Source organism: Diabrotica virgifera, chromosome 1 (assembly GCF_917563875.1).
Source record: "Diabrotica virgifera virgifera chromosome 1, PGI_DIABVI_V3a".
NCBI lineage: Eukaryota > Metazoa > Arthropoda > Insecta > Coleoptera > Chrysomelidae > Diabrotica > Diabrotica virgifera.
Genome location: NC_065443.1, coordinates 45862987 through 46151344, shown reverse-complemented (window position 1 = coordinate 46151344; position 288358 = coordinate 45862987). Strand labels below are relative to the sequence as shown.

Genomic DNA, 288358 nt, shown 5'->3' with positions numbered 1-288358 from the left:
CATATTGAGAGCAGAAATTGAGACTGCTGTTCAATTTACTCTTGAAAGAGTAAATGTTTGCAACGAAAATGATGGGCAAAAATTTGAACGTTTATGTCATCACTAAATAGTTGTTTTTATTTCTTTGTAATAGGGCTTTTCAACGCTTCTCATTTGTTTCGTGCCTCTGTCATATGCCGTATAATCCATGTATAATATTAATATACGAGATATGAACGAGGCTCGAAACAAATGAGAAGAGTTGAAAAGACCTAATATACGTTGACAGCTGGAAAATGTTTCTTTGTTGTTTCCATAGCACACTACTTTTAATGAATTTCGTTTACCGGTAACAGTAACAGTTATGTTTTTAAATTTACACGTTTTGTAAGATATCTCGAGATAGAAAAAAGATATTAACATGCGGTTTTCGCTATTCTGTTGCTAATTTTGTCTAATTTTGTAATATGGTATTAAAAATGCATGTTTGTATTTAATATTTGCCAAGGAACACTAGATTTCTGAAAAAAAAACTAAATAACGCCTTCTAGCTGGCATATTACTCAGTAAGTTGGTTCGAAATCATAACTTTTACATTGACGAAAAAGATCTGTCTTCAACAAAACCAAGTTTGCAAAATTTGATTAAGCAGAACCGGACTCACAGCCAGTTTTTCATAACAAGTTTCCCACTCACCCCCACCTCTTATTTCCAAAGGTAGACCTAAACTTGTCAAATCAAATATGCGTAGAATTTTATGAAGAATACGACGATCGGATTTCCAGTGCCCCTTCATTAGGAAAATTTTGTAAAATTTAGATTTTTTAATTTTTGATATTCAATTACCCCCTCTAGCGGTGATCCCACAATTATGAAAATAATTTCCAGGCTTTTCCTGAGGCAACTTTGGTTATAAAATTTTTTATTTCAAAGCTCTACTATAAACGGTTCCTGAGATATGGCCGAGAGCCATTCTTATTGGGACACCCGGTACATGGCAATTATTAGCCCAATTCTTACATATGAAAGTGAAACATGGATTTTACATCAGTGGGAATTAAATGAAAAGCTGCTGGTATTTGAAAGGTGAGTTGGTGACTGTGTATGATATTGAAAACATCATCAGACATATAAAAGCTAAGATAAGATGAGCAGGTCATGTGGTAAGATCAGAGGAAGAGAGAGTATTTTTTGAAAGACGATAGATCAGTAAGCCGTACCAGAAAAAGATGGAAGGATGATGAAGAATCCTGAAAAAAATCCAAATGAAAAGTATACTGAACTAGTAAAGGCTGCTTGTAAAATTATTTGCATATTTGAAATAACGATAAGAACCATTTTATTTCACTTTAAAATTCTTCTTCTTAAAGTTCCATCTCCTATCTTTGTTGGCTGCTGCTCTGAACAGTTGTAATGAACTACAGTTAAACCATTCTCTAAGGTTCCTCAGCCAGGAGATGCGTCTTCTTCCTATGCTTCTTTTTCCTTGGATCCTTCCTTGCATAATAACTCTCAGCAGCTCATATTTCTCTCCTCTGGTAATGTGACCCAAATATTCTAGTTTTCTTGTTTTTATACTGTTCATAATTTCTAACTCCTTATTTAAACGTCGTAGCACTTCAACATTGGTAATCCTTTGAACCCACTGAATTTTCAACATTCTTCTGTAACACCACATTACGAACGCTACTATTTTTCTTATATGTTGCCTTTTCAATGTCCAAGCTTCCATTCCGTATAGTAATATAGAAAATATGTAGCATCTTAGAGCCCTCAATCTTAGAGGCAACTGAAGGACTTTAGAATTAGTGAAATCCAAACACTGAGAGAAAAAGTTGATACATTTTTTACACTTTTTAAATAACAGTTTAATTGTGGCTCGCGAGAAATTTCAAATTTTGAAAAATGGCTCGGATTATCAAGGAGTTTGGCCACCCCTGTTATATCATATTGGATAAATTTCTGCAAGAATAGTATCCAAGTGTTGCTACGCCACTGTAGCAAATAATTTCTACTTTTATAAAACCTACCAATTAACTGTCCCGAGCAAATTCCCCAGAAATCCTTGTTACATAGTAAATATTCAAAAGGTGCAGTGGCGTAGCTGACAGGCCCGCAAGGCCAAGCTTCATATTTCTACTTTCTTTAAATTACGGACTCAATATTTCGAGCCGGCTGGAATTTATTCTATATTTTACGGACACATAAATGTAGGTACCTATATTAAAAACACATATTATTTGTAGTCTGAATTACTTATTCTCTAGCTAAAGTATCAGTCGTAGCAGAAATGAATTAATTAAAAAAGTATTAAACATTTGCTAAAATATTGACAAGCTCGGCTCGATTCGAATTCAGCTCGGCTCGGCTCGCAAGAAACAAACCGGCTTGAGCTCGAAGCTCGGCTTGTCAAACGACCTGAGCCGAACTAAGCTCGAGCTAGTGATCATCCCTAACAGGAGTTGGTTTTTTTACGATTATATATATAAAATTATATGTTTTTTAGAGCAAGTATTAAAAGATGGGATCTACTATGTACTATTATGACTTTGGATTCATCGCGTTTGCCAACACTTAAAAGGTTATGTGAAACCCGGTGGTCATCCAGACATGATGCTGTTACGGCTTTGCGTCGAGCTTTCCGACAAGTAATGAAATCTTTAACGAAAATTTCATTGCTATCTAAATAAAATGATGAAAAATTAGAAGCTAATGCATTATTAGAGCATATGAATAATTTTGAATTTGCCGTTAACATTACTATTCAATCTAAAATACTCAACTTTATTAATCTAACATCAAAACTTTTGCAATCTGAAAAGGCAGTTAACGGTCGCCCTTCAACTTCTTGAAATAACTCATGATAATCTTCGAGAAATGAGAAATTTGTTTTCCGAAACTTTAGCAAAAGCAGCAGGAATAGAAGAATAGTTGGGTATTATACCAGAATTTAAAAATAAACGGATAAAACGTATAAAAAAAATACGATGAGCTCAGCTGCGACGAAAAAATAACTTATAGCAAAAAACTTTTGAAGTTAATGTTTTCAATGTAAAAGATATAATATTGCAACAACTTGCTAATAGGTTTTTCGGATTAAGAGGCATGTACGCATGTATAATAGGTTTTCATGTCTACTCCCAAAAAATCTATTAACACTAACGGATGAAGACTTATTAAAGAAAGGCCAAATATTGTCCTTTACACATATTTTAGTAATTATACTGTTATTTGGTGTCGTTATGTTTATAATACGGGGGCCCACAAAAATTGTCGCGGGAGGGCTCCCCAATCTTCAGCTACGCTACTGAAAAGGTGATTTGTGGTTGTACCTATTTACATGTAGAAATTTCGAAGTTGTCCCCCGCTAACCCCTTGGGCTTGGCTAAGCATTGCAAAATTGCAATTATAATTTTAGGTAACGGTGTCAATTTAGTATCCGATCAAACGGGTCGTTGCATTTTGTTAGTTTTAGAGTTTGTATGCAAAACTCTCGCATATTTGTTAGTATTCGACCAGTCTCTTATCGACATGATTCTTGTTTCAGAGTTTTCAACTCTCGCGTATTTAGTATACAGGGTGATTGATTAGTAGGGTAAAGCTCAATAGCTCCGCTATAGTAATAGATAGCAATAAAAGTTAATAACAAAAAATTTAGCCACCTTTGAGCTTCACATTACAAAATTAGTTAGAATGTTACAGGGTGTTCGATAACACAGTGGCAGACCTAACTTATATTTTTTTAAATGGAACACCATATATTTTTTTATATTCGAAATCCTGTTAACTTCCTCCATCACAAAAATATAAAGGTTTGTAATGTTATACAGGGTATTTACAAAGTTATAACCAATTTTGTATGAAAATCGTAACAAGTTCAACTCCCTGTATAAATAAAAATAAGCACAACAGCAATGGTTTATTAATGCCATATTTTTTTAACGTATTGTAAAAATGTTCAATAATGGTCGATATTGCTAATTTTCTTTATATCGAATACAGGGTGAGTCAAAACGCAAGTAGGTATATCATTTTCTCAGTAATTTTAAATGGAACACCCTGTATTTTATATCATTATTGAAAAGTAACATTAACGTACTTTAATTTTTATATAACATTCCCTATGCCCAAATTTATTAGTTTTCGAGATATTTTAATTTTTCAGAGCAAATTATTTTAGGTGTTTAAATTTATCTAAATTTTAAGTAAGCCATGACTGAATTGACAATTGAAGATTACCGATTATCAATCCGATAATCAATGTAATACTGTAGCAAATAAAGAAATAAACATAATTTATTAGTAATACATTTTACAAACAAAAACACAACCACTACATGCAACATTTTTTAAACAATCAAAAACTATCTTTTTATGTAAATGCAACAAATAAACAAAGAAAATTAGTAATAAATTTTACAAAAAAACACACAAACACAAAATACAATATTTTGTGAAGACAATTAAACACTACTTTTGTATGTAAATGTAACAATGTAACAAATAAAAAACGAAACATAATTTATCAGTAATACATTTTGCAAAAAAACATGTTTGAAAAAATTAGAAGCTACTTTTAATAAAATATTTTTGATATTTAATTACATAAGGTGTTCAAAATTATCTCCTAATACATTTATGTACGCCAAAAAACGATCATTGAATGAGCTACTTACTCTACGGAGCATTTGTAAATTAACACATCGAAATACACTTTGTATTCTATTTTTCATCTCATCCCTTGTTGTTGAAGGTATTTTATAAACTTCATTATTAACGTAACCCCAAAAAATCAGTCCAGTTTATTAAATTCTGGTGATTTGGGTGGCCACGCTACTGGTCCATTGAAAAATGAAAATATCTCGAAAAATAATAAATTTAGACATAGAGAATGTCATCTAAAAATTAAAGTACGGTAATGGTACTTTTCAATAGTGATATAAAATACAGGGTGTTCCATTTAAAATTACTGAGAAAATAATGTACTTGCGTTTTGACTCACCCTGTATTTGATATAAAGAAAATTAGCAATATCGACCATTCTCGAAGATTTTGACAATACGTTAAAAAATATGGCATTAATAAACCATTGTTGTTTTGCTTATTTTTATTTATACAGGGAGTTGAACTTGTTACGATTTTCATATAAAATTGGTTATAACTTTGTAAATACCCTGTATAACATAACAAACCTTTATATTTTGTGATGGAGAAGTTAACAGGATTTCGAATTTAAAATAAAATATAGGGTGTTCCATTTAAAAAAGCATAAGTTTGGTCTGCCACTGTGTTATCGAACACCCTGTAACATTCTAAAAAGCACCCTGTAGATATTGTGGGTCTTCATAGCTTATATGTAGTTTAAAAGTTACATGTTTTGCAAACGCTTATATTATTAATCAAGTTTATTAATAGTGCAGCGTAATTCGGTTAAAATAATACTCGATTCGTTTATACGAATTTATTTATACAAGTTACAGACGAATTTATTTTTACAGACTAACTACTTCTAAAAAATCAATCCTTATTTATATTGAATACAAAAATACAAGTCATGTTCTTGAACGTTCCAGAAAAACGGAACCGCCCAACTTTAGTATTGCGTAGGCGATTATTCTCGAGAAATCTTTTCCTCGCTCGTCTGATGAGTCATCCTTCCAGATGTCTGCTTACGTGACGCACTGTCGAGACGGAACCTGTTATTTACGGTCGGTAATTCGTCACAATAGGTACTATGCGAGGGATGGGTTTTGAGTCCAGTGCTATTCTCAGTGGTACTGGATGAAGCAATAAAGAAAGCTAAGAGAAGAATGAGGAAACTAACATTAGGATCCTGGCAAATGAAACGGACGCACCTATCGGAGCTACTATTTGCAGACGACATGGTATTGATAACAGAAAATATAGACCTGGATCCCGCGTAACAAAAAAAAGTTGATTAATAGCAAGCTATTAATCAAATAGCTTGCGAGAAAAATACGGGAACATCGGAACAGAGGAAGTTTTAATTGTGGAACAGTTTAAAAATTTGGAACGTCAGATTACGAAAACGTCCCATGTATTTTGTCGGACAGAACATCCAATTGCTTTGTTACCCTTTCATTAAACTCTCGTGCAAAAATCAGACTGCTATTACTAACCAACATGATTCCTCTCATTTGACATGTTCCACTCATTAATTAAAGTGCCCAGTTGGTGATAAACGCCAGTCTGATTTTTGCATGAGAGTTTAATGAAATGGTAACAAATGGTTATTCGAAATAAAGCTCATTAGTTTATTTTATTTTGATTAAGTATTGTAAACCATAGTTGGGTCACATTGACCCGATCGAACAGTAGGTACATTTATGTAGTTGACTTGAACGGGGCAACAGGGTTAAATAAAACGTACAATCTTTATCCTGTTTTTTAAACAGGAGTAACTCGACGAAATATTAGCAACTGTATAATTTTCTTTTCCTGAACGATCGGAAAATTCATATTTTCTTTTTTTTTTATGACCTCATATCTATTTTTCATCGCCTCATAATGTTTCATACCAAATTATAGCTGCATCCATTGAACCATTTGGGAGTGGCTCGGCACCAATTACCTGTGCCTTTTTATGGACAGCAGTAAAAATTATGAGAAATCCAATAACTGAACACCTTTCTCACCGCCAAATGGTCATGCAAAATTGTTTATATATTTTTTTTAACATCCGATTTATTTACAATCTGTAATAATGATTACAATAAGTAAATTATTTAACAATTAAAAGAGACTTGCAGGAGACTGTCCAGTGACAATAACCTATGAAATCATAATTTTAGTACTTAACAAAATTATTTGTGACTCTAATAAATAAAACCCTATAAATAAAACTCTAATAAATAAAATATTTTTGAAAATTTAAAATCTTGGTAGATCGCTTGGAGTGTGGCGGGCGCTTTAGCCTTCTGTTTGCCTGGGGTCAAATTAGGTTCTTCGCTAGCCTGTTGGGTTGGTTTTGTAGTCGGATGTCGCATTTTTGGGCGTAACTGGCAATTTCTTCTTTGACAGTCTTCATTTGGAGATCACGATTCATGTATTCATTGCGTGATAATGCGCAAGGTCTTCGATTGGAATCTCTCCAGGACGTCGATATTGGACCTCGACGCAGATCCCCACAGTTGGATACCATAGCTCCATGTTGGCTTAATCACTGCCTTGTATACTAAAATTTTATTGTACAAACTCAGTTTTGATCTTTTTCCTATCAGCCAGTACATTTTATTGAGTTTCAGACCCAACTGTTTCCTTTTTGTGAATATGTGTTTCTTCCACGCTAATCTGCGGTCCAAGTGCATACCTAGGTATTTTAGGTACATCATCCTTTTGTTATGTAGTACTTGATTATTTAACGAGACGGTTGGGCACGTATCTTTTCGATTAGTGAACGTTATTATGTACTGACTTGCCTTCGTTTAATTTAATTCGCCATATGTTTGTAACCAGATCTTTATTCTATCGAGATTTGTCTGGAGCAGTTGCGAGTCGATGTACGGGTTTGAGTGAGCTGCAATGATTGCTGTGTCACCTGCATATGTGGCTGTGATGATGTTTTGGCTTGTAGGAAGATCTGCTGTGTAGCGAGTAGGTAGAGAACTGGTCCAATAAGGACACTATGAGGTACTCCAGCTTTGATTGGATATAAGTTAGTGCAATGATCTTTAACTTTTACAAGGAAATGGCGGTCGGAGGGATAGGACTTAAGGATTAGAAAGTAGTTGAGAGGAAGGACTTTTCTTATTTTGTATAGCAGGCCAGTGTGCCAGACTTTATCAAAAGCCTGCGAGACATCCAAAAAGGCTTCAGAGCAGTATTTCTTCTCTTCTAAGGCTTTGTTTATGGAATTGCAGACTCGGTGAATTTGCTCGGTGGTAGCATGTTGTTGTCTAAATCCAAACTGGTGGTTGGGTATTAGCTGCTTTTCCACGAGGATTGGCTGTAATCTGTCTAGTAAGAGTTTTTCAAAAACCTTTGACACATCACTGAAAGTGACTGATAGGTCTATAGGACTTAACTTCTTCTACAGGCTTGCCTGGTTTGGGTATTAAGATGATTTGTGCCACTTTCCACAGAAGGGGATAGTAACCAGTTCTTAAGATTGCGTTAAAAATCTGTGTCAAATATTGCACCGCTTTCTTGGGAAGTTCTTTTAGAATTCTTGCAGTGATTAAGTAGAACCCTGGGGACTTTTTCGGATTCAGATCTGTTTGGATTTTGTTGAAAACTTGTTTGGCTGTGAATTTCTCCAACGGTGCTTCTAGTTGGTATGGATATTCTAAATTTTAAATACAATTGAATATTATCTTCTGCATCAGGGTTAATTGTTGTTTTGGGCATGTGGTTGGAACACTTCCTCCAGGTATTTGGCAAAGACTAGCTTTTTCGTTGTTACTTTTAGCTTATCGTCCGTTACTGTCCCGGATAGGCAGATTAGAGAGTTGTGGTCTGTTAATCTTTCGTGTTGCCTTCCATAGCGAGTATTCGGAGGTGTCCGTGGCAAATAGATTTTGTAGATATCGTTTTATGTCGTTGTTTTTATTGTTACACAAAGTTTTTAGGCGCGCTGTAGCTTGGTTTAATCTATTTTTATCATAGAGTGCGCGGGTTCTTTGCCATAGGTATTTTCCTTAGTCTTCTTTTTTCTGCGATTTTTTCTTTTATTTCGTTGGGTAAGTCTTTGTGTATGATTGTTCTTGGTTGTGTAGGTTTTGACTTCCAGTCAGCTTCCTAAATTATCCTATTTGATTGATTTACTGCTTCGTCAATTTCGCCATCCGATTTTAGTGGGATGTTTGGATCCAGTCTCTCATCAAAGATAACCTGGAATTTAATCCAATTGGCATATTTACTACTTAGATATGGTGGATAGGTTCTGTTTCGAGGATATCATCACCTGTTTATATTTGACTCATACTTGTGTCCAATGATACATGAATCTCATAATAGGTAACATGTTATACTACTTCAATTGTGGTTCAAAACGATTCGATCGACGCATTGTTATTTAGTTGTGCCAACTTTAAAATCACCCAGGAAGGAAATTTTTCGTGAGAAATTATTTTTTTCACAAAATTGATTGTTTTGAAAATTTGTTGATGGCAATAAACTGCGCGATGGATGCCAATCTATGAAACTAACTCCAGTCAAACGTTACAGAAGTCAAGTAACTTTGAAATCAAGGAAATAGGTATCTTATGCCTATTTGCACCAACAAATCTTAAGCTCCAGCTTAGCAGCTTAGCCCAGCTCAAACTATAGATAGTGCCGATTTAAGTCTCACTTACGTTGCACCATAATTTTCTCATCTAAGCAATCCACGTGGCAATCCATTGGCCCAAGCTGAAAATTGATCTAACACTCAACGGTGCATCGCATATGTTTCAGAAGCTGAGCGTAAAGGTACGATTCTGACAATGACAGCAGATGGCAGTTACAGTTGTTACCATGACAAATGTATTTACTTTGCACTATTAATTTGTATAATTATTAGCAACTGCCGTTCTTCCGGACAGCAAAATTGCTGTTAGATGTTGGAATCAGTCTCATACAAATTAATAGTGCAAAGTAATGACGTCTGTCACTGCGACAACTGCAACTGCGGCCTGCAGTCGATGTCAGAATCGCACCTTAAGCCTTAAACGCACAAGGGTGGGTAAAAAATGTCCACCTAATGCATATTCCCTTGTAACATATTTATTACGTTTAAAAATTTTTCAAAAATTATTTATTGTTAAAAAGACAGCCCTTTATATAATGTTAATTTGGTTTTACCGATATTTTTGAAGATAAAAGTAACATCTTGAGTTAAATATGGGTGGGCACAAAAAATACACTTTTGGTAAAACTTATTACTAAAGGTTTCTATATAATTTCTCATTGGTAGGAACATAATCCATATAAATAACTACGTATAATTACATAATCGATAATTGAAAGGAAGAATGTGGAGAAAATCAACGAATCTGAATTACTGACATGTTAATTTTGATGTACATTGTAATTTTGTTGTACGGTTTATTAATTGTTTATATTAATATTTTAGAACATGGTGTGTTTATTAAGCATAAGATTCTTAAGTTTAATCCATTTGCAACAACTGCCAATAAATATATTAGCTATTTTCGAGGTGGACATTTTTTACCCACCCTTGGGCATGCATGGAACCTAAAAAAGGTTGGGCGTTTAAGGGTTAAGGCACATCTTAAGCTTAAAATGTGTTGGTGCAATCAGGCATTAAAACACTACCAGATTACAACTAGGGCAAGTCTTCCCATCCTGCTCTATTTTCTTAATGAGTTTCCACATCCTTGACAGAGGTCCTTTAATAAGCTGATGCTTTTGGTTCTTCCTTAAAACTATTCCTACTAAAACACTACAAGTTTGTGATTTTTTTAACTTCCACTTCTGTGTCTCCAAGTTACCTGTCTATCATCATTCACATTATAATTGGTGTATTGTATATTGTTAAACAATATGGATGATAAGATACATCCAATTCTTATCTATAACTAGATTTCTTATTAAAATTTGAATAAATACAACATAAATTCTTTAAATAATATATTTAAATTCAGAATATATACCTACTACATAAACTTATATTAAACTATTAACGAATAGGAATCCAAGCTTCAAAGACGTCTTTGTATTGTTTTCTCTCTGAAAAATATACAAAAAAAATTAATTAGCAATACATTAGTCTTAATTAGGGTTTGAGCTAATTATTAGAGCTAATTAAGTAATGATAGAAAAACAGGAAAGCAGGTATAATCAGCATGCACCTTATATATGATCTTTTGCAGCTCCTGAGAATATTTTAACCCACGAGTAGTAGGGCCGTTATATAGAATCTAACATTTTATCCTTTTTCGTGATAACTTGATGAAAAATTTTGCAATTTTGAAAAAATTTCTGAAGTGCCTCGAGGAAGGGTGTAGTAATGCGTAGGTATTTTTTTTCTTCTTCTTTTTGTGGAATTTATGGCTTTTAGGAGAGCCAATTAGCTTTAATAATTGTTAGAAATAATATTTCTAACATAGCAAGTAAATAAAAATAGGTACTATAAAATAAAAATTTGTTGTAAATTCGTATTTAAATTCATATTGTGAGATGAAATCTAACACGCGACTTTTCACGTTACAGAAGCGAGCGCAACTACTCCCGGGTTAAATATGTTAAACAAACCATCAAAACATGAGAATTATCTGAACTCAATTATGAGAACTGAAAATTATTAAAAAAAAAACATCGAGATACTGTATTCAATGTTCATATTTATGATGTTACTAAAAAGATCTTTCATCTTCTATAAAAAAAAAACGTTAATGTTACATAGTGCTGCTTAGGTTTGTAAAAGGTATTTTGAAATTAATAATAAGTTTCCATTTCATGATATTTGTTGATGAAGGATATATTTTTTTTGTTTCAAGTTAAGGAGGGGGTATGGTTTGAAATCAACATATCAAGCAGATTTTTGTGAATTTTTTTCGAAACTATGGTAGAATTATTTTATTTTTAAATTAAATAAACACATTAAGTACAGTTCAAAGAATATTTAAGAAAAAATTCAATCCAAAATATTGAAAAATAAGCCATTGGCGACAAATTTTGGCAGACAGCTCAAAAAAAATGGATTTTGCGGGGGACATCAGAACTCATCACTGGATTATACGAAACAAAAAATTCAAAAAGATTTTATTAGCTTATGAGTTTCACGAGGTAACAACGTCGAGTTTTTTTATTTTTAATGATTTTTGAATTTTTGGTATCACTCTAAAGTCAAAAATACGAAATTTTTGATAAAAATTTTGTGAAAACCAACAGATTTAATATTGTTGAACAAAAAATAAGCACAAAACGAAAAATATCTCGACGTTGTTACCTCACGAAATGTCTAAAGAAAATCTGTGCATAATATCAGGTAGATCGGCCGAGTAGTTTTTCAGTTACAATGTCCACCGCATTTGAAAAAGCAGTTTTGAGGAAAATGCGTTTAAAGTTTTGACAACTGCATCTTCATCTTCTTATTTGTCTGCCAAATCGTAAAGTGATGAACATTGGAATATGTTTTTTAAATTGGGGAGTAATCTACAAAAGAGAAGGCGAACAGTTGTTTAACGTTTCTCACTACTCTCCGGTTTGCTGGCGCGAAGCCACGGCAAAGCGAGTCGAAGGTAGGGATATTCAACACCCTGTATCTCTGGTAATTTTACTCCTATTATTTTGAAATTTTCAGAGAGTATTCTTGAAAGTATGCACTTTTATGTGAAATAATAAAAATTTTTAAATATTTCAAACCATACCCCCTCCTTAAATTTAAAAAGTGAATGCATCTAGAGCATCATTTTTTTCATCTCATTTTCAGATGAATCAGTTTAAAAAGTCCTTTGATTTTCAAGCGTTTGTGAAAACCCATTGCTTAGCACACATTGGCCCAGGGATTGTTACATTCTTTGATTTTTTCTGCACAAACAATTTGGTTGGAAAGTGCTTCATTGAGTTGTTGAACAGTCAATCCTTTTATTGATTTCTATACATGTATTCTTAAAAGAGTCAGACTGAGATATAAAACTTTCAAGTGAAAAAAAACTTTGTATTTTTTGATATGCTTTGTTTCACCTTTTCATTTCTTTTTAAAAACACTAACTTTTGTTCACTGGTTAAAATATTTCTTTGCACTTTACTCTAGTTATTGTTAATTTGGAAACACTTGTTAAAAATATAACGGAGTAGTCTTTTGTACATCAGAGGCAGATATAATTTATCTCAGATCTGTTCCTATCCATGTTACATTATAAGAGTTTCCATCAAGTGATTTATGGCGAGTCTATTTCAATAAAACCTCAAAAATGCAATTTGATTTATAGAAAATCATCGCGGATAACAGGGGTTCTACTGTATAAATATTTACCAAAAGCTGGAAAATCTTCAGGGTGTAGTTCTATATAATGACGAAGTACAGCATCTCTGTCTGCTAAGTATTTGTTCCTATAATCATCTACTATTTTTCCAACACCACCACAAATAGCAGTAGCTAGAATGTGTTTCTGGATACCTAAAAACTCACTAAATATAGTTATGCAATATTTTGGATTTGAGGTTATAGTTACCGCTGAAGACAGGTTTCCTGGTCCCATAATTAGCTAGAATTACACTAACGAATCCCATGGTACCAAATATTAGTGGACTCCATACTTTACTTAAAAACGGTGGTTCTCTATATCCTTCAAATAACTCCAAAGGAGTTGTAGCAATTTTTGGACCAGTTGCCATTTTTGTTATTATGACATAAGTAACATAGAAAAAAGTGTTGTCTGATTTGGTAGAATGCGATCTTACCCTTCAAAAAATAGGTGCGTTCGCGGGTACAGTGACAAATTGTCGACGACAATTTCTAACCTCATTTAATATAAATAATATCGTTAATAGATAAATAAACAAGGTATATTTACTTTTAATTAATATTAATAACTAATTATTAAATTATACGAGGTAAATATACCTTGTATATTTATCTATTAACGATATTAATTATATCATTTTAAAGTGCGCATGCGTTTTGCTGCTAATTTGTCGCCGACAGGCTCCCGCGAACGCACCTAATATGTCACGTATTTCAGCACCTGGGAAATTGGAAGGATACTACAAATCTGGCCTCCACATAAGTGGTCTGTAGCTTCGACATGATAGGTGTGAAATTTTAAACGTTCTTGCTGTTGATTGGATAGGAAGGGTAGCGTTATCTAGCCTCCACGCTAGGTATACTACATTCGCTCTCGCGAGATTTTTTTTGAGACATTCGGAATAGGAAACGTACAACACAAAAATTCCTACCTCACACTATTAACTGCTAAAATCAACTCAAATCAACTTAATCTTTCATTAAAAAAAGAAGAATTATTAGAAATAGTGGGAGTGTCTACTAATCTCATAAAATTTTGTGAAGTTTATTTCTACAAAATATTTTTATTTTGTACAATAAATAATTTTCTCATTTGCTATCAATACATTATAATGGTTTAAATAAATAAATATTGATTGGCGTAAGGTTTATGTTATTTTTATGTCTGTTTACTATTAATAATATTGGATATGAGCAGGTGCGTTGGTTTTGTAGTAATTTCCAGTCACTTCTGACAACTGAATTTTTCAAAAAAGAAATTACTAACGTCAGTGTCAAAAAAAATCTCACGAGAGCGAATGTATACTACATTCGCTCTCGCGAGATTTTTTTTGACACTGACGTTAGTAATTTCTTTTTTGAAAAATTCAGTTGTCAGAAGTGACTGGAAATTACTACAAAACCAACGCACCTGCTCATATCCAATATTATTAATAGTAAACAGACATAAAAATAACATAAACCTTACGCCAATCAATATTTATTTATTTAAACCATTATAATGTATTGATAGCAAATGAGAAAATTATTTATTGTACAAAATAAAAATATTTTGTAGAAATAAACTTCACAAAATTTTATGAGATTAGTAGACACTCCCACTATTTCTAATAATTCTTCTTTTTTTAATGAAAGATTAAGTTGATTTGAGTTGATTTTAGCAGTTAATAGTGTGAGGTAGGAATTTTTGTGTTGTAGGTTTCCTATTCCGAATGTCTCAAAAAAAATCTCGCGAGAGCGAATGTAGTATAGTATACACCATAACCTCCATACGGTACTTCCAATATTTAATATTATTTTATTAAAGTGGCCAATAAAGGTAAAACACAAACAACTTTTGTTTCCTAATTATTTATTTATACAATAATGTGACATTTTACATAGAAATATTAGTATTTAATTTCGATTAAATATATGTTTACTTGTTGAATTTATCGGCTGCACACAACAGCTGATCGGCCATTAGACCCAACAACAAAACGCGAAATAAAATGTGTATTTTAAAACTGTTGGATAAACAGTACCTACAATCAGAAAAACTTACCTTTAAAAAGGTACTCGATTATGAAATAACAAAAATATCAAAAAACACGACTGAATATCAGCTTTTTATGGTGACACAAACACAAACTAAACACAAACACCAAACACATCACATCATAACCGACCATATAAAACATAGAAAAAAGTGTTGTTTGTGTGATTTGGTAGAATGCGATCTTACCCTTCAAAAAATATGTCACGTATTTCAGCACCTGGAAAATTGGAAGGATACTACAAATCTGGGCCCGGATTACGTACACTCGATACGCATCGTATCCGCCATGTTTTCCCATAAGGCGCTACAGTAAAACATGGCGGATACGATGCGTATCGAGTGTACGTAATCCGGGCCCTGGCCTCCACATAAGTGGTCTGTAGCTTCGACATGATAGGTGTGAAATTTTAAACATTCTTGCTGTTGATTGGATAGGAAGGGTAGCGTTATCTAGCCTCCACGCTAGGTACACCATAGCCTCCATACGGTACTTCCAATATTTAATATTTTATTCAAGTGGACAATAAAGGTAAAACACAAACAACTTTTGTTTCTTAATTATTTATTTATACAATAATGTGACATTTTACATAGAAATATGAGTATTTAATTTCGATTAAATATATGTTTACTTGTTGAATTTATCGGCTGCACACAACAGCTGATCAGCCATTAGACCCAACAACAAAACGCGAAATAAAATGTGTATTTTAAAACTGTTGGATAAACACTACCTACAATCAGAAAAACTTACCTTTAAAAAGGTACTCGATTATGAAATAACAAAAATATCAACAAAAAACACGACTGAATATCAGCTTTTTATGGTGACACAAACACAAACACCAAACACATTTCCACTTCCACTTCTTTTTTTTGGCTTGCATACAAGTGCATCTGCCAGCACATTTCTTTCGTGTTGCAGTTGTCTTGCTCTTAGCAATACTGCAGCACTCTAAAGACAAACAAGAAGATTCTACGCTTTTTTTGACAATTACTTAATATCATGCCCCGCTCACTCTAATAAAAAACATGTAATCGTATTTATTTTCCTTCCATTTAGTCAGAGGCGCTAATGTCGGCCTTGTGATTGGTGGAACATGACTTTTGACAAATCCTGCGTTATCTGTGAATCTGTGTTCGTGTTCGCTCGTTCGTTGCCGTTCACTTATTTTATATGGTCGTGGTCGGTTATGTGATGTGTTTGTGTCACCATAAAAAGCTGATATTCAGTCGTGTTTTTTGATATTTTTGTTATTTCATAATCGAGTACCTTTTTAAAGGTAAGTTTTTCTGATTGTAGGTACTGTTTATCCAACAGTTTTAAAATACACATTTTATTTCACGTTTTGTTGTTAGGTCTAATGGCTCCGTTCAGCTGTTGTGTGCAGACGGTGGAAAAATTCGACAAGTAAACATTTATTTAATCCAAATTACTTATATTTCTATGTAAAATGTCACATTATTGTTTAAATAAATAAGTAAGAAACAAAAGTTGTTTGTGTTTTACCTTTATTGTCCACTTGAATAAATAAAATATTAAATATTGGAAGTACCGTATGGAGGCTATGATGTACCTAGCATGGAGGCTAGATTATGCCACTCTTCCTATCCAATCAACAGCAAGAATGTTTAAAATTTCACACCTATCATGTAGAAGCTACAGACCACTTATGTGGAGGCCAGATTTGTAGTATCCTTCCAATTGACCATTCCAAATCACGTGATATAATATGGCCGGCAGTGGGCAAAAATTTAATAATATAGGGTTTACATCAGTTTTTGTAAAGAATATCCTGTTTGGTTTTGTTTTTTATTGTTAATTGTGCACCGAAATTGTGATAGCAAATAAATATAAACTAGTTTATCGCCTACATAACTGAATTATCCCATAGTAGTTATTGACACAAACTGGTAAATAATATGGGATAATTCAGTTCTGTAGGCGATAAACCACTTCATATTTAATTTGTTATCACAATTTCGCAGATTTCCCTACACAATTAACATAAAAAAACAACCAAACAGGATTTTCTGTACAAATTAATGTCGATGTAAGGTTAGATTTTGCCCACACCCGGCCATGTTTGACGTTTCATTGGAATGCCTAATTAAACAGGTGCTGAAATACGTGACATATTTTTTGAAGGGTAAGATCGCATTCTACCAAATCACACAACACTTTTTTCTATGCTTAATATGATAGGTTATGTTTCGGCTAACGGATTTTAGTATTTTATTTCCTGTTTCTTTATTCCTAAATATTAAAATCATTTCTTTAGACGTTCATAATATCTAACAAATTTATACGTATAGAAATATACCCTGTGATGAGAGATGTTAGTTTAGACAAATAGAACAACATAGGGATAAAACTCTTCTCGCTCCGGGGTAACGGCAGAGCTCTCACAACCCGAAATGTTACCTCGGTTAGACTAGAACCCAGGAAAGGATAGGATAAAGAAATATGGGACAATTGAGTTTGTATTTCACAAATTGACCTTGTTAATATTTAAATGAGTAACAATTAATTTTAGTTGATCAAAAGATAGATTGCAAAGAATATCTTGTATATTAAAACTAACTGGGACCCCTAGTTTTTTTAGTTCATCTCTAAGATCAAACTGTGTACCTTTTCTTATGGGACATTGCAAAAGAATATGGTCTATATTCTCCTCTCTTCCACATTCACAGAATGGATGATCTTTTATTTTTAGTCGATATAGATGTGATCCTGTGCAACAGTACCCTGTCCTCATCCTTATTATATTAGTCAGGTGTCTTCGGTCTATATAGGGAAATTTTTTAAACCAGGGTTTATCTGGAAATGAGGGTTGAATTCCAGAATACCATCTCCCTTTAGTCTGTGTCTGTGATTTCCAGCATAATGTCATGTTCCCTCCTTATTTTACTTTTCAATATTGGCCAAACATCTGTGTAGTTTATTTTTATACTTTGTGGGACATTAAGTACTCTCCCAATATTTGCCAACTTATCAGCATATTCGTTTCCCTCTATTCCTGAATGACCGGGGATCCAGCACAATTTATATTTTTTGTTATCTGAGTTTGCCTCTACTAATAGCTGTTTCGTTTCTAATGTGGTATGATCATTATTTGCATTTATGCCAACTTTTGTTAGTTTCTGTATAGCACTTCTGGAGTCGGTAAAGACAATACAATCAGTAATACCTCGATTCAGACATTCCTTTACCCCCTTGCCAATATCCACTATTTCTGCTGTGCATATATTCAATGCTGATGGTAATCTAGATGAGTATGAATAGTTGATATTGGGAATGTATACACCGTAGCCTGTCTCTGCTTCCTTAGCATTCCCACTTTTTGATGCATCAGTATAGATAAATAGGTAGTTTTCACTTAATTTCTCTGTTGCTGCTTTGAATATCATATTTTGATGATGATCTGACTTGCTGATTTTTAATTGCACTGTGGGAAGTCGTGTGTATTGTATGTCCATGTTGAACGAGAAGCTGGGTATCACATTTGCTGTGTGAATTATACTTTTGTATGGTTCTAGTTGGTCAAGTGCCTCCACTAGGTATGGTCTCTCTCTTTGTTTCCAATATCCTATCTTATAAGTACATGCTTGTTTAATATCTTTGATTACCTTTAAAATCGGATTATCTTGAATGCTGTACATTTTTGTCATAAATTTCGTTGCCAACCATTTTCTTCGAAATTCTAGTGCCATCTCTGCAGTTTCTGCCAGCAATGCTGTTGTAGGAGTTGACTTCATGCATCCGAGGATAACCCTTAGGGCTTGAAATTGTACTGTATCTAGCTTACGCAAGGTGTTTTTGTTTGATGGTTTTATGAATATGCTGCCGAAGTCCAAATGGGATCTCACCAGACCATAATATACCAGTAGTAAAGTGGCAGGGTCCCCACCCCACCAAACTTTCCCTATTGCCCTCATTACGTTAATACCTTTAATAGCCTTACTTCTTATGTTTTCTATGTGGGGGTTCCAGTTAAGGTTTTCTGTGAGGGTGACTCCTAAATATTTAATTTCTTTTTTACGAGGGATGATCTGCTGATCCATAACGATTTCTGGATATATGTAGCTATTACTAGTTTTTGCAAACCATACTACTTCACTCTTGTTTACTGAAATAGAGAAGCTGTGTTTCGCTAGCCATTCACTTATGTCTGCAAGAATTAAATTTGATCCTATTGCTGCTTGGATTGGGTTTTGATGTTTGTTTAGCAGTACTAGTTCATCTGCATATGACAATAAAATGCATTCCTCTGGTATTATTTCATAAATCGAATGTATATAGATGTTAAATAGTAACGGACTGAGTGGTGATCCTTGTGCTAAACCTTGTGTTGTAAAGGTCGGACCTATGAGATTTTCTTCCTCATCTTTGACATATATTTTCCTGTTATGAAGAAGCTTGAATGTAAGGTTAGTTAGTTCTATTGGGAGATTTAAATCTAACATTTTTTTATAAAGTATATAAATGTTTACATGATCATAGGCGGCTTTTATATCTAGGAAAATTCCCAACACACTTTTATTCTCTGAAAATGCTGCCTGAATATAAGATGTAAGAAAAGCAATATTAGTCTGAATTCCCATACCTTTTCTAAACCCTGATTGGAAGCTGTTGAATGTATGGTTGTTTTCCAATATCCATTACAGTCTGTTTTTAATAAAGTGTTCCATTATTTTGCCTACACATGATGAGAGGGCTATGGCTCTATAACTATCTACGAGTTGCGGATTTCTGGTAGGTTTGAGAAACGGGAGTATTATTTGTGTTTTCCAGCTCTCAGGAATCTCTTTTCCCTCTAGTGCCTTATTGTACATATGAAGTAAGCTTTTTAAGGCTGCCTCTGGTAAATATTTGATCATTGAATAAGTGATTGCATCAATGCCCGTTGCTGTGTCCTTTTTATTGTTTATACCTTGTTTCAGTTCACTCATGGAGAAAGGATTCTGGATGCTGTTGTTTGCCACTATCGTAAATTCTGGATCTATGTTGCATACTGATAGATTTGTTAAGATACTTTCACTGATTTGTGTGTTGGGTAGTTTTTTTTTATACCCCTGTTGTGAATTATAGAATTTTTTAACTGTACTCCATACGTAGCTCATATCGGAGTTTCTATTTAGCGTTGCACAGAACTTTCTAAAACTGTCTCTTTTTTTCTCCCTTAGAAACTTTTTTGTTGCTGCTATCATTTTTTTGGCGTGGACATAGTTTTCAACTGTGAATTGTGTCTTGAGCCTTAAAATTGCTTCTTTTCTGTCTCTTATTTTTTGTGAGCATTCCTGATCCCACCAGATGCATCCTATTCTTCTCTTTGTTCGATTTTTCATTGGAATAGTCATATTGGCTGCTCTCTCCATTGTTTGAATTAACTCTCTATATTCCAGCTGTTCTATATTTGCTGTTCGGTTTAATATGTCCTGGTACTCTTCCCAGTTGGCTCTTTTATAATTTTTCATTCCCCGATTGATGTTTTCCGGATTAATGTTTATAAAATTTTGTATAACTAGTTTTGTGGGGTAGTGGTCACTGAAGCCCAGGTCGTTTATTACTGTCCAATCACATTTGTGGGCTTGATTACTGGAGGTCATCGCCAGGTCTACTGCACTTCTCCTTTGTCCTGGTCTGGTGAGTCTTGTTGGAGTCCCATCGTTATGTATAAAAAAATTGTAGTCATCAACAAATTCTTCTATATTGTTACCATTTGTGTCAGATATTTCACATCCCCAAGCAACATGATGGGCATTGAAATCTCCCAAAATGATGATCGGTCCTTGTAGCACCTTAATTAGGTTAGATAGTTTGTTTTTTGTTATTTTATTGGTGGGATGAGAGTATATATTTACTATATTATATTTTTGAATTTTAATTATTATTATTCTAAATTTGTTGGTTTCTAGGTTATTTCCACATTTTAAAATTTCGTACTTTAGATTTTTTTTAATTAGTGTTGCTATACTAGTACCTTCATTCATATCATTTCTAACTATATTATAGGTTTTAATGTTAAATTTATGTACCGGTTTTAGAAAGGTTTCATTGAGTAAAATGACATCTGGTTCCTCATCTCTGATTAGTGATATTAAATTACTAAAATTAGAGTTTACACTACGTATGTTCCATTGAATAATGTTAAGGTTTGTGTTATCCATTTTTATACTAATGTGTTAGTTACTTGCAGATGAGAACTGCATTTTTTGTTGATCTGATTATATAACTTGTTATTTTGATTACTTTTCTGGCCTATCCAAATCTTCCGAAGATTTGGACAACTCAAAGTATGTATTAATTAGATCCCTAATTTGACATTTATGTTCTATTGGTGTAATTAAAAATTTTTTATAATATTCTTCAACTCTGTTCAGATTATTTGACTTTATTGACTGTGTACCTGACCCAGCAGGATCTTCTTCTCTATCTATGTTTCTATATGGACTAGATTGAAAATTTTGAAATTGTGGCCTGTGTTCTGCCCTTTCCTGTCTTCCATTGGGGTATGATAATACTCTGTTATGTGCTGTTTTGTCAAAACTGACTCTCTTTGTTGGAGGAGAGGCGTTTGTCGTTGATACATTTGCGTATGTTTTTTTTGACTTGACAATGTTACTGCTATTGATATAAGATCTTCTTTGATTTATCTGTATATGATTGTCCGATTGTTGCCCCTTGTTTTGTGGACTGGGGAATTCTGTTTGCAAGAATCTAAATGTTTGTGCTGTATTGGATGTATTAGGTACATATGACTTAGGGTGCAAAAAATTGGCCTCATAATGTGTTATATTTTCGTATACCATGGTCTTTTTAATGTTGCATTGCCTTTCATACTCGGGACATTTTCTGCTGGTAGCCTGGTGTTCTGTCGATTTGCAGAAGTAACAAGATATTCTACATGTCTGTTGTGCATTTTCTTCGGTTTCATGTGGGTTGCCACAGTTGTGACATTTTTTTATGCTTTTACACTGCATTTTTGTGTGTCCAAAAGCCAGGCAATTGAAACATTGGGTGACTCGTGGTATGTAGGGAATTAACGGAATTGATAAGTAACATAATTTTATATTTCTAGGGATTATTACCCCTTCAAATGTTATTAAGATGGTCCCCGTTGGAGAGTACTCGATTGTTCCGTCTTCATTGGCTTTTTTCGTGGTAAATCTTTTTACATCTAATATCTTAAAAGGGCTTTCGCCCATATTTTTGATGTTTTCTTCTGTAAATATTGGGTTTATATTCCTAGCTATTGCTTTACAAGTTACCGAGTTTCTTGGTATATATATTTTGTATTTGTCATTTAGTTTATTATTTTTAACAAAGTTATTTGCTGCTGATGCAGATTGAAATATTATTCCTAATTTGTTTTTACCTTTTTCTTTAACCTCTAAAACATCTTTAAGTTTTAATTGAAAAATATCTTTAGCAATTTTTAGATGATTATAGCGACCTACAGCATGCCCTTTTTCAATTCCTTCAATAATTACAATAAATGGCCCTATAGCAGAATTATTATAACTTAAATTAGTTAAAAAAGTCTCCGTTTTATTATTTGTATCTTTTTGTTCGGTTTTTTTATTCGTATCCATTAAGTTCATATCAACATCTTGACTATTAAAACCAGCAAAACCTTCAAGGTCGGGAGGGACTGTCCTCCCGGAATCCTCGGTCATTATTAATTACCTTAAATATTTTATACTCTTATCTAAGCGTGTTAAATACAAATGAAATTTAAGACTATAAATGTAATATACCAATAATAGGTCTGTTCCTTTGTTTTAAGTGTAACACTAGTTCTTGAAAAGTGTAAGAAAAGTGTAAAAGTGTTACACTTTCTTGTTTCTTTGTTTTTCTAGTGTTTACACTTTTTTTCACGATACACTCAACTTCTGTCGTAGAACGCGTAGAACTCGTTTCTTTGAAATGCTGTAGGAAAAAAAGTGTAACACTTTTCTACACCTACCTCCGAGACGGTGGTGGATATTACACTCGTCCTGCGCAGTATCATCCAACCGGAGCCAGCTGTTTAGCCGTTAAATGTGTTTGTTTACAAAAAAGATATATTTCTTTTTAGTTTAATTTAAACTAGATTTATAAATTGAAAAAACTAAAGTAGCTACAAGTTTTAATTTAATTTTGCTTAACCTCCGAGTGGCACTTTCCTGTAATTTTAAAATTATCACTTTTCAGTGATTTTTTTAATATGCTTTTATGTCCTTAAGTTCAACAAAGCATTTCCTTTAATTACAATTAAGCCAAAACATCGCAAATCCTGGGCCCTGGACTACTAAAGGTATCCGGTATCCGCATATCAGCCATGAATATGCGTTCACTACTCTACATCAAGAAATTTACTTTCCAATGGCTCTGTCACTGAATATATCAGCAAGTATAGGAAAACCTATTTAAAACTTATAAAATAAATAAGGCTAAAAAATCGTACTATCAAAATTGTCTGAGAAGCTCTAAAAGTGTTGCAAAAGAAACTTAGTCCATAATAAACGATCTTCCAAATAAAATTCACCCAGCTTAAACATTTTTCCTTTCAGACCCTGGAAATCTAAATGAATACTTTGTTAATGTGAGTAAAAATATAACATCAACAGCTTCGTGCAATTGTACTTGAGACACTGTGTCAGGTGAGGTGTTTGAAAATTTGAGTAACTTGATTCTGGGGTGTGAATTTCTAAAACTTTTAAGTGTGGTTTTTAACCGTTGAGAATAATTATTTATTTAGTGTTGTGTTTATAATTTAATATATGTTTTAAAATGAGTTTTGTTTTATTTTTTGAGAAAAAATTAAAAATACAGCATACTTACAGTACTTTTTTTGAAATGCTATTTTCCAAAGTTTATAAAATTTCTTACGCTCGATTTTATATTAATAAAGTTAAAGTGGACTTTAAATTTAAAGTTTTCTTTAACTGTAACAATTGCTTTTTTTAAGGTAACACACACTTTAACTTTATTATGAAATCGAGCGTTAGTCAAAATTCTAAATGCTCAGTAAATAATAACAACAATTAGGTACTTGTATTGAAAACAACATATTTTGTAATTTGAAAAAAAACAACATATTTGCAACATAGATAACAAAACAACATGCTTTGTTACGTATTTTAAAAAACTCTCCATCATGCATGCTCCATGAGAAAAGAAAATATAAAACTAATTTCATCCTTATTGTGTCTCAGATGGCGTAGCTACTTTTGCTATAACTACTCAATGCTTTGCTACTCTACCTACCTACATACAATTTGTATTGTTTTATCAAAAAACAAGCATTTACATACTCTGCAAATTGTATATTTTTTCTTTGCATTTTCATATGAAAAAACCGCGGTATTTATCTTGAACTTTTTTTGAACAAGGTGCAATACTTAGGTAATATTATTATTAATAAAACAAAGTATATTAAAATACAATGTTAAAAACTTTAATAATATTAGCAATATTTAAAAACTTCAATATATTATAGTATACATATTATGAATCAGTAGAAACGATTATATTTAAATTTGGTAAATTATAACTCCAATCGACCAGAGCACGACCACACAACCCAAAACACAAGTACGCAAATATGGTTGTGTGAAGCGTGGCTCGAAGCCGTGCAATTTACGAGACTCGCTCGATCTGTAGATCCTTGTGTCCTCATCTCGCCAATTAATGATTCTTTTGAGAAAGGTAAATTTCCAGAGTACCTAAAGACAGCTATCATTATTCCTCTTCATAAGGGTGGTGAAAAATCTAATTCCTGCAAGTATATACCTATTGCATTACTACCGGTACTCCAAAATTATTGAGAGACTCATAAAAGCATGACTTATGTCCTTTCTTGTTAAAAACAACATTTTATTACAAAAGTTCGGCTTTTTAAATAATAAATGTACTGCTGATGCCATGTTTTCTGTACTACATGAGGTTTATCAAGCACTGAGCAATAATCTTCACACTGCCACTGTTTTTTGTGACTATGCCAAAGCTTTTGATTGTGTAAATCATGAAATTTTGATAAAAATAACTAAATTTCTATGGAATTCGAAGAATTTCTTTGAATTGGTTTCAATCTTACTTGGATAGTTGGAAACAACTGGTTAGAGCAAATAATACAGACTCTAGTCTCCAAAATATTGTATGTGGGGTCCTCTACAAACCACAAGGTTCAGTATCAGGTCCTCTACTTTTCCTTACGTTTATTAATGACATCCCTAGTTTAAAAATTAATGGAAAAAATTTTCTTTTTGCTGATGATACCAGTATTACTTGGAGCAACTCAAATATTGCTACTATACCTTCTGATCTACTCACGATAAAAACCTGGTCCGATTCTAATTTACCTTTTTTTAACATAAAACAGTAGCATTATCCTATACAGGAGCTCGTCAATCTTTACCTCTTAACACATTCACAGACACAACTGCATATGAAGCCACTTACTCCATAAGATGTGTCTACATCTAAAGTGTGTCTGTGAATGTGTTAATAACAGCCAGATCAGTATCGTTGATTCTGTAAAGTTTCTTGGTATTTTTTTTAGATAGCAATCTTAAGGGTTAAAAGGGTCTAAAGGGATAAACATTCACTGAAAGCGATATTATCTTTAATACCCGTGGTGCCTTCAACATTTAATGTCTGACTAAATTATTCTTTATAGGCAAAAAAATTTAAGGAATTTTGAATTAATTAGTTTTTAAATAAGTACATTTACCAGCAACAGTTGTAACGTAATTGTGTCAACTTGACAGTATTTAACTAGTTATTTGAATTTAATACCCTAGCTAGGGCATTATTTTTCAAAATAAATATTGAAAAATAACGCCCTAGGGCATTATAATATAACTTACTTCGAAATCATGTACAGTGGAACCTCGATTATCCGTCTCTCCATTAACCATCACCTCTGTTAACCGTCAGGGTACATACAGAAGTTGTATTGAGTTATACATTAGCAATCATTTAAATGCAAAAAAATAAAAAAAAAAGGTAATTTGATTTGTGATGAGGACACAAACGGCTATCCATTGCTGACAGATAAAGAACTCATTGAAATGGCAACAAAGGCGGACCAAACCTATTCGGAAGCTGACACAGTAGCTATATTGATGCTTGGACACAAGGAAGCTTGACTGTAGCTATATTGATGAACCTATTGTAACTGACAAAGATTTGCGTAAATAATCTAGAGAAGCTGCATCGCATATGCAATAATTCATCGAGTGGTATTCTCAACAAGAAGAAGCCAATAAAGTAGATTGCATGATCTTATGCCTTATGCCGATTAAGAAATTCAGCCGTCGCAAAATATGAAGCAGCAGTAAAACAAACACAAATTTCAGAATATTTTAAATTGATTCGATTGCATGAACACAAATCCCTCTTATATTGTCAAACAAACCATACAAATGAAATTTGAGAGTTGTACTATGAATTTTTATTTTTTTTTAATGTTCTGTTAACCGTCTTTTCGATTATCCATCATACCCTTGGTCCGGTGCCCTGACAGATAATCGAGGTTCTACTGTAATAATATTAATGTCCGACTGGTATATTATTTGACAAATAATGACATGATTTTGAAGTCAGTTTGATAAATAATGACATGATTTCGAAGTCAGTTAAGTATGATATAATGCCCTAGGCTCTAGGGCATTATTTTGAAAAATTACGCCCTAGGGTATTAAATTTAAATAACTAGTTAAATACTGTCAAGTTGACAAATAACAACCCAAGTAAAACTATGGTTACCACAATTACGTTACGACTATTGCTGGTAAATGTACTTATTTGAAAACTAATTAATTCAAAATTCCTTCAATTTTTTGCCTATAAAAAATAATTTAGTCGGACATTAAATGTTGAAGGCACCACGGGTATTAACGATAATATCGCTTTCAGTCAACTTATATCCCTCAGGCCAAAGGCCCTCGGTATATACACCATTGACCTCAAGTGTTATTATCCTTATAATACCCTTGGTACCTTAACTATAATCTCACAATCAGCCCATAGAAGGTGTCAAACAAATAAAATATTTGGGAATCATACTTGATAATTTATTAACAATTAAACGATTACTTTATTGATTACAGTTAATTTATTTAATGGAAATTAAGGTAATAATAATAATGTTTATTCAAAAATAATCAAATATAAAATCTTCCTGAGACTAAAAACATATTTAAGTGTATAATTAATAAGAATTAACATAGGAAGCCACAAGGAAATAAATCTGCACTTAGCTATAGCCCAAAGTAACTCCTGTTATTTATCCAAATCTTTACTAGTCAAACACATTTGTTTTGAAATTCCAGCAGTTTCTTCTTTTTATACCTTTTAAATATCTGGTGGTTGTTCCTAAAACAAAGACATAAATAAAAATTCTACATTGTGTACCATAAAAAAATCATAAAAATGTGGAAAGTATCACAAGAATAAAGAAAAGTCCCAGATATAAAATTCACTATTAAAATAAAAATAGTAAATAATTATTTATATCTGACACTTTTCTTATTGGAACTTCTTTCTGGTAACATCCTTAATCTCTGACTTTTACAATTTATAAGACAAGAGATGATGAATAAAGAAAGGGAAAAGGACTATGCAGTATACAGTTACATTCTGCTTTCATTAATCTAGAAAAAAGATCAGAAAGATAATTCAAAGTCCGAAATTGTAAAAGTCAAAAAGAGATTAAGGATGTACCAGAAAGGGGTTCCAATAAGAAAAGTTTCAGATTTAAATAATTATTTACTATTTTAATAGTGAATTTTGTATCGGGGACTTTTCTCTTTTCTTTAAGAGATATCGCTGAAGCATCCTAATAGTAGATAACTATTTTTGAAATTCCACTTAAATAGACAATTTGATTTCGTTTTGATTCAGAGGTGTGCAGGCAGCTCCACTGGGGACGCCGTAAGGCAGAAACAACTGTCTGGAGATTGTGTATCGCCTCTGGATCGAAAGGAAACATAAACTGTCTCTTCACTATCACAAGAGTATTTTAATATTTTTATTGAATAAAAGTAGTCAAAAAAAAAGGACTAGTTGGTGGAGCGAAGAGATAAAAATAGCTGTGAAAGAAAAGAAAGTACCATGGAGAGCTTATCTAGAAAATAACAGTTAATAAGCAAGGAAGCTTGTGAAAGAAAAAGTTAAAAAAGCTAAATTGGAACAGTGGGAGAGATTTGGAGAAAAGATGGAGCAAGACAGTAGTAGGACAAACCAAAAATTGTTCTATTAAGGTCTGAAAAAATGAGAGGTAAATCAGGTAGTACTGTCGTGCAAATAAAAAAAAATAAAATGGAGAAACACTTACCCAACCACAAGATATAGTTAATAGATGGAGTAAATATTCCAAAGAGTTGAGTAATGAAATAACAATGGAAGAATTAACGGAAGCCATTGCAAAAATGAAAAATGGTAAAGTGGCAGGAATAGATAATATCAAAACACGATTGTTGAAATATATGGGGGAATCTGCATTACACTACTTACACAAATTACTGATAACAATTTGGAAACAGAAACGCATCCCAGAAGATTGGGCAACAGCAGTAATGGCTCTTCTGGTAAAGAAGGGAGGTAAAAAAGTTATGTTCAAATTATCGAGGTATTTTCATGCTAAGTGTACCGGCTAAGATTTATGAATGAACACTGGAGATGAGACTGAGAAAGAAAGTGGAACATCAACTAGACGATGCACAAAAAGGTTTCTGACCGGGCACAGTGTCCAAGATCATATCTTTACTATAAGACAATGGAAAAAGCCTTTGACAAGGTACCCGGACATCACATTTGGAAAGGGCTTGAACTGTTCGATGTTGGAGGAGAACTAATTGATGCAAGTAAAATTTATGTACTGGAACATTGTGCGATCATTAAACTGTGAATCAAACAAATTTGCTAATACACAAGGAGTAAGGCAAGGTGGAGTTTTAAGCTCACTGCTATTCATTATATTATATATATGAATGAACCAATAAAAAAAATGCAGTAGAGTCCCGAAAATTAGATTTAGGTTAAAATTGATTAAAAAGTATAACTCTGAGTAAATGTGTATCTACAGATGACATTGCATTGATACCAAGTTCAGAGAAATCTTTACAAAGCAACCTAAATTTATAGACGAGAGAACTTGCAGACAAAGGAATGAAAATAAAATTAGCAAAGACTAAAACTTTACTTATTTCCAAGACACTGAGAGAAATCCATATAAACCTCGACGGAAATTTAGTAGAACATATGAATGATTTTGAATATTTATAAACTATAATAGACAAAAAATGCAAAAAAAATGAACAACAGAATTGCTAAAACATCACGATTATATCATTCCCTCACTACAGGTTTCATTAGCAAAAGAGAAATTAGTGAGAAGACAAAAGGGACAGTATATTATATACCTCCCTTCTCTGCTTCATGGAAGTGAAACATGGCTGGCTTTCCTAATAATTAAGCTTGAATTATCACATCTTTATTATTATTGTAGACATTTAAAATCCTTATTAATTGAATTACATTAAACTTACCACTTATAAAATGTTTACTTTTCATATTTTAATTTTAGTTCCCTTATATCTCTTCTTCTTGTGGCTTTTATCCATTGTCCCCAGCTTTGTTTGGATAATTCATTTAAATGTATTGCATGGGGAGCCTTGGGAACAGTACAAAATAAGACTTTTCCCTGTCTGCCCTACTCCCACAATTTACAATACAAGTTACATGTATAAGCTTCCCAAGAAAGAAAAACTGATAACTGCTATGGACTAATTCAGTTCTGTAGGCGATAAACTACTTTATATTTGATTGGCTGCACAATCGACAATAAAAACAAACAGGATATTCTTTACAAATGTAAATATTAGGATTAGGTTATGTTATGTTATGTGCCCCCAGTTAGGCCATATTCGGAAGTTCCTTGTCCCTTTGCTTGATTGGCACAGCGATAATTTTCGTTTAATACTGTCCGCTGTCATGAGCCGCTGTCACATCCGCTGTCATTTTACACTCAAATGTCCATAGAATTTCTTACACTTACACTCAAAAGTGTAACACTAAAAAACAAAGGAACAGACCTAATATTAAAAAAGAAAAGGTTTATTAACAGAGGAAAGGTTAGTAGATCTCACCACAGGTTTCAAATTTGCCTCCTGATGCGAATCACATCCGTCACCTTTCACTGCCACCGAAAGAATCACCAAACACATTTTATAACCGACCTTATAAAATAAGTGAACGACAACGAACGAACGAACACGAACACAAATTACAGATTCACAGATAGCGCAGGATTTGTCAAAAGTCATGTTCCACCAATCACAATGCCGACATCAGCGCCTCTGACTAAACGGAAGGAAAATAAATACGATTACATGTTTTTTATTAGAGTTAGCGGGGCATGATATAAAATAAGTCATAAGTGAACGACAACGAACGAACGAACACGAACACAGATTACAGATTCACAGATAGCGCACGATTTGTCAAAAGTCATGTTCCACCAATCACAATGCCGACATCAGCGCCTCTGACTAAACGGAAGGAAAATAAATACGATTACATGTTTTTTTATTAGAGTTAGCGGGGCATGATCATAGAGTTATATATTAGCATAGAGAGAGTGTCATTCAGAGCGAAGTGACGACACCATCTTTTTTATTTGGATTAGTGCTGTTTCACTCTTACGCATAGTAAAGCTGCTACAGTTGTCCTCCTCTTCCGTGCCTATATTCACACTTAATGTCATCATAGATTTTCGATACAATGTGTTAGAAAGAGATGCAGCAAACCAGTCCATGAGATCTTGTCGTCAGGAAGCGCGGAAGGTAGGCTCCCTCTATGTTAATATATACCTCTATGGGCATGATAAGTAACAACATGGTAACAACTGACGTGACATCAGCGATAAGTCCAGATAAGTCAAAAGTCAAATCACATGCACCAACCTTTAGAATATAAATATTCTATAGCCTGGCTCACACGAGTCGTGTACTTGGCTTGGCAAATAATCGTCACTTGCCATGTCGTCTGAGTGGGTTATAGTCCAGGAAAATAAGGTTTTTTCCATGACACTCGAGCAGCCAGGGTACTGAAGCGTTTTTTCGACAGGTAATACCTATGAGAACAAATTGTGACTATTTCCTGCGTAGGATCTGGCGGCCATTTTTATTTATAAACAATTTAATGTCGAAAAACGGCATTTTTTCAATGAACTGTCAACGGATGGAATAGGCACGAAGACAATAGACCGTGATAGTCGTGACGTCAAAACGTCAAAAAAAAAGTTTTCCAAACACGTTGTGTCTAGGTACACGCTAAAATGTACGCAAATAAAAAAGTTAAACTTCATCAAGCTAGTGACTATTTAGCGTGGGCAGTGACTGTATATTTTGATACACGCTATTTTGATATGTTTAGTGTTTGTTTGATAGAAAAATATTTGTTATGACGTTTAATTCTACCTAACTTTTTTATTTGCGTACACGGTAGCGTATACCCTAGACACAACGTGTTTGGAAAAATTTTGACGTTTTGACGTCACACTATCATGGTCCATTAATGCAGCCACGATACAAGAGAGAGGTCCTAGAGAGAGACAGACAAGGTGCTGGAAACTTTGACAGGCCGTGTAATTTGAGTTGCCTATATCAACTTAAATCGGGGAAATGTAAAATTCTAAATATAAAAGTAACATAAAAACATAATCAAGGACTTCTTCACTTTATATAAAACAGTCACTAATTTAGTATTTAAATAGTTTTAAAATTATTTAACTCCCAAATGCTTTAGGAAAGTAGGTATTTGTTTTGATAAATACAAATAACAATTCTGAAAAGTATTTAAACTGATTTAAACACGAAGTATAGTACTATGTACTCTATTTACTCTGTAAATACAAAAAAGTATTTAAATTTTGAAATATGTACTGCCAATCAGCCCTGAAAGTTAAAATATGAGGTCCATTCAACGAACTGTCAATACTGATTCAATCGGGTCCATTTATATAGGCAACTCAAATTACACGGCCTGTCAAATTCTCCAGCACCTTGTCTGTCTCTCTGTAGAACCTCTTTCTTGTATGTTGGTGGCAATCCATAGATATAACAGGGCCTGGATTCCGTGCACTGTAGATATCTACATGTCGCTTTCTATCGATGTCAATTTTCGTAAAAATATTTGAATTTTAGCTTTAATTGAATTATTTTCTAGTTTTGCTAGGTTATACTCTAATTGATGCTGAAGTGAGACTTAGTAAAACAAGAAAATATTTGAATTAAAACTAAAAATTAAAATATATTCACACTGCGCATATCGCTTTCTATTAATGTCAATATATTTGAATTTTTAGTTTTAATTCAAATATTTTCTTGTTTTACTAAGTCTCACTTCAGCATCAATTAGAGTATAACCTAGCAAAACTAGAAAATAATTCAATTAAAGCTAAAATTCAAATATTTTTACGAAAATTGACACCAATAGAAAGCGACATGTAGATATCTACAGTGCACGGAATCCAGGGCCAGAATAGATTAGGCCAGTTCGAAAAATAGCGTAACGCGGAACAGTTCGGGTCGGTGGTCTATCTATCTCTCTCTACCGGCGCTTAGCTTTCTCTCTCTAGCATATGATGGCCGCCGCCTGTGTGTCACTGTCGTTCCGTTATTCCGATTTATTTTATATTCTAAAGTCCACTTTACATCAACAATAAATTGGACAAGAAATTGACCAAGTTATTCAAGGCCAAATTTGACGTGTAAAAGCACACTTTGACATCTAAGTTTGTTCGTTATAAACTTCACGTGAAGAAATTGACGAAAAAGAAAATTGTTCTATTTTTTCATTTATTTGGCGTGAATTCAGTGTCACCAACCTGTGTCCATTTGGCGGGAAGTGGAAGTAGAGCTGTAGAGCTTTTTGTTTATTATTATTTGTTGAGGTTGAGTCTTTCATGTTCATGACAACCTAAAAATTTTGATTGGAAAATGCATATAAGATAAGGGGGTGGGAAAATGGAAATTAGTGGCTTTTTTGCAGTTCTGTCTGTTAGTTTTGCTCTGGCTGGGTCTCTTTTGTTTAAACAATTATGTAAGTATTATAAAAACGTTTTCAATTTTCTGTATTCTTTAGGAAACGAATTATTTATGCATATTATTACCTGTAAATAGTAGTACCTATTTCCTATTTCTTTTGATTTTTAATTGTAAAGAATAGAAAAATTACCATTCATTTTAATTTTTTAGAATCAGCTGAAAGTGGTCTACAAAAAAACCAGGAAGGAAACGTATTATAGCCTTGTTGTGGCTATGAAAGGCAAAAGAAAGATACCTATAAAAAGTGTATTGACTAGTTGGAAGAAACTCCACATTGTCGATGCATAATAAGATATTACTTTATAAACAAATATCAAGACCTAGGAATGGAACCTGGATAATATAGTCATCAAGAAGATAGCAGGAGGTCATGAGCAACAACAACTTCATAAGTATGAGAATATTGAGGAAATCCAGCTCCTCGATATCTACTACTGGACAAACTAGAAGATTGAAGAGGACAAAGCCTTTTGAACTAGTTTGAGTGATAGGTGATAGTGAAAAGCAGAGCGTAGTGCTTGTGTGCCTGTGTATGTTAGAATAGTGCACGATCTTGTTAGATTAGATAAGAGACGCTATAGGGTAAGCTCTTCATTTTAAGGAACAGTAGTAATTTAGGTTAAATTAAAATTGCTCATTGGTCAGTTATGACCAGATTGTAATTCTCTGATGTTTGGCAAAAAGGGCTGAAGTCAGAATTGCACATCAATAATGTTTTGATGATTTCTGGACCATAAAAAAAGTGTTGCAGACTTAAACTGTATGTACCAATAAAAAGAGCCGATTTTTCTGGTCCAGAAATCATCAAAACATTATCGATGTGCAATTCTGACTTAAGCCCTTTTTCCCAAACATCAGAGAATTGCAATGTACAATTCAATACAAATGAATCATCATCGTAGTGATGATTATGGAAAAAAATATATATATAGAAATATATATATTTTGTGCAATAAAAATGTTTATATTTATCAAGGATGTATTATTTGGTATGGCCACATATACTTCTGGTATATCGTCGGTGATGTGACAATACCTCCTATCTGCTTTTTCATGAATTTTGTAGGAGACGAAAAACCATTTTTAGGGTCATCTGTTTTCACATGTAAATTTTGACATGTTTTGTAGTAAATAGATAATTGAATTTACTACAAAACATGTCAAAAAATATCATATGAAAACAGGAGGTGACTGTAAAAAAAGTTTTTAGTCTCTCTTACAAAATGGTTAACAGTTAATAGAGAGACAGATAATCGAGGTTCCACTGTATAGTGAAATTTGGACACCCGACACCCCATACAAATTTTATGGGGGTTTTGTTCGTTTAAACCCCCCCCCCCCCCAAACTTTTGTGTAAGTTACAATTGAATTATTATTGTGGTACTATTAAACACAATGTTTTTAAAACTTTTTTGCCTCTTAGTACTTTTTTGAAGTCAGTTTTTATCGTGATATTTTGAATATTTGTCAAATCCACCACATATTTGTATATGGTTAAGTACGATTGTAGAGACTAATAATATGAAAATTTATTTATGATGTACATTTTTAGGTATATTTTGAACCATTTTAAAAAGAAGCCATATCTTGATAAAAAGAGCTTTATCGAAAAAATAGAAAGAGGTAAAAAAGTTTTAAAAACACAGTGTTTAACTAATGGTACCGCAGAAATAATTTAATTGGAACGTACCCAAAAGTTTGGGGGGGTTAAAGGGAACAAAACCCCCATAAAATTTTTATGGGGTGCACAAATTTCACTATAATTTTTCTTTAAGATGTTACTGCAATAATATTGCTTCATGTCCATTTTCAATAAAAAATCTTTAATAGTTTTCGATATATTCGAAAAAATCGAATTTTCATTTTGTATCTTCAAAGGGCTGTAACTTTTTTTGTGTGCATATTTGTACTAAGGTAAGTTAGGTTCATTCAAATTATTTTTGGTCCCAGAATATGTGATTTAATTTACGACCAATCTTTTCGGGACACCCTGTATAATAAATGGGATTAGCTGGCTTAAAAATTCATAATCTACGTTCTGTAGAAAATATACAGTTTTTGGTTTCTTTTTAACTAGATCTTAATATCTAACCAAGCATTTTAAGACCTTTTTATTATTTTTTCGATGATATATTCATGTTTTTAGTTTGTTCAAAATATTCTAGATGATTGTACACTATAATAGATAGCCAACTAAATAAACACAAAAATTTTATTTTTGTTACAGCCTGTATATAAGTTTACCTATATATACAGTGCATTACGCACCACCTTAAAAATTGGGCATTTTTGATGTCTCGAATTTCCTAAACCTGTTGTCCCATCTAAGTGATTTTTTTATAATAATATAGCCTGAGGCTATAGGTTACTGCCTTATGCTTGTCATGCACGGGGAGCTATACTGTAATATATATTATATCACATCGCTCTCTATAGTAATGAGTGAGCCTGCACATACGGAACCATTAGTTCCCTGTCTGCAGGCTCACTCATTACTATAGAGAGCGATATGATATAATATACATATATTACAGTATAGCTACCAGTGCATAACAAGCTTAAGGATGTAACCCATAGCCTAGGCTATATTATAAAAAAATCACTCAGATGAGACAACAGGTTTAGAAAATTCGAGACATCAAAAATGCCCTATTTTTAAGGTGGTGCGTTAATTTCTTGGAGAAGTGTATTGTAATTTAATGTAAATAATGTAATATCCAATAATTGTAATTTAATATAAGATGTAATATAAGTTCCTTAAAAATATATTTTTTATTTCCCACCATACATTCTCCACAGGTCTAAATATCGATGCTAGACGTCCACCGGAGGTCCTCTCAGGACGTTAGATGGACGTTCGGCAGCAAGACATTGGACCAAACTGGGACATCCTATGAAGGTCCAATTGACATTCACTGAACGTCCCCTCGGACGTTAGGTGGACGTCCATTGGACGTTTGGCAACGTGGCATTTGGACCAAAATAGGACGTCCTGTTAAGGTCCAATTTACGTCCCCTGGGACGTCCGATTAAGGTCCAATGTACGTCCCTTCGGACCTTAAGTGGACGTCCAACAGACATTCGGTAGCGCGACATTTGGACCAAAATAGGACGTTCCTTGGACGAAAACGGACCTCCCTAAAGTCTGTGAAGGACATCCTTGTGCTATTAGGGATGTAGGTATATAGTATCTTTATTCTATTATATTCTACTCTATTTCAAACCTATTCTATATAAGTATCTACACATTACACCTATTATCATCATCATCATTCTCTTTGCCTTATCCCTATGCAGTGTCGGCTTCCCTAATTGCATTTCTCCACACAATTCTATCTTGAGTCATATCAATGTTAATCCCCTTTACCAACATGTCCTGCCTTATCGTCTTCTTTGGTCTTCCTCTCCTACTCCTTCCAGGAATCTGCACTTCAGCTATTCTTCGTATTGGGTGATTAACGTCTCGATGTTGAACATGACCAAACCATCTTAACCTATGCTCTCTCATTTTGGCATCAATTGGTGCCACACCTAGACTTCCCCTAATATACTCATATCTAATTTTATCCTTCTTTGTCACTCCACTCATCCATCTAAGCATTCTCATTTCCACCACATGCATTCGTTGTTCCGCTTTCTTTTTCACTGCCCAACATTCAGTTCCGCGCATCATAGCCGGTCTTGTGGCTGTTTTATAGAATTTTCCCTTCAGCTTCATTGGAATTTTTCTGTCACAACACACCACTCGCTTCTTTCCACTTCATCCATCCAGCCCTAATTCTACTGCATGCATCTCCATCTATTTCTCCATTACTCTGTAATACCGATCCTAGGTACTTAAAACTATTGCTTTTCACAATCATTTCACCTATTATATTATATTTTACTTTATTCTATACTATATATCTATTCTAATCTATCTATATATTTCAATCTGTTACATTCTACTCTATTCTGTTTTAAATCAAATACTTTATTAGTAAGTATCTACATATATATTATATCTATTCTATTATATTCTACTCTATTCTATTTCAGTTTATTTTATACTATATATCTATTATACTCTATCTCTCTATTTTATTTATTTTATTAATCTGTTCTATTCTATTCTGTTTCAAATCAAACACTTTACTCAAACAAAGAAACAAACGACATTCAAAAGCTTCTAATAAAAAAATCATTGCATTGGTACTACTGAAAATATTGACATTTTTACAACATTTATTCCAAGTTCCTTCAATTTTTTTGAGGACAAGAAAATTTTGCTTTCAAGAAATTCACGAATTTATTGGCGTCAAGTTAATAACGAACAAACTTGGATGTCAAATTGTGCTTTGAGAACACGTCAAATTTGGCCTTGAATAACTTGGTCAATTTATTGTTCAATTTATTGTTGATGTAAAGTGCACTTTAGGTTATTCCCACCTCTTGCTAGATACGCTCAAGGCCGCGTCTCACCTTCAAATAATTTGATCAAACAGTTTGAGGAAACTTGACGTACGAGAGGAAGTACGTCAAAGTGACGTCACAATTGCAGTTTGTTGAAATTCTAAAAATCGGTGTTCTCACGATCAGTCTAGTTTGATCAAATTTTCTGTATTAAGAGTTGTCTAACTTGTTTGAACTTTCTAATCCACAATGAAAATTGAAAATGAAATGAAAAGGCTGGAGTGAGGAGTGCTGAAGGGAGTTGTGACTTTACTTTGTTGTCAAGTACTAAGTAGGGCACCTATTACCACTGTTCGAGCATATCAGGCAGAAAAAATAGAAAAGAAAGAATGTAGGCTAGCTGGACTTTTTCCATGAAATGAAAGCCCTAATAAAAACTAAATTGTGTACAAGAAGACATTGGGAAAAATACATCTATGAGTGAAAGCATCAACAGTGCCAACAGGTACGAATCAAAGATTGAATTAACAGTAGTTAATCAATTAAATTAACCTATGTATTTATATTTAAACAATATTGTTCTTTACAGATTAATTGTTGCTTTACGCTATGTAGGCACAGGGCTCACATTAAAAAGGGTAAGCTTTTCCACGACAATTGCATATAATTTTTCTAAATTAGCAATAAATTTAATAGCAAATGGCAGCATAGGCGTAACCAGGGGGGGGTTTTGGGGGTTATAACCCCCCCATTGGGATGTACTTTGAGCTCTATACACTTAACACCATAGCCCTCAGAGGCCTTCCAGTAGTTGTAACCCCCCCCTTTCAGGTAGTTGTAACCCCCCCCTTTCAGGTAGTTGTAACCCCCCCTTAGGATCATCCTGGTTACGCCTATGAATGGCAGTTTTCACATTGGGTGCATTCAGCAGACGCAATCGCTAACTAATCGATTAGTAATCGATTTGTGATTTACATACTGAATGTCACAATTTATGTGGCATTCAGCAGAAAATCACTAATCGATTAGTTAGCGATTGTGTCTGCTGAATGCACCCAATGTCTAGAAGCTATGGATGGAAACATGGTGAACTTTCAACCTCTCAGAAGGGATACTATAGAAATTATAAAGGAACTGACAGCCATTACTTTTTGCTGTATTATATTATGCAGATGGTCAATTTCTTATTGCAGATATAAGAAGAAATGATCCAAATATATCAGATTTGAATTTCAGATTTTTTAATAGCTATTGGTGCAGTTAGCAACATTCGGCTGTGAATAAGTTTAAAATGTAAATTATTTTAGTGCGTTTTTAGTTAAACCTTATTGTATATTTGAAGATTTACAATTATTATTACACTGATAATTAATATAATTAGTTTTATTAATATTATGAGTGGCCAAAATAAATAAAACAAGTGTTTTATTTCGACTAACAAACCAGAAACAATCCTACTACTAGTGCAGTGATGTTAAAAAGGGATTTAAAAATGGTGTGCTGTATTTTTAAACTGGATATCAAGTAAATGATATATGTCATATCAACAAAGTTATTTCCTAGTGCTAATGGCACAGCTCAAGATGGACTACCAAGATCAAAATCAACAGATGCCAGGTTTATCCACACAAATGCAATCAATTATCCCACAATATTTATCACAACCAAATCCTTAGCCTTTCAACCTAAACCTAGTAGGTAGTTGGTACATATATATCAAAACCCACAAGCATTCCAACACTTGGACGAATAATAAGCCCCAAACTCTGTCTCTGAATTGTAGAAGGTAGAAAGTAACAAACCAAAAAGCAATCAGAAGTCCTGATGAGAAAAAATCTAGAAAACAAACAAGAGTAACCATTGGCTACAAAAGCTGCTGTACATAAATAACTTGTTTAGTATGCACGCTAAAGAAAGCAAAGAAGGAAATCAAGGAAGGAAAGATCAACAAAACAATTTTAATATGTAGCGAAGCCACCACTGATATACAGTGTCTCACAGCTTAAATGATGCAGTCACTACTCAATAGGGCTTTTCATCAATTGTCATTTGTTTCGAGCTTCTGTCATATGTTGTATACAGTAGGAAAAATGAAAGAATACCCATGGACGAACATATAAAACACGCTGTATTTTCCTGTCACCGTGTCACACAAAAAATTGGCCAACGCAAGTACATGTAATAATTATTGTTACATGTACTTGCACTGGACAATTTTCTTTGTGACACGGTGACAGGAAAATACAGCGTGTTTTATATGTTCGTTCATGGGTATTCTTTCATTTTTCCGACTGTAATATTAATATACAGGGATTATTCAACATATGACAGACGCTCGAAACAAATGACTGTGAATGAAAAGCTCTATAAAACTAGCTTGTGTCAGTTGCTCAATATGTATTAGAAAAAAATTACATACTGAAAGTAAGTTAGTATAAGTCTTTTAAAATAGCATAAGCTGTTTTGGGTTTCAAGTATACCATACATAAATATTAATAAACCTTTGAAATAAATTTAATCATTTAGGATATTACAAAAGAATAATCTACATGAACTGCAAGAAATAAATCTTCTATCAGCCAAAGAAATGGGCATATTACATTATTTGTGTTCACTAGGGAGCATATTAACAAAGATTGTAACTTTTGGAATTCAGTAATATTTGCTGATGAAAATAAACTTGTTTGGGTCCGATAGACTAAAGAACTAAAACTAAAAAAAATGAAAGCACGTAGGAGGTGGAGTGATGATGTGGGGGTGTATGTTGTCTGCAGGAGTACGTAACATGCATTTTATTAACAGTAATATGAACCAATACATATATTTGGATATACTAACACATCGTCTCACTGCTAGTGCTCAAAAATTACGTATCGATGATAATTACCCATTTTATCAGGACATTGATCCAAAACATATATGTGAAATTTAATAAAAAATTTTCTTCTTGGTAAAAGGTATATTAGTTTAAAAAGCCCTAAAGGGCTACAAACATGTGAACAAAACGTTTTCGCTCTGTAACAAGAGCATCATCAGCATAGTTAGGAGGTGGCAGGCAACAATATAACATAATGACCTAATTACCTTTTGACCCACTTACAACGTGTGGGAGTCATATGTTGCTTTAGGGCCGTATCCTTAGGAATTTCTATCCATCCTTTGGATTTTTCAAATGTAGTTATTTATATAAGACTTTTGTCTCCTTTTTAAAGGGCTTTGACCTTTGTATTTTTTTTTGGTTGGCTCACCATGTTATTGTAACACTGATGATGCTCTTGTTACAGAGCGAAAATGTTTTGTTCACATGTTTGTAGCCCTTTAGGGCTTTTTAAACTAATATACCATTTACCAAGAAGAAAATTTTTTATTAAATTTCACTTGTAATTAATGGTATACAGCCAACTACAGGAAGTTCTTCCTTGTGGATTTTCAAAACATATATCGATACATTTTTGGCAAAGTAACGTAAGTGACATTTTTGGCGAATCATGTTTTTCCATTAAACAAACGCTCTTATTGTTTAGAAGGTACTGCCGGAGTGTTGTAAGCCTAGACATATTATGTTTGAATTAATTCTAGGCTTATTACACTTTGGCAGTACCTTCTAAACAATAATAGCTTTAGTTTAATGGAAAAACATAAAATGTCACTTACATTACTTTGCCAAAAATGTATCGATATGTTATGTTATATCGGGTTCATATTTGGTTGCTTTATAAGTGCTGAAATGTCATTAAAACACCAGCCCAGTCACCAGATTTGAATGTTATTGAAAATTTGTGACATTAAAAAATAACATAAATAGTACCCCAACTGTAACTGATAATAAAGAAGGATGTATAAAATATTAGCAATCATAGTTCACTGCCTTGTGTTTATTTTCTCATTCTTATTTAAAAGTTTGCTTTATCATTTTAGCTGATATCAAAATCATACATAAAATAATTCAAGGTATTTAAGTATGGTACATTAAAAACCCAAAACATATAGCTTGTGCTATGTTAGAAGACGTATAGTAACTTACTTTCAGTATCAGTATGTAATTATTTTCTAATCAATATTGAGCTAGTGACTGCATCATTTCAGAATTTAAGCTGTGAGTCACTCTAGGTGTTGTAGTAATCAGAATCAGTAATATAATAATATTATTGTTCATAAAATAGGACTTTTCAACGCTTCTCATTTGTTTGAATATTAATTTATTTACTAAAAATTAAAATTCCATCATGTTATGTCTAATAGCTGATTGTCATTTGTCGAGTTTGAGCAAACTGACCTTGAATTATGCCTTGAATCAGATGTTCAGGATGTGACGTCACTAACTTTCACTTTGTGTCACTAACTGTCAAGTTTGATCAAATAACTGTCAATTATTTGATGGTGAAGGCCACGGTTATTAGACTTTATTACGGTTGTCTTGTCCGACGGTGGTGGGGAGACTTATATTTTTGACTTTACGTCACAAGAGTTTACATTCCCATATTTTTAAATGATTTTCGATCATTGAATGTGTGTTATTGTGTATATATGTGTATTATTTGTGTTATTATGAAATAATTAGAATAGTACACATTTTATCTTATACCGGGTGGTGAATCGTAAAAAGGGCCATAGGAAACTCAATGTAAAATTCTGAATTGTTGAATTCCTGCTTCCCTAATTATTTTACATCAAAAGTCATGAGAGAATACTTGTAGAGAATTAAAATCTGTATTAAATCAAAAGATAAAATTGTTCTACGATTTAAATGCATTCCAAAATTTTGAAAAATATGATACATTTGCCACAATAGGTATGCGTGTAAAAGTAAGGCCACACGTCACTATTTAACTGACAGTGCTCACACCATTGACTGAATAAAAAAATCTTATATATTATTAATCTTTTCTCCGCAACTGAGGGTATCTTATCAACTGTATTGATTTTAAACAATAGATGATAAAATAAAAATATTGACAGTTCAAAAATGTGAACATTATTGAATTGTGTGTGGCCTAAGTTTGGGCTGAAAACTAAAATGTATTACATTTTTACAAAATTTTGGAATATGTTTAATTACGTAGACCAATTTTAACAGTTATTTCCAATACAGATTTCAATCCTCTACAAATAGTTTCTAATGTCTTTTGATGTACAATAATTATTAGGGAAGCTGGAATTCAACAGTTCAGAATTTTACATTGAGTTAAGGCTATGGGTACATAATTCGCAAATATTTTACGTGTATCCCTACTTTTTCTGTCTTTACACGGCAAATTGCGTGTAGTAAAATTCACACTGGTGTGGATATGTAAACATTACTAGAATGTCATTCTACTTGAAAATGTCATAATTAATTTAAAGAGATGGCTTTTGAATGTTCTTGGATAACTGTTATTTTTATAATTGCAAATTATTAATTCAGTTAATAAATGTGATAATTTTTTCACTAACTATGTTTTCAGTGATTGTAATAATCTATTTGTACAACAAAAAGTAATAATCAATCGAGAAAAGAGGAAAAGTGTTAAAGTGATTTTTTAATAATATGTTGTTATTTTGGAACGCTTACAATTTTGAACATCTCTAACAACAAAATACTTGGATCACAGGATATATCTGAAGAGCGCTTTACAGCTTGCAATTCTACATGCAAGACGCAAGAAAGTTGCCTAAAGGCATGCGCAGTATGTCGTCAGTTGACTATTGCATGCAACTTCTTGCAATTGCGCGATAATCGGTTTGGTGCCATTTTTTCTGCAAGTTTTCATGCAAGTCTAGGGGAATTTGATTTTTCCACAATATCAAATGTCATTGACGACACGGATTCACGAATACATGCCGATCAGCTGTTTTCTGTTTGTGAAATATATCAACGATGGAAATGAATGAATAATGAAATGGCACTTTCTGAGATTCTATAATTATTGTAAATTGTATATTAAGCTACGGAAGCTCTCTCTCCTCTAGCTAAGTACCTTAGGATAATAATTAATTTGTGTTTCGCAGAAATAGTATTTCGAAATATAGATTTCTTTGTAATTGTTCAATTTTTCCCAAGGGTTTATTAAAATGTACATTCATTCCTAGAAAATTAGAGTCATTTTCATCATCTACTTGGATAAATTCTGTTGGAGATACATTATTACCCCTCTTCTTGTTCAACTAAGATCTTACTCACCAGCTCCGATCTCGGTGTTCTAAATTAGTGACTAAAAGGCTGGCTGCAGTAATAATAATACTTAAAGTTGCTGCTACCGCCTTTTTCCTTTTATATTTGGTTATTTCTGATAGTCTTGGCATTTCGAAATTTACCAAGTTAAATAAACAGCAATAAAGTAATTAAAAAAAACAAAAGTTTATAAGTTAGGTTAAGGGTAAAATTTCAAATTGCATGCAAGCCGGGTTGCAAGCTGTAAAAGACCATGCAATTGACTTGCATGAAAGTCTTGCATGCAAGAGTATTGCAGCAAGTTTTCTTGCAAGCTGTAAAGCGGTCTTGATGATAAATTCTCTGCTTGGATCTTCCACAAATAATACACAATAAATAACTTTTTATTAAGTTCACGTCTTAAATCAATTATTTATCAAATACACTATATATCAATAATATTTAATCAATTTCTCAAAATATTCCCGATGCAATGTCAAATATTTAAAATTGTCACTGATTGTCAGTGTCTGACTGACAATATGCTGACAATATTATATTCGGTTGAGTGCGTTGTAAGACAAAGACAGATTTGGAAAATATTACCACGGCATTGTGTTCATTTTTTTCAAATCCTGAAAAAACCAATAAATATTTTTGAAAAATTTAAACGCAGAATGAAAGACTAAATTATTACCGAGGGCCGAAAGTCCCTTAGAATAAATAAAAAGTTTATTTTGAATGAGATATTTGAAATTAAAAATCACACTAAATTTTCTCTTAGTTTTTTCACCCCTGTAACTTATTAAAATAAACATTAGAGAAGTTCTCAGGGACTTTCGGCCCTCGCTAATAACGTAATCTTTCATTCTGCGTTTAAATTTTTCAAAAATAGGTACTTATTAGTTTTCTCAGGATTTGAAAAAAATGAATCCCCATTTGAATAGCATTGCAACCGAAAATACGTACCGATCCTCTTAATGCAAAATTTTGACGCATGTCAAAATTCTCAATGTGTTTTAATTGTATTCATTTTTTTCGAATCCTGAGAAAACTAATAAATATTTTTGAAAAATTTAAACTCAGAATGAAAGACTACATTATTACCGAGGGCTGAAAAAGTCCCTGAAAACTTCTATAATGTTTATTTTAATATGTTACAGGGCTGAAAATAAAAGAGAAGTGTGATATTTAATTTCAAATATTTCATTCAATAGAATCTGCTTGTTTATTCTAAGGGGCTTTCCGCCCTCGGTAATAATGTAATCTTGCATCCTGCGTTTAAATTTTTCTAAAATACTTGGTTTTCTCCGGATTCGAAAAAAATCATATTACGATTCAAATGACAGTAAACTCTCGTGACGTAATCTCACCCTTAATGTTCATTGGTTAGTCGATTTGGGCAACCGTAGTAATGTCTAAGAACCGTGGGTGAAGGCCCCGTCTCACCATCAAATAATTGACAGTTATTTGATCAAACTTGACAGTTAGTGACACAAAGTGACAGTTAGTATGTATTGTTTGTGTCACTAGTCAAGTTTGACTGTCAAGTTTGATCAAATAACTGTCAATTATTTGATGGTGAGACGGGGCCTTCACACTCGCACGACAGACAAAGATAGCTAGACCACCGTACTTGATATCGGCGTTACACCCCGATGCATTGAGTGGCATATGACTAGCCCTATGGACTAGCCTGATCTATTTTCTTTACATATCTCTGTGCTGTGGCAATCTCGCTTCACTATTTGAATGGGACAGGGCCATTCCATCCGTATTGACAGTTCATTGCATTTTTTCCGACTTTTTTCAAATCAATGGAAACAGTGCACCTTCTGGTTACATTAGACAAAAATCTTCGAGAGCATAGAAAAACCTTTAAAATGACGTATTACAAAGGTTGGTACACTGATTTAAGTAAAAGCATAAAATCCGTGCGACCTGAAATTGAAATATCAACTTCAAAATCCTACAATTTTTTGTAACTTGGGAACCAACCAATGGATTTTAATGTTTTTTTTTTAAATTTGTATGTACTTTTAGCGTACTTTACAAATATGGAGTCTGTTGATTTATAAATTATTTAATAAACAATTTAATTTGTTAAAATTTTTTTTTTTCAAAAAAAATTTTTTTTCCCTATTTTAGGTGAACAACTACAATGTTATGTATGTAATAATTGATAAAAAATTGTAATACATATATTATTACTACACTCACCGGCACAAAATTCGGCCACCAAAAATTTTTGATTAAGTTTAATAGTTTATAACTTTATTATTTGTGCTCCGATTTCTCGCACCAATTTGTAGATACATATATTGATATCGTTTCGTATTTTTCCGGTAACAAAAAAAAATTGCTTGCGTGGCATTATACAGGGGTGAATGGAAGCGTTGTATTTTCTACTAACTTTAAAAAATTCTGTGGAAAAACGGAGGGGCTCATTTTGTGTCATAGTCCTGTCATATTATCCCAGAGACATCACTAAAATTTTGTTTTTTGAATTATCCGAATATCTCTTTTCATGTAAGAGCTGTATCATTTTTTGTAAGTAAAACACTCATTGACTCATAAAATAGAGGTTGGATTGATAAGATTAGAATTGCCCGCATGCAGCCCAGATCTAATCCTGTTAAGCATTTATGGGATGAATTAAAAAGAGCTATTCGCCGTTATCCCAGGCCTCCAGAAAATTTGGTACAGTTATGGCCTTGGTAGAGGAATATCGGACTATTCCCCAGGTAATATTATTTTTTATTCATATAAATATAAAATCTAAGACATAAAAATGATTTGATAAACAATGAATCACAAAATTCAAATTACTGCAACTGTAAGCAAACTTATAGAGTAAAAGTCACACTTTTATAGAAATTTTTCTTTTATTATATATAAAATATACAGAGAGGGGCTAAATTATGGAATAAATTCATTTTCTCTAAAATCAACGACTTTGAAGAAAAATCCCGAAACAGGTCGATTTTTATTTTTAAATTACAATTTTTTTGGCATATATTTTATACTAGTGTCGTCATCCATCTGAGCGTGATGACGTAATCGATGATTTTTTTAAATGGGAATAGGGGTCATGTGACACTTCATTTGAAAGGGTGTTCAATTGTCTATTCAGTAATATAAACAATTATAGACTTATTTATACAGGGTGACCAAAATAATAATTTTTGAATTAAATTAATTGACGCAAAAAGAAGAATGTATGCAATTTATTTAACTCAAAATACATTGTACTGCTGCCAGTAAATAAAAAAAATTATTTCACAAATAAACATTTCTTTTCGCTTAGATTAAATCACAGACAACCTCTTTGCAGTTTTAACATTTAATTTGAGCGAAAATCAATGTTTATTTGCCAAATAAATATTTTTTTCAATTTTCTGACAGCGATAGAAAGTATTTTGAGATAAATAAACTGTATACATTCTTCTTTTTTCGTCAATTAATTTAATTCGAAAATTATTTTTTTGGCTACCCTGTATAAATAATGATATTAATGTTTATATTACTGAATAGAGAATTGAACACCCTTTCAAATGGGGTGTCACACTACCCCTATTCCTATTTAAAAAAATCATAGATTACGTCATCACGCTCTGGTGGATGACGTCACTAATATGAAATATATGCCAAAACATTGTAATTTAAAAATAAAAATCGACCTGTTTCGGGATTTCTCCACAATCATCCATGTTAGAGAAAATTAATTTTTTCCATAATTTAGCTCCTCCCTCTATATATTATATATTCATCACAATTTTATATCAATTATTATATAGATAACATTACTTGGTAGTTGTGCACCTAAAACACGGTAAAAAATTAAATAAATTGTTTTTTTTTTGTTTAAATAAATTAAATTGGTTATTATAATTTATGAATCAACTGACTCCATACTTGTAAAGTACTCTAAAAGTACATACAAATTAAAAAAAACATTAAAATCCATTGGTTGGTTCCCAAGATACAAAAAACTGTAGGATTTTGAAGTTAATATTTCAATTTTAGGTCGCATGGATATGGATTTACATACTTCATTTCTAAAGCTTTATTGACGACTTCCTTGAAAAGCAAATAGAGCCAAAAAATTTTTATGAATACTTCGTGTTTTTAAAAGTAAAAAAGGGCTATTTTCGATCCTTATTTATTATAAACAAATTAGCTGTAAATTTTTAAAAAAATGTTGCTAACTTTGGCCCTAATTGACCTAGGCTAAATTATTTTTTTTAAAGTTCGTGTAAAAATACCATCTTGTAGAATATGTAAAAAAATGTTTGGGCCGGCCATAACAAAAAAGCTATTCAAATTGTTTATAAGGAAAAATTGACGAGACTTTTGCATAATTATTTATTATTAATAAATGCACTTTTTATTAACTTTTTTTAAACAAGTTTAAAAGTTTAGCTTATGATCTTTTATTTGACACCTGCAGAATGGTTCTAACATTCTGTTTTTCTGACTTATTTTATTGCAAAAAAAAGCTCTCTGGGATAAACAATTTGAATAAAATATAAACAATTGAATAAATCGCTTCGAAATTTTTGTCACATATTACGCACTACAGAACCCTCATTTGACAAAAATTTCAAAGCTATACACTAATTTTTACAATAGCTATTGCAAAATGAATTTTTTTGCAATTTAGACATTTTTTCTTACTTATATTAACAATAAATAAGTATATCAATCTGTTTAATACGTCATTTTAAAGATTTTTCCATGCTCACGAAGATGTTTGTACTAATATAACCACAAGGTATTGTCCTTTTCATGATCATTTTTCAGTGCGTAACAAATGATATGGTAGGGGAGCCCAAGCGGGGATTTTTGCAGTTACTCGAGCGCGTCAGATTAGCATATGGGGAGAAACCTGGTACCCTGCTGATGTACCTCTACCATATATTGGCTCTTAACACAGGGGAGTTCGTTAAGGGGGGCCCGAAAAAAAAATCTATCCTTAAAAATACTCGAAATTGTCAGATTAAGATAAGGTAAGTTAAGTACATGCAAAAGAGTGTATATTTCAAAAATCTGACGATTTGAGCCGGGCGTAAGGAAATGGATGAGTCCCAAAGTTTTACAAGAAAAAAGCGAATATTTCGCGAAATGAATGACAGATCGAAAAACTAAAAAATATGTGCCCAATATTTTTTAAAAATCTATCGAATGATACCAAACACGACTTACCACGGAGAGGGGTGGGGGTAAATTTAATATTTTAAATACGAATCCCGCGATATTTCGTGAAATGAACATCAGATCGAAAAACTGTAAAATACACTTATTCAATATTTTTGAAAAATCTATCGAATGGCATCAAACACGACCCCCCGTGGATGTGGGGTGGGGGTTACTTTAAAATCTTAAATAGGAGTCCTCATTTTTTATTGCAGATTTGGATTCATTACGTAAAAATAAGTAACTTTCATTCGAAACATTTTTTCGAATTATGGATGTATGGCGTTATAATCGGAAAAAACGCTTGTTGGAAAAGGAAAATTAAATTAAATAATGGCAAGCGCCCACTAAAATGGAAAACTCTACTTAACTTTTTTTGGTTTTAGGACCTACTCTTCACAACCCAATAGGTCCCCAAAGCGCTTGAGTGACTGCACATTTAGCATACTTTGCTCCCCTACCAATAGGAAAAAGGGTAAGTCCATAGAGGTATATATTAACATAGAGGGAGCCTACCTTCCGCGCTTCCTGACGACAAGATCTCATGGACTGGTTTGCTGCATCTCTTTCTAAAGGCTGTATGACACTATACATTTTCTTGTATCATTTCTAATATCGTTTCTATGTCAAAAAAATGCATAGTGTCATACACAGATACAAGAAACGATATCAGAAACGATACAAGAATTTGAGTCAGACACAGATTCTTGTACAAGAACTGCGCCAATTTCTGCGCAAAGAGCAAAAACGTAAAACCTGCTGGTAAAACATCTAAAATGTCATAATTACTTACTCATAATGGCGGCTGAAATGAAAATGGGATCATGTATTGATGAGTTTATTTGTGTTTTTGTAGGTATTATTTATAAATCTTATATTGATACTTAATATACCGTTTGGTATGGATTACTGTTCTACTAATAACCATATAGCTCCTAGTAAAGTTCAAACTATAAATTTAGGTTTCATGGTGCATCATTTTTTACAAAATACAATAGCCCCTAATTTGGATCAAATTGAAGATAACTCTAATACAAATATTTTAGCACAAATTCAAAACAAAATAAAAACACAAATAATCAATCTCAAACAGTCAGCGTAAAATTCTGGTTAACATTAAAATGTTAATTAAAAGTTTATAAATTTTATAAAATCCTTGAAATCAGCTGTAGATGCAGTACTACCATAACGTGACACGGGGTGACAAACAAAATATCGACCAATCGCGTGCCGAATTTCATACAATTTTCGATACAAGAACCATAGAGTTATATATTAGCATAGAGAGAGTGTCATTCAGAGCGAAGTGACGACACCATCTTTTTTATTTGGATTAGTGCTGTTTCACTCTTACGCATAGTAAAGCTGCTACAGTTGTCCTCCTCTTCCGTGCCTATATTCACACTGAATGTCATCATAGATTTTCGATACAATGTGTTAGAAAGAGATGCCGCAAACCAGTCCATGAGATCTTGTCGTCAGGAAGCGCGGAAGGTAGGCTCCCTCTATGTTAATATATACCTCTATGACAAGAACTTGCATAGTGTCATACAGGGCACACATGTACGTACAAGAAATGATACAAGAAAATGTATACAAGAAACGATATCAGAAACGATATTAGAAATGATACAAGAAAATGCATAGTGTCATACAGCCTTAACACATGTATCGAAAATCTATGATGGCATTCAGTGTGAATATAGGCACGGAAGAGGAGGACAACTATAGCAGCTTTACTATGCGTAAGAGTGAAACAGCACTAATCCAAATAAAAAAGATGGTGTCGTCACTTCGCTCTGAATGACACTCTCTCTATGCTAATATATAACTCTATGGGTAAGTCCGTGATAATACACATTTATGACATTTATTCTAACATGACATTTTAGTTAAATCTGACAGTTGTCACATTTTATTTTCAATTTGGAATAAAAACCAATCAAATGTGTTTCTTGCATTTATAAAATGGTATTTTCTCTTATTTGTATAGTCTTATAAATTATACAGATTATATTTGTAATGTTATTATCTAATTAAAAAAAATAATTTTTTTATTATGGCGCCATCTATCGACAACTAGAATAAATGTTATAAAAATGTCACCGACGAAATGTAATCATCGACGTGCCTTTTTTCTGTCACATACAATTTAATGCGTTAGAAAGAAATCGAAAAACTGTGACGCACTGAAAGATGATCATGAGAAATACTGTACACTGTTTTCCATTGATTTGAGAAAAAACGGAAAAAATGCCGTTTTCGACATTAAATTGTTTATAAATAAAAATGGCCGCCAGATCCTACGCAGGAAATAGTTACAGTTTGTTCTCATAGGTATTACCTGTCGAAAAAACGCTTCAGTACCCTGGCTGCTCGAGTTGGTCACGAAACAGGGTATATTTTTGCCTTATTACCCTGGCCTATTACTCGTACTCGTACATCGTACATTTGATTTGTCACTCGTTGCCACTCGTTCGTCTTCCAAATTCCAACTGTTGTCGGTAAAGACACAAACTAGACAACATAGAAAGAAGAAGTAAATCTTCTTTGAAAACAGGTCATTCTGTCTTCAGCAACTTCAGCTGTTAAATGACAGTATCCATATCCATCCACTGGCATCCACTGACATTTATTACTTAAAATGTTGTTTGAGGTTATGTGGAATTCAAGAACATTTTTCTTTTTACATATTATTTTGATTTTCTTACCCCTAATATATCCTGAAACACAAAATCAGGAATCAGAAGCCGCAGAAGAACTTTGTATCCTTTAGCAAATGTAAAAAATTCTTATTAATCATGTTATTTCGTACTGTTAATTATTACCTTAACATTTACACAGATAAAAAATTATTTAAACAACAGCGGGTAGAACAATTAAATGCAATAAAGAGCTTCGAAAAAACATCGAATTATGAAAAGCAATATGCTATGATTACTTTAATGGCTGAAAAGATATTTGATACTATTGCAGAAAGTAGAGTCTTTGTAGAATCCTCATTTGTGCCAGGAATTTCTGAGTTTCCTTTGGACAGTGAAAGAAAAGCAGCTATATCTAGCATATTAGAGAATACTGTACTGTTTTCCGAGATTGCATTAAGATTTCCGGAAATTTCTACTTCTTTATTAAAAAGAAATAAAAACTGGGATCTTGTTCTTCAATGGGGTATTGCATTTACTTACCATATGAGACACCTTTTAGACGACAATACCATACAGCTGTTGAGGTTAGTGAGTCAAGAATTAAATCATGTTGAGAGACACCCAGATTATGTAAATCCCTATAGAAAGTCTCCAGAAGTACAAAAGGATATTGTGCAACCAAAGCCCAAGAAGAAAAAGAAAATTATCAAGAAAGGACCAAAGCTATCTAGTCGTTTTGAGTTGTAAAAACTTTTTCATAATCAATAAAAATATTTATAAAGGACTTATTTTTCCAAATATTAGAGGGTAACTAATATTCAATACTTTTTGTTAAAGTTTGGTTAATGTGAAATTGATATTGTTTCTTTTTATTATTTGTATTATAATGTTGCCTTACTTGATTTTAATAGATTTTCTTGTGTAAACAGATCTCTGGATTGGAATACACAAGACTGGTGTAATATATTATCATCCAGACTGTTTAGTTTTAAATTAGATATACACAGTATACATATAAACACTGTACGCCATCTATAGTTTGTTTTTAAACAAAGAGGAGTGATTCAAATTTACCGCGCTGTAATGCTTGATTTTAATTGGTCCAACCGTAGGCAAGTTTATTCCCATAGATATTTTTTTTTATTACATATTTTCATTTACAATCTGCTTCATCGAAGCTATAAGCAAATAGTTTGAATGTTAAATACATGAGGGAGAAGCTGCCCTGTGGCAACCCTCCTATTATAATTTTTTACATTTGATCACAATATGTATATATTTAATTTATTAAATCTGTTTGATATAGTTACTTCAGTCGTCTTGCGAATTCGGGAGGAGTGTTCAGCAGTCTTGCTTCATCATTTGGATGACTTCTCAGTCCATCAAGGTAGCTCTTTGTGATCCTTGGAATTTCTTCCTCTACCAAGGGTGTAGCTGAGTCATCGTGTAGGGTTTTATTGCTTACATACCAGGGTGCGTTGAATATCATCCTCAATATTTTTGATTGGACTCTTTGTATTATCTTGATATTTGATGGCTTTGAGCATCCCCAGAGTTGAACACCAGGAGCAGTTTATTTTCAATATTGAGTTTTGATTTTCGACCAATAAGCCAGCTCATTTGTCGTATTTTGATGTTGATCTGGGTTTTCTTGGCTTGGATGTGCGGCATCCTATAGATAGATATAATAACAGAATAGATTAAGCCAGTCCGAAAAATAGCGTAATGTGGAACAGTTCGGCTCAGTGGTCTTTCTATCTCTCTCTACCGGCGCTTAGCTTTCTCTATCATATGATGGCTGCCGCCTCTGTGTAACTGTCATTCCATTACTCCCACCTCTTGGTAGATACGCTCACACTCTCATGACAGACAAAGATAGCTAGACCACCTTACTTGATATCGGCGTTACACCCAGATGCATTGAGTGGCATATGACTAGCCAGATCTATTGTTGACGTATCTCTGTTTATTCCACTGTTATAAAATTTTGACACTAATGGCATTTATCAAATTTTGACACAATTTGCATTTCATAGGTTAATTAAGTTTTTTTTATTTTACTGTGGCTTTAGCACTTAGCTATTTAGCCAGATAGAATCATGTTGATAATAATAATTAATAGTAATACAAAAAACAAACTATTAAAGCTAATACAAATTATTAAAATACATGTTATTCTAATTTACTTAATACTAAATAAAAAAGTGTCTATCTATACCTAGAGGTCATTAGAGTCAAAGAAAAGAAAAAAAATCAAGGTTGTGTTTAAGAAACTACTATTAAGAGGCTGCAGTAGCGATCAACAGGTAGCAACAAACGCGTTCCAAGATTGCGGCTCTAATTTTGAATATTTTGTCGAGATATTTGACACACATATTCGTAATATAATAAAGAATGGCGGTACAGAGCCCAATTTCAGAAATATGTTAGTACATGGAAATTATTCTATAACTAAATAGAATATTGAAAAAAGGAGCCTGTACCGCCATTAAGAAGAAAAAAAAAATAAACTTATTTCAAATAAACTTTTTTATCCCATGCCTAGATTTTGTGTAATCTTGGAACTACTAAAATTTTTTATTTCTAACAAGAAATCGAACATACACACACCTGTAAAATTAGCCGAACACCTTAAAAATGGGACATGTTTGATGTCGCGAATTTCCTAAACCTGTTTTTCGATTTGAGTGATTCTTTTAGTATGTTATAGCCTTATTAGTTAAGAATATCGGTGTAATAATATTGTTGGTAAACAGGTAAATGTCATTTTATACCGGGTGTTACAATCATACTGTGTTTTTTCTTAAAATTCGGAACACCCTGTGAAATATTCTAGCATATATAAAATATTAAAATTAAAACTCGATTGTAGATTTAGGCTTTCTTAACATTTTCTTTTTTGATTCATTTGCTTATGTTGGAAAATAAAAAAGTTATGTGCTTTAACAACTAGCCATGCTTTTTATCAATAAATCCTCATAGTAGGGGAGGAAAGTAATGCTGTTACTCGAGCGTTACGGGGACCTATTGGATTGTGAAGAGCGGGTGCTAAAACCAAAAAAAGTTAAGTTAAGTTTTCTATAAAGTGTAGGACTCTCCATTTTTAATTTAATTTTCCATTTCCACCAATCTTTTTTTCTGATTATAGCGCCATCTCTCTATAATTGGAAAAAATGTTGCGAATAAAAGTTGCTTATTTTTACGTCAATGGATCCAAATTTGCAATAAAAATTGGGGGCTCCTATTTAAGATTTTAAAGTAACCCCCACCCCACCACCGTGGGGGGTCGTGTTTGGTGCCATTCAGTAGATTTTTAAAAAATATTGAATATGTGTGTTTTGCAGTTTTACGATCTGATGTTCATTTTGCGAAATATCGCAGGGTTCGTATTTAAAATTTTTAGTTTACCCCCCACCCCTCTCCGTGGGGTGCCACGAGCCCCCATGGAGGTGGGGTGGGGGATTTAATTTAAAATTGGAAAAAAATCCTTTGTAAAAGGTATAAAATTTTTTATTAAAAATCCCTTTAAAGGGCTACATCACAACAAAACGTTTTCGATTTTTAATAAAATCATCATCAGTGTTAAGATAAACTTGATGCTAGCTGAGCCACAAAAGAAAAATATTAGGGTAAACACCCTTTAAATATCACATTGATGCGTTATAAGTGCATACTTTGAAAAATTCCCTTGTGATAGTTACATGGCAACTGGGATAATGCCCTAAGGTAATGTATATCCCAACACGTGGGATCCAAAATTTGCTTGTTTACATACCGATGACTTAATGGCAAAAAATGACATTTTGGATCCCACGTGTTGGGATATACATTACCTTAGGGCATTATCCCAGTTGCCATGTAACCATCACAAGGCAATTTTTCAAAGTATGCACTTATAACGCATCAATGTGATATTTAAAGGGTGTTTACCCTAATATTTTTCTTTTGTGGCTCAGCTAGCATCAAGTTTATCTTAACACTGATGATGATTTTATAAAAAATCGAAAACGTTTTGTTGTGCTGTAGCCCTTTAAAGGGATTTTTAATAAAAAATTTTATACCTTTTACAAATAATTTTTTTCCAATTTTGTGATTGATGGTATACAGCCAACTACAGGAAAAACATTTCTTTTTCTTTGTGGATTTTTAATTTAAAATGTTGAAACAGGAGCCCCCAATTTTTATTGCAGATTTGGATTTTACGTAAAAATAAGCAACTTTTATTCGACACATTTTTTCGAATTATGGATAGATAGCGCTATTATCGGAGAAAAATGATTGTTTCAAATGGAAACTTACATTAAAAAATGAAAAGTCTCCCACTTTATGGAAAACCCAACTTAACCTTTTTCTGATTTTAGCACATACTCTTCACAATCCAATAGGACCCCATAACGCTCGAGTAACTGCAAATTTAGTATACTTTCCTCCCCTACTATGAGGATTTATTGATGAAAAACATGGATAGTTGTTAACGCACATAACTTTTTTATTATCTCACATAAGTAAATGAATCAAAAAAGAAAATGTTAAGAAAGTCTAAGTCTACAACCGAGTATCAATTTTTATATTTTACATATGCTAGAATATTCCACAGGGTGTTCCAAACTTTAAGAAAAAAACACAGTATGATTGGTACACCCGGTATAAAATGATATTTACCTGTCTAGCAACAATATTATCACAACGATATTCTTAAATAATAAGGCTGTAACATACTAAAAGAATCACTTAAATCGGACCAGTGGTTTAGGAAATTCAAGACATCAAACATGTCCCATTTTTAAGGTGTTCGGCTAATTTTACCGGTGTGTGTATTATAACTAAATAACTAATTAGGCAACATAGAGAAATTATCACTGTGATTTTGACAAACCTGCGTCAGATTTTCTCTAATCTGTTCTGTCATCTTTATCGATATCTGTTCAGTGCAGTAGTGTGTTAATTTAAGTATTCGCTTTTGTTGTTTCATAGGAAAGTAGTGTTTATTGATAGTTAGTTTATTATACAGGGTGTCCCGAAAAGATTGGTCATAAATTATACCACACATTTTGGGGTCAAAAATAGTTCGATTGAACCTAACTTACCTTAGTACAAATGTGCTCATAAAAAAAGTTACAGCCCTTTGAAGTTACAAAATGAAAATTGATTTTTTTCAATATATCGAAAACTATTAGAGATTTTTTATTGAAAATGGACATGTATCATTCTTATGGCAGGAACATCTTAAAGCCAAATTATAGTGAAATTTGTCCACCCCATAAACAATTTATGGGGATTTTGTTCCCTTAAACCCCCCCAAACTTTTTTGTACGTTCCAATTAATTCATTATTGTGGTACCATTAGTTAAACACAACGTTTTTAAAACTTTTTTGCCTCTTAGTATTTTTTCGATAAGCCAGTTTTTATTGAGATGCGGCTTCTTTTTCAATACATTTACGTAAAAATTTTATGGGGGTTTTGTTCCTTTAAACCCCCAAATGTTTGTGTACGTTCCAATTAAACTATTATTGTGGTACCATTAGTTAAACACAGTGTTTTTAAAACTTTTGCCTCTTAATCTTTTTTTCATAAGTCACCTTTTATCGAGATGTAGCTTCTTTTTCAAAATATACCTAAAAATGTAAATTATAAATAAATTTTCAGATTATTAACAGGTCTCTATAATCGTACTTAACCATATACAAATATGTGGTGGATTCGACAAATATTCAAAATATCTCGATGAACACTGGCTTATCGAAAAAGTACTAGGAGGCAAAAAAGTTTTAAAAATAATGTGTTCAACTAATGGTGCCACAATAATAATTTAATTGGCACGTACGCAAAAGTTTGGGGGGGTTTAAGGGAACAAAACCCCCATAACATTTTTATGGGGTGCACAAATTTTACTTAAATTTTTTTTAAGATGTTGCTGCCATAAAAATGCCACAAGTCCATTTTCAATAAAAAATCTCTGAGAGTTTTCGATATATGAAAAAAAAATCGATTTTCATTTTGTAACTTCAAAGGGCTGTAACTTTTTTTGTGTGCATTATTGTATAGAGGTAAGTGGGGTTCAATCGACCTATTTTTGACCCCAGAATCTGTGGTATAATTTATGACCAATCTTTTCGGAACACCCTGTATATTTGTTGTTATTGTATAAGTTGTTGGCCTCTTTGAAATAATAGATTGTTGTTAATTGTGAGTTTTAGTTATATGTAGGTAGGTAAGTATATTTTACGTAAAAATATTTCGAATTCTAATGCGAGTATATAAAGTTTTAGGAGGATTTTTTATTCTAAAAATATCAAAAGTTTAACAAAATGGAAAAAGTAAATCAAACGAAACATAAAGTGAAACCTTCCAAGAAAAAGTCTATTAAAAACTGTACCAAAATTATGCGAAAATCGAAATTTGTTTCGCTTCACAACAAAAAATGATTATTTATTATAGTTTTATTATTAGGTATTTCATGCAAATGCCTTTCTAAATACCTATCTTAACATAAAATTTTCACCCATTTTGGTTTATTTTTATAAATATCTATTTATTAATAATAAAACCGTTTTCCATTACATACTTCCATTTAGCGCGACTATGAAATTGTCAAAATATTAATCTTAGATAATGTCAAAGATTACCACTGTTGCCAAAGTTTATGATACTATCTCCCGAAGTTATATTTTGTTGCTACCTATTGATCGCTACCGTTTACTCTTAATAGGGAAAAGGTGGGTAAATAAAACAATTGGGTTAAAACAAAAGTTAATATTAACTTTTGTTCTCCCGAAGTTATATTTTGTTGCTACCTATTGATCGCTACCGTTTACTCTTAATAGGGAAAAGGTGGGTAAATAAAACAATTGGGTTAAAACAAAAGTTAATATTAACTTTTGTTTTAACCCAATTGTTTTATTTACCCACCTTTTCCCTATTAAGAGTAAACGGTAGCGATCAATAGGTAGCAACAAAATATAACTTCGGGAGATATGAGATTAGCTAAGATTGATTACAGACACATATTTGTACTATGTATAAATTTGATTAGACAATCATATACTCTTTTGTCATTAGTAGTCAATAGGTTATTTATTTGGTATGGAGGAAATATTTGCAGCATTTTCAAGTTGTTTAAAAGAGTTCCTGAATGCTGAGTATATTTGGAACACTTAAAAAAGATATGATTAAGATCTCCTTAATCACATGACATGTTTCACATAAGTCCGAATTGTAAATTTTGATTTTAGCAAGATGAGCAGGATAACAAGCGTGACCAAATCTCAATCTTATTAAGGGTTGTTATATATTTACGGTTAATTAAGTTATATCAGCGATTTTTTGTATTTTCCGCGTTATTCCTTTAATTTTTAGATTTTTAGTCTGGTTTTATATAAAAACAATTGTTTTTAGAACTTTTTAGCGACATATTAATTGGATTACCGTCGAGAGCCGACATGATCAACCAGGGGCGTCATTTGAAATTTTGATAGGGGGGGCAAGCATTATATACAATACATTATATATGCAAACATAATACAAAATTGATCTATTTTCTGTAAATTTAAGTCATTTTCAGGGTCAGGGGGGCAAATGCACCCCTGACCCTATCAAATGACGCCCCTGTGATCAACCAAAAAAGATGTATTTGGTGATTATTCGAGTGACTTTCTTGGGTGTGAATCTGTCTTTTTAGTTTACTCCTCCTGGTTAAAAAATAAACCACAGTATGAACCAGACGGTCCCCACTTCCCACCTAATACACCTAATTCTCACCAATTTTAACACTCTGTCCAAGGCTATCATCCTCATCACCAACCATAGTGGAATAAACAATGTTGCCGATTTTAGCGCTTCTTTCAGTGGGCTATAAATATCTAATCCAAATCTAAACATATTATTTAATGTCAAAGTAAACATTATTCCTCTCGTTTCTGTACTTTAATGTCTATATGATTCTGACTTTTATTTTCTATTAGGGCAGGGCCCAACAATAAGCTCAGATGATAATAAAACTGATTTTTCCACCTACCTCTACCGAAAGTATACTTTTCCGGACCTGATTGTAGGGAGCAAAGTTGTACTTTTCCTCCCTAGGGAGGAAAATATTTTTCCTCCCTAGGGAGGAAAAGTAAAACTGACGTCATGGTATTTCATTCATGAAATATAACTTATTGACGCCCTGTACATTATCTATTTTCTATTACGTCAGTATCTATACATTTTAACGTTTATTTATAAAACACTCCGTATTTTGCAGAATGGTAAAAAACAGTAAATTGTTATTTTGATTTAACAATGTTTACATTAATAATTTGACTTATATTTGACAGTTGACAGTTATATTGTACATACTTGTTAGTTTTAGTTTTAATAAATTTTGTTGGTTAGTAACATAAATAAATTAAGTAAAAATAAAAAATGACTTGTAATTAATTTGAGGAAGGTGGAAAAACCATATGTATAACATGGGAGTAAAGTTCCTTTTCCTCCCTTGAATGATTACTGCCCTCCGCTACGCGTCGGGCAGTAAACTTCATTCTCGGGAGGAAAAGTAGCACTTTCCTCCCTTGTTATACAAATAGCTATTATTTCCTGGATTATATACAAATTAATATCCTATTTCCACCTCCTCTATTACCTTTTCAATTATGAATTAAAGAAAACCATTAGGTAGTAGATATTTGAATTATTTATCTAGAACTTTTTAATGAAAGTGAAATGACGTACAATGCTATCCTATCTTCTAGTTCTAGTGACATAATTATAATTTTAATTTGTGGACACTCTGTATAATATAAATTTATAATTTTTCTAAATTCTTCTACTTCTTTTTCTTCTTTTAAAAATTCCGGTTCATCGTTCAGGTAGAAAGAAGAAGAAGAGGAAGATTATGGTTATGTTTTGTATGTTTGGTTGTTATCAGGTTGTTATGGAAACATCTCTTCAAAAATATATACAAATATTATAACAACTTACGTTTTATTTGTTGTTTTCTTAAATCTTACAATAAATAAGATGCTGCGAGATGACGATATAGATTTATTAGTAGGAAAAAAGGTAAATATATTTTGTGCAAAATTCTTTACATGCTTGTAAATATTATTACATATTATTATGTTTTAGTCTGCCCCTAAACAAGGCAGAAGATCGGTTAAAAATTTAGAAGAACCAGAAATTGCTGAAGAATTATCTAAGGATATGGATGACCTGCACATAAGAGCTAGAAAAACGAGTTTGTGGAGTGATGAACCACCTAAATCATCTAGGTTAGTGTATACATGTTTCATTTATAGGAATAAATAAACCATCAGAACTAATCTGAATATATTGACTGGTAAGATTCATCATCATTAGAACAATACTGAGAGCTCAGATAGTCAAAAAAAAAAAACAGAATAAGATGACCAAAACGAACTTTCAGCACATTACTTAAGGTTTATTTCACTGAAGGTTGATTCAGATCAACAGTCATGGTACAACCAGATCAGTCAAATGACTGTCAAGTCAAGGGGCCACCCATTCACACACATAGTCTGGGCAGATACACTCGGAAAAATGAAAGATTACCCATGAATGATCACATCAATCACTTATTTTGTATTTGCTATCTTTTTCTATAAATAACAAATGTTTGTTATAGGAAAAGACAGCAAATTGATGCTTAAACTGCAAAACCTCGTAAGTCAGTTTTTTTTGTAACTTTAGAGGAGAGACGAACAACATTTTGAGTTCTTTATGTAAGATTCAATTTATTCGTTTTGTGTGTGTAGGGTTCTTTTTAGGTAACGATTCCATTACCATTAAGTAAAATTCGGTAATATTGTTTTTTTTTGTCAAATAGTGACTTATGAGGTTTTGTTACTTAAAATTCTAAACTATCATTAAACTTACGAGGTTTTGTCTCATAAAGATGCAACTTACAGTCTTACTTATGAGGTTTTTGTAGATGTCGCTAGTATACTGAATTCGTTCTATCGAGATTCACTTTGACACTGACGTTAGTAATTTCTTTTTTGGGAAGTTCAGTTGTCAGAAGTGACTGGAAATTACTACACAACCAACGCACCTGCTCATAGCCAATATTATTAATAGTAAACAGACATAAAAATGACATAAACCTTACGCCAATCAATAATTATTTATTTACACCATTATAATGTATTGATAAAAAATAAGATAATTGTTTATTGTACAAAATAAAAATATTTTGTAGAAATAAACTCTACAAAATTTTATGAGATTAGTAGACACTCCCACTATTTCTAATGATTCTTCTTTTTTATACGAACCATCGAAATACAAAATAAGTGATTGATGTGATCTTTCATGGGTAATCTTTCATTTTTCCGATTGTAACTGTCAGTATACTTCTGCATTCAGGTTGATCAAGATGCAAGATTGTAGAGTTGTATAAAGTTCTTAGTATATCAAAGAATAAAAACTACATTCTTATGAGATAATTAGAAGTTACCATATAATGACAATATTATATGCATGGCAATATGTCTTTTATAGCATTAAAATCAACAAATTTCATATTGTCTTATTGAAATGCTTAGGTATTTATTTTTGTGTGATGTTTGGTATTTTTAAGAAACATTTAAAAATACTTATCTTTAGAATGTATAATAGATAGTTCTCAATATAATAGCTAATAGATATAGATAGCTAAATATAATAATTCCTTCTATAATACTGAACATAGTTTTGAGGCATGTTTCCTGCCATGTTTTTAATGTTCTTCGAGTACAATGGATACAAGAAATCTTAGAGTAATCTTTCTTCACAAACACAAGTAATTAATTTTTCTTCCTCCATTGTTAACTAAAACGACGAAGCAAGTAGCTCAAATATGGTACAACTGAAAACAGATGATTGACTTACTGTGTCATATTCACACCACCTCAGCAGTTTGGTCCAGTCAAGATCAAGTCACAGTCTTGATCGCTGGTAGAGCAACAGGACAGGCAGTGACTATAACTGTACCATGGCTGTACGTAGGAATTATCTCATTTGAAAACCACGAAGCAATCCTGACTGTATCATCTCTGAATGTAACATGACTGTTGGTATTATGAATCAACCATTATAGATTATTACCAACTTAATAGGGCAGTCAATGAGGGTATTTGGCTCCGAATTCCATCCTACTACATCGACTTACTTGATATTTTCACAGTAAGTAGGGAATAGCTCAAGAAACAAAGTCTACCCTATGCCGATGTGAGCTTTTATCGTGGGGGTGGTTCCCATCCCTTCTCGGGGTGAAAAATGTTTTGGTTAAAATAGCCACGAAAAAGGCTAGAGAACCTAATTTTAAGCAAAAAAATACTGTTCTATGATTATTTTTTGAAAACTCAATACTTTTTGAGTTATTCGTGGTTGAAAATTGGCCATTTTCATTGAAAAATGACACCTTTTCGGACGGATTTTTGCGAATACCTTAAAAACTATACATCTAACAAAAAACTATATAAAATATTTCGGTAGGTTATAAAAAAACAAAGAGATTCGTTCCTTCATAAATCTTCTAGTTAAAATACAAAGAGGGATATCGTAGGTAAGAAGAGTTTGCATGCTCAAATAGGTGTATTCAATTTGAAATAACAGAGAAACTGTCGATTTTAGGTGTATAATGATACCAATAACTTTTGTAGTCCTTGAAAAGACCTTTAAAATGATCAATACCAATTGTCGATTAAATGCAAACTAAGCGAGATATTCTGCAAAAAAGTTAATGACTAATGTATTTTAAGAAGACATGAGAAGTATATTTAACCCCTCATCCATCAGAATTTAAATACATTGTTTTCCTTCTACAATACTTTTTATTATAATGTTATTTCTATGTTTAGAAAGTTGGGTTGGATTAAAATGAATGGTTTTTGAAAAAAATAAGATCAAATTATAGAGCACATTTTTAAATTTTCTTAAAAATCTACTACGAAAAAAAGATAAGACACAAAAATATAGGGCTTTTACAGATAAAAATTTCCTTTTTGTTTTTCATTACTGTATCTCTTATCATTTTCAAGTTACATGGAGAAAAAGAAAGATTTTTAAGAAAATTTATGTTTATTAAGATTAAATCTTTTTTTTCAACCATTCATTTCAAACCCGTCCAACTTTTTGAACATAGAAATAACATTATAATAAAAGCTATTATAGAAGGAAAACCATGCATTTAGGTTTTGGTGGATGGGGGTTAAAATTAATTCTCATTTTTTCTTAAAATACATTAGTTATCAATTTTGTTCGCAGCATATCTCGCTTAGTTTTAATGTAATGGACCTTTAATATAGCTCATTTTAAAGTTCCTTTCAAGCACTACAAAAGATATTAGTAGCATTATCCACCTAAAATCGACCGTGTGTCTGTTATTTCAAGTTGAATACACCAATTTGAGAATGTACCAAAAAACAAACTATTTTCACCTACCATTTCTCTTTTTGTAATATAACTAGAAGATTTATGAAGGCAAGTGTCGCTTTGTTTTTTTATAACCTACAAAAATGTATAATATAGTTTTTTAGTTAGATGCATAGTTTTTAAGATATTCGCAGAAAACCGTTCGAAAAGGTATTATGTTTCAATGGAAATGGCCAATTTTCAACTATGAATATCTCAAAAAGTATTGAGTTTTAAAAAAAATTATAAATCAGTTTTTGCTTAGAATTAGGTTCTCTAGCGAATTCCGTGGTAATTTTAACCAAAAAATTGTCCACCCCTACGAAGGGGTGGGAACCACCCCCAAGATAAAAGCACACATCGGCATAGGGTATACTTTAAATTAGGAGATAAGTAGGGGCTAGGCCCAAAATTTCATTAAAATCCATGCAGTAGGATAGATTTCGGAGGTAATATCCTATTCTTGCTCCCATTGACTGCCCTATAGTATTTTTACTACAAAAACGTTATTACGTAGGTCAAAATTTTTGACGTAACAGAACTGTCAAAACATTAGAATGTGACTTTTCTTATTGCTATGTTTATTAAGGCTGTATGACACTATACATTTTCTTGTATCATTTCTAATATCGTTTCTGATATGTCAAAAAAATGCATAGTGTCATACACAGATACAAGAAACGATATCAGAAACGATACAAGAATTTGTGTCAGGCACAGATTATTGTACAAGAACTGCGCCAATTTCTGCGCAAAGAGCAAAAACGTAAAACCTGCTGGTAAAACATCTAAAATGTCATAATTACTTACTCATAATGGCGGCTGAAATGAAAATGGGATAATGTATTGATGAATTTATTTGTGTTTTTGTAGGTATTATTTATAAATATTTTATTGATACTTAATATACCGTTTGGTATGGACTACTGTTCTACTAATAACCATATATTTAGCTCCTAGTAAAGTTCAAACTATAAATTTAGGTTTCATGGTGCATAATTTTTTAATAGACGAAAATACAATAGTTCCTAATTTGGATCAAACTGAAGATAATTCTAATGCAAATATTTTAGCACAAATATCAAAACAAAACAAAAACACAAATAATCAACCTCAGTCAACGTAAAATTCTGGTTAACATTAAAATGTTAATTATATAAAAGTTTATAAATTTTATAAAATATTTAAAATCAGCTGTGTCTGTAGATGCAGTACTACCATAACGTGACACAGGGTGACAAACAAAATTTCGACCAATCACGTGCCGAATTTCATACAATTTTCGATACAAGAACTTGCATAGTGTCATACAGGGCACAAATGTACGTACAAGAAATGATACAAGAAAATGTATACAAGAAACGATATCAGAAACGATATTAGAAATGATACAAGAAAATGCATAGTGTCATACAGCCTTTATTGGTCGAAATTTTGTTTGTCAACCTGTGTCACGTTACATTTGGTTACATTACATTGGTTATGGTTATTATGGTAGTACTGCGTCTACAGCTGATTTTAAGGATTTTATAAACTTTTAAAAGCAAATATTTTAATGTTAACTAGAATTTTTACGTTGACTGTTGATTATTTGTGTTTTTTATTTTGTTTTGATATTTGTGCTAAAATATTTGCATTAGAATTATCTTCAGTTTGATCCAAATTAGGAACTATTGTATTTTCCCCTATTAAAAAATTATGCAATATGAAACCCAAAGTTATACATAGTTTGGACTTTATTAGGAGCTAAATATATGGTTATTAGTAGAACAGTAGTCCATACCAAACGGTATAAGTATCAATAAAAGATTTATAAATAATACCTACAAAAACACAAATAAATTCATCAATACATGATCCCATTTTCATTTCAGTCGCCATTATGAGTAAGTAATTATGACATTTTAGATGTTTTACCAGCAGGTTTTACGTTTTTGCTCTTTGCGCAGAAATTGGCGCAGTTCTTGTACAATAATCTGTGTCTGACTCAAATTCTTGTATCGTTTCTGATATCGTTTCTTGTATCTGTGTATGACACTATGCATTTTTTTGACATATCAGAAACGATATTAGAAATGATACAAGAAAATGTATAGTGTCATACAGCCTTTATAAACACGGCGATAACGAAAAGTCACATTCTAATGTTTTGACAGTTCTCTTACGTCAAAAATTTTGACCTACGTAATAACGTTTTTGTAGTAAAAATACTATATAATCTAAGTAGGCACATTTAATATTGGTGTGATTTAAGAGTATATTAAGGCATATTTTAATTTTAGATCTGAGTCATCTGGGCGGAATATGATTGAACTGTAAGTACAATAATTACAAATAGGAATTAAATTAGGTGACAAATGAGATTGTATTAAAAATGAATACACCATTAAATTTATTACTGTTAGATAATTAAATTCCTTATTATTTAAGGTAACAAGTCCTTTCAAAAAATTTTTGTTTATAGTATATGGATAATAAAATTATCAAGTATCTGCATCTTCTTCTTCTTAGCCTTCTATCAACCTCTCTCCCAACTCCCAATTTGTTCTGGCTACTCTTTTTATGTCGTCTACCCATCTCATCTGTCATCTTCCTCTTAGTTTTTTACCTTAGTAAGGTCTTTAATATTATTTTGTGACATTCAAACATTGATTTTTTTATCTAGCAGTGTCGCCTGCTAAGCTCCATTTGAGTTTGGCCATTTTTGTTGTTATATCCTCAACTTTGGCTTTTGATCTTACCCAGTTGTTCCTCATTTTATCTAAGAGTAATATACCTAGCAGATGAAGTGAGAACTGATGCTAAAGAGATATTGAGGGTGGGCAACTGGAGGAGAGAAAATACCCGACGACTGGAAGAAAAGTATAGTATGCCCTATCTATAAAAAAGGAGACAAACTCCAGTGCAAAAACTACCGTGGAATCTCTCTACTATGTACAGCATATAAAGTCGTCACGTATATTATAAACCAGCGGCTCCAACCACTAGCAGAAAATATTATTGGAGAGTATCAGACGGGCTTCCGACGGGGAAGATCGACACTGGATCAAATATTCACAGTAAAACAGATCTTGAGCAAAGCATGGGAACACGATATTGATGTTCACAACGTTTTTGTAGACTTCAAACAGGCATACGACTCAGTCAAAAGGAACAAACTATACTATATATTGGCTGAATTGGCAATACCACACAAGTTAATAAGACTCATTAAAGCCACAATGGATGAAACTCAGGCATGTGTACGAATACAAAACCACCGGACAGACTTTTTTAACATTTCGCAGGGACTAAAACAGGGAGATGGGCTGGCCCCAACATTGTTTAACCTGGCACTGGAGTATGCGGTTAGGCAAATGCAAACTGGACGAGGAAATCTACTGACCAACCGAACGGTTCAACTGGCCGCTTATGCTGATGATATTAATATTATGAGTAGAACATCAACAGGAGCACAGGAAACATATGCAGAGTTAAAAACACAAACAAAAATGCTAGGTCTGGAAATTAACACAGAAAAAACAAAAATAATGACTCAGACGAGAAGAAATATAGTCCCAGAAAACATTATACATGAAGATGACATTGAAACGGTTGAAAAGTTTACATACCTGGGAGTAGAAATATATGCCGACGGATCAGAAGATGGAGAAATAAGGAAGAGAATAACGCAGGCAAACAGAGCTTATTTTGCCCTCTCCCATATATTTCGGTCAAAAAGTGTCCACCGAAATACAAAGATAAGAATCTATAAAACCTTAATTCGACCAATAACATGCTATGGCAGTGAAGTCTGGGTGCTGAAAGAAACATCCAAAAACAAACTCGACACATTCGAAAGGAAAGTACTTAGGAGAATACTAGGACCTGTGAGGGAAAACGGAATCTTCAGAAGTCAATACAACAACGAGCTTTATCAACTCTATAAGGAAACGCCCCTGTCAGACTTCATTAGATTACAAAGATTGCAATGGGCCGGACATGTGATAAGAATGGGAGAGGATAGGCTACCAAAACGAGCACTGAATGCTAGAATGCAAGGAAAGAGACCGGTTGGGAAGCCACGAAAGCGCTGGGAAGACACAGTAAACAGCGACGCACAAGCCCTTTTAGGAGTCCGTGTATGGAGAAGAGCAGCCACAGACAGGCAAGGGTGGAGGCAAAAAATAAAGGAGGCCAAGGCTCAATTTGGGCTGTAGTGCCGTAGAAGAAGAAGAAGAACTGGAGGAGAGCAGCCAGAGACAGAGATACTTGGAGGCGGATGCTGGGGGAGGCCAGGGCCCGACTTGGCCATAGGAGAGAGAGAGAGAGAATATACCTAGCATTGCTCTTTCCTCTTTCCATAGCCTTTTCTGTTGTATAGTTTGTTCATATGTGCCTTGGTTAGGGTCCAGATTTGACATCCATATGTCATGATAGGAAGGATGCACTGGTTGAACACTTTGCTTTTCAAGTATTACAGTATTTTGCGGTTCTTAAGTATTCAACCATGGTTTCTAAACCCTACCCACTCTACTCTTGCTCTTCTAGTGATTTAATATCTATATTATGGGTTAATTTATAACATTTTTGGTATGCTTAACTTACCCAACAGTTCAGGTGTAGTGATCTTATTCTTATTTTCTATCGAAAATTTGGATTTACTTCCTGTTTTCCCCCATAGAAGAAGAAATAATAACACATGACCTATTTCCTCCAGTGTTATATTAATTTATCATGTGAATTGTATTTCCAAAAAACTTGTTTGTCTCAAAACCTACGGAAATTCTGTAATATAAAATATGTCTAAAAACTACTTCAAAAGTTATTACAAGTTTGTGGAAGGAAACATTCTTTCTTCTCAGTTCCTTATGTAGTTTTAAGTGACAGATTTTGCATTGTCAGTGTTGTTGTCTTTACAAAGAGTTATAGGTCAGAAAATGAAGCATTTTGGCTCGCAATTTTTTCGTCCAGCATGGATTTACTTGAAATTTTCACAGAAGGTAGGGAATAGCACAAAGACAATTTTCTATATCATGTCGCTGTACGCTAAAACCTTAGGGGTGGTTGCCACCCCATTTCGGGGTTGGGAGTTTTTCATTACATTTTGATCATGGGAATCGATGTAAAAAGTGATTATAAGAAAAAAATGTTCTTTACGTTTTCTTCGTAAAACTAATATTTTTTTAGTTATTCGCGGTTGAAAGGTAACAGTTTTTTGACGAAAAAATCGACTTTTTTGAGGGTGTTTTAAGAATACCTCAAAAAATATGCATTTAATCAAAAAACTGTAGATATCAAAATATTTTAGAAACACAAACAAAATCCTTTTTTATGATTTTTCTACGACCAATATAAACCGAGATATGGCATGCTAAAGGTTAGCTTTTCTCGTCAAATGCATAATTCGAAATATTCAAAGCGAAATAACGGGAAAACTTTGCATTTTTCGAGAAAAACTTATAAAATATATTTTCAAGCTTACAATTAGGTCTTTCAAAAAAAAAAATAAATAAAAAGTTTCTAGTATAAAAATTGAGCGACTTATGATCAAAATAAAGTCGGTACCTACTTTTTTCTACGAAAAAATCAGTGAAAACAACCCCCTAACTACCCTCCTAATTAAAATTGATCTTCACCCTTCTGTAATTCTTTTTATATATGTATTATTAATACACTGAAGAAGTTTAACCTATTTAAAAGCCCTAATTTTAGAAAAATTTGAGTTTAAAAATAAATTGATTTTTTGTAATTTCGTATTTTTCACTCTTTTATTCAAAATATCTATGAAAATACTGGAGATACGAAAAAAATGATAAAGTACCAAATTATAGCTTTTTTAATATCTAAAATTTCCCTGTGCATAGATTTTCTTTACAGTGAAGATTTAGCGAGGTATCACTGTTTAAAACCTCTATTTACGAGCAAACATCCCATTATTCGAGCCCTTTAAACTCACCCCACTTAAAAACTAGGGGATCTTACGGAATTTAATTTACATAGTCTTATAGATCTTCAAAAAACCCTACAAAATCATTTGTGAAAAAAAATTTTATCACCAAAATTGAAGGAGCTATGTTTATAAAACTAATTTTTTTTTCGAAAGATTCTATTAGCCCGCTTGGGAGTGTAATAGAGCATTTCCAATGTATACAGGGTGTTTCATTAATAATTGTCCATATAGTAACTGGAGAAACCTTAGCACAAAATACGAAGATTTGACCTAAAACACTTAAATAAAATGTGGTTCCTTACTGAGTTACAGGGTGTTTCATCTAAAAATTTAAAGACTGTTTTTGCTCAGCAATTTAAAACTATACGACGTACCCTTTTCATGCTTGGCAGGAAGTATAGGTACTGTACAAACTACTAAATTATGTTAAAGAAACGTTTCTGTCTATTACCAGAGGCGTACGACGGGGGAAAGTGAATGGTTGACCCTTTCCGAATTCTGCGCCACTGGCGGAATTGCTATTTTAGTTCAATTTTTGGATTCTCCAATACTTTCTATGAAAATAATATACTCTTCATTCGTAACGATAAAGTCATTAGTTTTCGAGATCTTTGAAGTTAAAAATGAAACGACACGCTTATTTTGATTAATGTATTGTGTCGCTTCATTTTTAATTTCAAATATCTCGAAAACTAATGAATTTATCGTTACGAATGAAGAGTATATTATTTACATAAAAAGTATTGAAAAATCAAAAAATCATACTAAAATAGCAATTTCGTCAGTGGCGTAAAATGCGGGAAGAGTCGGGAAGGGTCAACCAGCCACTATCCCCTGTCGTACGCCTCTGGTAGTAGCTAGAAACGTTTGTTTATCTTAATTTAGTAGGGTGTACAGTACCTACACTTTCTGCCAAGAATGATAATGATACGCCAAATAGTTTTAAAGTACTGGGTACAAATAATTTTTAAATTTTAATCATATGAATCATATCATAAATTAATCAAAATAACTGTGTCGTTTCATATTTAACTTCAAATATCTCGAAAACTAATGACTTTATCGTTACCAATGAGGAATATGTTATTTACGTAGAAAGTATTGGTGAATCTAAAAATGGCACTAAAATAGTAATTCCTCCAGGGGCGTAGAATTTGAGAAGGGCCAACCATTCACTATCCCCTGTCGTACGCCTCTGGTAGCAGATAGAAACGTTTGTTTATCATAATTTAGTATGGTGTATAGTAGTCGCACTTTCTGCCAAGTATGAAAAGGATACGTCGAATAGTTTTAAAATGCTGAGAAAAAATAGTTTTTAAATTTTTAGATAAAACACCCTGTAACTCAGTAAGGAACCACATTTTATTTAAGTGTTTTATGTTAAATCTTCGTATTTTGTGCTAAGGTTTCTCCAGTTACTATATGGACAATTATTAATGAAACATCCTGTATAATATCACAGAGCCTGACATCGATCTCGATGAAGATGACTAAAAAACTGTTTGTACATATTTGTAAACTCGTATTTTTGTGTAAATTAATGATTTTGTACGTAATTCTACTTCTTTTTCTGTATAGATCTATTAAATTACTTATAAAAATTGCAATATTATTAAGGGTGGTTTTTAAGGGTTGAAATATTATGATATATCCTAAACCATAAAACAATCATTATTTAACCAATCAAACCCAAATTTTACCCATATTAAAGTTTACAATGTTTTTATATAATGTTTGACAATAAGGGTTAGTTTACACCCCTAAAAATAATCAACGCCCTTAAGCATGATATAGAATATGAAATACAGGGTGAGATGATCCTAATTCCAAATTTTTATGCAAATCGATGCAAGCCGAAATCATTCTTTTAGGATAAACAAATTTTTTGTATCCAACCCTTAAACCAACAAGGCTGGTTTTAAGGGTTGCAATATTTTATTATATCCTAAAGCATAAAACAATAATTATTTAAATATTTAATAAAAACCAAATGATGACCATATTAAAGTTTAAAATATTATTTTATAATTTTTTACAATTAGGGGTAGTTTTCACCCTTAAAAAACCAAAAGCGTACAACGGCTCAATATAGAAAATAAACTAGAGGGTGAAATGAGCCTAATCTCAAATTTTTGTACAAATCGATGTTGGACGAAAAAATTGCGAGGTTTTGCCATTTTTTCAGTTTCATTTCCTGACCTATTAGTTATTACACCTGAATGGCACTTCAAGTGAGTATCAATCTAACAGGAAAGGGATGTTACACAGAAATAAATGTTAAACTAGTTTCATTTTAAACTGAAAATCTTGACAATTCCATATTTTTGTTAAAATTTAATGTGAGAACTATACTTTCCAAGATGGATTCATTATAAATTATTCATTTCAGGGAAAGGTTTCAAAATGAAATAAAACTTGATGCAGATGATATTCCAATCATCCCAGATATAGAAGAGATTCAAGATGACACGTTTAAAGATGCTAAGTCCATGTAAGTTGAACGATTTTTGTCACTTTGTTAATATAAAATTTTTTAGCATTCTAGAGCAGCGGTTCTCAACCTTTTTTACTCAGCGACGCACTAACGTACTCCTTACAGATTCGCGACATCCTTATATGTACAAATTTTTGCTAGTGGTAGGGAAGTACAGATGAATATATTAAAAAGATATATATTAAAAACAGTTAGAGAGGAAACAATTACGGATTGGCATTTTATTGATTGGTGTAATGTGGTATATACCTAATAGTTAAAAAAAAATGGTTGAATGCATGATTGGTATATTATAACAAGTAAAAAAATATAAATAAAAATATCGTATTCGTAAATCTCGCGACACACCTGATAGGTTCTTCCGGCACACCAGTGTGTCGCGACACGGTGGTTGAGAACCGCTGTTCTAGAGTACCATACTTTACAATTATGTTCAGTATACAGTTATGGTAAAAATCTGAAATTACGAAACTATAGGTTTTTGGATGAGCTGAAATATAATATTGTCCTGACTGTGGCACATCGAATTTGCACCTGACGAAGATTTATTAATCAGAGTCTTTATAATCAACCACCTAGAAGTTTGGTTCTCGTCTTATGTTGAGGACAAGAGATATCCACAACACACATCTAGGCGTGGAGGTCCAAGAAATCGAGTTCTTTGTCTATTAATATAACCGTTAAGGTGAATGTGACTTTCGTCGGAAAACCATACATTTCTCAAGAAATCGGTATCTTTGTACAATAGACTCAGTAAAGTTATCTTGCACGTTTGTGTGCAATGTTTAGTCTTTGTCTAATTTGAATGTGGTAAGTATAACCACCGATAGATTGAACAGACGATGTTTCACTGAAATTCAGTTTATACAAGTATGTCGAAGGAGTAGCCCTTGCGCTGACACAACACACTACCAGTATTATGAAATTTCTCAATGATTGCTAATGTTACACTGTTAGGGCCGGTTGTTCGAACGCTAATCAACAATGATCACTATCAAATATTTAATTACTGTCACCAACTGTCAATGTCAACTTTTATTGGGTTGCTGAAAACATAATTGATTATAATTATGAGATTAGTTAATCAATTAACATAACAATTATTAACATAATTGATTGACTAATTTCATAATTGTAATCCATAATTATGTTTTTAGCAACCCAAACAAAGTTGACATTGACAGTTGGTGACAGTAATTAAATATTTGATAATGATCATTGTTGATTAGCGTTCGAACAACCGGCCCTTAGTGTTGGCCGCCCCTAGTTTAATACTTGTCGATATTTTTGGTGACACGTTTGGTGACGTTTCAAACCTAGAAAATTATTCCGTCCATTTCCGTATGAGCGAAAATAATGCTTTTCTATGATGGTGCAGGGTTGCAACCACCGGTGATGGGGTTGTATTAACTTCGACACACTAAGTACACACTTGTATATATTTTTTAACTCACTACGGAATAACAGTAACTAGTTAAAAAAAAAAACTAAAAATTTTATACCTAAATGATTTTACTGTTTTTTGTATTACATGGTATACAGCCAACTACAGGAAAACTTTTTCTTTGTGGAGTAACTAGTTGGTTTTGGATGGTTGTTACCACGTCTGGATTCTAGCTAAGTCTGTTTCTGAATAATCTCTGATACCTTTTTACGTATACATATCTAATGAGTATTTGTTTGTTATGATTTCATATTTTTCTAATGCGACCGTGAATTATTAATAACAGTATTTTTGTCCACTTGCAGTTTTTACTATGCGTGGCCTAGTTTACATAAATCAATGCCAACTACTTACATAATCAAAATATTGAATAACTGGAATATTTACTTTAAGACTTTAAAAATTAAACCGATTAAATATTCTTATTTTCTGGATGCTAACTTAAATCCTTTACAAAGACTTTCTCTTCAGTTGTGAGAACCATTTTCGTGACGGTTTCAATGATAGAGCACTGTTATAGTACTTCCACTCTAACTTCTCCCACGCACGAAAATATTCACGAATTACTTTTTATACTAGCTCTCTTTTTTACTCACAGAAACTAGTATCGCAAAATTAAGCCGCTTGTCCATAGAAACCACAATTAGTCTAGGCGCCAGAGGGGCCACCGTGTCCTTTTCAATTCTGATGGACAAACTCAACGGTTTCTTATGGATTTTTGGCTGCTCATTACGAATTTCGAGGGTGGAATTCGATGCGAGTGGTCAAAAAATTGTTATAAACAATTTAATTGTTTATAAATTGTTTATAAGGCTCTGGCTCTTAAACTAAAAGAGATAAAAAAGAATGTTTCAAACTAAAATTTGTTCGTTAATAAAAACGAAGAAAAAAACGTTTACTAAACTTGAATCCAACAATTATAACTCAAGATATTGTGAAATTAGTGCACAATGCAACTTACAAATTGCAAAATAAGTATTTTTCGAAGCTTTATTCATCGTAACTCGGCTTCTACTCATGCAAATGAGCCTTAGAAGATCTCATTTTAAAGCTTAATTAATAGGCTTCTAAACAAAGTTTGTTAAATTACTTTATCTTTATTTGTTTTAAAATTATACCCGTTTGAAGTTATAATTTTTTTTAAAAAATTGTACATTAATTTGTTTATAAGGGTTTCAAGTAAATTTGAGCTGTAAACATTATACTTTAATTAACAATAATGACAGAAGAACTCAAAAGGAATAATTTGAGCCTAAGACAATGTTCGTAAGTTTATTTTTGGTCAAGATATCTATATTTTAATGGCTCGCTATGAGGCGCAACATCGGCTCACAGTCAAGTATTTTTCGACGCTTTATCGATCGTAACTCGGCTTCTACGCATGCAAATGAGCCAATATGTGATATCCATATAAAAATGGATCAAATTATTTTGCAACATCATCATTGCATATAAAACTAGATCCACTTTACATGGAAACTATCCACTGGATATTTATATGATATAGATTATATCTATATCATATAGATAATTAAACTCTGAAGCCCCAGAAAGTTTTAGTTTTACTGCGTACAAGAACAGACTTAGTACCACCATGTAACTGTAAAAATTGCTCTAAGAACTTATGCAGATGTAAAAAGCTGAGATACCCTGTATATCTAGATTCCGATGCACAAAACAAAAAGTTTGTAAAAATAGTATTAATAAATAATATCAACTTACTTTTTAGTTCTATTTCTGAAATATTAGTTTTTAATGTTTTTTTCTCATTTAGTACAAAAAATAGAAGACAAAATAAATAGAATGAAAGGTGATACGAGGTTACAGTATGATGATTTAATTATAAAAATTATAGGATAAAATTTTATTAGGATCTTGAGAAATTAAAAATGAAGATAACGTATATATTATACACATAAATTATAATTTGCATCGAGAAGTTAGCACGTGAACCTTTACACGGTCTTGTGCCTCAGAGCGCATTATTAAAATATCGATATCTTGGCCAAAAATAATCTTACAAACATTCTCGTAAGCTCAAAATGTTCCTTTTGAGTTCTTCTATCATTATTGTTAATTATAGTATAAATGTTTATAACTTAAATTTGCTTGAAACCCTTATAAACAAATTAATGTACAATTTTTTTAAGAAAATTATTACTTCAAATGGGTATAACTTTAAAACAAATGAAGATCAAGTAATTTAACAAACTCTTTTTGGAAGCCTATTAATGACGCTTTAAAATGAGACCTTCTGAGGTTCATTTGCATGCGTAGAAGCCGAGTTACGATCGATAAAACTTCGAAAAATACTTATTTTGCAATTTGCATTGTGCACTAATTTTACAATATCTTGAGTTCTAATTGTTGGATTTAAGTTTAGTAAAAGTTTTTTCTTCGTTTTTTATTAACGAACAAATTTTATTTGAAACATTCTTTTTTATCTCTTAGTTTATGAGCCAGAGCCTTATAAACAATTTATAAACAATTAAATTGTTTATAACAATTTTTTGATCACTCGGATCGAAATCCACCCTCGAAATTCGTAATCAGCAGCCAAAAATCTATAAGAAACCGTCGAGTTTGTCCATCAGAATTGAAAAGGACACGGTGACCTCTATTTGGCGCCTAGACTAAATAACCTAACACAACATAAGGATATATATACAACATAGCATGTCGCTGATATAACTTTTCGTTTTACTTTGTTGATGAATTTTGACGTTTATGATTTTAAGTGACAGTGTCAGTAGCGCATATCTTGATTATTATTTGAATTTATTGTTTATTGGTTTTTCAAGTTATTTAACTTTTAGTCTTTATGTTATTCATGGGCGCCCGCAGGATTTTTTTTCAGGGGGGGCAAAATAAAAAACTGTTGTATGTAATACTTATATTTTTAAAACGTTAAGAAAACAAAATATTGCAACTTCTTTTAGGAACAAATAACAAAACCACGAAAGCAACTCTTAAAAAATACAAAACAAAATATTATAATAAATGTTATTAATGCTAAAAGGTAATAAAAGTAATACCTAAAAGTAATACAAAATAGCATGCAATTTTATTCTTAACTAAAAACCAGTCTTCTGTTATTTTGACAAAATTCGTCTAGTATTTTAGTGGAAAAATTGGAAATATTTAATAGACGATTTCGATGGATACTCAACAATGCTAGCCCAACAAGTCTATCTTGTCCCATTGTAGCTCTTATCCACGTTTTAATCCTGCGTAAGGTGCTAAAACTCCGTTCAATTGTGCAGGTAGTACACGGCAAAGTAAGTAGAAGAATGCAGCTATCTTTGATAGCAGGAAAAAATTTACAGTGCTGAATAAGATCTTCAATGGTTATGTTCTCAGCTATTTGAGATTGAGATAAATACTCTCTCCAAATATTTAATTCGCTTTCCAAATTCTCAATGTTGTATAGATTTCCTACCTTAATTGCGAAAGATTTAACATCTAAAGATTTTATATTTTTTGGTAAAATATTAAACAAAGAGAAGGCGACTTCATGTTCTTTAGAAAATCTTGTTTTTAAGGCAAGAATCAGATGATCTAAATATGGTATAAATATAGATTTTCTAAAATAATCTTCTGCTGAATCAGATTCATAGTTAGATCTATGAATTTGTCGACCGCAAATTCGTGGTTTTCCCACTTCTATGTTGAGGGTCTCACAGATAGATAATGCATAGGAAAAAATGTCTGCAAAATTTGAATCAACCTCTGAGCGCTGTTTTTCACAAGTCCTGGTAATTAAATTTATGTGGTGATGAACATCTACAAAATTAATTGAAATACCTTGTAGCGTATTTGCAATGGGCTCTAAAATATTTGAATATTTACTTGCCACAACTAGACAAATAACAAACGTAAAGGAATTTAAGGCAGCCCATAACTGAGCTGCTCTTTTTGTAGTAGAAGAGTTCATTAAAATTTGCCCAGTTTTTATATCAAAAAGTGTTTTAAATATTATTTTAAAATTTTCAGCAAAAATCCGCAAAGATTTATATTTAGCTGACCAACGAGTTTCACAAAACAAAGGTATATTGGGAATTAGGTTTCTTCTTAGAGTACTCTCTCTAAAAAATACTATTACGTCTTTAACAGTACCTATGGCATTTCGAATTTCAACTATTTTACTAATGTCGTTTATGACTAAATTTAACCTATGGGAGGCACAATGAAAATAGAATGCTTTTTTATACTTATCTTGTACTATCTTCTGAACCCCGTGAATTTCACCAGCCATTGTTGAGCATCCATCATAGCCCTGCCCTACAAGTTTGTCCATGTTTAAACCTGATGTTTCCAAAAACTCCAAAATAGAATAAGCTATGCTATCAGCGTTTAGTTTATCTAATTTCACAAAACCAAGACACTCTTCTTTCGCCGTAAAATTTTCATTTTCTTTGTATACATACCGTATACCAACAGATAACTGTTCATGTCCCGAAATGTCCGCAGTCTCATCAGCCATAACACTAAAATATTTGGAAGAATTTGCTTCTTCGACAATATTTTTTAATATTACATGTCCTGCCAATGAAATTATTTCATTTTGGATCCTGTGAGAAGTGTATTTAGAGTTACCACCTGCGTTCAACAAGTGATTCTCTAAAGTTGTATCACCAGCGTCTATCCTGAATTTTAAGAGATCCAAAAAATTTCCAGAATTTTTGCTGCTTTCTCTTAAAGGCATATCATGAGTTCCACAAAAAACTATTGTTTTTATAATTGGAAGAATTTTTTTTCTATTTTCCGCTACATTTATTTGCTTTCCCTCATCAATCAGAGACAATATATCTAGTTTTTTATTGGACATCACATCAATAAAATTTTTGGAACGGATAATTGAATCTTTATGCCAGGCAGAATTAGAATGGTTCTTGGCCTGCGTGTGGAAATCCATGTATTTTATACATGGCCTTGTTATAAATGCGCCTAAGGTACTACCGTGTGTCACAACAGGTGGGAAAACCACACAATACTTACAAAGGGCACCTTTAAGAACTTTGGAATAAACCAACCAGTCATATTGTTGAAGCCATTTGTGTACAAACGGCCGTTTATTTGGATCAACATCTTGCTTAAAATCATAGGTAGGGGACGGCGTATACGGACTTCTTAATATATCGTATTGGTATTTTTGTTTATCTTGAATCGACGAGGAATTTACAAACTTTCCAATGTCTTCTGATTGACCGTCTGGAAATATTCGGGCAATGGTTTCTTGTACATCAGGCTGATCTGCTGTCTCCGCTAAAGTATTTCTATTCGAAGAAGTGCTAGGCTCTGCTTCCTTTACTGCATGTTCATGTTCCCCTTCTTCTTCGCGTGCTATGTCACTACTTGTGCTAGGGATAGGGCTACGAGTTGAAGCCTTATTCTTTTTGGAATCGGTAACTTCCTCGAGGGCGGTTGTTTTTCTTTTAAAGAATGTTCGAATGTCCATTTTTTTCTAAAGAATAAACCAGCAAAACTATAGTCATGCAGTTTAAGGAAAATGTTAATAAATCAAATTACCTGATAAGGATTGTGTTTGTATTAAATGATAGAAACCGGAAACCGCCCGTAAGGCTAACACGATAATAATAAAATAAAATACACTGCGAATCTCAACGCAAAGAAAATAAACAACGGCTGTGAACTCTGAGCGGCTTGACGAAAACAGGTAGAATGGTGGTGCGTGGCCGGATTATCTATCACCATCACCACCACCACCATGTGATTGTGCTTGTGCTACGACGTTGCCGGTTGCATTCAAAAGGCGCGTAGGTTCGTAGGTATTTGACGTATTATATTTAATATCTTAGACCATGGTCTAAGTTTAATATAATATTATCTCCATAATTTTGTTTTTGGTTTATATACTTGTATAATATACCTTTTATGTCAACGTAAAGGTATTAACTTTTTAGGTTTGAGTACAGAAAAATATACAAAATAGTAAAATCTCAGGGGGGCCACGGCCCCCCCTGGCCCCTCTCTGCGGGCGCCCATGATGTTATTGTAATTTTTATTTTCAAACATTATAATTATTGTTAAAATGCCTAACTACTGTCCTCTTTTAATTTAATTATTTCCAGTAAGTAGGTATTACCTATTTATGCTTTAACGAAAAGTGACAAGTAATATTTATGAGTGTGGCTATAGTTCTGTCGAATGGAAACTTATTTGGTTATTTTCGAGATTATTATTTACCTTTTGTTTTTTTTTTATTTATTTATTACCACTCTGTATTTGTCTCTATACTAGTAATACTCGGTATGACGTTCAAGCTGTTTAATGTTGAGTCGATCAATCTCCCCAATTGGGACCGTGCAAGTTCGGATGAGCGACATCTGGTTTCATAGCTCGGCAACATTTTTAACACTTTTAATTATATTGGCCAATTATATTAGTCCTGGTTACTGGATAATTGTCAAGGCCATAGCCCAAAAAAGAATAAGAAGAAAAAGTAAAATTGAGGTTATGTTATTAAAAGGTAAACATTGTTCTACAAGCAAAATATCATTAATTAAATTCACTTTAATAATTGCATATCATATCAATATTGTGGAGCGACATATAATTTTTACAATTTATAACACATCATTTGCGAAATCCCATTTCCTTCAATAAGAATAGGTATGAAATATACGTCAATTTGACAATTTCAATTAACAATATGAATTGTTTAAGAAATATATGTTAAGAAAGTTGCAAGATTTGTCCGTTATACGCGCACGATCGTTTCTCGTATCCCCTGTAAGTACCTGCACATAGCGAATAGCGAAAAAAGATTTAACATTATTAAAATAACTTTATAAAATACGTCTGCGGGATAATATCGTGACGCATGGGAAGAGATAAAATGGAACAACTATAATATGACAGTTCTGGCACGTTTACATATTATGTATCCAGTAACTGGCGCCAGTCTCACTGGTATGAAAAATAGACCAATCTTCTATTCGAGACAGCGCTGGACTGGCGCAAAAAAGTGTTTACATGATGCCACTACCATGCCAGCGCTGTTCGTATCAGTGCGACTGGCGCCAATTACTGGATACGTGTAAACGTGCCATTAATGACAAAAAGCCGAATCAAATAAATGAGTATTTCGGTACTGTTTATTTTGGCGAATACCGTACCTAACAGTACCACCAGTCATTTGGGAAGGCACTAATTCGCATATTATGGTGCATCTAAAAATGGTTTTTCTACAACCGTGTTAAAAATGCAATTTTTAGCACTTCATACGAGCCTTAAAAATGCTACTTTAAGGCACTAGTGCTTTAAAAATTTTATGGCACTGCAGTTCGTATTGACCGTATAGGCAATTTTGATGTAATGTCAAAAAAATATAAAAATTGAATGTCAGTCAAGTTCAAGTAAAAGTTTTTGTAGATATTGTCCTGTAATTACGTTTGTAGAAAAAATATTGTATGATATGTATTATATCTTCAGATTGAATAAGTAGGACATTTCGATAAATATATTTTGACAACTAATAAAAATATGAACTGACATAACTCTATATATAACATTACATAACAACTACTATAAATAGAGGAGGATATTATATTCTCCCACGCTATTTTGAACTTAAATAAATAGAAAAGAATTAAAAACCTAAATCTAAAGTCTTGACTTGAAAAGTCGAATCCGTTCAGATCTTCTTAACTGTGGAAGATCATTACGTTCTTCAACAGCAGGTTCATTAATGGGTACCAGTTCATTATCAGGATGATCAGGTTCTATCATTGGATCTACATTTTTGTTGATAGGATTTGGATGTAAATATACTGGAGGTTGGATAGATGGCAGAAGATGCAGGGGGGGGGGGCTCTTGATACTGTGGCTGATAATTAATTATTTCTGGTTCGTTTACAAAGGTTACATTCTTTTTAGGTACCATAGTTTTACGAATTTGGTCAATGTGACGTTTTAAACAATAGCCATCATCAAGTTGGACTTGGTAATGTAACAATCCATACTTTTTAACAATTGTGCCAAATTTCCAAAGTTCCTGCGGTTACCTTCACTTGGTAATACCGTACTTGTACTCTACTGGCTTGGCATTGTTACGCAGTTGCAAATTTACTTTAAAATTTGATACAAGTCCAATTGATTCTTCAAATATGTCTGAATATTTTTGAACAAATTCTTCTTCATTAGCCGGTATATTTTTGATTTGTCTGATTCCTGTTGAGCTATCGATGTCTTGAAGGTTAATGTTTAAATGTCTTATCCATACACGCCCTAATAAGGAGTCTAATTCATCAGGAACTACGTAAAATTCTTTTGTTGAAATTTTATTTTGATATTGTATTGATGTTTTTGCTTTCCCCAGGGGATAAAATACGTTTTTTGTATATGATCTAAAGGCAATATCGGATTTTTGAAGTGGTAAATCAAGATCTGGTTCTTTAAATTTTGATTCTAAGATGAGTGTAAATCCTGCTCCAGAATCAACTTCAAATGTTGCTTTGTTTTTAATAAGGACTGTCACATAAAACTTTTGAGCATCCGTGTAAGATTGATTTTCATAAATATCTACAATTTTATGAATGCCAAAAGTATCCTCTGGTTCTGTTTCGCTGGTTGATATTCATTAATTAGATGATGGGTCGAGTTAGTTTTATCTTTGTTTGCTAAAAGCGTTGAAATACAGACTGAAATGACGTGACCATTTTTTTTACAACCTTTGCACTGAAGTCGTTTAGGATTGATTTTACAGTTTTTAACAAGATGTTGCTGACCACATCGTAAACATCGATTGTCTATCCCTAATTTTTGAAAATTGATTCTTGATCTAGACTGGGAACGCTTCCTAATATAAAACGCTGAATTTGGTCTCTGTCTAGATTGATTGATTTGGTTGATATTTAAAGAATTGTTACTTGATGAAAATTCTTTACTGTCGATAATTGAAGATTCTAAGATTAAAGCCTTTTCTTCTAATTTTTCAAATGATTTTTCATTGGATTCCAGCAGACGTTCTCTAATTAAGTTATCTTTGATGCCTCGAATAAACTGAGCTCGTAAAAAATGTTCAGAAATGTTTGCCTGACATTCGCACGTAGAGATAAATTCACATTCAAGAGTAGCTTGCTTTAGAGCAGTAGTATATTCGGAAATTGACTGATTTTCTTGTTGATATAAGGAAAGAAATTTATGCTGCAACACAAGAATATTTTTCTTTGGATTCAGGCGATTATCAAGTTTTTTTACAATGGTGTTGTAATCAAAATCTCTAATTTTGTGAGGTGCAACTAAGGATGAAAGCATTGAAAAATTTGCAGAGCCAATAGAATTCAATAGTAAGTCTAAAGCAAATTTATTGTCATCTAAAACGTGTTTGATTTTCAGGTAGTTTTCGAAACGTTCTATGTACATTGTGAATTTTTCTTTTTGTTCATTAAAATTTTAGAATAAAGGTATAAAATGATTAAGAGGAAACAGTAGCGATCAACAGGTAGCAAAAACGCGTTCCAAGATTGCGGCTGTAATTTTGAATATTTTTTCGAGATATTTGGCACACGTATTCGTAATATAATAAAGAATGGCGGTACAGAGCCCAATTTGAAAAATATATTAATATGTGGAAATTACTCTGTAATTAAATAAAATATTTAAAAAACGAGCCTGTACCGCCATTAAGAAGAACAAAAAAATACACTTTCTTCAAATAAACTTTTATCCGATGCCTAGATTTTGTGTCATTTTGGAACTACTAAAATTTTTTATTTCATTAGTAGTTCCAAAATGACACAAAATCTAGGCATCGGATAAAAAAGTTTATTTGAAGAAAGTGTATTTTTTTGTTCTTCTTAATGGCGGTACAGGCTCGTTTTTTTAATATTGGATTTAATTACAGATTAATTTCCACATATTAATATATTTTTCAAATTGGGCCCTGTACCGCCATTCTTTATTATATTACGAATACGTGTGCCAAATATCTCGAAAAAATATTCAAAATTACAGCCGCAATCTTGGAACGCGTTTTCGCTACCTGTTGATCGCTACTGTTTCCTCTTAATAGTCGAATTTGAAGTACTTGCCAAACTTTTCTGCAGTTGATCTAAAATTTCCTGGTTTACCATCATAAATTGTTTGAATTGATCTGGATCCATGTTTAATATGTATTTTAAAAGTCTGGTTATTCAATGATTTACCCCGTCGCCAATTTATTATATCTTCAGATTGAATAAGTAGGACATTTCGATAAATATATTTTGACAACTAATAAAAATATGAACTGACATAACTATATATAACATTACATAACAACTACTATAAATAGAGCAGGATACTATAATATGCGTGTTAAAAAGTACATTTTTAAGGCACTCATGTGAATTGCAGAACTCGATTCGCTCATTCTCCAAACTTTCACATGCGTGCCTTAAACGTGTACTTTTAATACTTATATCATAAATATGGTTCTTTTCATGAGCATTTTTCAGTGCGTCACAGTTTTTCGATTTCTCTCTAACGAATTAAATTGTATGTGACAGAAAAAAACGCACGTCGCTGATTACATTTCGTCGGTGACATTTATAACATTTAATCTAGTTGTCAATAGATGGCGCTAATAATATAATATTAAATAATATTATATTATTCTATATAAAAAAATTTAATCTGTACAATTTATAAGACTATACAAATCAAAGAAAATACCATTTTATAAATGCGATAAACAAAATTGATTTGTTTTTATACCAAATTGCCAATAAAATGTGACAACTGTCAGATTTAACTTGTCATGTTAGAATAAATGTCATAAATGTGTATTTATCACGGACTAACCTTTTTTTCTATCATTTGTGACGCACTGAAAAATGCTCATGAAAAGAACCATAACTATTAAGAACAGTCTTTAAGTTAGTGATTGGTTACTGACATTGAAATTTTATTACTGAGTATTGAAATTTATACGGGCTGTCATATCGGCTGACGCCGCATCCCCACATCTAATCGCCATTTATTTCTATCCTGGGCATCTTCCTCTTCCAAATTTCGGTGGACATTTCGATAAATATATTTTGACCATAGAGGTATATATTGACATAGAGAGAGTGTCATTCAAAGCGAAGTGACGACACCATCTTTTTTCTTTGGATTAGTGCTGTTTCACTCTTACGCATATTAAGCTGAGACAGTTGTCCTCCTCTTCCGTGCCTATACTCACACCTTAATGTCATCTTAGTTTCTCGGTACGATGTGTTAGAAAGAGATAGCGCAAACCAGTCCAAGAGATCTTGTCGTCAGGACGCGCATAGTGAAGGCTCTCTCTATGCTAATATATAACTCTATGATTTTGACAACTAATAAAAATATGAACTGACATAACTATATACAGTATGTCCCTGTAAGTTGTATCCATATGGGAAACTTTTTTATTATTAGTTTTACGAAAAAAAGTTATTCTTCATAAAAAGCTCTGCATGATCCAAAACCTAAAATTCAACCAACAGATATCAAAATTTATGAATATTATACGAGGTATGTCAAAAAGTTTGAATTTCACTCAAGAGTAAAGTAGCTTTATTTTTCACAATATTGAAAATTGCTATTATGAAAAGTTGTTCGGAATTAAAAACCATATTGTAATATGCAATTACATGGTTCTAATTGAAAAAAAAATTTTTTTGAAAAATTATGGATAACAACATTATTATCAGTTATTTCAATTCTGATAACTCTTTTATTATTAATTTTACGAAAAAAAGTGATTCTTAATAAAAAGTTCTGCATGGTCTAAAACCTAAAATAAAATCATCTTATATCAAATGTTATCAATTTTATACGAGGTATGTCAAAAAAGATAAATTTAGATCAACATAAAGTATCTTTATAGTTCAGAATAATTCAAATAGAAGGGTGTAATTACATACTGAAACATAGTTTTTAATTCTAAATACCTTTTCATAATAACAATTTTCGATATTTTCAAAAATAAAGGTATTTTACTCTTGAGAGAAATTCATATTTTTTGACATACCTCGTATACAATGGATAAAATTGGACATAAGATGGTTGTATTTTAGATTTTAACCCATGCAGAACTGTTTATTAAGAATCACTTTTTTTTGTAAAATTAATAATAAAAGAGTTATCAGAATTGACATAACTGAGTTGTCCATAATTTTTCAAAAATTTTTTTTCTTCAATTAGATAGATGTAATTGCATATTAAAATATAGTTTTAATTCCAAACAACTTTTCATTATAGCAATTTTCAATATTGTGAAAAATAAAGCTACTTTACTCTTGAGTGAAATTCAAACTTTTTGACATACCTCGTATAATATTCATAAAATTTGATATCTGACCGTTGAATCTTAGATTTTAGACCATGCAGAGCTTTTTATGAAGAATAAGTTTTTTTCGTAAAACTAATAATAAAAAAGTTTTCCATATGGATACAACTTACAGGGACATACTGTATAACATTACATAACAACTACTATAAATAGAGGAGGATACTATAATATACGTGTTAAAAAGTACATTTTTAAGGCACTCATGTGAATTGCAGAACTCGCTTCGCTCATTCTCCAAACTTTCACATGCGTGCCTTAAACGTGTACTTTTAACACTTATATCATAAATAACTATTAAGAACCGTCTTTAAGTTAGTGATTGGTTACTGACATTGAAATTTTATTACTGAGTATTGAAATTTATACGGGCTGTCATATCGGCTGACGCCGTATCCCCACACCTAACCGCCATCTATTTCTATCCTGGCCATCTTCCTCTTCCAAATTTCGGTGTTCCATGGCCTTCCTTATCGTGCCGTTTCAGGATAGTCTTGTCTTCCCCTTTTCTTCCTACCTGGGGGTTTCCATTTCAGTAGTTTCTTTGGCCATCGTTGGTCGTCCATTCGAAGTAAGTGACCGAACCATTTTAGACTTCTTTTCTCGAGCCTGTCTACCGCTTTCTTCGTTACGCACTCGGTCTAATCGGGAGATTCCAGTACTTCTACGTATGTAGTTCATTTCCACAGCATTGATCCTTCTTCTGGACTCTACTGTTAATGTCCAGACTTCGCTTCCATACATTAGCACCGATTCCACAAATGACTTCCCTATTCTTAATTTTGTAGTTCTGGATATATTTTTATCCCACCACACGGAATTCAAGCAACCTATTACCTTCCTACTTTGTTCAACTCGCCTTTGGATTTCTTTGTTTCCTAGACCTTCTCTGCTTATTACAGCTCCCAGATATTTGAATTCTTCAACCTGTTTAACTGATGTGTTCTCTTTTATGAGGATTTCAAAGTGGGCGTCAGAATTAACGACTAGATATTCTGTTTTTTCTATATATTTAATCCCCATTTTTTATAGGCTGAATAAAGGCGGGTTAACATGAATTCCATGTCATACGAATCTTATGCCAGTACTGCTTGATCGTCAGCAAAGTGAATGTTAAACAGGCAGTCATCTCCGATCATGATTCCCATTAGTTCACAACTTTTTTTCCATTCTTTTAAAGCGACTTCCAAGTATATGTTAAATCGCAACGGTGACAAGCTACACCCTTGCTTCAGTCCCTTTTCTATTTTTATTCCTTCAGATAGTTATGTGCCAATCTTGACATATCCTACATTGTCGCTGTATAATGATTTGATCATATTATGTATAATAGCCGGACTCACTTCCATTTCAGCAAGGGCATGCCACAACTTGTTTCTAGGGACGGAGTCATATGCATTTTCCAAGTTTATGAAGGCAATGTGGGTTTCTTCATTTACACTCGTCCTTTTCTCTATAAGTTGTTGGATGACGAAAAGGTTGTCCACACATGAGCGTCCCGCCGTAAAACCACTTTGATCTTCACTTATGTTCCCTGTTGTCTCTATGTCTAATCTGTTCTTTGTTATTCTGCTAAATAGTCTACTAATAGTACTATTAACACTAAGGCCTCTGATATTAGACGGATTACTATGTTACTATGCATAATTTTATCACAAGCTTTAATAGGGAACTTGCACATTTTTTTTATTACATAATAATGTTCAGTTTTGTTTAAAAATGAGATTTCCAAAATTTCACGCTTCAAAAACTAATAACTTAGAGAAGTAAAAATTTAAAATCTTCTATGATTTAAAATAGTTCAAACGACCCGTGACGTCACATAGTTGTACTTTATTTATGTTTATATTTATGATTATATTTAGGTATATTCTTCGTCTTTACTTTATTGGCTTCCACCTACTTGGGTATTTGGCCAGCTCATCGTCGCGGAATAAGGGAAATATATTTATATTCTAATGACATTTATCGTATGTCATTGTTTGATACAGTTTTTGAAGAAAAGGAAAGAAGGTTTACTATGGATAATAAAAGAAAACACTATAAATGTTGTTTAGTGCCAGTTTGTAAAAGTACAAAAGTTTTCTATGTATTTAAAATAGTTCAAACGATCAAAAACACTTGTGACGTCACATAGCTGTATTTTCTACTAACGTTTATGATGTCTAATTTAAAATTATGTACAATTTTGTTTACTTTGTTGGTGCAGAATGTAAACATACAACTATATGACGTCACGACGCGTTTTGGACTAGCTGCTATGGTCCTTTTCATGGGCATTTTTCAGTGCGTCATAAATGATAGAAAAAAAATTAAGTCCGTGATAATACACATTTATAACATTTATTCTAACATGACATTTTAGTTAAATCTGACAGTTGTCACATTTTATTTGCAATTTGGCATAAAAACAAATCAATTGTGTTTATTGCATTTATAAAATGGTATTTTCTTTGATTTGTATATTCTTGTAAATTGTACAGATTATATTTGTAGATATATTATATAATTCGTAAATAATTTTTTTTTTTCGATTATTAATGTCTGTAATCAAGGACGTGCCTTTTTTCTCACATACAATTTAATGCGTTAGAAAGAAATCGAAAAACTGTGACGCACTGAAAGATGCCTATGAGAAAAAGAATATAATTTGAATTTAGAATCGTCTTTATGGGCCAAACGGAACACAAAAACAACTTTTTTATCTTTGATACATGTTTTAAATTATGTTTCTGTTGTGATTTATAACATTTTTTTCGAATTTAAAATTTTATACAAGTTCCCTAGTGCAGTGTTAATAGTAGTAGCTTATTCTGTAAATTAGCTTACTAAATAAAATTAATGTCCGACTAGTATATTATTTGACAAATAATGACATGATTTCGAAGTCAGTTAAGTATGATATAACGCCCTAGGGCGTTATTTTGAAAAATACCGCCCAAGGGCATTAAATTTAAATAACTAGTTAAATACTGTCAAGTTGACAAATAATATCCTAAGTAAAGCTATGGTTACCACCGTTACGTTACGACTATTACTAGTAAATGTACTTATTTGAAAACTAATTAATTCAAAATTCATTCAAAGTTTTTGCAAACATTAAAAGGCACCACGGGTATTATAGATAATAACGCGTTCGGTCAACGTATATACCTCAAGCGTTATTATCCTTATAATACCCTTGGTACCTTAATAACTATAACACAATATGATTTATTTTAGGTTATCTATGGATGAATCTGTTAAGGACTTGGATAAACAAGTAAATACTATGAGAGTGGATCCAAATTTTAAAGGAGCTAAATTTGGAGATATCGATCTATCTTTTTTAATGATTAACCTGTATCCAGAAAAGGATGTTCAAGATTGTGATGAAGTATGGACATTAGAATCATTATATAAGGATCTTTCCAGAGAAAGGGAAAAAAATTGATACATTTAATTTCCTTTTGGCTTTTGTGTTAGGTATTATATAACTGGATCAAATGTAATTATTTAATTGCACAAATGATTGTATTTATAGTATATTAGATTTTTAAAATTCAATGTCCCTGTACATTGGAATCTCATGGAATGAAGGAATCACATTTTCTTGCCTTATGCTTCGCAGGTGGTGGTATATTATATGCATGTGGTTGTAATCCAGTCTTGAGGTAGTGCCCTAGTTTCGTATACATGATTAGAAAAGCGTGTCAGGTCTTTTAGAGCAGTCAATGAGGATATTTGGCTCCGAATTCTATCCTACTACATCGATTTACTTGATATTTTCACAGTAAGTGGGGAATAGCTCGAGAAACAAAGTCTACCCTATGCCGATGTGTGCTTTTATCTTGGGGTTTTTGGAATTTTTGGTTAAAATATCCACGGAAGTGGTAAGAGAACCTTTTTTTTGAAAAATGGCTTTGGCAGAGCCAATTAGCCAGACTTGTTTGTGATTGATTGCAGATTCATAGTCATAAGAGAACCTAATTCTAAGCAAAAATTGTTCTATAATTTTTTTTTGAAAACTCTGTATTTTGTGAGTTATTCGTGGTTGAAAATTGGCCATTTTCATTGAAAAATGACACCTTTGCGGACGGTTTTTTGCGAATACCTTAAAAACTGTGCATCTAACGAAAAAAGCTATATAAAATATTTTGTAGAGTATAAAAAAACAAAAAGATTCGTTCCTTCACAAATCTTCTAGTTATAATACAAAAGAGCTATGTGAGGTGAGAAGAGTTTATTTTTTTGGTGCATGCTCAAATCGGAGTATTAAACTTGAAATAACATAAAAACGGTCGATTTTAGGTGTAGAATGATACGAATACCTTTTGTGGTGCTTGAAAAGATCTTTAAAATGAGCAATATTAAATGTCGATTAGATTCAAAATAAGCGAGACATGCTACAAAAAAATTGATGACTCATGTATTAAAACTCAGCAATAAAATTGCTGGTAAATAAGTTTTCCCAAAAATGGCCTATTCTCCGATAAATCTGCCCAGACTATGCTCAAAACATCAAATAACACATAGTTCACAATAATTATAGGCTGTTTTTTTCTTTTGTTGTTTTCTTTAAACAATTAACCACTTGGCAACAGATTTATTATTATCAGGTCTTTTTGGATAAATACAAGGAAAATATCTTTCAATAAGTCGTAATGGATAGAGAGCATTCTTCAACTTCTAGGTGTTACTTTTCTGTATTTTTTTATTATAGATTTGACTAAAGTCCTCTGAAAGTCCAATAATGGATTATGTTCTCATTTTGTATATTACTTACATGGGAATTCAGAACTGCTAAGTCTAGAAGATGAAAAAACACTTTCTTATACCATTTCACTGTTTTCTTACAGTTTCTTTGGTACTCGGTAGCATATCTGTTTTGTCTACTCCTCCCATATTTTGATTATACTCAACAATCTCCTCTGGTTCTGAATTTGTTCACCTCTTCCATTAGTCACAGTTTTTATTTTATTGCTGTGAATTGTAGATAACATATGGGCGTGTCTTTTATAATCTGTCTGTTTTAAAGCCAATAAAGTTTTGTACCCCCGATAGGGGCTTCACGACCTTGACGTTGGTTCGGGGGCTTAAGCTGACTGTTCAGATATGGCTGTAGTCTGGTGCAGGAAGTGGATTAAGTATGTGTGTACGAATGCATGGGATCTCCCTAATAAGAAGCTCTCCGATGAATGAAGGCACCCCCCATAAACGGGCAAGGCCTGGTGAATGGAAAGTATGAATCTCATCTTAAACAGCTATCTTCTTTGGTAACCTTTGAGTTGTCCGAAACATACAGAAATTGTAAGGTTTCTAAAAAAATCTCTCACTGGACATTATTTGACCAAATGCAGGAGTCTGAATTGTGAAATCTTTACCAATAATCCTTTGTTTTTTGTTTTTTAAAATGAGATATTAGTAGAGAAACACCCAAAAACTGGTAGATTTCATCTGCACTTAGTTGGTGATATACAGAGTGTCCCTAAAAGATTGGTCATAAATTATACCACAGATTCTGGGGTCAAAAATAGGTTGATTGAACCTCACTTACCTATATACAATAGTGCACACAAAAAAGTTACAGCCCTTTGAAGTTACAAAATGAAAATCAATTTTTTTTTTATATCGAAAACTCGATTTTTCATTGAAAATGGACATGAACATTCTTATGGCAGAACCATCTTAAATAAAAATTAAAGTGAAATTTGTGTACCCCATAAAAATTTTATTTTATTTTATTTATTTATTAACGGGCCTTGCCCCCTTTTACTACAATAATTTACAGTTTAAAGACCTCAATAGAATTAGTCAAATAATTTATTTATTTATCGTATGGCATAGATACAACAAGAACACATAATTTAAAAAAAAAGTATATAAAACACTACATGAAGTATCACAAACGAACATCTAATGTATTAATATACTGTAAAACATTTTCGGTCGCATTCAGGAACTCATCGAAAACTCCAGGGTATCGCCTTCGGGGGCATTCCTCAATAATGTGGCGGATGGTCTGCCGTTGCACACCACAATCACACTCAGGAGTAAGGGCCTTTCCCCATCTATGCAAGCTGTCAGCACATCTACCGGTCCCTGTCCTTATTCTGTTCAGCGCCGTCCATGTATTGCGGGGCAGTTCAAAGCCTGGCGGTTTCTGATCGATACAGGCCATTTGGTGTGATTCCTGTGGTGAGTCGCTCTCCCATTGTCTTCTCCAAGCGTTGGTGAGGTCGAAATGTTCCTGATGTAGGGAGGTGGCCCTTAACAATGGGGGATATCTGGAGCGCAGTCTTTTCATTTCGATATCAAGCTTATCATGGTGGATGGGTAGTTGATGGTTAGCCTCGATTTTTCGATATTCTCTGAGAAGAGAATGACTTCTTCTTAGTTTAGGCGGTGGAATGTGACTCAGAATGGGAAGCCAATAGTTCGGTGTTGGTCGAATTGTACCTGAGATCATTCGCATTGTCTGGTTTAATTGGGTGTCAATGATCTTCGTGTGTTTGCTATTGAGCCATACCGGCGAAGCATATTCAGCCGCCGAGTATACGAGTCCGAGAGCGGATGATCTGAGTACGGAGGCTGAGGACCCCCATGTGGTGCCACATAGCTTTTGGATTATATTATTTCGCGTCTTCAGTTTTTCTGCCGTTCTTTGTAGGTGTTCCTTAAAACTTAAGGTTCTGTCAAGAGTCACTCCAAGATATTTTGGTGTTGAGTTATGAGCGAGTAGTCTGTTTTCAAAGTGAACGGAGAGTTTTTTGTTGGCTTGGGCATTATTAAGATGGAAACAGCACACTTCAGTTTTCGTTGCATTGGGCCGTAGCCTCCATTTGCGAAAATATTCACCCATAACAGCAAGGTCATCCGTCAGTATTGTCTCTGTAACATTCATGTTATTATGTCTTGCTGCAATGGCCCAATCGTCAGCGTACCCAAATTTCTGCGAAGTTGTCCTAGGTAGGTCCGCGATGTATAAATTAAAGAGTAAGGGTGCCAAAACAGATCCCTGTGGCAGTCCATTGCTGAGCTTCATTTGGACACTTCTTAAGTTGCCCATTGTGACGTGAAAAGGTCTGTCGGTGAGCATGCTATCAATGAGTTTGGTTACCTTTTGGCACGGGATGGCACGGATCAGTTTGCAGATTAGTCCTTGTCTCCAGACGGTGTCGTATGCAGCTGATAGGTCAATGAAAGCAACGGATGTTTTTTGCTTTCTTTGAAAACCTGCTTCGATATGTGTTGTTAGGGATAGGATCTGATCTGTGCAGCTGCGGTTAGGTCTGAACCCTGCTTGCTCAATAGGTATCACCCCCAATATGGTGTTACTAATTCTGTTGTGGATTAACCGTTCCAACAGTTTATAGACACAGCTCAGCAGTGCAATCGGTCGGTAGTTTTGGGGTTGATCATTTGCTTTTCCTGGTTTCAATATGGCTATAATGGAGGCCTTTTTAAGGAAATGGGGCATAGGCAAGTCAAATAATAAAATCTTAATATAAAAACAGTCTAAAGAGTGCTTAGAAAAATAAAGTTAAAGTTTAAATAATAAAACAATACAACATTGACATATAAAACTGACAGGTACAAAATCATTAGTTACACGTTATTACAATATATCACAATACAGTACAACCTGCCATATCCGGACATCTCCATATCCGACGGTTCTGCGCCGTCCGGATCTATCGAAAAAGGTAGTCCTACTGTTGGACAACTCACTAAAAGAAGAACTAAAAGATGGCGAAATAATGTATTATAGAATCTATAAAACGTGTCTATCGACGAAAGTTATTGACGGCGTTGATTACTGGAATGTGTGAAGGAGAAAACGTTTCAGAGACTGTAAAAGAAGTATTGGTCTTGATATCCGGATCGGTCTGTCGCCACATTGATCCGGATATGGCAGGTTTGACTGTATATCACATTGAAAAATTTATATCACAATTTGCTTTAACAGGCTCACAAATTTACTATAGCTTTCATTAAAAAAATCCAAACTAGCAGCATAACAGTTAGCCATTCGTGACACTCTAGGTATATAAGAATTAAGGCCAACATTGGTTCTCCTAAATGGCTGATGAAATACGTTAACTGATCTAGTGTTTCTTAATGGAACTGAAAACAACATTGTGGAAATCAATGAAGGACAGTCAATCATGCTATTAATGAGTTTAAAAAATATTTTGAGATCTGCCTGATCCCTCCTCACTTTCAATGTAGGCAGGGAAATGTATCTTGTAATAATGCAAAATCATATGAATCACCTGGTGAATTCTGTGAATGTGTGAAGTATAATGGGGGCTCCAAACTGAAGAACAATATTCCAATAAAGGCCTGACAAGACTACAGTACAGCACTCTAATAGCATTAATACTCCTAAAGTCAGGTGTGCTTCTCTTAATGAATCCAAGCATCCTAAGTGCTCTAGAAACCGTGATGTCAATGTGATTGACAAAAAGAGAGTGTGGAGTCCATTGTGACTCCAAGGTCCCTAATAGATGAGACTGGGGACAGTGGTGTTCCTTTAATATGTACTATATTCAAAATTCATTTTATTAAGTTTTTTGGTAAAAGTTATGGAGTTGCACTTCCCAAGAGGGACCCTTGCGGTACTCCAGAAGGGGGTGGGAATATTTTTAGACATGTAATTATTTACCTTTACAGTTTGACATCTTTCAGTTAGATAACTGGCTAGCCATTCCAATAATGTTCCCTGAATACCAGCAGTTTCTAGTTTGTTGAGCAAGATTTTGTGGTTTACCTTGTCGAATGCCTTGGAAAAGTCTGTGTAGATCGCGTGAACCTCCCCGCCCCCATCCAAGACGTCCGACAGATAGTTAGCAAAAGTAATTAAATGTAATTGTGTAGATTTTTTGCTAAGAAACCCAAACTGCTGTTCTATTACTGTCAAACTTAAATGGGGGTTTTGTTCCCTTAAACCCCCCCTAAAACTTTTGTGTACGTTCCAATTTAATTATTAGTGTGGCACCATTAGTCAAACACACTGTTTTAAAACATTTTTGCCCCTTAGGACTTTTTCGATAAGCCAGTGTTTATCGAGATATTTTGAATATTTATCGAATCCACCACATATTTGTATATGGTTAAGTACGATTATAGAGACCTGTTAATAATCTGAAAATGTATTTATAATTTACATTTTTAGGTATATTTTGAAAAAGAAGCCACATCTCGATAAATGGTGTCATCAAAAAAAGACTAAGAGGCAAAACAGTTTTAGAAACACTGTGTTTAATTAATGGTACCACAATAATAGTTTAATTGGAACGTACACAAACATTTGGGGGGTTTAAAGGAACAAAACTCCCATAAAATTTTTATGTAAATATATTAAAAAAGAAGCTGCATCTCGATAAAAACTCGCTTATCAAAAAAATACTGAGAGGCAAAAAAGTTTTAAAAACGTTGTGTTTAAGTAATGGTACCACAATAATGAATTAATTCGAACGTACACAAAAGTTTGGGGGGGCTTAAGGGATCAAAACCCCCATAAAATTTTTATGGGGTGGACAAATCTCACTATAATTTTGTTTTAAGATGATCCTGCCATAAGAATGATACATGTCCATTTTCAATAAAAAATCTTGAATAGTTTTCGATATATTGAAAAAAATCGATTTTCATTTTGTAACTTCTTTTTTTTTTTAATAATATTTGTAAAGAAAAACTATCGTTTATTTTTTCTTTAATATTTATTTATATTCTCATTTTGTTACGCCACTGTCAAAACATTAAGTTCTTCTTATTTTTATGTTGACTTATGACTTGTGAGGTGTTTTGACAGTGACAATTAATTATGTTCCATTATTGAAATAATATTTGTTACCTGTTTAGAATAAATTAGAATCTAGAATATAAGCTTTAAATGTTGTTTCTTTTCTTACAGGTAATGTATTTGTAAATCGTTAATATTGTACGTAAAATAATAAAGTTCCTTTTCTTACAGAGAGAAACACAATTAAGTTTTTATTCACCAAAAGTTTGACGGTTAAAAACATTATTACAAAACAACATTATTGCTAATAGAAATATAATAATTTTTCATTATAAAATGGCAAAACTGAGATTTGAATTTACCGTTAAATCATTGCAGACTGATACAAAAACAAATATCATTACCATCACCTCAATTGAGACTGAGGAAAATGAAATTTTTTCACTACCTAATGATATGCAAAATATTTCCTATCATGAAAAAATCCAGACGACAGCAGCTTTTCAGAAAGTAAAACGGGCTCTAACAAAACGGGGAACTACAAGAAAAGTTTGGATCGCAGATGAAAATATTTTGAAAGTTTATATGGACGAAGATGGGAATATACAATTCAATGATTTTCTCTTAGAACAACAAAGTATTCAAGGGACAGAATCTATAACATCCACACCTGGTATCTCACTAGATACGCTAGAACTGATCTTAGAGAGAGTATCAAAGTCAAATGAAAAACAATGTATTGAATCCTTTAATAAAAAAAAGTATTAGAACAATTTGTGATAGAAAAATTTACAGGTAAAAATGTGAATGTTTTACAATGGATAGAAACATTTGAAAATGAGTGCACAAGATTGCAAATAGATCAAAATACTGAAAAAATTGAAATTCTAAGACTATTTTTAGAAGGATCATGTGTGGATTGGTACAGGTCAATGCTTATAAAATATTCAATAAATTCTGACTGGGATGAATGGAAAAGCAAATTTTGTGACACCTATGCAGACAAAGGGTGGACTCCAGTGAGGTATGCATTTGAGTTCAAATACATAAATGGTTCTTTATTAGAATATGCTCTTAAAAAGGAAATACTCTTACTACAAATAAGCAAGTCATTGAATAAAAAAATTATGATTGATGTGATAGCTATTGGACTCCCAAATTATATAGCTGATAGAATTGATAGAGACACTTTGAAAGAAACGGAAGATCTCTTCAATGAAATTAGAGGTCTAGAACACTTAATAAAAATGAAGACTTCAGAAAAAAAAGAAATATCATACTTTAAGAAAAAGCAAGCCTGCAAAATTTGTGAAAAAGAAGGAAAAGGTTTACGTTACCATCTGGAATCAAGTTGCTGGTTCAGAAGCAAAAGTGAAGTTCCGAAAAATCAAGAGGTAAGAACTGTCAACAACCATAAACTAGAATTAGAATTAAACGAAACAAATCCAAAAAACTGTTAATTCCACCACTAATTAGAATCAAGTTACTATTAAATGACACTTTAGAGATCTATGGAGTATATGACTCAGGATCAAATGTATCATTGGTTAATGCAAAATTATTACAGATAAAGGCACATAATAGAGATGACCTTCAACTAGTAAACTTGAGGACAATTAATGGTGTGAAAAAAACAAATGGTATAGTAACACCTAAGATAAAAATCTATGACATTGAACAAAAAATGAATGTATTTATTGTAGATGATGAAAATTTCAATTATGATTTCTTAATTGGGTTAGATTGTATTAAAAGTTTTAGATTAATTCAAAATGAGGATCTAAGGATCACACGATGCAACAGCTCTAAAGAAATTGAAAATTTGTCAACTATTGATAATAATGTAAGCATTCCTGAGTTTCCAGGTAACATATATGTAAATGCATCTAATGAAAAGATTAATGATATATCCAAATATGAAATAAATTTTAATGAGAGTATAAATACTGATAATTTTGAAATAGCAATTAATCATTTAGATTTAAATCAGCAATCAAAAATTGAACAATTGATTAATAAATATAAATCAGCATTTGCTAAAGACAAATATGATGTAGGTACTATAAGAGAGTATGAAGCTCATATTGACTTAGTTGTAGATAAATACTGCTCCAAACGTCCATATAGATGTACCATTGAAGATAGAAAAGACATAGAAAGTCAGATAGCAGAACTTTTGAAGAATAATTTAATTGAAGAATCATATAGTCCATTTGGAGCTCCAGTGACACTAGCATACAAAAAAGGAGAGGACAGAAAGACCAGACTCTGCATAGATTTTAGGGAACTAAATAAAATCGTTGTTCCCCAATCGCAACCTTTTCCACTCATCGAGGACTTAATGGTAAAAACTAGCAATTGTAAGTACTTTTCTACTTTAGACATAAATTCAGCATTCTGGTCAATTCCAATGAGAGTACAAGATAAAGAAAAAACAGCATTTGTGACACAAGAAGGTCATTTCCAGTGGACTTGCCTCCCATTTGGTTTGAAAACGGCTCCAGCAATTTTTCAATGGATTCTAAGCAGCATTATAAGAAAATATAAACTTTCAGATTTCACAGTCAATTATATAGATGATATCCTAATTTTTTCAAAAACCTTTGATGAACATATATTACACTTGTCCAAGTTATTTGATGCAATATTAAATGAAGGTTTTAGACTAAAATTTTCGAAATGTACCTTTGCAGAACAATCAGTAAAATACTTAGGACACATCATAGAAAATAATTCCGTAAGACCTGTAAAAGACTACTTGATTGCTGTGAAAAATTTCCCTGTTCCACAAACTAGAAAGAATGTACGTCAATTTTTGGGAAAAATCAATTATTATCATAAGTTTGTCCAAAATATTGCAATCATTTTAGACCCGCTGCACAACTTATTGAGAAAAGATGTTGATTTTATTTGGTCTAAGGAATGTCAAGAGTCTTTCGATAAAATAAAGTCCTTACTTTGTTCGGAACCAATATTAAGAATTTTTCAACCCTGATTTGCCAATTAATATATATACAGATGCCAGCATAAAAGGAGTAGGAGCTGTATTGAAACAAATTGATAAAAACGGATGTAGCAAGCCTGTGGCATATTTTTCAAAAAAATTAATGGAAAGTCAAAAGAAAAAGAAGGCAATATATTTAGAATGTCTAGCGATAAAGGAAGCTATAAAATATTGGCAACATCTGCTCATCGGAAAAGAGTTTATAGTATATTCAGATCACAAACCTTTAGAAAATTTAAACATAAAAGCTAGAACAGATGAAGAATTGGGAGACTTGACATTTTACTTATCTCAATATAATTTTAAAGTAAAGTATAATCCAGGAAAATATAACCAGGAAGCAGATTGTTTAAGCAGAAATCCAGTTTTAGAATCTCAAGAAAATACAGATGAAATATTAAAAGTAGTAAACTTGATTAATCTGGAAGATATAAAAATTGACCAACTCTCAAATATTGATCTACAAAATTATAAGACTAAATACAGTTGCAAGAATGATATTTATTATAAAAAGTCAAACAGAAAAGACAAAATTATTTTATCTGAAGATTTAAGTAAAACATTGATAAAAAGTGTACACAATACTTACTGTCATTTAGGAACTAACCAGATGTTAAAAAAAAATATCACCATTTTATACAGCCGACAATATGACTACTAACATTAAGAAAATATGTGAGAACTGTGATATCTGCATTAAAAATAAATCAAGAAGGAAACCTGACTATGGTTTAATGTCACAATTAGGACCAGCGATATTTCCATTTGAAATTGTCTCGATTGACACCATTGGTGGTTTTGGAGGATCTCGTTCAACAAAAAAATATCTTCATCTTCTAGTAGACCATTTCTCAAGGTATGCCTATTGTTTGACATCAAAAACACAAAACTCTGATGACTTCATAAAGTTAATTAAAAAGGTAACAGAAGATCACAAAATTAAAACTGTGATGACTGATCAATATCCTGGCATCAACTCAAAAGAATTCAAAGATTTCCTAAAGGTCAATAACATCAAAATAATATTTACTGCCGTTGATGCACCATTTTCAAATGGTATCAATGAAAGATTAAACCAAACATTGGTTAATAAAATCAGATGCAAAATAAATGAAGGTGACAGGAAAACAGCATGGACAACAATTGCTCAAAAATGTATAGAAAAATATAATGAAACTGAACATACCATCACAAAATTTTCACCAAAATATTTAGTAGAAGGAGAAAATGTAAGCACCCTACCAAATGAACTAAAATCTAAAGTCACAGACGCAGATCTCGAAATAGATAGGACAGTTGCCTTGGAAAATACAAAAAAATCACATGATTATAATAAAAAGCAGTTTGATCGACATAGGAAGGAAATTGATTTAAACGTTGGGGATTTAGTATATGTGGAGAATGGTAACCGTCTAAATAGAAAAAAGTTAGACGAATTAAGGATTGGACCATACAAAATATTAAAGAAGATTTCCAATTCAATTTACGAAGTTGATACTGGGCATAGAAAAACAGAATCAAACCTCTTCCATATAACTAAACTTACTCCAGTATTGAAAGAAAATATTTAGTGAACGTTCAATTTTTGTTTTGAAAGTTTTTCTCCAAGGGGGGAGATGTAAAGAAAAACTATCGTTTATTTTTTCTTTAATATTTATTTATATTCTCATTTTGTTACGCCACTGTCAAAACATTAAGTTCTTATTTTTATGTTGACTTATGACTTGTAATAAATTAGAATCTAGAATATAAGCTTTAAATGTTGTTTCTTTTCTTACAGGTAATGTATTTGTAAATCGTTAATATTGTACGTAAAATAATAAAGTTCCTTTTCTTACAGAGAGAAACACAATTAAGTTTTTATTCACCAAAAGTTTGACGGTTAAAAACATTACTACATATTTATTTCGAAAATTGTACATACATATATACATAGACACATACATATACGCAGAGCGAAATATTCGTCAACATAAAAAAACTAAATTACAATTACAGAAATCCTGTTTTACTCTATGTTTTGAATTTTTTTTTTGTGTCACTTGATTATTTTTTACTGTACTGCAAAATTCCCCCCACTTAGAAAATCCTTGTGACGGTTAAAATCGAAACGACTTATTCCTACACCACTAGGCCAAAAAGATGGATCATATAAAATATCTTTTTTCTTGAGAGATGCTGTTACGACAAACGCTTTTAATCGATTTTCATCCGATGGTAATTCCTTCACTTGTACTGTTTCGTTTTCAAACTCCACGTTATTTTTAATATACTTTTTAATCACCTCTTCAGTTGCGGCCCTTTTTACTCTATTTATGTAGAGCCATACTTTACGCTCCCCTCCTGAGAACTTCAATTCTTTATCATTGAAACTATTCCCTGTACCTATGTTTTTTCTTTGTCGTTTTCTTCTAACCACTGTTTGAAATTCTTCTCTAGTGTCTTCACGTTCTTCTGCGGATGTATCTTCGCTAACATTTTCCTTTTGTTCGCTATTTACCTTTTTTTGAGGTTCCTTCTTACCTTGTTCATGTTCCATTGGTAAAACGTTTGGTTTTCTTATATTTGATTGTACACTTCTTGGAGGCACTTGTCTGATAAAAGTTGGTACACTGCTGATAGGTGTAGTAGCCACTTCCGCGAAAGTTTGTTTACATTTGAGATTAGCATTTTCATGTTCCAAACTCCTAATCCTATCTAACAATAATTCATTATTTAGGGCTAAAATTTTATTTTTATCCTTTACTTCATCGACCAGTTCCCTTAAATACTTGTTTTCAACTGCTAACACTAATTGTTTATCGTTTTTGTCGTCCGGTTTTTTCACCATTTGACAACATGTTATTTTAGTTTCATCCAAAAACTTGATTTCTGGACACCTTTTTGCGCAACTTTGGTGATAAATCGATAAACAATTTATACACACACATACTGAGCACTTTTTTGTATTACAACATTTCATATTGCCACTATTATTATTATTTTTATCACCATCTTCTGACACACAATCATCGTCGGCCGCCACTTCAGAGGGCTGTAACTTTTTTTATGAGCACATTTGTACTAAGGTAAGTTAGGTTCAATCGAACTATTTTTGACTCCAGAATGTGTGATATAATTTATGACCAATCTTTTCGGGAAACCCTGTATATTTGTGAGTTTTTTGTTATGGATCAATATAATGGTAACACATGCCTGTCTGTACCACTATTTTTTCGACAAATCCTTTAGTAACAAAATTAGGTTTGAGGTCAACTTTGTTCCAAATAAACTTGTTTGTCAGCTGTTTCTTTTTTTTTTACAAAGTGGTGGATTATCTTCCTGATTAGGTTGATTATTCTCAGTATCTGAATCATTTTCATCACAAGCTACCTCAGGTTTCCCTAGTAGTAAATTATTATTTTTCTTAAATTTCAGAATCATTTTCACCATCGACATTGTCCCAACTGATCTTCTAGAAGCATAAAATCGCCACTTTGATTTGATAAATCATACAGTTCTTGTTCTGTCAAATATTTCGCAAGCCATTGTTAACTCAACAATAACCACAGTGTCTGGTCCAATCGGCTTAAAATTTTTTTACGAGTATGTCCATCTTTGATCCTAAAAGGGTTAAAAATGCAATTTTTGATTACAATCAATAGCTGTGACTTAATTCCATATACAGTAAAACTTCTGTTAACCGAAACATTGTTTACCGAAACAGCTGACAATTTCAATAATTTCCTTTATAAAAGTAAATTATCGCAAAACGGAAACAATTCGATGTTAATTTGTCAAAATCGTCACTATTGCTTTCATACAACTAAAGAACGCAATTAAATATACAACACATTGTGAAATACCTCATAGTATCTTTTAATACCAACTTTGACCAAGAATACTATGTAATTTGATACAAGAAAAATACAAAAAACAATGTTATTTTTAACTGAAATTTTTGTTATCTGAAATGGCCTCCCCCCCCCAATTATTTCGGTTAACGGAGGTTCTACTGTAAATGTAATATTTAAAGTAGTTTCAGAACCAGGAAATACTTGTTTTGAAAATATGTAGTCCAAATAAGCAAATAAACACATACCCTAAAAAAAAATTTATTTATAATTACTTTATATGCCACAACAATCTTTTACTTAAGTTTGAAGAAATAAAGAATCAAAATTAATACATTTTTCATTTACATACTAAAGATATTACTTTTCACTTATTCTACAGATAACGGCCCAGTGTTGATGTATTACTACTTCCTTTGAAATTGATTTATTTTTTTTTTTTAGTTTTTAATAATTGAAGAGTAGCCGAGCTAAGTGATTTAAGTGCCAGAAATAAAAGAAAAAGTTGAACAACCAGAAAAATAAGACAAATATATAATTATATATAATAAATAAATAAAAAATATTATTGAGGTCTGAACTGAGATATTCTTTTTTACTTTTTAATCGACTGTAGTGGCTCTCATCCCTCAGGAAGCTGTTGATATCATCTTTTACCATCTATCTATCATGAAGAGTCTACTTAAATTTTTTAACATTGGCACTTAGATCAATTAACAAAGAACATGATGGTAGACTTACAGGTGCCTCCATTTTTGGGCTTCATTTGCAACCACTAGAGTGAAGTTGGCACGTAGATCACATAGGGAGACATTGGCATAGGGTTGCCTACAGTTGGTCAACTGTCATCAATATGCCTAATTGACGTGTAACTTTGATGCGAGGATTACAAAAAAAATATGCATTGAAATTCAGATTCTGTAATTTTGTGAGCATTATTAAGTGAGTACAAAGACACATAATTTTTTTTTTGTAATTACACCTTCAATTTACCATGCACTTCTTGTAGACTTTACCGATAAGGTAGAGTAGTGTTGATGAACTGCAAGGCGCCCAACATTGGCATAGGAACATACATCATATTGATTGAATTGATCACTTAGCTTGGCCACTCTTCAATTTTAATAAGGCTACACTTGTTAAGGTTGATCTGAACCCCCCCCAAAAAAAACTTTGAAGTTCAAAAATTTTGAAAAAATTTGAGAAGGTGTATCTGATTACTAGAAGTATTTTCACAAATTTTGAGCAAACTTGATGTTTCCGTTTTAGAAAAAACTCAAAAATACTCCTTTTTTCCAAGTATATAGCGGGAAAACCAAACATACAATTTTGTTAATTTTCTTACAGGATAAAGATATAATCCTAAGAAATACTTATGAATTTTTTGAAAATTTTTGATCTTCCAGTTTTGCCACAATAGGAAAAAATAATATGTTTTGGCTTATAACAAAGCTACCGGTAAGAAATCGGACAAAATTTTAATAACAACATGTATAAAACTGTAAGAGTGGAAAATATTTGCAATCAAATGTTTAATAGTTTTTCCTAAACATATGAAAAATCTCGTTAAACAAAAATTATATCTTGAATTGCCGCTGTGAATGTGTACCGCCATGACGTGGCTCCACCTACACCATCGGTAATATTTATGTTCGATAGATAGCAGTACCTTCTGCTAGAATCGCGTCAAACAGAACTTTATCCTAGCAGCGTTGTCATATCAATTACTTTGTACAACAAAATGTTGTATTGTATTATAGTTAGTAGGTAATATAATATAAGCCTACTATAACGTCTATTTATAACGCATCAACGTGACCTTCTGAAATTAATTTAACTACTGTTCCTGAAATATTGTCAGTCCCCTTGGCGGTATTAGATTTTGATATATTTAGGGCCGGTACTTTCTGTCTCGATTAAACCCGAGTTGGCTTTTTAATGTTTTTAAGTAACATAAGTTGTCTTTTTTATTTGTATTTTTTCATGTAACTCTGAAGCTTTGTATTTGACTATATTTTGAATTGGAGCATAAATAGTCTTCTTTTGTCAAATAGTTTTTCTAATAACTACCATCCATGGTGTTTTTCTTTTGTCGCACTTATGTTTATTAAAAATTTTAATTGAAACCATTATTTTATCTTTAAAATTTTCCTTGTTCATTACTTTTTGCATTTGTGGTGAGCTAAATTTAAAGGAAAACAATTGGACGATATTTAAATAGATATGGAGTAAGAGTAAATAAATAACTATGTACTTCTGAAATTAATTCACGATAGGTTAAAAATATTTTCACCATATTAAAAATAAAAAAAGGATCAATATAAAAGAAATAATAACAATCAATTTTAAAAATCTTACATCTATATTGATTTCTTCTACATAATATGTACAAAAACAACAGAAATAAATAAATATTAGCGAAGGCAAAAGTAAAAATGTGTTGACACTTAATAATATGTTAAATAAACGTACTGATTAGTCTGATGCAAGTAGAACTAGAACTGTTATATGGAGCTAATCTGGATCGGTATAAATTAGATGAGAAAGAAAAAAAATCTAATAAACAGTTTCCTTGAGAGCAAGAGCAGGAAGAGAAAGAGTATGAAGAATAATCATCGATAAAGAAGTAAAAAAGGAAACGCGATAACGATATCTAGAACAATTGTTTTATCTGATAAGACACGAAGAAAAGCCAGAAATTGTTATCAAAACAAAAAAAATATAGTAAAGCAGTGTGGATTGTTTGTGTGCTTGGAAAAAGGTTATCGGTTTTTATGAGCTTTCCCGGACGGGTTAGTAGGTGATAATAAGATTGTTGAAGTTAAGTGACTGTATTCAGCCCGAGAATATACACCTCTAGAGACAGCCAAATCCATAAAAACATGTAGCTTGTTAAGTGAATGTCCCTAAAGAAAACAATACCTTCTTCTAGGCCTCCCATGAGTTCTCCACTCTTCTCTGTTTTGTGCTATTTGGTATCAGTTTCTCCCCACTTTTGCTTTGAAGTCATCTAGCCATCGTTTTTGTGGTCTTCCTCTGCTACTACTATGCTCGCGTGGTCTCCAATGTACAATGTTCTCGTCCACCTTTCGTTGTTTTGCCGTGCCTCGTGTCCTATCCAGTTCCATTTCATTTGCGCAATTCTTCCAATTACATATTCCACCTTAGTTCTGTTTCGTACAGAGTTAGGAGTATCTCTCAGAGATACTCCTAACATAGCTCGTTCGATGGCCCTCTGTGTTCTTAATCTACTGGCTGATAACCCTGTAAGTGTCACGGTATCCACTCCATCAGTCATAACGTAGAATACGACTGTTGAATACCCTTTTTTCTAGATTTATTGGTATCTTTTTGTTTTTCAACACATCACTGAGTCTTGCAACTGCTGATCAAGTAATTCGGATTCTTCTAGTTATCTCTGCCGTTTGATTCTGTTTGCCTAGCTTGATCGTGTGACTCTTCGACAGTTTAGATCTCACTTGCATCTAAGTCGATTCTGATATTTTGATTTGTCATCACTTTTGTTTTATTTAAATTTATTTTTAAACCGCTTTTCTCAGATTCCTGTTTAAGCATCTTTAGTATGTAGATTAGTTCTTCTGTATTGTTGCTTATGTGCACTATGTCATCGGCAAATCGCAAATCTTAGATGACTTAAAAATTTAAGTAACAATTTAACTTTTTCTTCTAAGACATAAGGCATCTTCTAATGCAAGAGTAAATAATTCTATATTCTATTGTCTTAATATTCTAACCTATTGGGTCTGTAATTTTCGAGTTTGTGTTTGCCTCCTTTATTTTGTAGTAGAAGTATCTGCGCATTTTGCCAAGTGGTTGGAATAGCAATATCAAAGAGGAACTTCTTCATTAGGATTTTAACTGCCTTTAAGGTAGTTTGACCTCCATCTCTAATAATCTCTTTTGTTATTCCGTCGTCTCTATATTTTCCATTTTTCATTTGATTTAAGGCATTTATAACTTCCTCGTTATTAATAAACCATACCATAATAATAACATTAGTAATAAACTATACCATTTATACTACAGCCAACGATCAAATGTGTAATTTGGAAGAGAAGTGTCAGAAGAAATGGAGATAAGGAGAGGGGCCAGGCAAGGTTACATACTGTCGCCGTTATTGTTTAGTGCTTATTCTGAAGAAATCACACAAGAAGCTTTGGTAAACGAGACAATCGGCATAAAAGTGAATGAAAATTTAATTAATCACATTAGGTATGCCGACGATACAGTCATAATATCAGACAACTTGGAAGACTTAGAAAGAATAATGAACAAAATATTAAGATATGTATATGTAGTGGAGAATACGGACTCTCTCTTAACATCAAAAAACCCAAATTTATGAAAAATAGCAAGAACAACAATATAAATGAAATATTAACGGTAGGCGGTCAGCAGTCTGAGAGAGTAAAAAAATATACTTACTTGGGAACGATAATCACAGAAAATAACGATTAGACTGCAGAAATAAGAAAGAGAATTGAAAAAGCATGTGCCAACTTCGTGAAAATAAAAAAGATTTTATGCAGCAAAGATCTGATACTGGCCCTCAGAATAAAGCTAATTAATTGTTATGTACACAGCGTGCTTTACTATGGAGCTGAATAATGGACATTAAATCGAAATGCAATAAATCGACGGTTCTCTTAGCAAGACAGAGACGAACTCGTTTTGGTGTTAGTGAAATAGTTTTGAGTATTTTTTTCTGTTAACAGTCATTTTTATTATCTTTATTGTAACATTTTGGATCTTATTCTGCGGTATCATGAAACTGGTTAACGCAAAAAGATCTCATGGGAATATTTTTCCCAAGAAACGCGAGGTTTTCGCCTTGCTTAAACATTTTTGCTTAATTTAAAACAAAATCCTATTATTACATCTACAGATGCATATGAAATATGATACTACATCCATGGTCGTCGTCCACATGTTTACAAAAAACATATTGTTTCCATAAACTATAAGCGCTAAAACAAATTTAGCAATTTCCCTATTCTACTTTGCAAAATTCATATAGTGTCACAACACTTGATTATACTTTTGACGCACTGTCCGTCAACGTGTTAAAAGGTTTATGTGTATAAACAAAATTTGTGCAATGCAATACATTTTTACATGATTTGTCGACAGTGAATGGAAGAGGTCCTAAAATTTTATTACAATCTTTCAGTGTGAGATAGAGATAAGATGAATGCCTGACAAACTGGAATATTTAGTTACGGAGAAACATAATATGTAATTAGTCTATGTTGTGAGGCTGCTCCCGTCTGAAAAAAAATTCTGATTTGGTTTCTTTGCGGATTACTATTCAAAAATGTCCCCTTTAAATAAATCAGAAGGGTGCCGGCGAAATTTTTGGACAGAAATTGTTTAAAAAATGTTTCTAAACAAATTCACCATTTTTTGTCCAGGAAAATATTTTTTCTTGTTTTTTGGGTCATTCTAAGCAAGAAAGATAACTTGTCATTTTTCTCAAAAGTTGATAGTTTTTCGAGTTAGAGGTGAAATTTTTGAAATTCTGAGTAGTAATCGAGTCTAACTTCAATTTAGACTGTTGTTTTTTAATTGTTAATTATGCGCGTCCATCCGATTTTAATGCCAATGCGGCAGGCTCTATTTCAACAATCTCCTATTTTGCCCTGTAATTTTTTAGGTTTTTTGGCTCCTTCTAAACAAAAAAGATATCTTCTCATTTTTCTGAGAAGTTAACAGTTTTCGAGTTACAAGGGATTTAAAATCTGAAAATTGCGAGAATACCCATCGCTTGCTGAGAACATTAGTGACGTAACTTCAAAAACGTAGTTTGTAGCGCCGTAACTGTATCATGTATGGATATTGCACGGATAATATAATATGTTTAAATGTAATACCGCAACATGTTGCGAGTTCTAGGGGTCTTTTACAGAAACGTTTTCACAATATTCCGAAGTATGGGAGAGTTGTAGAAGGAAGTAATATGACAAACAATTTATGTTTTTATTTAACTATAAACAAATTAAGTAGAAGAGCATGCAAAATATTTTTATGAATAACCTTAATATTAGAGATCGATTTATTCGAACAAGTTGGGCTAAGTCAAAAGATTATAACATCGTTCAGAAAGATAATAGAGGAAATCATCAAAAATGCACGACTATAGACGACAAAATTTAAGGAAACCGTCGTAAGAAAACATAAATAGCTTTGAGCGCGTAGAGTCTCACTATTTAAGAGCTCAAACTCGTAGAGAATTGATCTTGATGGATCATTAACCTTAGCTCAGATGTATAGATACTACAAAGAGTAACGAGAAGAAAAGCAGTTGCCATCTGTCAAAAGATGTACATATGAAACATTTTTTAACACAGAATGTAATATCTTTTTTTAAACCGACGAAAGATCTGTGCGCAACTTATAAGGTGTATAAACAATACAATCAAGAAGAAAAATACAAAGGCCAAGAACAATGCACACGTCACTTTCGTAGTAAAGAAAGAAGTCGAGAAGAAAAAGCAAAAGATATTACAAAGCCTACATAAAAAATAATAAACTCATAGTAACTTGCTTCGATTTGCAAGCAGTATTACCTACACATTGCGGAGATATTTCTACATTTTTTTGTAAGTCTTGCCTCAATTGCTTTAATTTTACGATTTTCGAAGTAGCATCGCAAACGGTTCCTGCTTTTTTTGGCACGAATCCATTGCTATGCGAGGAGCAATTTATGAGGTGTATAAACAATGCAATCAAGAAGAAAAATACAAAGGCCAAGAACAATACACACGTCACTTTTGTAGTAAAGAAAGAAGTTGAGAAGAAAAAGCAAAAGATATTACAAAGCCTGCATAAAAAATAATAAACTCATAGTAACTTGCTTCGATTTGCAAGCAGTATTACCTACACATTGCGGAGATATTTCTACATTTTTTTGTAAGTCCTGCCTCAATTGCTTTAATTTTACGATTTTCGAAGTAGCATCGCAAACAGTTCCTGCTTTTTTTGGCACGAAGCCATTGCTATGCGAGGAGCAAATTAAATTGCAACATGTCTCTCTAGCTATCGTGAATGAAATGACGCTGAAGACTTTTTTGACTTCAAGTACCTTTCAAAAATTTTTGGGCAAAAATTCGGATAACGAGAAAGTAATATGGAATAATATACAAATTCTTAAAGTAGAAAAAGTTTTTTACAAAACTAACTTTGACTATATAACCTATAAAACTATTGACCTTTCTACTCGTCGTTTTTCTGATAATAATAATATTTTAGAGCAATATAACTCAAAACCAGCCTACGAAAAGCCTCCTACTGTAGAAGAGAAAACAAAAGAGCATTTACTGGAATTATGCAAAAAAATCTTATTGCAAATGTACACCAATCATTTTATTTCAATTTGTTGAGTTAATTTCTTGTAAGTGATTTATAATATACAATTATGATTATTTTTATCTAATAAACTACCATTTATAACTTTGTCCGGTTTTTCATTGTTAATCTGTATAATCGTAGCAGTTATGGCTGATGAGTTATTTAAAAAGATAATGCAATACGGTATTGCCAATACCGCCATATCTTACAAATATTTATAACGGTTAAATATTGCTTGTTTTTGAAAAAAGATATCCAGTCGTGTGCTATTGAATTACTAATATTCTAATATTCAATTACTTGTCTTAAAATATCTATTTTGTAGGAGAAGAAAACCGCAGTTGTATCGGTAGTGAATGGGATGTGCGATATATTAATATAAATCTGAGCTTTTAAGCTACGAAAATGCGTATTATCGCATTTTTCAGATTTTAAATTGCCCCTAACTCGAAAACTATCAACTTTTGAGAAAAATGACAAGATACCTTTCTTGTTTAGAATGACCCAGAAACCTAAAAAAAATATTTTCCGGAGCAAAAAATGGTGATTTTTTAAATTTCTTTAAAAAAATTGTTTAAACAATTTCTGGAAAAATTTCGCCCTCAGATTTCCTTAAAGGGGACATTTTTGAATAGGAATCCGCAAAGAAACCGAAACATAATTTTCTTTCAGACGGGAGCGGCCTCATAACATAGACTAAATGTTTCTTGCTATTAACATTGTTATTAGGCGTTGATAAAATTAGTGTTTAAACAATTTGGCAACATAGCCAATTGAGCCGATGGGTGTAACGATAAAAAAGTGTTCAGGTTTCTACATATTACTGAGTCATCATGTAGAAATCTACAATTAAGTTGAAAATTTTACCACAATGGTGGAGTGGAGCCATCTCTAGGATCAGAAACAAATTAATTAAGGGTTCATATCAACCTTAAACATTTCAATTTCATTTTGTTTATGCTTTTCTAGTCTAAAAACATTTCAAATTTTAACCAGACCCACTTATGTATATTTACCAGACTATATTTCTTAAGATCACTCAAATGATAACTTAATTGGAATATTAGGCCAATAAACTGGAGAGTCCTTTTCTAAACATCTTTCATAATTTAACTGTAAAGAAGTTTCCATTCCCATTATTTTTTCAGCCTTATCACCATACATTTTCCTCAATTCCTCTAATCTATTTTTCATCTCAGGATCGGGTAAATTCGGAATTACTTCTTTCGAAATGTTCTTGTGATCTATCATGTTTGTTCTACTGAAAAGCACTTCCTTCTCAAAATTTTGATCTGGTAGGTGTGATGTACTCATATCTCTGCTTCTGTAGTCATGTGGTTCATCTATAAGTGTTGTATATACTCTGCGTAGATGTTGTTTTAACATTTGGTTTTCCATCTGTAGACTTACAGCTTTAGCTTTCCAATAAGAAATTTGATCTTGCCATTGCCATTCTATAACTTCTGGTGGCAAAGTCGAACAGGAGTTTGAGGAACCACAACTCTTCTCAATAGCTTCTGGTGGTAAATGGAAAGTTGTCTTTACACTATTAAAATTCATTTTATAAATATGAACCTCTCCTTTTTAAAACAGGCAACTTTTCAATTCTTTTTTAGTAAGTGGTTTTGTCTTATATGAAAAATACCTACGTTTTTATATTTATTTTTACCTTATTTACTTGTTTATAATCAATGACGTACGTCATTATCTGTGTCAACTGTCAACACAACTTTCTTTTTGCACACAGCCACCTTTACTTTACGTTAAGTAAAGGTGGCTATGATATTAAAGGTAGAGCTAAAGTTCTTATGGAAATCCAACGTTGCCAGTTGATCTTGAGAAAACTGTCATCTGTCATTAGTGTCATTTATGAAAAGTGATTTATTTTTTATTTTTTGCTTGCCTTGTTTTCTGTTTTGTTGCCCTTGCTAGTGTATTTTATTTTAGTTGCTTTTTGAGTTTTTTTATTAAGGGTTTAGGCGCAAATTTTCGGCTCCAATGCTTTTTAAATGCGTTAATTTTTTGGGAATACTGAGAAAGCTAATAAATATTTTTGAAAAATTTAAACACAGAATGAAAGATTACATTATTACCGAGGGCTGAAAGTCCCTTAGAATAAACAAATTTTTTCAACAAGGAAAAATAAAAATGGGCACCATCCATTTAAAGTGTTCTTATCTTCAACTGCAGTGGGACTCTATAACTTTTATAGCGAAAGCGTAAGCAAGTCGTAGCGAAGCGTAGCAAAGCAACGGTTCAGTTCGAATCGTACTCTGTATTGTGTGACTTCGCTTCGCTATACTATCGCAATACTCTACGAACTGGACCGAATTGAAACGAAAGATGGGGTAAAAATTAACGGCAACACAGCACGTTGTTTCAAGATTTTAGAGTTCTGTAATAATTGTCTTGTTCTATACCACAGATAAACTCCGTCCTGTGGAAATGTGATGTGATTCTACACATTTGACAGATTTAACTAACCTATAATTCCAAAAAAGCATAAGGTAAACAAAAACAAGTGTTTATTGTTGAAATTAAATAAAATGTTGCCTATAAATTTAATAATTTTCGACGAACAAGAACGTAGGGATCAGTTACGGCTGATTCGTGAAGAAGGTAGATTTTTAAGGGATAGAAGTGATTATTTTGGTTTGCCGGATTTACGATTCGTAGAGTTGTTTAGATTAAATAAAGATTTATTCCATTACCTTTTTAATGAATTGCAACCGTTGATGGATAACATTATATATATTTCCATGTTAAAAAAATGTATTTGTGAAAACTGAAAACTCGAGTATATTATGTATTTGTAAACAACAACGGCCAAAAAAACGAAACGTGGTAAAAAACAACCTCAAAACCAAGTAAAATTGTCAATTTCTTCTTCTAATACGTCACTCTAAGCGCTAAACGTGGTGAAACGAAACCACAAATAATCACGTTTCGCTTTACTTCCGAACTCCATTCGGTGTTGCCGACGTCATCCGACAGCAGTTTACAGAGTATAACTTGATGAAAGCGTTCGGAAATCACGCTTACGCTTTCGCTATAAAAGTTACAGAGTCCCGCTACTGAAAATGTTCAGACAGCAGACATGCAGTTCTTAAACAGAAACACATTGACCATGCTAAAACCATCTTTATCAGCATTGATCAGACCCCTAATAAAGGGAAGGTACTTGAATCTGTATATAAAATTTGAGCTTTTGTCTCCTCAGGAAGCAGGGGACAGAACCTGTCAATACGGTATTATACTATCCCAAAGGTAATTCAAAAAACCTCTAAGCCACAATGACTTGGGCAAGCTCTCCATTTTTATTGAAAATGGTAGAGGACTTCGGACTAAATTGACAACTCTGACTCTAAATGTTTCTAACAGCTACTTTGATGTGATCATATTTACTGTAACATGGTTAACACCTGATACAAGCGATGCTGAAATTGGTTTATTTAATTACAATATCTCCACACAAGACCTGACACAAGAATCCATTAATTTCGACAGTGGAGGTGGTGTGTTAATAGCTGTTAAACAAGTTTTATCCCATCAGATGTTTCTGCTGGACAGGTGTCTGTTCAAATGAATAACAAAAATCATATTGACACCAAATGAGGATGCTATAATGGTAGATAGACTTTTTTATAAAAAATGAATGCATTGAGAAGAAAATTGAATTAATAAGACTTGCTTCAGCAAGTGTCAGAGCTGGGTAGTATCCGGATACTTCTGTATCTGGATACTTTTCATGTATCCAGATACTTTTTAAATTTTGTATCCGGTATCCATGATCAAATTTTAAAGTATCCGGCATCCGGATACTTTTTTTGATATTCGGATACTTTTAAATATTTATCGCCCGCCGATAATGCACCTAACATAGGCACAACACTGTCATTCCTTCAATCCAGATGTGTCTAATATGTTAAATCCCATTTTTCGTATTCGTCACCGTTTTAATATATTATTATATAGCTAATGGAGCTTTGTTTTTACCTAATCAGTTATAAATCTTTATAAGTACGTTGTTTAATTAATTACTTACATTTATTTTTTATATTTTCTATATCTCTCTTTTCAAGAACCCCTTTTTGTATCCTGTATAATTAGAAGAAATTATTTTTCGGATTATATTAAAGTACATCTTAATATTTTTAATTTTATTTTAGTGTACCTACAAGTACAAATAAGTACAGCCCCTAAAAAGTTTAAAATTTGAAAACTCGGCTGGTCCGACGCTGGCCAAATTCAATATCAAAAGCTCAGGCAGTAACACGTTTGATTTTTACAGGAAAAATCCTGCAAATTCTTGTCTACCGAGTGCATGCACATCACATAGTTCTAATACTAATAATTTATGTCCTTCTTAAAAAAAGTATCCTTCAAAGTATCCTAGGAAGTATCCGGATACTTACTTACTTAGTCCTAAGCCTTTCTACCTTTAGGTGTAAGGCTGGTGGAGTTGAGTTTGGCATTGTAGTCTCCATGCTTTCCGATCTTGCGCTAGGTTTCTTGCACTTTCCAATGTCAATCCCTTCTTCTCGACTTCTTTCCTGATTTCATCTACCCACATAACTCTTGGTCTCCCTCTTTTGTTTTTCCCCTGCACTCTCGTTTCGAACACTCGTTTTGTTAGCCTCTCGTTCGACATTCTACACACGTGCCCGAACCATCTAAGTTGTCCTTCTACTATTTTTTCATTGATTGGTTCTAGTTTTAGGTTTTGTCTAATTGTTTCGTTTCGTATTTTGTCTGTCCTTTTTCTGTTTGCTATTTTCCTCAGGAACCTCATTTCCATAGCATTGACTCTGGATTTTTGTCTCCCCGTCAATGTCCATGTCTCGCTGCTATACATGATTGTTGGTCTAACTACTGATTTAACGACTGCCGTTTTTACTTTTTCCGGTATCCCTTTTTTCCCAAAAAATGTTGTTTTCATAGTGTTAAATAAGCTTCCTGTTCGTCCCATTCTCTCGTTTATTTCCATGTCTTGTTTACCATTTGATTCGATTATTACTCCTAGGTATTTAAAATATTCCACTTGCTCTAGTTGTTTCCCGTCTAATTCTATTGCGTGTGTCTTCCTCGTATTTGAAATTAACATTGTTTTTGTTTTCTCTGTATTAATTTTCATATTTATGTTTGATAGTTCTTCTTCTAGGATTTCAAGATTGTTCTGTAAGTCTTCTCTGTTTTCTGCTATCAATACCATGTCGTCTGCAAATAGTAGCTCCGATAGTTGAGTCTGTTTCATTTGCCAGTATCCTAATGTTAGTTTTCTCATTCTTCTCTTGGCTTTCTTTATCGCTTCATCCAGTACCACTGAGAATAGCAGTGGACTCAGCACGCATCCCTGTTTGACGCCTTGACTTGTAGAAAATTCTCTGGATTCCTCGTTATTGGTTCTTACTGTATTTGTATTATTTTTGTACATATCCTTTATTACTTCTATTATGTGTCTGTCGACTCCCCTTTCTGTTAGTGTCTTCCAAACGTCCTTTCTTCGGATTCTGTCAAACGCCTTTTCCAGGTCAATGAAGCACATATGTATCTCTCTATTTTTCTTGATTACCTTCTCACTTACTTGTCTTAATGTGAATATTAGGTCTTGCGTGCTTCTGTCCTTCCTGAATCCACACTGTGTGTCTTCCATAGTTGTTTCTATTTGTGTTTTTATTCTTGTCTCTAGTATTCTTGCTAATACCTTCCCAGGGATACTTGATATGGTGATACCTCGGTAATTATTACAGTTTCTCTTGTCTCCCTTTTTGTGTATTGGTAATATAATGTCTTTCTTCCAGTCCTTTGGTAATTCTGCTCTATTTATGATATCATTCATTAGTTCTTTCATGCTATCCATTCCCTCTGTCCCCATGAATTTTATCATTTCCGGGGTGATATGATCCTTGCCTGGTGCTTTGCCCAGTTTTACTCTTTCTATTGCTTTCTCTAATTCCTCTCTTGTTATGGATTCCACTTGTTGTTCTTCATTCCTTTCTTGTATCTCCCCTATGTTGTCCTTGTCTACATGAGTTAGCTCTTTGAAATGTTCTCTCCATCTTTCCATTATTTGTTTTTCTTCTGTTAGTACGTTTCCATTCTTGTCTTTTATATTCGGCATCGTGTGCTCTTTCTTTTGTCTGAGTTGTTTTAATGCGCCGTAGAAGAGTTTTTGGTTTTCCCCATAATTTTTTGTCATTTTTTGTCCAAATATCTCCCATGACCTTTCCTTTCCTGCTTTCACCGCTATTTTAACCTCTTTCCTTTTTTCTTTATATGCTTCGTAATCTTCCGGGTGTTTTGTGCTTAGGTATCTTTTCCATTTGTCTTTTTTGTTCTTTATTTTCTCTCGTATTTCTTCCGTCCACCATTCTGTTCTCCTCATGTTAGTGTTTGCTATTTTTGCTTTCCCGCAAGTTTCCTCAGCTGCTTTGATTATGCTGGTTTTTAGATATTCCCATTTTTTTTCTATATTTGTATTTTTTGCCCTACCTTTCAAAGTATTATCTAATTTTTCTTGGAATTTCTTCTTATATATTTCCTCTTTTAATTTGTAACTTTTTATTTTTTCATTTACTACCTTTCTTCTCTTTTCTTCTTTTTCCTCTGTTGTTCTCATTCTCATTATTACTAGATGGTGGTCACTGCCAATCTCCGAGCCTCTTTTCACTTTCGTATCCTGTACTCTTTTCCATTTGTTGCTGCTTACCAAAAAGTAATCTATGATTGATTTTTCGTTTCTGCTGTCTTGTACTCTCGTGTATTTGTGTACTTCTTTATGTTTAAATTTTGTATTTGTTATAACTAGTTTATTCTCCATACATATTTCTATTATTCTTTCACCATTTCTGTTTAGCATTTCTTCTCCTTCTTTTCCCATGCACTCCTCTATTCCGCTGTTGTTGTTTCCGACTCTACCGTTTAGATCTCCCATTACAATTATGTTTTCTTCCCCATTATCAATTTGCATTTGGAGCTCCTCGAAAAATTTATCTTTCTCTTCCTTTCTTGCATCTTCATTTACTCCGTAGGCTGTTATTATTGTCCATATTTCTTCGTCCATCAGTTTAATTTTCACCGATAATATTCTCTGGTTAACATATGTTTCTTCTATAACGTGTTGTAGTCTATTCGGTGCAATTATTATCCCGACTCCTTCTTTTGCTCTCTCTTTTGTATCCGCTCCTACCCAAAGTAACCAATATCCTTTGTGTATTTTCTTAAGACCTTTTCCTTTCATCTTCGTTTCTGTTATTCCTAGTATTTCTATTTTTTGTCTTATCATATCTTCTACCAGTTCTTCCTCTTTTCCATTGATGCTTCTCACATTCCATGTTCCCATTTTTATCTCTCCTTTTTTCTGCAATCTAGCTTTCCCCTTTTTCCTATTTTCATCCTTGTTTACCTTTGCATCATCTTTTTCCCTATCGCTTTTCCCATTCATTGCCTTGGTTGTCATTGTTGTGGGTCCGGTCTCATTATTTTCTTTTAGTTTTTTGAAGTCCCTTCCCCGATATTTCTGTGAGTTAGTATAAGTTTCTCTTTATTATGGTCCCATTTCCACTCCTTTCCATTAATCTCCAGTTTCATATATCCTATCTTCGTAGTATTACCTTTGTCTTTTTCTTCTTTTGCCATTTTCCTAATTTTTGCTTGTATTTCCCTTTCCTTTCTTGTTAAATCTGATTCTATATACACCTTTTGTCCCTGTAGATTTTTCAGTTTTCCTTTGTTTTTTAGTACACTCATCTTATCCGTTAGGTTTTCCATTTCTGCTACAAAGATTTGGTCGCCGATCTTCACCGCTCCTCTCAGTCTGACCTCTAATTTCAGATTTCTTCCTATGAAGTGTTCTACTGACTCCTTTACAGGCTTTCCGTCGGTAGCATCTAGTGTTAGGCCTTTTAATACTATATTATTTCTCCGTCTATCTTTTTCCAATTGTTCTATTCTATTGTTTGCCATTTTTAAACCTTCTTCCAATTTTTCGTTTTTTTCTTTCAGCTCCTTAATATATTCCATCGTTTCTTTTTGGTCTTTCCGTATGGTTCTTATTTCTGCCATCATTTCATCATTTTTCCACATAACTTCCCGCATCATTTTTATCATCTCTTCATTTGTGTCGTTGCTTTTATTCGGTGTTCGTCTCGTCAGGTTACTCTTTTCAAAATATAATTTATCTTCCTTATATTTTTTCTTCTTAGATTCTTCGTCGCCACTATCAGATAGTTCTTCATTCTTTCTATAGGTTTCCTTTCGGATTGTTCCTGTTCCGCCACTGGCCATTTTAAATTAAATGTTAACCTCAGCACTAATATAAATATTATTATTATACACTTAGAAGTTTATTTTTATTTCGCACAAGAACGCTTTTTAAGTTTAACGATTATCGATAACGATAGTTCTTTTAAAAAACCGGTGTTTTTATTGTGATAGGTTTCGAATTCGAAATTACCTTATCGCCAATACACCTGCCACACGACCTCTCGCCTCGCTTGCCAAACTCGAACTTCCTAAGTGTCTGCGTAGATTAGCGGTATGTGTATCCGGATACTTGTATCCGAATACATTTTTAAATGAAAGTATTCGTACTTTTTTAAAAAGTATCCGGATACATTTTGAGTATCTGTATCCGGTATCCGGATACTTTTTTTCAGTATCCGGCCCAACTCTGGCAAGTGTAAACATTGAAAGAACTATACAATGGCTAAAATCTTTAAAAATCAAAGTATAAGTTACTTTATTCCTATTAAATAGTTTCCTTATATGAACTGATATAAATATTATTTGAGGTATTGTTAACCTTTTTACAACAATACTTAGTAATGATAAAAATTAATTTATGTGTACAGTAGAACCCTGATTGTCCGTGCTCCTCGGGGTCAGACATGGCATGGATAATTAAAATTTATTTCTTATATAATATAATACGTATATACATACATATGTACCTACCATAAAATAATAGAAAAAATGAATCTTTCATTACGAGTCCTCTTCTTGGCTTACAGAGTTTCCGTCGAGTGAATTAAGGTGATTCTATTTTAATAAAACCTCAAAAATGCAACTTCAGTATTAGAAAACCATAGCACGGATAATCAGGGTTCTACTGTATATATTATCTGAATTCACAGATAATATGAGTGTAGTCAAGTGTGAATATTCTAAGTAAAAGTACCTATAAGAAATAAAACAATCTTTTAAAACAAGTTTTTTACTTATATAATTGGAATAAAACTGATAATACATACATACATACTTAGACTTATTTTTTCATACATATTTAAAGCAACTGATTCATAATTTTTTCCCACGGAAGGGTACAGTATTTTATTTAAAATTGGAATTATACAATTGGTTGACTTTAAGTGGCCAACTTGGGCTTTTATTTTTATGATAAGTAAATAAATGGCAATAAATTGTCCCAGTTACTTGCAGTCACATCAGCTTTTTTCATGCTTCTCCAGTTTGGTTTAGCATAGCTAAAGATATTTCAACAGAGTTACTGTAGCTTACTTCAACATTATTTGAGTAAAATAGAGCTAAATCATAATTTAGTACAATATCAGTAGCCCATTTATCAGCAGACTGGTAGTTGTTGACTATGTTGTATTATTGTTTTTTAAATTATCCCCACTGTTGTTTGATGTCTGTGGTGCTTATTTTTTTCAAATTTTCCATGGTATGCCTGTAAGCAATAAAAAATAATTATAAACAAAGTTGCAGAGAAATGGTTCTTTTATCAAACCATTATGTAATCACTTATCGAAAAATATATAGTAATGTGCCAAATACATGTTTGCATTTACCTGAATTTCCAGCTTTACATGTACAATTACATAGGTACAAACATTTTTAATCATTTCAATTTATAATTATAATGGTTTTTGGTGGGGTTGTCCTTAATTGCCCGTTTGAAGGCACAATTACTGCGGTTTTCCCACTAGATGATAAATATTTCACGGTTGGAATCTAAAATTGCTTTCCTTTCTACTAACTACTAAGGTTCTTTTTCTTTGGTGCGTTCGGACGACCATAGCGGCTGGCTGTCAGCAGAAACCGGCTGAGTGGTTGTATCCAGCCGTGATAGGGAAAGCTTAGTAAATCTCTCAGCGGCTGGCTTCCAGCGGTGACGTCTGACAGCTACTGCTGGCTCAGCTGTCCAGCCGCTGTGGTCGTCCGAACGCACCCAATGGGTGCGTTCGGACGACCACAGCGGCTGGACAGCTGAGCCAGCAGTAGCTGTCAGACGTCACCGCTGGAAGCCAGCCGCTGAGAGATTTACTAAGCTTTCCCTATCACGGCTGGATACAACCACTCAGCCGATTTCTGCTGACAGCCAGCCGCTATGGTCGTCCGAACGCACCCAGTGTTTAAAATATCCTTATCCTATCAAAAGTTGTCAACAACATAACCAAACATAACGACAAAGATCATCAGACAATGACAATTGACAGTAATTGATAGACGTCTCTTCTCATATTTGAAGATGTGGCAACAATGGATTTCCATAAGAACTTTAGCTCTTCCTGATATTAAGGCTGTATGACACTATACATTTTCTTGTATCATTATCGTTTCTGATATGTCAAAAAAATGCATAGTGTCATACACAGATACAAGAAACGATATCAGGTTTGTTCCAACAAGAACTTTTTGACGGTCCAGAAACCGTCACGAAACTACTTGTACCGTTTGTTGTGCGCATGTTCGTAATTGTATCGCCCAGTTATCGTCCCATGACGGTAATCATATATTTGTCATTTTTGTTGGTGACAGCTTGTGTGCTTTTAGTCGATCAAAGGCTCAAAAAATTTAAAGAATTAAATCCTAGTGCTCAAGTCAGTCCAACCAGCACATTATGCATTTGCCCGATTACTGAAATGATCATCACGAAACCGTCACCGAAAGATACTAGGTTTGTTCCAACACGACCGAGAACCGTCACGAAACGGTAATGCTCCTGCGCAGTACACAAAATCTGTTCCAACAAAAATATGATCGTCATCGGATCGTCCTTCCCACTGTTCCAACAAGAATTGTGATCTTTCGGTGACGGTTTCGTGATGATCATTTCAGTAATCGGGCAAATGCATAATGTGCTGGTTGGACTGACTTGCGCACTAGGACTTAATTCTTTAAAGTTTTTGAGCCTTTGATCGACTAAAAGCACACAAGCTGTCACCAATAAAAATGACAAATATATGATTACCGTCATGGGACGATAATAGGGCGATACAATTACGAACATGCGCACAACAAACGGTACAAGTAGTTTCGTGACGGTTTCTGGACCGTCAAAAAGTTCTTGTTGGAACAAACCTCACAATTCTTGTTGGAACAGTGGGAAGGACGATCCGATGACGATCATATTTTTGTTGGAACGGATTTTCTTTACTGCGCAGGAGCGTTACCGTTTCGTGACGGTTCTCGGTCGTGTTGGAACAAAGCTATCAGAAACGATACAAGAATTTGTGTCAGGCACAGATTATTGTACAAGAACTGCGCCAATTTCTGCGCAAAGAGCAAAAACGTAAAACCTGCTGGTAAGTAAAACATCTAAAATGTCAAAATTACTTACTCATAATGGCGGCTGAAATGAAAATGGGATAATGTATTGATGAATTTATTTGTGTTTTTGTAGGTATTATTTATAAATCTTTTATTGATACTTAATATACCGTTTGGTAAGGACTACTGTTCTACTAATAACCATATATTTAGCTCCTAGTAAAGTTCAAACTATAAATTTAGGTTTCATGGTGCATAATTTTTTAATAGACGAAAATACAATAGTTCCTAATTTGGATCAAACTGAAGATAATTCTAAATGCAAATATTTTAGCACAAATATCAAAACAAAATAAAAACACAAATAATCAACCTCAGTCAACGTAAAATTCTGGTTAACATTAAAATGTTTATTATATAAAAGTTTTCAGCTGTGTCTGTAGATGCAGTACTACCATAACGTGACACAGGGTGACAAACAAAATTTCGACCAATCACGTGCCGAATCTCATACAATTTTCGATACAAGAACTTGCATAGTGTCATACAGGGCACAAATGTACGTACAAGAAATGATACAAGAAAATGTATACAAGAAACGATATCAGAAACGATATTAGAAATGATACAAGAAAATGCATAGTGTCATACAGCCTTTAGAGAGTTATTAGAGAGATATCGAAACCCTATTTAACATCGTCCTTTAATAAAAGATCCTTTATTTTGACATAAATAACCATGCTTATATGTCAAAAGTGTCAAAATAAAGGATCTTTTATTACCAAACGACGGTTTCGATAACTCTCTATTATAAGAGAGATATCGAAACCGTCGTTTAATAAAAGATCCTTTATTTTGACACTTTTGACATATAAGCATGGTTATTTATGTCAAAATAAAGGATGTTTTATTAAAGGACGATGTTAAATAGGGTTTCGATAGAGAGTTATTGCCACCGACAAATAAAGGATCCTTTATTACAGGATACTTTAATAAAGGACAAATACAGGACGGGTCTAAAAGAGTGGTTTTATTTTGACAAATGACATGAAATATTTTTGTAAATATAAAAATAACCTATAAAATTCCATTTGTCGATATAAATTAAAATAAGATAATTGAAGAGTAAAACGTTAAATTTAATTATTTTGTCATTTAAAGATGTTTAGAAAACAACATAATATATCCCATAATACTCATCGTTCAATAATATGGAAGTGCAATAAATTGGAAATACTATTTTAGGAGTTTTTAAATACTTTTGCATTATGGGTATATGTAATGGGGAATTTCTGGAAAATATATTATTAGGGAATAGTGGATATCCATTCCTCAACTACAACTACCGAATGACACCATTCCAGAATTTTCAGACACAAGTTGTGTTTTTATAATCCATCACAAATCCCTTCAAGAATTGTTGTTGAAAGAACATTTGGTATTGTGAAGAGATTTCCCATTTTACCATATGTAATGAGATGCAAGTTACCTTTTATTCAAAGAATAATATCAGCTTGTTCAGTTTTACATATTGCAGTAGTACATAATACAGAAAACGTTGAAATACTGGCAAATGAGTGTGCTGTTGATATTTATATAGAAGCTGTGGCAGTACATTTTCAACCAGGAGCTAATCTAATGCGACTAAATTGTGTGTGTGTGTTTGTTTAAAATTATTGTTTGATATTTAAAGCTAGCGCTTAAACTAATTTTATTTTTATTGGACTGCAGTTTGTTAATAAATTTATAAATAAATATAAATATTATATTGGTGACTGATTTTAAGTATTTTATGATCATTAGCAGGTTTTAAATAATAAATTTATAAATATATACATACATGCTATTGGCGTTTGATCTTTTATCCATTATGGCCCTCTCTTTCTTTCTTTTCACCTCTGGATAACTATATAGTTATCAGGAAGTTTATCTGAGAGATTAGATACTAATAGATATCTGACAGAGAAAAACTTCCCGTTAACTAGTTATCCGGAGCTGAAAAGACAGATACTAAGGATACTGTTATATAAACTTCCCAATAATTAGTTATCTGAAAATGAAAAGACCTCTAATCTGTCAGATAAACTTCCCGATATACAAAAAGATAATAGAAGAATTAAGCTTTATGCTGGTCTTTATTAATTTTTTTGGCAATGTTTAAATAAACAAATACTGATGGCATGAAATGGATCACGAACAAGGAGGAATGAAGAAGGAATTGGAGATTGTGTTTACCATTAAACGCATAAAACTGCAGTATCTGGGACACATGATAAATCAGCACCGTTACTCCCTGCTGCAGTACATATTGCAAGGTACAGTCAAAGGTAAGCGAAGACCTGGTAGAGGGAGAATATCAATGGAACTGTTTTGAATCGCAGCTAGCAAGGTTACGATTGCTATATGATTTTCAACATTCGAAACGGATAAGAACCAAAAGAAGATGGCATGAAAATGAAAGTGTATTAATACTTTTGATTAAAAACTTTATAGATTCTAATCTATAAAAGATTAAATTTTCAAAAATAAATACTTGAACCTTTGTTTTATTTTGTTAACCTGTTGTTATATATCTGTTGAATAGAACTCTATTTTGAATCTAGAATTTTAACAAATCCTAACTTTCATTAAAATTTATTGATCTTATATCTTCAATCTCTTATATCTTCAATAAATATTTATTTCTATAGAAAAATGTAAAATATATTGAGTTTAATAAATGAGTTACTGATATTTTAAGTCTGATCATTGTAATTAGTAACAATTTAAAATTATTTACATAATATTCCTTTTTACAACTTCTTGTAATAACTCCAAGCTTCAATAAAATGTTCTTTTCTATATTCGTTTGGGTCAAAACATCAATAATCTATATCTCAGAATATTACTTAGAGTTGTTTTTAATAAATAAAACCCAACATACAACTTTAATGATGAAAGTTTAATCAAATATCAATCCCACAATACATAAATTATCAATCCAAAGAAGCGACAAGATAAATTCAAAATACAAGTGAAGTTAGACCTTTCTTCACATTTTTGACACGTTATGTCAAAATAAAGGAACTTTTATTAAAATAAAGGTGTCCTCTAATTTTCCTTAAATACAGGCGGCCTGTATTTTATTAAAAGACAAAAATAAAAGACGCAATACTGCGCATGCTTATATGTCAAAATAAAGGATCTTTTATTACAGGTCGACTTAAAAGACCTTGGCAATAACTCTCTGATATCTCTCTAGAAGGTCTTTTAAGTCGACCTGTAATAAAAGATCCTTTACTTTGACATATAAGCATGCGCAGTATTGCGTCTTTTATTTTTGTCTTTTAATAAAATACAGGCCGCCTGTATTTAAGGAAAATTAGAGGACACCTTTATTTTAATAAAAGTTCCTTTATTTTGACATAACGTGTCAAAAATGTGAAGAAAGGTCTAACTTCACTTGTATTTTGAATTTATCTTGTCGCTTCTTTGGATTGATAATTTATGTATTGTGGGATTGATATTTGATTAAACTTTCATCATTAAAGTTGTATGTTGGGTTTTATTTATTAAAAACAACTCTAAGTAATATTCTGAGATATAGATTATTGATGTTTTGACCCAAACGAATATAGAAAAGAACATTTTATTGAAGCTTGAGTTATTACAAGAAGTTGTAAAAAGGAATATTATGTAAATAATTTTAAATTGTTACTAATTACAATGATCAGACTTAAAATATCAGTAACTCATTTATTAAACTCAATATATTTTACATTTTTCTATAGAAATAAATATTTATTGAAGATATAAGATCAATAAATTTTAATGAAAGTTAGGATTTGTTAAAATTCTAGATTCAAAATAGAGTTCTATTCAACAGATATATAACAACAGGTTAACAAAATAAAACAAAGGTTCAGTATTTATTTTTGAAAATTTAATCTTTTATAGATTAGAATCTATAAAGTTTTTAATCAAAAGTATTAATACACTTTCATTTTCATGCCATCTTCTTCTTTTGGTTCTTATCTGTTTCGAATGTTGGAAATCGTATAGCAATCGTAACCTTGCTAGCTGCGATTCGAAACAGTTCCATTGATATTCTCCCTCTACCAGGTCTTCGCTTACCTTTGACTGTACCTTGCAATATGTACCGCAGCAGGGAGTAACGGTGCTGATTTATCATATGTGTCCCAGATACTGCAGTTTTATGCGTTTAATGGTAAACACAATCTCCAATTCCTTCTTCATTCCTCCTTGTTCGTGATCCATTTAATGCCATCAGTATTTGTTTATTTAAACATTGCCAAAAAAATTAATAAAAACCAGCATAAAGCTTAATTCTTCTATTATCTTTTTGTATATCGGGAAGTTTATCTGACAGATTAGAGGTCTTTTCATTTTCAGATAACTAATTATTGGGAAGTTTATATAACAGTATCCTTAGTATCTGTCTTTTTAGCTCCGGATAACTAGTTAACGGGAAGTTTTTCTCTGTCAGATATCTATTAGTATCTAATCTGTCAGATAAACTTCCTGATAACTAGTTATCCAGAGGTGAAAAGAAAGAAAGAGAGGGCCATAATGGATAAAAGATCAAACGCCAATAGCATGTATGTATATATTTATAAATTTATTATTTAAAACCTGCTAATGATCATAAAATACTTAAAATCAGTCACCAATATAATCTTTATATAAATTTATTAACAAACTGCAGTCCAATAAAAATAAAATTAGTTTAAGCGCTAGCTTTAAATGTCGAACAATAATTTTAAACAAACACACACACAATTTAGTCGCATTAGATTAGCTCCTGGTTGAAAATGTACTGCCACAGCTTCTATATCAATATCAACAGCACACTCATTTGCCAGTATTTCAACGTTTTCTCTATTATGTACTACTGCAATATGTAAAACTGAACAAGCTGATATTATTCTTTGAATAAAAGGTAACTTGCATCTCATTACATATGGTAAAATGGGAAATCTCTTCACAATACCAAATGTTCTTTCAATAACAATTCTTGAAGGGATTTGTGATGGATTATAAAAACACAACTTCTGTCTGAAAATTCTGGAATGGTGTCATTCGGTAGTTGTAGTTGAGGAATGGATATCCACTATTCCCTAATAATATATTCTCCAGAAATTCCCCATTACATATACCCATAATGCAAAAGTATTTAAAAACTCCTAAAATAGTATTTCCAATTTATTGCACTTCCATATTATTGAACGATGAGTATTATGGGATATATTATGTTGTTCTCTAAACATCTTTAAATGACAAAATAATTAAATTTAACGTTTTACTCTTCAATTATCTTATTTTAATTTATATCGACAAATGGAATTTTATAGGTTATTTTTATATTTACAAAAATATTTCATGTCATTTGTCAAAATAAAAGATTCTTTAACTGCGTTTGCAATACCACTCTTTTAGACCCGTCCTGTATTTGTCCTTTATTAAAGTATCCTGTAATAAAGGATCCTTTATTTGCCGGTGGCAATTAGAGAGATATCGAAACCCTATTTAACATCGTCCTTTAATAAAAGATCCTTTATTTTGACATAAATAACCATGCTTATATGTCAAAAGTGTCAAAATAAAGGATCTTTTATTACCAAACGACGGTTTCGATATCTCTCTATTAGAGAAGAAAATTCACTCATCCCATATATCTGCGCTATCAAAATTATTGAGCTCTGGTGGGACTCTTTCCGTGTTATCGATCTAGGTGACTTGATACGCCGGAGTATCTTCCAAAAATTTTCGTACACATTTGGACGTTGAGATTAGTATCGGTTTCTGCATGGTCTTATAGAGATGTTCATTAAGACCCAGCTGTTTTATGTTCTCTAAGGCAGGCCGTACATCAAAGAAACATGAAACGTGAAACATTAAACGTGAAACATGAAACAAATAAATTTTAAAAAAAGTAACCGTTTCATGTGATATGCTAATCGATGAAACAAAAATACAATTTTATAGTCGGCAATGGATAGTGACGTGGTCGTTGCTGTCGGCGGCGCTCTTTAATTGCTTTTAATATCAAAGAAACGTGAAACATAAAACGTGAAACATGAAACAAATAAATTGTGAAGAACGAAACCGTTTCATCTTATAATATAGTGTAGGAAACAGAGGTTGAACTTCGCAAATAAGTCCGGTTTTATTTTTTTTCTAGTATATCAAGGGGTGCTTTTAATGAGACTAAGTGTTCATCCCTTTAAAGGCATTTTCATCCCTTTAAAGGAGGTAGTTTGTGGTTTTTGCGAAACGTAGCCCTTCCTGTACGTTGTTGCAAAAAATTTCCTAATAGAAATATAAAGAGGACTATATTTCCTACAATTTATTCCGCGACAGCATATATCTATCACACACCGTTTAGCGGAGGTGGCGCCCCAAAGTTGACAAGTATTTAAAAAGATGTTTTAAAAAAATATATTTTTCCCTAACCGTAATGGGAATCAAGAAGCAACCCAGCGGCAATTAATCACAAATAAATGTCTGATTTTTTGGTGTAGGTTTCATTTAAGGGAAATTGTCCATTTTTTAATTACAGGGTGTTAAATTTTAAAAAGCCCCTTTTTATATATACCATCTGAACCGCTTATGCTAGCGTAAAAAACTTTCAGCGATTACCCATGTACAAGTATTATTTACAAATTTGTAAGATTCATCCCATATTTTCCTCGAAACCACCCCAAAAAGAAAGGAAAATGAATAAAGAAAATATGCAAAAATTGACTCTGGGTCATCACTGTGGTTTTAAAGCGCAAAGAAAGTAAAATATGTATAGGTCATAATATGTAGCAGACAGTGTGTTCTTTTATTTGTCATAAGTATTTTATTAATAAAATGAATAGGTGACGAAAAAACAAAAAAAACTCTCTAATAACAACAATACAGGCCGCCTGTATTTAAGAAAAATTAGAGGACACCTTTATTTTAATAAAAGTTCCTTTATTTTGACATAACGTGTCAAAAATGTGAAGAAAGGTCTAACTTCACTTGTATTTTGAATTTATCTTGTCGCTTCTTTGGATTGATAATTTATGTATTGTGAGATTGATATTTGATTAAACTTTCATCATTAAAGTTGTATGTTGGGTTTTAATTATTAAAAACAACTCTAAGTAATATTCTGAGATATAGATTATTTATGTTTTGACCCAAACGAATATAGAAAAGAACATTTTATTGAAGCTTGAGTTATTACAAGAAGTTGTAAAAAGGAATATTATGTAAATAATTTTAAATTGTTACTAGTTACAATGATCAGACTTAAAATATCAGTAACTCATTTATTAAACTCAATATATTTTACATTTTTCTATAGAAATAAATATTTATTGCAGATATAAGAGATTGAAGATATAAGATCAATAAATTTTAATGAAAGTTAGAATTTGTTAAAATTCTAGATTCAAAATAGAGTTCTATTCAACAGATATATAACAACAGGTTAACAAAATAAAACAAAGGTTCAAGTATTTATTTTTGAAAATTTAATCTTTTATAGATTAGAATCTATAAAGTTTTTAATCAAAAGTATTAATACACTTTCATTTTCATGCCATCTTCTTCTTTTGGTTCTTATCCGTTTCGAATGTTGGAAATCATATAGCAATCGTAACCTTGCTAGCTGCGATTCGAAACAGTTCCATTAATATTCTCCCTCTACCAGGTCTTCGCTTACCTTTGACTGTACCTTGCAATATGTACTGCAGCAGGGAGTAACGGTGCTGATTTATCATATGTGTCCCAGATACTGCAGTTTTATGCGTTTAATGGTAAACACAATCTCCAATTCCTTCTTCATTCCTCCTTGTTCGTGATCCATTTCATGCCATCAGTATTTGTTTATTTAAACATTGCCAAAAAAATTAATAAAAACCAGCATAAAGCTTAATTCTTCTATTATCTTTTTGTATATCGGGAAGTTTATCTGACAGATTAGAGGTCTTTTCATTTTCAGATAACTAATTATTGGGAAGTTTATATAACAGTATCCTTAGTATCTGTCTTTTCAGCTCCGGATAACTAGTTAACGGGAAGTTTTTCTCTGTCAGATATCTATTAGTATCTAATCTGTCAGATAAACTTCCTGATAACTAGTTATCCAGAGGTGAAAAGAAAGAAAGAGAGGGCCATAATGGATAAAAGATCAAACGCCAATAGCATGTATGTATATATTTATAAATTTATTATTTAAAACCTGCTAATGATCATAAAATACTTAAAATCAGTCACCAATATAATATTTATATTTATTTATAAATTTATTAACAAACTGCAGTCCAATAAAAATAAAATTAGTTTAAGCGCTAGCTTTAAATGTCGAACAATAATTTTAAACAAACACACACACAATTTAGTCGCATTAGATTAGCTCCTTGTTGAAAATGTACTGCCACAGCTTCTATATCAATATCAACAGCACACTCATTTGCCAGTATTTCAATGTTTTCTCTATTATGTACTACTGCAATATGTAAAAATGAACAAGCTGATATTATTCTTTGAATAAAAGGTAACTTGCATCTCATTACATATGGTAAAATGGGAAATCTCTTCACAATACCAAGTTCTTTCAATAACAATTCTTGAAGGGATTTGTGATGGATTATAAAAATACAACTTCTGTCTGAAAATTCTGGAATGGTGTCATTCGGTAGTTGTAGTTGAGGAATGGATATCCACTATTCCCTAATAATATATTCTCCAGAAATTCCCCATTACATATACCCATAATGCAAAAGTATTTAAAAACTCCTAAAATAGTATTTCCAATTTATTGCACTTCCATATTATTGAACGATGATTATTATGGGATATATTATGTTGTTCTCTAAACATCTTTAAATGACAAAATAATTAAATTTAACGTTTTACTCTTCAATTATCTTATTTTAATTTATATCGACAAATGGAATTTTATAGGTTATTTTTATATTTACAAAAATATTTCATGTCATTTGTCAAAATAAAAGATTCTTTAACTGCGTCTGCAATACCACTCTTTTAGACCCGTCCTGTATTTGTCCTTTATTAAAGTATCCTGTAATAAAGGATCCTTTATTTGCCGGTGGCAATAACTCTCTATTGCAAATAAGGTTTGTTCCAACATGAACTTTTGGACGGTCCAGAAACCGTCACGAAACTACTTGTACCGTTTGTTGTGCGCATGTTCGTAATTGTACCGCCCAGTTATCGTCCCATGACGGTCATATATTTGTCATTTTTGTTGGTGACAGCTTGTGTGCTTTTAGTCGATCAAAGGCTCAAAAACTTTAAAGAATTAAATCCTAGTGCGCAAGTCAGTCCAACCAGCACATTAGCATTTGCCCGATTACTGAAATGATCATCACGAAACCGTCACCGAAAGATCACAATTCTTGTTGGAACAGTGGGAAAGACGATCCGATGACGATCATAGGTTTGTTCCAACATGAACTTTTGGACGGTCCAGAAACCGTCACGAAACTACTTGTACCGTTTGTTGTGCGCATGTTCGTAATTGTATCGCCCAGTTATCATCCCATGACGGTAATCATATATTTGTCATTTTTGTTGGTGACAGCTTGTGTGCTTTTAGTCGATCAAAGGCTCAAAAACTTTAAAGAATTAAATCCTAGTGCGCAAGTCAGTCCAACCAGCACATTATGCATTTGCCCGATTACTGAAATGATCATCACGAAACCGTCACCGAAAGATCACAATTCTTGTTGGAACAGTGGGAAGGACGATCCGATGACGATCATATTTTTGTTGGAACGGATTTTGTTTACTGCGCAGAAGCGTTACCGTTTCGTGACGGTTCTCGGTCGTGTTGGAACAAACCTATTTTTGTTGGAACGGATTTTGTTTACTGCGCAGAAGCATTACCGTTTCGTGACGGTTCTCGGTCGTGTTGGAACAAACCTATTCGCGAACTCAATCGACTATAGGTGGCAGTGCAGTTGCATGAAAATGGCCGATGTAATTGGGATGTCGTATTTTTCTATAATTAATGTTCTTATTGATGTAATTAATTAATATAAATAAATTATTTATTAAATGAACACATCCGACAAGCTTTCAAACGACGTCCATACATAGGTGAACGGATGATTGGTTTATATTTTGATCCCAATTCCTCTAGTTCCAAATAAGCGGCAGCACCCTCGCTTGAGCTCGCGAATAGCCACATACTACATACAAAAAAAGGACTTCATAAAGTTGGAGGGTCCGAGAAGTTAGCCACATTAGATATTCATAGAACGTTGAATTGAAGTTTGACAGTGTTGCCATGTGATTATAATGTATATTATATACATTATAATCCTTAGACAAGGAAAAAAGAGAGGACGGGTAACACTCATTTAACACACATGTTCCAAAAGTGAAGCCGGTTTTTGGTTTGTTTGTCACCAGAAACATGGCGGTCACGTCAAAAATAACAATGGGTTGCCAGTGGTGGGTGTTCGTTGAAGGTTAAAATTTCATAAAAAATAAAGTAAATCATCATCTAAAATTCGTAATAAACACATATGTATGTATTGAAACATATGTACGTAATATGAGAAACTTAATAAAACATTTACTGTACACAAATTCTTCATTTTAAATACATTTCATGTTTTTATTTTAAATACTCAATGCATAACAATACCCCAAAGATACGTCGATGATCAAAATCTCTGGTGTCAGTTTGGCTTCACTTTTGGTCATAGGATTACTCGTCCTCTCTCTTTCCTTGTCTAAGTTATAATCACATCAAACTTCAATTCAACGTTCTATGAAATCTAATGTGGCTAACTTCTCTAGTTCTCGGACCCTCCAACTTGATGAAGTCCTTTTTTTAATTACAAATAAATTCCTACTTATAAATTCCTTTATTAAATCCTTTAAAGTTATGGAACTTAAAAGTGAAATTAAGAAAGAGTTTACTGAATATGACCAAACATCAGAAGGTCATCTATGGACATCAGTAGATCTCCGAAACTTAAAAAATGCACCAAAGGAAGATCACCCAGGTGAGATGAGAAGTAAAAAATTATTTACTTAATAATTTAAGATCATAGGCACTTTTTCAATTAACATTCAATTTATTTATTAGCTATGGAAGTTAAAGTTAAAAAGGAAGAGTTTGGAGAATATGACCAAAAAGATCTAGAGAATGTACCCACATCAATAGATCTTCAAGACCTGAAGGATGAACCAGAACCAGAGGAAAATCAACCAGGTGAGGCATTCAAATAAATAATAAACATTCTGTAAATTCAGTTAATAGCGCGAGAGTCATTTTTGGGTAGATATTTGAGGCAATCTGAAAATTTTTCAGTAACTATTCCCTGATACCCTAATAGGGTAGGTTCATAACAGAGACCATCACATTGTATCCTTGCCTAGAGGATAGTACCATAATCGTACTCTTCATGTTAGTAATCACTTGCATTTAAAATAATAATGTATTTATTTTACCAAACAAAGAAAATAAACAAAGCAGGTGATTTGGGAGAGATTTTAACTCCCCAAACATTTGCACGGCTGCCCCAGGATTATTTTCAGGGATCCATTTGAACTTCAGGGGATTGTATCTGAATCTATACAAGCTATTAACCAGTAGTCCAGGAACCAAATGCTTTTCACCTCGCAATTTTTACAGAATGGATCAATTTGCTTGAAAATTTGAGAATAAGTAGTGGATAGTCCATGGATCAAAATCTATATGATGCCGACAGGCGCTTTTACCGAGGGGGTGGTTGCCACCCCATATCGGGGTGGAAATTTTTTATTATATTTCGACCACAAAAGTTAATAAAAACATTCATTCTAAGCAAAAAATGTTCCATACATTTTTTTGATAAACTTAATAGTTTTTGATTTATTCGCTATCGAAAGTGTTAATTTTATATCTAAAAAAGAATGTGTGTGTACTTTGTACGCACGTAAGAAGTTATACTTCTATTATATGATTATATGATTATAAACGAAATTAATATACTTTTTATTTATATTTTATTTAAATATTAAACTAATTTATACTTACTACTTCTCAAACATTTTTATTAAAACAGTGCCAAAAATTAAAATAATAAAAGAATAAAACACACACAAACACATTAAAAATGCTACAAATGATTTCTGAACATTAATTGTCGGAAATTTTTTTAACTAAATACGTATTTTCTGAAAATAAAATCATATAATAAATATACTTACAATCCTAAAATGTATATAAAAAATAAAAGTTTCTATTAGGATTCGAACCAACTTACCAGCGTGGCTGGTATTGTTTAAATGTGAAGTGTCCCAAACTACTTCTAAATCTAGAATAAGCTACAGGCCCATTACAGAGATGGGACTGGCCTCTTTAAATAACAATCTTTGCTTACAAAATTTTGAATTTATTGATAATGAATGTATTGATGTGGACTCAAGGTTTAAAATGTTTGTCGATATTTTAACGCAGGCAATAAATCTGTCTTTTCCTGAAAAATCTAGGCTTGTTGAGCAAGGTAAACAATGTAAAAAAAATTCTTGGTTTAATGATGATTTGAAACTTATGAGGGAGAAACTACAATTTTTGACATCTTTAAATAAAAGTGACCCCGTTTTAGTGACAAAGAAAACACTCTCAGAATATAGGAAAAAATACAGACATGCTATACATAAGGCAAAGATTAAATCTAATGATGATTTTATATTAAACTCTAACAACTGTCAACAGGCTATGTGGTCCCTAATAAACTCAAGATGTAAGAATTTACCAATAAAAAATTCATCACTCAATGCAAATAGTTTTAATGATTTCTTCTGTGGTATTGCTGAAAATGTAATAAATACACTTAATCATACTGACCAATCATTCAATACATACCTTAGTTTTATACCACATGCTCCTTCATTCGCCTCTAATCATTGCTCCTTCAGATTTGAGCCAACAAATTTGGAGGAAGTTGTAAAAGCAATTGAAGAATTAAAAAATAGCCAGAGCAAGGACCCGGATGGAATGAACACAAAAATAATCAAGGCAATTAAACACAACATTAGCTTACCTTTAACTAAACTAATAAACTACTCAATTTCATCCTGCATTTTTCCTTCAGTGTTTAAAACTGCGAAAGTCATACCTCTCTTTAAACGTAAAGGTTCGGCTGATGATCATAATAACTTTCGTCCAATTTCTCTTTTGCCAATTCTTTCCAAAGTGTTTGAGAGAATCCTAAAGAAGCAGATCAATGACTATTTTGAATCTAATCGGCTTTTTGCAGTGCAGCAATTTGGATTTAGAAAAAACAAAACAACAACACTTGCTATCGATCATTTTACAGGCAGTATTTTGGAAGGATTTGAAAACTTTCTTGATACCCTTGCCTCGTTCCTTGATCTTACTAAAGCTTTTGATTGTGTCACTCATAGTATTCTTCTTAAAAAATTACATGCCTATAATTTTCATCCTATGTCTATTCAATTGATTGAGTCTTATCTATCAGATAGATTTCAATATGTGTTTTTTAACCAGCTTAAATCTGATAAAAAACCTTTGATGTATGGAGTGCCTCAAGGGTCAGTTCTAGGTCCAATATTATTTCTCATTTATATAAATGACTTGGGATTTTCACAAGAGGGCCCGGTAAGCACAGTCCTATTTGCTGATGATACTACATGCTATCAAAGTTACCACCCTTCCCAAATCAGTGATATTGATCTTGAGACCACAGAGAGCAATTTGTTCCAATGGTTTTTGGCAAATCGTCTCTCTCTCAATAACTCAAAATCACAAACAGTGAACTTTACCCTAAGACATAACACCATTACACATCCCATTTTAACAGATTGTTCACAGGAAGCTAAATTTCTTGGTGTTTATCTTGATCAGGGACTCACTTGGGAACGGCACATACTGAAACTTTCCCAAAAGCTCTCAAGCCAACTCTTTTTATTTAGAAACCTATCTAAGGTTACCTCCCTTCAAACCCTTCTTACATCATATCACAGCAACTTTCACTCACGACTAACTTACGCAATCCTTTCCTGGGGACACTCTTGCCATATAGATAAGGTGTTTGGTCAGCAGAGAAAGTGTATTCGCATAATCACAGGTCAGGGTTATCGGGACGATTGTAGGCAGTCTTTCAGAAACCTGAGGATTCTCACACTACCTTCTGTGTACATTATGCAGTGCCTGTTGTATGTTCATCAAAATGTAGATCTATATAAAACACAACAGCGTACTTATCAGACTAGAAATCATGATGCCCTTGTACCAGACTTCAGTCGACTTGAGAGGACCAGAAATGGAACCAGATACCTAGCATTGAAATTTTATAACTGTATACCAATATCTATTAAAAGTCTTGATTTTAACCAATTTAAGAGACAAATTAAAAATTATCTTCTGATGGGTGCTTTCTACTCATTTGAGGAGTACTTCAGATCTAAATTTTGTTTTGTCCTGTAATTTAATTAGTGTTTAGTTTTTAAATTTTAGTAATAGGTTTTTTTACTGAAGTACTGTCAACTTTTAATGTAATTTTAGACAATTTTAATTATTGCTGACCTGTAAAAGTACATTTGTACATTATTACCAATAAATACTCTACTCTACTCTATTGGCATTGTATTGGGGTTCACTCGCATTAAACGCTTCGCCACGGAGACAGTGTGTCATTATGTGCGAAGATCGACTAACTAAACGGATTAAACTTTTGACATTTTTGAATTATGTAAATCAAATTATTTTGATTTTGAATTGAAATGATTTAGAATTGAAAAAATACAACAAAATTTTGAACAAAGTTTTGAATTTCATAGTTTAAAGTGAGTCTTTTATCTTGAAAATAATATCATTTTGTGGACAAAGTTGTGAGTTATACAGTGGCTGTATCGGTTTTTGTCCTATTTTTGAAGTATTTGTGTAATTTGCAATATACTGCTAAAAATAAAATACTAAAAATTTTAATTCTACAAAAAACTAGTTCTGATAAGGTAATTTGAAGATAGGCCAGTTAATGAGTTTGGCTTGTATATGGATTTAATTTAAGCAAGCAGAACCTTTACTCATTATAGGCCAGGTGTTAACTTGATTTTGCTTCATTAGTGAACTTAATATCTCCAATTCAACTTTAAAATGGTTAGCAAATGTTCCAGTTGTAATGATGATCTTCTTGACAAGTTTGTCGCATGTGATAGCTGCCATGTTACTGTGCACCAGTCTGAACACTGTACTGGTTTATGCGCCTCTGAACTACGCGCTGTTGTTATCCAAAAAAGAACCTTAATGTATTTTTGTGCTGATTGTCGTTTATCTTTTAAAAGTGTACCCAAACTTATTAGGGAAATTGACAATTTTAAAAATGAACTTAGTGCTTTGAAACAGGACATGTTAAAACTTAAGGCTGAAAAAGGTGCTAATTCATTTTCTGTTGATGATGTGGTAAACGAGCTTCATGAACGGGAAAAAAGATCTAAAAACATCCTCATTTTTAATCTTCCTGAATTAAGTAACACTTCTGAAGATGCTTCTCAAGTAAAATCTATTTTATCAAAGGCCCATGCCTCCATCAACACAAATGAAGTCAAAATCTTACGCTTTGGAAATGTGAACAAGAATGGACATCGTCCCATTAAAGTAATTTTTTCTTCAGCAAGTGATGCTCTTCATGTTATTAAAAACAAACAAACAGTTAGTCGTGAAAAAAAGATATATTTTATTTTAGATCAAACCCCTAACCAAAGAAAGCTTTTAGATAGTCTTAGGTCCGAGCTTTCAGAGAGACAAAATGCTGGAGAGGTTAATCTCACGATTAAGTATTTCAATAACATACCTAAAATCATTCAAAAAAACCTTTAAACTCTACTGACTTGGGCAAGTTTACAGTCTATTACCAAAATGTCCGGGGTCTCAGAACAAAACTTACTGAATTAAGCCTCAATGTTTTTAATTGTACCTATGATATTATCATTCTTACAGAAACTTGGCTCAATAGTGACATTGCTGATGCTGAAATTGGTCTTGTCAATTACAATATCTATAGACAGGATCGTACACCTGCCTCTAGTTCATCTCTTAGAGGGGGTGGAGTATTAATAGCTATTTTAAAGAAATATTCATCATTACGAATCCAATCTGATCCTTCTATTGAACAGCTGTTTGTACGGTTCCACGGCAAACTTATTCTGGGAGCTCTATACATTCCACCTCAATCTCCAGCCTACACCTATCAAGTTCATGCTGACCAACTGATGCTTCTAAGTGAACAGTTTTCATCCCTGAAATTTCACTTATTTGGTGACTATAATCTCCCCTCAGCTAGGTGGAGAGTTGAAGATTATTGCTCTTCTGCAACCTCACAAACTTCATCACCTCTAGCTGTAGTTGATGCCATTGAGGTTGTTTCAAATATGTGTGCTTATCATAATCTTTTTCAATGTAACTTTATATTTAATAGCAGGGGTGTTATTCTGGATCTTATCCTGGCCCCAGAAGAGCTTGTCATTTCTGAAGCTGATGATGCTCTGGTTTCACCTGACTCTCATCATCCTCCTCTGTTAACATCATTGCAGCTTAATGTTTTTGATAGGTCAATTTCTGGTAACGAATATTATTATGATTTCCGTAATGCAAACTTTCCAGCAATTCACCAATGTCTAGAATATATAGAATGGGATAACCTGTTTCGTGGTAGAGATCTTTCCGACATGATCGCTATGTTTTATGACATTATTTACTCTCTCATTGAACATTTCACTCCAGTTAAATATTTTAGTACTAAGAAATTTCCTTGTTGGTATTCTTCTGAGCTTAAGCAATTGTTAAAGGAAAAAATAAAAGCTCATAAAATTTATAAAACCTTAAAGACTCCTGAAAGCTATGCTGATTTTTGTCATCTGAGAACAAATTGTAAAAATCTATCTAAATGCTGTTATGACAATTACATACGTTTCACCGAATTTTCTATACAAAATAACGCAAGGCATTTTTGGAAATTTGTAGGTAGCAAGCGTGAAAACAATTGTATACCTGACTCAATGACCCTGAATGACTCTGTAGCTTCATGTGGCAATGATATTGCCAACTTATTTGCAGATCACTTTTCATCAGTTTATGGTGATATTACTTTAAATTGCAATGTTGACCATATTCAGTCTCAACTCAATATCTCATCATATCGTATCCAGATTTCCAAAATTTACGAAAAGCTTTCATCATTAAGTGTCAACAAGGGTCCTGGGCCTGATGGTATACCACCTAATTTTCTTAAGGAGTTCAGTTTTGTACTATCGCGACCTTTGTTTCATATATTTAATAAATCTTTGGATGTAGGTCAGTTTCCAGACTTTTGGAAACTTTCTTATGTCACACCAATATATAAATCTGGTAATAAATCTAATATTAGTAATTACCGCCCTATATCTATTCTTAGTGTTATACCAAAGGTGTTTGAGAGTATTATAACTGATTTCCTCACCTTCGATAGCTCCGGGATCCTAAACTCTCAGCAATTTGGTTTTACTACAGGTAAGTCTGCTGAACTGAGTTTGTTGACCTATGTTGATTTTCTGTCTGAAGCCTTGGAGGAGGGACTTCAAGTTGATTCAATTTATACTGACTTTTCCAAGGCCTTTGACAGGGTAAATCATGAACTCCTGATTCAAAAGCTTAGCTCCTATGGCATAAGTGGACCTTTGTTGCAGTGGTTACAGAGTTATTTAACCGAAAGATTTCAACAAGTTCGAGTAAACCACTTTTACTCACAAACCTTTCCAGTTAAGTCAGGTGTACCACAGGGGTCCCATTTGGGTCCATTACTCTTTAATATATTTATTAATGATATTACCAACTGTTTTCACGATTGTAACGCCTTGCTATTTGCTGATGACTTGAAGTGCTTTAAAGTTATAAAAAATCATTATGATGCTGCCATATTGCAATCAGAACTGAATAACCTCTCTGCATGGTGTTCACTTAACGGTATGAACCTTAATTCAATCAAATGTCATGTAATTAACTTTAACCGTACTCACCACCCAATATTATCAAACTATTACATTGATGGCCAATTGCTCAACACTGTTAATAGAATCAAGGACTTGGGGATTACACTGGAAAACTCTCTTTGTTTCAATACTCACATCATCAATGTCATTCAAACATCTATGAAAATGCTGGGTTTTGTAAAAAGAACAACTCGTGATTTTACAAACATATCCAGTATTAGAGTTCTTTACTTCTCTTTGGTCAGGTCTCACCTTGAGTATTGTTCTTCAGTGTGGTCCCCACACTACTTGGTCTACATTAGGAAACTTGAACAAGTCCAAAATAGTTTCTTCCGTTACATTGCTTTTAAGCTTCATACCTATCAAGATTACGCTGTATGGCAGCATCAACTGCAGGTCCCTTCTCTTGCAAGCAGGAGAAAACAAAGGGACCTTTTGCTATTATTCAAGATCTTAAATGGTATATGCAGTTGTTCTCAACTACTTAATAAGATCGCACTGTTTGTACCACCTCGCACCACTAGACAAGTGCGAACATTTTATGTACCATTCCACAGGTTTAATTATTCACTTTTTTCATTCGTACCCAGAGTCTTGAATTTAGCAAACTCCCTTTGCAATTTACAACTGTTCGACAACTCCATCAGTCGTTTTAAAAGAAATTTAGATGGGATCAATATTTGAGTGAATCGTCTGTAATTTGTTAACTTGGTTTTGTAATTTGTTAACTTGGTTTTATGATATTATTTCATAGTACATATTTACTTCTAATATTATATTTATATTTCTGTATGTCTGTTTTTTATATTATATTATGTTATTGTTTTTTTTCTGTACACTATGTATTTTTGTAGAATTGGGCTTGCCCGTAAAATAAATAAATAAATAAATTAAACAAAACATAGAGTAAGAAAATAATATATTAGGTAAATATTGATAGAAATTTTGATGGTAATCAAATTATGTAAATAAAAGTATTACATACTATGTATTTTGGTAGGTTCAAATAGGTAGGTACCTATGATACATTTACAATTTTTACGTATCTGTTGCTTTAAAAACTATTTAAAAATCACTACAATTATAAACTTTTTTGTTTCTGTCCTCACAACAATAAAACTAATATATTATACATTTGTTTACCTTCATATTGAACAATTGTTTATTATTGACAGATCATTTCAACACCCAATCAGAACCTGTATACGCTGTGAGCCCGTATGTAGAGGGAATATTTACAAAGTCGCGAGCGCCAGTAGTGACAAGTCTGTAAACGTTTACTGGAAATTTGACATATATGTCAAAGTGATTAATTTAAAATTAAAATTAAAAACATTAATTATAAAAAATATTAGTTGGTCAAAGTTGTGGTATATATTTTTACCTTAAATATACTTACGTTTTAAATACTGAATTTAAGTTTTTTAATGTTCCGTAATATGTAATTATAAATTATTAATCTTAGCGCCATCTACACGATAATTGTGAAAGTATCCGAACTAAGAAATTCATATTTTATCAATAGAACGTCAAAATGATTAGCAAAATCTTAAAAAAATCGATTACAATTTAATTACTTTTTTGCGTTGTAAATATTAAGCGATAACAATTAAATAATAAATTTAAAAATTACCGGTGAAAGTTGAATTAGTAACCGCTAGGAGCGACACCAGCGAAGCTCAGAGCATATAACGACTAATAAATTTCGCAATCACTTGCATCGTGCAAAGTGGCTATGTTCAAATATCATAACAAAATTTGATCAACTATTTTTAACATTGTCAAAATAACTGTCAAAGTTGATGTTGATATTTTGATCTGCTCCTGTAAAAGATAAAAGTTTTGGTGTTTTTTGGAAGATAAAGTATTGGTTAATAATTAATTTAGTGTTTATAAACAAAAACATTTCAGTATATAGTGGTTTCAAACTTATTTCCCCCTAAATGGGGGATAAAAGTGAGTCAGGGACGTCTCTTTTGACGCGAGTGACTGCGGATAATGGTGATATTATTAGTAAAATGGAATTGAATATGCAAGATGATGGACAAAATGCGAGACCGAACATTAAACAATTCAATTTGCTTTCAGATAAGTATAATCTTGATAATATTTGGGTTTGCATTGAAAGGATTGGTGATGATCTTAATTTGGGAAAATTACATGCAATTACGATTGGGCACCTTATTTTTAAAAAATTAAAATTAACGAATGTTCGAGAAATTAAAAGTATAGGTAGGAACCGTGTAAAAGTTTTGCTTACTTCTCGGTTAGAGGCAAATAACCTCGTCAATATCAGCTCACTTAAAGAACAAAATTTGAAAGCATATATTCCTAGTCATTTACTAGAAATAAAAGGTGTGGTGAAAGACGTTGACACTAGATATGATGTGAAATATCTCATGGATAACATCGAAACTTCTTCTAATATTTTGAGTATATATAGGACTAAGCGTAGGGTACAAAAAGAAGATAAAATTGAATATGTGGACAAAAAAACTATAATTATAACTTTTGAAGGCAATATTTTACCGAATTATGTTGCCTTTAATATAGTATATTTTTGCGTTGAACAGTTTTTTGGCCGAGTTGTTCAATGTTTTAAGTGTTTAAAATTTGGGCATGTTTCAGGGCAATGCCGAAGTACACAGGAACTATGTATACAGTGCGGTGAAATTAAAAATAAAGACCATCATTGCGAAAAAAGTATGTTTTGTATACATTGCAAAAATAACGAACATGTGACAATATAAAAAAAATGTCCATTTTATGAAAAACAAAAGAAAATTAAGAATATTATGATAGAACAAAAAACTACTTTTGTGGAAGCTAGATTAATATGTGAAAACTCCCTTTTCAGCACTCATCAGTCCCAACTCTTTCTCTTGTTTAAATAATAATGAAAAAGAATTTCCATCCCTACCAATTAATAATAATGATAAAAATCTTGGTCCGACTCGGCCAACTGTAGAAATTAATAGATCTCAATTTTTGACTCAATCGAACTCTAATATAAATAATTCAAATGAACACTCAGGAAAGAAAAGAAAAGCAAATTCACCTATTTTAGAATCAACATCTCATAAACCGATGTTCCCCTTCACTTTTGGACCGTCTCAACCTTTGCCAACTAATTCTTATACACCGAATAATAATATCGAAAATAAAACTGAACTAGCTAAATCTGTAGCAACATTTATAATAAACTTTTTAAAAAATATTCATACAGTAGAAGACATAAAAACCTTAGACAACAAAATAATTATTAAAGAAGTAGAACAGTTCATAATTAATTCATAATGTCAGTACAACATAATTTAAAAATAAGTCAGTGGAATTCCAGATCTGCTATATCAAACAAAGGTAGTTTAATGCATTATTTAAATAATAAAAGTATAGACATCCTCCTAATTAGTGAAACATGGTTCAAAAAAGATATTAGTTATCATTTTAAAAATTATAATTTGGTTAGAAAATACAGAAATGATGGCTTTGGTGGTGTAGCTCTTCTCATCCACAATTCAATTACTTTTAGCGAATTAAATTTAAACTCTAATTTTAATACGGAAATAGAAGTTTGTGGTGTAACAATTAAATATAAAACAAAGGATCTGAATATTTTATCTATATATCTAAAAGTAAAAGTTCAGTAAATGATTGGACAAACATCTTCTCGCAAGTTAATAATTCAGCAATTATAGGAGGAGATTTTAATGCTCACCATACTATTTGGGGATCTAGTTATAATAACACAGTTGGAACACAGCTTATTAATACTGCAGATGATCTCAACCTTATCGTAATAAATAATGGCGAGCCTACTGTTCTTACTCGACCAGATCAAAATAGTTCAGCAATTGATGTAACTTTTGTTACTCCTGACATAGCTAATAAAATCCACTGGTACATACATTCTGACACACTAGGCTCTAATCATTTTATTATCAATATTGAAATATTAGATAGTACTACAACTGAAGAGTTTATACCCAGAAGTAAGTGGAACATTAGAAAAGCCAATTGGACTCTATACACATAATACACAACATCAGTTGAAAATTTTTTTAATAGTGTTTACGAAATGGACAGTACATCTGATAAATATAGCTTTCTAATTGATAGTATGAATCATGCTGCGCACATTTCAATCCCGCAATATAAAACTTTTAAAAATAAAATTCGTTGTTCCCCACCTTGGTGGAATACAGAATGTGATACAATTATTAAAGAAAGGCAAGAAGCACTGACAGAATATAAAAAAAAAATGCTAATTTTAATAATTATATAAAGTGTCAAGCTAGCATGGCTAAAACTAAGAAGAATCTAAAATTTATAGCTAAAAAGAGTTGGAAAGATTTTGTGTCTTCTCTAAACAAAAATACTCCAACTACAACGTTGTGGAAGCAAGCCAGACTAAATAGAAAATCAATTCCAAATGCATACAATTTGGATAACACCTTAGAGGATGAAATCTTTGATAAAATTGCTCCGCCATCTGTTAAGCCACCTAATACTCATAATTATATTCCAGATAAGCAAAGCCATTTTTTACTAGAACCTTTTAATATTACAGAACTAGAATATGTTCTAAAAAATCGAAATAACACGAGTCCAGGATTTGATAATATTAAATATCCAATGATTCAACATCTCCCTAAAATTGCCAAACTTCTAATGTTAGATATTTTTAATTGTGTAATCAGCAATAAATCAGTTATTGATCAATTTCACGATGTAATTGTTTTACGAATATTAAAACCAGGTAATAACTCAAATTTGGCTCAGTCATATATAGACCGATTTCTCTTATGTCCTGTATGTTGAAAACTCTAGAACGAATGATAAAACACAGGTTGGAATGGTGGGTAGAAAAAAATAAACTTCTTCCAGATTTTCAGTTTGGTTATAAAAAAGGATATGGTACTGTAGACGCACTTTCTACACTAGTAACAGATATTCAAAACACATTTTCCAACAACACCTATTTACCTACTATATGCTTAGACATTGAAAGTGCATATGACAATGTCAGTCTTGACATTTTAAGGGAAAAATTGATAAAACATTAATGTGTGCCGATTTAGACTCATTTAATTTTATTCGCCATTTTCTGGTCCAGGTATGTATTGTATTTACTGAGAGTTGCAACTTATCAGTCGCTTCTTCACTAGTGTCTCCTATCGCTAGTATAGCTGTATCATCAGCGAAGGTGGCAATAGTGTTCTGTTCTAGTTCTGGAATGTCACACGTATACAATAGGTACAGGACCGGACCTAATACGCTCCCTTGTGGCACGCCAGCTTTGATCTCCCTTAAATCGGTGTACACTTCTTCTTGTTTAACTCTGAAATATCTATTTGCAATGTATGATTCTAGGATTTCCGAATACTGTTTAGGCATGAACGTTCTTAGTTTATAGTTTAAACCCTCATGCCAGACTTTATCAAATGCCTGTGCTACGTCCAAGAAGATTGTAGAGCAGACTTTCTTTTCTTCTAATATTTTTTCTATTATATTTGTTATTCGGTGAACTTGATCTATAGTGGAATGTTTATTTCTGAAACCAAATTGATGATTTGGTATAAGATTTTTTCTTTCTATTATTGGTTTTAATCTTTTCAATAGGAGTTTTTCAAATAATTTTGACATCACCGGAAGGAGTGATATTGGTCGATACGATGTCACCTCATTAGGAGGTTTACCTGGTTTAGCGATCATAATGACTTCGGCTAGTTTCCAGAATCTCGGAACATATCTCAATCTAAAAGCAGTATTTATTAGGTTTGTCAGCTTAACAGTGATTATCTGTGAAGATCGTATTACCCTCAAATTCAGCTTGTCGCCATATTACATTTTTGTTTATGCTTAAAAACAAAATATGTAGATAATGTTATTTTATGAGGATCAGTAGCGGAGGGATTATTAAATAACTCTGATATTATTTTAAATATGTATTATGTGGATTATGTGCAGAAATAAAATACTCAGTGTAAGATATGTTTTTATGCGCCCGCTTATGATCAAATGAAATGTTTTCGAAAGTCATGCCGCTATGATTACTAGGGAGGTGTTAGGTATTTAAAACGTTACAAGTACGGAAATACCGATTTAAAGTTGCCTACTCAATTTAGTACAAGGATCAAATACATTAGTATTTGTACTCAGTCAAGGATCAAATACATCAGTATTTGTACTCAGTACCGCTGAGAACCGGTATCAAAAGGAACAGTTACAAGTCCGCACTGATTTTGCTCGTCTCTACTTGCGACAGCCAGCGGTTGAGTTTAATATGCTCTCCGCGTAACACTAGAAAAATAAATACACAGGTCGCCCGTCCCGCCGGCGCAGGTTGTGTCTCGGTTGGGTTCAATTTGCGCCAGGCCTTATTGGTGCAAGAAATTTGAGAACACACACTGGTAAAAAGCCTCAAAAGTGTGATACTTCTTTTAATCAATTTACGTAAATTTGAAATCACGTTTGAAAAGACACACGTTGGTGTGTTTGTTTAATATAATTTATTAATGCTTTGTATTTTGAGAACTATCTCAGAAGTGGAAATCGAAACGTCAAATTAATTTAATTTTAAAGTAAAATTTTGACTGATTCCCAACAAAAATAGTAAATAGCCTTCATAATTGTAAACTTTTTTCTAAACAATTTGCTGTTTCTCCAATATTCAGTATAAGATTTCATTTAAGTTATTAAATCAATTTTTTTCTCCTCTTTATTTACATTTTCCTTCACCTAAATAAAAAAATGTTATTAATAAAAGTTATGCAAATTTTTGCAGACGCGAAAAGTTTGGTACCAAATATTGAATATTTTAAAAAACCGAGGCTCAAATCTAAATAACCACAAACTGGAAGTCTGCTTTACTGATTTAGTTTGTTTATTACATTTATTTCTTCTACACTTTTGTCACGCTTTATTCTTGTTTTATATAATCTAGTTTCTGCATAAATTTGTCTTTATACTAAAATGTGTACATTTGGTTTATATTTTAGGTTGTTCAGGCAGTGAGAACAGAATAAAAATGATGAAAACACCTGAACATTCATTTCATGAGGAAGAAGGTTTGGGTAAATACATTGAAGAAAGAACATTAAGTAAAAATATGACAGTTCAAGCTGGAAATGGACCTTACACATGTGCAATTTGTTTAACACCATTTACTGCAACTTGTACCCTGAAATCACATATGATGACTCACACTGGAGAAATGCCTTATCAGTGTGATACTTGTTTGAAACAGTTTACTGCACCAAGTGCTCTGAAATCACATATGGTGACTCACACTGGAGAAAAGCCTTATACGTGTGATACTTGTTTGAAACAGTTTACTCAAGCCGGTCATTTGAAACGGCATATGATGGCTCACACTGGAGAAATGCCTTATAAGTGTGATACTTGTTTGAAACAGTTTACTGCACCAAGTGCTCTGAAATCACATATGGTGACTCACACAGGAGAAAAGCCTTATACGTGTGATACTTGTTTGAAACAGTTTACTCAAGCCGGTCATTTGAACCGACATATGATGACTCACACTGGAGAAAAGCCTTACAAGTGCGAGACTTGTCGTAAGCAGTTTACTCGAGCCAGTAGTTTGAAATCACACATGATGGCTCACACTGGAGAAAAACCTTATAAGTGTGATATTTGTTTTAAACAGTTTACTGCACCAAGTGCTCTGAAATCACATATGGTGACTCACACTGGAGAAAAGCCTTATACGTGTGATATTTGTTTTAAGCAGTTTACTCATGCCAATATTTTGAAATCACATATGATGACTCACACTGGAGAAAAGCCTTATAAGTGTGATATTTGTTTTAAGCAGTTTACTAAAACCAGTCATTTGAAAGCACATATGATGACTCACACTGGAGAAAAGCCTTATAAGTGTGATATTTGTTTTAAACAGTTTATTACAACCACTCATTTGAAATCACATATGATGACTCACACTGGAGAAAAGCCTTATAGGTGTGATATTTGTTTTGAGCAGTTTACTCATGCCAATAGGTTGAAATCACATATGATGACTCACACTGGAGAAAAGCCTTATAAGTGTGATATTTGTTTTAAACAGTTTACTACAACCACTCATTTGAAATCACATATGATGACTCACACTGTAGAAAAGCCTTATTATAAGTGTGATATTTGTTTTGAGCAGTTTACTTATGCCAATATTTTGAAATCACATATGATGACTCACACTGGAGAAAAGCCTTAAGAGGAGTATGTAGTCGACCGCGTGGTTGAATTTGAGATTTACGCCGAGCCATCGCTTTGAAACGCAATTGTAGCATGTGGCAACGTGGGGATCAACGTACGAAGACTCGCACAGCAGGACCGGGTTTATTTTATTTTCGTTGCAAACGGACTGAGTAAACCGCCGTGTAGTGAGAATAGGATTATAATATAAAGTAAAATGGTGAAAATTTCTTATAAATAAATTTTAATTTTGTTGAAAAATCCTAGGCTAAATGATTTTTTTTTTCTTTTTTGTAGTATTAACATTTTTATTTTTTAAAGACTTCGTACGTTTCGGCGTAATGCGCGATTACAAAATTTAATTTTTTTTAAATTAAAATACAAATATCACATACAATTGTTACTTAAAAATATACTAAAATATAATAAAGGTTGTTTTGTGTGTTATTAGTTTATTTTGAACGCCAGTAGTTTGAGTTTCTTCGCCTACAAATATCTACATTATTTTGTCATCAAAAATAATGTATGATAAGTGAAATGTCTTTGAAAAAAAAAGCAAAAATTGTAATACATACCCAAATGTAATTGTATTTTTTAGGGAAAATTTTTATATTTTTTCTTGATAGGAGCTTTTATAAAAACTTGTATTGACTGTCTAATTTTTCTTTTTAGGTAATAAATATATGTGATATTTGTAATGTAAAGCAAGAAAATTTAAACTTTGAGTTTTTAAAAAAATAAAATTTTTAATACTATAAAAAAGATAGTTAGTCGAATCCCCAAGATTTTTTGAACCGAAATATTTTCACGGCTATGATTTTTACAAAACACTTACAGTGTTGTTTCATCAATAAATGTTAATTTAAATATAATATAATATATTTAGATGTCTACATTTTTTATCAGTCACCAGGATATCAAAATTTTAATTAACACGGTATACCTATAAGTTCTTACTAACAGTTACTTAAAACTATATATTTTTGTATTATTAGAATGGAATTTGGAATTCAAAATAGTTAAGTACCTACTAATGGTTGGTGAAAACTATATATTTTTGTAAACTTAATACTAAAAACATATTGATATTTCGATTTTCAGGTGAAAACATTTTCAAAAGTTTATACAAAAAACTTACAGTTGATGATAGTGACTTTTTGTACGATTACAATTTTACTGATGGACGTAGTCAGTCTAACGTTTAAAACATAGTAATATAATGAAACCTAAATAAATGACGGTGTTACGACTTTATCCCTTATCGGTATCCCCTTTGGATGTAGCGGATCTAATAACTCTGGTAATAAACAATTGTTATAAAATATCTTTAACTTTGGTAACATTGTTTCTTTCCAAAATAGGTCATCTCGAGTGATCTATAACAAACAAAAAATTTAAATATTATAAAAATTAATATATTGTTATTAGTCATATCCGAAATATGTTAATAATAACTCCTAAAATGATTATATTAAAAACTATACCTTTTCTACAAGGATACCGTGAGGACTCCATATCAAAAAATATCCAAATTGCCGGTCTGTAATGGCCAATTGCCCCTGAATTTGAAAATAGTAATTATGATTACGCTTCAAATGAAGTTCGCCGTTTATTAGTTCAGCAAAAGATATTTTTTTTGAGATAATTCCATCTGTAGGTGTGTGTTCCTTGATAGATAGAGGGCATTTAATTTCAATAAGGGCTTGGTCCCCTATGAGACCATCTGGACTTGCACCCAAAAATGGATATTGCTGATCGATATGGAAACCACTCTCGTTAACTTTTAGATTGAATTTTTTTTCAAATTCCAACAAAGCCTTTGATTCGTTTTCATTTCCATACCGAGTAGCCTTATTGCCAAAAAAGTTTCCATACAGTAAATTTTTAATTGTATTAATAGGCGAAGTAGTGGATCTCATTTTGCAAATTTGCCCAAAATTCGAAGCTGTAAGCCTTACCAATCTTTCTTGAATCCATTGAGGATTAGACTTTTGCCCCAACGTATTTCTCTCAATTTTTTTTATTTCGCCGGGCGTTTTTGCGAGAGATGTTATAAAATCTTGTGCCTTCTGTTTATACTCGTCGCTATTTGGATTTAAGGGCAGATAGTTGGCATTGGGGCCGTAATCCTGATCTGGCAGGTTTTGTTTAGCCGATTTCTTTTTTTTTTGGAAACAAAGTTCTTCTAGCTTTAATTTTGGCGTGCTCTTTTTTCTTTTTTAAATAAAATTTTTTATAAAAGCCTTTTGGACTATTGCCAAACATTGTTTTATTTATCATTCGATGGTATTCACCACCCGAATTGAACGATAGTGCTGCCGCTTCGCACCTCGTCTGATATGACCCTCTTAATGAAAAATTTATTCTTTTACCCCCAATGAATTTACACACAACGCTGTTATAGTGCTCTGCCAAGTTATTGTCCATGTTCATAATAAGACTACTTGCATTGTCAATAACTCTTTGAAGGGCACTCATTACGTCTTCATAGATACCACATTCTTTCATAACGGGTATTATATTTGTATCTTGACCCTCGCATTTAAAATATTTTATAGTTTTACAAAGGTTGTGCTCTCCAAAAACATGACTGGGCGCATTATTTATATCATTTCGGAGCAACTGAACTTTTTCTTCTAAACTTGTGTTTTCTCCGATTCGGTAGGTTGTTGCTTTCGTGATCGCACTTCTGAGGCGCATAAACCTAGACAGAACACATTTTCTTAGAGTTATTGGCACAGGTTTATTTTGAGAATTACTTCTCTTCTTGCCTAAAATCAAAAACAATATTAGTTTCATTAATAATTTCACAATATTTTAAAACTTACTGCTGATTTCTCGTATTTTTTTGGCAAAATTTCTTAAAATATGATTTTTGCATTCAATTTTCTGCACCAAGCAATTTTCATATGGTCTTATTTCTAACAGTTTCCTATATACAGAGGAATCACCATCACCAACCATTTTAGAATATTTTATACCATATTGATTAAGGCTATTTCTGAAACCCTCTGCTATGATATCTGTTTCCATAGCTGCTGAACTGCCCGTCCAATTTTTAAAGCATCTATGTGTTGGAGTTTCTTGTTCTTTGCTCTCATGCCATGAACAAATGGAGCAATATTTATTTCTGACTCCAAGAAATAATAGTTTACCCGTATTGTATCCAATAATACAAGCCTAAAACAATAATTAACAATGCAACAGTATGAAATAATGTTATATAGATTGCAGCTGTTTTATTACAACTTATTACTTACGACTCCGGACATGGCATCGTAATTAACGTTATACGACCTTTTACTCCAGGCTCCATCTGTAACAACGGTTATGCATGGAATGCCGTTTTCGTCAACGTTCCCAGCATCTTTAGCCATTTTTATTTCTTCTGCGGCTGCCAGTTCCATCGTTTGCCATGCTGATGCCCTAATAAACTCTGCAACTTGTTCGTGATAGTTGTTATAAGTCTTTAACGTCATGAATGGTAGGTCTAGAGTTGCAGCCAGTTCAGATGTCTGAGAATATCCAATACCAGTAGATATGGATCCCAACACAATGGATGAATTAATATTTACCTTATTTTCAGACTTTTTATCTGATGTGATTGTTTTTAGGCAGTTGCACATTTGGCATTTTAGGTAAAATTCCGAGAAAAGGCCAGTTCTTTTTTCGCCAACCAGCTTCATATCGATAATTGAACAATCAAATGGCTTATGTTTTTCTCCATTTAAAATATGCTCAAAAAAATATTCGATATTAATTAAGCGTCTTCCTTGACCGAATGTTTTCCTAAAATCAAGTCTAAATAAACGTGTGGCAGATAAATTAGAGTCACAATGAACAAGTTTCGTACATTGTTACCCTGCAGTTTAAATACAATTAAGTTAATTATATTATTATTCTAAATAATTTCACTTACTCCTGAAAAATTGCGTCACTAGTGGAATAGGTTTCACAGTCCATATTTTCTTTGTTAGCTCTAAAAAGTATTCGTATTGATCATAAAATCTATTAGTGTGCTCATTTACAAGCTATACATTTTTACCGATCACAGTGCCTATTTACTTATAAAAAAAATTGTGAGAAGGTTAAAGTTTAGTTCGTTTCCAATTTCAATTCATAAAAAGAAGACGATACAATTAAAAAATATTTAAAACGATTTATGCTATCTGATGCTTTTCCATTTTACGTAGGTATTAAAACCACAGTTTTGTAAATGTTCTATGTAACCTACGTTCGTTTTCAAGTAATAAAGTTATAGAATGGTAAAAATATATAGAAAGTTAAAAATTGAAAATACTAAAAAAATTATAAAATTCGTCTTAAAATATCATCTTTTTGCAAAATAAATTTTACAATTGTCGTTTGTTTGACATATTTTTAGTTGTTTTTTTGGTTATAATTTTTACTTGTTTTTTGTCAAAAATCTAGTTAATCTTATTTACATACACTTTTTAAGATATAGATGACATATGTTTCTCATGGAGTTTTTATGTTATCTTCGGTAGTATTTTTTAACACTAATCAATATTATTCACTATAAAAATACCTATTTTTTTCTAAAGTATTACTACCAACTCATTTTTCTATTCGAGTTGATTATTCAACTGCTACGTTCTATACTATTCGTATGATTGTGGAACAACCTATATAATTTATCAAATAAAATCGGTCGCAATCTTTCGTTATAATTCCGTATACGATCGTATATTACATATGTTATTTAAAAAAACTACTATAATTACATATTTATCCCTTATCATTATTATTTATACTTACATTTCAGATGTACTAGAATTCCCTGAATCCAATGCTGGTGTTATGTTAGTGCTATGGCAATTAGAAGAATCAGCCAATTTTTCTGATTTTCTTAATCTAAAAATTTCATTCAATTTTAAGTTGCCTTTCAAGAAATAGCTAATTATAATGTTTCATTATTATTATAATTAATTTAACTTTTTATAATTAGTGTACAGGTGCCATAAATAACAAATACGTTCTTGCTACGTTTTATTACATCAACAATAAAGTTCGAGATGATAAAGTTATTACAACTTACCTAGCTATCGCCTTGCATCTTTTTCGTACACTTTTTCTAACCGTCGATACACATAATCGTTTATTCTTTTTGTTTCTCTCGTCTCTTCTTACGCGACCCATGGTCTTCGTTTGTAAAGCAAACTATAATAAAAACTGTTTTTCACACTACTTTTTACACTTAGTCTCACACAATGAACAACAGAAAATTATTAATTAATATAATTAAAAAGAACACAACAACTAACACAATATACGAAAAAACTAAAAATCCCGACAGCCAACTCTGTAATCGACGAACGTAATTTGGTGGCACGCGCCAGACGATAATTATAATCAAACTGCAATATCCTTTTCTAACATCAAAAACATTAGCCAGACAGTGCCGCTAACGGCGACTCCCTCACATCGACGTTGTCAGATCCGCTGGAAAGTTCGAGCGTCTTCTGATTTGGTCATTATTTTTTTGAAAATTTTGAAGCATGGAATGTAGGACTTACATTCATTTTTATTGAATACATTATTAGTTCATATATTAAGAAAAATCATATTAAACGCCGCACTGCTGCATTTTTTTAAATAAACGTATCATTTTCAAATTAACAAAAAAAAATTTTGGTTTTTCAAAAATATAAAAACAGAGCGATAAAAAGCCTTTTTTTTTGAAGCAAAACCCAAAATTTTATTTATTTCAGTTAAGCCGTTTTCCTTCATTTTTATGCCCCGTTTACTCATTTTTATGGCTGGTACACAGGCCTCTTAAAAGTGTAATATTTGTTTTAAGCAGTTTACTAAAATCAGTTATAGTGATAAAATTGATTCAAAAATGACATAACCCAGACATCCAAAGTGAAAGTTATCCTCCCAACACCACATTGTTCTATTTTGTTGTATTTTATATATAATGTTCAGAAAAAGTCACACCTTTTTGAACGTCGGGTTTGGGGGGGGGGGGGGAGAGGGGGGAAAAGTCGGTAAATTCGTAGTTTTTTACCAATATTTCTAAAACTATGAGATTTAGCATGAACAAACTTCTATACAAAAATGTTCTACATTAAATTTGAAATAAAAAAAGCCCTATACATAATCCTTCTAAAATGAACTGTTCCAAAGTTACGGAGGTAGTGTAGTATAATTGGTCCAAAAAAAGGCCTAACCCAGACATCCAAAGTAAAAGTTTTCCTCCAACACCAAATTGTTCTATATGGTCCACATATTGTTCAGTAAAAAGTTACACCATTTTGAGCGTCCGGTTTGGGAAGGAGATGGGGGAGAAGTCGGTAAATTAGTAGTTTCTTTACGTTTTTCGTCAATATTTCTAAAACTATGTTTAAGCGTAAACAATGTTCTATACAAAAACGTTCTACATAAAATTTAAAACCAAAAAGGCCCTATCCATAATTGTTATAAAATCAACGGTTCCAGAGTTACGGAGGGTGAAATGTGGAGGTTTTCGAAACTTTTTATATGTTTTAGGCAATTGATGATGATTTTGGGTGGTGAGGTTGACGTTTCTTCAAGGGTTTATCACTAACATACCATCGGTCACTGAAATAGCAAATCCTGTTAAAGAAAATTTCTTTCAATCAGTAAAAATATTATAAATTGCCCAAAAAATATAAAAAGTATCGAAAACCTCCACTTTTCACCCTCCGTAACTCTGGAATCGTTGATTTTATAACAATTATGCATAGAACCTTTTTTGTTTTAAATTTGATGTAGAACAATTTTATATAGAACATTGTTTACGCTAAAGCATATTTGTAGAAATACATATTTAGAAAAACATAAAAACATACACATTTTTAGAAAAACATAAAAAAAACTATTAATTTACCGATTTATCCCCCATCTCCCCCCCAAACCGGACGCTCCAAATGGTGTAACTTTTTACTGAACAATATCTGGACCATATAGAACAATTTGGTGTCGGAGGAAAACTAACGTAAAAAACGCACTGCATGGTGGACAAAAGACTTAGAAAAAATAGTACAAGAAAAGAAGCAACTGTGGAAAAAATACCTAACAGACAGAAAGCAAGAAAGCTATGACAAGTACAAAGAAAAAAGAACAGAAGTTGAACAGATGGTTAAAAATAACAAAGACAGAACGTGGGTAGAATTTGGGAATAAATTAACAGAAGCATTCGGTGAAAACCAGAAATTGTTCTATAGCACACTTAAGAGCATGAGAAAACCAAAACCAAATACATTGAAAAACGTGAAGGATAAGAATGGAACCATACTTACAGAAGAGAATGAAATTATGGAGAGGTGGAGAGAATACTTTGAAGAACTCTTGGAAGTGGAACAAGTAGAAGGAGATAAGATAGAACAAAACAAAAATCAACACACTCCACAAGAGCAACAGGAACAGATAGGAAATATAACACAAAAAGAATTAACAAATGTAATCAACAAAATCAAGATGGGAAAAGCACCGGGACATGACGATATAACTGCAGAAATGGTGAAATACATGAATGAAGAAAGACAACAAGAATTACTAAACATCATGAACCAAGCTAAAAATGAAAAGAAAGTACCACTAGACTGGCAGATGGGCATTATAACACCATTGTATAAAAAAGGAGGTAGCAAAGAATGCTCAAACTATAGAGGAATAACACTTGGAAGCACAGTAGGAAAACTCTATGCTAGTATACTAGAAAACAGGCTAAGAGAAAAACTGGAAAACACCTTTGAGGAGAGCCAGAGTGGTTTCAGAAAAGAGAGAGGGACGAACGATCAGATTTTCATAATAAGACAAATAATAGAAAAAGCTCTTAAAACAGAAAAAAATACATGTATGTTTCATAGTTATGGAAAAAGCTTTAGACAGAATCAAAAGAGACGATATTTGGAAAATACTAGAGAAGAGAAAAATTGAACAAGATCTAATAGGATGTAAGGACAAAAGCTATGTAAGGACAAGAAATGAAAAATCAAAAGTATTCGACAGCAACATTGGATTAAAACAGGAGCATTGTCCTGAGCCCACTACTCTTTAACCTAGTACTAGATGACGTAATAAAAGAATGCAAACACAAATGGAGAAAATATAATGTAGGATATTGGAAGTTGAGAATGATACAAATAACAGAACTATGCTACGCAGACGACCTGGTGATATTGGGGAGTCAGAAAAACAATTACAAGAAAATATAAACATATTGTATGAAGAGCTTAAAATCAGAAATATGAAAATAAACAAAGAAAAATCAAAAACAATGATAATTGGAAGACAAAAAAGAAAACATGAAATAGAAGTAGACGGCAAGCAACTTGAACAGGTAGACAGATATAAGTATTTGCTGTTCTAAGTGTTTGCTGATATAAGCTGTACAATATTATTAAGAGTAACTTTTTAAAAAAGAAAGAAATACCTAAGAATATAAAAACGGAAATAGTAAAAGAGATTGTAAAACCCACTCTAACCTATGCCTGTGAATCTTGGGCATTAACAAAAAGGCAAAAGAATAGACTAATAAGCACAGAAATGAGATTTTTGAGAACAATAGAGGGGAAAACAAGGGAAAGATAAAATTAGAAATCAAACCAGAAAAAATCTAAAAATACATCCAGTTACAACAACAGTCGAACAAGGACAACTTAGGTGGCTCGGACATGTACTGAGAAGAGGAGAAGAGACAATAGTAAGACAAATACATGAAGCGAGAGATATGGGAAGAAAGAAGAGAGGAATGCCAAGAAAGACGTGGACAGAAGAAGTGAGGGAAGCGGCCGACAAAAGAGGAATAAAATGGGAGGAAACAAAAGTATTGGCCATGGATAGAAGGAAATGGAAGGAAATGTGGAAGAAAACGACGGAGAACCTAACTCCGTAATAACTCACACCGAAAGGTAGACGAGTTCTGGATTAAGTAAGTAAGTAAGTATGTATAGAACCTTTTTTGTTTTGAATTTGATGTAGAACAATTTTGTATAGAACATTGTTTACGCTAAAGCATATTTTTAGAAATATTGACGAAAAACAAAAAAAAAACTACTAATTTACCGATTTCTCGCCCATCTCCCCCCAAACCGGACGCTCAAAATGGTGTAACTTTTTATTGAACAATATCTGGACCATATAGAACAATTTGGTGTCGGAGAAAAACTTTTACTTTTAACGTCTGGGTTAGGCCTTTTTTGGACCAATTATACTATACAACCTCCGTAACTTTCAAACCGTTCATTTTAGAAGGATTATGCATAGGGCCTTTTTTGTTTCAAATTTAATGTAGAACATTTTTGTATACAAGGTTGTTCATGCTAAACCGCATAGTTTTAGAAATATTGACGAAAAACTTAAAAAACTACGAATTTACCGTTTTCTCCCCCCTCTCCCCCCAAACCCGACGCTCAAAATGGTGTGACTTTTTTCTGTACATTATGTGGACCATATAGAACAATTTGGTGTTGGAGGATAACTTTCACTTTGGATGTCTGGGTTTGGATCTAGTTATACCATACTATTATTTGAAACACATATGATGACTCACATTGGAGAAAAGCCTTACAAGTGCAAAATTTCTTTTAAGCAGTTTACTCAGGCTGGTCATTTGAAATCACATATAATACTCACACTGGAGATAAGCCTTACAAGTGTGAAATTTGTTTAGAGCACTTTACTGACGCAAGGACTTTAAATAGACATTTGAGAACACACACTGAAGATTTGCCTTATGCAGTTTACTGAAGCCAGTATTTTGAAATCACACATGATGACTCACACTGGAGAAAAGCCTTATAAGTGTGATATTTGTTTTAAACAGTTTACTCATGCCAATATTTTGAAATCACACATGATGACTGACACTGGAGAAAAGCCTTACAAGTGCGAGATTTGTCTTAAGTGGTCTACTCATGCCACTAGTTTGAAGTCACATATGATGACTCACACTGGAGAAAAGCCTTACAGGTGTAAAATTTGTTTTAAGCATTTCACTCATGTCGGTCCCTTGAAATCACACATGATGACCCACACTTAAGAAAAGGCCTATAAGTGTGATATTTGTTTGAAACAGTTTCCTCGAGCCAGTAGTTTGAAATCACACATGGTGACTCATATTGGAGAAAACCTCACAGATGCGAAATTAGTGTGAAACAGTTTATTGATGCAAGGAATTTGAAATCCCATATGAGATATCACACTGAAGAAGAGCTTTACAAAAATGTGATATTTCTTTTAATCAATTTACGCAGGTAATGCATTTGAATAGGCACACAGGATATACTGATATACAGTTTTATAAGTATTGTTCCGAAGTTATTTCCTTGTGGCAACTTAAGAGGGCGGGTGCATTTAGTTTTTTCGAATCCTGAAAAAAACTAATAAATATTTTTGAAAAATTCAATGTAGAATCAAAGATTACATTATTGCTGAGGGCCGAAAGTTATTTACGGCAGAAACGCATTAGAAAGTCGCGGACTACCCTAGCTCAGATTCTTTACGTTGTTTTTTATCTTTATGAGCATTTGGAAGTCGCGGACGCGACGAGGAATTGATTAAATCTTTAATGAAAATCTCAAGTCCTCTACTGTCTTGTTCGCGACGAGTCGCGTCCGCGACTTTCTAAAGGCAGAAACGCATTATAGAGTCGCTAACACGACTCGAATAGTCGCGGACGAGTCTAGCTGAGATTCTTTACGTTGTTTTTAATCTTCATGAACGCATTTGGGACCTGATTCAACGATTGAACGAGGACCTGATTCAATGTTTAACCCATTAACGCTTAAGTTTTTTTTATTTAAAAATCTTTACTTTAGGGTTAATTTGATGAAAATGTTAATAATTTAATCCAAAAAAACAAGTTTTTCGGTTTCCTGTCTTTTTTTAAAAAAATTATATGATGTTACCATATGGTAACGCTGGGCGCTTAAGGAATTTTTAGGATCGTTGAAACCAAATTTTTTTCTGGTATTTTTCATATTTTCATCGTCTGGTGTGGTATTCTATAAAACAATTAACACACAAACCATCGTTGCATTTTTTACACATTGTTCATCCAGATTTTGTACATCTGTCTCCAGCACATCGCCTTCTACTGCTTGATGTAACAAATGGTCGAAGCGATCAAAACAAAGATCTGGCAAGTTCTGTCTATGTAGACTAGGTCTTCCTGTATATAAGGGACGACTTCCATATCTTGCGAGAAGAAGTTGGGCCAATTCTCTCCTAAACGATAGCAAGGATATATTTTTTTTTATATAAATGCCATTAATTATGGACTGCAACATCCAACAACCATGTTACAATTTGCCAGTACCATTTTATACTGCAAATTGCTACTCGGTAGGTTGAAACACCTTGATCCATCCAGTCGGTACCCACCATATTTTGTTGTATTCAGCAATATAGTGAGGCCGACTTACTTGAATGTAGCCTTTTTCTTCATGAGAAAATCTTTTTACCGTGCCCAATGCTGAACCACCACAACTCGTAGATGCTATTGTAACAACAGAGTTATCTTTCCATCGCACCAGTAACACTATCGCTTCTGCTAACAAAAATCCACGACTGAAAAAAAAAATAAGATTATGAGCGCTCCGTAAGCGCCCACCGCAACCATATGGTCACGGCGTACTTTGATTATTCCTACTGAATTCGCTACATTTAATTGTTGATAAAATACAACAATTTATAATAAGTTGGGGTATAATAAACTTAGTTTTTTTAAATATGCAAATATAGTTACTAGAAGACTATCAAAAATTGCTTACGCAAAACGGACGTCCATCTTTTTCTATAAATTTAAACCACACTGTCATATGATTATCCCTCGACGGTTGAGAAAAGGCTAAAATACGAATTCGTTACGTTTTATGGGTGCCTGAAGTATTCCTAGAAACGATAGTTCTCAAAATATGTGGCTGACTAATTCCATTGGCATACCGCAGAATTTTTAAAAATCTTGTGTTTTACGTTACCATATGGTAACGCTGGGCGCTAATGGGTTAATGATAATCTCAAGGCTTCCACTGTCTTGTTCGCGACCGCGACTCTCTAATGCGTTTCTGCCTTTAGAATAAACAAAAAGTTTCTTTTGAATAATATCTATAATATCTGATTAAAAATCACACTCAATTTTCTGTTCTTTTTCACCCCTGTAACTTATTAAAATAAACATTATAGTATTTTTCAGGGACTCTCGGCCCTCGGTAATAATGTAGTCTTTCGTTCTGTATTTAAATTTTTCGAACATACATACTTATTAGTTTTCTCAGAACTCGAAAAAAAATTAATGCATTTAAAAAGCGTTGGCCCGAAATTTTGCGCCTACTCTCCTAATGTAATTTACTATTTTGTTGCGAATAAGCAACAATTTTACTTTAAAATTAAGTTTATTTGACTTTTCGATTTCCACTTCGGAAATCGTTCTCAAAATACAAAACATTAATATATTAAACACATTTTGTTTTTTTTGCTTGGTAAAAAATCTAATAATTTAATTTTATCTGACTCATTCATATTGACAATTCAGACATATATTATAGATTTCAAAGTAGACGATTTTAAAATGATATTACCAATATTTAATTAATTTTGCGAGTAACGTAAATGTAAGACTAAATACTTGCTATGGAAGGTTTCTTTCTCATGATTTACTATGGGATCACTAACGGGAATATTTTACTGTCATCATAGCATATGGTTTTCTTTTTAAAGACAAATAACATGGTATGATTTTTCGGACGGATATTCTTCCAATAAAGTTGTCCCAGGAACGGAGCTCAGAAAATATTGGCAATATTAAAAAAATCATCTGCTTTAATATGTATAATATTATGTCTGAATTGTCGTTTCAAGATGAATGGGTCAGATAAAATTAAATGATAAGAAGAATTTTTTTATCAAGCAACAAAACCTAAATTTGTTTAATTTATTAATGTTTTTTTTTATTTTGAGAACGATTTTCAAACTGGAAATCGAAACATCAAATAAACTTAATTTTAAAGTAAAATTGCGGCTCGTAAACACAAAAATAGTAAATAGCCTTGTATAAGGGTAAAATTTGTTCTAAACAATTTGTTGTTTATCACATACTAAATATAAAATGTCATTAAATAAGATCAAAATGGTTCATTTTTTTCCTCTTTAGTTACATTTTCCTTCACCCCAATAAAAAATGTTATTAAGATAAATAGCGCAGGTTTTTATAAGAAAAATGTGGAAATTTATGTACGAAAATTTTGATACTAAATATTGATAATTTAAAAAAAGAATGTGTGTGTACTTTGTACGCACGTAAGAAGATATTCTTCTATTATATAGGTAATTTCAACGAAGTAAATATACTTAACAGGTTATTTGTATTTTATTTAAAAATTAAAATAACTTTCTTATCTACCACTTTCAAAAAATTTTTATTAAAACAACCAAAATTAAAAAAAAAGTATGAATCGCCCAGGATTCGAACCCAGGATTCATTCCAATCACGGAGCTAACGCTCTTCCAACTACACCAGCGAGGTCCTTCTAATTGACATGTAAGTTTCGGATATAATTACACAACACATAAAATGTTATGCCTACATAATATGTTATTATTTTACGACAGAGAAACACAAATCCAAAAACAAGAATTATAATAAATAATACATTTACTAAAAACACTAATATATTCTTTTAATGACTTATTTGCACGGATACAGATACATAAATACCTATCTTGAAAGATTAGCAAGGAACTACATACTGTCTGTGTACGCAGGCGCGCAGATTTATGTACAATTTTACCCTCAATCGAATAGCGCCTAAAGAAGAATATCTTCAAAAAACGGAGGCTTAAATCTATGTTACCACAAACTGGTCTGCTTTAATGATTTATTTCTTCTACACTTTTGTTACGTTTTATTCTTGTCTTATATAATATAGTTTGTGCATAAGTTTGTCTTTATAGTAAAATGTGTATATTTGGTTTATATTTTAGGTTGTTCAGGCAATAAGAACAGAATAAAACTGATGAAAACACCTGAGCATTCATCTCACGAAGAAGAAGATTTGGGTAGATACATTGAAGAAACAACAATAAGTAAAAATATGAAAGTTCAAGCTGGAAATGGATCTTACAAGTGCGAAATTTGTTTGAAGCAATTTACTCAAGCCCGTTTGAGATCACACATGATGACTCACACTGGAGAAAAGTCCTATAAGTGCGAGATTTGTCTTAAGAAGTTTACTCAAGCCGGTCATTTGAAATTACATATGATGACTCACACTGGAGAAAATCCTTACAAGTGTGATACTTGTTTGAAGCAGTTTCCTCGAGCCAGTAGTTTGAAATCACACATGGTGACTCATACTGGAGAAAAGCCTTACAAGTGCGAGATTTGTCTTAAACAGTTTACTCATGCCAGTAGTTTGAAATCACACGTAATGACTCACACTGGAGAAAAGCCTTACAAGTGCAAACTTTGTTTTAAGCAGTTTACTCAGGCTGGTCATTTGAAATCACATATGATGACTCACACTAGAGATAAGCCTCACAAGTGTGAAATTTGTTTGAAGCAGTTTACTCAAGCCAGTAGTTTGAAATCACACATGATGATTCACACTGGAGGAAATCATTACAAGTGCGAGATTTGTCTTAAGCAATTTACTCAAGCCGGTCATTTTAAGTCACATATGATTATTCACACTGGAGAAAAGCCTTATAAGTGTGATATTTGTTTTAAGAAGTTTACTAAAACCAATCATTTGAAATCACATATGATGACTCACACTGGAGAAAAGCCTTACATGTGCAAAATTTGTTTTAAGCAGTTTACTCAGGCTGATCATTTGAAATCACATATGATGACTCACACTGGACATAAGCCTTACGTGTGCGAGATTTGCCTTAAACAGTTTACTCATGCCAGTAGTTTGAAATCACACATGATGACACACACTGGGGAAAAGCCTTATAAGTGTGATATTTGTTTTAAGAAGTTTACTCAATGCGGTCCTTTGAAATCACACAAGGTGACTCACACTGGAGAAAGTCCTTACAAGTGTGATATTTGTTTGAAGCAGTTTACTGATGTAAGTAATTTGAGAAGACATTTGAAAATACACACTGGAGAAAAGCCTTACAAGTGTGATATTTGTTCTAAGCAGTTTACTCAAGCCAGTAGTTTGAAATCACACATCGTCGGTCTAAGATGCAAATTGCCTAAGTCACAAATTGAAAATTTTACAGGAGAACTTTGGAACTTGCCTATGTCCAAAAGACAACAAAAATAATATAACTGAAAATTGCCTAAGTCCATGCAATACATATTTGACCAAAATTAATTAAACAAAATATTTACACAAACTTAAAAAAAATGGACTTAGGCAATTTGCATCTTAGACCGACGACATGATGGTTCACACTGGAGGAAATCCTTACAAGTGCGAGATTTGTCTTTAGCAATTTACTCAAGCCGGTCATTTTAAATCACATATCATGACTCACACTGGAGAAAAGCCTTACAAGTGCGAGATTTGTCTTAAGCAGTTTACTCATGCCACTAGTTTGAAATCACACATGATGACTCGCACTGGACAAAAGCCTTACAAGTGTAAAATTTGTTTTAAACAGTTTATTCAAGCCAATATTTTGAAATCACACATGATGACTCATACTGGAGAAAAGCCTAACAAGTGCAAAATTTGTTTTAAGCATTTTACTCAAGCCAGTATTTTGAAATCACATATGATGACTCACACCAGTGGCGGTTATCCCTTTAGGTCAATTGGTCAATGGCCTGTAATAATTGTACAATCAAACGATTATAATGTAATTATTTCCTTAAAAAAAAAGAAAATTTTCTGTATTAAAAATGTTCGGAATACAATAGTATCGTTCAAAGTTAAATTTTGCTTTTATTGTATTGACATTTCAGTCATTTTGTTGTTGTAAAATATAGCGACAAAGATGCCGCCAAAAGATTACCGATAAATAAACATGAAATACGAGCTGTTTGACAGTACCGAAAAGCCAAATTTATCTTTTACTGAAACTACCGCAATATTACTCTTAAACAGCTAAATACGAACATTCACGATGGTCAAGAAATTTATTTGACCTCACTGTGAGAATACAGCACTGGGATTCCGAACGTTCACGAAAATGCTCTCTTATATGCAAGTTGGTACCATCGTGGTCATTGACCGTAGACCGTAGATCTACGGTTGAGACGTGACTATCTATGCAGGGAGTAAGATTAGTTCGGAATTTACAAAGTTAAGGGCGTTCGTGAGATTAGTATTATTTTATTATAGATTTTTATAAAATGTCTGTAGTGGTTAGTATAAATGAACTCCAACGCCAAATGAAATTAAATTGAAGAAGAATCGATTTACTTTTTAAATCCGCATAAAAATGTAAGTTTTTATTTATTTTAGGTTTTGAGTTTAAGTAGTTTGTTGATATTCTGGCTGTTATAATTACATATTATATCATACTATTTATCTGATTTATTTGACAATTAGTAATGAAGACTTGTTCCTTTTACTTATTTCATATTATTTACTTGTCAAATAAAGATTCGCTTAAATTTAAACAACCTATTGCAAAATAAGTTATAAGAAACCAATACAGATGATGGAATAAGAAATTATTTAAAATGGGATTTGTAGGTCTTGTTTTTCCAAAAAAATCTTGAACCACCGGATATGACCTCCCCCTTCACTTACAGACCAGCCGCCACTGACTCACACTGGAGAAAGTCCTTACAAGTGTAATATTTGTTTGAAGCAGTTTACTCATGCAAGTAATTGGAGAAGACATTTGAGAACACACACTGGAGAAAAGTCTTACACGTGTCATATTTGTGTGAAACAGTTTACTCAAGCCAGTAGTTTGAAATCACACATGGTGACTCATACTGGAGAAAACCTCATAGATGTGAAATTTGTGTGAAACAGCTTATTGATGCAAAAGAAAATCCTTACAAGTGTGATACTTGTTTGAAGCAGTTTCCTCGAGCCAGTAGTTTGAAATCACACATGGTGACTCATACTGGAGAAAAGCCTTACAAGTGCGAGATTTGTCTTAAACAGTTTACTCATGCCAGTAGTTTGAAATCACACGTAATGACTCACACTGGAGAAAAGCCTTACAAGTGCAAACTTTGTTTTAAGCAGTTTACTCAGGCTGGTCATTTGAAATCACATATGATGACTCACACTAGAGATAAGCCTCACAAGTGTGAAATTTGTTTGAAGCAGTTTACTCAAGCCAGTAGTTTGAAATCACACATGATGATTCACACTGGAGGAAATCATTACAAGTGCGAGATTTGTCTTAAGCAATTTACTCAAGCCGGTCATTTTAAGTCACATATGATTATTCACACTGGAGAAAAGCCTTATAAGTGTGATATTTGTTTTAAGAAGTTTACTAAAACCAATCATTTGAAATCACATATGATGACTCACACTGGAGAAAAGCCTTACATGTGCAAAATTTGTTTTAAGCAGTTTACTCAGGCTGATCATTTGAAATCACATATGATGACTCACACTGGACATAAGCCTTACGTGTGCGAGATTTGCCTTAAACAGTTTACTCATGCCAGTAGTTTGAAATCACACATGATGACACACACTGGGGAAAAGCCTTATAAGTGTGATATTTGTTTTAAGAAGTTTACTCAATGCGGTCCTTTGAAATCACACAAGGTGACTCACACTGGAGAAAGTCCTTACAAGTGTGATATTTGTTTGAAGCAGTTTACTGATGTAAGTAATTTGAGAAGACATTTGAAAATACACACTGGAGAAAAGCCTTACAAGTGTGATATTTGTTCTAAGCAGTTTACTCAAGCCAGTAGTTTGAAATCACACATCGTCGGTCTAAGATGCAAATTGCCTAAGTCACAAATTGAAAATTTTACAGGAGAACTTTGGAACTTGCCTATGTCCAAAAGACAACAAAAATAATATAACTGAAAATTGCCTAAGTCCATGCAATACATATTTGACCAAAATTAATTAAACAAAATATTTACACAAACTTAAAAAAAATGGACTTAGGCAATTTGCATCTTAGACCGACGACATGATGGTTCACACTGGAGGAAATCCTTACAAGTGCGAGATTTGTCTTTAGCAATTTACTCAAGCCGGTCATTTTAAATCACATATCATGACTCACACTGGAGAAAAGCCTTACAAGTGCGAGATTTGTCTTAAGCAGTTTACTCATGCCACTAGTTTGAAATCACACATGATGACTCGCACTGGACAAAAGCCTTACAAGTGTAAAATTTGTTTTAAACAGTTTATTCAAGCCAATATTTTGAAATCACACATGATGACTCATACTGGAGAAAAGCCTAACAAGTGCAAAATTTGTTTTAAGCATTTTACTCAAGCCAGTATTTTGAAATCACATATGATGACTCACACCAGTGGCGGTTATCCCTTTAGGTCAATTGGTCAATGGCCTGTAATAATTGTACAATCAAACGATTATAATGTAATTATTTCCTTAAAAAAAAAGAAAATTTTCTGTATTAAAAATGTTCGGAATACAATAGTATCGTTCAAAGTTAAATTTTGCTTTTATTGTATTGACATTTCAGTCATTTTGTTGTTGTAAAATATAGCGACAAAGATGCCGCCAAAAGATTACCGATAAATAAACATGAAATACGAGCTGTTTGACAGTACCGAAAAGCCAAATTTATCTTTTACTGAAACTACCGCAATATTACTCTTAAACAGCTAAATACGAACATTCACGATGGTCAAGAAATTTATTTGACCTCACTGTGAGAATACAGCACTGGGATTCCGAACGTTCACGAAAATGCTCTCTTATATGCAAGTTGGTACCATCGTGGTCATTGACCGTAGACCGTAGATCTACGGTTGAGACGTGACTATCTATGCAGGGAGTAAGATTAGTTCGGAATTTACAAAGTTAAGTGCGTTCGTGAGATTAGTATTATTTTATTATAGATTTTTATAAAATGTCTGTAGTGGTTAGTATAAATGAACTCCAACGCCAAATGAAATTAAATTGAAGAAGAATCGATTTACTTTTTAAATCCGCATAAAAATGTAAGTTTTTATTTATTTTAGGTTTTGAGTTTAAGTAGTTTGTTGATATTCTGGCTGTTATAATTACATATTATATCATACTATTTATCTGATTTATTTGACAATTAGTAATGAAGACTTGTTCCTTTTACTTATTTCATATTATTTACTTGTCAAATAAAGATTCGCTTAAATTTAAACAACCTATTGCAAAATAAGTTATAAGAAACCAATACAGATGATGGAATAAGAAATTATTTAAAATGGGATTTGTAGGTCTTGTTTTTCCAAAAAAATCTTGAACCACCGGATATGACCTCCCCCTTCACTTACAGACCAGCCGCCACTGACTCACACTGGAGAAAGTCCTTACAAGTGTAATATTTGTTTGAAGCAGTTTACTCATGCAAGTAATTGGAGAAGACATTTGAGAACACACACTGGAGAAAAGTCTTACACGTGTCATATTTGTGTGAAACAGTTTACTCAAGCCAGTAGTTTGAAATCACACATGGTGACTCATACTGGAGAAAACCTCATAGATGTGAAATTTGTGTGAAACAGCTTATTGATGCAAAAGAAAATCCTTACAAGTGTGATACTTGTTTGAAGCAGTTTCCTCGAGCCAGTAGTTTGAAATCACACATGGTGACTCATACTGGAGAAAAGCCTTACAAGTGCGAGATTTGTCTTAAACAGTTTACTCATGCCAGTAGTTTGAAATCACACGTAATGACTCACACTGGAGAAAAGCCTTACAAGTGCAAACTTTGTTTTAAGCAGTTTACTCAGGCTGGTCATTTGAAATCACATATGATGACTCACACTAGAGATAAGCCTCACAAGTGTGAAATTTGTTTGAAGCAGTTTACTCAAGCCAGTAGTTTGAAATCACACATGATGATTCACACTGGAGGAAATCATTACAAGTGCGAGATTTGTCTTAAGCAATTTACTCAAGCCGGTCATTTTAAGTCACATATGATTATTCACACTGGAGAAAAGCCTTATAAGTGTGATATTTGTTTTAAGAAGTTTACTAAAACCAATCATTTGAAATCACATATGATGACTCACACTGGAGAAAAGCCTTACATGTGCAAAATTTGTTTTAAGCAGTTTACTCAGGCTGATCATTTGAAATCACATATGATGACTCACACTGGACATAAGCCTTACGTGTGCGAGATTTGCCTTAAACAGTTTACTCATGCCAGTAGTTTGAAATCACACATGATGACACACACTGGGGAAAAGCCTTATAAGTGTGATATTTGTTTTAAGAAGTTTACTCAATGCGGTCCTTTGAAATCACACAAGGTGACTCACACTGGAGAAAGTCCTTACAAGTGTGATATTTGTTTGAAGCAGTTTACTGATGTAAGTAATTTGAGAAGACATTTGAAAATACACACTGGAGAAAAGCCTTACAAGTGTGATATTTGTTCTAAGCAGTTTACTCAAGCCAGTAGTTTGAAATCACACATCGTCGGTCTAAGATGCAAATTGCCTAAGTCACAAATTGAAAATTTTACAGGAGAACTTTGGAACTTGCCTATGTCCAAAAGACAACAAAAATAATATAACTGAAAATTGCCTAAGTCCATGCAATACATATTTGACCAAAATTAATTAAACAAAATATTTACACAAACTTAAAAAAAATGGACTTAGGCAATTTGCATCTTAGACCGACGACATGATGGTTCACACTGGAGGAAATCCTTACAAGTGCGAGATTTGTCTTTAGCAATTTACTCAAGCCGGTCATTTTAAATCACATATCATGACTCACACTGGAGAAAAGCCTTACAAGTGCGAGATTTGTCTTAAGCAGTTTACTCATGCCACTAGTTTGAAATCACACATGATGACTCGCACTGGACAAAAGCCTTACAAGTGTAAAATTTGTTTTAAACAGTTTATTCAAGCCAATATTTTGAAATCACACATGATGACTCATACTGGAGAAAAGCCTAACAAGTGCAAAATTTGTTTTAAGCATTTTACTCAAGCCAGTATTTTGAAATCACATATGATGACTCACACCAGTGGCGGTTATCCCTTTAGGTCAATTGGTCAATGGCCTGTAATAATTGTACAATCAAACGATTATAATGTAATTATTTCCTTAAAAAAAAAGAAAATTTTCTGTATTAAAAATGTTCGGAATACAATAGTATCGTTCAAAGTTAAATTTTGCTTTTATTGTATTGACATTTCAGTCATTTTGTTGTTGTAAAATATAGCGACAAAGATGCCGCCAAAAGATTACCGATAAATAAACATGAAATACGAGCTGTTTGACAGTACCGAAAAGCCAAATTTATCTTTTACTGAAACTACCGCAATATTACTCTTAAACAGCTAAATACGAACATTCACGATGGTCAAGAAATTTATTTGACCTCACTGTGAGAATACAGCACTGGGATTCCGAACGTTCACGAAAATGCTCTCTTATATGCAAGTTGGTACCATCGTGGTCATTGACCGTAGACCGTAGATCTACGGTTGAGACGTGACTATCTATGCAGGGAGTAAGATTAGTTCGGAATTTACAAAGTTAAGGGCGTTCGTGAGATTAGTATTATTTTATTATAGATTTTTATAAAATGTCTGTAGTGGTTAGTATAAATGAACTCCAACGCCAAATGAAATTAAATTGAAGAAGAATCGATTTACTTTTTAAATCCGCATAAAAATGTAAGTTTTTATTTATTTTAGGTTTTGAGTTTAAGTAGTTTGTTGATATTCTGGCTGTTATAATTACATATTATATCATACTATTTATCTGATTTATTTGACAATTAGTAATGAAGACTTGTTCCTTTTACTTATTTCATATTATTTACTTGTCAAATAAAGATTCGCTTAAATTTAAACAACCTATTGCAAAATAAGTTATAAGAAACCAATACAGATGATGGAATAAGAAATTATTTAAAATGGGATTTGTAGGTCTTGTTTTTCCAAAAAAATCTTGAACCACCGGATATGACCTCCCCCTTCACTTACAGACCAGCCGCCACTGACTCACACTGGAGAAAGTCCTTACAAGTGTAATATTTGTTTGAAGCAGTTTACTCATGCAAGTAATTGGAGAAGACATTTGAGAACACACACTGGAGAAAAGTCTTACACGTGTCATATTTGTGTGAAACAGTTTACTCAAGCCAGTAGTTTGAAATCACACATGGTGACTCATACTGGAGAAAACCTCATAGATGTGAAATTTGTGTGAAACAGCTTATTGATGCAAAAAAAAATTAACATTTGAGAACGCACAGTGGAGGTCTTGCCAAGTGTGACATTTCTTTTGATTTTAATTTTTTTCTGTTGTCTTTTAATTAATTACGCAAGCTCGCAAACAATTCATTTGAAAAGACACACTGGAGATACAACTTTATAAGTATTATTATGAAGTTATTTTGTTGTATATATGCATTTTACTATTTTGTTGAGAATAAGCAACAATTTTACTTTAAAATTATGTTTGTTTGACGTTTTGATTACCACGTCGCAAACTTTGTTTGCTAACACTTTTGCTTGTTAATAAGTAAAAGAAGACAGCTGACCGAAAAAATGACTCCAACTAAACAACACTGAAGAAATTAAATAAAGATATCCACCGATCAATCCAAAAAGACAAGCGACTACAATACAAGAGAAATAACTAATAATTCAAGAAAAGAAAAGTTTAAAAGTTTTGAGGCGAAATACGAATAACATTTGCACAAATATATCGTCGTCGTCGCGGCAAAAGACACTAATAGTCATAAGAGCTAGTGAACCCTCCGACTAACGGTCGTCCTGTAAGGCTAGAAATTTTTCTAGTGATAATTCATAGCACACCAAGGCTAAAAACCATGACCTGGCAGGCATCAGCGGTGCTCGTGTATCTACCAGGTGAATCGAAAAGTGCAAATTTAGGGGGTAAAATAAACTTTCTCCTGTAAGGTTTAAATTTAAGTATGTGTTTGAGTAAGTCATTTAGAAGAAATGTGTACAATGACAGGCGATTCTGAAGAGCATAAGACCTTGCCAGGCGAGGGGAAAGATTAGGGGTTTTTCCTAAAATTATTCTTTTTGCATCGAACAAATTTTTTTTAGGTTTTTTGAATCATTCCAAACAGAAAAGGTCTTTAGTGATTTTTCTCTTAAGTTAATAGTTTTTGTTATATAAGCGATTGAAAATTGCGAAATCGGCCATTTTTAACCCTAAATCGGACATTTATCTAAAAATTTCAAAGTTGCCAAGGTAGGTATATATTCTTTAAACGTTGATGAAATCCCAAAGAGTTTTTTGCAATACAATATCGGAAACGCATTTGTTTTTTAATTGCTAATCAAGCGGGCGCGACACTGCAGTATAAGTGAGGACGTTTGAGTCGGCATAAATTCATTATCTCGAGAATGGGCAAATTTCAAGAGAAATCCTGAGACAGGTCGATTTTTATTTTTAAATTAGGACTTTTTGGCATATATATAATACTAGTGACGTCATCCATCTGAGCGTGATGACGTAATCGACGATTATTTTAAATGAGAGTAGGGGTTGTGTGATAGCTCATTTGAAAGGTTATTTAATTCTCTATTCACTAATATAAGCATTATCATAGTTATTTATACAGGGTGTACAAAATATTTTTTTTATTAAATTAACTTTTATTAAATTTGACAAATAGAAGAAAAATTTTTTTTGTGCACACTGTATAAATAATTATGTTAATGTTTATATTACTGAATAGAGAATTAAATAACCTTTCAAATGAGCTATTACACAACCCCTAGTCTTATTTAAAAAAATCATCGATTACGTCATCACGCCCAGATGGATGAGGTCACTAGTATTATATATATATATATATATATATATATATATATATATATATATATATATATATATATATATATATATATATATATGTCAAGCGATGAGTCCCGGGACATTCTAAGCGACCTAACGATGACTTCAGGGACATTTGCTGAATTCCGGGTCTGGCCGGAATTCCTATACGTCTAATGATGACTTCCAGGACTGTCCCGGAAATCAATTTATGTATAATGCCTGCTTCCGGTACAAATCAGTTTTAAGGATCTCGCAAAAATAGTCATCAATCTAGTAGGATACTTATTTTTATGAGCTCATATAAGTTATAAATGTAAGAAAAAAATTCATTTTCTGTTCACATTTAAAATTCCCCTTTATACCCAATACTTAAAATTATAATTTCGAGTTCTAGCATCCTTGACAGTTACATGTTTTCAAGTTTCGTTTTAACTAATCTTGACGACTTTATTTGAAGCTAGAGGAGAAGAGAATAAACTTGATAATGCCTATATTGTTAATACCATTTACTTATTATGTTTAATGAACATATACGATAACGATACTCTTAACCTATAATCTATGTTAGTTTAATTGATACTGAAGGCTTACAGCTCATGTTCCTTTTTGATACTATGTTCATAAAATATGAAAAAACTAAATTTGAAAAATTCGAATCATCAAAACCACAGGTTCTGCTTGATTTATGTTACAACAGTTAACACATTTTAGTTTATTATAACTGTCGGAGGGCGTATATAACTCGACCGTCCGTCGAGGGGCCCACTATCCTTAGTGGTGCTAGCAGCACCCAACCTATACGATATCAAATTGGATAGGTTCATTGCAATGAACCTATGTAAGATGTTTAAATAAAATTTGTAAAAAAAATTAATTATATAATATACAAAGTACAACACAATCAATATACTGAAACATGAAACGACTAGGTCAATAGTACTCATTAGTAACAAAAATACTGTTTATTACTACTGCAATATAAGCCACAGGTATACAGGGTGTATACTATTTTATAGGGAGAGTATTGGTACCTCGTAAAGTAGAAAAGATAGGGAAATGTTGAAATCGGGAAAAAGTTGCGTATTTATGAAACAATAGTTATTTTCCTAACAAGTGCAGAAAGTCATATTTTTCCGGACGCGACTGCAGTTTGCCGAACGACGCGAAGCGGGAATTCGGCAAGCCGTCGAGTGCGGAAAAGAGACTTTCTGCAAGAGTTAGGAATAATATTTTTTCTATAAGTCTTTAAAAAATGCCCAAATCTTAATTAATTAATTTAATTAATATGAAAATTCCACACCTGTAATTTTGAACCAATCAAAATACGATATTTTGACAGATCACCATGGCAACGGAGGTATTTTATCGGAAATTTTTTGCTCGTGGGGTACCCAATAGCGAATTATAGTGGAAATTTTTTGACGTTTACAATAACAGAACATTTTTGACAGACTGGTTTTTATTTGTTTACATAATTTAGTTTTGATTCATTTTCTATCACTTGTAGTTACTCAAAACTTATGTAAAATTAAAGAATATACTATTTTCTATCTTGAAATGGTATTCCCATGCAACTACAATGAGTAGAAATTACGAATTTGAAAGCCTAAATAATTGCTGACAAAGCTATGGCGCGCTATTAATCTGTTCATGCAGCTTTGGATTTTCAAATGCAAATTTGGTGTGGAATTTTCTTACCGAATACCACGCGAAGTCAAATTAATATCCGGAAATTTTTTTTTTTGATCATGAATATTTTTAGAAAATTTCCCTCGTCTGCGACTCGGGAAATTTTAAAATATTCATGATCTCAAAAAAATTTCCGGAAATAATTTGACCTCTAGTGGTATTACTAGTGAAAATACATACACAAATTAATTCTTTGACAAGGTTGTCAAAACCAAACTTTCAATATAATTAGTTAGCATGACGACGATCTTGCTTTCCATGACGATGATCCAAAACGACTGTTATTGTCTACCGATTTGACTTTCGGATATTAAGTCAAAATAATTTTGTTTCATCGAATTGTCGCGTTAATTTCATTAAAACAGGAACACAATAAGATACATTTGAAATAAAATAGTAAATAATATCTAAATATTAGTTTATTGCATGTATTATAATTATTTTAAGGCCATATTAAAATATCTACACGCGTGCGGAAAAGTAAAACGCGCGCGGAAAAGTAAAACGCGTGCGAAAAAGTGAAACTTTATAAACTAAAACGCGTGCGAGAAAGTAGACATTTTTGCACGCTCGTAGAAAAATAAATTTGCTAAATCAGCATTAAGGAAACCAGATCCGTATTTAATATTTAAAAATAATTGTCGTTTTCTAATGTTTGTCCTAACTCCTTTAGTTCACAAAATATTTTAAAAAAACCACTTGAGAAATATTACATTGATACGTGTTTAGTTTTATAATACAATGTTTCGTACTTTCAGGACCACCATCGACATTAGTTTTTTAAATACGAACCTGAAAGGTAGGTAAAAGAAATAAATAAAATAAATGTCCTACGAGACGTTTTCAAGTATTTTTAATATTAATAACCAAACCATAAGATCAAAGATTCCAATGACACCAATTTTTTATAGTCTACTGACTAGTGATGTTGATTATAGTTACTTTCGACTATTCGTTACAAATCGTTACTTTTGTATAAAGTAATCATGTACAGTATTCGTCACTTTGATTACTATAATTACTTTTGTTACTTTTGTATTTGAGTACCGGTAATCATATCGAGAATCGTATTTCTCAATAGGTAGGTATTTTGTGTAAAGTAATCATTTTTTACAGTATTCGTTACTTTGATTACTATGATTAATTTTGTTACTTCCCTAATAGCACACGACGTCCAATGGACGTCCAAAATAGGTCCATTTTTGGTCCTAACGTCCATGGACTATAAATGGACGTCCTTTGGACGTCCCATGTTGGACGTCCTTCGGAAGGAATAAATATGGACGTCCTTTGGACGTCCGACGTTGGACGTCCTTCGGACGGAATAAAAATGGACGTCCTTTGGACGTCCGACGTTGGACGTCCTTCGGAAGGAATAAATATGGACGTCCGACGTTGGACGTCCTTCGGACGGAATAAAAATGGACGTCCTTCGGAAGGAATAAATATGGACGTCCGACGTTGGACGTCCTTCGGAAGGAATAAATATGGACGTCCTTTGGACGTCCGACGTTGGACATTCTTCGGACGGAATAAAAATGGACGTCCGACGTTGGACGTCCTTCGGATGGAACAAATATGGACGTATATATACTGGACGAAATACGGACAATTCCCTAATAGCACACGACGTCATTTGGACGTCCAAAATAGGTCCATTTTTGGTCCTAACGTCCATGGACTATAAACGGACGTCCCATGTTGGACGTCCTTCGGAAGGAATAAATATGGACGTCCTTCGGACGGAATAAATATGGACGTCCTTTGGACGTCCGACTTTGGACGTCCATACTGGACGAAATACGGACGTTTTATGAACGCTTATATTGGACACATTATACCAATTACGAGATCAAATAGCAAAATAATTCAATAAAATATTAACTTGCGTTAACTTTACGTTAATGAAATACAGTCAAACCTGTCACTAACGGCCACTAAAATGAAAGAACTATTGGCCGATATAGAAAAGTGGTCGTTATTGCCAGTTTTTGTAGCCTAGATATACAGTACAACCTGTGTTACTGGCCACCTGTACTAACGGCCAGTTTAAAAATTCCCCAAACCAATTATATCTAGACTACAAAAACTGGCAATACCGGTCACCTTTCTATATCGGCCAATAGCTTTTTCATTTTTAGCGGCCGTTACTGACAGGTTTTACTGTAATTAGTGTGGGGAATTTTTAAACTGGCCGTTAGTACAGGTGGCCGGTGTTGGCAGGGGGCCGGTAACACAAGTTTTACTGTAGTTTAAATCGATTAGATCGAAAGATTAAATCTTAATTCAAAATTGTATATTAAATTATTACAATTATAAAACTATATAGTTTAATATCTAAAACATGTTTTGATTTCATGTAATGTAATGAAAATCTTATTTGTAAATTATTGGTTACAATGTTTAACAACAGGAAATATTCAAGAATAAATAAAATAAAAGTTTCCCCTAACAACAAAACATTCCAGGAATTCTACTATCAAAGTTCTATTCCGTGAACATCTGATTAAATTATGGCTGGAAAGTTACCACAAGATATTCTATGAAAAGAGTACAATGTCCTCCTGGAGGGGTAAAATTTTCCATACTCTAAAGAGAGGCCATTTACTATTCAATTTGCGTTCATTTTCAAATTTGCCGCGCGAGTATCTATGTAGCGTCGCGTGGTCATTGGTCATCAAGTCATCAATTATTTCATTTTCATCATAAGATAACCTAAAAATTTAGTAAAAATTTTGATTGGAAAAAAATGCATCGATAAGGGGGTGAAAAATGGAAATTAGTGGCTTTTTTTGCTGTACTCAACTGTACTGTTTAGTATGCTAGTTTTGGCTATGGCTGGATCTCTTAAACAATTATGTAAGTATTATAAAATCCGTTTTCAATTTTCTTTATGAAACGAATCATTTATGCATGTATTACCTGTAAATATTTTGATTTTTAATTGTAAAGAATAGAAAAATTACCGTTAATTTTAATTTTGGTAATTATTTAGTGTTGACTCACAGCTCCCACAAGTCTGACAACTGTATATATGGTATCTGCCTTACCTTCTTATCATTTTAAAATTAACAATTAACTGCGCTCGGCTTTAATTTTTGTATTTATCTCATTTAAAAATGTGAAATTTTCACATCAATTTCAAATTATGGCCGCCATTACAGTATGCGCAGATCGCTTACGTATGGATTGATGAGTTTATTTCTGCAATGTTGCCTAATTTAAAATTTTTTATAATTTCTTGTGCAAAGACGGAAGGTGCTTTATTTTTTTTTTAATTTTATTAATAATTAACAAAACACTCTACACTCTAATACCCGAAAGTTAGGTTTGGACCGAAGGGTTAGGTCTTCCTCCTTTGAAAATTGTACTACCGAAGGGTTAGGTCTTCCTCCTTTGAAAATTGTACTGTATAATATATAATATATTAATTTTTTAATTTTATTAATAATTAATATTACATTAATAATAATTTATTTATTTAATACAATAAATATTAATTATAAAATAAACACTACACTATGTAGTTTTTTGTAGTTGGTTTTAACATCTTTCTGCATTTGCATTTATAATATGGGGTATACAAAAATAATATGGTATGGAAATAATTCTGCGAAAATTTTAAACTTGGCAACGATGGTTTCATCCCTTAACTAAGGAGGTAGAAGGGGGTTGGCTTAGCGTTACCGACGCTAACCAACGCGTCCTTTTCGTTCTTTCTTGTTCATACCGTGTTTGTGTACTAAGCATCAAAAATGGCGTGTGTTGAACCATGTAGCATCGGCGTGTTTGAGGCTGGCTACATGGCGAAAACCAAGGGCGAGGTGCTAAAGTTTTTCATTAATCACGGGGTGTTGAAGGACGTGATAGTGTGTCGGTGCGGAAATACCCTTAAAATGGACGGAAAGATGACTTTCAGGTGCAACAAAATGGTCTTAAGGAAGAAACGTGCTCCTAAAAAGTGCGGATTTTGTATATCGGCGAGGAAGGGTACTTTTCTCGAGAACTCCAAATTGGCGATAGACAAAATCTTTCTTCTCGTGAACCTTTTGTTGAACTGGAGGCCACCGCGTCAGGAAGCCGCTTTAGAAGAGCTTGGGATATCTTCTACTACGATGGTCGACTGGTACAGTTATTGTAGAGAAGTGTTTATTAGCTTCGCTATTAACAACTCTACAAAACTAGGGGGTCCTGGTTCGATCATTGAAATCGATGAGGCCAAATTCGGTAAGCGAAAATTTAACAAAGGCAGACTTTTCCGGGGCCAATGGATTTTCGGAGGATATGAGCGAAGCACTGGGAACTTTTTCGTTATTCCTGTCGAAAGAAGGGATGCCGATACTTTGCTTGGAATAATTCGCGATTGGATCCTTCCTGGTACAACTATATATAGCGACTGCTGGAAAGCCTACAATTGTTTGGCCCATGAAGGATTCCATCATCAAACTGTGAATCATTCCAAACATTTTGTCGATCCCGAAACTGGAACACACACCAATCACATCGAGAGGTTATGGCGCGAAGTTCGCAGTAATATCCCCAAATATGGCGTCAAGGAAGCTCACTTTGTTGGATATCTTGCCGAATTTTACTTCAAGAGGAGATATCCCAAACGCCTGGAGAGGATGCACCACTTTTTCAAAGCGGCTTCGGAGCTTTACCCGCCGGCATACTAAGGTAGGTTGATTATCATATATTAGAATTTGATTTATTTTGATTTAACGATATACATCTTTGTTCCGAAAAAATCAATTTTAAATGTGGCAACAGTGCGCATACCTACACCAACTCAACTACTGTGCATAACTGTAATTTTGGTAATTTTCCGATGTGCACTATTTTATTTGTTGTTTGTACTGTCATTTTATGGTAATTTTTTTGGACTTAGCCTAAAAACCCAAAAAGAGGCCAAATTTTAATGATTTTTATGTGGCAAATTATATAAAGTGCATAAAAAGTATGAAAAAGACACAAAAAATATGCGATTGCATCTTTGTTCCGTAAAAATAAATTTTAAATGTGGCAACAGTGCGCATATCTACAACAACTTGAGTACTGGGCATAACTGTAATTTTGGTAATTTTCTGATGTGCATCTTAATGAATATAAATAAATAACATCAAAAACCTGTTGATAATTACAATAGTTCGATTACATTAAATATTATTCAAATAATTTACTATATTATTAGTTGTTTGTATTCTCGTTTTAAGATAATTTACAGTTTTTAATTTTTTTGTGTCTTTTTCATACTTTTTATGCATTTTTTATAATTTGCCACATCAAAAACATTAAAATTTGTCCTTTTTTTGGGTTTTTAGGCTAAGTCCAAAAAAATAGGCCATTTTCGGCAAATCCGTTTATATCAAATTTTTACCTTAATTTTTTTTAGAATCAGCTGAAAGTGGTCTACAAAAAACCAGATATAACCAAAATAAAGATATAAAAAGTGTATTGGCTAATTGGAAGAAACAACATTGTCCATGCATAATAAGTTATTACTTTATAAACAAATATTAATACCTAGGAATGGAACCTGGATATAATCATCAAGAAGATAGCAGGAATCCCGACAAACAACTTAAATAAGTACAAGAATATTGAGGAAATCCTCCTCGATACTACTGGGCAAACTAGAAGATTGAAGAGGACAAAGCCTTTTGAACTAGTTTGAGTGATAGGTGATAGTGAAAAGCAGAGCATAGTGCGTGATGTGGCTGTGTATGTTAGAATAGTGCACGATCTTGTTAGATTAGATAAGAGACGCTATCGGGTAAGCTCTTCATTTTAAGAAACATTAGTAATTTAGGTTAAATTAAAATTGCTCATTGGTCAGTTATGACCAGATTGCTTTTTTTATGTTTGGCAAAAAGGGCGCAAGTCAGAATTGCACATTGCTAATGTTTTGATGATTTCTGGACCAGCAAAAAACTGTTGTAGACGTAAACTGTATGTACCAATAAAAAGAGCCGATTTTTCTGGTCCAGAAATCATCAAAACATTATCGATGTGCATTTCTGACTTAAGCCCTTTTTCCCAAACATCAGAGAATTGTAATGTACAAATTCTCCTATCTGATTTTTCATGAATTTTGTAGGAGACGAAAAACCATTTTTAGGATCATCTCCTGCTTTCACATGTAAATTTTGACATGTCTTGTAGTAAATAGATAGTTGAATTTACTACAAAACATGTCAAAAAATATATGAAAACAGGAGGTAACCATAAAAAAGTTTTTAGTCTCTCTTACAAAACTCATGAAAAAACAAATCGGAGGTATGTCACATCAGTGACTATATCCAGGGAATGTCTAAAAAATATACTTTGATGTCCCAAGAACCAAATATAACCTTTATATATATACAGGGTGTAACAAAAATACAGGTCATAAATTTAATCACATATCCTGGGACCAAAAATAGTTTGATTGGACCTAACTTACCTTAGTACAAATGTGCACAAAAGAAAAGTTACAGCCCTTTGAAGTTATATATTAATAGCACCAAGGGCCTTAGAGGCCCATGGCTTGAAAAGTTTGTTTTTTCTTCATTTTCACGTTTCTTTATGTACTGAGATCTTCTCTGGCTTGATATGTGATTTTTCTCCATTCCTTCCTCTTATTCATTTTTCTTTTCTGACCCTGTAACACCATTCTTTCCAAATCTTTTTCGACCTCTTGCTTCCATCTATTTTCCGGTCTTCCTCTTCTCTTTCTTGAAGCTATAGTGTAGTTTAGTACCCTTTTCGGAGTCCTCGTTTTTGGCATCCTTTCAATGTGACCTCGTGATCTAAGTCTCTGTGCCTTTATCACTCATTTGAAGTTACAAAATGAAAAGTGATTTTTTCCAATGTATCGAAAACAATGTGCTTTTGTGCACGTTTCAATTTAATTATTATTGTAGTACCTACCATTTAAACAACGTTTTAAAAACTTTTTTGCCTCTTATTGCTTTTTCGAAAAGTCAATTTTTATCGAAATATTGTGAATATTTGTCAAATCCACCACATATTTGTATATGGTTAAGTATGATTATGGAGACTTGGTAATAATATGCAAACTTATTTATGCTTTACATTTTTAGGTATATTTTGAACCATATTAAAAAAGAAGCCAGACTCGATAAAACGTGCCTTATCGAAAAAATACAAAGAGGCAAAAAAGTTTTGAAAACACTCTGTTTAACTAATGGTACCTCAGTAATAGTTTAATTGGAACATACAACATTTGGGGGGTTTAAAGGAACAAAACCCCCATAAAATTTTTATGTGGACATTAAAAAAGAAGTCGCAACTCGATAAAAACTGCCTTATCTGAAAAATACTAAGAAACAAAAATATTGAATTTAACTAATGGTACCACAATAATAAAATTGAATTGGAACATACACAAAAGTTTGGGAGGATTTAAGGGATCAAAACCCCCATAAAATTTTTATGGGGTGCACAAATTTCACCATAATTTTTCTTTAAGATATTCCTGCCATAATAATGCCACATGTCACATGTCCATTTTCAATAAAAAATCGCTAATAGTTTTCGATATAATCGAAAAAATCCATTTTCATTTTGTAATTTCAAAGGGCTGTAACTTTTTATGTGCATATTTGTACAAGGTAAGTTAGGTTCATTTGAACTATTTTTGGTCCCAGAATAATGTGATTTAATTTATGACCTGTATTTTTGTTACACCCTGTATATACAGCCCATTACGCACCACCTTAAAAATTGGGCATTTTTGATGTCTCGAATTTCCTAAACCTGTTGTTGCATCTAAGTGATTTTTTTTATAATATTCTAGCCTAGGCCCTAGAATATGTTACCTCCTTATGCTTGTCATGCACAGGGAGCTATACTGTAATATATATTATATCACATTACTATAGAGAGCGATATGATATAATATACATATATTACAGCATGACAAGCTTAAGGAGGTAACCTATAGCCTAGGCTATAATATTATAAAAACATCACTTAGATGGGACAACAGGTTTAGGAAATACGAGACATCAAATATACCCCATATTTAAGGTGGTGCGTTAATTTCTTGGAGAAGTGTATTGTAATTTAATGTAAATACTGTAATATCCAATAATTGTAATTTGATATAAGATGAAATATAAGTTCCTTAAAAAATATATTTTTTATTTCCCACAATACATTCTCCACAGGTCTAAATATCGTCGCTAGACGTCCACCGAATGACCTTCCAGGACGTTAGATGGATGTTCAGCAGCAAGACATTGGACCAAACTGGGACATCCTATGAATGCCCAAATGACGTCCACCGAACGTCCCCTCCGACGTTAGGTGGACCTCCATTGGACGTTTAACAACTTGGCCTTTGGACCAAAATTGGACGTCCTGTTAAGGTCCAATTCACGTCCCCTAGGACGTCCGATTAAGGTCCAATTCACGTCCCCTAGGACGTCCGATTAAGGTCCAATTTACGTCCGATTAAGGTACAATTTACGTCCGCTTAAGGTCCCATTTACGTCCGATTAAAGTCCAATTTACGTCCGATTAAGGTCCAATTTACGTCCGATTAAGGTCCAATTTACGTCCGATTAAGGTCCAATTTACGTCCGATTAAGGTCAAATTTACGTCCTATTAAGGTCCAATTTATGTCCGATTAAGGTCCAATTTACGTCCGATTAAGGTCCAATTTACGTCCGATTAAGGTCCAATTTACGTCCCCTAGGACGTCCGATTAAGGTCCAATTTATGTCCGATTAAGGTCCAATTTACGTCCGATTAAGGTCCAATTTACGTCCCCTAGGACGTCCGATTAAGGTCCAATTTGCGTCCGATTAAGTTCCAATATACGTCCCCTCGGACCTTAGATGGACGTCCAATGGACGTTCGGTAGCGCGACATTTGGACCAAAATAGGACGTATAAAGGACGTTCCTCGGACGAAAACGGACGTCCAAAGGACGTCCCTAAAGTCCGTGAAGGACGTCCAATGGACGTCCATTGGACGTCCTTGTGCTATTAGGGTTTTGTATTTGAGTACCGGTAATCATATCGAGAATCGTATTTCTCAGTTGGTAGGTATTTTGTATAGGTATTCCGATATAACAACTACAATAGTCGTCGTCGTTGCTCGCTTTGATACGATTGGTACGAAATAACGAAGTAATCAGAATAATCAAAGTAGATATGATAGTCGTTATTCGCTCTAATACGATTGGTACGAAGTAACGAAGTAATCAGAGTAGGTAATCAAAGTAGATACAATAGTCGTTACTCGCTCTAATACGATTGGTACGAAGTAATGAAGTAATCAGAGTAATCAAAGTAGATACAATAGTCGTTACTCGCTCTAATACGATTGGTACAAAGTAACGAAGTAATCAGAGTAATCAAAGTATCAAAGTAACGATTTGCCTCTCTGTATAGTAATCGTTACTTTCAGTATTCGTAAGTACCGAGTACTTTGTAACGAATAGTTACTTTTTCAACATGACTACTACTGACATTCTCTTTTACTAAAAAGTTTCTTGAATCAAACTTTTAATCAATAATAGGTACTAAAAACACTTTCAGACATTCATAAAATCGCATCGCCCAAGAAATGGTTAATATTTGAATCATTGATAAATCACTATCAGTTACGAAAAATTATCGCCTGCATGTACAGCTAGCTCAAGAAGTAACTACCCACTAAAACAATTCCCCTACTTTACGAGATACCAATACTGTCCCTATGAAATAGTATACCTATACCCTGTATGGACGGTAATTAGAAACCGTGAGAACTGCAGTTCTATATATAGCATCCTAATTAATACGAGTTTTAACAAATGTGGTGCTTCAGCAAACACATACTTATTTAGGTGACTAAAAAATGACTTCTCTATCAACCTGCACTTCAGACCACACCCATACTGATTTTCCTTCAACTGAGCCTGGCAACGCTGTTGCCGTTAATTATTTATCAATCATATAAAAGTGTTTTGACTTGCAAGACATTTTAAATATATGGATATATACACGACTACCGGGACATTCGCCACCGAAAATTTTGCCGCTGGCGGTTTACGTGGATATTATAAGATTAGTTATTTTCAACTATTTGTAAAGGAAGGTCTATAATGTACAAATTAAAAATTGGCACCTACATATTGAATATTTCGGTTCCTATTCGAAAGTACGGGAATCGAGTTGATTACTGAAATAAGACGTATTGTCGAAGCGAAGATCGGTGGAATATGCGCATTTTATCAATGAAATTCGATATTTTGAAGATATTCCAGAAGCCGCTAGAGATAAAATGTTTTAACGACCTATTAATCATTCATAAATACTCAACGGATATTAGTACAGTTAAAATAATTAAGACGATAACCGGACAACATTGATTTAATGAGTAAAATTTAGTTTTTTTTTACTTTAATGACAAAAAAAGCAAGTTCATTCGCAGAACCCAATTAAAAATTATTTTGCACATCATATTTGAAACATTATTTGGTTGAAAAATCTCATTTTTGTTGCCAAAAAAAATATATTAATTTGTTTGGACTAAATTACAGTTGTACTTATCTTAAAAAGGATATGTTACTATCAACATTCGCACAGTGTTGCCAAACTGAATTTTGTTATTTTGGGTGTAAATTTTTTCCACGGATCTCCGAGGGTACAATACCTATATTCGAATTAACGAAAATATTTTGAATCATTCATTAAATTAAAAATTGTGTCATGTCACAAAAACGTATGTATGGTGATTAGTTCAGGGTCAGTTCTATTTGCTTAGACCTGTGATTCACAAACATTTGGCGAACATTTATTACCTACAGAGTCTATCGCTGACTTTGTTTTTTTCCTTAACCTTCGGATGACCAAGCGGGGGAAATTGTGACCCCAGCGTATGTTTTTGTTTAATGAATTCAAAAGTATTTTTAATTTTTAACTCATTATTTTTTTATTTGACTTTAATATCATTCTAGATATCCTCATATTTTGAAATAAAAAAAATCCCTATATTTTACGAATAAAAAATATATTCTGAAGTTGATGTTTAATAAAATAGCGTCTATTATGTGTAATTACAAGTAGTTTTACGCTAATGACGTCGACTTTGCAAAGTAACAAGACACTTACTCAACATACACGCTACACATAACACTAATACTCATGTTGTGACTGGCTGAATGACATAAAGTCCATGCCAAATAAAATTAAAAATTAAAAAAAACTTTAATTTTTGTTAATTGTCATTTTTGACCTGGGGTCATTCCCCCCCCCCCTTGGTCATCCGTGTAACAAAAAAAGGTTGGTAATCGGAAGGATAATAACTGGTGGTAATAAGGAGTAAGGCCGATGCCACATTATGCGTTTTGACCGGATGCGGTGAAAACGCATCCGTTTCCAACGCAACCGGACCGACCTGTCACACTATGCGTTTAGTCTGGTGCAGTTTGTAAGCGCGTACCGATGACTCAAAACGCATCCGTTTCCAACGCAACCGGACCGATCTGTCACACTATGCGTTTTCACCGGATGCGGCGGAAACCCATCCGGTCAAAACGCATAATCTGACATCGGCCTAAGGCCGATGCCACATTATGCGTTTTGATCGGATGCGTTGGAAACGCATCCGTTTCCAACGCAACCGGATCGACCTGTCACACTATGCGTTTAGTCTGGTGCAGTTTGTAAGCGCGTACCTGACTCAAAACGCATCCGTTTCCAACGCAACCGGACCGATCTGTCACACTATGCGTTTTCACCGGATGCGGCGGAAACGCATTCGGTCAAAATGCATAATATGGCATCGGCCTAAGAGAGTAATGCCATCATTGAAGTTGTACATATTATAGGTGGCGAACATTTACCGACAGAGTCTATCGCTGACTTTGTTTTTTTTTTATTTTTTCGTTAACGACTGGTGGTAATAAGGAATAAGAGTAATGACATCATTGAAGTTGTACATATTTCATAAGTATGTACCTTGCACAACAGAACTAAGTACCTACATAACAAAAATTCGTTCGAAAAAATTTGCCATAAACAATCTTCCATCAAATTCTAATCGATAAATAGTAGTGCTATCGAGAAACTGGTGTTACATCTCACTGTGAGTCAATTCGTATCTAAGTATTCCTACTTTTAAAATAAATACTTATCTTTATAAAGTTTATAACAAATTTCTCGTTAATTAGTTTATAGAGAACGGATATCGTCTGGTTATTTCAGGTTAACCTGTGAATGAAACATAAAGATGGGAACTGCTTTGTATTTATCACGCTTATATAAACTTCACCTGTCTGTCCTCACTGTGCTACAAATCTGACGATAATTTTTTCACTAACTTCCGAATGTTCCATCGAGTCTTAATTGAACTCTGTTTCTCGCGACCCCATAATCCACAATATTACTTTTCGTTGAATAAGCAATGTATTGTTAACATAGTATGTATGAGTACCATTATATTTAAATTACGGGTTACTAGTTATCTACTTCTTCACTGTTATTGCAATAGGTACTCTAAGTTGTGTGCTAGATTCAGCCATATTTATAATACCTATATCACACTTGAATACGTCACCAACAACTAAACCGCTTTCGTCCTAGCGGTCAAAAACTGACTCATCGATGAATATGCGGTATGGCCAATTTCAACTTACTGCAGTATTTGCGGTAATTTCTACACGCCCTTTTGTCTGAGTTTACTCTTATCCTTTCGTTAAATACGAATGCACTTTGCACGAAAGATAAGTTGACAGTCTTCAATGCGATTTTCATAGACATAAAGACAAGTAAACAGGTAACCGGTCTCTAAATATTAAACAATCTAACCCCATAACGGGTGGTTATGGGCCTCAATTTTTATTAGTAAAACAACTATCTAACCTCACAAGGGGTGGTTATGGTCCTCAATTCTTGCGCAAGAAATTGTGCAATTAATTGCGCAATTACTTGCATCGTGTAAAGTGGCTATAAATTTCTAATAAGCAGTCCTCCATACCGAATCCACTATTTTGGATTTTAAATCTGACAAAATCGTAATTTAGTCACTCCAAAAAACCCCAATTAATTTTTCTTTAGAAAAAAGTGGTAACCTCTTTGTAGTTATATCACGAGTTCCCGATTACAACTCTGATTTTTACAAATTGACCGAACGAAATCCGCTCTCTATTAATTAACTAAATATGTTACCAGAAAAAAATTAAAATATACCAGAACTCATCAACATATGAGAAACTCAAAATTATTACGTCTTTTTAAAGTATATAGTGTACCGTGTAGAAAGTAGTAATGTACTCAAGATTTTGGGTATGTATTTATACCTTAATACTAATTAACTAAATACGTTACCTGAAAAAAAAATCAAATGTACCGGAACTCACCAAAATATGAGAAACTCAAAAATATTACCGTTTTTTAAAAAGTATATAGCGTACCATATAGAAAATAGTAATGTACTCAAGATGTCGGGTCTCTATTTACACCTTAATACTAATTAACTAAATAAGTTACCTGAAAAAAGTTTAGAATGTACCGGAACTCATCAATACATGATTACCGTTACCGTTACCGTAACTCAAAAATATTACCGTTTTTTTAAGTATACAGGGTGTTTCATTAACAATTGTCCATATCGTAACTGGAGAAACCTGGAAAACTGGAGCACAAAATACGAAGATTTAACCTAAAACACTTAAATAAAATGTGGTTCCTTACTGAGTTACAGGGTGTTTTATCTAAAAATTTAAAAATTATTTTTGCTCAGCATTTTAAAACTATTCGACATATTCTTTTCATACTTGGCAGAAAGTGCGACTACTATACACCTTACTAAATTATGTTAAACAAACGTTTCTGGCTACTACCAGAGGCGTACGACAGGGGATAGTGAATGGTTGACCCTTCTCAAATTCTACGCCACTGGAGGAATTACTATTTTAGTGCCATTTTTAGATTCTTCAATACTTTCTACGTAAATAATATACTCTTCATTGGTAACGATAAAGTCATTAGTTTTCGAGATAGTTGAAGTTAAATATGAAACGGCACAGTTATTTTGATTAATATATGATAATATGATTCATATAATTAAAATTTAAAAATTATTTGTACCCAATACTTTAAAACTATTTGGCGTATCTTTTTCATACTTGGCAGAAAGTGTACCCCACATAACAATTTCATGTTCTTAGTAGATTCATAGAACATACTTTTCAGAAAAAGTATATACTAAGAATATGCGTAATTACCATTGCGAATGTGCAGAGCACATACTGAGTATATCCCTAACAACACACAACATTCCAGGAATGTACTACCAAAGTTCTATCAATATTTGAATGTCCTGGACATTTAGGGAACATTCGGTGAACATCTGTTTAAATTATTCCTGGAATGTTACCATAAGACATTCTGTGAACATACTACCAATGTTCCTATATTTTAAGTTGCGAAATAATACATACGTGTAAGAGATACAACATTACTTATAACATACCAGACAAACTAAGTGACATTTTAGGCCTACAGTGCAATAATATGTCAAATTTAAAGAGTTTCCCAAGATTATAAACATACAAATGTAATAAAAATTATTGTTCGCGAATATTCAATTTGGAATGCGATTTTGTTAATAAAAAAAATACTTATAACTTATGCAAAACCCAAGAGAGGCATTTATATTTATTTCTTTTGCGTTCATTTTCAAATTCGCCGTGCATATATTTTTGTGCATGGCGCTTGAGAGGGCATCACGTGACTAAAAACGACCAACCAACGACCTCGCTTCGGCCATCTTGGCATCTTCATCTTGGCGACCTTGCCTTGCCGTGGATTGTTTTTAGTTGTTTGTATTATTTGTGCTTTTTAAGAATATTTTTTTAATTCGGATACTTTTATAATAGCTTTAATAGTATTATTAACATAGTGCATAAAATGGTGTCCTGTTTTTAACGCAGTTGGAGTAGCAGAAACAAATGTAGATAAAAAAATCTGCAGGAATAACGTTTCAATTATGACAGAAGCTCCAAACAAATGACTGAATGAAAAGCCCTATTAAAAGGTTAGTATGCAAATATGTAAACGAAAGCATGCCCTGTATTTCAGAAAATAAATTAATACTATTAATACCCTAATAATACTATTCATAAAAAATCTTTTAAGTAACGTAGATATAACAAAGTGAATAAAAGGCATAAATCAGAAGAATTATTATTTTATTTTATAAGTTAATAATTGGTCATATCCATTTATTATTTTAATAATAATTGTGAATAAGCCACAAACTTCGCTTATTCCTAACTAAAATAGTAAATAGAGATAGGTAATAACAAAAGGATTTATAAAACTAAAATAATTCTTTTTGCGTTTTTGCTAGTGTATGCGTTTATAAATAGGATGGTAGACCACACACTATAATATGCAGTACCAACTAATGAATACACAGAATATTATAGTCGATTTGCTAAACTCAGTCTCAGTACTAATTACTGTAATTTTGGCAAAATTGGCCAAAAACAAAAAAAATTACCTACTAAAATCACTAGCCAGTTGTGTCTGAGTTTGGGGAACCGACTATACTAATAAACAATTTCTAAGCTGTTTTATAATAATTTTGTGAGTTCATTAATCATATTTTTTATTTAAAACTAAAATTTGTTAATAATGCTTAGTAATGCATATATTTTGTATTTTTAGCTTTCCAGAAGATCCTGCGAAGAAGACATGAAGTATAGATCAGATTTGTTAATAGAGGAGTATGTTCAAAACACTTTTTAGAAAAAGATATTGACAGAACTTCACTTTCATCTGTTCGTTTGAGAGACTGTGCTGTTCCAATAGCTTATGTCACACAGGTATATGCATAACCTAATTAATAATACAGTCCGTACAATATAGATACTGTTGTAATTAATTATCTACATCGGAGATCTAAGTTGACATTGTTGCCCAACTACAAAAAATTTTTGAATTCATTTTAAGTCAAATATATCACATAATTATTGCGAAGTAGATTATACAACAAAACAGATTAATATTCAATGTAAATAAATAAAAACATCAGAAATCGAAAACAAGAATTAAGGTATAATCTTATGTTACAGTTATTAAGGTACCAAGGGTATTATAGGGATATACATTGACCGAAAGCGTTATTATTATAATACCTGTGGTGCCTTCAACGTTTAATGCCTGACTAAATTATTCTTTATATGCGAAAAATTTGAATGAATTTTGAATTGATTAGTTTTTAAATAAGTACATTTACCAGTAACAGTAGTAACGTAATTGTGGTAACCATAGTTTTACTTAGGTTGATATTTGTCAACTTGACAGTATCTAAGTCGTTATTTAAATTTAATGCCCAAGGGCGTTATATCGTACTTAACAGACTTCGAAATGTCATTATTTGTCAAATAATGTACCAGTAGGACATTAAAGTAAATAATAAAAACAATAAATATAATGAATACTAAATACTTATTTGTTTGTGAAAAATCTATTTCTTTGTGGCTTTTTTGTAATTAATTATTCTAATGGGGAAATAAGCCACAATTTACTTGAAAAAATAATTTTATTAAGGTTTCTACTTCCACATCGGATGTCGTTGTCAAAATACAAAATGTTCATTATTATTATTTTATTTATTAAATATTTATTATTTATGCATATTATTACCTGTAAATAATATTTCTTCTGATTGTTAATTGTAAAGGATAGAAAAATTACCTTTTATTTTATTTTCTTTTAGAATCAGCTGAGAGAAGTGGTCTACAAAAAACCAGAAAGGAAACGGAATATGTGGCTACGAAAAGCAAAAGAAAGGTTTACAAAGCAAATGTGACACATTTTTTTATAATATTTAGGAATGTCAGCAAATTACATTAAAAAATGTATGTAAAGATTTTTTGCAATAAAAATGTTTATATTTATCAAGGATGTATTATTTGGTATGGCCATATATCGTCAGTGATGTGACAGTACCTCCTATCTGTTTTTTTCAAGAGATTTGTAAGATAGACTAAAAACTTGTTTCGGCCACCTCCTGTTTTCATATATTTTTTGACTTGTTTTGCAGTAAATTCAACTATCTATTTACTACAAAAAAGTCAGAATACGTACGAAACCAGAAAGTGACCTTAAAAAATGTTTTTCGTCTCCTGAAACATATAGGAGGTATTGTCACATTACTGACGATATATTTCAGTGAATGTCTAAAAAATATACTGTGAATGTTCAAAGAACGTTCGTAGACATTCATGGAATGTTCTAACAAGACATTCAGTCTAAAAATATACTGTGAATGTCCAAAGAACATTCATAGAATGTTCCAACAAGACATTCAGTCTAAAAAATAGACTGTGAATGTCCAAAGAACATTCGTAGACATTCATGGAATGTTCCAACAGAACATTCTAAGAATATTTAAAATGCTGACACAGCACTTTCCTGGTACTTTCCAGGGACATTCGTGTGCATTTGGGGACATTCCAGGAATGTTTTCAATGTCCTGTGTGTACATTCTAGGAACATTCATGGAATGTTTTGTGTTATTAGGGATACTATATTACAGTACTTAAACGTTCTATGTATATACTTAGAATGTACTACCGCACTTCTTCTCAGTATATACCAAGAATATACTTTTTAGGATATTCTAAGAAGGTGCTATAAACCTTCTATTTATATACTTAGAATGTACTACATCACATCTTTTAGTATATAGGAAGAATGTACTTTTTAGTATATGGGAAGAATATTACAAGGAAGTGCTATATTGCTCAGAAGCATGTTTTCAGCATCACCGAATCTCATCCTAGGTTCTACTTTCTACTAAATTTACATATTACATATGAGAATGTAGTTAGTACATTCTACAATATTACTTAAAAAGTAAATATAAAATATTATATAAATTTTAGTTAGTTATATCAATATTATATAGGTAAGTAGGTATATATATTTAGTTATTATGTGCATATAAAAATAAAAATGCTGAATATATAAATTTATATATTCATATACCTATCGTACCCAAATAAATATTATGTAACATATGTATGTAAATAACTAAAATTTATATGTTGCTTATATGTACCTATATACATACTTACTATTTAAGTAATATTGAAGTACCAAAATTAATTTTCTATTTGTAAGTTGACCGCAAACAAAATAAAACGTTTAATTATGCATGTTCCTATTCCTGGTTGAAATACTTGGTCTTCCTCACAACACAGCATAGACATTGTTAGTGTTAAGTGTAGACACAAATGCCAAATGCCTATTCAGTAACTATTTTCATATTTTGTATTTTTCCTTTGTTCCCAACCCCCTACCCGCTAACCCCTCTGCAGGTATGCAGCGGTCGTTTCCGCTTTGTTTGTGGATTTTGGCTCAGCCACACAGCTTACCTGAATGTCAATTCCATGTAAAAATAAAATTCTTCATAAGAATACTCAATAAACTTAATCAAAATAGTAAATGCATTTCAGTTATGAAAGCGAAACGACAATTTCTCCTTTTTCGTTAATACAATTAATTCTTAAACATTTTTACCATACAATTAAAACAATTTTAAATAATGAATTCGGTAGTTTAATTAATAGTACCTACATACATAAATTTTTAAATTTCATTAATTATTCTTAACGAAGTTGATAATCTATAGGCTAACATTATTCTTCCTATACATACATATATATTATTTTTAAGATATTTTAAAAGTATCTACTTATAAGTATGTGTTAAGAATGTACTTATAAGTATGTGCTAAGAATATTCGGTAAAAGTATATTCTGAGAATAGTATCTACTTATAAGTATGTGTTAAGAATGTACTTATAAGTATGTGCTAAGAATATTCGGTAAAGGTACATTCTAAGAATAAACTTTTACGAATATTCCGAGTTACTACGTACACGAATGTACTCAGTATATTCGGTACGAGAATATACTTTAAAGTATGTGCAAAGAACATGAAATTTAGAATGTTTTTTAAGGTACATGCTATGCTTGTACTACGCATATACTAAAAAGAATATACTCTGACGGATGTTGGTAGTATATGCTTAGAACATGATACGAACATCATTGTTACGTGGGACGTACTGTACACCCTACTAAATTAAGATAAATAAACGTTTCTAGCTACTACCAGAGGCGTACGACAGGGGATAGTGCCTGGTTGACCCTTCCCAAATTCTACGCCACTGACGAAATTGCTATTTTAGTGTAATTTTTTGATTTTCCAATACTTTTTATGTAAATAATATACTCTGCATTCATAACGATAAAATGATTAGTTTTCGAGATATTTGAAATGAAAAATGAAGCGACACAATACATTATAACCGTGTCGCTTTATTTTTAACTTCAAAGATCTCGAAAACTAATGACTTTATCGTTACGAATGAAGAGTATATTATTTTCATAGAAAGTATTGGAAAATCCAAAAATTGAACTAAAATAGCAATTCCGCCAGTGGCGTAGAATTTGGAAAGGGTGAACCATTCACTTTCCCCCGTCGTACGCCTCTGGTAATAGACAGAAACGTTTGTTGAACATAATTTATTAGTTTGTACAGTACCTATCCCTAACAACACACAACATTCCAGGAATGTACTACCAAAGTTCTATCAATATTTGAATGTCCTGGACATTTAGGGAACATTCGGTGAACATCTGATTAAATTATTCGTGGAATGTTACCATAAGACATTCTGTGAACATACTACCAATGTTCCTATATGTTCATTTTCAAACTCACGGCGCATGTATTTGTGCATGGTGCTTAGAGAGGGCATCACGTGACTAAAAACGACCAATGACCTCACTTCAGACTTCGGTGCTTCGGCCATCTTGACATGCATCTTGGCCTTGGCCACCTTGCCGTGCGTGATCGTTGTTTGTTTTTATTTGTGCTTTTTAAGAATATTTTTTAATTCGGATACTTTTATAATAACTTTAATAGTATTATTAATATAGTGCATAAAATCAGTTGGAGTAGCAGAAGCAATGTAGATAAAAAATCTGCAGGAATAATGTTTCAAAGGTTAGTATATGCAAATATGTAAACAAAGGCATGCCCCTATTTCAGAAAATATCCATTTATTATTTTAATAATTGCGAATAAGCCACAAACTTGCTTATTCCTAACAAAAATAGTAAATAGAGATAATAACAAACGGATTATTTGTAAAATTAAAATTTTTTTTGCGTTTTTGCTAATGTATGCGTTTATAAACAGGATGGTAGACCACACACTATAATAGTACCAACTAATGAATACACAGTATGAATAGTACAGTCGGTTCGCTAAACTTAGTCTCAGACACAACTGGCTAGTGATTTTAGTAAATAATTTTGACAATTTGGTAAAATTGGCAAAAAAATAACTAAATAGTTAGTAATTTTGGCAAAAATGGCCAAAAACAAAAAAATTACCTACTAAAATCACTAGCCAGTTGTGGCTAGGGAAACGACTATACTAATAAACAATTTCTAAGCTGCTTTTTATAATATTTTGTGAGTTCATTAATCATATTTTTTATTTAAAACTAAAATTTGTTAATAATGCTCAGTAATGCATATATTTTGTATTTTTAGCTTTCCAGAAGATCCTGCGAAGAATGCATGAAGTATTGATCAGATTTGTTAATAGAGCAGTATGTTCAAAACATTTTTTAGAAAAAGATATTGACAGAACTTCACTTTCAACCGTTTGAGAGACTGTGCTGTTCCAATAGCTTATATCACACAGGTAATATGCTTAACCCAATTAATAATACAATTACAATATACAGTTGGAAAAATTAAAGAATAGGGCTTTTCATTTACAGTCATTTGTTTCGAGCTACTGTCATATGTCGTATAATCCGTGTTGTATTAATATTATACACAGATTATATAACATATGACAGAAGCTCGAAACAAATGACAATCGATGAAAAGCAATATAGGGCTTTGTTCATTGTCATTTGTTTCGAGCTTCTGTCATGTGTCACATATATTAATATATCTACGTCATACGTCTTTGGTTTGTATCATTGATTATATCAATAACGTATGACGTAGATATATTAATATTATGTGACACATGACAGAAGCTCGAAACAAATGACTGAATGAAAAACCCTATAACCATGAACGATCACATCAATCACTTATTTTGTATAGGGCTTTTCATTCACAGTCATTTGTTTCGAGCTTCTGTCATGTGTCACACAATATTACTATATCTACGTCATAAGTTATTGGCATATACCAATGATACAAACCAAAGACGTATGACGTAGATATATTAATATTATGTGACACATGACAGAAGCTCGAAACAAATGACAGTTGATGAAAAGCCCTATTTGCTGTCTTTTTCTATAAATCACAAACGTTTGTTACCTATAGAAAAAGATCATCATCATCATTGGCTCGACAGCCCTTTCTGGGTCTTGGCCTGTTCCAGGATTCTTCTCCACTCTGATCTGTTTCGTGCTTTTTTTCTCCAGTTTTTTATTTTTAATGTTTTTATATCATTTTCTATTTGTTCTAAAATAGAAAAAGATAGCAAATACAAAATAAGTGATTGATGTGATCGTTCATGGGTATAGGGCTTTTCATTCACAGTCATTTGTTTCGAGCTTTTGTCATGTGTCACATAATATTAATATATCTACGACATACGTTATTGGTATATACAATAATAGATACAAACCAAAGACATATGACGTAGATATATTAATATTATGTGACACATGACAGAAGCTCGAAACAAATGACAATTGATGAAAAGCCCTATTCTTTCATTTTTCCAACTGTAGATACCGTTGTTCTTCATTATCTACATCAGAGATCTAAGTTGACATTGTTGCCCAATTACAAAAAATTTTTGAATTCATTTTAAGTCCAATATATCACATAATTATTGCGAAATAGATTATACAAGAAAACAGATTAATATTGAATGCAAATAAATAAAAACATCAGAAATAGAAAACAAGAATTAAGTTATAATCTTAAGTTAAAGTAAATAATAAAAACAATAAATATAATAAAACAAAATACTTATTAGTTTGTGAAAAAGCTATTTCTTTGTGGCATTTTTGTAATTATTGTAACTATTTTAATGGGGAAATAAGCCAGAATTTACTTGAAAAAATAACTTTATTATGGTTTCTACTTCCACATCGGACGTCGTTGTCAAAATACAAAATGTTTTATTATTTTCTTTATTAAATATTATTTATTATTTATTTAAATATTATTTAATTTATTATTTATTTTATTATTATTATTATATGCATATTATTACCTGTAAATATTTCTTCTGATTGTTAATTGTAAAGGATAGAAAAATTACCATTTATTTTATTTTCTTTTAGAATCAGCTGAGAGAAGTGGTCTACAAAAAACCAGGAAGGAAATGGAATATGTGGCTATGAAAGGCAAAAGAAAGGTTTACAAAGCAAATGTGACACATTTTTTTATAGGAATATCAGTAAATTACATTAAAAAAATGTATGAAAAGATTTTTTGCAATAAAAATGTTTATATTTATCAAGGATGCATTATTTGGTATGGCCACATATCGTCAGTGATGTGACAATACCTCCTATCTGTTTTTTCATGAGATTTGTAAGATAGACTAAAAACTTGTTTGGGCCACCTCCTGTTTTCATATATTTTTTGACTTGTTTTGCAGTAAATTTAACTACCTATTTACTACAAAACAAGCCAGAACTTACGTATGCAACAGGAGGTGACCTTAAAAATGTTTTTTGTCTCCTGCAAACCTCATGAAAAAAGATATAGGAGGTATTGTCACAGCACTGACGATATATTTCAGAGAATGTCTAAAAAATATACTGTGAATGTTCAAAGAACGTTCGTAGACATTCATGGAATGTTCCAACAAGACATTTAGTCTAAAAAATATACTGTGAATGTCCAAAGAACATTCATGGAATGTTCCAACATTCATGGAATGTCCCAACAAGACATTCAGTCTAAAAATATACTGTGAATGTCCAAAGAACATTCATGGAATGTTCCAACAAGACATTCAGTCTAAAACATATACTGTGAATGTCCAAAGAACATTCGTAGACATTCATGGAATGTTCCAACAGAACATTCTAAGAATATTTAAAATGCTGACACAGCACATTCCAGGGACTTTCCAGGGACATTCGTGTGCATTTGGGGACATTCCAGGAATGTTTGGAATGTCCTGTGAGTACATTCTAGGAACATTCATGGAATGTTTTGTGTTATTAGGGATACTTTCTGCCAATTAGGAAAAGGATACGTCGAATAGTTTTAAAATGCTGAGCAAAAATAATTTTTAAATTTTTAGATAAAACACCCTGTAACTCAGTAAGGAACCACATTTTATTTAAGTGTTTTAGGTTAAATCTTCGTATTTTGTGCTAAGGTTTCTCCAGTTACTATATGGACAATTATTAATGAAACACCCTGTATAGTGTACCGTGTAGAAAATAGTAATGTACTCAAGATTTTGGGTCTGTATTTACACCTTAATACTGATTAACTAAATATGTTAACTACCTGAAAACAATTAAAATGTACCGGAACTCATCAATATATGAGAAACTCAAAAATATTACGTTTTTTTAAGTATATAGTGTACCGTGTAGAAAGTAGTAATGTACTCAAGATTTTGGGCTCTATTTACACCTTGATACTAATTAACTAAATACGTTACCTGAAAAAAGTTTAAAATGTACCGGAACGCATCAATATATGAGAAACTCAAAAAGATTACGTTTTTTTAAGTATATAGTGTACCTTGTAGAAAGTAGTAATGTACTTAATATTTTGGGCTCTATTTACACCGTAATACTAATTAACTAAATACGTTACCTGAAAAAAGTTTAAAATGTACCGTAACTCATCAATATATGAGAAACTCAAAAAGATTACGTTTTTTTTAAGTATATCGTGTACCGTGTTACGGTAACAAACATTGGAAACAAAGGCCCGAATATATAAGTCAGTTATTAGGCCAGTTATGACTTACACGGCCGAAACAAGACCAGATACAAGCAAAACACGAAGACATCTGGAAACCAACGAAATGATGATCTTAAGAAGGATTGCTGGAAAAGGACTACAGGATAGGGTAAGAAGTGAGGAAATCAGACGCATATGTGGAGTAGACAATATAAATACCTGGGTAAAGAACAGAAAAGAAGAGTGGAATGAGCACATAAGCAGGATGTCTGAATCAAGGATAGTAAGAATAGCCAGAGACAAGTCACCGTTAGGCAGGAGAAGTATAGGACGCCCAAGGAAAAGATGGAATGACAACTTAGGGGCAGAATGAAAGGCACCGTTGAAGAAAAACAGGCAGTACTGCCTATATAAAAGAAGAAGAAGAAGAAGAAGAGTACCGTGTAGAAACTAGTAATGTACTCAAGATTTTGGGTCTGTATTTACACCTTAATTCTAATTAACTAAATACGTTACCTGAAAAAAACTCAAATGTACCGGAACTCACCAAAATATGAGAAACTCAAAAATATTACCGTTTTTAAAAAGTATGTAGCGTACCATATAGAAAATAGTAATGTATGTACTCAAGATGTTGGGTCTCTATTTACACCTTAATACTAATTAACTAAATACGTTACCTGAAAAAAGTTTAAGATGTACCGGAACTCATCAGTATATGAGAAACTCAAAAATATTACTGTTTTTTTAAAAGTATATAGTGTATCGTGTAGAAAATAGTAATGTACTCAAGATTTTAGGTCTCTATTTCCACCTTATTACTAATTAACTAAATACGTTACCTGAAAAAAGTTTAAAATGTACCGGAACTCATCAATATATGAGAAACTCAAAAATATTACCGTTTTTGTAAAAGTATATAGTGTACCGTTTAGAAAATAGTAATGTACTCAAGATTTTGGGTCTGTATTTACACCATAATACTAATTAACTAAATATGTTACCTACCTCAAAAAAATTAAAATGTACCGAAACTCATCAATATATTATGAGAAACTCAAAAATATTACGTTTTTCTTTTAATTATGTAGTGTTCCGTGTAGAAGGTATTAATGTACTCAAAATTTTGGGTCTCTATTTACACCTTAATACTAATTAACTAAATACGTTACCTGAAAAAAGTTTAAAATGTACCGGATCTCATCAATATATGAGAAACTCAAAAATATTACGTTCTGTTTTAAAGTATATAGTGTACCGTGTAGAAAGTAGTAATGTACTCAAGATTTTGGGTCTGTATTTACACTGTAATACTAATTAACTAAATACGTTACCAGAAAAAAATTCAAATGTACCGGAACTCATCAATATATGAGAAACTCAAAAATATTACCGTTTTTTTAAAAGTATATAGTGTACCTACCAAACAGAAAATAGTAAGAGATTTTGGGTCTCTATTTAAATATTATACCTTAATACTAATTAACTAAATACGTTACCAAAACAAATTGCTGTATTATTTATTTTTTCCCAAAGTTGGTTGCGAGTGTTTATGGGATTCTTGTAAACACGTTGTTTCATTACTCCCTATACACCACCATACACCAAAATCGAGCGGATTAAATTCTGGGCTACGTCGTGGCCAACGAAAATGTCTACCACGACCAATCCAGCGTTCAGGAAATTCTGTATTTGGGTATGTTCTCACTGCCCTCGTATAATGTGGGTGTGTATCATCTTGCATGAACCACAAATGTTGCCTTAAGTTTAATGACAATTCTTCCAACAAATTAATATGGTCATTTTGTAAAAAAATGTAAATAGTTCTCGCCATTCAAATTACAAGGGTAACTCGCACGGCTGATTTGAAAAATGCGATTAGCTCGAAAACTGTTGAGTTTTAAAGTTATTAACAAGTTTACCTTTTTTTCACACAAATAGCGATAACTTGAAAAACAAAAAAGTTAAGCCCAAATTATGCCATATACGTGGCATACAGAGAGGGGCTAAATTATGGAATAAATTCATTTTCTCTAAAATGGACGACTTTGGAGAAAAATCCCGAAATAGGTCGATTTTTATTTTTAAATTACAATGTTTTGGCATATATTACATATTAGTGACTTTATCCATCTGAGCTTGATGACGTAATCGATGATTTTTTTAAATGGGAATAGGGGTCGTGTGGCACCTCATTAGAAAGGGTGTTCAATTCTCTATTCAGTAATATAAACAATAATATCATTATTTGTACAGGGTGACCAAAAAAATAACTTTTGAATTAAATTAATTGACGCAAAAAGAAGAATGTATGTAATTTATTTAACTCAAAATACGTTTACTGCTGTCAGTAAAGAAAAAAAATGTTTATTTCACAAATAAATATTTCTTTTCATTCAAGTTAAATCACAAACAGCCTCCCACCTACCCCTTTGCAGTTTGAACATTTAATTTAAGCGAAAAGCAATGTTTATTTGCCAAATAAACATTGTTTTCTATTTTCTGACAGTAATAGAAAGTATTTTGAGTTAAATAAATTGCCTACATTCTTCTTTTTTCGTCAATTAATTTATTTAAAAAATTATTTTTTGGCCACCCTGTATAAATAATGATATTAATGTTTATATTACTGAATAGATAATTGAACACCCTTTCAAATGAGGTGCCACACGACCCCTATTCCCGTTTAAAAAAATCATAGATTAAGTCATCACGCTCAGATGGATGATGTCACTAGTATGAAATGTATGCAAAAAAATTGTAATTTAAAAATAAAAATCGACCTATTTCGGGATTCTTCTCCTAAGTCGTCCATTTTAGAGAAAATGAATTTATTCCATAATTTAGCCCCTCTCTGTATATGGCGGCCTAGATAAGCTACATCAATGTTGGCTTAAATCGCAATATTTTAAAGTGTAGAATCTACTGTTTCTTTATACACTATATACTGGTTTTTAAAAAGTATATAGTGTACCGTGTAGAAAATAGTAATGTACTCAAGATTTTGATCTGTACTCGTATAGATACCTTAAAAGAAGTCCCGGTAGTCATCGTTTGACATATAATTAACTAAATACGTTACCTGAAAAAAATTCAAATGTACCGGAACTCATTAGTATATGAGAAAATCAAAAATATTACAGTTTTTTCAAAAGTATATAGTGTACCTACCAAACAGGAAATAGTAAGAGATTTTGGGTCTGTATTTACACCTTAATACTAATTAACTAAATAAGTTACCTGAAAAAAATTAAAATGTACCGGAACTCACCAATATATGAGAAACTCAAAAATATTACAGTTTGTTAAAAAGTTTATAGTGTACCCTGTAGAAAATAGTAATGTACTCAAGATTTTAGGTCTGTATACAGGGTTGTCCTTAAGTAATTGTACAAAAATAAACAGTAGATTCTACACTTTAAAATATTATAATGTTAATATTACGAAAGATATATAGGGTGTTGAAATTGCAATTTAAAATTTTATTTTTCGCTATAACTTTAATGAATGTGGACATTTATGTATAAAAATATACTTGTATACTTGTTAATAACTTCAAAACTTAACAGTTTTCGAGTTAATCCTATTTTTCAGATCAGCTGCATAACTCTGTTTAAATGCAATTACTGCAGGCAACAAAGGAAAAAACAAAAACAATAATACTTCCAGAAGATTGACGAAAAAAATAGTATACGCTAATATTTTTTACATACATCTGTAGGATACTTAATAACGTTTTATAGGATTTGATATAAAACATTTTACGTTTCATATTAAATTAAAGTCATAATAAAATACATTTTATTTATAAACCAAAGTAAGAAATAGTTAAACTGAATAACATTAAACTTTTTTTCAAAGTAAGTGTTCGATATATCCACCAATTTCTTCAATGTATTTACGTATCAATACGTTCCATAACAGCTCGTCTCATATTAAATAGCATCGTTGGTTAAAAACAAACTGCTGTATTATCTGTTTCTTCCCAAAGTTGGTTTGCGAATGTATATAGGATTCTTGTAAACACGTTGTTTCATTGCTCCCTATGTACCACCATACATAGCGTTCCAATCCAGCGTTCAGAAAATTCGGTATTTAGATATGTTTTCACTGCCCTCGTATAATGTGGGGGTGCATCATCTTGCATGAACCACAAATTTTGCCCTAAGTTTAATGGCAATTCTACCAACGAATCAATAAAATCATTTTGTAAAAAATGTAAATAGTTCTCACCATTCAAATTACGAGGTAACCCGCATGGCTGATTTAAAAAATGCGATTAGCTCGAAAACTGTTGAGTTTTGAAGTTATTAACAAGTTTTTTCACACAAATAGCGATAACTTGAAAAGCAAAAAGTTAAGCCCAAAATTATCCCGTATACGTGGCATATGTGGCAGCCTATATAAGCTACATCAACGTATGTATCAAATTATAGTTGCACATACTCAGACGCCTCCAGTCATAAATTTTTATACATAAATGTCCACATTCATGAAAGTTATAGCAAAAAAAATTTAAAATTGCACAACACCCTGCATAATTCTTAATACATATCAACATTTTATTAAAGTAAGTTGGCCTAAATCGCAATATTTCAAAGTGTAGAATATACTGTTTCTTTATACACTGTATACTGTTTTTAAAAAATATATAGTGTACCGTGTAGAAAAAGTAATGGACTCAAGATTTTGGTCTGTATAGACACCTTAAAAGAAGTCTCGGTAGTCATCGTTTGACATATAATTAACTAAATACGTTACCAGAAAAAAATGCAAATGTACCGGAACTCATCAATATATGAGAAACTCAAAAATATTACCGTTTTTTACAAGTATATAGTGTTCCGTGTAGAAAACAGTAATGTACTCAAGATTTTGGGTCTGGATAGATACCTTAAAAATAGTCCCGGTAGTCATCGTTTGACATAAATAATTAACTAAATACGTTATCTGAGAAAAATTAAAATGTACCGGAACTCATCAATATATGAGAAACTCAAAAATATTACAGTTTTTTAAAAAGTATATAGTGTACCGTGTAGAAAATAGTAATGTACTTAAGATTTTGGGTCTGTATATACACCTTAAAAAAAGTCCCGGTAGTCATCGTTTGGCATATATATATATATATATATATATATATATGCCAAAAAGTCCTAATTCAAAAAAAAATCGACCTGTCTGAGGATTTCTCTTGAAATTTGCCCATTCTCGAGATAATGAATTTATGCAAACTCAAACGTCCTCACTTATCCTACAGTGTCGCGCCTGCTTGATTAGCAATTAAAAAAAACAAAGGGGTTTTTGATATTTTATTGCAAAAAACTCTTCGGGATTTCATCAATCAATGTTTAAAGAATATCTACATACCTTGGCAACATTGAAATTTTTAGATAAATGTCCGATTTAGGGTTAAAAATGGCCGATTTCGCAATTTTCAAAATTTTCAATCGCTTATATAACAAAAACTATTAACTTAAGAGAAAAATCACTAAAGACCTTTTCTGTTTGGAATGATTCAAAAAACCTAAAAAAAAATTGTTCGATGCAAAAAGAATAATTTTAGGAAAAACCCCTAATCTTTCCCCTCGCCTGGCAAGGTCTTATGCTCTTCAGAATCGCCTGTCATTGTACACATTTCTTCTAAATGACTCACTCAAACACATACTTAATTTTAAACCTTACAGGAGAAAGTTTATTTTACCCCCTAAATTTGCACTTTTCGATTCACCTGGTAGATACACGTGCACCGCTGATGCCTGCCAGGTCATGGTTTTTAGCCTTGGTGTGCTATGAATTATCACTAGAAAAATTTCTAGCCTTACAGGACGACCGTTAGTCGGAGGGTTCACTAGCTCTTAGACTATAAGTCCAAAATAACATCTGAGAAAACGAAAGCGCGTGATACACACGCAATCTTTAAGTACGCGGGTTTAAAGATCGCGGACTTATTCGGCTCGCCGTCGGTGATACACGACAGACTTAAAGTACGCGGTTTTAAAGATCGCGGTCGCCGTCGGTAGCAAAAAATTTAGAAACTGTCTTCGTGGTTAAATTTTTTATTTTCTGTGTTCCTAATTTTGCTGAAATCTTATGTTTTTTAGTAGAGTTTGATTATTTTTTTGATCATGTTTTGTTAAATAGAAGAATAATTTGATTTTTTATAAGTGTGGTAAGCTGTCAAAATCATGATGTGAAGTATAGCACTTGTTTTTGATCTATTTTAATTTAATACAAGGTAGGCATAAACAAACAAAATATCATAGATAAAATGGTAATATTTTCATCAGGAGGATAAAACAGCCTATAAACAATTAGGTTTGCTCAAAAACAAATAATCAAAATAATTTAGTATAGCTTAAAATAGTGTTTTACGGTTTTCTCAAAACTTATAAAATGTAACTTGTCTCCTTTCAACAATAAACGATTGAATTATTTCTAGGCAATTTGCTTAATTAGTGAAAATATAAGTGTAACTTTAAACTCAATAACATGATGGCTCGAGGCTCGTGGCTCGTGGCAGTGATACACGTACGGGTTACGAGTAAGATTTCAAACTTGTTGGATCGACGGCGTACTTACTCGGCGGACTTAAAGTACACGTACTTGCGGTGATACACGCGCGAAAAAGGTCGCGAGCCATAAGTTCGCGTACTTACTCGCGTGTGTATCACCCCTTGAACATTTAGTGGCTTCTGCCTGGCAACAGGCAACGCATTGGCAATTTTGGACTTATGTATATTCAGTGACTTAGGCAACCATCTCTAGGTACTTTCTAGGACTTCGTTGGACTTAGTGAGTTTTGCCGTGACGACGACGATATACAGGGTGTCCCAGACTAACTTACCCATGCTATATCTCTTAAAGGAATAGAGATTTTCGAATAGGACAAAAGGTGATATATTCTACTTGTAATACACTTTAATATAACGTACAAAAAATCATCCCCTAAATAATTATCCCTTAGTTACAACCCCTAACTTTAATTTTTTTAATAGCACCCTATATATTTTTTATAGTTTTGGATGTGGTCTTCTATCGTCTATTCAACACATTTTTTGAAAATAAAATCGGTTCGTAAATAACCAAGAAAATATCAGTTTAGTTTTGTTAATTATGTGTCCCAGACTAATTTATCAAGGCTATATTTCATAAACGAATAGAGATTTTCGAATGGGACAAAAATGATCTATTACATTTGTAATACACTTTAATATGGCCTAGAAAAAAAATATCCCCTAAATATTCATCCCTTAGTTACAACCCTTTACTTTATTTTTTTTTAATAGCACCCTGTAAGTTAGGGATGAATATTTAGGGGATGAATTTTTTCTAGGCCATATGAAAGTGTATTACAAATGGAATAGATCAGTTTTTGTGCCATTCGAAAATCTCTATTCGTTTAAGAAATATAGCCTGGATAAATTAGTCTGGGACACACAATTTAACAAAAATAAACTGATAGTTTCTAGGTTATATACGAACCGATTTTATTTTCAAAAAATGTGTTGAATAGACGATAAAAGACCACATCCAAAATTATACAAAAATATACAGGGTGCTATTAAAAAAATTAAAGTTAGGGGTTGTAACTAAGGGATGATTACTTAAAGGATGATTTTTTTGTACGCCATATTAAAGTGTATTACAAGTAGAATATATCACCTTTTGTCCCATTCGAAAATCTCTACTCATTTAAGAGATATAGCGTGGGTAACTTAGTCTGGGACACCCTGTATATGTACAAATAACAAACAAAGATGGCAACATTGCGACGGATAGAGCCGAAATCTTCAAGGTTGCCGAATCATTTCGGGGATCAGATCATTTCAGTTCGCATGCAGATGACATCGTCCTTATATAGCCGACCGTATGGATGCTGCAATAATAATGTTGAATAAATTATATCGCGCTTCCTTAGAGGTCGGACTAAAGATTAACATTAACAAGAGGCAAATAATGACTAATTTGGTGCTAAATTTTAATATTGTTGTTGATGGATTGAATATTTAGCAGACTGCAGCTTATAAGTACAGAGGCGGCGTAGTGCATGAGATGAGAATACCAAAGAACATATGGCATTTATGTTCCAATGGATAACGTTAGAGAGAGGCATAAAAAACGAAAAAACAATAGACGAAGAAAACGAAGAAATTCGTGAATCTTAAAAACATTGCTACAATTTGTTTGAGAGATTAATCGATATTATTAACTTCTTACCCTCTCATAATCTCGCTTTCGGAGGTCATAGAGAAGCTATGAAGACAGACGGTGACTTTAGGAATAGTGGGAACTTCATTGTTTATTTAAATTGATATCAAAATTTGATCCTTCTTTACGAGAACATATGAGACGTAACTTGCGCATCATTATTTAAGTCACGACATACAAAATGAATTGATCACACTGATGTCAAAAACGGTAACTGGTGAAGTGATTCGCAAATTAAAAAAAGCAAACTATTATTATTTTTTGCTCGACTGCACTAGAGACTGTAGTAAAGTAGAACAAATGTCTGTGATCTTAAGATTTTGTAATACATCAACGGGCACAATAGAAGAACACTTCATTGGATTTCTTTTGGAAAAAGGTGACAAATTGCTTACATTTTATTATACCCAAATATACTCCCAACTTTGTGAGAAAACCTGACGTGACAGACAAAAATGGTTTGCATTTTTGAAATCGGCGCTGAAAAGTACATAAAAGTCCGTTATCAAATTTCAAACAACTTTAAAAAAATATATGTCCATTTGAGTAGGTATTGCCCTTAAACATTTGTATACATTTTGGATTTGAAAAATGCTTGTCTGATGCTGAACAATTTATTGACAGAAGCTGTTATAATCTGAACGAATTTAAAACAAAAGAGTAACGAAAAAGAAAACGGTCTTTGATTATGAGCGCGAGGATCAACCTATACAGTGTCCCAAAAGCAGAGATTTATGGCTTTAAATCAACATCATGAAAATTTCGGTTTTCTGTATGATGTAATAAATTAAAAAATACTCCACACGAACAGATATTAAAAAAATGTCAAGATTTACACTCGATCTTACGAGTGGGTGAGAGCAGTGACTCTCAACCTTACGAATTATATGAAGAATTGCAAATAATGATCCCTAATTCACTTAACTTTATAACAGACGTGAAACAGTTGCTTCAATACATTACAGATAATAACTTAAAAAGAAATATACCTAAACATTTACATCGATTAATAGATTATTTATAATAGAGAATATTATTAACAATACCGATTCTAGAAAGGAGCTTCTCGAAATTAAAACTCATTAAGAATTATTTAAGGAGTACGATGTCACAGGAAAGACTTTCTGTGGTCGCAATTTTGTCTATCGAGGCTGATATAGCATCCAAGCTAGATTACGAGTATGTAATTAAACAATATTCAGTAGTGTAAAATGTAGAAAATTTCTCTTCCTGTAATAGTTCAATTAAACTGTTTTAACGTTGGTTGGTGTTAATATCTTAAATATTTTTAAGTTAGTTGCAAGTTTGACTAGATTTTTCAAGAATAAAAATTTAATAATGAAAATGACACATGTTTTTTATTTTAAAAAATCTGTCTTTATGCGCGAGCAGAGGGCCTCGCAAAATGTATCTTGCCCACATAAAATTACGATCTTGCGCCGCCACTGTATAAGTACTTGGGACATGAAATTCGGTTGGGAAGAGATAACCAGACGTGTGAGCACCCACGTCGCATATAAGATTAGCTTGGGCAGCGGCTTGGTAAACTGAACTACATATGTATTTAAATCGGACTTAACCATATGCCTGAAAGGAAAATCTTTGACGTGTGTTATTGCCTGTACTCACTTATCGAGCGGAATAACACTAAAAAAAAGGTAGTGAACAAGATTCGCGTAACTCCGGGGGCTATGAAGCACCAGATGGTAGGGTGTCTCCCTGAGAGACCGAACCACTGTGGTTCCAAATGCCGAAAACGTGGTCATGAACCTTTACCTAAAGCATATCTATATTGTTTATATACATCGGAATTATTTTCGTTCTTAAGGGTTTTTGGCATCGCTTACGAGTGTCACATTATTTTTTCTGAAAACCAAAATGGCTGAAAGAAATTGAAAATCTCAACACGCAATTTTTTGTCAAATTTGGTAGCTTTAAGGTCGCTGCTTACAAATCTAACATTACTTTTTTTTTAAACAAAATGGCGGATCCAATATGGTCTAAGAAATTCGAAAATTTTATTTTAAATGCATATTTGTTTAAAATTTTATATTATAAGGCACTTTTGAAATTGCTGATTACCAATACATTTTCTTTATGAAGTACAATATTCAGAACCTATTAGTTATGTGCAACCGCTCATATAACTCAACAATCGTCAGAATCATGTAATGTGCATCATTTCCCACTTTTGTATTCAAGCAACTGTCAGCAATGCACAATGCACAGGCAGTTATAGGCAGCTAAACCAAAGTGATTCTGTATCTTCTTGCTATATATTTTAAGATTAATAAACAATAGTCGCAGAATTTTGTACTTTTTGAATGTATCTTTACAAAATTTTGATTATTTCGAGTACCTATATTTTCACTATTTTAAAGTACGAGCCAGGGTTGACATAATATCTAATTAATACAACAGTAATTTGGAATTACTACCCGTTTATTTAAGCGTAGGTACATACGTAAATATGACTAATTACATGTAAACAACAATGCATGAGGACGCCATGCTAATATGAAAGTAGTTCGCGCATGCGTGTAAATAATTATTCGTTGCGCGTGCAAACACGGGCTTGATAGTCAGAGAGCTGGACACATTACAACTATTTATGCATTAACAAGTTTAAGGCATTTATTCTTACTAAATCTAAGTCATCTTACATTACTACATTCTTAAAAAAGGAGAATCTACTTAACAGCGATAAAATTGATAAACTACAAAATGTCTTACAGCGCTTTGAATCTACGCGTTCTTTTTCACTTTCTCTGCCGGCCAAAATAACGTCGGACATGGCTCACCTGTTCCTGAGCTATGAACCAGAATACATTCAGTCTAATCCTTATACCTTCGTATTACGACTCTACGATGGTATGAGAAAACAACTGTGAATATGAAAATCCCTAGATATGGACTTTTTTTCGCCTCATGACCACCTTTTCAGCATTTGGAACCACTGCGTGCGAACCCCAAACGAAAAAATACGTCATAGAACAAAAACAACAAACGCTGTCGAAAAAATCGCGTCGCTAAAGTGAAATTGGACAGGACATGTCGCCAGATTGTCAAACAACCGATGGACAAAACGTATTGTCAAGTGGAGACCACGGGAAGGTGGCAATAGGGCGGCAAAAATACTGTACAAAAAATATTTGTATATAAAAATTGAAATCGAATAACATTTAAGTACATAGTACATCCACTCTACTCAATATGGCATATAAAGTGTTGTCCAACGTATTGTACAAAAGACTTCTCCCCTACGCTGAAGAAATAGTAGGAGGATATCAGTGCGGTTTCCGTCCTAATAAATCAACAACGGTCCATATATTTACAGTGAGGCAGATCCTTGAAAAAACCCTAGAGTTCGGCGTTGACACCCACCACATATTCGTGGACTTCAAAGCCGCATACGACTCAGTTAATAGAGGTAAACTTCTACTTGCTATGGTAGAATTTAAAATACCGCTTCATCTTGTCCAATTAACTGAACTTACGCTCACAGGAGCAGAGAGCGTGGTAAAGATCCAGAACGATTTCTCAAGACCCTTCCGTTGCAAAAATTGACTAAGACAGGGTGATGGACTATCGTGTTTCTTATTTAACCTGGCATTACAAAAAATAATTCGAGAGTCCCAAATTAATACGAATGGTACTATCTTTAACAAATCAGTACAAATGGTCGGATACGCAGATGGCACAGACATCATAGGTAGATCTAAAGAATCTCTGACTGAAGCATTTCGCTCGTTAAGAGCATCTGCACAGAGAATGGGGCTAAATATAAATGTTCAAAAGACCAAATATGTGTTGCACTAGGTCAAGCAACCCGACACCTACAAGAATAATAATTGACGACCTAGAACTGGAAGGTGTCGACACCTTCATATACTTAGGCTCGCTGCTAACTAAAGATAACAATGTCAGTGAAGAAATTAAAATAAGAATAGTGCTCGCCAATAAGTGCTACTATTGCTTAAGAAGACAGATGGCCTCACAAATACCTAGAAAAATTAAATTGACTGTCTACAAAACACTAATAAGACCAGTGCTAACATATGGCTCAGAAACTTGGTCACTTACTCAGAATGACCAAGAACTGCTCAAACGTTTTGAGCGAAAAATTCTAAGACGAATATATGGTGGCATAAAAGAACAAGGTTTGTGGCGCAGGCGTTACAACTTTGAGTTGTATAGAAATTTTGGAGAACCTGATGTTGTACAATTCATTAAGGTAGCACGTCTTAGATGGATAGGTCATGTAATCAGGCGAGAGGAAGATGCTATAGCCAGAAAAGTTTTTGACCGAAGAGGGCCGATAGGACAACGAGCAAGAGAATGACCGAGACTTAGGTACCAAGACAATATAGAAACTGATTTAAAATCTATTGGAATTAGAGAATGGAAAAGAGTTGCCAGAGACAGAGGCGAATGGAGGATTGTTCTGAAGAAGGCTTTGGCTCATACAGAGCTGTAACGCCACTGATGATGATGATGATATTGACTTGAACACATTAATTTTTGTTTTTAGTGTTATTTCTTTTTTATTTATGAATTTATTGCTCATTGCATGGTATAGGTTCATTGTTTTTTGAATTCTATTATTAATTTCTGTTTCCTGTCTTCCGTTGTCTTCTAATTCTACTCCTAAGTATTGGAATGTTCGTGCTTGTTCTATATTTACTTCTTCTATTTTTTGTTTATCTTTTCTTCTTCTTCCTTTTCCCCCATGACCATAACTTTTGTTTTATTTTTATTAATTGCCATTCCATATTTTTTTAGTGTTTCATTCCATATTTCTATATTTCTTTGTAGTTGTTTCTCATTTTCGGCCAATATGACGACGTCATCGGCGAATACTCCCTGAAATGTCTACTCTTCTTAAATTTCTATAACCCACATGAATTTTTTCACTTTTACTTTACATTCTTTAATTATCTCATCCATGTAAATTATAAACAGTGTTGGACTTAATCCTCCTCCTTGTATCAGTCCCTCGTTCGTAGTAAATGGTTTTGATGTTCTGTTTTGGTTGATGATATAATTCACATTGTTGTTGTAAATGTTCTTAATTACCCCTATCATTTTGTTACTTATACCTCTCTTCTCTAATATTTCCCATAATTTTTGCCTTGGTACCGTGTCAAAAGCCTTTTCAAGATCTATGTATTAACCCATATACATTTTTTTCTCCTATTGCTGATATTTTTCTATTATTTGCTTGATTGTAAATATATGATCCTGGGTGCTTCTGCCTTTTCTGAAGCCGCTTTGTGATTCCTCGAGTGTGCTGTCAATTTTTCCTTTTATTCTTTTGTTCAGTATTTTTTCGTATATTTTCATGGCAGTGCTTAACAGTGTTATTCCTCTGTAATTGCTGCAATCTGTTCTATCGCCCTTTTTATAAATCGGCAATATCTGTGCCTTCTGCCAGTCCATCGGTATCTGTTCTTCTTTCCAAACTGCATTAAATATTTTTAATAATAATAGCTCTGTTGCATTTTGTCCCATTTTTTATCATTTCACTGGTTATTCTGTCATAGCCTGCTGGTGCTTTTCCGTTTTTCATTTCTGCAATAGCTTCTTGCAGTTCATTTATGGTTATAGGTTCTACATTGTCTACTTCTATTCTTTGGTTCGCTACATTGTTTTCTTCATGATAGCAGTGAGTTTGTAGCATCTCTTGGAAATATTCTCTCCATCTGTTTACTTTTATGTGCTTTTATATATAAGACATTGATTTATTACAGTTAAGTTTGAAACCTCTGAATAGTTCTGCTTCCCTTCCCCCAATAACAAATATTTTTCTATCAAACAAACACTAAACATATCAAAATTGCGTGTACCAAAATATACAGTCACTGCGCACGCTAAATAATGACGTCACTGGCTTGATGAAGTTTAATTCGCGTGTACGTAACTTTTTTTTTATTTGCGTACACGTTAGCGTGTACTTAGACACAGCGATAATTAAAAGTGCGAATAATGTTGCTGAGTGTAGAAACCTTCGCTTTGCCGAACTTACACGGTCCCTCGATTGTCATTTGACCTTAGACAAGGAAAAAAGAGAGGACGGGTAACACTCTCTTAAAGGAGCGGCTAAAGATACAGTGCGGCTCCCTAATTTGCGCGTGCGCGTCCTCAACTCCAACGTTGCCGTTTCCGAGATAGTTTGAAGGACATTGAGAAAGGGGGTATGCTGTGTTGAGAAACAAGAAACGCGTCTAACTTCAATTGTATTTTGTATTTGTCACTGTCACATCTTTGATCGGATTATTGGATATTGGATTTATTTTTATATTTTGGATATTTGGATCTAAGTTGGTTATGTCTGTCCTGTTTTATTCATTAAAAAGGATTCCTAAATAAAAGTTCATTCTCAGATACATATTATGCATGGTTTGACCCAAATCAATATGAAACAAGGACATTTATTGAAGCTATAAATATAATTTGTAAATAATTTTAAACTGTTAATTACAAGAATCACATAGACATTCTTTATAATTATTCATTTAGACATTTTTGTGTAGAAATAAATATTTTTAGTAGGTATAGATATATATAAGATGTAATTTCAATCAATTTGAATGCACAAATATGCTTGTGAAATTGTGGAAAAGCTTAAGATTTGTTAAAATTCTGGATTAAAAAGTACAGTTCAATTCAACAGATATAACATAATATATGTATGGCATTAACAATATAAACAGGTTAATACAATAAAACAAAGGTTTTTGGAATTTTAAGCCTTTATTATTTAGATATACACACACGTTCCAAAAGTGAAGCTTTAGTTTGTTTGTCACCAGAAACATGGCGGTCACGTCAAAAATAACAATGGGTTGCCAGTGGTGGGTGTTCGTTGAAGGTTAAAATTTCATAAACAATAAAGTAAATCATCATCTAAAATTCGTAATAAAAACATATGTATGTATTGAAACATATGTACGTAATATGAGCAACTTAATAAAACATTTACCGTACACAAATTCTTCGTTTTAAATACATTTCATGTTTTCATTTTAAATACTCAATGCATAATACCCCAAAGATACGTCGATGATCAAAATCTCTGTTGTCGGTTTGGCTTCACTTTTGGTCATAGGATTACTCGTCCTCTCTCTTTCCTTGTCTAATGCACAGATCACTTAACTCTCTTTAGATGTTTCACGCAGGTATCTCAAGGTCATACTAAACTAAATGTCATTTTTAGTAATGATACGTTTTTTGAGATGTCGCCATGCACCTGGAGTGAAGATTTCTTCTATATCACTGAGTCTGAGTGTCATTATAATTTGTCAATTGTCATCAGTGTCAGTATGCCTTTATCTTTTATCTTTATGTCAGTAAAAATGTTTATCTGATTGTTAGCAATAATAAAAAATCCTGATTTAGATAAAATGGATTCAAATACAGTTTTTGAAACAAAACGAATGTGATTTGAAGATCCCTATTAAGATCAAATTCCTAGCTTACATTTGCATGGTGAGTTGTTATTAGAGAACAAGTAACACAGTTAGTGGTGTAGGGAAGCAAACGAATGTAACACCAAGACCAAGTAAGTAACCCCTACAGAAAATATATAATTAATACAAATTATTTTACGTGAAATGAATATGGTTATTATCAAATCAATTATATTAATTTTTTGTTTTAGTTGAAAGTCCTCAACAAGTAGCAACAAAGCACACATGTTTCAATCATTTGAGATACCCTCTTGTGGAAGTATTTGGAAGATAACTATTAATAATTTCATTTGTAAAGATATGATTTGTAAAAAAGTATATACAAAGTGGTTTTGCTGGTATTAAATAAATAAATAAAAATACGTTGTCATGTCTTATTTTTTCCCAAATGGTATTTTGTATATTTGAAATTAAAAATAATTTGCATATTTTAAAACCAAATTATTTTTTTTTTCAACTATACAAATATTTTAACCTAACATTTTCTTCCCACCAAAATTACATTTTGAAATTCCCGCTATTAGTTATTATTAAACATTAGTTCCGATACAAGCGGCATGGAGCGCTGTTTTTTATATTTAACCAAAGCGTTATCGTGAAACATCTAGAGGAGGTAGGTGATCTGTGGTCTAATGGCTGTATGACACTATGCATTTTCTTGTATCATTTCTAATATCGTTTCTGATATGTCAAAAAAATGTATAGTGTCATACACAGATACAAGAAACGATATCAGAAACGATACAAGAATTTGTGTCAGGCACAGATTCTTGTACAATAACTGCGCCAATTTCTGCGCAAAGAGCAAAAACGTAAAACCTGCTGGTAAAACTTCTAAATGTCATAATGGCGGCTGAAAATGAGATCATATGATTTATGTCTTGATGAATTTATTTGTGTTTTGTAGGTATTATTTATAAATATTTTATTGATACTTAATATACCGTTTGGTATGGACTACTGTTCTACTAATAACCATATATTTAGAATAACTTTGGGTTTCATATTGCATAATTTTTTAGAGGAAAATACAATAGTTCCAATTTGGATCAAACTGAAGATAATTATAATGCAAATATTTTAGCACAAATATCAAAACAAAATAAAAAACACAAATAATCAACAGTCAACGTAAAAATTCTGGTTATTATAACATTAAAATATTTGTTTTTAAAAGTTTATAAATTTTATAAAATCCTTAAAATCAGCTGTAGACGCAGTACTACCATACCAATGTAACGTGACAGGGTGACAAACAAAATTTCGACCAATCACGTGCCGAATTTCATACAGTTTTCGATACAAGAACTTGCATAGTGTCATACAGGGCACAAATTTACGTACAAGAAATGATACAAGAAAATGTATACAAGAAACGATATCAGAAACGATATTAGAAATGATACGTGTCATACAGCCTTAAGCATTTGATTTGACTGTGACTGTGAATGTGAATGAAAAGCTCACGTAGCGTTTGACATGTAGACTCGGCATACTCACCAAAAAAGCGTAACGCGGGAACAGCAAGGAAACAGTCGATCGGTGGTCTATCTATCTCTTTTAACCAAGCGATCCTGCCCATGTGACTGACAAAGATGGCTAGGCCACTCAATCCTATGTCGACGATACACCTCGATGCATTGAGTGGCATATACCTAGCCAAGTCTATCCTTAACATGTCTCTGGTAATTTGTTCTGTGGTTCTAACTATTACTAGAGAGTTATTGCCACCGGCAAATAAAGGATCCTTTATTACAGGATACTTTAATAAAGGACAAATACAGGACGGGTCTAAAAAGAGTGGTATTGCAAACGCAGTAATACAGGCGGCCTGTATTTTATTAAAAGACAAAAATAAAAGACGCAATACTGCGCATGCTTATATGTCAAAATAAAGGATCTTTTATTACAGGTCGACTTAAAAGACCTTGGCAAATAACTCTCTACTAACTGCTAACTTCTCACTTCTCACTTTGACTTTGACTTCACTTGACAGGAGTTTTCAAGTGCAAAATGCAAATTGTATGTTTATAAATTATAAAATTAGATTTTTTTTATCCCAATTTAATTTTAAACTGCAGATTGAAGATATCGAAAAAGTACATTGTGTTAAGAATGATATTGTTCTTGTGTAAACATACTTAAGTATTAAAAATTGACTGTAGTTCCTAAACTGATGAATGTAAGAGATAGCTATTCTAACTATATTGTAAAATACTTAACTCTAATGTTTAATAATATAATATTTAAGTTTAACGTTAGTATTTGTGTTTAAGTTTTTGTTTGCATATGAGCAAATAATACTCTATTGTTGTAGGAAAATAATGATACTCATTTGAGTAAAACCTTATGTTGGATACTTCGTCATGGAGCTATAAAATTAGGACTCCCAATACTAGTGGATGGTTACATACCAGTCTCCGTAATCCTAAAACATCCTTCTCTAAGGAAATATTCTACAACAGATGTGGAAAGGGTGGTTGTTTCAAATGATAAACAAAGATTTGGTTTAAGAAACAGTAATGGTGTACTAGAAATTTGTGCAAACCAAGGACATTCCATACCAGTAAGTCTATTAATCATTTTCTGTATTGTATGAGTTACAGTCCCTGGCCATATTATTATGACCACCTATGAATTTTTACAAAAATCAACTATTCCACTAGGTACGTTTTGTTTAAAATATGATTTTTAAATTAAATTCTCTGATGTAATGTTTATGTTATACATTAATTATATTATATTTAATAATAAACACCAATAAAACATTTGAAAATATTACATATTTATATACTTTTTAATATTTTGTTGAACTTCTGACCTTAATCAGATGGAAAATATTTGGGAGCTTTTAAAACGAGTATTTTCCGATGAAAAGGTCGCTAACGAAATTGTTTTGATTAAAGAACTAATATATCATTGAAAACACAATGACAAATCAAAGCAAAATTAAAAATAGCTACATTCAGAGTATGTTAAGACGGATACACAAGCACTAACCAAAGTTAAAGGGGGCTCAACAAAATATTGAAAAAATAAAAATATGTGATATTTTGAAATGTTTTATTTGTGTTTATTATCAAATATAATACATTTAATAATAAACAGCAATAAACCATTTGAAAATATCACATATTTGCATTTTTAAATATTTTGCTGAGCTCCCTCTAACTTTGATTACCGCTAGTACCTGTCTTGGCATACTTTGAATGCAGGTAAATTTTTTTTGCTTTAATTTGTCATTGTGGTTTCAATGATATATTAGTTCTTTAATCAAAACAATTTCGCTAGTGACCTTTTCATCTGAAATTTCTCTTGTTAATAGCTCCCAAATATTTTCCATCTGATTAAGGTCAGAAGTTCAACGAAATATTAAAAAATATAAATATGTAATATTTTCAAATATTTTATTGTTGTTTATTATTAAATATATTATAGTTAATGCATAACATTAACATTGCATAACAAAACTAAATTTAAAAATAATATTTTAAACAAAACTTACCTAGTGGAATAGTTCATTTTTGTAAAAATTCATAGGTGGTCATAATAATATGGCCAGGGACTGTATGTTCATAGCTAAAGTTAAGGGTTGTTTTGAGCACTATGAAACTATTCTAACCTCAAAAGCTTGTTTCATTCATGTGCAAATTAACCTATTTTCCTTATTTCTCATACTAGGATCACTAGGTCTGGAAAATATCATTTATATTGAAGATAATATTTAACTTCACTGAATCGCAAAATACATTTAAAATCATTATCTTCTGTGATTTATTAGAGAGAACATATTAATTGAGAACTCACACAGATTACAGATCTATTACTGGTTGTCAGCCCATATTTACAATTATTGTCATTTAACAAAATACAAATTATATCATCATCATTATCAGGGCATTTACACTCCTTGCAGAGTGAATTAGTCTGCATTAACATTTTACAATAGGGAACCTGTACATTTTTTTATTACATAATATTGTTCAGTTTTGTTTAAAAAATATCATTTATATTGAAGAAAATATTTAACTTCACTGAATCGCAAAATACATTTAAAATCATTATCTTCTGTGATTTATTAGAGAGAACATATTAATTGAGAACTCACACAGATTACAGATCTATTACTGGTTGTCAGCCCATATTTACAATTATTGTCATTTAACAAAATACAAATTATATCATCATCATTATCAGGGCATTTACACTCCTTGCAGAGTGAATTAGTCTGCATTAACATTTTACAATAGGGAACCTGTACATTTTTTTATTACATAATATTGTTCAGTTTTGTTTAAAAATGAGATTTCCAAAATTTCACGCTTCAAAAACTCATAATTTAGAAGTACAAGTTTAAGTCTTCTGTATTTTAAAATAGTTTAAACAACCTGTATTCTTACCTGTAGGTGTATTCTTTTCTTCTTCTTTAGTTTATTGGCCTCCACCTACTTGGGTATTTGGCCCGCTCATCGTCACGGAATAAGGGAAAAATATTTATATTCTAATGACATGTATGTCATTGTAATAATATATACCAGTTTGTTGAGATTGGAGTTTGATACAGTTTTTGAAGGAAGGAAAGAAGGTTTACTATGGAAAATAAAAGAAAACACCATAAGTGTTGTTTAGTGCCATTTTCTAAAAGTACAAGTTTTCTATGGATTTAAAATAGTTCAAATTTATCAAACGTGTTTTCTACTGACGTTTATAATGTCTAATTTAAAATTATATACAATTTTGTTTACTTTGTTGGTGCAGAACGTAAACATATAATCATATGACGTCACAACGTGTTTTGGGCTAGCTGCAATAATTTGAATTTAGAATCGTCTTTAGGGGCCAAACGGAACACAAAAACAACTTTTTGAAGTTTTTTGGGTCAATCCCCAATACACACTTTTATTTTTTTATTTTTTTTATACATTTTATGATTGTAAGTATATTATTATATAATTTTTTTAAGAAAATACGTATTTAATTAAAATTTTTCCAACAATTATTGTTCAGAAATCATTTGTGGCATTTTTCAATGTGTGTGTGTGTTTTATTCTGTTATAATTATATTCAAATTCAAATTTCAAATTCAAATTCAAAATATCTTTTATTAAAAAAATTGTAAACAACACACTTACAGCAAATTGTCACAATTGAATAATAAGTGTCTAATATACATACAAAATTACAATTACAAATACTATGAGTTAAAAGTTAAAATGTGTGATTTAAAAACTCATACACAGAATATGGTTCTAAATCCAATAAAATGCTTTTTATTTCAGTTCTAAATATATTAAAATTCTGTTGCAATTTAATTCTAACAGGCAATTTGTTAAAAAATTTTATACACGAATATGTAGGTCCCCTCTCTGTTGCGACTAGCCTATGTATAGGAAAATTGAGCCCTACATACCTAGTGGGTATGCTGTGTTTTGGCTCAGAATGTGTAAACCTATCCCTATTCTTGAACAGGAACAGTAAACACTCATATATATAAAGCCCTGCCACAGTTAATAATCTTAACTCCTTAAATTTTCCCCTACAGGTCCTTCGAGCTTTTATCTTGAGCATTGTTCTTATTGCTCTCTTCTGAGCAATGAATACTCTATCAACATCAGTTCCTCCGCCCCAGAAAATAATACCATATCTGAGCACTGAGTAGATGTTTGCAAAATAAACTGTCTTAAGGTGTTGTAAATTCAAATACTTAGACATTACTCGTAATGAATAACATGCCATGTTGATTCTCTTGCGAACAACACACAGATGCTCTGACCAATTTAGATGTTGATCTATGTAAATACCCAAGAATTTTGTATTTGTTGATAATACAACAGTTTGATCATCCAACTCAATCTCCTCTGGAATTATCTCATTATTTTGCTTTGTGTGAAAACAAACACAGTTAGTCTTCTCAGTATTTAAAACCAATTTATTTTTTAAGAACCAATTCTGAGCTGTTTTTAAGTGATCTGAAGAAATACTCAGAAGATCCTCAAACGTTGATGCTAATGTTAATAAGTTTGCATCATCTGCAAAATTCACAAGGTGAGACTCACTGCTCAGTATTTCGCTACCAAGATTGTTAATGTAGAAAACAAAAAGAAGTGGTCCCATGACACTGCCCTGAGCAATACCAAGTTGTAAATTCCCTTCTTCTGAAGAAAACTGTTGTCCTTCTCGAGTTATAATAACTTTTTGTCGTCTGTCAGTGAGGTAATCTCTTATCCAGTCCCGAGCAGGGCCACGAATTCCATATCTTTCTAGTTTGTTGATCAAAATATGATGATCTATGCTGTCAAACGCTTTTGATAAGTCCAGGAACATTCCCAAGGAAATCTCCCCGTTCTCCCATCCATTCAAAATCTTATCCACGAATTCGTATGTAGCTGTTTCAACAGACCTTCCCTTGAGATATCCATGTTGTGATTCAGCAATTAGGTGGTCATCATTGAAAAAGGCTATAAGTCTTGTGCACATTGCTATTTCGAAAATTTTTGAAAATGTCGGTAGTAAACTGATGGGTCTATAATTTTCCAATTTGGTTTTATCTCCCTTTTTATGTAAAGGTTTCACTAGAGCTAACTTTAGTTGGTTAGGGAAAATACCATACTTAAAAGAGTTATTAATAATGTGGCACAATGGTTCTGCAATCTCTTCTGCACAATGTTTCAACAGATTCGCTGAGATCCCATCATAACCTGCACTTTTTTTATTTTTTAGCTTTGAGATGATATTAAGAATTTCAGAAATAGTTACTGGTATAAGAAAAAAAGATTTGGTGTTATATGGAATACTGCATGAAAAAGTGGCTTGAGGTTGAGTTTTTATTAAATTAGGACCTGCATGAAGTACAAATTTGTTAAAGTTATTACAAATATCCTCAGGCTTACCACTAATATTCGAAGTTTGATCGACATATTCTGTAACTGTACCATTAATTTCCCTAACAATCTGCCAAACGCATTTTGATTTGCTTTCACTGTTATTTATACGCTCTTCATAATGAGCACTTCTTGCATCGCTCAGGAGACGATTGTATTCCTGCTTCTTTGTTTTGTAAGCCTCACTATAGACCCTGTCAGACCTACTAAGCACTAGAAGGATGTCTAGCTCATTCTTACATGCAGCAACCTGCTGATTAGGTTTTAGTATTTTTTTTGCCGTACATTTTTGCTGAACTGAGACTATAGGAAAGCAATAATCAAAGGTAGACCCAACAATACTGACAAAAGCATCCCATTGCTCATTTACCAGTGATTCAGGGGTAAAAAACACTGAGTCCCATTTTTGACTAAAAAGCATAGACTTGAAGTTATTTTTATTTGTAATTGAAAAAATTCTTTTTTTAACTTTTTTGAGTTTTCCACTTATTTGCAAAGTAAAGGACACCTTCTGGGCAGTATGGTCAGACATATGAGTGCCTACCACCTCTGCATCAAAAACGTTTATATTAGTGTAAATATTGTCAATACAACTTTGAGAAGTCCTACTTACCCGTGTATATTCTAAAATAGAAGGAGCAAAATTAAAAGACTGCAACAATTCACTGAAATCTTTAGCATTACTGTCCTTAACATTCATTATATCTAAATTAAAATCTCCAGCAATAAAACATGTGCATTGCTCATTCAGTAGTATATTTAGAACTGACTCAAGTTTTACTAAAAAGTCATGAACAGGTTTTGTGCTTGTTCTGTATATACATATGATTATGACCTTTTTTTTATAAAATGAGAGTTCTACGGCAGAACACTCAAAACATTCTTCATCGCCAAATATGGTTATGTCACTTCTATGTACGTACTCTATACCATTCCTTAAAAAAATTGCTGTGCCTCCATATCCATTTTGCCTGCAAAATGCTGATGCCAGTGAATATCCCACCAAATTATATGCGGACAATTGATCGATGGTTTTCCAATGTTCGCTCACACACATAGCAAGAACATTTTTTTCATCGTTTAGAAATTCTTGAAGAGCATCATGACTTGTTCCTATAGATTGAAGGTTTTGGTGCACTATACACACCTGGTCAGAAGTAATTTTTTCAAGTTGATTATTTAACCTATCTATTGAGGTGCTAGATTCTTCAGGTTTAAAAATTCACTAACATAAAGACCGACTGGCCAAAAATCAGGAGTTAGGACTGTGGGCACGCTCTCTTGTGTTACTCCAATTTTAAAAGAGCTAATGAACTTTTTCTTTGTGCGCAACTTTTCTATGACACTATTTTGAACCCCATTTTCTTGCATGTATGATTGCACATCCTTTGCTGTTGAATCGTCAGTGAGACCTGACAAGAAAATCCAACTATAACTAGACACACTGGGGGCAATTTTAAGATTAGAAGTTCCATTTCTTTTGCCTTGAATGGGTGCTGGTCGTTTATTTTTTAAGAAACCCCTTTTTCTTTGAGTTTTCCAACCATCCATATGTTGATTTTTACTTGACGATGATGGAGCATTTTGATTCGTTGTATTATTAATTTGAGTTTGTTTTACAAGATTTTCATGTGAAGACTTAACAGTTAGTCTTGAATCATCAGGTTTTATTGTCTCGTCATTATTAATGTTTAACACATCATTCATTATTAGCTGAGTTTGTGTCTTCATAATTTCTAAACTAACAACTTGTTCATTTATTTTTGACTGACCTTGTATGACATTCTCATTAATTTTCGTAGAGTTTCCTTGAAGTTGTCCATGTTTGTCTGCTGAAGCCTCTTGTTGTTTTGTTAAAATCAAGGTAGATTGCTGTGGTACGACAAGACTATTGTTTTTATTACCCTTGGGCTGTTTTTTGTCCATCTGTTTATCTTTTTGTAACTGATTCATTTTTTCTTCTAGAGATACTATTTTCTCATTCAAAAGTTTTATTAAGACTTCCTTGTCTACTATTATAGTGTTTTTATCTTGTATTGTTGCTCTTAATAATTTATTTTCTTCTTTTAAAGAATATTCTTCTATTGAAGTTGAGGTTAGGTTGACATCACCTTTTTCAGCATGAAAATTTTCAGTAATATTTTCACTGCAGCACGTTTTTGCTCTCTCTGCGCAACTGGAGTGATAAACTGAATTACATTTAGCACAACACACACCAGATTTTACATTTTTGCTACAACCTTTACAAAGTTTCTTTAGGATATCTAAACCGCGAACTTTATCGGCGGCCATCTTGTTCTTCTCCCCCATCCGCCATCTATAACTTCTTACGTGCATACAAAGTACACACACATTCTTTTTTTATCTTCGATACATGTTTTGTGGTACAATTATGTTCTGTTGTGCTTTATAACATTTTTTCGAATTTAAAATTTTATGCAAGTTCCCTATTGGTTGTGTGACTTGATGTCTTCTGCAATATTTTTGCATTCATTCCTGTTTTTGCTTATGGTTACCCATTCTCTACCTCGCATCTTCTTAAGGTCATCAATTATCTGGTTCTCCCATCTTGTTTTTGGTGTTCCTCATGGTCTGCCAGATACTGGTCTGCATTTGTTGATTTTCGTGATAACTGCTTATGGATTTCTCCTTTCTATATGACCCCCTCCATTTGAGTTTCTGTGCCTTGAAAAATTTGACAATGTCTTCTCCTTTAAGAAGTTCTCTTACTTCGTAGTTCATCAGTTTTCTAAATTCATTATTACTTAAGTTTAGTAGGTCTGCTATTCTCCTAATAATTTTTCTCTCTGGGATACTCAATGTTTTTTCAACTTTCCGTGTCAGGCACATTACTTAAGGGGGGTATGGTTTGAAATTTTTAAATTTTTTTTATTATTTCAAATAAAAGTGCATACTTTCAAGAATACTCTCTGAAAATTTCAGAATAATCGGAGTAAAATTACCAGAGATACAGCGTGTTGAATATCCCTACCTTCGACTCGCTTTGCCGCGACGGTGAGAAATGTTAAACAACTGTTCGCCTTCTCTTTTGTAGATTACTCCTCGATTCAAAAAACATATTTCAATGTGCATCACTTTACGATTTGGCAGACAAATAAGATGAAGATGCAGTTGTCAAAACTTTAAACGCATTTTTCTCAAAACTACTTCTTCAAATGCGGTGGACATTGTAACTGAAAAACTACTCGGCCGATCTACCTGATATTTTGTACATATTTTCTTGAGACATTTCATGAGGTAACAACGTCGAGATATTCTTCTTTTTTTGCTTATTTTTTGTTCAACAATAATAAATCTGTTGATCTTCACAAAATTTTTACAAAAAATTTCAATTTTTTGATTTCTGAGTTATGCCAAAAATTCAAAAATCATTAAAAATAAAAAAACTCGACGTTGTGACCTCGTAAAACTCATAAGCTAATTAAATCTTTTTGAATTTTTTGTTTCGTATGATCTAGTGACGAGTTCTGATGTCCACCGCAAAATCCATTTTTTTGTGAGCTGCCTGTCAAAATTTGTCACCAATGACTTACTTTTCAATATCTTGGATTGATTTTTTTTCTAAATATTCTTTGAATTGTACTTAATATGTTTATTTAATTTAAAAATAAAATAATTGTACCATAGCTTCGAAAAAAATTCACAAAAATGTGCTTGATATGTTGATTTCAAACCATACCCCCCCCCCCCTTAAGTGCCATAATATGATGTGATTACTGGTATAATAGTTATTGATGCTGTATAAATTTTCAGTTTAGTATTCTGAGTAAGCTTCTTATCTTTTAGGAAGTTGTCGTATTTCCAGGAAGTTCTGTTTCCAGCCAGGATTCTTTCATTTATTACTATGTTTCTATAGTTAGTTCCATTAACTGAGACCCCAAGATATTTAAAGTGTTCTTTCTACCTTTTCACACTCATATTCACCAATATTTAACCTTATCACATTAACTACATTTTTTTGACCATATTAGGTATTTTGTTTTATTTTATTGTTTTATTTGTTTAATTATTACCAAACCCCCTTGGATGCTTCCTTGCACAACTTCGCAAATTCTTTCTTTAAACTGTTTAAGTTTCTGCTAATCAATGCTATGTCATTACAGTTATTAATAACAATAATTCATGGATAAGGTGTGTGCAAACACAACCACCAAATTGTTGTTATTTAAACTCAAAAAATGTGATTTAATTTTTTTTTAATTTTTAGGGTAAAATTGCGATTTTGAAAATATTCCCCCACCTAAAATTTAAAATAAATTTTGTTTTCAACACCGTCAAAAACATAAACCAAAATTACTCATTTACCACCAATGGTCAGTATCTCGAAAAATAAGCGTTATTTTGGGGATTTCTAATGTCGATATTAAAAGTTGCACTATTTTTTTTCTATAAAACATTTTGATCTATAACTTTCCAGAAAACTTCCTTGTACTCTATATTTTAACATAAACATGATTAACACGTTGACGGACAGTGCTTCAAATGTATAAGCAAGTGTTGTGACACTATATGCATTTTGCAAAGTAGACTAGGGAAAATGCAACGTCTATAGACGTTGTTAAAAAGCTAAAATTTTTGCGATTAAACTTTGCAATGCACAAATCTGCACCTTTTACTTTAAAAAATTGATAACCTTTATCAGAATGAGACTAATAGCTAGAAACAGGTACCGTTGTCTTCAGAAATAATGTTAGAGCTATACACTGTAAAAATTTCAGAAAAATATTAAAATCGAACAGAGTTGTAGCGAGGTAAACGCAAAAAAAGTAATTTCATTTTTTTTTTTATTTTTAGGGTAAAATTGCGATTTTGACAATGTTCCCCACATGAAAGACAAAATAAACCTCATTTTTGTTTTCAGCACAAACAAAAACAGACAGTATGACTAAAATTGGCCATTCACCTCTGTGGACAGTATCTCGAGAAAAATAAGCTTCAATATTCCACAGCATAGACTAAGATCTTTTGAACTTTTTCATATAAACTTTCATGCTACCAATTATGCCTGCAATAATCCATTTGATAGAACCTTAAGATTTTTAAATAGTCACTGTGATATAGATCCTTTTAATTTAAGTTTAAATCAATTTAAAACCATGATTTATAGTAAACTCTAGAATTATTTCTAAGTATTGTATTTTAGAGTGTAGTTATAAGATAAATTATATTAAAAATATAATGTTATTATAATGCTGTAATGATGTGATCCCATCTATTTAATAAAAAAAATAAGCGTTTTTTTGAGTGTGTGCCGCTCGTTTATATGTGTAGTGTATGATGGTGATATTATGTGCTTCGCGTTTCCTTGTGCTCTATTATTGGTATGTTTTTGTTGTTCACTTCTTTAAGTATTGGCAACCAAAGTACGTTGCATTCTACTGATGGATTCGCTACACATTTTTCTTCATTTAGTTGCATGAGGGCTGCTTCTTTGACTTTTCTCTTTTTCATGTCTGTTTCCTTCATGACAATTGATGCATCTATCCACCGTGTGGGACAATGAACACAGACCACGGTGGATAGCCATTTGAAGAAATATCATGTATACAAAAATAAACTGGCTGCATGTGGTTCATCCCAGTAATGTATCAGCATTATCATTAAATCAAATCAATGTTGCCAATTCTCAGAGTGCACTGTTTTCAGTAGCCTCTAGAGCTGCATTCCCGGGAAATTCCCAGAATAAATTTCCCGGGTAATCAGTAAAAAATTGGAAATTCCGATTCCCGGCAATTCTTACAAATTTCCCGGGATTTTTTAAAATATTTTATTGTAAATTATGAGCGGAGATATTACTAACTCACAATGAATGAATGATTCTGATACAATTATTATCTCTGTCTGCTTAATAATAATTTTAAATTATTCCACTTAAAATATTTATTTTTCAATTATATTTTAAACCTTCCAATTTTGGCGTAGAGGCATTTGAGATGTGGATTTATCGACGAATCCCTTAAGTTGCCTGGACCTCACGAATAACAAATGAAGAAATCCTGAGAAGAATTGGTACAGAATGACAACTGCTATGCACAATTAAACAGAGAAAAACGGCATACCTGGGGCACCTAATTAGAAACGAAAGATACCAGTTTCTGCAAACCTTAATTGAAGGAAAGATCGAAGGAAGAAGGGGAGTGGACAGGAAGAAAATGTCATGGCTCCGTAATGTCAAACAATAGACAGGGCTAAGAAACATAGGAGACCTAATACATAAGGGATAGAGAAAAATGGTCAAACGTGATCGTGAACATCCATTAGTGGATTGCATAAGAAGAAGAAGAATTTTGGCGTTAAATCAGAATGTATCATATCCGTCAGCATAAACATTCTTTTGTTTATGCAACGATCTGATTCATTTGGAAGCATCCAGGATCCAGAATTGTAACATAAATATTTATTTTGAATTAAAATTATGTTTATGAGGAATTAGTACATAAGAAATTTAATACGTTATTATATTGGAGCAAATCAGCTGACCGGACGTTTAAAAAAATTACTCACTGCACTAAAAAGCATCAGACCTACATCAACAGAAAGTGTGTTTTCAATTTCAGCAAATTTCTGTACCTACAAAAAAAAAAGAGCCAGCCTGCTTACGATAAAAACCTGGTCTGACTCTAATTTACTCTCTTTTAACGTGGATAAGACAGTAGCATTATCCTATAAAAGTACTCTTCAACCCCTGCTTGTTAATAACAGCCAGATCTCTACCGTTGATTCTGTAAAATTTCTTGGTATTTTTTTAGACAGCAACCTCAAATGGTCCCTTCATATCGATGTGTTAAGTAAGAAACTCGCCTCAGCCTGCTATGCTATAAGATCTGTTTCGAAAGAACTTAATTTAGCATCTTCTAAACTAACATATTTTTCTTTGTTCGAGTCTCATCTTCGATATGGTCTTCCTTTTTGGGGTTCTAGTACAGCTGCCCAATTAGATGTTATTTTTAAATTACAAAAAAGAGCAATAAGGTATCTCTTTGGCCTCAGAAGAACAACACATTGCAGAAGTTACTTCAAAGATCACGGCATTTTAACCCTTACATCTTTATATATTTTAGAAACTGTTTGCTTAATTCGTAAACACATGCATGTCTTTCCAGCAAGGCCTCGTCATGACTACTCCACCAGAAATTCAAATTTTGATGTCTATTTACCGATCCCGTCCTCTGAGTTAGTAAAGAAATCTATATTATATTCCGCAAAAAAACTATACAACCATCTTCCTTTACAACTCAAATCTGCAACATCTTTCCCCAAGTTCCGTAAAATGACAAAAGCTCATCTATCTAAAAGACCATATTATTCAGTAGAAGAGTTTCTTAATGACTAACTAAGAAATTACAGTAATGTACAAGTAACCAAACTTATCTATATTTGGGTGTCACATGCAGCAGCTTAAACTTATTAGTTCCTATGTCTATAAATAGTTTACTTTGTTGTATATTCACTTTGCAATTTCTATAAATTGTTGCAATATATTGATTTTATTTTTTTTTCTTTACTTTATTAACTTATATTTTGTATTTATGTATATTTTTTTATATTGACGATTTATCAAATTTCAGAAAATTGTATTTGTTATTGTTATTGTTAGATATTATTTATTTATTTTTTCTGACTTTAATTAAGCTTTGTCCATAAAATTTGTATTTTCAGTGACAATAAAGCATATTTCTATTCTATTCTGAACACTCAACAATTTATGTTTTTTAAAACATATTTCAATAATAAAAACAACGAAAATTCAGATTAAACACAAATTTATAATTTTTCTATTTTTAAAATTTCCTTTAAAATTTTGAATTTTTCTAGACATTTTTAATTTGTAATAAAATTTATACGTTTTTATACTAATTGCATTAAAAAATTAAAACAAAAATAATTTCTCCTTTTTATTTTTAAATTTCCCGATTCCCGGGAAATCCAAATTACCAACACTCGATTCCCGGAAAATCAAAAGGGGCCGGGAAAATGGAGCTCTATAGCCTACATTGTATACATTTTGTGGTATTCTTCTTTGAACATTTTTATTTAAAACAGTAGTGCAAATTTTGTGTTTTAGCATATTTTCATCTTTCAGGTAGTGGATAATTCTAACTTAACACCTTTAAATGGTGATGAAAATATTGATGTAATCCATGGAACATTTTATAAAAATTGGGAAAGTATCAAAATTGAAGGCATAAGCAGGGCTAACAGAAACCATATACATTTTGCACTAGGTTTACCCAGTGATAAAAGTGTCATAAGTGGTGTTAGACAGAATTGCCAAGTTTTTATTTATATTAATCTCAAATTAGCTACAAGTGATAATTTGAAATTTTACAGATCTGCTAATGGTGTAGTTTTGAGTCCGGGAAATGAAAATGGTTTTATTTTGCCAAAATATTTCATAAAAGTTCTGGACAGGAGTTTAAGAAATTTGATTTAAATCAGAATAAGGTAAGATCCCATGTACACCCTAATAACACAAAACATACCAGGAATGTTCCTAGAACGTACACACAGGACATTGAAAACATTACTGGAATGTCCCCAAAAGCACACGAACGTCCCTGGAAAGTCTCAGGAAAGTGCTGTGTCAGCATTTTAAACATTCCTTGAATGTCTTGTTGGAACATTCCATGAATGTCTACGAATGTTCTTTGAACATTCACAGTATATTATTTAGACTGAATGTCTTGTTGAAATATTCCATGAATGTCTACGAATGTTCTTAGGATATTCAAAGTATATTTTTTAGACATTCTATGAAATATATCGTCAGTGATGTGAATACCTCCTATATGTTTTTTCATGAGTTTTGCAGGAGACGAAAAACTTTTTTAAGGTCACCTCCTGTTTTCATACGTAAGTTTTGACTTGTTTTGTAGTAAATAGATAGTTGAATTTACTACAAAACAAGTCAAAAAATATATGAAACAAGAGGTGGCCCAAACAAGTTTTTAGTCTCTCTTACAAATCTCATGAAAAAACAGATAGGAGGTATTGTCACATCACTGACAATATGTGGCCATACCAAATAATACATCCTTGATAAATTAATATAAAAATTTTTATTGCACAAAATCTTTTCATACATTTTTTTAATGTAATTTACTGATATTCCTATAAAAATGTGTCACATTTGCTTTGTAAACCTTTCTTTTGCCTTTTCGTAGCCACATATTCCGTTTCCTTCCTAGTTTTTGTAGACCACTTCTCTCAGCTGATTCTAAAAGAAAATAAAATAAATGGTAATTTTTCTATCCTTTACAATTAACAATCAGAAGAAATATTATTTACAGGTAATAATATGCATAAATAATAATAATAATAAAATAAATAATAAATTAAATAACATCAATAATCTACGTAGTAAATTTACTGAAAATATCGCCAAGTACAGAGATCTGGAAATTCAAATACGAAGGCAAGGGAGAATGCAAAGTACCCAGACGATACTGATTATTATGTCTACTACTGGAATCATTCCGAAGATCCTCCTCGAAAGCATAAAAAAGCTGGGTCTGAATGAACATCTTTATAAGACCATGCAGAAAGCTGTACTACTCGCGACGGCCAGAAGTGTATGAAAATTTTTGGGAGATACACCTGCATTCCAAGTCACCTAGGGCTCGATAACACGGAAAAAGTCCCACCAGAGCTCAATCCTTTTGATACCGTAGGTATCTGGGATGAGTCAATTTTCCCCTTAGAGGGAGTGTGAGCCGTATGGCTAAATCTGGATAATTAAATAATATTTAAATAAATAATAAATAAAATAATAATGAACATTTTGTATTTTAACAACGACGTCCGATGTGGAAGTAGAAACCTTAATAAAGTTATTTTTTCAAGTAAATTGTGGCTTATTTCCCCATTAAAACAGTTCCAATGATAATAAAAATGCCACCAAGAAATAACTTTTTCACAAACAAATAAGTATTTTGTTTTATTATAGTTATTGTTTTTATTATTTACTGATGTTATTGATATTTATGGTATTTCTGATGTTTTTATTTATTTACATTCAATATTAATCTGTTTTGTTGTATAATCTACTTCGCAATAATTATGTGATATATTGGACTTAAAATGAATTCAAAATTTTTTTGTAATTGGGCAACAATGTCAACTTAGATCTCTGATGTAGATAATGAAGTGCAACGGTATCTACAGTCGGAAAAATGAAAGAATAGGGCTTTTCATCGATTGTCATTTGTTTCGAGCTTCTGTCATATGTTGTATAATCTGTGTATAATATTAATATACACGGATTATATGACATATGACAGAAACTCGAAACAAATGACTGTGAATGAAAAGTCCTATACCCATGAACGATCACATCAATCACTTATTTTGTATTTGCTATCTTTTTCTATAACAAACGTTTGTTATTTATAGAAAAAGACAGCAAATACAAAATAATTGATTGATGTGATCGTTCATGGGTATAGGGCTTTTCATGGATTGTCATTTGTTTCGAGCTTCTGTTAAATGTCCTATAATTAGGGTTACCATAATTTATTAATGCCAAATCCGGACAGGGGTAGTCCAAGGGGTTGTAGAAAATGTATACAACCTCTACATTGTACTATATGCGAAATGCATATGGCACGATTAAAAGTACAGCTGTTTCGCTACAATGTGCAACTAACATCGAAAATCTCTGCCAGTTTAAAATACATATACTTACACCTTACACTTATGTTTTAACATGACATGCCACCAACTTCTAGGTGCTGCGCAGAATGAAATTTCCACCTTTGGGTCCAGTGTTTTCCATTTTTTTTAGTAAATAAAAAAATCCGGACAATTCTCATATCCGGACGCCACTCCGGGCATGTCTTTCAAATCCGGACTGTCCGGACGAAATCCGGATGTACGGTAACCCTACCTATAATCCATGTATAATATTAATATACACGGATTATACAACATATGACAGAAGCTCGAAACAAATGACTGTGAATGAAAAGCCCTATTCTTTAATTTTTCCAACTGTGTATTGTACGGACTGTATTATTAATTAGGTTAAGCATATTACCTGTGTGATATAAGCTATTGGAACAGCACAGTCTCTCACACGAACAGTTGAAAGTGAAGTTCTGTCAATATCTTTTTCTAAAAAATGTTTTGAACATACTCCTCTATTAACAAATCTGATCTATACTTCATGCCTTCTTCACAGGATCTTCTGGAAAGCTAAAAATACAAAATATATGCATTACTAAGCATTATTAACAAATTTTAGTTTTAAATAAAAAATATGATTAATGAACTCACAAAATATTATAAAACAGCTTAGAAATTGTTTATTAGTATAGTCGGTTCCCTAGACACAACTGGCTAGTGATTTTAGTAGGTAATTTTTTTGTTTTTGGCCAATTTTGCCAAAATTACTAACTATTTAGTAATTATTAACTATTTAGTTATTATTTTTTTTGAATTGGTGAAATATACTACAAGAATTGCTGAAAGCAGGTTTAAGTACTCCCCTAGACTTAAATGTACTATTAAGTGAAGATAACATTAAAATTTTTAAACTAATTATGACATTTCTTCAAAAAATTAAATTAAAAGTGTGAATGTAAAACTAATCGTTTGCATGGATAGGTATTTCCTCTGTATTATGTAATGTATGAATGAGATATTTCCTGTAATTAATTATATTATTTTGTAACCTATGTATGTCCGAAAAAAAAATTATATAAAAAAAAGATTAAAAAAATTAATAAAAAAAAAGATTAAAAAAAATTATTAAAAAAATAATAAAAAATATATATATATATAAAAAAATAAAAATAAATAAAAAAAATATTAAAAAAAAATCACTAAGAGGTTCTAAATCTCCGAGAGGATGAATCGGATTTAGTTCCTACCGTAGTGAAGAAAAAAAAAATAGCATAGTTGTATTTATTAACATAGTAAGTAGACATTGTTATTTGTAAGCTTTATTTTTTATTATTCTTTATTTTTAAGTGTATACTGGACAATTTTATACTTATGAACGAATAATAATTTTATATGTAATTACGTGGCTAAAGGTTCTGAACCAAGGCCAGAATCAAAACAAAAAAAAAATTTTTTGACAATTTTACCAAATTGGCAAAATTATTTACTAAAATCACTAGCCAGTTGTGTCTGAGACTTAGTGGTATTGAGATTGAGTTTAGCGAACCGACTAGAATATTCTGTGTATTCATTTATTGGTACTATTATAGTGTGTGGTCTACCATCCTGTTTATAAACGCATACATTAGCAAAAACGCAAGAAGAAGAATTATTTTAATTTTACAAATAATCCTTTTGTTATTATCTTTATTTACTATTTTAGCTAGGAATAAGCTAAGTTTGTGGCTTATTCGCAATTATTAAAATAATAAATGGATTTGACCAATTTTTAACTAATAAAATAATAATTCTTCTGATTTATGCATTTTATTTTCTGAAATACGGGGCATGCCTTTGTTTACATATTTGCATACTAACCTTTGAAACGTTATTTCTGCAGATTTTTTATCTACATTGCTTCTGCTACTCCAACTGTGTTGAGAACAGGACACCATTGTATGCACTATGTTAATAATACTATTAAAGTTATTATAAAAGTATCCGAATTAAAAAAATATTCTTAAAAAGCACAAATAAAAACAAACAACGATCACGCACGGCAAGGTGGCCAAGATGGCCGAAGTGAAGTCGTTGGTCGACATTGGTCGTTTTTAGTCTCGTGATGCCCTCTCTAAGCGCCATGCACAAATACATGCGCGGCGAATTTGAAAATGAACGCAAAAGAATAATTATAAATAGTTGAAAGACTGATAAGTTTGTACACACTTGAATGAATAAGGGAAAATGAAAATGTAGTATGTCAAAGTGTGTAAATAATTTTATTTCCTTAGCTGAGCGCTTTCGACATAAACGTCATCATCGGAGCTAATGCTAAAATAAAAAAAAAAAAAAAGAGATCTTGTAAGAACAAGAAGTACAAAACTCTTTTTTTACTTACGTCAAATACTAAAAAAGTACCGCTACATAGAGGTGTAAAAAAGTGCATCTTAGGAATGTACATTTGATTTTTAAATTTTGAATGCTAGCTTAGTCCTCCGTACAACAGCAAACAGCAAAAAAACAGAAAGAAACGGCCACATACACGTTACACAAAAAAACATATAAACTTTTTTCATGGTCCGGGTGTCGATATCACCCGTCCATCCTTGGCCTAGTAACAACAGCTGACTGACAAGGTCGGATATTCAAATCTGCTTTTATCTGTTCTGCGTTGACGTTGACAGCTGACGTTGAAACATTATAAATGCCTCTCTTCGTTTTTGCACAAGTTTCTGTTATAAGTAATGTTATATCTGTTACACGTATTTATTATTTGGCAACTTGAAATATAGGAACATTGGTAGTATGTTCACAGAATGTCTTGTGGTAACATTCCAGGATTAATTTAATCAGATGTTCATCGAATGTTCCCTAAATGTCCAGGACATTCAAATATTGATAGAACTTTGGTAGTACATTCCTGGAATGTTTTGTGTTGTTAAGGCACTTCCCGTCATATAAAACTGGTACACTTTTTTCCCAATGTAAACCAATGTCAGACTGGATACATTGGTTTGTGCATCACTTCGTTGTTGCCATCACAGATAACGGAATTGCATTAAATCTAAATACAAAAAAATAACGTTTAAAAATATAAAATGTTTAAAGTTTTTAGATATGTATTATTTTTATCATTAACAATTGCCCATCAGTGAAGAAACCTGGGAAAGCTTGGCCGAAGATGAAAAGTTATCACTAAATTTAATTAACTCAGTACCCAGAAGATTACAAGTGATTAATAATAATGGAGCTTTGACAAAATATTAATATTTCAGCAGTTTCGAATTGTAATACTTAAATTCCACAGTTGTTCACTGTAACAGTTATGCATTTTGTGTTAATTTATATATAATTTATTCAACCACTTAGTTATTATACAATATACATATAACAGACCTAATTAATATACTTATACTGACTGATTCATCCGGAGGCAGACCTAGACACAAGGCATCTGTTTGTCGGATACCTCCCACTGATGTCAGTCAATATAATATACAATGTACATATAATTTATTAAATACACTGTCTATAATATGTATAAATTAAAGTAAAATATAAATCAAAACATTCAATAACAATAGCAAATCGATACATTTCTTTTAGATTTTAACTGTTTATGTGATTTAGTTTTTTTTTTTTTTTTTTATTAGATGATTAGATGAAAGAGTAAAAAAGGAGAAAATACGAATTGGTTGTGCAAATCAAATTCAAACATTTTCAAATATTTTAAACATTTCCGGGTTACTGATAATTAAACTCTTTACTTCTTTACTAAATTTATGTCTTATATTAATTTCTTTTAAATGCGTTGGTAACATATTAAATAGTTTAGGACCATAATAGGAAAATGATCTCTGCGTCACAGTTTTTTTAAATAAATTAGTATTTAGATGTAGATTAGTAGCTGCTCTAGTAATTGAAGTTTTTTTATTGTTTTTTACTTTTGAAAATTGGGTCCTTAGGAGACATTGGTGTATATAAATTTGACGTATTTTGAATAATTTTGTTTTTTGGTAGAGTAGAGATGTTGAGTGTAATCTAGGTTTTTTAAATATTATTCTAAGTAAAATATTTTGTGTAGTTTGCAAATTTTTTAAATTAGTAGAGAATGCACCACCCCAAATAGTTATACAATATCTTAGAACTGATTCAACTAATGAATTATACATCATAATAAGATTGGACTTAGATAGGATGAACCTTACTTTATAAAATTTATGTATTAAAGCTCTTATACGTTTAGAGACATAGGTAATATGATGTGACCACCTTGTGTGATGATCAATCATAACACCCAAATATTTTATTACAGGGGTTTGTTCTAGTATGGGGCAATCACATATATTATCTTTACATCTGGGATTATGCAGTCTAATCTTTAAAGATGGTTGGTCCGTAACTGTTGGGGAAAATGTTACATATTTTGTTTTCTCGACATTTAAAGTTAAAAGATTATGATTTAGCCAAATTCTAATATTTTTAAGACAAACCTCTGTCGCAAAATGCACTTCTTCCCAAGTATTTCCTGTAATTATGAGTGCAGTATCATCTGCGTAACATACCAACTGTCCCTCAAAATTCTGGATTGTTGCAATACTATTTATGTATACGAGAAATAAAATAGGCCCTAACACCGTTCCTTGTGGTATCCCCATCTGAACATTAATATTAGTGCTTATTTTGTCACCGATTTTAGTTTGCTGCGTTCTGTTTGTTAAATAATTTTTAAAAAGATCTAATGCAATACCCCGAATACCATAATTATTCAATTTACCTAACAGTTTGGCATGAGATACCGTGTCAAAGGCTTTAGCCAAATCCAGAAAGACTGCTAGGCATTTTTTAGAATTATCGAGAGCTTTAATTATTGTTTCAACTAGATTCAATGCGGCATCTTCTGTACAGGATTTTTTTCTGAAACCGTATTGAATTTTAGAAAGAACATTATGCTGATCCAGAAAGCTAACCAATCTATTTGTTAATACTTTTTCAAATAATTTAGCAAAGTTACTTATTACAGATATCGGTCGATAATTAGTTAGTTTATTTCTAGAACCGCTTTTGAAAATGGGAGAAACTATAGATTGCTTCCATTGCGTAGGTATTTGTCCTGTTGAGAGACTGAGATTTATTATATGGGTTAATGGGCCCAATATATTAAGATGAATATATTTTATTAATTTACTACTAATCTTATCGGGACCAGGAGAACAATTATTCTTTAAATTAGATATCAAAATAGTTATTTCGGCCTGCGTTACCGGTTTTAAGAAAATAGACGATTCTATATAAACATCTCTCAACAAATTATCAGGTAAATTTGAATTTTCTATTTTATTTGCCATTTTCATTCCTAAGTTTATAAAAAAATTATTAAACACATTTGCCTTATCTGTATTATTTTTAACGCAGTCCCCATTTTCATTAACAATATCAATATTAGAAATATCTAGTGTATTTTTACTTCCTGCAACCTCATTAATAATATTCCATAATTTTTTAGTATTCCCATGAGTACCGTATAATTTTTGTTTATAGTAATCATTTTTCTGTTTTTTTATTAACACATTAAGTTTATTTCTATATTCCTTATACTGTGCTTCTAGAATGGGTGTAGACGTTTTATTTAGTTGTTTTTTGAGGATATGACGTTTATGAATGGATGTTATTATTGCCGTAGATATCCATGGTTGTAATTTTTTGTATTTGTTATTTTTGTTGACAACAATTTTAGTGAAAGAGTTTGTAATTGTGTTTATTTTATTAATGAAATTGTTGTAAGAAATTTGAACATTATTATTATTAATTACTTCAGACCATGATTCATTTTTTAAATAATTATTTATTTTTTTAAAGTCAATTTTTTTGTTGTAATTTTTTTCTTTATGTTCTGTATTTATACTGTCACAGCTTTTAAAGGATATCAAAACAAATGGCGAAAAATGATCTGTCATATCGGTTTGAAAAACTATCGAATCTATATCAATTTTACTTTCTATATTATTAGTTTTCCTAATAAATATATGATCTATTGTTGTCTTAGAATCAGAAGTAACTCTTGTAGGTTTATTTATATAAGAGATGAAACCATATGTATTTAATATGTTTAGATACCTAGTTGTATCGGGTGTATAGGATTTTAACAAGTCGATATTTATATCACCTACATAAACTTCAAGATGTTGCATATCCAACTGCTGCAGATATTGTTCCAGATCGTTTAAGAATATTTGAGTATTTGTTGCAGGTGGTCGATAATAGGCAGTTATCCCAACTGAATAATAAGTATTTAAATGTTTCGTTAAAAATTTCACGCGGAGAAATTTACTATCATTTATCTCTATAGTACTAATTGTAGATGATATACTATCTTTTATATAAATCACCGTACCATCGCATTTATTTATACACGATTCATTATAATATATTCCGTAATTCGGAATATGAAAATCATTTATATTTACCTCCCTAGTTTCGGATAAAATAATTATGTCCAAAAGATCCTTACCTGATTCTAAATATATGAGCAGTTCATCAAAATGCTTTTGTAAACTTCGAATATTAAAGTGAATCACACCAATTCCATTCTCCCATTTTACCCTCTCCAGTTCAAGTAAGTAATCTTGAAAATTATTATATTCTTTTGTATCGATTTCCTGACTATCATCTAAAATTTCTAGATATTCAAGCATTTAGTCATAAATTGTACCTGATATCCCAAAATTTAATCAATCGTTTATTAAAGCGAAATAGAAAAATGGTATCGACAACAAAAATTTAAAGCCTTAAAACCTAGAGAGCATTAGCAATAATACAATTGATAAAACACATATTATTTACAAATTATAATGAGTTCTGTATTCATCAAAGTCTTTAGAATTTTTTATTATTTTTACGTTACCGTTTCGACAGACGTAGATTTTACCATTGTCAGTCCACACATTTTTTAAACCCACAAGACTGGTTAGCTGATTTACCAATTCCAATTTTAAGTTAGTGAGATCTTCCTTAATAACTACCCCAGTACCCTTTAGTAGCTTCTTCTTAGCGTAGACTGTTTGCTTATTCTCGATTGTATTAAATTTAAGATACACAGCCCTAGCTTTATCCTTGTTTTGTTTACCAATTCGATAACATAAGTTAATATCTTCATATTTTAAATTTAAACCCATTTTAGAATTTATTAGGTTAATTATTTCGTTTCTGGTGTCTTCTTTCTCCTTTTCCTTTAGATTAAAAATTCGTAGACACATGCGCCGGTTCCCTTGATCTAGTCGATCAAATTTCTCGTTCAATTCTTCTATTTTGCGCTCCAAGTTTGTTTTAGTGGAGTTAATATCCACTTTAAGTGACGCCACTGTTTCTTCTAAATTACCTAGACGGGTTTCAATGGTATTTATAATGGCTACGGCGACATTATCAGTAAGACTTTTTATAATATCTTTATTTTGGAGACTTTTTATAATGGCTTGACTTACAGCATTTTCAATAGCTTCTTTTACTTCTCTTGTAATAACCATAGTGTTCCAATTTTTTTTTTTCAACTCACAGCACCAAAACTATTTTATATTCACACTACTGAAAAATTAGGAAATTTTTCGCTGAATTTCCTTATTAAAATGTTACTTTTTCGGGAGCTCAGATTACAACCGACTACTCACTACAATCCATAGGCGGCGAAGGGAAATCCATAGGCGGCGAAGGGAATTTCAAATTATATTTTTTATTTTTCCAGTGTTTTATTTATTCAAGTATCAATACAGTTTTGTATTTACAGTACAATTTACGAGAAACCAATCACACTTCTCGATTTGAAATTAAACATAATAATTTAAAGTTATGTCTAGATTTAAACTATCAGTATTTTTGAATGGCAATATTTTCATAAATTATAATAAAACACGAATCAATGTATGGGTACTTAATTGATATGACTGGCAATGTTGCCCTAGAAATTAGAATGACACATTTGACAAGAACAACTTACACAACTTGAAAAACGCGATTTTCGGTAATAAGTTGTACCAGTTTTTTATGACGCGAAGTGTACCTATATATTGTATATTTGCCAATTGGCTATCATACTTACTTATCTGTATTTACGACTTATCCCTTGTACATTTGTCACTTTATGAAAGTATTTTAGAAATGATATTGCCATTGCCAAAAGCAACATCTGAAAAACTTTAGCGATTATAGAATGATAAGTCTATGAGCTACACTTTGAAAATATTTCTATGTATCATCCACAGTAGAATCAGAGATAAATGTTAAGACCAGGATGAAACACAATTTGGCTTCAGAATGGACTGGGAACCTGGGACTCTCTCTTTGTACTAAATGTATTATTGCAGAAAAACCAAGATTAAAGGCGAGACATCTTTGCTGTATTTATTGGCCATGAAAAGGCCTTTGATCGAGTACAGCATTACAAATTAATTGAAATGTTAAAGGATGAAGGAGTTGATAGTCAAGACGTAAGAATCTAAATTAACCAAGTCCACCATTCTCTTTCCGTTCTCATTGAAGACTCTTTCGTTAAATCTTTGTTTTATTTCTGGTATTCCTTCTTCTCCTATTCTGGTATTGAAATCTCCCAATAATATAAGTAATTCACTTTGCTTGACTTCTCTTTTCACTAATGTTTGTAGCTCATCATAGAATTCTTCTTTATCGCTGTCAGGTTTGCAGTCTTCTGGTGCATATATCCCTATTATGTTTATAATTTTGTTGTTCGCTTTAATTTTTACTAACAGGATTCTCTGAGATATGTGCTGGCAATTTTTAATTTGATCTTTATATTTTGTGTTGATCATTATTGCTACACCTTCCTTTGCTCTTTCTTGTTTCGGAACCCCACTATATATTAATAAATATTCTCCAAGCCACGTGTGTCCTTTACATTTCCTCTTTGTTTCCTGTAGGGCGCAGATATCTATTTGATGATCTCAACTCTTTTTCTGTTTCTGGTCTCGGTTATTTAGGCTTTTTATGTTCCACGTAGCCACTCTCATTATATTTTTCGTTTTCCAGTTCTTCTTTTTTTCTTTTCCTCGCCTTTGTCGTTACCATATTTTCCGTCCTAGTCCGAGGCTCTTCACCGGTTCTTTGATTTTTAAAATTTTTTTTTATATATGGCAGGCTGCTAACCTAACCCTACAACCCTTCTCCTTTATCCGGGCTTGGGACTGGCAACATCACTCACCAAGCTACTCGATCCACCAAGTGAGTGATGCAGGCGGAGTTTAATTTCTCTGCAAGTTAAAAAAAGATACACGTAACTTGAAGTATACCGCTAATGGTCCTCTAAGGTTACAGCTCACAGTATACACTTACAAGTATACCGCGCCGCGTTCAAATCCAAAAATAAAAAATTGCACAATAACTGTTTTGAATGTTGTTCTGAAGCTATTTCTTTGTGGCATTTTTATGATTAAATATTTATATGGGAAATAAGCCACAATTAAATTAAAAAAAGTTATTTTATAAACGTTTCGACTTCGACGCCCAAATCGGGTGTCGTTGTCAAAATACAAAATCCTAAGTTAAACACAATGTTGTTGCTAAGTAAAATATTCTAATAATTTATTTAATCTGACTCATTTATATTGGCAATTCAGACATATATTATACATTTTAAAGTAGAAGACTTTAAAATTATGTTGCCAATATTTATGAGTTGCGTTCCTGGGACGACTTTACTGAAAGGTAGTTCATTTGAAAGTAGAAAGGTAGTTAGAATGCCGAAAACCCTCGAAGCTCTAGAAGATGACGTCCGTTGAAGGTCAAGGTCAAAGTAAAGGTCGCCATTGGATAGCCAGGAAAAAAATCATAGACTACTAGTACTTTTCCTTGATCCAAACTTCTACATGTTGCCAAATAACCAGTAACTCACGGAATTGGAATACCCCGTAAATCTTATAATTTTCCGAGTTTGGGCCTCTCTATATCTTGAAAATCCTTCATACGATTGAGTTGTGCCCATGAGAACTTTTTATCAGGATGCTTCAAAGAGTATTTTCCCAAAGTATGAACGAAATCCACTGGGACCTATTTTCCATAAGGTTTGTGCGGAATCTTTTATTAAAAATAATTTTATTAACGTCGAAACGTTAATAAAAGTATTTTTTTCAATTTAATTGTGGCTTATTTCCTATATAAATAACTGTTTTGAAGATAGTGGTATTTCTGATACATTAACTAATATTTCTTAGATATTATATTTATTAACATAATTGTTATTTCTGTTAAAATTATTTTTTTAGAAGGCGTTACGAATATTTGACCAACTTAGGTTATATTGACCATACAGTAAATCCTATCCTTTTCAATATGCAGAAAATCCAAAAAGCATTGTCAAACGCTATCGAAAATTTTATACCAGAAATAAGTAACAGTAAACCATTTGCTTGTATGGTATGTAAAATAACTTTTCATTCAAGAGCAGCTCTTCAACAGCATTTGCTTAGCGTCGAACATACCCAATTGTTGAAGTTGAAAAAGATGAAACCACTCATCATTGGACAAATTAGCGGGGTTTTTGTAACAGGTATGATGATCTTCAGTTTTATTTATATAAAATATAGAGAAAACGAGTCTTAGGCCTGGCGCAAATTGAAACCAACCGAGGCACAACATGCGCCTCGGACGACCCGTATTTTTCTAGTGCAGCGCATATTGAACCCAGCCGGGACCAGTTGCTAAAATGTAGTGATGTTGATTATAGTTACTTTCAAGTAGTCGTTACTTTTGTATAAAGTAATCATTTACATTATTCGTTACTTTGATTACTATGAATACTTTGAATATGAATTTGAGTATAAGTAATTATATCGGGAATCGCATTTCTCAGTATTTTGTATCTATCGATATGATGTACACCTGGTTCCAAAAAAAACTGATACGACTCTTGAAGCGTATTTTGTAGAAAATTGAGCAGTGTATTTTGAAGGATAAATACTTAATATTTACATACTGTCAATGTCACTGCCAAATCTTAAAATTTGTCAGATAGCTTATTCTGTTCCACGGTTATTAGACTTTATTATTAATCTTTATTATTAATACTTTCTCCGCAACTGAGAGTATCTTATCAACTGTATTGTTTTTAAACAATAGATGATAAAATAAAAATATTGACAGTTCAAAAATGTGAACATTATTGCATTGTGTGTGGCCTAAGTTTGGGCTGAAAACTGAAATGTATTACATTTTTACAAAATTTTGGAATATGTTTAATTACGTAGACCAATTTTAACAGTTGTTTTCAATACAGATTTCAATCCTCTACAAATAGTTTCTAATGTCTTTTGATGTCAAATAATTAGGGAAGCTGGAATTTAACAGTTTAGAATTTTACATTGAGTTAATGCAAAATTGTGACGCATGTCAAAATTCTCAATGTATTTTAATTGTATTCATTTTCTTCGAATCCTGAGAAAACTAATAAATATTTTTGAAAAATTTAAACTCAGAATGAAAGACTACATTATTACCGAGGGCTGAAAGTCCCTGAAAACTTCTATAATATTTATTTTAATAAGTTACAGGGCTGAATTGAATATTAATTTGTTTTGTTGTATAATCCACGTTTACAATAATTATGTGATCTATTTGATGTAAAAACTATCATTTAGATAGTTAATATAAAAGTTAAGATAGATTTAAAATAATATAAACATTTAGACCTTAATAATTAGTACAATTTATGAATTAATATAATATGTAATCAGTTGTTTGTTGTTTGTTTATTTTATTATTTGTGTGTCATAATAAATATAATGTCAGATCAATCAAATACACTGCTCAACATGATCAAATCTTACTAAGAGTCGTATCAGTTTTTTTAGGAACCGGCTGTACCTTACAACATTGTAACACTAATTCGGTTTTTTAACAAATTTAATAGTTATTTATGATATAAGTGTTAAAAGTACAAGTTTAAGGCACGCATGTGAAAGTTTGCAGAATGAGCGAAGCGAATGCACATGAGTGCCTTAAAAATGCACTTTTTAACACATATATCAAACAATATTTTTCCGACAAACGTCATAATATATCAACAATTATAATTTATTCATTCTCAATTACAGGACAATATCTACAAAAACTTTTACTTGAACTTTGACATTAAATTTTTATATTTTTCTTGACATAACATCAAAACTGCCTATACTGTCAATACGTAAATCATAACAACTATAGAATAACATTTTACTTTTATTGTTGTATATTCTAACAAATTTTAATAGTTTTTTTCTACAAACGTGTTAAAAATGCAGTAATACAGTTTAAATTAAATTTTAAAAAACCTTATAAACCACCTTTTTCAAATTGCGCAAGTTGTACTATTAATATTAATGTTAATAAATGAAATATAAATATTTTGACGTTTCACAATTTGACAATAGGGCTTTTCATCGATTGTCATTTGTTTCGAGCTTCTGTCATGTGTTACATAATATTAATATATCTACGTCATACGTCTTTGGTTTGTATCATTGATATATAGCAACGACGTACGACGTAGATATATTAATATTATGTGAAACATGACAGAAGCTCGAAACAAATGACTGTGAATGAAAAGCCCTATTCACTTTAACTGCAGTGCCTTAAAACTTTTAAAGCACTAGTGCCTTAAAGTAGCATTTTTAACGCTCCTATGGAGTGCTAAAAATTGCATTTTTAACACGGTTGTAGAAAAACATATATTAAGTGATATGCGTTACTTTTAATAATATAAAAACCATGAATACATAAAAACAGTACAATATATAATGAAACAATAAAATACATAAAAACAATGCCGAACATGTAAAATTAAAGTTGTTGATTCTAGTGTAGAAACATTATTATTTCCACATTTTTCGGGTCATCTAAAGCTATTTTTTTCTGATAATATAAGAATAATGTGTATACAATATTTATTATTAAAATCTACTGCGTTGCATTTTTATTTTCATTCTGTGAATTACCTACGTCGACAAATCACATCGAGATCGGTTCCTAGATGCATTCTTAGGGTGCGTTTACTACGGAGAGCAAAGGATGGTATCCTAGCCTAGAGCATGGTATCGTACTCTTCATATTCGTGAATTCTCGCATTTAAAATAATGTATTTATTTTACCTGGCGATCGAAATTATATCATCGATCGCTATGTAAAATAAATGCTTATTTTAAATGCGAGAATTCACGAATATGAAGAGTACGATACCATGCTCTAGGCTAGGATACCATCCTTCGGTCTCCGTAGTGAACGCACCCTTATAGTAGGGAGAGCACGCATTCTTTATATTTACTTTAATATAAAAACAACGGGTACAAGAAAAGTTTGGTAATAATTTTTACATTTAAATATAAAATATACATATGATACCGAACGAGTTCAATTAGCTTCTCTATGTCCACCTCGCAAACAAAAACAAATAAAAATAAACAACTTTGAGTGAGTCACGCGTGCCACGACCCACGAAAACTGTATGCTCATGACAGACGTTTCCATGTGAGACCGGCGAGTGCATGTACTGGTCATAGCGTGGGTTCAGTTTGCGGTATCTCGCTTCTAACCGTGCTTCACAAAATTGTCCACGCATTTCGCCGGCACATGTTGTGTCTCAGTTGGGTTCAATTTGCGCCAGGCCTTAGTGCCATACACTCATTAGCACTAGTCAACTTTAATTCAAAGATTTAATACATTACCTGGCATATGCTCTTGTTAAAAACATAAGTATGTAGGTTGTAGATGAGTCATATAAATTAGCCACTTGATAACCTACCAACAATGTCAAGTGACTTTGTGATGTGCTGTATCGTGGATATACGAGCCCCTTTCCACAGTCCCAGTGCAAGAGTATAAGCAGTCCGGGCAGATCACCGTCAGTTTACGTCAGGATTTAGGTCGATTAATATTATCGAAATCAAGGAAAAATCTCGGGAAAAGAAATGTGGGACGTAGGAGGATTTCCTGGTTGCGAAATTTAAGGGAGTGGTATGGGTGCAGTTCAATACAGTTGTTCAGAGCTGCAGCCAACAAAGTTAAGATTCCTGTGATGGTAGCCAACCTCCGATAGGAGACGGTACTGCAAGAAGATGAATATTATCCAGTCTTTAGAGAGTTTTTAGTATTGCATTGCAACGAATAAACTCCATTATTATAGAAGAAAAGAATGTTTTGACACGAAAACAAGAGGGGTATTATATTTCAATTTGTTGAGAGAGTGCCTTAAGGAGGGGGTATGGTTTGAAATATTTAAATTTTTTTATTATTTCAAATAAAAGTGCATACTTTCAAGAATACTCTCTGAAAATTTCAAAATAATCGGAGTAAAATTACCAGAGATACAGGGTGTTGAATATCCCTATCTTCGACTCGCTTTGCCGCGGCTTCGCGCCAGCACGCCGGAGCGTAGTGAGAAACGTTAAACAACTGTTCGCCTTCTCTTTTGTAGATTACTCCCCAATTTAAAAAAAACATATTCCAATGTTCATCACTTTACGATTTGGCAGACAAATAAGAAGATGAAGATGCAGTTGTCAAAACTTTAAACCCATTTTTCTCAAAACTGCTTTTTCAAATGCGGTGGACATTGTAACTGAAAAACTACTCGGCCGATCTACCTGATATTTTGCACATATTTTCTTTAGCCATTTCGTGAGGTAACAACGTCGAGATATTTTTCGTTTTGTGCTTATTTTTTGTTCAACAATATTAAATCTGTTGGTTTTCACAAAATTTTTATCAAAAATTTCGTATTTTTGAATTTTGAGTGATACCAAAAATTCAAAAATCATTAAAAACAAAAAAACTCGACGTTGTTACCTCGTGAAACTCATAAGATAATAAAATCTTTTTGAATTTATTGTTTCGTATAATCCAGTGATGAGTTCTGATGTCCACCGCAAAATCCATTTTTTTTGAGCTGCCTGCCAAAATTTGTCACCAATGGCTTATTTTTCAATATTTTGGATTGAATTTTTTCTTAAATATTTTTTGAATTGTACTTAATGTGTTTATTTAATTTAAAAATAAAATAATTCTACCATAGTTTCGAAAAAAATTCCCAAAAATGTGCTTGATATGTTGATTTCAAACCATACCCCCTCCTTAAACAGTCTTACTAGTTTCATTCTTATTAGAAATCATCAGAGATCTCTGAACTTACCAAAATAAACACAACCGACCAGTATCGAATCACGACTAACAAATAGATACTGATGCCGTAGTGGCATCTGCTTACAACAATTCAAAGTTTTATAAACTTTTAATGAGACCTATTTTCTGGTTACGCCTTCTTGGTTTCTATTATTTGCAAACCATAAACATGTTTGATGAAATGAAAGAAGATCAATGGGAGATCTAAGATTGCCTCTCATTACCTGTCTACCCAACGAGGCAAAATTCCAACGAAAAGTAGGTCTCGATACAGTTTACCCCAAACCCTTTTTTCAGTGCGTCATTAATTTTGACGTCATAAGATTTTAAGAATGTCGCGAATCACTGCATGACATTTTAGTCAAATCTGACAGTTGTCAGAATATTTATTTTTAGGTTTATATAAATATCAATATTTATATAAATATTTGTCAGAATATTAATTTTAAAATATTTTAAGGAAAAAAATAAATAAACATAAAATACAATTCCACTATACAATGTCTGAATATACCAATGACATAAAATATTTATACATTGACAAATTTCTAACCTAGAATTACATTTGTCATTTTATCCGTTAACATTGTAAAAATAATGTCACGATAAATTGCTTTTGTTTCAAATTATCTTTATTCGCACCATGGATTGGTTATCTATTTCTTCTTCTTCTACGGCACTACAGCCCAAATTGAGCCTTGGCCTCCTTTATTTTTTGCCTCCACCCTTGCCTGTCTGTGGCTGCTCTTCTCCATACACGGACTCCTAAAAGGGCTTGTGCGTCGCTGTTTACTGTGACTTCCCAGCGCTTTCGTGGCTTTCCAACCGGTCTCTTTCCCTACATTCTAGCATTCAGTACTCTTTTTGGTAGCCCATCCTCTTCCGATTCTTATCATATGTCCGGCCCATTGCAATCTTTGTAATCTAATGAAGTCTGACAGGGGCGTTTCCTTATAAAGTTGATAAAGCTCGTTGTTGTATCGACTTCTGAAGATTCCGTTTTCCCTCACAGGTCCTAGTATTCTCCTAAGTACTTTCCTTTCGAATGTGTCGAGTTTGTTTTTGAATGTTTCTTTCAGCACCCAGGCTTCACTGCCATAGCATGTTATTGGTCGAATTAAGGTTTAATAGATTCTCATCTTTGTATTTCGGTGGACACTTTTAGACCGAAATATATGGAAGAGGGCAAAATAAGCTCTGTTTGCCTGCGTTATTCTCTTCCGTATTTCTCCATCTTCTGATCCGTCGGCATATATTTCTACTCCCAGTTATGTAAACTTTTCAACCGTTTCAATGTCATCTTCATGTATAATGTTTTCTGGGACTATATTTCTTCTCGTCTGAGTCATTATTTTTGTTTTTTCTGTGTTAATTTCCAGACATCCATTTCCATGTATAATAATCACGATAACTCAAGACTCCCTAAAATAATTATGCAATGGGTACCACCAAACCGCAGAAAGAGAGGAAGACCCAAGAAATCTTGGAGAGAGGGAGTAACGAAGGCGATGAGCGCAAGAGATCTTAGAGAGGGCCAATGGGATGATAGAGTGTCATGGAAATTAGGCATCGGACAACGTCGCAAGACGTTTTAAAACCGATTGATAGATAGAATTTCCAGACATAGCATTTTTGTTTGTGTTTTTAACTATGCATATGTTTCCTGTGCTCCTGTTGATGTTCTACTCATAATATTAATATCATCAGCATAAGCGGCCAGTTGAACCGTTTGGTTGGTCAGTAGATTTCCTTGTCCAGTTTGCATTTGCCTAACCGCATACTCCAGTGCCAGGTTAAACAATGTTGGGGCCAGCCCATCTCCCTGTTTTAGTCCCTGCGAAATGTTAAAAAAGTCTGTCCGGTGGTTTTGTATTCGTACACATGCCTGAGTTTCATCCATTGTGGCTTTAATGAGTCTTATTAACTTGTGTGGTATTGCCAATTCAGCCAATATATAGTATAGTTTGTTCCTTTTGACTGAGTCGTATGCCTGTTTGAAGTCTACAAACACGTTGTGAACATCAACATCGTGTTCCCATGCTTTGCTCAAGATCTGTTTTACTGTGAATATTTGATCCAGTGTCGATCTTCCCCGTCGGAAGCCCGTCTGATACTCTCCAATAATATTTTCTGCTAGTGGTTGGAGCCGCTGGTTTATAATATACGTGAGGACTTTATATGCTGTACATAGTAGAGAGATTCCACGGTAGTTTTTGCACTGGAGTTTGTCTCCTTTTTTATAGATCGGGCATACTATACTTTTCTTCCAGTCGTCGGGTATTTTCTCTTCTTGCCATACGTCTCTGATGAGCGCGTGGATGTGACTTGCTAGGTGGTCGCCACCTACCTTATATAGTTCTGCTGGTATTTCATCATGGTTATCTATTTAGGGTATTTTAATTGTCAACCAATTATACACCTGTAAGTCTCTTTATTATGGATATACCCTACAACGAATACATAATTTTCGTAGTTCTATGTATAATAATCACGGACGTACGTTTTTTTCTGTCACTTCGAGCTTAATGCGTTAGAGCGAATTCGACAAACTATGACGCACTGAAAGAAGGGTTTGGGATAAACTGTACTCAGGTAGGAGTAAAACAAATACAAAAGAATGTTGTCGTAAAATGAAAACAAGAGATGTATTATATTTCAATTTGTTCAGAGAGTGCCTTAAACAATCTTACTATGTAGTTTCATTCTTATTAGAAATCATCAGATATTGTGAGCGGCCGTGTGGAGTTACGGCATAATCGCTGGCCTCATACGCCAGTGCACGTGAGTTCGAGCCCTGCCAAAGACAAACCATTTTCATTTCCAATAATGACACGAGCGGTCTCACCGTGCCTTGGAGAGCACGTTAAGCCGTCGATCCCCCTGGGCTAGTGTACATCGGCACTAGTTACTTAAAATAGGGTTAAAGATGTAAATGGCGCCGGAACTGTCCGAAAGGATCTCCCCGGCAAAAATTACCATACGATATTAAGCAAAAATGCCATACGATATTATTATTATCAGATATTTTATATAAGGAGATCTCTGAACAAACCAAAAAATTGAAGAACTAAAGGGCGGTTCATTTAGAGGTACTTTAAAAAAGAAAAGACAATGAAAAAAATTAATTTTATTTGAAAATCTTATTGTCGTAAAAAAGAACCATTCTTTACAATTACTTCTTAAGGTGATACAGTAGCGATCAACAGGTAGCCAAAACGCGTTCCAAGATTGCGGCTATAATTTTGAATATTTTTTCGAGATATTTGGCACACGTATTCGTAATATAATAAAGAATGGCGGTACAGAGCCCAATTTAAAAAATATATTAATATGTGGAAATTACTCTGTAATTAAATACAATATTAAAAAAACGAGCCTGTACCGCCATTAAGAAGAACAAAAAAATACACTTTCTTCAAATAAACTTTTTTATCCGATGCCTAGATTTTGTGTCATTTTGGAACTACTAATGAAATAAAAAATTTTAGTAGTTCCAAAATGACACAAAATCTAGGCATCGGATAAAAAAGTTTATTTGAAGAAAGTGTATTTTATTGTTCTTCTTAATGGCGGTACAGGCTCGTTTTTTTAATATTGTATTTAATTACGGAGTCATTTTCACATATTAATATATTTTTCAAATTGGGCTCTGTACCGCCATTCTTTATTATATTACGAATACGTGTGCCAAATATCTCGAAAAAATATTCAAAATTATAGCCGCAATCTTGGAACGCGTTTTGGCTACCTGTTGATCGCTACTGTTTCCTCTTAAAGATAATTTCTTTCAAATGTTGACCATGACTGCGGTTAAAACTCTCCATTCTGAAGGTCTAATTCTCGATGACGCGTTCGAGCTTTTCGATTGGTATTTGACCAATGACTCGAGTAATACTGGCCTCCAATGCCTCAATCGTAGCTGGTTTATTCATGTAGACTTTGGACTTGAGGTAGCCCCAGAGGAAAACGACTAGGCGTGTATCACAGGATATAGGCGGCCAAGTCACTGGCCCGAAGCGTGAAATAAATTGCTCACCGAACCGTTTTCTCAGTAAAGCCATGCTTTCACGGGATGTATGGCAGTTGACGCCATATTTTTGGAACCAAATGTCACTTAAACTACGAACTTCAATTTCTGGTACCAAATAGTCCGTTATCATGGCGCGATAATGGTCTCCATTCACAGTAACATTCTGGCCGGTCCAAGACATAGACCGACGATGACACCGGCCCATAAACCACACCAAACAGTGTTTTTTTCTGAATGTATTTGCAACTCTGGAACCTTTTTGGGTTGCTCATCAATAGAGACCGACCGAATGTGATTTTTTGGCCGAATCCGATGCCGAAGTTCGGCCTGTAGGATACCTTCGGCCGAAGCCGAAACCGAAGGTGACTAAATATTTGCATTCATAGTAGGGATACTCGATGGTCGATGTTTTGCCATTAATATTTAGTTAGTCAAAACACCAGTAATCTTGTGTTTTAACAAATACAACAAAATTATTATACTTTCTCAGAATTTTACTACGTGAGAAATATTCAAATTAAGATCTTTGAGACATCGTGGCCTATTGTTAAAAGTTATATCCTACCTACTACCTGAAACTTTGTAAAACGTTTTAGTTTATTATGGTGTAAAATGCGGTGTAAATATTATTCAAATTATCAAAGGCTCACCGAAACATATTGTTTAGAGATTATGTATATAGTATAGCATACTCGGAGCATTTTATTATTCCACCTTTGGCGAAACCTTCGGCTTCGTGTTGGCCGAAGCCGAGTTTTGGCCTAAGGTTTAAATATTGGCCGAAGGTGGCCGAAGCTGATGCCGAAGCCGATTAATCGGTCGGTCTCTACTCATCAACCCAAATACGGGCATTTTCTTTATTCGCGTCCTCATTAAGCCAAAAACGGGCCTCATCGGAAAACATTTTTAAAGTGAAAACTTCCTTAGGGACGTTGTGCACTTTTTGGATGAGGTAAAAGCGTTGAATTCGCGACCGTCATTGCGACCGTCATCGCTTTTTTTGGATGGGGTAAAAGCATTGAATTCGCGACCTTCATGGCGACCGTCATCGCACTTTTTGGATGGGGTAAAAGCATTGAATTCGCGACCGTCATTTGATATTGCCCATTTGATTTGACCGTCATTTGACCGTCATTGCGATATATATTGTACGTATATATTATAAATATGTATGTATATGTATAAATTGTGTAAAGTATTTAAAATAAATGTAAAACCTATTTGTGTTCGACCGTCATCGCTTCGGCGAAATAAATATTGTACGTTTGTATACATATATTATAATGTATCTGTGTATAAATTGTGTAGAAGTATTTAAATTTAAAATAAATGTAAAACCTATTTTTGGATGGGGAAAAAGGATTGATTTGGCGACCGTCATCGCGACCGTCATCGCTTCGGCGAAATAATTATTGTACGGATACATATATTATAATAATATATGTATACAGTGCTAGTCAAAAGTCCGTACCCCCCCTCGTATCTATTGAACGGTTATACCTATAATAGTGAAATTTGGAGGGAGGAAATAAACGGACGTAAGCTTCTTAACTAGTCATGACAGGTGACGTAATAGTGACAGATGACGTTACAGAGCCACTGTGACCGATAATTTTAAATGGGACCTTATGGCAAGTGATACCTCGTTTGAAAGGTATTCAAAATTTTTATTCAGTCATACTAATTTTTTTGGGTTTAAGTTGATTTTGATTTTGGTGAATAAATTAAATAAATATAATATTGTAGTTTCGCATTTAATTAATAAAAATTCAAATGTCCGCCTATGGGTTTTTTGTCAAAAGAGTTGACGTTTTTCAATTCTCTAGTAGTTTTTACGTCAACGTCAACCTTTTTGACAAGTATTCATAGGCGGAATTTTGAATTTTTATTAATTAAATGCAAAGCTACAATTTTATATTTATTTCATTTATTCATCAAAATTAGCTTAAACTTAAACAAAATTAGTATGACTGAATAGGCATTTGCAATACCTTTCAAACGAGGTGTCACTTGCTATAAGGTCCCATTTAAAATTATCTGTCACAGTGGCGCTGTAAAGTCATCTGTCACTATTACGTCACCTGTCATAACTAGTTAAGAAGCCTACGTCTGTTTATTTCCTCCCTCAAAATTTCACAATTATTGGTATAACCGTTCAAAAGATACGAGGGGGGGTACGGACTTTTGACTAGCACTGTATATAAATTGTGTAGAAGTATTTAAATTTAAAATAAATGTAAATCCTATTTTTGGATGGTGAAAAAGGATTGATTTTGGCGAATGGATTTAGTGTCCGCAGTCATATAAACCCAAATAAACAACAAGGATTGATTTGGCGACCTTCATCGCGACCTTCATCACTTTGGCGAAATAAATTTTGTACGTATATATATTTTTGAACTGAAAACTTTTTTAGGGACGTTGTGCGATTTTTGGATAGGGGAAAAAGCATTGAATTCGCGACCGTCATTGCGACCATCGCCGATTATGTTATATATTATGTGCATGTTTATATAAATTGTGTAGAGGTATTTAAATTTAAAATAAATGTAAAACCTATTTTAGCATGGGGAAAAAGGATTGATTTCGCGACCATCATCGGGACCGTCATCGCTTCGACGAAATAAATGTTGTACATAATATATAGGTATATTATGTGTAGGTTTATATAAATTGTATAGAAGTATTTAAATTTAAACTAAATGTAAAACCTATTTTAGGATGGGGAAAAAGGATTTATTTCGCGACCGTCATGTTATCGCGACCGTCATCGCTTCGACCAAATAAATTTTGTACGTATATTATTATAATCTGCGTATAATAATAGTAATGTTATTGAACTGAAAACTTCTTTAGGGACGTTGTGCACTTTTTAGATGGGAAAAAGTATCGAATTAGCCACCGTCATCGCTTCGGCGAAATAAATTTTTGAAGTGAAAACTACTGTAGAAACGTTGTGCACTTTTTAGATGGGGAAAAACTATTGAATTAGCGACCGTCATCGCGACCTTCATTGCTTCGACAAACTAATTTTTGAAGTGAAAACTGCTTTAGGGACGTTTTGCACTTTTTCGATGGGGAAAAAAAGTTAAATTTGCGACCCTCATTGCTTTGACGAAATAAATTTTTGAAGTGAAAACTTCTTTAGAGACGTCGTTCTTTTTAGATGGAGAAAAAGTATTTAATTAGCGACCGTCATTGCTTCGACGAAATAAATTTTTGAAATGAAAACTTCTTTAGGGACGTTGTGCACTTTTTAGATGGAGAAAAAGTATTGAATTACCGACCGTCATTGCTTCGACGAAAATAAATTTTTGAAGTGAAAACTTCTTTAGGGACGTTGTGCACTTTTTAGATGGAGAAAAAGTATTGAATTACCGACCGTCATTGCTTCGACGAAAATAAATTTTTGAAGTGAAAACTTCTTTAGGGACGTTGTGCACTTTTTAGATGGAGAAAAAGTATTGAATTACCGACCGTCTTTGCTTCGACGAAAATAAATTTTTGAAGTGAAAACTTCTTTAGGGACGTTGTGCACTTTTTAGATGGAGAAAAAGTATTTAATTAGCGACCGTCCTCGCGACCGTCATTGCTTCGACGAAATAAATTTTTGAAATGAAAACTTCTTTAGGGACGTTGTGCACTTTTTAGATGGAGAAAAAGTATTGAATTACCGACCGTCATTGCTTCGACGAAAATAAATTTTTGAAGTGAAAACTTCTTTAGGGACGTTGTGCACTTTTTAGATGGAGAAAAAGTATTGAATTACCGACCGTCATTGCTTCGACGAAAATAAATTTTTGAAGTGAAAACTTCTTTAGGGACGTTGTGCACTTTTTAGATGGAGAAAAAGTATTAAATTAGCGACCGTCTTTGCTTCGACGAAAATAAATTTTTGAAGTGAAAACTTCTTTAGGGACGTTGTGCCCTTTTTATATGGGGAAAAAGTATTGAATTAGCGACCGTCATCGCGACCGTCATTGCTTCGACGAACTAATTTTTGAAGTGAGAACTGCTTTAGGGACGTTTTGCACTTATTCGATGTGGAAAAAGTATTAAATTAGCGACCGTCATTGCTTTAACGAAATAAATTTTTGAAGTGAAAACTTCTTTAGACACTTCGTGCTCTTTTTACATGGAGACAAATATTGAATTAGCGACCGTCATTGCTTCGACGAAAATAAATTTTTGAAGTGAAAACTTCTTTAGGGACGTTGTGCCCTTTTTAGATGGGGAAAAGTATTGAATTAGCGACCGTCATCGCGACCGTCATTACTTCGACAAACTAATTTTTGAAGTGAGAACTGCTTTAGGGACGTTTTGCACTTTTTCGATGGGGAAAAAGTATTAAATTAGCGACCGTCATTACGTTAACGAAATAAATTTTTGAAGTGAAAACTTCTTTAGAGACGTCGTGCTCTTTTTAGATGGAGAACAAGTATTGAATTAGCGACCGTCCTCGCGACCGTCATTGCTTCGACGAAATAAATTTTTGAAATGAAAACTTCTTTAGGGACGTTGTGCACTTTTTAGACGGGGAAAAAGTATTAAACTAGCGACCGTCATTGCTTCGACGAAATACATTTGTAAAGTGAAAACTTTTTTAGGGACGTTTTGCACTTTTTAGATAGGGAAAAAGTAGTGTGTTTGCGACCGTCATCACTTTGCCGAACTAAATTTCGTACGTATATATATTATGTATACATAAATACCATAGAACGTATGCAACGCGTATATATTATAGGTATAGCACTTCTTTTTGGATGGGGAAAAAGCATTGAGTTCGTAATTTAGATACTATAAGAAGTTTTCACTTCTGTCGGCACTCACATGAGTGCTTTATTTTTTTTGCTCTAAGCACACGAAACACATTCCTCATTGAACGCCTATTTTCGTAATACAGCTAAATAATTTCTAGACGTTGTGCCGAGTTAAGTCTTTCTAGGATGAAATGTCAAAGAATACTGAATGAGAAAGCAACTTAAGGTGATACCATTCATGCACGATCTCCCAATAAATCCTCACCAAAAAAGTAGGTACCTCTAAACTAAATTAATCACCCTTTAGAAATAATCATGGCTTGAGTTATGGATTTTTGAAGTTTTCGAAAATATTTATGCTTGGTTGCATCAACAAATCTTACGGCTCCAGCTTAGCCCAGCTCAGCTTATAGATAAGGCTGCCTTAATTATCACTTACGTTGTACCATAATTTTCGATTCTTATCTAAGCACGTCTTAAAGAAAAAGTTGTAAGTCGCAATTCAGGTGGCAATCCATTGTGGCAACCTGAAAATTGATCTAAGACTCGATGGTGCAACGCGTATGTTTCGTAAGCACGTCTTAGGCAGGCCGCACACCAAAGAAACATGAAACGTAAATCACGTTTCATGGAAATAAAACACTGCTAAACAAACAGACGTCCGGCCATTTATGAAACTTTCCGAAAATAAAAACTTTGTTATGAGCATGAATCACACTCGTTTCATTGGTAGGCGGACTTCAAGATTTGTTTAGCCGTGTTTAATTTTCATGAAACGTGTTTTACGTTTCATGTTTCGTTGGTGTGCGGCTTGCCTATAGCTTAATATCTGTTAATGCATATTGTTTGGTATGTTTCGTAAGCTTAGCTTAAGGCACGTCTTAAGGTTCACACGCACCGAATCGGCATAGAGTATAGAGCGATCGGCTCGGCTAAGAGCAATCGGCAGATTTTGCTATGCATGTAAATAAATGACACACCGCGCACCGCTCGACAGTCGAACGTTCTTAAGCGGTGCGCGGTGGGTCATTTATTTACATGCATAGTAAAATCTGCCGATTACTCTTAGCCGAGCCGATCGCTCTATGCCGATTCGGTGCGTGGCCTGCTTTATGCTGGCCACTCACTTAAGGATATCGACAAGGCCGTGGCATGCAGGCCACAACTGAAGGCCGTTATCGAAAACTGACACACACGAGAATCAGTTCGTTATCCGACGACCATTTCCTTCAGTTAAAGATATGTAGGCAATAGCAACTCTTACCAACACAGTTCAGTTATCGACGAGATGTGCATGTCCCTCTCGCGAAAAAAGGATTAATAATTGTGCTAGAAACCCAAACGAATGGATGAAACATGTTATAAAAAACTACTGAAATTAGTGACACCTTTAATTACAAAACAAAATACTAGAATGATAAGTGCCATTACTGCGGAAGAAAGACTAATTGGAACATTAAGGGCATAGGCGCAAAATGTCACCCCTCAAAATGTTCCATGTGTTTTAAAGGTATTCATTTTTTTCGAATCCTGAGAAAACTAATAAGTATTTTTGAAAAATTTAAACGCAGAATGAAAGATTACCCTATTACCGAGGGCAGAAAGTCCCTGAAAACTTCTATAATGTTTATTTTAATCAGTTACAGGGGTGAAAAAAAAGAGAAAATTTAGTGTGACTTTTAATTTCAAATATCTCATTCAAAAGAAACTGTTTGGTTATTCTAAGGGACTTTCGGCCCTCGGTAATAAAGCAATCTTTCATTATGCGTTTAAATTTTTCAAAAATACTGATTAGTTTTCTCAGGATTCGAAAAACATTTTGACAGGCGACATTTTGTGCCTATACCTTTAAGGTTTTTAGCAGTTTTGAAGACATGAAATACACAACTTTGATTTAAAATTCCATATTCCACAGGCAAGCGTGTGATTGATAAATACCAGTGTATGTGGTGATTAGGGCCTGCAGTTAACGGCCTGTCAGTCACCCGGCCTCTTAGATATCCGCAAGTGAGTGGCCAGCATCAGTGGCCGCAAGTTTAAGATCTGTTGTTGCAACCAGGCGTTAATAGTATATAGTTTTCTAAAATACATTTAGAAATATTGTATGCAAAACAGACCTGTTTCTTTTATTTTTAGGGTTTTCCAGTTCATGCAGATCCGATCTTTTACTCTCATACTTTTCAAGGTTTGGAACTATAGTTTGGATTTGCCGTAAGAATTTTTTGATGGTGGAATATGCTGAACAAAAATCTGTAGAGAAAATATTAAGGTTAACTCAGCATTTTGTTAATGGCGAAAAATTGTTTGTTAAGGAAAGAGAATCGTCACCCCAAGGTTACTATTTTTCTGTTTTAAATTTTACTCAAATTCTAGTGATTTTGCCAGTCTTCATGTGATGCCGACGGGGAATACAATCTATTGCCTTCACAGTCACTGCACTAAATTGTTTGTGACATCCTCCTATTTTATCGTATCTCCTTCCAATCTTTTCTGACCTTCCAGTATTTTCTGGTACCCTCCAATTTTATATGATACCCTCCATTTTTTCCTGACTCCTATTTTTGAGGTTATATTTCTTTAGGCGCGATTGAGAATAAAATTTCATAATTCTGCGCGCATGCGCACACAGACAGTATAGTGCAGTCACTGAAGGTGGATATGAGCTATTACCTCCGATTTCGTTGAACCTCCATCGATTTCCATGAAAATTGGTGAGTGGTTAGAGGATATCTTAAGGAACAAAGGTGACATGGTGCCAACTTGCGCTTTTACCCTGGGGGTGGATGCCACCCCTCCTCGGGAGTAAAAATTATTTTATTAAAAATAACCCCACAATTCGATAGAGGGACAACTTATAAGCAAAATTTGTTATATAAAGTTATTAAAATAAATCAAAACTTTTAGAGTTATTAAAGATCAAAGATTTTAAAAAGAGCACAAAGAGCACAAAATTGTCAGAAATCAAATTGACTACATCCTAATAAAGCACAGATATCGAAACTCAATTCAGGCAGTAAAGGCATATCCAGGAGCAGACGTATCCTCTGATCACAGTCTTCTTATTGCTAGGTTTCAACTTCAACTAAAAAAGACGCAAAAAAGCCGCAACAACAATAAACTTAACATACAGAAACTTAAGTCAGAAGAAACAAAAGAAAATCTGAAACACGAAATCAACACAAATCTAGACAGAAACCCAGGAAATAATTGCAACGTAGAACAGCAGTGGCAATTCTTCAAAACCTCTATATTAGAACCAAGTAAGAAAGTACTTACTACTACCAAATGTAAGAAAGAAGAATGGATGACGGAGGAAATTCTAGAGTTGATGAATGAAAGAAGAAAAAACAAAACCATTAATAAGACCCGCTATAAACAGCTTCAAAACCAAATAAGAAGAAAAATTAGGGAGGCTAAAGAAACCTACTTCTCTGAAAAATGTAAAGAAATAGAAGAACTGCAAAACACATATGACAACTTCAACCTACATAAAAAAGTCAAAGAACTAGCCGGAATAGGAAATAGAAGAACCTCAAATATATTGCTCGACAAAAATGGAAATATTATAATGGAGACAAAACGAAAACTACGACGATGGAAAGAGTATATCGAGGAACTATTTCATGACCAGAGAGAAGCTAGTACATCCGTAGATAGCCAAACGGGAGATGTAGGCCCAGAGATAACCAAAGCAGAGGTTAGTCAGGCAATAAACTCTATGAAAACCAATAAATCTGCTGGTCCAGATGAATTGCCTAGCGAGCTGATAAAGTTGGTCAACGAGAAAAACCTGGACATAATAGTAGAACTGTTCAACGCTATCTACACTACAGGAATCATCCCTAGAGAAATGTTGACATCAGCCTTTGTGTGTTTGCCAAAGAAGGTGAATGCAAAAGAATGCAGTGACTACCGAACCATAAGCTTAATGTCACATACCTTGAAAATTCTATTGAAAATTATCCACGCCAGAATACACTCTAAACTGGAGCTGGATATTAGTGACACTCAATATGGGTTCCGCAATGGCATGGGTACCAGAGAGGCATTATTCTCCTTCAACGTGCTGACACAGAGATGTTTGGATGTTAACCATCCTCTTTACGTCTGTTTTATAGACTACAATAAGGCGTTTGATAAAGTAAAACATGATCGACTCGTGGAAATCCTAAAAAATAAAAATCTAGATGAAAGAGATTTAAGACTAATAACACACCTCTATTACAATCAGCGAGCAATAGTAAGAATTGAAAAAGAAACATCTGAAGAAATGGAAATAAAGAGAGGAGTCAGGCAAGGCTGCATACTATCACCTCTATTATTTAACACTTATTCTGAAGAGGTAATGCGAGAAACTCTGGAAGATGAAACAGTCGGCATAAGAGTAAATGGAGTCTTAGTTAACAACATCAGATATGCAGATGATACAGTAATAATAGCCGATAGTTTACAACACCTGCAAAGACTCATGAGTAAAATAGTAAGGTGTAGTAGGGAGTACGGACTCTCTCTCAATATCAAAAAGACGAAGTTTATGAAAATTAGTAAAAACAACCATAATACTAACGAAATCTTGATAGTAGAGGGCCAGCAGATCGAAAGAGTAAAAAAGTACACTTACCTAGGAACACTTATAACAGAAAATAACGACTACACTGCAGAAATAAAAGTCAGAATCGAAAAAGCACGTTCTAATTTTATAAAAATGAAAAAGGTCCTATGTAGCAAAGATTTAACATTAGCTCTTAAAGTACGCCTAACAAAATGTTACGTCTACAGTGTTCTATACTATGGAGTGGAATCATGGACGTTAAATGTAGAGACAATGAGACGACTTAACGCCTTTGAAATGTGGACCTATAGAAAAATTATGAGGGTTTCCTGGGTAGATAGAGTTACAAACAATGAAGTACTGAGAAGAATAGGTAAAGAAAAGGAAGTTGAACTTACAATTAAAGAAAAGAAGCTACAGTATCTCGGACATGTGATGCGGGGCGAGAAGTATGGCATCCTACGACTCATAATGCAGGGAAAGATAGATGGCAGAAGAAGCATCGGAAGAAGACGAATTTCATGGTTGAAGAACCTGAGAGAGTGGTTTGGATGCAGCTCGAAACAACTATTTAGAGCTACTGCCTCAAAAATTAAAATAGCTATGATGATTGCCAACCTCCGTAGCGGAGATGGCACCTGAAGAAGAAGAAGAAAGATTTTAATTTTTCGTGAGAAAAATGCATGTTTTTAACCGATTTTTCATAAATAACTCAAAAACTATAAGTTTTTACAAAAAAGTTATAATTATCAAAATTGAGGCTAATAAAAAATCAAATAAACTTCTCACTAGAAAAAACCTTTCAATGTTAACGAAAAGTGAGTTATAGGTAATTGAATGTATATTTCTTTCGTCGAGTACCCAAATCTAATTATTCAAGCTTAAATACCGGGAAAATGATGCATTTTATAACATAAACTTATTAAAAATTTGTCAAAGCTCATAGAAATATCTATCAAATAAGCCTTCGAACAACTTGGTAGCATTAAAATTTATGCACCAAAAATGTTTCAAAACGTATCTTTTAAAAAAAATTTCCAAAAAGTGTTACGGTTTTTTTGTAAATAACTCCGGTAGTTTTTAAGATATCAGGTTCACCTAAAAACTAATTAAAAGATGATTCTAAGGGCTATTAAAAAACGTCAAAATTAGTCTTTTAAACCTCTTACTTTTTTAAAAATAAAAGGTTAAATGGCCCCTGTTACATGGTTCTCGCAGCAAAATTGAAATTTTAAACGTTTCTATCTCGGTTATTTTTTATTCTACGGAAATAGTAAAATGGGTAAAGTATTTGGAACTGAAAAAACTAAAATTTAGTTATATATCATTTTTTACGTATATTGAGTATTTTTGGAGTATTATCAAAAGAAAATGAAACGTACGATGATTTTAAAAATTCTGATTTTTTTAAATTATATCTTCTTTTTCAAAAATATGCATTCTAAACCGGTAAAAATTGTTGAAATCATTAACTATGTTAACCTAAAAAAAACCTTGTAAGGATTACTACAAATTTTAATTTTTGTGGAAATGGCGTATGTTTTATTATTCCTTTTTCCTAAAAAAATCGAAAGCGTTCTCTTATTTTCATCATAACTTGCTTAATTTTGATGCTATTAACTTATACTGGAGCTCATTTGATAGGTATTCCGAAGTACTTTGACAAGTACTTAACAAGTATATTCTATAAAATGCATCGTGTTCCCGTTATGTAAGCTTGAATACTTAGATTTGAGTACTCGTCGAAAAAAATATATATTCAATTACCCATAACTCACTTTGAAATAACATTAGTTTAGTTCTTTAAGTGGGGAGTGTATTAAATTTTTTATTATCTTTAATTTTGGTAATTATAGCTTTTTTACGAAAGCTTATAGTTTTTGATTAATATGTGAAAAACACCTTTAAAACATGCATTTTTTTAAAAACAAATAAAATCTTAGATATTTAATAACTCAAAAAGTATTAATTTATGTTAATAACTTTATATAACAAATTTTGCTTAGAAGTTGCCCCTCTATCGATGTCTGGTATTATTTTAAATAAAAAAAATTTCACCCCCGAGAAGGGGTGGCATCCACCCCAGAGTAAAAGCGCAAGTTGGCATCATGTCACCTTTGTTCCTTGAAGTATCTTCTAACTACTCACCAATTTTCATGAAAATCGATGAAGGTTCAACGAAATCGGAGGTGAAAACCTTTAGTGACTCCACTATATATGTTGGAACAAGCAGTTATTTTACAAATAAAATGCCAATTTACCGGAATTCTTTTATTTAATTTTTTTAATAATTGTAGATATGCAATTAACAACTTTTTTTGTGTGTAGAATTATTTTTACAATTTAATTATATATTTTATGTTGGTTACTATTTAATTAATTGTTAGATAATCAAAAAATGCTGATAACTAAATATTGGAACAAGCGGTTTTTAACAAATTAAAATAAAAATTAATAAGGCGTAACGTCGCCCTTAGCTTGAATAACAGCCTGAACTCTATTAGGCATTGTATCAACTAGGCCTTCACAGAACTCAGGAGTGAAACTATCCCATATTTCTTGCAATTTACTACGTAGTTGTGGCAAAGTACGCTGAGGGTTATTTCTTAGGCGTTGTTTCATTTTGTGCCAAAGCGTCTCTATTGGATTAAGATCCGGGCTACTAGAAGGATGTGACAAAACTTTAATGTCATGTTCTCCCATCCATTTTTTGGTAGATTTAGCCGTATGGCATGAGGCTCCGTCCTGTTGAAAGATAAAATCTCAGGATGGATATAACGCACTTGGTAAAAACGAATGTTCAAGGATATCTTGATATTTGGCTGCGTTTACTATGCCTTCAATAAAATGTAAAGTTCCCACCCCTTTGGCCGACATACAACCCCACACCATGATATCCTGTGGAAACTTTATAGTCCTTTTGAGACAATATTTATGGAATGCTTCTGTCTTTTCCCTAATCACACGCTTTCGGTAATCTCCCACACAGACATCAAATTTGCTTTCGTCGCTATAGATAACTTTGTCCCAGTCAAGTTTGGTCCACGAAAGTTTATATTTAGCCCAAATATAACGATTCCTTTTCTGAGCTTCCGTCAACAATGGTTTTTCTTTGGCCTATTCAAATAAATAAAAAAAGAATGTGTGTGTACTTTGTACGCACGTAAGAGGTTATACTTCTATTATATAATTTCAACGAAATAAATATACTTAACAGTTACAATACAAAAAATTAACAATAATTACCAAAAATTAACCAAAACTTAACAATGCCAAAAATTAAAAAAAAAAATATGAATCGTCCAGGATTTGAACCCGCTATCTCACGATCTCTCGATGTCTGGTCCAATGCTCTACCAACCAGGCTATCAAGGCACGTGTTATTGACGTTTCGGATATACATAATTACACATAACGGTGACAAGTGAAATATAAAAATAGATTTATTATTTTACACCCAAGGAAGACAAATTCAAAGACACAAAAATTATAATAAATAATACATTTAGGTACTAAAAAACACTAATATATTATTTTAATGGCTTATTTGCGCTGATACATAATTTGAAAGATTAGCAACTAAACGTCATACTGTCTGTGTGCGCATGCGCGCAGATTTATGAAAAATTTTACTCTCAATCGCGCCTAAACAAGTATAACTTCAAAAATAGAAAATTTATATCGCAAATAAGAACCTATCAAACATACCTTATAAAAACTAAGACCGCTTTTGTGGATATATTTGCGACAGCATTCTCTGGAAGCATTCATCCCAGTTTCTCTATTCCATCTAGCAGTTACTTCTCGTAGTGTATTTCTTCTTCCCGACTTACATATTCTGATTAAATGTCTGACACTCCTTTGAGAAACAGCTTTTGGACGGCCTGAGCTTTTGCCGCGAACATCAATACTGGCAGTTTCACCATATTTTTTAATTATATTAAACACAGTAGTTGTTGCTACCGTTAATTCACTGGAAATTTCACGCATTGTTGTCCCCTTGTGGTACGGATGAATAATAATTTCTCGTACTTTTGGATCAGTAATCAGTAGGTTTTCCGCGTGCCATTATTGTATTTTACTGATAATAAAACTGACAGTTGTTAATTTATTCAAACTCAAATGACGCGTTATAATTATTGTTGACAACAAACTAGCTAATTTCAAAGCCTTCTTTCCGCCAAGCTTATAAAACTTCACTCGTTTCTCGCCAGGCACGCTAAAACGCGAGGAAAATTTAAAATGTTCCAATATTTAGTTGTCAGTAGTTTTCGATTATTAAACAATTAATTGAACAGTATTCAACATAAAATATATAATTAAACCGTAGAAATAATTACATACATCATAAAAATGTTGTTATTTCATATTTACATTAAAACAAATGTAAAGAAAAGAATTTCGGTAAATTGGCATTTTATTCGTCAAACAACATATAGTTGTTAGGGCTCGTATATGTGTCCATAGTTGTACAGTATGTACGTTTATCAGTTTGATTTAATATTGTTCTGAAGCTATTTATTTGTTGCATTTATTGTTGTATTATTCGTGGGAAAGAAGGCTCAATTTAACTTCAAAAATGATTTTATTGACGTTTCGACTTCCACTTCGGACGCCGTTATCAAAATATTTTTTAATAGTTAGATTTAACTTTAATTCTAGTATGTTTTAGATAGAGCAAATGTACAGCCAACTTTGGAGTCCCAACCGTTTATGGAGCGTTTAAAAACGACAGACGGTATATCGGAGCAAGTTGCAGCGCTAATTGCTCACGTACAAGGTGATCAATCGTATAACTTTACACCTCCACACGGAGTCATATGTAGAGATCTTTACGAAGTAATAAGATATAGTTATCCACGTTGCCAACTTCACCCTTTTGGATCTTCGATTACAGGGCTCCATTTTTGGACCAGTGATGTAGATGTGTACATATCTGGAATACGACGTGGTAACACAGATGAAAAGAAGTTGTTGTATATTTTAAAGGGCATTTTAAGTCGTTCTGATAGATTTACGAATCTATTTGTGATAGGTAAGTTAGTTTATTTCTTCTTCTTCATGTGCCGCGCTCGAATGTTGAGCGTTGGCTATCAAATTGGCTATAGCAGTTTTGTTGACGGTAGCTCGCAAAAGGGATGCAGAGGGTCTGTTAAACCATTCTTCTTAGTTAAAGAAGAAGAACGTTAAACGTTCTTCTTCGACTTGGCCCTCTTCTTCCGTCTACCTTGCCTTGTATTATTAAATGGAGTATATTATACCTACCAAATGGAAATACTGAAAATCAAATTGACCATAATATAATTTACAGAAGGCACTTTACAAACCTAATGGACGTCAGAAGTTACAGAGGCACAAATATTGACTCAGACCATGGTAGGGGCCAAGTTACGACAAAGAATTTCCAATGCGAAGAAAGAAAGAGGCACTAGACAAGTAAAATATAATTTACATATGCTAAATAAAGAAAATATCGAGAAACACTTCCAGTCACATATAAAAGAAATTCTAGAACACACTAGGGCAGTCGACCAGTCAAGCACGGAAATGTGGAACAACTGCAAGGAGGCTCTGAAATTAGCAGCCGAAAGCACATTGGGAATATCCCGAACCCAAGAAAGAAACGACTGGTTCGACCAAGACTGCAAAAAAATGAGAAGAAATTCATATATAGTCCGTCCGCTATAACTTTTCCCATGCGGTACGATTCATTTTCAATCAGATTAAGTCGAAACATAAATTGAAACGAACGTCGATGTGTATATACATTTTGTATACTGTATACTATATACTACACACATCGGCGTACGTTTCACTTTCTGTTTTGACTTAATTTGATAATCGTACCGCATGGGAAAAGTTATAGCGGACGGACTATATGTACCTACATACAACAGAAGTGTTTACTTCATTCTACGTTGTGTTAAATTATGACTTTATTTTCAGGACAGGCCAAAATCCCTATATTAAAATGTGTACATGTACCGACGAATACTTCTTGTGACATTAATGTAAGGAATATGCTAGGGGTGTGTAATAGTCGCTTGATAAGATACTATCAAGATGTGGACTATAAAATCAAAGAGATGATGATAATCATTAAGTATTGGGCTAAAATCCATAAACTTACAGGAGCAAACACTTTGTTTACAAATTATTCATTGTGCATGATGATAATTTTTTTGTTTCAAGGGTAAGTAATTTTTAAATAACTATAAACATTAAATTACTATACTTACTATAAATTAAAAGTAAGTGTGGCAAAGTGAACCTTATATTTAAAAAATATAACTTTTCTTCCAAGAATTAAGTTTTTTAAAGAAATATTTAATTTGTAAATATTAATACTACCAGAGCTCATGCTATACATTTTAAATAATACAAGACTATCACATGTCTAATTTACCTCCTGAGAGTTAAGAGATCAATTCTAATAAATAATCACCTATTTTTTTTTTTTCACTTTTTGGTTTGTAAAAAATATCCATATTATCTGGCTTGAAGAGATCTAGTTGTTCACTGAAATAATACTTCCATTTTAAATTGCTGTTGGTATATTGTATCACGTCGCTCAAATACAGTTTAATGTAAGTCTCACACACATTTAGTTTTTCTTCAGTAATTTTTAATAATATATCAACACAATCTCCATAAGATTCTATAACGGCTGCTTTAAATCAGTCGTCTCTTATATTTGTTGGGTATAGCGAATGGCTCGTGTTTTCCTCTAGTCATCATCATCATTGGCTCGACAGCCCTTTCTGGGTCTTGGCCTGTTCCAGGATTCTTCTCCACTCTGATCTGTTTCGTGCTTTTTTCCTCCAGTTTTTTATTTTTAAGGTTTTTATATAATTTTCTATTTGTTCTAAATATCTCAGCTTCGGTCTTCCTCTTGTTCTTTTTCCTACTGGCATCTGTTTGAATATTTTGTTTGGTATTTCGCCTTCTTCCATTCTTTCTACATGTCCCATCCAACGCAGCCGTCCTATTTTAATGAATGTTATGATATCTGGATCCTGGTATATTTCGTATAGTTCAAAGTTGTACCTTCTTCGCCAAATTCCATTTTATTTTGTGCCCTTATATATGTGTCGCAAGATTTTTCTTTCAAAGGTGGCTAGCAATGTTTCCTCTTTTTTAGTGAGTGTCCAGGTTTCTGAGCCGTATGTGAGTACCGGTCTTATTAGGGTTTTGTATATTTGGCATTTTGTTTTCCTTGCGACGTTGTCTGATCTTAGTTGCCGAATTAAGCCATGATAACTTTTATTGGCAATAAATATTCGCCTCTTCACTTCCTCTGCTACGTTATTATCAGATGTGACTAGGGATCCCAAGTATGTAAAGTTTTTTACCCCCTCAATGTTGTATTCTCCTATTGTTATATTTTGTGGCTGCCTTATTTCTGTGTTTTTACTTACCTGCATATATTTTGTTTTGTTCTGGTTGATTTTCAGGCCACTATTTTGTGCAGCTCGTTCTATTTGATTGAATGCCTCTATCATTTCTCTTCTTGATCTTGCGATTATGTCAACATCATCTGCAAATGCTAGTATTTGCACGATTTTATTAATTATTGTTCCTCGAGTATTGACTGTTGTGTCCCTCATTATTTTCTCGAGTACAATGTTGAACAAGATGCATGATAGAGCGTCTCCCTGGCGTAGTCCCTTTTTCACATCTATTGTTTCCGTTAGTTCGTTTTGTATCCGGATTTTACTTTCTACTTTTAGAGATTCTTTTATCAGTTCTATTAGTTGTGTTGGTATATTAAATTCTTTCATTGCTTTTATTAAGAATTCTCGGTTTATATTGTCATATGCGCTTTCGAAGTCTATGAAGTTTTCCTCTAGTACCTAGTTCCATTTCAGTACATCGAACTTTTCTTTAATTCCTCTCTTATTCATTTCGGGTATACAAACTAAATGGTTTTAAGCTACTACTCAGATGACCATAATGAACCACCAACACCTGAAGTGACGACAAACGAACAAAGAACATTGAGGAGGGAGAGGTAAAGAAGGCATTAAGAAAATTAAAAAAATAAAAAATCACTAGGAGAGGACAAAATATCGAATGAACTTCTAAAGTACGGAGGACAAGATTTGACCAAACAAGTATAAAAACTAATCCAAAAAATAATAAAACAAAACAGAATACCACAAGAATGAAGATTATCGTAATACGTCTCTTCAAAAAGGGAAACAAATCGGACCCGGATAATTACAGAGGAATTGATTTATTAAATACAACATTAAAATTAACAACAAAGTGATAACAAACAAATTGAATGAAATTATAACATTAGGAGGAAAACAACAAGGTCTTAGGTCATAGTCCTGTCGCCAGGGGGGTACAACGGCCTCCTTTATTCGGATGGACTTACCCAAGTTTTTTATGTATTTTGTCCCGTAGAACACGAATTTTTTTGGGTAACAGTTGATCCGGATGTCGATAAGATTGTTATAAAAAAGAACTTGAGGAATTACATAACAGCAATTTTCGCAAAACAAAACATTTTTTTGTATTTTTTGGGTCATTCTAAGCAAAAAATGTTCCTACAAGTTTTTTTGTAGGATGTATAGTTTTCGAGATAAACGCGGTTGAACTTTAAAAAAATCGAAAAATTGCAATTTTTGAACCCGAATAATTTTTGATTAAAAAAATAAAATAGCAATTCTGCTTACCGCATTTGAAACTTCAAGTGAAATTATATCGGTTTTGATTATTTGCATTGCTAAAAAATTATTTTTTTATTGTTAAACAAAGCTATAAACACATAGTGTTTCCCGTGCCTAATACATGCGTTTTAATGCATGCTACGTAGAAATTACCTAGCTTGCACTTGTACCTACTCTACCTACTCGTTCGATTTTAAATGAGAGATCATTGAAAACATCACTCAAGCACTAGGTGTTTATAGCTTTGTTTAACAATAAAAAATAAATTTTTAGCAATGCAAATAATCAAATCCGATATAATTTGACTTGAACTTTCAACTGCGGTAAGCAGAATTTCTATTTTATTTTTTAATCAAAAGTTATTCGGCTTCAAAAATTGCAATTTTTCGATTTTTTGAAAGTTCAACCGCGTTTATCTCGAAAACTATGCATCCTACGAAAAAACTTGTAGGAAGATTTTTTGCTTAGAATGACCCAAAAAATACAAAAAAATGTTTTGTTTTGCGAGAAATCTCTGTTAAGTAATTCCTCAAGTTCTTTGTTTATAACAATCTTATCGACATCCGGATCAACTGTCACCCAAAAAATTCGTGTTCTACGGGTCAAAATACATAAAAAACTTGGGTAAGTCAATCTGAATAAAGGAGGCCGTTGTAGCCCCCCTGGCGACAGGACTATCAGGAAGATCATGCACCGATGCTATATTTATAAAGACTACTGTTCTTGACAGGCATGCAAATTGGCCTTATCCATCCTTGAGTATCAAATTGTCGTTCTCTTGCATATTTCGCTAGCCTAAACTCCATTCAGTTTGCCTCTGTCTATTCATACTTCTATTATCAGTCCATATATCTCTTCATATTTGCATCTTGCCCCACATAATACACTGTAAGTAGTATATTTTGTTACTTCAGCTTCCTCAACGTAGAAGGCCCCTTCACTTTTTGTTCATTTTTTGTACTATTAGCTACATCTAGTTTTCCTTTCGGTTTCTTACTTCTGTTGGAGTTTATCATTCTCTTTACTTTCACTCCAACAGAAGTTCTCCTGTTTGTTACATTGGCTACATTGGTTCGAGAAAAATAATTATAGCCAGTTGCACCAACAAATAAACGGTTGATTTTTTGATTTGGATTGCCCGTTTATTTTAAAATGCGTTGCACCCTTAGACCATAAAAACTGATAGACACGCCTTGTACCGAACCGTTGAAGCAAACACCTTCCGCAAAAGTGACGTCACAATACGGCAAGAACTCGTTTGGATCCTTAGCAAAGCACTAATAAAATTACCCAATTTTAGATTTATTTTAATATAACTTCAATATTTTGTAAAAAATATGGAAGATAAATAATTTAGCAAAGTAATTAATAAATATTTTTGACTTAAAGTAATTTTGTAAAAATAAATGTTTTATTTAAAAGTAGGTACATAATATTATATCGTTGGTATATCTCTTCTTGTTTGATAATCAAAAATACATTTGAAGGAGAGTAATTTTCTTTTGGGTGGAAGTTTCAGGTTAGGTGAAAAAATATGTAGGAAATCTATTAATTTATTGACCACAAAACAAAATAGCTTTTGTTAAATTACTTCTAACTCTTATTACATTATTTAGTTTTTCACCTTCGTGGTACAATCTGATATTGCAATGGAAACTTGTTGCAATGTTGCAATCTAATGGAAACAAATTATCTTTATTAGATTAAACAAAAGATGGTTTGTTTCAAAATCATGATCAAACATATGTTCTTTGTATGTACATATCTTCTCATTAATTTAGAATCGTTCAATTTTTTTGAATTGTACATAAATCATAAATCTAATTTCGCTTTCAGCAATTTTGCAAATACGAATGACGTCTTTAGAAGGATGTTTTCTCAACTTTCTTAACTACAAACCCAGCGATATAGTCAACAACATAAAAAACATATATAATAGAATAGAATAGAATAGAAATATGCTTTATTGTCATGAAAAATTTAACAATTTTATAGACAAAGCTTACAAGAATCATAAATAAGAACAATAACAAATAACAAATACAATTTACTAAAATGATATAAATCGTCTATATGATGACAATGTTTTTGAAAAACTTAAATTATTTACAGTATAATCATGGTTACTAGTTATTGTTTCCCTATTATTTTCATTAGTTATAAAGTTGTCAATGAGTTGATGATCATCTGTTTTCATTTTCACAGTATTTGTTGTGCTCATTGCTAAAATTATGGAAGATGTCTGTTCTATACAATTAACCTGGGTAGATCCTGTAACACTTGTGTGCATTAAGAGTCTTTTATATGCAGCTTTAAACTGTTTTGCCGTTGGGTTGTTGTTGTAACCTCCATGACTCCTAATAGAAATAAAGAAAACTTCTAAGTGATCTTGAGAAAGTTTATAGGCCGAAAGAACTTCAGACCTCCATCCATACCCTCGAAGTAATTTTTTTAAATTACCATTAGTGACTTTAAACTAATGATCATACCAATAAAACCCGTTTTTCTTTGGCTTGGATATTATAGTGGTTCACCATTGTTGGAACATTTAAGTGATCTAAGCTATTTTATTTTGAAAAATCGATCGCTTGTTTATTGTGCTGCTGTAAACTGGATTTCAGGTGTTTTGCCAATAAATTTCGGCTATTTAAAATATGAAAAATACCATTGATACGTTCAATGAAATTTTGAGTAGCTTCGCTACGTACAAATTCTTTTGAGCTTTTATTTCTCAAATAATGTATTGCCTTAGCAACTTTTTGGCTGAATGTTTGGGCAGCTAATTTCACCTTCATTTTTTCCTTATACCAATTAAAATGCCTTCGGGTTATCCTAGTTGCAAGATGAAGGCCTTCCTTTTCTTGAATGTCTACTAATTCTTCCAAATATTTCCATTTAATCGCTTTATTATTCCCGTCAACAAAATTTTGTAATATAATATACGTTTATTCAAATCAATAGTTATTACAATAATTTACAATTTCAGTTTACTTACAATGAAATGAACGTAAAAAAAGTCTTAAAAGCATGAACATGCTTGTTGACCTAAATAACCTTAAGTATTGCAAATAAGTCTTAACATATGTGGAGGGTCAAATAATACATATTTTGATTTGTTACTGGATGTAGAAAATATACTTTATTTTAATTCACAACGCCTATAAACACTTTTAATCTCTAACGTTTTCTGCCGTAAACTGACGTCACACACAGCTGTGTGAATCGTTTTATGTTTGCTTCACTCCTCGAGACGAGTGAATAGTATTACGGCGTGTCTATCAGTTTTTATGGTCTATGGTTGCACCGACCATTATTCGATTAAAACCGACAGTTTTTGATCTGTCAAAATTAACCACCCGATTTTCTGCGGTTATTTAAAAAATCGACTGTTTTTTACCTGACGTTTGACGTTTATTCCAATAACCTATAAAATTCCAGTTGTTGATAAAAATTAAAATAAGATAATTGAAAAGAGTAAAACCACGTAAAACGTTAACTTTAATTATTTTGTCATTTAAAGATGTTTAGAGAACATATCCCATAATACTCATCGTTCAAGAATATGGAAGTGCAATTGAAAATACTATTTTAGTTTTTAAATACTTTTGCATTATGGGTATATAAAATGGGGAATTTCTGGAGAATATATTATTAGGGAATAGTGGATATCCCAGTCCTCAACTACAACTACCCAATGACACATGACACCATTGCAGAATATTCAGACAGAAGTTGTGTTTTACAATCAATCACAAATCCCTTCAAGAATTGTTATTGAAAGAACATTTGGTATTTTGAGAGATTTCCCATTTTAACATATGTAATGAGATGCAAGTTACCTTTTCTTCAAAGAATAATATCAGCTTGTTCAGTTTTACACAATATTGCAGTAGATAATAGAGAAAACCTTGAAATAGTGGCAAATGAGTGTGCTGTTGATATTGATATATTAGAAGCAGCTGTGGCAGTATTTTCAACCAGAAGCTAATCTAATGCAACTAAATTGTGTGTGTGTGTGTTTGTTTAAAAATATTGTTTGACATTTAAAGCTAGCTTAAATTAATTTTATTTTTATTGGACTGCAGTTTGTTAATAAATTAATATAAATATTATATTGGTGACTGAGTTTAAGTACTTTATGTTCATTAGCAGGTTTTCAATAATAAATTTATAAATATTATACATGCTATTGATGTTTGATCTTTTATAGTTTAAAATATGTTCATTACGATCCATTATGACCCTCTCTTTTCACCTCTGGATAACTAGTTATCAGGAAGTTTATCTGACAGATTAGATACTAACAGATATCTGACAGAGAAAAACTTCCCGTTAACTAGTTATCCGGAGCTGAAAAGACAGATACTAAGGATACTGCTATATAAACTTCCCAATAATTAGTTATCTGGAAATGAAAAGACCTCTAATATCTAATCTGTCAGATAAACTTCCCAGTAGACAAAAATATAATAGAAGAATGAACCTTTATGGTGGTTTTTTATTAATTTTTTTGGCAGTGTTTAAATAAACAAATACTGAGGACATGAAATGGATCACGAACAAGGATGTTCTAGGAGGAATGAAAAAAGAATTGGAGATTGTGTTTACCATTAAACACATAAAACTGCAGTATCTGGGACACATATGAGAAATCAACACCGTTACTCCCTGATGCAGTACATATTGCAAGGTACAGTCAAAGCTAAGCGAAGACCCAGTAGAGGGAGAAGATCAATGGAACTGTTTCGAATCGCAGCTAGCAAGGTTACGATTGCTAATATGATTTCCAACATTCGAAACAGATAGGAATCAAAAGAAGATGGCATGAAAATGAAAGTGTATTACCTAATACTTTTGACTAAAAACTTTATAGATTCTAATCTATAAAAAGATTAAATTTTCAAATATAAATACTTGAGCCTTTGTTTTATTTTGTTAACCTGTTGTTATATATTTGTTGAATTGAACTCTATTTTGAATCTAGAATTTTAACGAATCCTAACCTTTATTAAAATTTATTGAAATTACCTCTTTATATTTATAATAAAACATATTTATTTCTATACAAAAATGTAAAATATATTGAGTTTAATAAATGAGTTAATGATATTCTATGTCTGATCACTGTAAGTAGTAACACTTTAAAATTATTTACATAATATTCCTTTTTACAACTTTTTGTAATAACTCTAGCTTCAATAAAATGTTCTTTTTTATATTCGTTTGGGTCAAAAGTCAAAACATCAATAATCTATATCTGAGAATATTACTTTAGAGTTCTTTTTAATAAATAAAACCCAACATACAACTTTAATGATGAAAGTTTAATCAAATATCAATCCCACAATAATATATAAATTATTAATCCAAAGAAGCGACAACACAATAAATTCAAAATACAAGTGAAGTTAGAGCTATCTTCACATTTTTGACACGTTATGTCAAAATAAAGGAACTTTTATAATCATCTTACTGTGAATGCAGAAAAATTGAGAATCTAGATCATATTCTTCTAAAGTGTCCAATAAGAGTATCCAAGCAGTTTAATTTGAGAATCGAACTTACAAAATTAGGAGTACCAAAGAATTCCAATGTTCAAAATATATTGCAACATCTTACCCATGAACAACTAGAGGCAGTGATTTTTGATTTAAACATTAACAAAATGGTAAATCAAGGCAACGTTTTTAGGTTTTCATTTCAGTGTTGCAGCATTGATTAGAGCAAGACGAGCTGCAATACAATCAAATGTACTGACAGATGCACAAGTATGCAAGCCAAGAAAGAGAGTAAGAAGAAGAAGGAACTTTTATTAAAGGATCGATGTTAAATAGGGTTTCGATATCTCTCTATTATCTAATAAAGTATCATAGTATCATCATAGATTATAATTTATAAAACTGGATTTATCATCAAGTTCATCTTCTGAGGATTTGGAAGATATAATGCATATGCTACCAAATATAAGATCTGTAAGAGATCGCAATGAATTGTATAGTATAATAAGTATAATGAAGATGAATTTAAAACAAGGTATATTTTCCCATATAACAAGCTAATATTTTCCCATGCAATGGCTTTTTGTTTATTTGTCACACCATCTGTTTGTTTATTTTCTATTATAAATTTATATTTAATTGCTAAATCTAAAATGATATCTTTCTCTAAACTAGGGAAGTGGCTTCCTTTATTTTCCATCGTAAGTATGATAAGTATAATACAAACAAAATTGCAAGAAAACAATTGACATAACCTTACAAACTACAAACAAAACTTTCTTTGACAATCTTTTTTGACAGACGACACTCGGATTCGAATGAAATAATCGAATGAAGTACGATGTTGCCACTTATATATTGTCGGTTTGTAAACCAACAGTTTTTTTGAATGGTGCAACCCGTTTGAAAAATAACCATTGTTCATTGATTTAAATCGTCGAATTGACGGTTAGCAAATCAGTTGATTTACAGTCGGTTGGTGCAACTGGGCATTAGAATACAATAAACTGGCATATTTACCTTTCGTTGACCTTAATAATAAGTCATTTGATAGCGTCAAATTAAATGACGTTACCCAGATACCTCTAGGAATAATTAAAACGAACGAAAATATCTACCAGAACAACACAATAAAAATAAAAGTAGAAGAAAAACTAACTGACCAATTGAAGCTGACAATGGGATACGGTAGGGGGATTCCCTGAGTTCTCTATTGTTCAAGCTGATCATGGATGAAATAAAAAAGTAAGAACTAAAAAAGGATACCAAATGAGAGAAATTTTTTTTATGGCCTAGACTTGGGTGTCATTTAGCCAGGTCACAACTTTTTTTGTTCTCTGTTCATACATAAGGAAGGCAATGAGGTCCTTAAATGAGAGAAAAACAACTTAAAATAATCTGCTATGTAGACGATGCCATACTAATAATCTCTCGAAAGTGAAGATGATTTACAACGTGTACTGTACCAATTTAATATAACCGCCAGAAAATTTAACATGTTGATTTCCCCAAAAAAGACAAAATGCATGGTTATAACAGCAAAACTACTAAGATGTAAATTAAGAGCTGAAGGGTTATATAATACAAGTGATGGAGTTTAAATATCTAGGCATCACACTATCTAGCTACGGAAAGTCGTAATGACATACGCGGCAGAAGCACGACCTGCCACAGAGATGACAAAAAGAATATTCAAAACCGAAGAAATGAAAACCCTTCGAAAAATATATGGTAAGAAACTGTGGGACAGAACTAGAGGTACAGATATACGACGGAGATGCAAGGTAGAGAACATTAATAGCTGGGTAAGAAACAGAAGACTAGAATGGAGTAACCACATAAGCTGAATGACAACAAATAGAGTAGTAAGGACGGCGAGAGAAGGTTCCCCGCTGAAGACGATCAGCGGGAAGAAATTGAAGTACACTGAAGCGGAAGAAGGAGGCACATTGAAAAACAGACATATCTACACAAAAAAGAATGTGTGTGTACTTTGTACGCACGTAAGAAGTTATACTTCTATTATATAATTTCAAAGAAATAAATATACTTAACAGGTTATTTGTATTTTATTTAAATATTAAACTAACTTTCTTACCTACCACTTTTAAATTTTTTTTATTAAAACGATACCAAAAATTAAAAAAAAAAAGAATATGAATCGTCCGGGATTTGAACCGGGACCTCTCGATCTCCGGTCACACGCTCTCCCACTGAGCTATATTCCATTCGCTTTGATAGGTTACAAGATTTCTCATACATACTGACAAATTTAATAGACCAAGTGAAGTATACAAAGATACTTTAAATATACTTACTATTATTATAAAATATCTTATTCCCGAGGAAGACAAATCCAAAGACAAAAATTATAATAAATAATACATTTACTAAAAACACTAATATATCCTTTTAATGACTTATTTGCGCTGACAGCGCTGATACATACATATCTTGAAAGATTAGCAACGAACTACATACTGTCTGTGTGCGCATGCGCCCGGTATTGTAGTATAAAATTTCACTCTCGATCGTAAAGAAGTATAACTTCAAAAAAAGTAGAAGAGGTACTACTTCAATGTAGGATTACGGCGGTAAATGCTTTGTCACACTGATTTTCAATCTGTCCATATGATCACGGAATTTCATTCTTATACTAGTAAGGAACAAGCTTTAACGTAGTCAACAGTCTAAGGATATAATTTTTGAAAAAGCATTTTGTTTAAACAATCATTTTCAGTTATTATTTCTGTATATTTCAGGAAACCGTATGAACTTCCGTCCGTGGAGTATTTACAGCAGGAACGTGAGGATGCTAATATACAAGATGGTTGGAATGGTGGTTTTAGGAAGGTACCAGTTATTTCATCACATCTGCATAATTCATCATTACTTGATTTGCTTGCCAATTTTTTCTCATTTTACGCCGATTTTGACTACGGAACATACGTTATTTGCCCGTACCTTGGGCAGCCTTTAAAGAAAACAGATTTTAGAGAACCAGATAGTCTGCCAGATGTATTTACAGTATATAAAAGGGTCGTAAAAAGTAAAGAAATTACGCCATTAAAAGTAGAATCCGTGATTTGTATCCAGGATCCTTTTGAACAAATAAGAAACGTAACTTCAGCTATATCTCTAAAGGTCTTACAGAATTTTGTCAATTTGTGTACATACGGAAAGCAAATGGTTGAGCAGGAGAAACAATTCTTGTTTAAACTGTTTTATTCAGACCCACCTAACTTGGAAAGGGAAGCAGTGGTACAAAATGACGTTATTAAATTTAGTATTCAAATGTCCCCACATTTTAATTACTTGAGTAAGCAAGTTGACGAAGATGTCGCCGATAAAACTGCTGTTATAAAGGAGGCTTGGTTTAATTCTGTTAAAGAATTCATGATAACAGTACTTAAATGTTTTTTACGAATCTCTGTAGAAGAAATCAATCATTCAGGTGGTAAAGTACGAAAACTTAATCATACCAGCGACGTCTCTAACGACGCACAAATAGCTCATTTTAGATGTTCCGCGAAGTTAGCTTATTGGCCAAATAGAAAACGTTCTCTCGGTAACAAAGACGTTAAATCACTCATCGAACGAGAAAAAGCGATTACTGCAGAAATGGACTCGCTTTTTAAGGACATTACACCTCTAGTGAACATATTGGAGTTTGATCTTTTCCTCGAGAAGCGGATAGATCCGGCACAAGTATTAATTAACTTGATCAAAATAAATTCATACAAAAAAACTTTTAAGGGTTTTGGGCATTTTATCAGTAATCATTTCGGCAATTGGTTTGAAGAATATGAAAGGGAATTGAATAGTGCCAGCTAATAGGTTACAAAAATATATGGGTATATTAAAACTAAAACTATTGTTGTATGTTCACATATTCAACATCACAAATTAATGCCCCCAATGATATTTTAAAGCGATATTTTTTGCTGATCATCTTTTCTGCCCCCAAAAAAAACACAGAATCTGCAGACATATACTTTTCGAGAAAAACGAAATTAATTTTAGAAGTTTCGTCGTTTTTTTCCTTTTGGAAGTCGTCCGTGCGTGCACCCATGTCGCACTGCAGCCTTTTGGTTTATTGTGTTTTCTTCCATTTGTTCTCATGACACCCAATCCAATATAGTAGTGCCCTTCACTAGCCTGTAAAGTTCTATTGGGTTAGTGCCATATACTTTCGGAATTGGTCTGCAGTCTCCATAATATATTGCTTGTCTCTTACGACCCAGAGCCTCACAATCGCACAATATAAGTCTGACTGTCTCGGTTTCTCTATTTGGATAGTCTGCAACTGAGATCTCCATTGTATAGTCTTATCGTGTATAGGTATCATTTCACTGGAAACCTTACTTTACTTAGGAAACCTGTAGTGATATTGAGCTGATTCCTGTTCATTTTGAGCAGTTCTTTAGCTCCTTTTGCGCATGTCTGAGGTATAAATCTCTTCGCATTCTTTTGCGTGGGAATTTCTTCCTTCTTTGTGTTTTCTTCGTATCCAGTCTCTTAATCGGTCTCTGACTGTGCTTTTTGGCCCTCTCAGTGCTGGTTCTGGATCGAAGTATCTTGTTGCTGATTCTTATTCAGTTCGTCAGCTTTCTTATTGCCAGCGATCCCGTGATGCCCAGGAACCCAAATGAGTTTTACCTTATTATGTTCCGTCAGAGTATCAAGTTCTTCGCGGCATTCCCTTACAAGCCTTGAGGTCATCCTTGGGTTCTTTAAAGCCCTCAAGGCCTCTTGGCTGTCTGAACAGCTATTGATTCTCTTATTAGTATAATCTATTTATCCGTGCACAGTGCAGGATTGCATATACCTCTGCCTGAAATACAGAGGTATATTCTCCTAGTGGGATGGAACCGATAAGGTACAATTCCGACAACGGCAGTTGCAACTGCAGAAGGCAAACGGTTGCAGTTGCAGTTTTGTTGCCGCGGCAGCATTTACTGTTATATTGATTCCGAGGTCAGCAGCATCGACTTTAAATTGGTGCTTGCTGCACTGTCTGATTGAACTGAAATAATGATGCGGCTGTAGTTTCGTGTTGCAACGAAATTGAAAATGGATATTCATTTTTGATTTACATGTTTACTCCAATTGGAGTACGAAGGGAAGCATTCTCGTTGGAACTTTACCGCGATGAGCAGATGGGACGTGAATTACAAATTTTAAAATTCCCTCATCTTCCTTAGTCTCAGCATCCGTTATGGCTTGCAAATTGTAGAAGCCTCGGAGGTGTTACCAGAGAAGGTTCCCATTCTTTTCAGTTTGGTAGGATGTAGAATAACATTTTTGGATGTTGTTTTATGTGCTATTAGATTGAAAACTTAGTTTTTTGATAGCAGTTGCCGCTAGGGCATCCCTGCCATTTCGTTCGTTGCAAACTGTGACTGCATGCCGGGGTTTGTCCTGGTTGGGTCAGAGAGAGCAGCATATGTACCTCCTGATGAGAGACTAATAGGTTTCGAAACCGGTAGAGGTGCTTGCTGCACTGTCTGATTGAACTGAAATAATGATGCGGCTGTAGTTTCGTGTTGCAACGAAATTGAAAATGATATTCATTTTTGATTTACATGTTTACTCCGATTGGAGTACGAAGGGAACCATTCTCGTTGGAACTTTACCGCGCTGAGCAGATGGGACGTGAATTATAAATTGTAAAATTCCTTCATCTTCCTTAGTCTCAGCATCCGTTATGGCTTGCAAATTGTAGAAGCCTCGGAGGTGTTACCAGAGAAGGTTCCCATTGTTTTCAGTCTGGTAGGATATAGAGTAACATTTTTGGATGTTGGTTTATGTGCTATTAGATTGAAAACTTTGTTTTTTGTTAACAGATACATTTGTCGGGGACCTAGATGTGGAAGAAGCGTTGTTCTCTACTGCCGGTTTTTCGAATTTTGCCAGAACTTGAAAGAGCTCCTGTTTTGCTTTTATTTGAAGCACTTTTGTTGCAAGTTTTCTTAAAACCTGTTCAGTATGGTTGGCAAAAGATTTAAATTAATCACAACTTTGCGATGGATTTTTTATTACCCAAAGGCGTAAATTCTCTTGTTCTCTCATAAAAGGTAGAATATCTTTACTATTTCGACGACGTTTTTTTACTGCCGAGTTGCTGGTCAGCTTTGATAGAAGAAGTACGTAAATAACTCTCAGTACTCATGCTAGCATTAGCTTGTTGGATATTATATTCAGAATGCGTGACAGGAGCCTCTTGTGCGCTGTCCTGTGGTGAGTTGCACGTTATAGTCCAGAGAAATAAGATTTTTCTCGTGACACATCCCCTCCAGGCTGTAACCAAATTTTTTGAGTAGTATGGACATCTATATTAATAACCTATTGGGACCGTGCAAGTTCGGCAAAGCGACACCTGGTTTCTATGCTCAGCAACATTATTCGCCCTTTTAACTATATTGGCCAATTATATTAGTCCTGGTTACTGGATAATTGTCAAGGCCATAGTCCAAAAAATAATAAGAAGAAAAAATAAGATTCAGGTTATGTTATTAAAACGTAAACAATTGTACAGTCAGAAAAATGAAAGAATACCCATGAACGAACATATAAAACATAACATAAGTACATGTAACAATAATTATTAAATGTACTTGCGCTGGACAATTTTTTGTGTGACACGGCGACAGGAAAATACAGTTTTATATGTTCGTTCATGAGTATTCTTTCATTTTTCCTACTGTATGTAGTAAATAAAATTAGTTATTAAAATGCAGTAATACAAGCAAAATACAATTAATTAAATTTACCTTTATATAATAATTGCATATCATATCAATATTGTGGAGCAATATATAATTTTTCTTCTTCTTTGACAGTAGATATGAAATATACGTCAATTTGACAATTTTAATTGACAATAAATTATTTAAGAAAGTTGCAATATTTCTCCGCTATTCTCGCACGATCGTTTCTAATATCCCCTCCAACTACTTGCACACCGCGAATATGTTTCCTGCAGCCGATTTTGATGATATACATAGTTATAAACAAATGAAGATCAAAAAACGGTAAATTTTCGCTTTTTTCGTCTATTACTAAAAAGTGAAGCATTCTAAACAAATTTGAGAATAATAAACTTATAAATCATATAAACAACTTCAATATGGCGTTCGCTGAATAAGTCTATCCTTATTTGTTGCTTGGAAAATTGCAAAATAAGTCATAAATTTTGAGATTAATTTTATAAATGTATAAAAAATGTATGTAAAAATTAAGTTGGAACCTTCTTATTACACGGAATTCTGAGACTTCTTGTGCTTAAATTATTATATTTTAAATTTTTATAAAAATTTTTATACAAACAATTTAAAAGTTGTTTAACTTGTTTATCCCAAATTCATTTTTTTTGCAACACAATAAGTCAGAAAAGTATGAGGTTACAGTAATACTTCGGACAGTTTATGAAAGAAAACATTCATACTATTAACTTAATTTAAAAAAATGACAAAAAGTAATTTTAAACAGTGTAAAATTATTTTGCAAAAACGTCAATTTTTTGCTTACTATAAACAATTAGAAAGACTGAAATTTTATATACATTTAGAAAGAAAAACAATTGTCCTAGGACAATTAGGGACGAAGTTAGCCCCCCGTTTTTTTAATTCACATGTTCTTGCAAAATAATTTTGCAATATTTAGAATTATTTTTGTCATTTTTTTTTTAATTAAATTAATAGTGTAAATCTTCTTCTTTCATAAATTATCCAAAGTATTACTGTAACTTCACCATTTTCTGACTTATAGTGTTGCAAAAAAAATTAATTTGGGATAAACAAATTAAATAACTTTTAAACTATTTGACCAATTGCTTTGAAATTTAGGATATGATTTAAGCAACAGAAGTCTCAGTATTTCGTGTAATAAGAAGGTCCTAAGTTAATTTTTACGTAAGTTATGAATATTTATAAAAACTCAAAAATTTATGATTTATTTTGTAATTTTCTAAACAATCAATACGGATAGACATATTCAGCGAACGCCACATTGAAGTTTTTTATACGATTTATGAGTTTCTGACTCTTAAATTTGTTTAAAATGCTTAACTTTTTGGTAATAGACGAAAAAAACGAAAATTTACCGTTTTTTGATTTTCATTTGTTTATAACTATGTATGTCATCAAAATCGGCTGCAGAAAACATATAGGTTATTATTATAGATGTCCATACTACTCAAAAAATTTGGTTTCGGCCTGGAGGGGGTTGTGTCACCAACAGGATATTTTTACCCTTATTTCTCTGAACTATTATCCTTCCAAACAATTTCTTTCATATGTGAATTTTTACAATTCGCATTTTTGCATTCGAATAAACATGGATAGACACTGTATGAATAAAATAATCAGATTATTCTTTTGTCAACACCTCCATGTCGTCCAACTTAACGACGGCACTAACGGCAGTTGCAGTCAGATGTCGGAATCAGTCTCATACAAATTAATAGTGCAAAATAGTGACGTCTGTCACTGCGTCAACTGCAACTGCCGTCTGTTTTTCTAAATGCTCACTCATGTCCAAAAGTCTTTTTCTCCTAAATACAAAAGTAATGTCATTCTGTCTACAGCACTTGAGAATGGTGTTTTTGTGCCTTTGTGAGGTCTGCTGGTACTTTACCATGAAGATTTTCTATATTCGTTTTTGTCCACGTAGTAATACCAAATGAATAACTAAGTGCGGGACATGCGTAAATGTTTTGTATTTAGTTGATTCTTATTATTATAATGTGTGTATATACAGTGTGTTCCAACGAATATTTGACCTCCGCCCCAGAAACTTAGAAACCAAGAGTTTCTTCACAGTTAAAAAAAAACACGTCAATTAGTATTGAAAGGGGGACGAATTTTCATGCAAAATTCATTGCCTCAAATGTAACTACCTACTTCCCTTCATCAACCCCCAGTTTTTTTTAAATAGCCATTTATAATAAATCTTATAAGCATGTCACTTGCTTCCATACAGCCATGATGTGAACTTGTCAGATTGAGCTCATTGGTACCTCGGGCGTAAAACATTGGATATTTTATACATCCATGTTATAAATCACATCTTCTTCATATGTCCGTTTGACGGATCAATTATAAAGGGTTTATACCCAAATATTTTTACTTTGGTGGTTAGCATGTAGATTCTAAGATTCCACTGATGATGATCGTCAACCGATCGAAAACTAGTTATGTCTTTGATGTAGCCCTGTACAGGGATTTTAACAAATATACCTTTTATAAAGGATTTTATGTTTTTTTTTTAATTTTGAAAAAGGTCTTAGTTTCTTGCGGGGGGGGGGGGGGGTCAATTTTTTTTAAACCTATATGTCAAATTAATTGTATTATTTTTGTAGTATTTATATTTGTCGAGTGTTAAGAAAAAGTATTTTACTTAAGTGTGAACCTTGCCGGACAACCTAGCGGAGTATTGACAATACTCGGCTCTTAAGTCAGACGTCTTAGTTATATTCATGTAAAAACCTAAAAAGGACTGTATTTTACAATTTTTAATGAATTGAACAAACACTGCCTGAACTACAATGACAAAGCAACTGTTTTATTTTTCGTAACCAAATAAATCAAACAATAAAAAAAGTTTCTAATACCGTGCTTTTCAATGTTCAGATCAAGCTCGAAAACCTTTCCGCATGCTACTCACAAGGTTGGTTATTATCAGTTCTTCAGGAATTTTTCAACACCCCTGTGTATTAGCAATGGCGAGTTCTGGGTGACAATTTATTAGAACCACAACTCATTTACGATCAGGTACATTTCCCGTCATAAAAAACTGGTACACTTTTTTTCCCAACGTAAACCTGTCTTCAGACTTGACACAATGGTTCGTGAATTCGTTGTTGCCATTACAGATAACGGAGTTTCACTAGATCTAAATAAAAAAAAATAACGTTCAAAAATGTATAAAGTTTTTAGATAGGTATTATTTTTATCATCAAAAAACCGTATCTAATAAATTTAATAACCAGAGAGAGCGTTGATAATCTTAAAAAATCCACTTTAACTGAAAAATTAAACAATTAAACATAATAAAAATCAATAGGTCCAGTTCTCGATGACTTATTTAATTACATAACATCAGTCAGATTTGACAAATGGTCAAAGTAAATTTTTAACGATGCCACGTCAATTAAGTAAGTGATAAAACGAGAATAATTTCTAAAATAGAAGATGGTTGGTCTGTCCGACAACTGGCTCGAGAGTTCAATAATATTTTCGTTGAACTGGCAACGATGCCCTAGAAATTAGAATGACACATTTGACAAGACCAACTTACACAACTTGAAAAACACGATTTTCGCTTATAAGAGTTGTACCAGTTTTTTATGACGCGAAGTGTACCACGTTGTCGCATATGAATAACAATTATTACGGAAGGAAGTACAATATCTTTCTGTCATCTATTTCAGTAGTAATTGTTTCAATGTAGATTAAGTCTGTCAACCATAACATCAGCCTAAAACATGATTGTCTTAATGTTGTTCTGAAGCTATTTTCTTGTGGCATTTTTACAATTTTAACTATTTAGAATGGGAAATAAGCCACAATATTATAAAAAAAAATAATTTTTATTAACGTTTCGACGCCCAAATCGGGTGCCGTTGTCAAAATACAAAATACTATTAATATAAACAAAAATGTTGTTGCTTAGTAAAAAAATTATTCTTCTAATAATTTATTTAATTTGACTCATTTATATCGGCAATTCAGATACATATGATACATTTTAAAGTAGAAGACTTTAAAATGATATTGCCAATATTTATGAGTTGCGTTCCTGGGACGACTTTACTGAAAGATAGTTCATTCGATTACATGAAATCAACCCCAACTCAAGAATATCCGTCACAAAAAAAAATCATAGCATGTGATCTGTCTTTAAAAAGACAACCACATGCAACGGTGACATTAAAATTGTCGCGTTAGAGATCTCATAGTAAATCACGAGGGAAAACCAGGAAAAACCTCGTGATACTATCCCGACATCGTAAGTATTTGGTCTTACATTTAATTTACTCTCAAAAATAAATACCAAATTCTGACTTTACTATAATTTTGTTTAAATTATAAATAATATCAATAATACATGGATATATAAGTAATACTAAAATATAAAATATGTACTAACTCGACTATTGACTTACTAATTGTGGATTTTCTTTCTATTGACTTCCTCTTTCAATATGGGTATCCACATCCTACTGCATTCCACCGAGGAATTTGCGACACAATTGGTTTCGTTTAGCATAATTAGAGCCGCTTCTTTGATTTTTCTCTTTTTACTATCTGTTTCTTTCAGGACTATACTTGAATCTCTCCACTGAACTCTATGTTCATTATCCCATGCGTGTTGACATATTTGAGATCTATCAAATTCTCTATTTTTAATATAAGATTGATGTTCACTTATTCTAACGTTTAATGGTCTTGATGTTTCACCTATATAAAACATTCGAAACGTTAATAAAAATCATTTTTTTTTAATAATATTGTGGCTTATTTCCCATTCTAAATAGTTAAAAATGATTGTCTTATTCTTAACTTAGAGTCGGCACATAATGAGTATGGGCTAACATAATCTTGTTTCCTCCAAACGGATTCACCTGGACTCAACGACCATTTACATCTACAGCCGTTTTACTGTTACTGATCGCAGACAGTTTACACATGCATACAGTAGTATTCTGTCTACTGCACATGCATATACATTAAATACAAATATAACTACATATCTAATCTTCCTTTAATTTTGTGGTACTGCCACCTTAGAATTGCTTTACATTGTTAACACTACTTCGCACATCTGACCTTATTTAAGGGGGGGGGGGGGTTATGGTTTGAAATCAACATATCAAGCACATTTTTGTGAATTTTTTTCGAAACTATGGTAGAATTATTTTATTTTAAATTAAATAAACATATTAAGCACAATTTAAAGAATATTTAGAAAAGAATTCAATACAAAATATTGAAAAATAAGCCATTGGCGAGCAATTTTGACAGGCAGCTCACAAAATAAAGAATGTGTGTACTTTGTACGCACGTAAGAAGTTATACTTCTATTATATGATTTCAACGAAATCAATATACTTTAAACAGTTTATTTATATTTAATTTAACTATTAAACTAATTTTAATACCTAATACTTTCCACAAATTTTTATTAAAACAATACCAAAAATTAAAAAAATAAAAGAATAAAACACACACAAACACATTAAAAAATGCCACAAAGAAATGATTTCTGAACAATAATTGTTGCCAAATATTTTAACTAAATACGCATTTTCTGAAAAAATTATATAATAATATACTTACAATCATAAAATTTATAAAAAAAATTAAAAAATAGTAACTTGCATTGGGGATCGAACCCGCTTCCCGTCGATCCCGCCGGTCTAAAATCGAAGTGCTTTCCCATTGCGCCAACTTCGCGTGTCATGTGGGAATAGATTTGACAGTAGTTGTTTATTACTTATATGAATCTAATCAAATCAGTTTGATTTTTGTGGAATTAAAGGAATATTTTGTGGAATAACAATATATTATGTGAATATCGGTAGACATTTTGATGGTAATCAAATTATGTATATCAAAGCATTACATACTATTTTGGTAGATTTATTTTAAATTTTCCAAATAGGTAGGTACCTATGTAATTATTTATTAGGATACTGAAACATTTACAATTATTACGTACCTGACGCCTTTAAAAAACTATTTAAAAAGTCACTAAAAATATAAATTTGCTTTTTTCTCTGCCATCACAACAATAAAAACCAATATACACAACATTTTTTTATCCATAATGTCCATATTGAACAATTATTGACAGATGATTTTAACACCCAATCAGATCCCGTATAACGTTTGAGCGACTAATACAATACTGTTGGTGTGCGCATGCGCCAGGGAATGTAAAAATTCACCCTCGTGCCTAAAGAAGTATAACTTCAAAAATGGATTTTGCGGTGGACATCAGAACTCGTCACTAGATCATACGAAACAAAAAATTCAAAAAGATTTAATTAGCTTATGAGTTTCACGAGGTAACAACATTGAGTTTTTTTATTTTTAATGATTTTTGAATTTTTGGTATCACTCAGAAGTCAAAAATACGAAATTTTTGGTAAAAATTTTGTAAAAATCAACAGATTTTTTTAGTTGAACAAAAAATAAGCACAAAACGAAAAATATCTCGGCGTTGTTACCTCATGAAATGTCGTAAAGAAAATATATGCAAAATTTCATGTAGATCGGTCAAGTAGTTTTTCAGTTACAATGTCTACCGCATTTGAGAAAGCAGTTTTGAGAAAAATGCGTTTAAAGTTTTTACAATTGCATCTTCATCTTCTTATTTGTCTGCCAAATCGTAAAGTAATGCACATTGGAATATGTTTTTTGAATCTAGGAGTAATCTACAAAAGAGAAGGCGAACAGTTGTTTAACGTTTCTTACTACGCTCAAGCAAGCTGGCGCGAAGCAGTGGCGTGCTGGAACTTTTCAGGCGGCCCGGTGATTTTATAGAAAAGCGGCCTCCCATCCTCATTTTACCTTTTATTAGCAGGATGTTTTATTCGGTATTTAAAAAAACAAAAATATAAATTATTTTTGAATCAAACATAAAAATTTGAATTCAATGATTTTTTTCTTAATTTGCTATATTTTTTCATTTAAAAATAATAAATCTTACAAATAATAATTGACATGTACGACAATATTGAATGCAGTAAGGCAGAACCCATAATTTCCTAAATCAATATAATATGAATTTGATGTAATTAAGGTACAAGTAAAATAAAATTGAGAATTTTTCAATTATGTATTAAGTTGCATTTTAGTAAATCAATTATACACGAGAGTACAAATACAAGTACAGTGCAAATACTTTAATTTAACAATATTTAAAAAAATGTTAATATAACGCAATAAACTAAATATTCTTTTGCAATTATTTTATAAAATAATTACTTAACCCTCGATCAATAATTTCCGCATTAAAATAGATTTTTGAGCAAATTCGTCAATTATTTCATCATTTTTAAGCTCATACAAAGATTCTTTTTCTATAGCCATTAGCATAAAAGTGATATTGTGTTAAAGTACTTCTTAACCGATTTTTTATTTATTTCAATGTTGAAAAGCTTTTTTCGCAAGATACTTGTGTCACTGAAAGAGTTAATAAATGCATTATATTATACTATTTAAATTTCGATAAGCACGCACTGATATAAGTTGTACTTACGCAAAACAGCGTAACAGCAAGCTATACGATCTTTACACTTTTAAATACCACACGGAGGTGAGGTTTTCACGATATCAAAACATTGTCATTTGTTACTTCATGTTCATTATCACTTGGATTATTAATATCATCCTTCATATTTTCTGTAGGCTGAACATATTCAACATTAACTCCATCTTGTATACTCTCAGTATTTTGCAAAATCCAATTTTAATACAATCCATTTATCAGCAAAATCCATGAGTTCTTCTCTAATTGTAGTAGCAGATATGGTAGGATAAAACTTTCTTAACTGTTCAGTAAATGATTTAAATGACATCAAAGGTAGGTATACCATTTTTTATTGTATCAAAATTTCTAGGATGTAGAGTCCTTATATCATCATAAAACGATTTGATTTGTCTTGATCAAATCGTTTTTAGATACTTTCAATAATTCGGCCAAAAATGAGCAAGACGTTTTTCCATTTTTTAATTCTGCAGAGTACATACATCTTTGAAGGAAATTGGAAAACCATAAATATACTTGTATGTATGAAAATAAATAATATCTGTAGCAATCTATTTATTAGAGTCTTACTCATTTACTTAAACTGCATTTCACAATCAAAAAAACTTGATTTTTTTAAATGTTTTATTAATATTATTAGCAAAATTAATATCCAATTAGAAATTAAAAAAAATATTTTTTGTTACATCGAAAAATTTTTGTGAAAACCTATTTGACCGGCCTCAAGAGGCCGCGGCCTCTCGGTGATTGCACCGATTCATTTATATGGCCAGCACGCCACTGGCGCGAAGCCGCGGCAAAGCGAGTCGAAAGTAGGGATATTCAACACGCTGTATCTCTGGTAATTGTACTCCGATCAATCAGAAATTTTCAGAGAGTATTCTTGAAAGTATACACTTTCATTTGAAATAATAAAAAAAATTAAATATTTCAAACCATACCCCACCTTAATACCAAATCTTGGCATCAAATCTTGAATTCATTAAAAAAAGAAGTTGGGATTTTGATAATTTTATTTAGATTATAAGTATACGAATGAGATTA

General features: G+C 32.6%; 10 protein-coding genes and 6 long non-coding RNA genes across 20 annotated transcripts; 11 read left to right on the top strand and 5 right to left on the bottom strand.

Annotated features, from left to right (window-relative positions):
* Nucleotides 1-10556: 10556 nt before the first annotated feature.
* Nucleotides 10557-13394, bottom strand: LOC114327475 (NADH dehydrogenase [ubiquinone] 1 subunit C2). Its single transcript, XM_028276111.2, has 3 exons — nucleotides 13119-13394; nucleotides 12920-13063; nucleotides 10557-10668 (listed from the first exon to the last, which is right to left on the bottom strand). The coding sequence occupies exons 1-3, from the start codon at nucleotides 13279-13281 to the stop codon at nucleotides 10619-10621; spliced, it is 357 nt and encodes a 118-aa protein (XP_028131912.1). The 5' UTR covers nucleotides 13282-13394; the 3' UTR covers nucleotides 10557-10618.
* Nucleotides 13395-15801: 2407 nt separating this feature from the next.
* LOC126887978 (uncharacterized) lies at nucleotides 15802-16442 on the top strand. The gene is made up of 2 exons (XR_007699323.1): nucleotides 15802-16231; nucleotides 16308-16442. It is a non-coding gene; the product is annotated as an uncharacterized LOC126887978 (long non-coding RNA).
* A 10555-nt stretch (nucleotides 16443-26997) lies between these two features.
* Nucleotides 26998-31062, bottom strand: LOC126887977 (uncharacterized). The gene is made up of 3 exons (XR_007699322.1): nucleotides 30087-31062; nucleotides 29487-30011; nucleotides 26998-27312 (listed from the first exon to the last, which is right to left on the bottom strand). It is a non-coding gene; the product is annotated as an uncharacterized LOC126887977 (long non-coding RNA).
* Nucleotides 31063-37537: 6475 nt separating this feature from the next.
* LOC126887969 (uncharacterized) lies at nucleotides 37538-38856 on the top strand. Its single transcript, XR_007699319.1, has 2 exons — nucleotides 37538-37944; nucleotides 38029-38856. It is a non-coding gene; the product is annotated as an uncharacterized LOC126887969 (long non-coding RNA).
* A 12167-nt stretch (nucleotides 38857-51023) lies between these two features.
* LOC126887960 (coiled-coil domain-containing protein 134-like) lies at nucleotides 51024-52194 on the top strand. Its single transcript, XM_050655916.1, has 2 exons — nucleotides 51024-51530; nucleotides 51610-52194. Exons 1-2 carry the CDS (start codon nucleotides 51410-51412, stop codon nucleotides 52155-52157), a joined length of 669 nt encoding a protein of 222 aa, XP_050511873.1. The 5' UTR covers nucleotides 51024-51409; the 3' UTR covers nucleotides 52158-52194.
* Nucleotides 52195-60279: 8085 nt separating this feature from the next.
* Nucleotides 60280-92126, top strand: LOC126887961 (intraflagellar transport protein 43 homolog). Its single transcript, XM_050655921.1, has 5 exons — nucleotides 60280-60453; nucleotides 60520-60662; nucleotides 66087-66119; nucleotides 72126-72227; nucleotides 89216-92126. Exons 1-5 carry the CDS (start codon nucleotides 60412-60414, stop codon nucleotides 89424-89426), a joined length of 531 nt encoding a protein of 176 aa, XP_050511878.1. The 5' UTR covers nucleotides 60280-60411; the 3' UTR covers nucleotides 89427-92126.
* A 26997-nt stretch (nucleotides 92127-119123) lies between these two features.
* Nucleotides 119124-120115, bottom strand: LOC126887957 (uncharacterized). The gene is made up of 2 exons (XR_007699316.1): nucleotides 119735-120115; nucleotides 119124-119613 (listed from the first exon to the last, which is right to left on the bottom strand). It is a non-coding gene; the product is annotated as an uncharacterized LOC126887957 (long non-coding RNA).
* An 11376-nt stretch (nucleotides 120116-131491) lies between these two features.
* Nucleotides 131492-164082, top strand: LOC126886834 (zinc finger protein 883-like). Of its 2 annotated transcripts, none has more exons than XM_050653937.1 (3): nucleotides 131492-132451; nucleotides 132535-132660; nucleotides 161610-164082. In XM_050653937.1, the coding sequence occupies exons 1-3, from the start codon at nucleotides 132214-132216 to the stop codon at nucleotides 162902-162904; spliced, it is 1659 nt and encodes a 552-aa protein (XP_050509894.1). In that variant the 5' UTR covers nucleotides 131492-132213; the 3' UTR covers nucleotides 162905-164082. The 2 variants fall into 2 exon arrangements, with proteins under 2 accessions (XP_050509894.1, XP_050509935.1); XM_050653978.1 differs by lacking the exon at nucleotides 161610-164082 and adding an exon at nucleotides 146423-147899 and having other exon boundaries at nucleotides 131533-132451.
* On the bottom strand, nucleotides 148865-149557 carry LOC126886977 (uncharacterized). Its single transcript, XM_050654210.1, has 2 exons — nucleotides 149123-149557; nucleotides 148865-149014 (listed from the first exon to the last, which is right to left on the bottom strand). Exons 1-2 carry the CDS (start codon nucleotides 149555-149557, stop codon nucleotides 148865-148867), a joined length of 585 nt encoding a protein of 194 aa, XP_050510167.1.
* Nucleotides 164083-164117: 35 nt separating the features above from the next.
* On the top strand, nucleotides 164118-166788 carry LOC126886947 (zinc finger protein 235-like). The gene has a single exon (XM_050654153.1). The coding sequence runs from the start codon at nucleotides 164654-164656 to the stop codon at nucleotides 165587-165589; it is 936 nt and encodes a 311-aa protein (XP_050510110.1). The 5' UTR covers nucleotides 164118-164653; the 3' UTR covers nucleotides 165590-166788.
* Nucleotides 166789-166828: 40 nt separating this feature from the next.
* LOC126886898 (zinc finger protein 235-like) lies at nucleotides 166829-171243 on the top strand. The gene has a single exon (XM_050654062.1). The coding sequence runs from the start codon at nucleotides 167339-167341 to the stop codon at nucleotides 168272-168274; it is 936 nt and encodes a 311-aa protein (XP_050510019.1). The 5' UTR covers nucleotides 166829-167338; the 3' UTR covers nucleotides 168275-171243.
* Nucleotides 171244-176989: 5746 nt separating this feature from the next.
* On the top strand, nucleotides 176990-177910 carry LOC126890658 (uncharacterized). Its single transcript, XM_050659778.1, has one exon. It carries the CDS (start codon nucleotides 176990-176992, stop codon nucleotides 177908-177910), a length of 921 nt encoding a protein of 306 aa, XP_050515735.1.
* Nucleotides 177911-187968: 10058 nt separating this feature from the next.
* LOC126887946 (uncharacterized) lies at nucleotides 187969-195760 on the top strand. 2 transcript variants are annotated; one of them, XR_007699309.1, is made up of 3 exons: nucleotides 187969-188268; nucleotides 188904-189061; nucleotides 195586-195760. It is a non-coding gene; the product is annotated as an uncharacterized LOC126887946 (long non-coding RNA). The 2 variants fall into 2 exon arrangements; XR_007699308.1 differs by lacking the exon at nucleotides 195586-195760 and adding an exon at nucleotides 189958-190138.
* Nucleotides 195761-214823: 19063 nt separating this feature from the next.
* LOC126887941 (tRNA 2'-phosphotransferase 1) lies at nucleotides 214824-227411 on the top strand. Of its 2 annotated transcripts, none has more exons than XM_050655886.1 (3): nucleotides 214824-214878; nucleotides 215174-215422; nucleotides 224553-227411. In XM_050655886.1, exons 1-3 carry the CDS (start codon nucleotides 214870-214872, stop codon nucleotides 224586-224588), a joined length of 294 nt encoding a protein of 97 aa, XP_050511843.1. In that variant the 5' UTR covers nucleotides 214824-214869; the 3' UTR covers nucleotides 224589-227411. The 2 variants fall into 2 exon arrangements, with proteins under 2 accessions (XP_050511843.1, XP_050511846.1); XM_050655889.1 differs by having other exon boundaries at nucleotides 224620-227409.
* A 604-nt stretch (nucleotides 227412-228015) lies between these two features.
* LOC114331340 (speckle targeted PIP5K1A-regulated poly(A) polymerase-like) lies at nucleotides 228016-282649 on the top strand. 2 transcript variants are annotated; one of them, XM_028280880.2, is made up of 6 exons: nucleotides 228016-228203; nucleotides 240629-240912; nucleotides 256446-256643; nucleotides 263534-263896; nucleotides 264808-265054; nucleotides 275800-282649. In XM_028280880.2, the coding sequence occupies exons 2-6, from the start codon at nucleotides 240696-240698 to the stop codon at nucleotides 276869-276871; spliced, it is 2097 nt and encodes a 698-aa protein (XP_028136681.1). In that variant the 5' UTR covers nucleotides 228016-228203; nucleotides 240629-240695; the 3' UTR covers nucleotides 276872-282649. The 2 variants fall into 2 exon arrangements, with proteins under 2 accessions (XP_028136681.1, XP_050511805.1); XM_050655848.1 differs by having other exon boundaries at nucleotides 228113-228203; nucleotides 240632-240912.
* On the bottom strand, nucleotides 231649-233324 carry LOC126887953 (uncharacterized). The gene is made up of 2 exons (XR_007699311.1): nucleotides 232759-233324; nucleotides 231649-232691 (listed from the first exon to the last, which is right to left on the bottom strand). It is a non-coding gene; the product is annotated as an uncharacterized LOC126887953 (long non-coding RNA).
* Nucleotides 282650-288358: the final 5709 nt, after the last annotated feature.

Coding starts and splice junctions, on each gene's coding strand:
- LOC126886834 (XM_050653937.1), top strand. CDS start 132,214: ATGAAATCTAATGTGGCTAACTTCTCTAGTTCTCGGACCCTCCAACTT. Junction 132,452..132,534: donor ACCAAAGGAAGATCACCCAG/GTGAGATGAGAA, acceptor TTTATTTATTAG/CTATGGAAGTTAAAGTTAAA. Junction 132,661..161,609: donor ACCAGAGGAAAATCAACCAG/GTGAGGCATTCA, acceptor TTTATATTTTAG/GTTGTTCAGGCAATAAGAAC.
- LOC114331340 (XM_028280880.2), top strand. CDS start 240,696: ATGCAGAAAATCCAAAAAGCATTGTCAAACGCTATCGAAAATTTTATA. Junction 263,897..264,807: donor TACGAATCTATTTGTGATAG/GTAAGTTAGTTT, acceptor CTTTATTTTCAG/GACAGGCCAAAATCCCTATA. Junction 265,055..275,799: donor ATAATTTTTTTGTTTCAAGG/GTAAGTAATTTT, acceptor TGTATATTTCAG/GAAACCGTATGAACTTCCGT.
- LOC126887960 (XM_050655916.1), top strand. CDS start 51,410: ATGTTGTTTGAGGTTATGTGGAATTCAAGAACATTTTTCTTTTTACAT. Junction 51,531..51,609: donor AGAAGCCGCAGAAGAACTTT/GTATCCTTTAGC, acceptor ACATTTACACAG/ATAAAAAATTATTTAAACAA.
- LOC114327475 (XM_028276111.2), bottom strand. CDS start 13,281: ATGGCAACTGGTCCAAAAATTGCTACAACTCCTTTGGAGTTATTTGAA. Junction 13,064..13,118: donor CAGGAAACCTGTCTTCAGCG/GTAACTATAACC, acceptor GTGAGTTTTTAG/GTATCCAGAAACACATTCTA. Junction 10,669..12,919: donor TGAAGATTTTCCAGCTTTTG/GTAAATATTTAT, acceptor TATATTTTTCAG/AGAGAAAACAATACAAAGAC.
- LOC126887941 (XM_050655886.1), top strand. Junction 215,423..224,552: donor ACCAAGGACATTCCATACCA/GTAAGTCTATTA, acceptor TTTTATTTTTAG/GGTAAAATTGCGATTTTGAC.
- LOC126886977 (XM_050654210.1), bottom strand. CDS start 149,557: ATGAGATCCACTACTTCGCCTATTAATACAATTAAAAATTTACTGTAT. Junction 149,015..149,122: donor ACGGTATCCTTGTAGAAAAG/GTATAGTTTTTA, acceptor TGTTTGTTATAG/ATCACTCGAGATGACCTATT.
- LOC126886947 (XM_050654153.1), top strand. CDS start 164,654: ATGGTGACTCATACTGGAGAAAAGCCTTACAAGTGCGAGATTTGTCTT.
- LOC126887961 (XM_050655921.1), top strand. CDS start 60,412: ATGCTGCGAGATGACGATATAGATTTATTAGTAGGAAAAAAG. Junction 60,663..66,086: donor GAACCACCTAAATCATCTAG/GTTAGTGTATAC, acceptor TTTTAATTTTAG/ATCTGAGTCATCTGGGCGGA. Junction 72,228..89,215: donor TTTAAAGATGCTAAGTCCAT/GTAAGTTGAACG, acceptor GATTTATTTTAG/GTTATCTATGGATGAATCTG.
- LOC126890658 (XM_050659778.1), top strand. CDS start 176,990: ATGGCGTGTGTTGAACCATGTAGCATCGGCGTGTTTGAGGCTGGCTAC.
- LOC126886898 (XM_050654062.1), top strand. CDS start 167,339: ATGGTGACTCATACTGGAGAAAAGCCTTACAAGTGCGAGATTTGTCTT.